At 48.1% G+C, this 245,669-nt stretch overlaps 1 protein-coding gene across 1 annotated transcript; it reads left to right on the top strand.

The window, feature by feature from the left end:
• Positions 1-9,852: 9,852 nt before the first annotated feature.
• On the top strand, positions 9,853-123,133 carry LOC144612019 (aryl hydrocarbon receptor-like). The gene is made up of 11 exons (XM_078431464.1): positions 9,853-9,989; positions 48,173-48,360; positions 82,915-83,033; positions 86,627-86,716; positions 88,844-88,961; positions 89,832-89,962; positions 95,412-95,614; positions 98,696-98,805; positions 100,532-100,673; positions 102,827-104,291; positions 112,625-123,133. The coding sequence occupies exons 1-11, from the start codon at positions 9,922-9,924 to the stop codon at positions 112,706-112,708; spliced, it is 2,718 nt and encodes a 905-aa protein (XP_078287590.1). The 5' UTR covers positions 9,853-9,921; the 3' UTR covers positions 112,709-123,133.
• The last annotated feature ends 122,536 nt before the right edge of the window (positions 123,134-245,669 follow it).

Raw genomic sequence — 245,669 nt, 5'->3', positions numbered from 1 at the left:
CTCTCGGCAAGGCTGGGGCTGGCATGAACATGGGGAATCTTCTGACTTTTGTCAGATCACTGGATATTCCATTCATTGATGGATGCCAGAAGTTGACTTTGCACCCACTATAAGCTGGGATGCATCCTCCCTGCGTGATATTTACATCTGATAAATCGAAAGATACAGCATGGAAACAGGCCCTTCAGCCCACCAAAGATAGACACAAAAAGCTGGAGTAACTCAGCGGGACAGGCAGCATCTCGGGAGAGAAGGAATGGGTGACGTTTTGGGTCGAGACCCTTCTTCAGACCTCTCTCCCTTCCCCATCTCCTTCCCAGTTCTCTCTCTATCTTCCTGTCTCCACCTATATCCTTCCTTTGTCCCGCCCCCCTGACATCAGTCTGAAGAAGGGTCTCGACCCGAAACGTCACCCATTCCTTCTCTCCTGAGATGCTGCCTGACCTGCTGAGTTACTCCAGCATTTTGTGAATAAACTTCTTTGAACTGATGTCAGGGGAGGGGGCGGGACAGAGATAGAATGTAATCAGAGACAGTAAGACTAGTGGGAGAACTGGGAAGGGGGAGGGGATGGAGAGAGAGAGAAAGCAAGGGCTATTTGAAGTTAGAGAAGTCAATGTTCATACCGCTGGGGTGTAAGCAAAACCCAAGTGAAATATGAGGTGCTGTTCCTCCAATTTGAGCTGGGCCTCACTCTGACAGTGGAGGAGGCCCAGGACAGAAAGTCAGATTGGGAGTGGGAGGGGGAGTTGAAGTGCTGAGCCACCGGGAGATCAGGTAGGTTAAGGGGGACTGAGCGAAGGTGTTCAGCGAAACGATTGCCGAGCCTGCGCTTGGTCTCGCCGATGTGGAGAAGTTGACACCTGGAACAGCGGATACAGTAGATGAGGTTGGAGGAGGTGCAGGTGAACCTCTGCCTCACCTGGAAAGACTGTTTGGGTCCTTGGATGGATTTGAGGGGGCAGGTAAAGGGACAGGTGTTGCATCTCCTGCAGTTGCAGGGGAAAGTGCCTGGGGAGGGGATGGTTTGGGTAGGAAGGAGCAGGGAGTTACGGAGGGAATGGTCTCTAAGGAAAGCAGAAAGGGGTGGAGATGGGAAGATGTGGCCAGTAGTGGGATCCTGTTGGAGGTGGTGAGGATTATGTGCTGTATGCGACGGCTGATGGGGTGGAAGGTGAGGACAAGGGGGACTCTGTCCATGTTACGATTGGGGGGAGAGGGAGCAAGAGCGGAGCTGCGGGATATAGAGGAGACCCTAGTGAGAACCTCATCTATAATGGAAGAGGGGAATCCTCGTTTCCTAAAGAATGAGGACATCTCTGATGTCCCAGTATGGAACACCTCATCCTGGACGCAGATGCGGCGTAGACGGAGGAATTGGGAGTAGGGGAGAGGGTCTTTACAGGAAGCAGGGTGGGAAGATGTGTAGTCTAGATACTGTAAAATCTCCTTCAGCCCACCGAGTCCACGACGACCATTGATCATAGAATATAGGTGCAGGAGGAGGCCATTTGACCCTTCGAGCCAGCACCGCCATTCATTGTGATCATGGCTGATCATCCACAATCAGTAACCCATCCCTGCCTTCTAATGAAAGAGCTAAATCTAACTCTCTTTTAAATTCATCCAGTGAATTGGCCTCCACTGCCTTCCGTGGCAGAGAATTCCACAGATTCAAAAAAGTTTTTTTCTCATAGAAACATAGAAAATATATGTGCAGGAGGAGGCCATTTGGCCCTTCGAGCCAGCACCACCATTCATTGTGATCATGGCTGATCATCCACAATCAGTAACCCGTGCCTGCCTTCTCCCCATATCCCTTGATTGCACTAGCCCCTAGAGCTCATCTCAGTTTTAAATGGCCTCCCCTTTATTCTAAGACTGTGGCCCCTGGTTCTGGACTCCCCCAACATTGGGAACATTTTTCCTGCATGTAGCTTGTCCAGTCTTTTTATAATTTTATATGTTTCCATAGGATTCCCTCTCATCCTTCTAAGTTCCAGTGAATACAAGCCCAGTCTTTCCAATCTTTCAATAGACAATAGACAATAGGTGCAGGAGGAGGCCATTCGGCCCTTCGAGCCAGCACCGCCATTCAATGTGATCATGGCTAATCATCCACAATCAGTACCCCGTTCCTGCCTTCTCCCCATACCCCCTGACTTCGCTATCCTTAAGAGCTCTATCCAGCTCTCTCTTGAATGCATTCAGAGAATTGGCCTCCACTGCCTTCTGAGGCAGAGAATTCCACAGATTCACAACTCTCTGACTGAAAAAGTTTTTCCTCATCTCAGTTCTAAATGGCCTACCTCTTATTCTTAAACTGTGGCCCCTTGTTCTGGACTCCCCCAACATTGGGAACATGTTTCCTGCCTCTAACGTGTCCAACCCCTTAATAATCTTATACGTTTCGATAAGATCCCCTCTCATCCTTCTAAATTCCAGTGTATACAAGCCTAGTCGCGCCAGTCTTTCAACATATGATAGTCCTGCCATTCCGGGAATTAACCTAGTAAACCTACGCTGCACGCCTTCAATAGCAAGAATATCCTTCCTCAAATTTGGAGACCAAAACTGCACACAGTACTCCAGGTGCGGTCTCACTAGGGCCCTGTACAACTGCAGAAGGACCTCTTTGCTCCTATACTCAACTCCTCTTGTTATGAAGGCCAACATTCCATTGGCTTTCTTCACTGCCTGCTGTACCTGCATGCTTCCTTTCAGTGACTGATGCACTAGGACACCCAGATCTCGTTGTACGTCATCTAAATCATTAATATGTATTGTGAATAGTTGCGGCCCCAACACCGAGCCTTGCGGCACTCCACTCGCCACTGCCTGCCATTCTGAAAAGGACCCGTTTATTCCTACTCTTTGTTTCCTGTCTGCCAATCAATTCTCTATCCATGTCAACACCCTACCCCAATACCATGTGCTCTAATTTTGCCCACTAATCTCCTGTGTGGGACCTTATCAAAGGCTTTCTTGGTCTATAATTCCCCATTTTCCCTCTCGCTCCTTTCTTGAAAAGTGGGATAACATTAGCTACCCTCCAATCCACAGGAACTGATCCTGCATCTATAGAACATTGGAAAAAGATCACCAATGTGTCCACAATTTCTTGAGCCACCTCCTTGGTTACCCTGGGATGCAGACCATCAGGCCCTGGGGATTAATCAGCCGTTCACACTAGTTCTGTGTTATCCCACATTCGCATCCATTCCCTGCACGCTTGGGGCAAATTTACAGAGGGCCAACAAACCTACAAACCCGCACGTCTTTGGGACGTGGAAGGAAACTGGAGCACCCGGAGGAAACCCACGCGGTCACTGAGAGAACGTGCAAACGCCACATACAGACAGCACCCGAGGTCAGGATCGAACCCGGGTGTCTGGGACATGAGGCACCGGCTCGACCCGCTGTGCCACCTTCTTCAGACTGAGTACAGAGTACATTGATGTTGCTTTGCTTACCCGTCCAGTGGATTTAATAATTTTGCAGAAACACCATTGGTGGTCTCTCTCCAGTGCCTTGAGATGCAGCCCCCTTCTTTACTCCTTGTACTCCCACAACTGTGCAGCCAAGTATAAATCTCATTCCATTTACAAATTCCTACACAACACCACCATTATAGACAATAGACAATAGACAATATCTATAGACAATGGAGGAGGCCATTCAGCCCTTCGAGCCAGCACCGCCATTCAATGCGATCATGGCTGATCACTCTCAATCAGTACCCCGTTCCTGCCTTCTCCCCATACCCCCTCACTCCGCTATCCTTAAGAGCTCTATCCAGCTCTCTCTTGAAAGCATCCAACGAACTGGCCTCCACTGCCTTCTGAGGCAGAACTGGCCTCCACACCTTCACCACTCTTCACCATTGTGGGCCGGATATCAAATAATGATGAGATGGAGTACAGGAATGAGATTGTGTACCTCGTGTCCTGGTGTCGACACAACTACCTCTCTCTCAATGTCAGCAAGACAAAGGAGATAGCGATGGACTTCAGGGAGCAAGGCGGTCCACATACCCCAGCTTGCATTCACAGCGCTGAAGTAGAGATGGTTGAAAACTTCAAATTCCCAGGAGTCAATATCACCAACAACTTCTCCTGGACCACCCATACTGAAGCAATGACCAAGAAAGCTCACCAACGCCTCTACTGCCTTAGAAGGCTCAGGAAGTTCAGCATGTCCCCAACAACTCTCACCAACTCTGTGAAACATCACCTATCCATGTTCTCCACAGATGCTGCCTGACCCGCTGAGTTTCTCCAGTACTCTGTGAAACGTCACCTATCCATGTTCTCCAGAGATGCTGCCTGACCCGCTGAGTTACTCCAGCACTCTGTGAAACATCACCTATCCATGTTCTCCAGAGATGCTGCCTGACCCGCTGAGTTATCCTAGTACTCTGTGAAACGTCACCTATCCATGTTCTCCAGAGATGCTGCCTGACCCACTGAGTTACTCCAGCACTCTGTGAAACGTCACCTATCCATGTTCTCCACAGATGCTGCCTGATCCACTGAGTTACTCCACCACTCTGTGAAACGTCACCTATCCATGTTCTCCACAGATGCTGCCTGACCCACTGAGTTACTCCAGCACTCTGTGAAACGTCACCTATCCATGTTCTCCAGAGATGCTGCCTGACCCGCTGAGTTACTCCAGCACTCTGTGAAACGTCACCTATCCATGTTCTCCAGAGATGCTGCCTGACCCACTGAGTTACTCCAGCACTCTGTGAAACGTCACCTATCCATGTTCTCCACAGATACTGCCTGACCCGCTGAGTTACTCCAGCACTCTGTGAAACGTCACCTATCCATGTTCTCCACAGATGCTGCCTGACCCACTGAGTTACCCTAGTACTCTGTGAAACGTCACCTATCCATGTTCTCCACAGATGCTGCCTGACCCACTGAGTTACTCCAGCACTCTGTGAAACGTCACCTATCCATGTTCTCCACAGATACTGCCTGACCCGCTGAGTTACTCCAGCACTCTGTGAAACGTCACCTATCCATGTTTTCCACAGATGCTGCCTGACCCGCTGAGTTACTCCAGCACTCTGTGAAACGTCACCTATCCAATAGACAATAGACAATAGACAATAGGTGCAGGAGGAGGCCATTCAGCCCTTCGAGCCAGCACCGCCATTCAATGCGATCATGGCTGATCACTCTCAATCAGTACCCCGTTCCTGCCTTCTCCCCATACCCCCTCACTCCGCTATCCTTAAGAGCTCTATCCAGCTCTCTCTTGAAAGCATCCAACGAACTGGCCTCCACTGCCTTCTGAGGCAGAGAATTCCACACCTTCACCACCCTCTGACTGAAAAAGTTCTTCCTCATCTCCGTTCTAAATGGCCTACCCCTTATTCTCAAACTGTGGCCCCTTGTTCTGGACTCCCCCAACATTGGGAACATGTTATCTGCCTCTAATGTGTCCAATCCCCTAATTATCTTATATGTTTCAATAAGATCCCCCCTCATCCTTCTAAATTCCAGTGTATACTCCACAGATGCTGCCTGACCCGCTGAGTTACTCCAGCACTGTGAAACGTCACCTATCCATGTTCTCCACAGATGCTGCCTGACCCACTGAGTTACTCCAGCACTCTGTGAAACGTCACCTATCCATGTTCTCCAGAGATGCTGCCTGACCCACTGAGTTACTCCAGCACTCTGTGAAACGTCACCTATCCATGTTCTCCAGAGATGCTGCCTGACCCGCTGAGTTACCCTAGTACTCTGTGAAACGTCACCTATCCATGTTCTCCACAGATGCTGCCTGACCCGCTGAGTTACTCCAGCACTCTGTGAAACGTCACCTATCCATGTTCTCCAGAGATGCTGCCTGACCCGCTGAGTTACTCCAGCACTCTGTGAAACGTCACCTATCCATGTTCTCCAGAGATGCTGCCTGACTCGCTGAGTTACCCTAGTACTCTGTGAAACGTCACCTATCCATGTTCTCCACAGATGCTGCCTGACCCACTGAGTTACTCCAGCACTCTGTGAAACGTCACCTATCCATGTTCTCCACAGATACTGCCTGACCCGCTGAGTTACTCCAGCACTCTGTGAAACGTCACCTATCCATGTTTTCCACAGATGCTGCCTGACCCGCTGAGTTACTCCAGCACTCTGTGAAACGTCACCTATCCATGTTCTCCACAGATGCTGCCTGACCCGCTGAGTTACTCCAGCACTCTGTGAAACGTCACCTATCCATGTTTTCCACTGATGCTGCCTGACCCGCTGTTACTCCAGCACTCTGTGAAACGTCACCTATCCATGTTCTCCACAGATGCTGCCTGACCCGCTGAGTGACTCCAGCACTTTGTGAAACGTCACCTATCCATGTTCTCCACAGATGCTGCCTGACCCACTGAGTTACTCCAGCACTCTGTGAAACGTCACCTATCCATGTTCTCCAGAGATGCTGCCTGACCCGCTGAGTTACTCCAGCACTCTGTGAAACGTCACCTATCCATGTTCTCCAGAGATGCTGCCTGACCCGCTGAGTTACCCTAGTACTCTGTGAAACGTCACCTATCCATGTTCTCCACAGATGCTGCCTGACCCGCTGAGTTACTCCAGCACTCTGTGAAACGTCACCTATCCATGTTCTCCACAGATGCTGCCTGACCCGCTGAGTTACTCCAGCACTCTGTGAAACGTCACCTATCCATGTTCTCCAGAGATGCTGCCTGACCCACTGAGTTACTCCAGCACTCTGTGAAACGTCACCTATCCATGTTCTCCACAGATGCTGCCTGACCCGCTGAGTTACCCTAGTACTCTGTGAAACGTCACCTATCCATGTTCTCCACAGATGCTGCCTGACCCGCTGAGTTACTCCAGCACTCTGTGAAACGTCACCTATCCATGTTCTCCACAGATGCTGCCTGACCCGCTGAGTTACTCCAGCACTCTGTGAAACGTCACCTATCCATGTTCTCCACGGATGCTGCCTGACCCGCTGAGTGACTCCAGCACTTTGTGAAACGTCACCTATCCATGTTCCCCACAGATGCTGCCTGACCCGCTGAGTTACTCCAGCACTCTGTGAAACATCACCTATCCATGTTCCCCACAGATGCTGCCTGACCCGCTGAGTTACTCCAGCACTCTGTGAAACGTCACCTATCCATGTTCTCCACAGATGCTGCCTGACCCGCTGAGTTACTCCAGCACTGTGAAACGTCACCTATCCATGTTCTCCACAGATGCTGCCTGACCCACTGAGTTACTCCAGCACTCTGTGAAACGTCACCTATCCATGTTCTCCACAGATGCTGCCTGACCCGCTGAGTTACTCCAGCACACTGTGAAACGTCACCTATCCATGTTCTCCAGAGATGCTGCCTGACCCGCTGAGTTACCCTAGTACTCTGTGAAACGTTACCTATCCATGTTCTCCACAGATGCTGCCTGACCCGCTGAGTTACTCCAGCACTCTGTGAAACGTCACCTATCCATGTTCTCCACAGATGCTGCCTGACCCGCTGAGTTACTCCAGCACTCTGTGAAACGTCACCTATCCATGTTCTCCAGAGATGCTGCCTGACCCACTGATTTACTCCAGCACTCTGTGAAACGTCACCTATCCATGTTCTCCAGAGATGCTGCCTGACCCGCTGAGTTACTCCAGCACTCTGTGAAACGTCACCTATCCATGTTCTCCACAGATGCTGACTGACCCGCTGAGTTACTCCAGCACTCTGTGAAACGTCACCTATCCATGTTCTCCAGAGATGCTGCCTGACTCGCTGAGTTACTCTAGTACTCTGTGAAACGTCACCTATCCATGTTCTCCACAGATGCTGCCTGACCCACTGAGTTACTCCAGCACTCTGTGAAACGTCACCTATCCATGTTCTCCACAGATGCTGCCTGACCCGCTGAGTTACTCCAGCACTCTGTGAAACGTCACCTATCCATGTTTTCCACAGATGCTGCCTGACCCGCTGAGTTACTCCAGCACTCTGTGAAACGTCACCTATCCATGTTCTCCACAGATGCTGCCTGACCCGCTGAGTTACTCCAGCACTCTGTGAAACGTCACCTATCCATGTTCCCCACAGATGCCGCCTGACCCGCTGAGTTACTCCAGCACTCTGTGAAACGTCACGTATCCATGTTCTCCAGAGATGCTGCCTGACCCGCTGAGTTACTCCAGCACTCTGTGAAACGTCACCTATCCATGTTCTCCAGAGATGCTGCCTGACCCGCTGAGTTACCCTAGTACTCTGTGAAACGTCACCTATCCATGTTCTCCACAGATGCTGCCTGACCCACTGAGTTACTCCAGCACTCTGTGAAACGTCACCTATCCATGTTCTCCAGAGATGCTGCCTGACCCGCTGAGTTACTCCAGCACTCTGTGAAACGTCACCTATCCATGTTCTCCACAGAAGCTGCCTGACCCGCTGAGTTACCCTAGTACTCTGTGAAACGTCACCTATCCATGTTCTCCAGAGATGCTGCCTGACCCACTGAGTTACTCCAGCACTCTGTGAAACGTCACCTATCCATGTTCTCCACAGATACTGCCTGACCCGCTGAGTTACTCCAGCACTCTGTGAAACGTCACCTATCCATGTTTTCCACAGATGCTGCCTGACCCGCTGAGTTACTCCAGCACTCTGTGAAACGTCACCTATCTATGTTCCCCACAGATGCTGCCTGACCCGCTGAGTTACTCCAGCACTCTGTGAAACGTCACCTATCCATGTTCTCCAGAGATGCTGCCTGACCCGCTGAGTTACTCCAGCACTCTGTGAAACGTCTCCTATCCATGTTCTCCTCAGATGCTGCCTGACCCGCTGAGTTACTCCAGCACTCTGTGAAACGTCACCTATCCATGTTCTCCACAGATGCTGCCTGACCCACTGAGTTACTCCAGCACTCTGTGAAACGTCACCTATCCATGTTCTCCACAGATTCTGCCTGACCCGCTGAGTTACTCCAGCACTCTGTGAAACGTCACCTATCCATGTTTTCCACAGATGCTGCCTGACCCGCTGAGTGACTCCAGCACTTTGTGAAACGTCACCTATCCATGTTCTCCAGAGATGCTGCCTGACCCGCTGAGTTACTCCAGCACTCTGTGAAACGTCACCTATCCATGTTCCCCACAGATGCTGCCTGACCCGCTGAGTTACTCCAGCACTCTGTGAAACGTCACCTATCCATGTTCTCCACAGATGCTGCCTGACCCATTGAGTTACTCCAGCACTCTGTGAAACGTCACCTATCCATGTTCTCCAGAGATGCTGCCTGACCCGCTGAGTTACTCCAGCACTCTGTGAAACGTCACCTATCCATGTTCTCCACAGATGCTGCCTGACCCGCTGAGTTACTCCAGCACTCTGTGAAACGTCACCTATCCATGTTCTCCAGAGATGCTGCCTGACCCGCTGAGTTACTCCAGCACCATGTCTTTTTTTTGTCAATCAGCATCTGCAGTTCCTTGTTTCATACCTTCCATGGGTGCTGCCTGACCCAGAGTGCTGCCAGCACTTTGTGTGGTTTCCAAGAGCACGACATAGGGAAAAACAAACAATGTACATACATGTTTGTATTGTGCTTCCATTAAATTATAGATGTCAATGTAGTGTGAGTTTGAGGGGAGGGGGGGAGAGGAAGAAGGGAAGGGGAGAGGGTGAGGGAGGAAGAGAGGGAAGGGGACAGGGGGAGGGGGAGGGAGAGAGGGAAGGGGAGGTGAAGTTGGAAAGAAAGAGAGAGAGTAAAGACTACAAGCCCCAGACTTCCTGCTCCCGCAATGCCTGCCCTTGCGACAGGCGGCCCTCGCCGCGGAGCCGCCCCACAGCGGAGAACGGCGAGTCAGACACTCGGGCCGGAGCGGCTCCAGCGCGGAGCTCCCTGTCAGCCCGGCCTCGGCACCATGATCGCCACCACCCGCAACATCTTCATGGGCAGGAAGAGGAAGAGAGTCGGCCACAACGCCAAGAGGTGAGGAGCAGGGATTTGTTTTGGGTAGAGAAGGGAAAACCGGTCCCCTTCTCTCCGCTCCCCCCCCCCTCTCCCCCCTCTCTCCCTCTCCCCCCCCCTCTCCCCCTCCCCCCCCCCCCCCTCTCCCCCTCCCCTCCCCCTCTCTCCCTCTCCCTCCCCCCCCCCCCCCCGAGTGTTGAGGTTGAGGATGAGGGGAGCAGCCACCATGTTGTGATGATGTCCCTTGTGTCCCTTGGATCTACAGGTGTCTGTGCGCTTCGTGTGTGTGTTTATTTGATCGTCGACTTGGGCTGATATTTGATCGCCTGCGTTTTTCTCCGAGATTTGTTTTCCTCGTCCCCTGCTCTGTGTTTCTAATGAATAATTGGTAGGCAGCCAGAACTCAAGATGGGTTCCAAGGGGGTTCATGTTTCTTGCAATGTGATAACTAAATATTTCCATATTTTTTTACCTGTTGTGCAGAATTAATCCCCTCCCTTTCCTTCCTCATTTGTTTCTGTACTTTACACCGACGGCAGCCAACAGCATCTATTTCTTAAAACAAACAGCGTTTACTTGGGGGCGGCCAAGTCATTAGTCAGGCCTGCTGTGTTTTGCATTCCCCAGCAATTTTGATGCCAGGTTGTGGTATTTACTCAGAAAATTGCTTATAACCTAATCTCCCGTGTGGCTGACACCCCATAATATAGCACAATCCTTCCATCACTGTGACTGGAGTGTAGTTTGGCTACAAAATACACTGCCCAGGCGACTTCAGCAGCTCATCCTGAACCCATGAAGAAGGGTCTCGACCCCGAAACGTCACCCATTCCTTCTCTCCAAAGATGCTGCCTGACCTGCTGAGTTACCCCAGCATTTTGTGCCTTATCTTCGGTTTAAACCAGCACCTGCAGTTCCTTCTTACACACCTTGACGATCAAGAAGGACAGGAGCATTAGACCACCGCCCCACACCATATATTTGCAACTTGCAAATATATCAGCAGCCCTTCATTGTCACTAGGTCTGAATCCTGGAACTCCCTTCCCAACAGCATCATGGGAGCATCTTCCCCAGAAGGATTTCAAGGTGAAGGGGAAAAGATTTAACAGGAATTTGAGGTCTAACCTTTTCACACAAAAGGGTGGTGGATGTATGGAACGAGCTGCCAGAGGAGGTTGTTGAGGCTGGGAGTATCCCAACGTTTTAGAAACAGTTAGACAGGTACATGGACAGGACAGGTTTAGAGGGATATGGACCAAGTGTGGGCAGGTGGGACTAGTGTAGCTGGGGCATGTTAGCCGCTGTGGGTGAGTTGGGCCGTAGGGCCTGTTTCCACACTGTATCACTCTAGGACTCTATACACTACAGCGGTTCAAGATGGCAGCTCACCCCCACCTTCCCAAGGGGCAGTGAGGGGTGGGCAATAACTGCTGATTGGCACGAACTGAATGAGAGGAATTAAGTTTTGTTTATAAATGTAATAACTTATCTGATGGAATTTTTAACCTTCACTACAGTAAGAATTTAGACATGAGACTGCAGATGCTAGAATCTTGAACAGGAAATAAACTGCTGGAGGAACTCAGTCTTCAGTCTGATGAAGGGACCAGTCCCAAGACGTTATCTGTCCATTTCCCTCCACAGATGCTGCCTGACCTGCCGAGTTCCTCCAACACTTTGTTTTGTACAGCAAGAATGTAGCTGAGCTGGAAATGGCAGTGGGGAGACAGATTTGAGCGATTAGGAAACTGGAGAATAAAAACACAACAGAATAGGAGCTTGTAATTGGAAAGGAAAAAAAAATGAGGGGATGGAGACATGATTCAAATTAATTTTGAATCTACAGGGTCAGTCAAGAATAGTGGTTTGTAGATAAGATTGCAGAACAAGTGCCAAGAATATAAACTGTAAAGAAATGATTGAAAAAGGATGTTAGATAGCATTATTTCTCTTGGTGGTTTGCTTCTGGAATAGCTCACTAGTAGAGACATTAAATGTCGGGCGGTCACGGTGGCGCAGCGGTAGAGTTGCTGCTTTACTGCGATTGCAACACCAGAGACCCGGGTTCGATCCGGGTGCTGTCTGTACGGAGTTTGTACGTTCTCCCCGTGACCTGCGTGGGTTTTCTCCAAGATCTTCGGTTTCCTCCCACACTCCAAAGACGTGCAGGTCTGTAGGTTAATTGGCTGGGCAAATGTAAAAATTGTCCCTGGTGTGTGTAGGATAGTGTTAATGTGCGGGGATCGCTGGTCGGCGCGGACCCGGTGGGCCGAAGGGCCTGTTTCCATGCTGTATCTTTAAACTAAATCTGTGCTGTCTTCCAAGCACCCAGTTGCACTAATCCCATTTTATCCTCTCTGCATTCCCATCAATTTCCCTCAGACTCTACCACTCATGCACTTTATCACGGGCCATTTACAGGGGGCCAATTAATACACCGATCCACACGTCTTAGGAATGGGATGGGGGAGGGGAGAAACCGGAGCACCCGGGGGAGACCATGTGGTTGTGGCGGGAATGTGCAAACACCACACACAGGTTTGAACCTGGTTCTCCAGAGATATGAGGCAGTGACTCTTCCAACTGAACCACTGTGCTGCCCCAACGTGGATACATAGCTTGCAGAAAGGCAGGTCACTAGCTGAAGGGAAAGGATGACGGGTGAACATTGACTTGGGTTTGCAACGCTCCACCTGTTAAAGCTGACGGGAGAGCTGGCACGGAACATTCCAGATACGATGCCAGACTGCCATCAGGGTTTCTGTGAGACCTTTTGGTATTCTCATAATGGTAACAGAGGCAATAGTATTTTGTTTTTAAAATAAATGGCCACCTTTCTGTGTAATTTTAAAACCATTTGATGTGGTACATGCGATGGAACATTAAATGAGGGGCCATTTTGAAGTATTTTGCTGGAGCTCGGTTTCATCTGCTCATTTTGCTGGCTGTATAAAACCGAGAAAGTGATTCAACGGAAGACAGACACAAAATGCTGGAGTAACTCGGCAGGACAGGCTGCATCTCTGGAGAGAAGGAATGGGTGACATTTTGGGTCGAGACCCTTCTTCTGCATTTTGTGTCTATCTTCGGTTTAAACCAGCATTTGCAGTTCTTTCCTATACAATTGATTCAACAGGGTGGGTGTGGAGAATCTCTTGGGAGATTCCAAAATGGAGTAGACTTTTACGTGGTCAGTTGGAGGTTCCAAGAGTGAGTTGATAGGTCTTTGTTTGGGGATCAACTTATCTGGAGCAGGATGCCATGGAGGCAAGAGTCACTGTGATCTAAGTAGACAGACTTAAGAACAGTTTTTACCGAACAAACAGACTTAAGAACAGTTTTTACCCCAGGGCCATACGAGAACTGAACACTACCTTCTGCACTAGGCAACACTGTTAAAAAATCTTTTGTACTTAATATAATTGTATTTATTTGTTTTTGCATTTATTGCATATATGTTTTTACGCACCGTCATGATTGGCTATTTTTTAATTTCGTTGTACTCGTTGCAATGACAATAAATGAATATTATTATTATTATTATTATTAAAAGGTTTAAGGGGCTACTCTTATGTGTGGGCCATGATCAGAGTGGTATTATGTCTTGGTAAACATTCAAATTAAACATCCCGACCAGTGCCTGCTTTGATATGTTCCTATGTTAAGCGTTTTAGTTGAAGTGTTTAAAAAAAATATCAGTAATGTTAACAGGTGGGGGATTCAACTGATTAGTTTATTAGCTTAGTGTAAGAAAATAACTGCAGATGCTAGTACAAATCGAAGGTATTTATTCACAAAATGCTGGAGTAACTCAGCAGGTCAGGCAGCATCTCAGGAGAGAAGGAATGGGTGACGTATCGGGTCGAGACCCTTCTTCAGACTGACTAAGTTTATTAGCTTAGAGATACAGCACGGAAACAGGCCCTTCGGCCCACTGAGTCCGCGCCGACCAGTGATCCCCGCACACTAACACTATCCTACACACACTGGGGACAATTTACAATTTTACCAAAGCCAATTAACCTACAAACCTGTATGTCTTTGGAGTGTGGGAGGAAACCGGAGCACCCGGAGAAAACTCACGCAGGTCATGGGGAGAGCGTACAAACTCCGTACAGACAGCACCCGTAGTCAGGATGGAACCCGGGTCTCTGGCGCTGTGAGGCAGCAACTCTACCACTGCACCACCGTGACGCCCCTAATGATGGTGTAACTGATGACATACTGTCCTCTGCCAAATCTTTGCCATAGCACAGATGGACTGCTGTAGAGGCAAGTGATTTAATGCTTATTGTGAAGGGGTGCTGTACTTATTAGTGGGTTTCTGACGTGAGCGTTAGGGGTGTGGAATGTTGTTCCTTGATACGCTTGTGGGGGTGGATGCTCACTTTTGCTGTGAGGTGGCTGATTGCCGGTTTTTTACACCTGTGTTTCCACTATGTTTCCCTACTGTACATCAGCAACCTTGTCTCAAAGTATTGCATTGGCTGCAAAGAATCTTTGAGGGAGGGCGGTGGGGGAACAGAAGCTCCAGGTAAATGCAGATTCACTCTGTTATTTTTATCAATGCATGTAGTGCATTCATATCATATCATATCATATATATACAGCCGGAAACAGGCCTTTTCGGCCCTCCAAGTCCGTGCCGCCCAGTGATCCCCGCACATTAACACTATCCTACACCCACTAGGGACAATTTTTACATTAACCCAGCCAATTAACCTACATACCTGTACGTCTTTGGATTGAATGAAGTTATTCTGAATACTCACTGTTGCTTTGAGCAGCCAGTTTGTATGTGGGTCTGCCATCTTGGTCTCAGTAACAATTGAATTTTTTTAAAAACGGACTTGGTCATGTAGCACTGAAAAAGGCCCTTCAGCCCACCGAGTGCATGCTGACCACCAATCGCCCATTTCCACTATTCCTTCCTAATCCCGCTTCAGTCTCCTCACATTCCCATCAACTGCCCAAATTCTACAGCTCAACTAGGGATAATTTACTTATTCACAAAATGCTGGAGTAACTCAGCAGGTCGGGCAGCATCTCGGGAGAGAAGGAATGGGTGACGTTTCGGGTCGAGACCCTTCTTCAGACTGAAGAAGGTCTGAAGAAGGGTCTCGACCCGAAACGTCACCCATTCCTTCTCTCCCGAGATGCTGCCCGAACTGCTGAGTTACTCCAGCATTTTGTGAATAAATCGATTTGTACCAGCATCTGCAGTTATTTTCTTATACTGCTTGTTGCTCCAGAGTCTGAAGAAGGGTCTCGACCTGAAACGTCACCCATTCCTTCTCTCCCGAGATGCTGCCCAACCTGCTGAGTTACTCCAGCATTTTGTGAATAAATCGATTTGTACCAGCATCTGCAGTTATTTTCTTATAGGGATAATTTACAATGGTCAAATAACCTACGTCCACGTCTTTAGGACAATAGAAGGAAACCAGAGCACCCGGGAGAACGTGCAAACTCCACACAGACGGTGCTGTAGGTCAGGAACATACCTGGGTCCGTGGAGCTGTAAGACAGCAGCTCTGTTAGCTGTGCCTCTGTGTGCCGTTTGAAGTCGGGCACTGGAGAGGAGATGAGGAAAAATGAGCACAAAATAAAATGGGCAGTGCATTGAATTTTTGCACATTGAACCCTGGTTCCAGTTTATTGAGCCTTGAGCTGTTGGAGCAGGAGACTTGTAGAAATCCCTGACTGGTGTCCCTGCTGAAAGTGCATTGTCTCTGCTCACTAAAAACCAGCGTGCTTTGAGCTCATTTTTTTGCCTGTAGACAATAGACAATGTAACCATTAGTGTAACCAGGGAGTTCCTGTGGCTTTCCTTTCAAAAGGCGCTGTTCCACTATAGTTAGAAAAGCTTCTTCCTGCATCTTTCTACGAAAAAGGATTAGGAGGCTTTGACATTCAGTTTGAGGACAATTGGAGCTTTTCATCTGAATATGTGTGTGTGTATTTTTGTTTAAAAAAGCAAACTGCATTTCTTGAGGGATGATGTTGAAAAGCAGAGTAACTCCACTGAACGAACGTATGTATATAAAACTGCATTCAGTGTACTTGTGCACCTCTTGTCTCTGCTCTTTGGTAAAGGAAATAGAGGCACTCAAGTCAGTGCACAAAATATTTACTTGAATGATACCAGAACTGGAAGCTTATTTGTTTGTTTAGAACTGGAAAGCTTTGCGGTAATCTGATGGATGTCAAGAGTATGAAAATATTTCTGAAGGATTGATATTGAGAAAACGTTTCCGCTTGTAATAATAATAATAATAATAATAATAATAAGCATTTATTTTATATAGCGCCTTATCAGGTGCTCAAAGCGCTTTACATAAACAATCATAACATAAAAACAAACAGACAAACTATCCTAACGGAAAAGCGGCGAATAAACAACGCCAGCGTCCTCTCACGTCAGTAGACAACAAAAAGCACAGGACACACAGATACAATTTTTACACAAACAGCCATCACAGTGATTGCTCTAGGCACCCTCACTGTGATGGAAGGCAAAGAAAAGTCTTATCTCCTCCTCATTCTTCTCCCGTGGTGCCACGAGGTGATCGAGGCTCCCAACTTTTTGAAGCCCCCACCGGGCGATGGAATGTCCCAGGGCCGAGCCGAGCAGGCCGATGAAAGTCCTGAGCCCCCACTGGGCGATGGAAAGTCCCAGGGCCGAGCCGAGCAGGCCGATGAAAGTCCTGAGCCCCCACCGGGCGATGGAAAGTGCTGCGGCCAAGCCACGCAGGGCGATGAAGGGTCTGCGAGCGGGTCGATCGTACCTCGCGCTTCGGGGCGGTCGAAGCTGCTACGGCTGGAGCTCCCAAAAACCGGTCGCCAGCCAGGGACCTGCGAGCTCCCGATGTTGCGGTCTGCAGGGCCCACGGCCGAAGCCTCCGAGATGGTAAGTCCAGGCCCTGCGACCGGAGCCTTCAAGGTCGATCCCAGCTGGAGGCCGCCGACTCCACGATGTTAGGCCGTAGCACGAACGGAGATACGACACGGTAAAGGTCGCATCTCCGTTGAGGAAGAGATTAGAAAAAAGGTTTCCCCCACCCCCCCACATACACAGAGTTAAAAATAGAACAAAACGCACATTAAAGATGACAATAGACAAAAAACAAAAAAAGACAGAGAGACTGCCGGTGAGCCGCAGCTGCAGAACACAGCCACGCCCCTTAATGGAGGCAGGAAACATGTTCCCGATGTTGGGGGAGTCCAGAACCAGGGGCCACAGTTTAAGAATAAAGGGTAGGCCATTTAGAACGGAGATGAGGAAAAACTTTTTCACTCAGAAAGTTGTAAATCTGTGGAATTCTCTTCCTCAGAAGGCAGCGGAGGCCAATTCTCTGGATGCTTTCAAGAGAGAGCTAGATAGAGCTCTTAATGATAGCGGAGTCAGGGGGTATGGGGAGAAGGCAGGAACGGGGTACTGATTGTGAATGATCAGCCATGATCACATTGAATGGTGGTGCTGGCTCGAAGGGCCACCACCATATTGTCGATTGTCTATTGTCTAAAGACCATAAATATTAGGTTGTCGCAAATAAATCCGATGAGAAACTCTGGATAGTTTCCTTTACTTTACTTTGGACTTCAGAGATACAGTGTGGAAATAGGCCCTTCGGCCCACCGAGTCCGAGCTGACCCCATACACTAGCACTATCATTTTACATTTTCTTTTACCGAAGCCAATTAACCTACAAATTCGTACGTCTTTGGAGTGTGGGAGGAAAACGGAGCACCCGGAGAAAACCCACACAGGTCACGGGGAGAACGTGCAAACTCTGTACCGCCAGCACCTTGGTCAGGATGGAACCCGGGTCTCTGGCGCTGTGAGGCAGCAACTCTACCGCTGCGCCACTGTGCTGCCCCAGAGAGTAATGGGAATGTGGAGTTTGCTATCACTGGAGTTGTTGAGGGTGAATCCACTCAATGTGTTCAACGAGACGAACAACATCATTCAAGGGGAAACTAAATAAAGATGTGAGGAAGAAAGAAATCGGATACGTCATAGGAGGAGGCATTTGGCCCATTGAGTTTATGCTAGCTCTCAGAGCAATCCCATCAGTTCTATTCTCCACATTTCCCTCTAACCCCCACCCCCTCCCATTCCCATCAGCTTCCCCCAAAATTCTACCACTCACCTAAATACTCAGGGCAATATACAGATGCATGTCTTTGGGAAACCCACACGGTCACACGGAGAACGTGCAAACTCCACACAGACAGCATTGGCGATCAGGCTTGATCCTGGTTCTCTGGAGCCGTGTTGCTGGATTCCTGGGAATGGTTGGGGCCGTTTCACATAATTTTGGGTGCAGGCATTTGTTTCCGATTTGCATTCACAGTGTTTACATTTCTGACTGTACTCACTGACCGTGCTCACCGTGTACCTGGTAACGTTTTGGGAAGGCCGACAGAGATAAGCAAATAATGCTGCGTCTCATCCAGCTTTGACAATGGCAGTTCTTTGTTGACAGCGAGGCTTTGGTCTTGGCTGGGAAGCAGCATGGCAAGGGTTGGGCTCTGTTGGCATTGGCGAGGCATTGGTGGCACTCTGGAATCTTTGGATCGGGTGACGCTGGAAGAGAAAATGACTGCACAATAAATACATTCCCGGGAGGGCACTTCTGTGTAATGGGTTTGTTGCCAGTGGAACTATTGACGTGGGCAGCACCATCTGGTTCTGCACAGTAAATGCTTTGCGGCAGCTTCTCTGCCTTTGCTGACTGCAAGGAAATGGCCCTTGTTAAAAGATAAAGTCTCTGTTATAATTCCAGAAGTAAGCAGCCCGCTGAGAGCAGAGGCATGGAAGCACCAGAGTGATCCTTCCTGGTGTCTTGGGCTTGGTGTATATCCCTCATTTTCTCCTCTTCTCCTTACTCCATGTCTTGGAACTTCATAAGTTCTAGGAGTAGAATTAGGCCATTCGGCCCCATCAAATCTACTCCACCATTCAAACATGGCTGATATATCTTTCCCTCTCGAAGGTATTTATTCACAAAACGCCGGAGTAACTCAGCAGGTCAGGCAGCATCTCAGGAGAGAAGGAATGGGTGATGTATTGGGTCGAGACCCTTCTTCAGGTCTGAAGAAGGGTCTCGACCCGAAACGTCACCCATTCCATCTCTCCTGAGATGCTGCCTGACCTGCTGAGTTACTCCAGCATTTTGTGAATAAATACCTTCGATTTGTACCAGCATCTGCAGTTATTTTCTTATATCTTTCCCTCTCAACCCCATTCTCTTGCCTTCTTCCCATAACCCCTGACACCCGTACTAATCAAGAATCTATCCATCTCTGCTTTAAAAATATCCATTGACATGGCCTCCACAGTCGTCTGTGGCAATGAATTCCACAGATTCACCACCATGTGAGGACTGAAGAAATTCCTCCTCATCTCCTTTTCTGAAGGAACGTCCTTTTATTCTGAGGCTGTGCCCTCTGGTCCTAGACTCTCCCACTAGTGGAAGCATCTTCTCCACGTCCACTCTATTCGGGCCTTCCACTATACTAACTGCTGCTGATTGTCTTCTGTCCACCCCTCTGGAGCTCACTGCTGCGATTGACCAAAGTGAGAGGGAAGGTGGATCAAACTATTCACGTGGCAGTAGGGGTGACATAAGCCTATCGGTGGAAGAGAGAACGAGGAGAACTGGAACCTTCTGAGGAACAATGTGCTTGAGTCTCAATTTCAACATCTGAAGCATATCTAACTTCTTACGTCACTGCTGTGTTAGATGCATGTGGTTGTAAACAGCTATTTGATTTATCCAGGAAGCTTGGGTTAAATTGATGTGTCGGAATAACACTAGTTCAAGCAGCCAAGATAGTGCTTTCTGCTAGATATCATTTTGAAAAAAATACTGCCATCAAGCTGTCTAATATTTAGATCTGCCTGATTTGTATGGGTATTTGGGATGGGAGAACTAGTGAAAATGTTCTTGATTGTTTTAAAATTTGATATAATAAGCCATAACATAAGCCTTAGCTACCACCTAGTACTCTTTCACCAGAACAGCAGTCCTGGGGTCATTATACATGAGAATTATAGATCTACTCTAGACTGTCTGTCTACAAAGTTTCCAGGGGTCTTTAAGTTTTAGCATCCATCTCTTTCTTCACTGATTCTTGGATTCTACATCTTCCCATCTCCATGTTTGCCAGTTGGGTTTACCTTCCCCATTTTCTTAAATATCGGCCCAAGATAAAGGTTTATCCTAAAAATAGCTATTGTGTCAACATGTCAACAGTGTGATTTGTTCAGTGTCCGCATCAGAACTGCAACAGGAAATGTTTCTAAAGAACTGAAAGATTCTAAGAGGAGTAGGAGGCACCCGTGGCTGACAAGGGAAGTTAGAGATGGAATAAAACTCAAAGAAAAGATGTATAAGATAGCAAAGAGTAGCGGGAAGCCAGAGGATTGGGAAACTTTCAAAGGACAACAGAAGATAGCAAAAAGGGCAATACGGGCTGAAAAGATGAGGTACGAAGCGAAGTTGGCCAAGAATATAAAGAAGGACAGTAAAAGCTTCTTTAGGTATGTTAAGAGAAAAAGATTAGTAACGACAAATGTGGGTCCCTTGAAGGCAGAAATGGGTGAAATTATTATGGGTAACAAGGAAATGGCGGAAGAGTTGAACAGGTACTTTGGATCTGTCTTCACTAAGGAAGACACAAACAATCTCCCAGAGGTACTGGAGGACAGAGGATCTAGGGGGGTAGAGGAACAGAAAGAAATTTGCATTAGGCGAGAAATAGTATTGGGTATGTTGGGGGAGTCCTGAACCAGGGGCTACCGTCTAAGAATAAAGGGGAGGCCATTTAAAACAGGTGAGAAGAAACTTTTTCACCCAGGGAGTTGTGAATTTGTGGAATTCTCTGCCACAGAAGGCAGTGGAGGCCAATTCACTGGATGAATTTAAAAGAGAGTTAAATAGAGGTCTTGGGGCTAGTGGAATCAAGGGATATGGGGAGAAGGCAGGCACGGGTTACTGATTGTGGATGATCAGCCATGATCACAATGAATGGCGGTGCTGGCTCGAAGGGCCAAATGGCCTCCACCTGCACCTATTTTCTATGTTTCTATGAAATGAAAGCTCTCATCTAATGGAACCATTTGTTTTGGATGCCCTGCAGAGGATAGATTGTTTTTTTGTGTTTGCACACGATGTCGCCTGTATCCTCAATAGATGTAAAGTTTAAGGTTGTTTATTCTCCGCCCTCCCCTCTTTCTTTCTCTGATCGCCTCCTTTCCCCTTTTGAAGGCGTTGTCCAGGTGAATTTTGTTTAACCTGGGTTGATCTTTTGTGATTGTTCCCCGGGAGGCTGTGCCGCTAAACGCAGTGACATCGATCTTGCCTGACATGGGCATTCTCTGCAAAGATGCAGGGTGTTTCAACACCAACATTTGAGGAAGGACGTCCTTGCTATTGAGGCAGTGCAGCGTAGGTTCACCAGGTTCATCCCCGGGATGGCGAGACTGTCATATGAGGAAAGACTGGGCTTGTATTCACTGGAATTTAGAAGGATGAGAGACGATCTGATAGAAACATATAAAATTATAAAAGGACTGGACAAGCTAAATGCAGGAAAAATGTTCCCAATGTTGGGGGAGTCCAGAACCAGGGGCCACAGTCTAAGAATGTTCCCAATGTTGGGGGAGTCCAGAACCAGGGGCCACAGTCTAAGAATAAAGGGGAGGCCATTTAAAACTGAGGTGAGAAAAAGCTTTTTCACCCAGAGAGTTGTGAATTTGTGGAATTCTCTGCCACAGAGGGCAGTGGAGGCCAATTCACTGGATGAATTTAAGAGAGAGTTAGATAGAGCTCTAGGAGCTAGTGGAATCAAGGGATATGGGGAGAAGGCAGGCACAGGTTACTGATTGTGGATGATCAGCCATGATCGCAATGAATGGCGGTGCTGGCTCAAAGGGCCAAATGGCCTCCTCCTGCACCTATTTTCTATGTTTCCACGTTTCTATGATAGCAGCTTGCATTTAGCATCTTTAACACGGTACAGTGCCTGACACTGTATTATTGTCCATACTTTAACACGATCAGGAGTGGTGACCGAAGGCTTTGTCATGGATGTGGAGAGGTTCAGGGAGGAGATCCAAAGCTTGGGATCTCAGCAGCTGAAGGAGTGGCCTGCCAATTGTTGGAGCAATGGTGACCAGGGATGTGCAAGGGGGTTAGGATTGAAGGGGCGTAGGACTATGGGGCTGAATGACAGACCCGGAGGGGTGAGGTGATGGGATTTGAACACGGGGTGGAAGCTTTTTAAAATGGTGTTAATACTAAAACAGATTGTTGAGTGCAGTGGGGGAGGGAGACTTGGTACAAATTAGGAGCCAGGAAACAGAATGTAAATAAAGTGTGTCGGCAGCAAGTGAAAGTTGACAAGTATTAATGTCCACCCACGCCAGGATATCTAAACATAGCACAAAAAGTAAGGAAATTTGTGTTTGGTAGATTATTTCTTTGTTGTAACAATGCTATCTTGGCAATAAATCTTATACCGTTGGAAAGCCTGTTTATTTCCCTTTTAAATGGTGCCACATTTGTAAGGAACATGCATTTGTGGGATGAGCAGCAGAGCTGAGTATATGGGTTGCGCCCATGAAAAATTTGCCAAATCTTCTCTGCCAATGCCAAACAGCTTATTCTGCTGTTGCTATTGACTCTTGTTTTGAGCTTCTGGTACCCCCAGGTGCTGACAAGAATGGGATGCCATCCCACAACAGTGTGTGACCAGGCTGGTGACCAGCATGAGGAGGAGGTGCCAGGCTGTTATGGCTGTGTATGGTTCTTCCACACACTACTGTGGCTCCTGTTTATTAAATGAATAAATTGTTAAATTGCCAATATGTCTTGTTTCTTCAGACTTCAATCATCCAATCCACCAAACAACACCGAACAAGAGTCAATGGCAGAATAAGCTGTTTGGCATTGGCAGAGAAGATTTGGCAGATTTTTCATGAGCGCAACCCACATACTCTGCTCTGCTGCTCATCCCACAAATGCATGTTCCTTACAAATGTGGCACCATTTAAAAGGGAAATAAACAGGCTTTCCAACGGTATAAGATTTATTGCCAAGAAGCATTGTTACAACAAAGAAATAATCTACCAAACACAAATTTCCTTACTTTTTGTGCCATGTTTATATACTAAAACTCTCGTTTGTTTGTTTGTTTGTTTGTTCCTGAACTACAGCCAATACGGTACACGATAGCGTGACAATTTTAGGCCCACCTTACTCACCGTCACCCCTTTGGTGCTAATGGAAGAAGTTTCATTGAAATCGGTGTTATATTTTTTAAGTTATTCACATTTTAAAGTTTAAATCTATCTCCTAGGGAGGGGGGAGGGATGGAGGGGGGGGCTGCACCAATGCAGGAGAGGTTTGGGCCCAACAGGTGCACTTGGTCTGGTCTGTAAATAAAGATATCCCTGACCAGCATGGCGACTGCCCTTGCAACCAAGAACGCAAACCACTTCACCTCTCCTTTCCAGACGGCTCTGTCACATTTGAAGACAGTCATTGCAGCGATGTGTGAAAGTGCTGCTTTGTCCATGGCAGGCGTGGGGATTGCCCAGGCTGACTCAGAGCCGGCTTTCACTGGTGATCGCTGGGTGGGTGTGAGCAATCACCAGGGAGCTTTCACTGGCCTTGAGTGAGCTGTGGTCAGATGCCTACAGCGTGACGTCAGCGAGATGAAAAAGACCCGCGTTCAACAGCGTTCTGATTTCTGCACGCAACTGAGAGTTAGATGAGGCTCTGAAGAGCAAACTCTGGAGTCCCCTCTCCATTTCTTACTGGTTGTGTGTCTTTAAATGTCAAGGTGGAAAATGTGAGCTCCCAATGCATTGTTTGTGGTGTTCAGTGCATTTCCTTTCCTCTGTAATGCTGTAGAAGCCTGGCCCTCCCTTGTGGCCTGCTTGAATTTCTCAATCTCTATCTTGCCTCTCATCTCCCAGCATGGTGGCTGCAGTACAACGGCATTCCCAACTCACAACAGCATTCCCAACTCACAACGGCATTCCCAACTCACAACGGCATTCCCAACACCCAACGGCATTCCCAACACCCAACGGCATTCCCAACACACAACGGCATTCCCAACTCACAACGGCATTCCCAACACACAACGGCATTCCCAACACACAATGGCATTCCCAACACCCAACGGCATTCCACCACACAACGGCATTCCCAACACACAACGGCATTCCCAACACCCAACGGCATTCCCAACACCCAACGGCATTCCCAACACCCAACGGCATTCCCAACATGAATATTCAACAAATTAGAATCTGCTTGGAACCACCTCCCAGGGCAGTTTCACGTCCCAGATCCTGTTGTGGTCGGGCTATGGAATGAGGCCAGTGCATTAGACGGAGAGCAGCCCTAAGTGCAAAGCTCTGGGACCTGGTTCACCAGCTCTGGTTCCCTGCACCCCGTGACACGTGTACAGTCCTGCGGGTTCAGGTATTGTCCTGGCTTCCCACGGTGGCGCAGCGGTAGAGTTGCTGCCTTACAGCAAATGCAGCGCCGGAGACCCGGGTTCCATCCCGACCACGGGTGCTGTCTGTACGGAGTTTGTACGTTCTCCCCGTGACCTGCGTGGGTTTTCTCCGAGATCTTCGGTTTCCTCCCACACTCCAAAGACGTGCAGGTATGTAGGCTAATTGGCTGGGCAAATGTAAAAATTGTCCCTTGTGGGTGTAGGATCGTGTTAGTGTTATGGGTCGCTGGTGGGCACCGACCCGGTGGGCCAAAGGGGCCTGTTTCTGCGCTGTTTCTCTAAACTTTAAACTAAACCTCTCAGAAGTTCAGAGGGAATGCAGTGTAGTTGTATCCTGCTGACTTTCTACGGATGGAAACAATAGACAATAGGTGCAGGAGTAGGCCATTCGGCCCTTCGAGCCATTCAATGTGATCATGGCTGATCCTAATCAGTGCCAGAAACCTAATCAGTGCCTGCACCAGCCCTCTTGCCACAAGTGCTGAAAGGGTTAACATGTAGTGGACGTGAGGAGGGGTGGGTATGCTCCAGGGTGGAAGCCCGACCTTTTTTCCTGCAGGCTGACTGGGTGTTGGGAATGGCCTGGGACATTGCCAGTCTGCACCAACCACTATATTGGTCTGGGCACCGAGCTCCTGAATGTTTGGATCCAGATGCCGCTTCAACTAAGTGTGTATGAAAAAGACTGCAGATGCTGGATTAAATCGAAGGCAGACACAAAATGCTGGAGTAACTCAGCGGCATCTCGGGAGAGAAGGAATGGGTGACATTTTGGGTCGAGACCCTACTTCAGACTGATGTCAGACAGCATCTTTGGAGAGAAGGAATGGGAGACCTGAAACGTCACCCATTCCTTCTCTCCAGAGATCTTAATGATAGCGGGTATGGGGAGAAAGCAGGAACGGGGTACTGATTGTGGATGATCAGCCATGATCACATTGAATGGCGGTGCTGGCTCGAAGGGCCGAATGGCCTACTCCTGCACCGATTGTCTATTGTCTGACCCGCTGAGTTACTCCACCATTTTGTGTCTACCTCCCGCTTCAGCTTTGCAGGTCCAAGGTGGTTGGCTGGCCCATCGCATTCCCTAGATTGAAAAGACTAGGCTTGTATTCACTGGAGTTTAGAAGGATGAGAGGGGATCTTATAGAGACATATAAAATTATAAAAGGAAAAATGCTAGATGCAGGAAATTTTTTCCCAATGTTGGGCGAGTCCAGAACCAGGGGCCACACACAGTCTTAGAATAAAGGGGAGGCCATTTAAAACTGAGATGAGAAGAAACTTTTTCACTCAGAGTTGTGAATGTGTGGGATTCTCTGCCACAGAGGGCAGTGGAGGCCAATTCACTGGATGGATTTAAGAGAGAGTTAGATAAAGCTCTAGGAGCTAGTGGAATCAAGGGATATGGGGAAAAGGCAGGCACGGGTTATTGATTGTGGATGATCAGCCATGATCACAATGAATGGCGGTGCTGGCTCGAAGGGCCGAATGGCCTCCTGCACCTATTTTCTATGTTTCTATTCGGTTGCACCTAGTTTCGGAGTGAAGTGAAGGTAAATCTCAACCCAATGATTAGGCAAAGCCAGCTTTGTGCTTTGATAGGGCCCCTGGCAGTGTGACAAGGACAGGAAGACCCACAGATTTCTCCAGTGCACCTGGAATGTTGTCCTGGATTGTCTGTACCTGCTGACCCCGGTCAGATCATTGCATTCCATTCTCACTTTTCCCGTTCAGCCCGACTGGAACATGATGTTCTCGTCTCCAAGATGTTTCTCCCTCTCACTATTTTATATCACGTAGATAAATGGCCATTTATTTCAACACAGAACTGGGTGGATTAACTCCACAAGATATTGGCTGCTCTAGGGGAAAATAAAAATGAAACCTTAAAATGAAAGGGGTTGCAGATGCTGTGCAAAAAATCAATTAAACCGGATGATTTACCTAACAGAAGTTTTAAAAATCTGCCTTTCCTGCTCTCCCATTGGCAGGGCTGCAGATTTAAAACTCTTTATTCGGAACCCTCTGTTCTCGCCCCTCCCTGTCTCTTTCCATCTTCAGCCCTATAAACAACTTCTCCTTTGATCTGAATCCTTTGCACATCATCAGCAGCAACGCATTTTACTATAGGAAAATAACTGCAGATGCTGGTTCAAATGGAAGGTAGACACAAAATGCTGGAGTTACTCAGCGGGTCAGGCAGCATCTCAGGAGAGAAGGAATGGGTGACGTTTTGGGTTGAGACCCTTCTGAAGACCTGAAGTCTGAAGAAGGGTCTCGACCCGAAACGTCACCCATTCCTTCTCTCCTGAGATGCTGCCTGACCCGCTGAGTAACTCCAGCATTTTGTGTCTGCCAAAGCATTTTACTGGATCAGTGATTCTGTGCTAGTCTGAGCAGTGTAAATACTGATAGCCGACTCATCGACTCCATGATCTCCCGAACTAAATTCAAGCAAGTTGTAGGGCTGAGCACCACTGCAGGCAGTGCAAGGCAAGTGGAGCAAACTGGCGATGCACGTGGCCTGTGATTGTGACCATCACTCTTGTCTCACACCTCTGCCAAGTGCCCAGTGGCATTTTAGCTCAATTAAGGGTTGAAAATGCAAGGTGAAATATTGTAACCTGAGCTTCTGCATCAGTGTGACTTCATCTCTCTCTGGGCGTGTGTGTGACCCTGTACAGTGTGTGTGTGACCCTGTACACTGTGTGTGTGACCCTGTACACTGTGTGTGTGTGACCCTGTACACTGTGTGTGTGTGTGTGTGTGTGACCCTGTACACTGTGTGTGTGTGTGACCCTGTACACTGTGTGTGTGTGTACCTTCCCCTCTTTGTGTGTATCACTGTGTGTGTGGATTCCTGTGTGTGTGTCTGTGTCTCTCCCTCTCTCTCCCCGCTTTCTCTCTCTCCCCCTCTTTCTCTCTCTCCCCCTCTTTCTCTCTCTCCCCCCTTCCTCCCCCTCTTTCTCTCTCTCCCCGCTTTCTCTCTCTCCCCGCTTTCTCTCTCTCTCTCCCCCTCTCTCTCTCTCTCCCCTCTCTCTCTCTCCCCCTCTTTCTCTCTCTCCCCCTCTTTCTCTTTCTCTCTCTCCCCCTCTTTCTCTTTCTCTCTCTCCCCCCTTCTCTCTCTACCTCCCCTATGGAGGTGGTGCCATGCTCCCGGAAGCACCAGTGCATTCACTGCTTTGGCAGCAGCAGCGGGTGATTGAGGTGAATGTGATGCAAGTGCTGTGAGTGCAGTCGTCATTCAGTGACTAGGCTGGAACAATGTCAGCCTTTATCTCCGCTCAATTGTGCAATGAAGAAGGCTGATGGGTACTTTAGCCTCGGGTGCTGAATATGAAGCTTGCGGAATAATCTGTCAACACGGAGCCTTCCATTACCGTATCAATGCAAATGTAACTTATTGCACATAATTCACTTGTTCACTGTGTGTGCTTTTGTCAAGGGTGCCTCTGCCTGTGTTTCTCTTGAGATGCTCCCCCCGTCCTCTATCCTCCTTCCCTCTTTCTCGCTCAGCTGCTCTATTGCTGAGAGCTTGGAGATGTGAGGAAGAAGTGGCCAGTTGCTACTTGTCTGAAATCTGCCACAGGGTGAGCCCTCCAGGTTCCACCGGCGAGGGTAGGCAACTCTGGGTGTGTGTATTGTTGAATGCTTCATTGCCTTTTGCCATTCGCACTGCCTTATTCACAGGCCCATTGCCCTTCATTGAAATGGCTGGTCGCTACAGGGCAAAACCCCAACACTGTTGTCACTCGATTAGCAGCAAGAAAGCCATGGCCTTGTGGTATTCAAAGGCTGTGCACCTCTTCTACAAACCAACATCTTTGCTCTGACATTTTATAACTGGGTGGGTTCCAGGCTTCTTTTGGCCAAATATGTTTTTTAAATATGTTTTTCTGTCATGTGGTTCCTTCTGGTGAAGCATATGTGTCAATTTTCTTTCATCCTTTTGACTCCATGGAATAGGAATAAAGATAAAATCAAACTTCTGTTGCCCCCTCCCATAACTGAGATTTAAAACTGAGGTGAGAAAAAACCTTTTCATTAAAACTGAGGTGAGAAAAAACCTTTTCATTAAATCTGAGGTGAGAAAAAACCTTTTCATTAAAACTGAGGTGAGAAAAAACCTTTTCATTAAAACTGAGGTGAGAAAAAACCTTTTCATTAAAACTGAGGTGAGAAAATACTTTTTCAGCCAGAGTTGTGAATTTGTGGAATTCTCTGCCACAGAGGGCAGTGGAGGCCAAATCACTGGATGGATTTAAGAGAGAGTTAGATAGAGCTCTAGGGGCTAGTGGAATCAAAGGGAGAAGTCAGGCACAGGTTACTGATTGTGGATGATCAGCCATGATCACAATGAATGGCGGTGCTGACTCAAAGGGCCAAATGGCCTCTTCCTGCACCTATTTTCTATGTTAACTCCTCTTTTTATTTCCCCTCTGCAGTTTTTTTCATCTCCACACATTGTATAGCAGCCAATTTGGGGCTGTTCTTAATAACAAGGTTGAAATTGTGATGTTTGGAAAGCCTGGGACTGTGGAGAGTATAGCATTTGGGAGTATTTTTATCCTTTCAGCAGTCACAATGTACCCAGGCTGAGATTGTGTGAGCAAAATGTATTAGTTGCACAACTCTGGGGTACAATAGAGCGATTTGAGGTGGAACTAATAGAATTAATTATGCAACAGAAGTGCTCTATACGTTTTCAAGTATATTGATTCAAGATATCTGAGATTCATTATGGTGTCCTCATTGCGAAACCCAAGATGGAAAACCAGTTCTGTGTCCTGTACTGATGCCAAACTAAAGCACACTGCTGTTCCCACTCCCTGAACCAATGATCAATGCTGTACCAGTGTCAAAACCAGTGGCCAGTCCTGCAGGCTTGCATTTCTAAAATAACTTGTATGATCTTTCAAAAACCTTTGCAGTCAGGTAATCTGTTTCCGTGATATTGGTTGATGGATAGGTGTTGTCAGGCAGGCCTCTGCTCTTCTTTGCAATCGAGTCTTGGCCATTGTAGCTACAAGGGCTTTTATTCCATCTCTAATTGTATTGAAGGCATTTCTCACTGTTTGTATGAGGTCAGTAAGTTCAGCTTTTAAATACAAAACATCTTTAAACTGATAGTTTGTACGCTACGCAGGAATCACATTGATGTGCTGCTTATTGTTCGATTCTGGGCTCGTTCAAGGGCAATAAAATGGAAAGTCCTCCTCTTCAACTCGATATTGAAGATGGATGAGAACCCCAATTTCCTTCCATTGACTTCCAGGCTCAGATGGAGCTCACGCCCCAGTCTCGGCCAAGGTGACTTTCAACATTATAACTGCAATAACAGAGTGAGTCAGTTGCATTGTACGACCATCTTCAATTAAATTGTGTAATGTGTTCCTAATGAAGTGGGGGCAATGACATTGAGGTTAAATTACTTGTATCCGTTAATATCCTTGGTTAACAAACATGCCAGATTTATAGTTAGCAAGTGACCAAGCATCAGTTGTCATTTTGCAGCCAAACTTCACCGAGGTTGTTTGAACAGCTATGTTAGTTTAGTTTTTGCGATGCAGCATGGAAACAGGTCCTTTGGCCCAACGGATCCATGCCGATCATTGATCATCCTTTCACCAAGTGCTGTGTTGTCCCAATGTGTTCCCCTTTCTCATCCACTCCCTGCACACTAGAGGGAAATTTAAGGGGGGCAATTAACCTACACACCTTGCACGTCTTTCTGATATGGGAGAGAACTGGCACCATCAGTGGTCAGGGAGAACTGCGCCATTGTGCTCCCCAGACCTAACCCGACGTACACGGTGGCGCAGCGGTATAGTTGCAGCCTCACAGCGCCGATTACCCGGGTTCCATCCTGACTACGGGTGCTGTCTGTATGGAGTTTGTACGTTCTCCCCGTGACCGAGTGGGTTTTCCCCGGGTGCTCTGGTTTCCTCCCACATTCCAAAGACGTGCAGGTTTGTAGGTTAATTGGCTTCTGTAACAATTGTAAATTGTCCCTAGTGTATAGGATATTGCTAGTGGACGGGGTGATCGCTGGTCGGCACGGACTCAGTGGGTAGAAGGGCCTGTATCCATGCAAAATCTCAAAAGTCTAAAAGTCGGCATTCTAACCTGACACGAAAAGACTATTTCTGCAGATTTGGGCATGGGACCAGACAGCAAAATCAAACCTAGTGTCTCTCCACCCACCCCAAGTGTCCCCTTAATATCTTGTGAACTTTGAGTGGGACGACACCTTAATCTTCTGAATTCCGGGGAATATTAAATTCTGTTCTGGATCCAGTCAGCTCGAACCTTACCTGGTCTGATCTTGGCCTCATCTTCACTTTCTTCCTGGATCCCCATCGTTCATGATTGTCCTAAATTTTCTAAGGATATTGAGCTCAGCTGTGGTCACTTAATTACTTGGTCTCTGTGGGTCCCTGGATGAAAAAAGGTGAAAGATTGGCCACTTTCAGAGAGAGGAGATTTCCCCTTGCCTTTAACATTGGACCCCTGGTTCTGAGACGGTTTACCCTCCCTCCTTCCTGATCTGCTCACCATTCATCCTGTCCATGAGTTTGGCCTTGTCGGGTTGGTATTTGGTCGCGCCGCGGTGATTTTGCTCTGTCATCGTCAGTTGCTCAATATTTTAGATTTAGAGATACAGCGCAGAAACAGGCCCTTCGGCCCACCGAGTCCGTGCCGCCCAGTGATCCCCGCACATTAACACTATCCTACACCCACTACGGACAATTTTTACATTTACCCAGCCAATTAACCTACAAACCTGTACGTCTTTGGAGTGTGGGAGGAAACCGAAGATCTCGGAGAAAACCCACGCAGGTCACGGGGAGAACGTACAAACTCTGTACAGACGGCACCCGTAGTCAGGATCGAACCCGAGTCTCCGGCGCTGCATTCGCTGTAAGGCGGCAACTCTACCGCTGCACCACCGTGCTGCCCTTCCACCTTGATTCAAATAAAAATCACTTTCACTGTGAGCAGATGCCCTCCGGCGACAGGCACGCAGATTTATGTTCAAGATGGTACGTGTTGTGCTCCTTATTAACTTCTCCCATGGTGAATTCCTCTGCCCTGCAAACTTGCCAGCTTGTGACTGGATGTTCTGGCTGTGTCTCTGCTGCATTGTGAAAGGTGGGTCCAGTCTCAATGAGGGCCAATGATTTTACTATCTAAAAGTTGACATGTAACATGCCTATGGGTAGGAGGTGAGACTAGTCAGTCTATTCAGCCATTCATTTAGCCGATGAATCGCACAAATTGTCACCATTATGAATGGCCGTTCTGGCTTATTGATTTTTACACAAAAGGAAACTATTCAACCCTTTAGTTCTAGCCAGAGCAATTTCATTGGGTCCTCTCCCACTTATTCCCAACAGCCCTGCATGTGTACACTCGTCTCCCGTCTCTTTTATTCCTCCCTTTGCACTCCCTCCCTGTTCCCTTCCACCTATACCTCTCCCTCTAGCTTTACATTTCACTCCTTTCCTTATTGGCACCCTTTTGACCTCAAACCTTTCTCACTTACTCCCCTGGTCTGCCAATCAAACCCTTTCCCCTGTATCCACCTATCACTTGTTGGGCTTTGTCCCGCCCACACCTCTCTTCCAGCTTTCTCCCCTCTACTACAATCAGTATGAAGGGTCCCAGCCCGAAACATTGCATGTCTATTCCCTCCACAGATGCTGCCTGACCCGCTGAGATCCTCCAGCACTTTGTGTTTTGCTCAAGGTTCCAGCATCTGCACTTCCTTGTGTCTCTAGCCCTGTAACCTATTCTCTCTCACATGCCCATCACTCCCCAAGCTGGAAACAAGGAAGTGCAGATGCTGGTTTACAAAATAAAGGACACAAAGTGCTGGAGTAACGCAGTGGGTCAGGAGCATCCCTCGAGAAGGACACAAAGTGCCGGAGTAACGCAGTGGGTCAGGCAGCGTCTGGAGAATGTGGATCAGTGATGTTTCGGGTCGAGACCCTTCAGGTTGACCCTTCTTCAGATCTGTCTGATGAAGGATCTCAACCGTAAATGTCAGCTATCCATGTGGCAAATCCCTGTGCACTGCTGCCTTGCCTGTGACTCCCCAAACAGTGAAATCAGTGTTACCAGTTCCACATCATATAGAAATCTATATCAAGCCATGATATGGTCACGTGCAGAACACAGTCAGAGCACCATGTGTAGCTCTGGGCCCCACACAATGGGAACAATGCTCAGGCAATAAAGAGGGCACAGCACAGACTCACTGGCATGTTACCTGATACCAGGAAATACAAATCGGACAAAAGGTTTGGCAAAATTGGAATCACAACACAGGAGATTATGGGCTGATGTGATAGAGATGGTCAAAGTTAGGAAAGCATGTTGTCAGTCTCGCTCTAGAATGGCAAGCATAAAATTAAACTAGACCAAGTGGACCTGTTGGGCCCAAACCTCTCCTGCATTGGTGCAGCACCCTCTCCCCCCCTCCTCCCCACCCTCCCTCCCCCCTCCTCCTCCCCTCCCTCCCTCATCCTCCTCCTTCCCTCCTCCTCTACTCCCCTCCCCCTTCTTTCCCCCTCCCTTCTCCTCCTCTCCCTCCCTCCCCCTTCCCTCCTCTACCCCCCTCCCCTCCAACCTCCCCTCCCTCTCCCCCCTCCCTCCCCCTCCTCCTCTCCCTCCCTCACCCCTCCCCCTTCCCTCCTCCTCTACCCCCTCCCCTCCCTCCCCCCTTCCCCACTCCATCCCCCTCAACCCCCCATTATCCTCCCCCTCCCTCCTCCCCCTCCCTCTTCCCCCTCCCTCTTCCCCCTCCCTCCTTCCCCTCCCCCTTCCACTCCCCCCACTCCATCCCCCTCAACCCCTCTTATCCCCCTCACCCGTCCTCCCTCCCTCCTCTCCTACCCCCTCCCCTTCCCCTCCCCCTAACCCTCCCCCCTCCTTCCACCCCCCTTACCCTCCCCCTCCCTCCACCACCCCTCTCTCCCCCTCCCTCAACCCCTTACCCTCCCCCCTCCCTCCACCTCCCCTTTCCCTCCCCCCTCCCTCCACCCCCCTCCCTCCCTAGGAGATCGATTTAAACTATAAAATGTGAATAACTTTAAAAATATGACACCGATTTCAATGAAACTTCTTCCATTAGCACCAAAAGGAATGACGGTGAGTAAGGTGGGCCTACAATCTTTGTGTATCGGTTTGGCTGTAGTTCAGGAACAAACAAACAAATAAACAAGAGTTTTAGTATATAGATGGAAATGATTTGGGATCGAGGGCATTGGAAGCCTTTTCACCCAGCACTGAGGCACTGCCTGACTTAGCGATTGATGCAAAGACTAACAGCACCAGTCGAGTGTCAGTTAGGTACGAGGTTGAAGGGATGGGAATAAAGGGATGTGGAAACAGGGCAACGCATGGGACTAGGATACAGCTCTTGTGCACAATAAACATCAACACAGCTTCGTTGGGCTGAGCAGTGGCTTTCCATCTTGCAACGTGTGCAAAATGTGCATGGAGAAAATGAATAAATCAAAGATTAACAACAGAATCAAATGAAAGTAGTGGTCTGAATGACACCTGCCGTGATTCACCCACCCACAAATCCTGCTTTGCCGAATAACTTTATTTGAAGTTGACTCCCTGTCTGCACTATTAATATTGAAAATAAAAACAGTTAATTCCTTGCAGCCTAATTTAGACTGCAGAGATGCATCGTGGAAACGGGCCCTTCAGCCCACTAAATCCGTGCCATCCAGCGATCACCCCGTACACTAACACTATCCTACACACATGGGACAATTTACAATTTTACCAAAGTCAATTACTGTATCCTACAAACCTGCACGTCTTTGGAGTGTGGGAGGAAATCGGAGCACCTGGAGAAAACCCACGTGGTCGCATGGAGAACATACAAACTCCGTACAGACAGCACCCGTGGACAGGATGGAACCCGGGTCTCTGGCACCGTGAGGCAGCAGCTCTACCCGCTGCACCACCGCGCCCCCAATGTTCTGTCTTCTGTGAAGTGAGTGAGCTGACCTTTCCACCCATACAGGTGAACTCAGTCAGTGGGTAGATGCTCCAACATGATCAGGTGTCACAAGAAACTGCAGATGCTGCAATCATGAGCAAAACACCAACTGCTGGAAGATCTCAGCAGGTCAGCCAGCATCTGTGGAGCGGATGGACAGACGATGTTTTGGGCCGGGACCCTACGTCAGACTGATTCCTGACTTCAGTCTGAAGAAAGGTCCTGAAACGTTGTCTGTCCATTCCCTCCACAGATGCTGTCTGACCTGCTGAGATCCTCCAGCAGCTGGTGTTTTACAATAGACAATTGGTGCAGGAGGAGGCCATTCGGCCCTTCGAGCCAGCACCACCATTCAATGTGATCATGGCTGATCATTCCCGTTCCTGCCTTCTCCCCATACCCCCTGACTCCGCTATCCTTAAGAGCTCTATCTAGCTCTCTCTTGAAAGCATTCAGAGAATTGGCCTCCACTGCCTTCTGAGGCAGAGAATTCCACAGATTCACAACTCTCTGACTGAAAACGTTTTTCCTCATCTCAGTTCTAAATGGCCTACCCCTTATTCTTAAACTGTGGCCCCTTGTTCTGGACTCACCCAACATTGGGAACATGTTTCCTGCCTCTAACGTGTCCAACCCCTTAATAATCTTATACGTTTCGATAAGATCTCCTCTCATCCTTCTAAATTCCAGTGTATACAAGCCTAGTCGCTCCAGTCTTTCAACATATGATAGTCCCGCCATTCCGGGAATTAACCTAGTAAACCTACGCTGCACGCCCTCAATAGCAAGAATATCATTCCTCAAATTTGGAAACCAAAACTGCACGCAGTACTCCAGGTGCGGTCTCACTAGGGCCCTGTACAACTGCAGAAGGACCTCTTTGCTCCTATACTCAACTCCTCTTGTTATGAAGGCCAACATTCCATTGGCTTTCTTCACTGCCTGCTGTACCTGCATGCTTCCTTTCAGTGACTGATGCACTAGGACACCCAGATCTCGTTGTACGTCCCCTGTTCCTAACTTGACACCATTCAGATAATACTCTGCCTTCCTATTCTTACCACCAAAGTGGATAACCTCACACTTATCCACATTAAACTGCATCTGCCATGCATCCGCCCACTCACACAACCTGTCCAAGTCACCCTGCAACCTCATAGCATCTTCCTTACAGTTCACACTACCACCCAGCTTTGTATCATCTGCAAATTTGCTAATGGTACTTTTAATCCCTTCATCCAAGTCATTAATGTATATTGTAAATAGCTGCGGTCCCAGCACCGAGCCTTGCGGTACCCCACTAGTTACTGCCTGCCATTCTGAAAGGGACCCATTTATCCCCACTCTTTGCTTTCTGTCTGTCAACCAATTTTCTATCCATGTCAGTACCCTACCGCCAATACCATGTGCTCTAATTTTGCCCACTAATCTCCTATGTGGGACCTTGTCGAAGGCTTTCTGAAAGTCAAGGTACACCACGGTGTGATCCTAAGAGGGATTCATTGCTGCGAACTGTGGAACTGGTTAACCGACTTTTAATGTGGGGGAGGGGGGTTAACGAGGAGAGTGGGGAGGGAAGTGTACGTAGAAGTTATTTAAAATGAAAGAATTTGATGTTCATACTGTGGGTGTGAGCTGCCCAAGCGAAATATGAGGTGCTGTTCCTCCAATTTGTGCTGGGCCTCACTGACACCAGGACAGAAAGGTCAATGTTTTGCTAAGTATTTGCTGTGTACAGACACAGGCTGTCTCACCTACTGACCAGTTAGTTGCTCGTTTATGCTGAATTAAAGGCTTCATTCATACTGAACAGGAACAAGAATGGCGGGGCAAGGGTGTTTTTTTTTAACAATGGAAAGTTGGAGACATAAGGCTTGAATTGGGGGCAGCTCGGGGAATGGGGCAGAGTGAGAGAAGACACTTTTTTTTTAAACAGCCCCTGCCCTTGTCTGCTGTGCCCATTTGTGCTGTCCAGGGGGGGAACTGAAAATGCTGTTTACATTTTTTAAATAATTATCCTCCAGGCATGTGAAGACTTGCTTTTTGCAGCTTCTGTAGCTTGGTGTGCCGGTGCAGGATCACAGCTGAGATACCATACCCAGTGTTCTGCAGTAAGAGTTGGGCTTTGGATAGACTTGGAAGTAAGCCAGTTCTTTCTTCTCTCAAACTGATCTCAATGGACTGTTTCTCAGTGAAGCCCAATGTGTAAATCAAAGCAAGATAGCAGTGTTGCAGTGGTAATTGTTTAGGTGGCAGAGCGGCTGCTGTTAAATTCTTTGCTGGTTAAAATCCCCCGCTGTTTATTTGTTTTTTTTTACAGAGGTGTCGGAGTGGCGCTGCGGTGAGCTCGGCAGTACAGCACCCCATGTCACATGGCAAGCTGCAACAGCTAGTCAAAGGGGAGCGGGAGATTTGCTGGAGGGGGGGGGGGGTGAATTGATGTTTCAGGGAGGAGGGGAAAGTAAAAGGGTCAGCCAGGGGAGAGTTGAAACAGTTTAAACAGCACACCAAAAGCATATGACTTTCGCGTGGAAGGGAATTTGTTGTGGCGGTACTACTGAAAAGACAGAGAAGGGGAAAATCACAACTGGACCCAAACCATCCTTTCCCCAGGTACTTTCCCCAGCAACCGCAGGAGATGTAACCCCTCCCTTGACCCCGTCCAGGCACACGGACAGTCCTAGTCCTTCCGTCTACTGTATCCCATGTTCCCAATGTGGGCTCCCGTATATCGGCGAGACAAAGCGGAGACGGTGGCCATTTCGCTTTCTCCCACCCATCCCTATAATCACTGAAGAAGGGTCCCAACCTGAAATGTCACCTATCCATGTTCTCCAGAGATGCTGCCTGACCCGCTGAGTTACTCCAGCACTCTGTGAAACGTCACCTATCCATGTTCTCCACAGATGCTGCCTGACCCGCTGAGTTACTCCAGCACTCTGTGAAACATCACCTATCCATGTTCTCCACAGATGCTGTCTGACCCGCTGAGTTACTCCAGCACTCTGTGAAATGTCACCTATCCATGTTCTCCACAGATGCTGCCTGACCCGCTGAGTTACCCCAGCACTCTGTGAAATGTCACCTATCCATGTTCTCCACAGATGCTGCCTGACCCGCTGAGTTACTCTCGCATTTTTTGTTTATCTTTGGATCTTAGCTGAGAAGAAAGTAATGTGATCTCACTGGAGTGTACTAAGTTGATGGGGGTTTGATAAGGAGATGATTTTCGTCTCTGCCTGCGGCGTTGGGAACCTGGCGTCACAGTCTCCAAAATAAAGTGGCTGTCTATTGAGGAAGAGACGCAAATATATTTCTTCAGCTAAAGTGTAATAAATGTCTGAAATTCTCCACCCAAGAGTGTTGTGGAGTCTCGGCTGCTGAATAGCTTTAAGGCATAGATTGATATATTTTTAGATAGTAAGGAAATTAAAGAATATGGGATTAATGCAGGAGCGTGGCCCTGGGGTGAAAGATGAGCCATGATCTTTTTGACTGGTGGAGCAGACATGAAGAAAGGCTGAATGGCCTCCTCTTGCTATGATAAGAACATAGAAATCTAGAACAATTTAGCATAGGAACAAGCCCCTTAGCTCACTGCGTTTGTGACAACTATGGTGCCAAATTAAACTGCTGCCATCTGCCTGATGATCCTTGTCCCTCTGATCCCTTATTGCCAGGGGCTAATTGTGGCTTGGGGTGAGAACCGAAGATAGGGGCAAGAGAGGGAGTGTCGTGGAAAAGTCAGAGATGTGTATTAAAAGCAGGATGTTTGAAGCTTGGCAGGCGGTGGAAGATATGCCGGGACAAGTATAGACTTATTTCAAACTGGAAGAAGTACCTTGTACTTAATCACGCAATGTACAATTGCTCTTTCTTGCATAGCATTGACTGGCAAATGAGAGGGAATACTCAGATTTGACTGGAAAGGAAAGGATTCCAAGTTGTGAAGATTCCAAGTTCCCAGTTCTCTTTGTTTTGGTTTGGTTGGTTCATTTTGGAGCACTGGCTTTTTGGCCTGGTTGGGCTGTGGTAGATGTGGGTCACACCATGAAATGCCATGCCAAGACTTGGGGAGCACTGCTGGGGAGGGGTGTCCTTCAGACCAACTTTTCCATCCCCCCTCCCACAGCCACCGAGAGCAGATTCTTCATCCAATTGCCATGTTGGCTTTTGTGGGATTTTGCCGGTGCTGAATCGGGAGCAGAAAATAATTCCTGAGACATTCCAATGTGATTGGATGTAATATAGAACCACAAAATGTCACTACAGTCACATTCTGTGGAGTCATTTAAGTTCCTTGGAACCATCACCTCCAGGGACCTTAAATGGGGGGCCACCATCGACTCCACAGTCAAAAAGGCCCAACAGAGGATGTACTTCCTGCGGCAACTGAAGAAACACAATCTGCCACAGGCAGTGATGGTCCAATTCTATACTGCTGTCATTGAGTCCGTCCTCACCTTCTCCATCATGGTCTGGTTTGGCTCAGCCACCAAGCACGACATCCGGAGGCTGCAACGGATCGTTCGCACAGCTGAGAAGGTTGTTGGCTGCAACCTTCCCCCCATTGACGAACTGTACACTGCAAGGGCCAGGAAGTGAGCGGGCAAGATAATATCTGACCCCTCTCACCCTGGCCACAAACTCTTTGAAGCACTTCCCTCTGGAAGGCGACTCCGGACTGTCAAAGCAGCCACAGGCAGACATAAAAACAGCTTTCTTCCACGAGTGATAGTTCTACTCAATAACCAAAGTCTGTAGTCTCTTTTTTGCTCTGGTTTATTTTCACCCACTTGTTTAGACCGTAATGGTATATCCTTATTGTTTTGATATGTTTATGCTTTATTCTTAATTGTTAACTGTATGTTTGTGTTGTCATTTGTGAGCGGAGCACCAAGGCACATTCCTTGTATATGCACATACTTGGCCAATAAACTTATTCATTCATTCATTCATTCATTCATTCATTCAAATGTAGAATGAGGCCATTCAACCCCTCGTGTCTACACTGATGCAAGCATTGCTTTCTCTAGTTCTTTTGGGGATATATCCAGAACAAACATTGTTCATTGCCTTTGATAGGAGTCAGTTCCTTCTAATAGAATTGCAGTTTAGTTTGTTAGATAACCACCCCTCCCAACCCTTCCGAATTTGGCGATCCGCCATTCCGATTTCGCCGCACATTTTTCCCCAAAACAGTCGGTAATTGCAATTTGTCAATTTGGCCGCTGGAGGTCACTAGGGGTTCCGCGAGAAGTCCCCCCCCCCGCCCTGGAAGTCTCCCCGAAAATGTGGCACCTAGGCTGGGCAAGGCAGCCAATCTCAACCTCATCGGGACTTCCATGGCCGATCGGTGGGTTGAATATGCAACCTGTGGCCGGGGCTCTGGAACTCCAGCCCAGCTGGAGCCAGCAAATCTATCCCCATAGCCGATTTCCTTGGCCTGCTGGATAAACCAGCAAAGCTCTAGAACCAAGAGTGCCAGAAAATCAGTGGTGGAACTGTAATGAATACATATTAAATTTAAGTGCAAGATTATATAACTAAATTAATTAATTAAGACTGGGTCGAAATATAAAACACAGCAGAGAAGCCTTTTGGGCCACCCTTTTGGGCTGATTATCAATTAATGTGCAAATTTACTTCAACAAGTACTTCCGTATGCTTAGTCGAGTCGCACATATCAACTATTTCTTCGTCATACATTTTATGACCATTGTTCTTTTATTCAATACCAAGAGAATTGGGATGTGTAAGGAAAAAGCAAAATAGAAAAAACGAAACAAAACTATTTTTTCTTTGTGTTGCAAAAAGTATTTCTGTTCAATAACCTTCCTATAAATAGCAGAATATACTCATGATAGGCCTGACATTGTACATGTAGTCCAAGAACTACACTGTTGGAAATAATAGTCGTTTTTCACACATGAATGTAGCGCAACGCGTACGCGCATTTGGCGTGCATACCCTTTTTGCTGAAAAGTTGCATTACACGCCATATTATGAATTTTGATGTAAAATTATGAATTTTGGACATCAAAATTATGAATTTGTAAAATCAAATGTTGGGAGGTCTGGATAACGCCGTTAGAGACATAAAGTTATACAGCCCGGAAGCAGGCTCTTTGGCCCAACTCATTAATGCTGACCAAGATGTCAACCTGAGGACCCTATTTGCCCGCGCCCTACCCATATCCCTCTAAACGTACCTGCCCAAATGTCTTTGAAACAACGACAACTTGGAAAAAGTTGCTCATCGGGCCCCTTGAAATCTTTCCTCTCTCTTTGTTAAATCTATGTACTTTAGTTTTAAACTCTTCTAGTCTGGGTGAAAACTGTGACTGTTCACGTTATCTACACCCCTCATGACTTTAGAAACTTATAAAAGGTAGCCGCTCAGCCTCCTACCACTCCAGGGAACAGTCCCACCCTATTGCCTTCCCCATTTTAGGAATTTGGTGAGTGTTAAACCCCTGTCCCACATAGGCGATGTTTTAGGTGACTACAGGTGACTAGGCTGTCTCCACACGGTTGCCGGGGTGTCGCCTGTACGGTCGTGAGTCGTCTCCAAAGAGTCGGAGCGTTTTTCTGGTCGCCGCTGGATTTTGAAATGTTTAAAAAATTTCGGCGACTGTTGGTTTGACGCCAATGAGCGTAGCTTGACGTCTCCTGACGTAGGCGCTGTCGTAGGTTGTCGCCAGGGGACGTAGGTTGTCGCCGGTGCTGACTTTGTTGAATTCCATTGGCAACTACCTACATCAACCGGCGACAGGTACTGGAGGCCAAAACCGGAGGCCAAAATGACGTAAATTGTCTTCAGTTGTCCTCAGTTGTCGCCGACACGGTCGTAGCTTGTCGCGGGTAGACGTAGGTTGACTTCGGTTGTCGTAGACTGCCGCCTGCCGCCTGTGTGGTCCTAGGTTGTCGTAGGTGCGGTCGTAGGTGGATGTCCTACTCGTGACGATTGGGTCGCCGGTTGTCGGTCGCTTGCCGTAGCTTGACGTCGACTAGGTAGTAGGTTGTGTAGCTTGTCGTAGACATTGTCGTGGGGGGGTCCAGTCGCCGTTTTTTCGGCGACCTGCTACGACTATGATAGTCGCCGGCAGTCGCCTAAAAAAACGCCTAAGTGGGACAGGCCCCTTAGAGACTAGGATGCAGGAGGTTAAAGGCACTCAATTAGAAGTATTTGATAATGCCCTTCATAAAAGATTAAAATTAGGGCTGATATTACTGGGGTCAATGAAGTGGCAGAGGTTGCTCAGATTACAGGAAATAAAGAGTAGGTTTATAAAAATGGGTCATTTTCAGAATGGCGCGCTGCAACTAGCGAAATGCCTCGGGGATCGGTGCTATTTACAGCCAACATCAATCACACGGATAAATAGTTAGATTGCAATGTATCCGTGTTTCTGACATTGCAAAGCTGGTGGGAAAGTGAACTCAGATAAGGATTCAAGGGTGCTGCAAAGGATGAGTTAATGTGAGGAGGCAAGACATGGGAGATTTGGGGTCATGTGCTTTGGTAGAAATAAATATAAAAACACTTAAAAAAAATAATAATGGGAGACTGGGCAAAATTCCTATTGGTCTCTTTGCCAAATAAATACTTGGTTCATTAAACTGATTCATGGGAATGAAAGGAGATGGCCACAAAATGTATAAATGCCAAGGAAGCTTTACTGTAAGTGCTGGGAGCATGGTTACCTGGGGTCTGAAGACTGAAATCAATTGGGGTTGGGTATTACTTCTTCTTAATCTGCATGAGCCAACCTCTTCTTTTGAAGCGGTGGCAGTGAAACGCAGTGAATGAACCTATTGGAACGATGAGATTGATGGATTCCTGGAGAATTAACAGGTGTGGGGGTGGTGCAGGAAGGTGAAGGTGTAATTGCAGGTCGGCCTGACTCTGGCGGGGCTGACTGTGAAAGAGTTTCAGAACTGAAAGGGTTAAGAGTGTAAGTGCAGAGGAGCATGTCCGAGCAGGTGTGAACTGGTTCGAGCTGGTCCTAGCACGAGGGGCTTTGTTTTAAGGGTGCAGATGATGAAAGAGGTTTGTAACCTCCCCCCTGGCATAAATAAGCAGGGCCTTGTATCGGACCTTTGTGTGGGACCATGAGGGACAGCGAGTTTGTAGCTATACTCGGGGTTGCTCTCCCACACCCGCATGCATGAATAAAAAGGTATTGTTATTTACTTTAGGTGACTAATGCGTTCTTGTTGTCTGATAGAACTTTAACAACTGTGGGCTGAAAGGCCCGTCAGAAGTAATGCACCAGGTCTGATTGATTCTGCAAAGTGGCCTATGAGTATAATATTGCTAAGCTTTGTTCTCTGTAGTAACTTGATGTTTAATGTAATTTTGACCATAGTATTTTGAAAAAGGACAGAGATATGAATGGGAAGCGTTTAGAGGGATATATGGGCCAAATACAGGCAAATGGAGCGAATCCAGAATGCTAACTTGGTCGGCATGGACACGGTGGTCTGAAGAGCCTGTTTCCGTGCTGTATAGCTCTATGATTAAACATAGAAACATAGAAAATAGGTGCAGGAGGAGGCCATTTGGCCCTTCGAGCCAGCACCGCCATTCATTGTGATCATGGCTGATCATCCGCAATCAGTAACCCGTGCCTGCCTTCTCCCCATATCCCTTGATTCCGCTAGCCCCTAGAGCTCTATCTAACTATTTTAAATTCATCCAGTGAATTGGCCTCCACTGCCTTTTGTGGCAGAGAATTACACAAATTCACAACTCTCTGGGTGAAAATGTTACTTCTCACCTCAGTTTTAAATGGCCTCCCCTTTATTCTTAGACTGTGGCCCCTGGTTCTGGACTCCCCCAACATTGGGAACATTTTTCCTGCATCTAGCTTCTCCAGTCCTTTTATAATTTTATACTTCTCTATAAGATCCCCTCTCATCCTTCTAAACTCCAGTGAATACAAGCCCATTCTTTCCAATCTTTCCTCATATGACAGTCCCGCCATCCCGGGGATTAACCTCGTGAACCTACGCTGCACTACCTCAATAGCAAGGACATCCTTCCTCAAATTAGGAGACCAAAACTGCACACAATTCTCCGAATGTGATCTCACCAGGGCCCTGTATAACTGCAGAAGGACCTCTTTACTCCTATACTCAAATCCTCTCTTTATGAAGGCCAACATGCCATTATCTTTTTATTCACTGCCTGCTGTACCTGCAGGCTTACTTTCAGTGACTGGTGTACAAGGACACCCAGGTCTCGCTGCACTTCCCCTTTACCTAATCTGACACCATTGAGATAATAATCTGCCTCCTTGTTTTTGCCGCCAAAGTGGATAACCTCACATTTATCTACATTATACTGCATCTGCCCACTCACTCAACCTGTCCAAGCCACCCTGGAACCTCCCAACATCCTCTTCACAGTTCACACTGCCACCCAGCTTTGTGTCATATTCAATAACTCGAAGTGGGTGAGGTATTTGTGGGATGACATTTGTGTCGAATAAATCCAAAACCCTTGTCGGAGGAGGGATGCGGAGGTGGGAAGACTCTTGGAATTGCAGAGCTGTCATAAAAGGGAAGAAATAAGCTTGCAGATGCTTGTCAGTGGCGGTTCGCAAAGCCATTCACCAATTTAGGTAGCCATGCATTCAGGCAAAAACGGGTCAGCTCATGTGAAAAGGGGACAGCAGTGATGTGATGATCTATGGAGGGTCAAAGGTCTATACTTGGACAGAGACTGGCAGAGAGACTTCTGCAGAAGAGCAGAACCTTGGTTGGCATCATTCCCAGATTGCTGTAATCCATCAGGAGCACCGTCCCACAGCAGGAATGTTATACTGGGACCTTCCACTGCTGGCAACATGTTGATGCTTTGCTGGTACTTGAAGACTGTCAGAAATAAAGATCAGGTTGATTTTTAAAATACACACGTTCAGTCGTGCCTGACTCGACAGGCCTGAACGCGGCTTGTACTTTCAACCACGTGGCATCTAGTTTTGGTGGACGCTGGAGAAGTTGCCTTTGTGGACTGGTTTGGAGGAATGGGGAGGTGGGGGGAAGGCAGAGGGGATTTTTTTACCCAATAGAATAACGAATGCAAGAAGAGTATAACTGTCAGCCACTTGAACCTTCGAGGCTGCTCTACTGTCCACCAAGACCTTCCAGCGCAGTTCCATTTTCCTCCCCTCCCGCTAAATCTCCTTGATGCCCAGCATGAGATTGGAAAGTGGTTCCAGTTTGTAGCTCTGAGAACATTCAGCATTCCCAGTGGGAGGAAGGCCCATTATCCCAGCCAGCTATAAATGCTGCCCATTTCCATGTTGTGAATATTTCCATTTTCCTTAACAGTTATCCTTCTTGGCATTCAAGGAGTCCATATTGAGACCCAGAGTGGCTAATTTTCCACAGGGTCCTGCAATTTTTTCCAATTCAAGTACATATCTGCACCCTTATGAAAATCACGATTGAACTTGATACCACGAATAGTGCTCTGTGGAAACCTGTTACATTTAGAGCAGAAGTATTCCTTGAGATTGGTTCATCTCTGTCCTCGGGCTATGATTTATTCCACGATAGAGGAGACAACCTCGCCATTTGCCCCACTTCGCCCCCTTCATAGTTTTACACCGCTCTCTTCATCTGCTGATTGGTGGACAAATGGGGCAGTCAGCTCTGGTTCAGGAGATTCTAGAAAGTGAGGCACTTTAGGAATCCGAGGGGTTGTCTTTTCACACAAAGGGCGGTGGGTGTATGGAACAAGCCGCCAGAGGAGGTAGTTGAGGCTGGGACTATCCCAGCGTTTAAGAAACAGTTGGACAGGTACATGGATCAGGCAGGTTTGGAGGGTTGTGGACCAAGTGCAGGCAAGTGGGACTAGGGTAGCTGGAACATTGTTAGCTGGTGTGGGCTGAAGGGCCTGTTTCCACACTGTATCACTTTATGACTCTATGACATTTCCTCTATGAGGAAACCACATCAAACATTTAAATATACTTGCCTGGTGGTGAGATTATATTTAATACTCCATTTCTGAGTTTTGTCCGGATGGCCACCTTTGTGCGTGGCTGTGTCATGCTGTGCATGGACCTGAAGGACCCAGAACTGTGGGTCACTCCATGCCGAGATTCTACCTGTCCCCAGTGTTGTGAAAGACACGAGGAAACTGGAACACCTGGGGAAACCCTCACAGTCACAGAGAGAACTTGTAAACTCCACATAGCCTGAACCTGGAACCCAGGTGACTGGAGCTGTGAGGCAGTAGCACTACCCGCTGCACCATCTGCCTGAATTTGTGAATTCAGAAAAATGTTCCATGATTTCCAACAGAGATGTTTTCCTGGAAAACAATTTGGCAAGCAAAGTTTGTTGAGAGGGAAAGGCTGGGTAAAGTACACGATGGATATTTTGGCATCACGGGGGGCACGCTATTCAATGTACCAAAAAATACATTTGTGAATCGAAGATAACATGCATAAGACTCGAAGATGAAAATAAATAAATTGAACATTTTAAGATCGAGCCTGTCCCACCTACAATTACCGAATGTGAAGTGGTAAAAGCACAAATGTACATTAAACTACCTTTACACACCTATAGGATTCCTGGAATGTTGCCCAGTTCCTCATGGGAGTTTACATATTAAAGGGAAAGGAATAAGGGGTTGGCCATTTGGGACTGAGATGAGGAAAAACGTCTTCACCCAGAGAGTTGTGAATCTGTGGAATTCTCTGCCACAGAAGGCAGTGGAGGCCAATTCACTGGATGTTTTCAAGAGAGTGTTAGATTTAGCTCTTCGGGCTAACGGAATCAAGGGATATGGGGAAAAAGCAGGAACAGGGTACGGATTGTGGATGATCAGCCATGATCATATAGAATGGTGGTGCTGGCTCAAAGGGCCGAATGGCCTCCTCCTACACCTATTTTTCTATGTTTCTATGATATGGGGAAGCATGTATAAACATATTCAAATATGCTTTGGATCAAGATAATTTGTGTGGTACTGGGTCTGTGATCAAGTCCAAGTGTTGTCAAACCATCAGGATTGTCAAAGTGAATCTGATGGGATGTTCAAGAAGGTGCTTGAGATCAGAGTTGTCTTGATGCCAACAGAAGAGTCAAGCTGTGAAGTATTGTAAAGAATGTACGATACAGCAGCAGGTGTTGCAGCTTCACCGTGCCAATATTCCTGCTCCACAAAGCCTCTTCCGCTTCATTACACCACTTTCCTGGATCCATCTCTTTCTTTCTCTCTCAGATCTTTATCCCGATTCAGAGTCATACCGCACAGAAAAAGGCCCTTTGGCCCAACTTGCTCATGCCGACCAAGATTCCCCATCTATGCTAATCCCACCTGCCCACATTTGGCCTACATCCCTCTGTCGGGACAGGTATCCATGTGCCTGTTCAAATATCTTTATTCCCTTAAATCTATAGGATTCATCTTAGACATACCCTGTAGATGTGGGTCACGTGTTGCTCCTGGACTGTATGCAGCGCACCACTGGCATGGTAACATTGTTCCGGCTGCAATTAGGTTTGCAGTCCTCTCGAAAGGAGGTGGTGCAAATGGCCTCTTCTGCAATGCACACCGTTATGATTCTAAAGTGGCAAGTAAAAGAGCACTTTTACTTCTGTTGATCCACTGAGAATGACTGAACGGCCCTGCTCATCCTTTCCGCTCCTGCGAGATGGTAAATGTCTCAAGACATATTGAGCCTAGGATGGAGACACGAGAGACTGCAGATGTTGGAACCTGAAGGAGGGAAATGGACAGTTGACGATTCGGCCTGAGACGCTGTATCAGCACTATGGGTGACTGTCCATCTCTCTCCTAGGATGCAGGGATTGGGATGTGAGGAAAAGTTGAGCGCGCCAAGCCTGTACTCGTTGGAGTTTAGAAGAATGAGAGGTGCTCTTATTGCAACAGCTAAGATTCTGTGGACAAGGTGGATGTTGATATAGACCTGAGGCATATAGTTTCAGAATTGGACATCTTTCATTTTAATAGGGGTGAGGACAATCTTTTTCTCCCAGCGGGTCATGAATCTTGGAATTCTCTACCCCGAAGAGTTGTGGAAGCAGAGTTATTCAGGATATTCAAGGCCGAGATGGACATTTTTAGATCCGAGGTTTATGTGGAACAGGTGGAGCTGAGGCCAATGTTCAGCCTTGACTTTATTGAGTGGTGGAACAGGCTAAAGAGGCCGGCTGGCCTACTCCTGCTCCTGGTTCGTCTGTCATTATGTTACGTTGGTATGGGTGCCGACAGATATTTTATGAAGGAGTGGACAAGCTGCTGAGGGTAGAAGATATTGGACAATATAAAGGGTTTAAAATTCCTTTAGTGAATTGGTGTCAAATCCATCCATTTACAATTGTGAAAATGTGCATTCACAATACATTTAGACAGCTATATGGATAGAAATATGTTTTTGGGATATGGGCCAAATGCAGGCCAATAGGATTAACCCAGAATGCCAGTTTGGTCAGCATGTCCAGGTTATACTGTTTGCTGGGGCCACACTGGGTTTGTTGAGCAGGATACCAATTTAATTTGGTTGCGTCGGAACCAGTGACTTTTGTTTGTGGTGTTAATGAGACTGCCCTGAATGATCTTCCCGCGTTTGCATTTTTGTCCCACGCAGCGTCGACCACGGAATTGGGAATGCCACCAAGTCCAACCCTTCAAAAAGGCACCGTGACCGTCTCAACGTGGAGTTTGACAATCTGCTGAGTCAGCTTCCAACCACTGAGGATGTCGCTGGGAGGATGGACAAATTGTCCGTGCTGCGTCTCAGCGTCAGCTGCCTCCGACTTAAAAGGTTCTTTGAAGGTAAGGTGCTATGGACGTAATGTCTGAATATGCCGTGCGCTGATGCCCAATGTGGTCTTTTACTACCTTTCGTAGAGTCGTGGAGAATTTTCCGCATAGAAGAAGGCCATTCAGTGCATTGTGCCTGTCAAGAAAATGTTGCCCAGCCCAATCCCCAATCCTACTGGCAGTTACTGTCAGGCAGTAACTAGTGGGGTACCGCAAGGCTCAAGGCTCGGTGCTGGGACCGCAGCTATTTACAATATACATTAATGACTTGGATGAAGGGATTAAAAGTACCATTAGCAAATTTGCAGATGACACAAAGCTGGGTGGTAGTGTGAACTGTGAGGAAGATGCTATGAGGTTGCAGGGTGACTTGGACAGGTTGTGTGAGCGGGCGGATGCATGGCAGGTTTACTAGGTTAATTCCCGGAATGGCGGGACTATCATATGTTGAAAGACTGGAGCGACTAGGCTTGTATACGCTGGAATTTAGGATGAGAGGAGATCTTATCGAATCCCACATACCTCTGGATTAGATTCAAGTTGCCAATTTTCTGGCCAGTTCCCATACCATCTTTCTCTTCTGGCATATTGAAGTTTTCCTCCTCATTGCCAACCACACAGGTAATTTTGAGATCAAACTTCTTGGAGAAAATAGAAAATAGGTGCAGGAGGAGGCCATTTGGCCCTTGTATCCCTTATATTTAGGAAAAAAACATTTGTGTGTAGTATCACCGAGTGCTGAGATCTTTGGGACCCTACTGGTAACGCACTCCAGTCACAAAACACCCATCACTGATCTATTCTACATGTTCTTTGAACCCCATCTCCTTTGATGCCTCATTTTCACACCTTACCCTTCCTTATCTCTGTGTCTCCCTCTCCCCTGACTCTCAGTCTGAAGAAGGGTCTCGACCCGAAACGTCACCCATTCCTTCTCTCCAGAGATGCTGCCTGTCCCGCTGAGTTACTCCAGCACCTTGTGTGTAAACCAGCATCTGCAGTTCCTTCCTACACACATCGACCACCAACCTTGGTGATGTGTGAGCATGTGTGCGCATGCGCGGGATTCTCGGGCGGGCGAGGCCTGTGGAATCAGTGATAATTTCCAGGCGTTTCGAAGATATGTATTACAGAAATGAGTTGCTTAAAGCTTAAATAAAGTTTAAGTAAATTGGAATTCTCATTTGTCTCACAACAATTTAAGCAACTCAATCTCAGAAGTTAAGCAGTGTGACATCGAGATGGAGAAACTATTGAAACCACAACGCTTGGATCTGGATCCCAACTCACCTACTGCATCAAAGGAATGGAAGCACTGGCTTCGTACACTAAATAACTTATTTGATGAGTGTGGCGACAGACAATGCACCAGACAAATGAATAAGCTCTGTCTCTTATGATGTGTATGATTACATAGAGGCTGTTTGGGTGGAACTCAGAAATGAGAAAGGTTTAGCAACACTTATAGGGGTGTATTATAGACCGCCAAATAGGGAACGAGAATTAGAAGAGCAAATATGTAAGGAGATAGCAGATATTAGTAGTAAGCACAGAGTGGTGATTGTGGGTGATTTCAATTTTCCGTATATAGACTGGGAATCACATTCTGTTAAAGGGCTGGATGGTTTGGAGTTTGTAAAATGTGTGCAGGATAGTTTTTTGCAGCAATACGTAGAGGTGCCTACCAGAGAAGGGGCAGTGTTGGACCTCCTGTTAGGAAATGAGATGGGTCAGGTGACGGAGGTATGTGTTGAGGAGCACTTTGGGTCTAGTGATCATAATGCCATTAGTTTCAATATCATTATGGAGAAGGTCAAATCTGGACCAAGGGTTGAGATTTTGGATTGGAGAAAGGCTAATTTTGAGGAGATGAGAAAGGATTTAAAAGGAGTGAAATGGAAATTGTTGTTTTATGAAAAGGATATAATAGAGAAATGGAGGATATTTAAAGGTGGAAAGGAAAGAATAATAATTTGAAAGAGCCGTGGTTTTCCAGGGAAATTGGACACTTGGTTCGGAAAAAGAGGGAGATATACAATAAATATAAGCGGCAGGGAGTAAATGAGGTTCTTGAGGAATATAAAGAATGTAAAAGGAATCTTAAAAAGGAAATTAGAAAAGCGAAAAAAAGATATGAGGCTGCTTTGGCAAGTAATGTAAAAGTAAACCCCAAGGGGTTCTACAGATATGTCAATAGCAAAAGGATAGTGAGGGATAAAATTGGTCCATTAGAGAGTCAGAGTGGACAGCTATGTGCTGAGCCGGAAGAAATGGGGGAGATATTAAACAATTTCTTTTCTTCGGTATTTACCGAGGAGAAGGATATTGAATTATGTGAGGTAAGCGAAACAAGTAGAGTAGTGATGGAAATTAGGAGGATTAAAGAAGAGGAGGTACAGACACTTTTGAAGAATATAAAAGTGGATAAGTCTCCAGGTCCTGATAGGATATTCCCTAGGACATTGAGGGAAGTTAGTGCAGAAATAGCAGGGGCTATGACGGAAATATTTCAAACGTCATTAGAAACAGGGATGGTGCCGGAAGATTGGCGCATTGCGCATGTTGTGCCTTTGTTTAAAAAAGGTTCTAAAAGTAAACCTAGCAATTATAGACCTATTAGTTTGACGTCTGTGGTGGGAAAATTAATGGAAAAGATACTTAGGGACAATATATATAATTATTTGGATAATCAAGGCCTGATTAGAAACAGTCAACATGGATTTGTGCCTGGAAGGTCATGTTTGACTAATCTTCTTGAATTTTTTGAAGAGGTTACCAGGGAAATTGATAAGGGCAAGGCTGTGGATGTTGTCTATATGGACTTCAGTAAGGCATTTGACAAGGTTCCACATGGAAGGTTGATTAAGAAGGTTAAATCGTTGGGTATTAATAGTGAGGTTGCAAGATGGATTCAACAATGGCTGAATGGGAGATACCAGAGGGTAACGGTTGACAATTGTATGTCAGGTTGGAGGCCAGTGTCTAGTGGAGTGCCCCAAGGATCTGTGTTGGGTCCACTGTTGTTTGTCATTTACATTAATGATCTGGATGATGGTGTGGCAAATTGGATTAGTAAATATGCAGATGATACTAAGATAGGTGGAGTAGTTGATAGTGAGGTAGATTTTCAAAGTCTACAGAGAGACTTGGGCCTTTTGGAAGGGTGGGCTGAAAGATGGCAGATGGAGTGTAATGCTGATAAGTGTGAGGTGCTGCATTTTGGTAGGACAAATCAAAATAGGACGTACAGGGTAAATGGTAGGGAATTGAGGAATACAGTGGAACAGAGGGATCTGGGAATAACTGTGCATTGTTCCCTGAAGGTGGAATCTCATGTGGATAGGGTGGTGAAGAAGGCGTTTGGTATGCTTGCCTTTATAAATCAGAGCATCGAGTATAGAAGTTGGGATGTAATGTTGAAATTGTACAGGGCATTGGTGAGGCCGAATCTGGAGTATGGTGTGCAGTTCTGGTCGCCAAATTATAGGAAGGATGTCGACAAAATGGAGAGGGTACAGAGGAGATTTACTAGAATGTTGCCTGGGTTTCAGCACTTAGGCTACAGAGAGAGGTTGAACAGGTTGGGTCTTTATTCTTTGGAGCGTAGAAGGTTGAGGGGGGACTTGATAGAGGTTTTTAAAATTTTTAGAGGGACGGACAGAGTTGACGTGGGTAGGCTTTTCCCTTTGAGAGTGGGGAAGATTCCAACAAGGGGACATAGCTTCAGAATTGAGGGACAAAGGTTTAGGGGTAACATGAGGGGGAACTTCTTTACTCAGAGGGTTGTGGCTGTATGGAATGGGCTTCCGGTGGAAGTGGTGGAGGCTGGCTCGATTTTATTATTTAAGAGTAAATTGGATAGGTATATGGATGAGAGGGGATTAGAGGGTTATGGTCTGAGTGCAGGTAGATGAGACTAGGTCAGGGAGAATGGTCGGCGTGGACTGGTAGGGCCGGACAGGCCTGTTTCCATGCTGTAGTTGTTATATGTTATATGTTATATGAATGTACAACGTATGATTCTGCTATTGATGTACTAAGCAGACTCTTCGTCAAGACACCCAATGTAATATTTGCTCGACACCTCCTTGCTACTCGTAAACAAAAACCTGGTGAGTCACTTGATGAGTTTTTACAAGAACTTCAAAGACTTAGTAAGGACTGTGCCTTCAAAGCAGTTACAGCTGATCAAAATCGACAGGAACTTATTCGAGACTCGTTTATCAATGGTTTGGCATCGCCTTTAATACGACAGAGACTATTAGAAAACAAAACCTTGGATTTACAGTCAGCTTATAATCAAGCTTACTCATTAGACTTGGCTCAGAGAAATTCAGATGCTTATGGCTCATCTAATGTGTATTCTGCTGCAACTACTACAAAGGAATCTCACACAAGTACTAATATGGAGCAAGCTGAAACAATTTCTACTGATAAATGTGCCCTTGCTGCAGCATATACTTATCCAAAAAGGAAGTGTTACTTTTGCGGGGGTAATATTCATAATAGAGAGATATGTCCTGCTCGAGAGGCAACTTGTAATAGTTGTGGCAAGAAGGGACATTATTCTAGAGTATGCAAGTCCAAAGCAACTACAAAAAGTGTGACTGCTGCCATGTTTGTGCCTTCTTTATGTGCTATCACAGCTACATTTCCTCAGAGCTTGTTTCATGCAGCTACAACGGTAACCATCAATGGCCATACACTTAATGTACTACTTGATTCTGGCAGTTCAGAAAGTTTTATAAGTGAACAAGTTGTGTCTCGACTAAATCTAACTATAATTCCTTCAAATAGAGAAATCTCGATGGCTCTGACATCTCTCAATACTCAAATTATTGGATCTTGTATTGTAGACTTTATTCTGAACAAAGCTAGTTATAAATCTGTATGTCTTGGTATTTTGGAAAATTTGTGTAGCGATATAATTCTAGGTCAGGATTTTCAGAAACAGCACAGATCACTTCAAATAATGTATGAAGGAACTATGCCTGATCTTGTATGGTCAAAGCCACCAGTATTGTGTGTTTTTTCTGCTGCATCTGTTGAATGTCCTTCATTATTCACTAATTTATCCTCTAAGTGTAAGCCAATTGCTACAAAATCAAGACATTTTAGTAAGGATGACAAAAACTTTATCAACACAGAAGTAACTAATCTTTTACGAGAAGGTATCATAGAGTCCAGCTCTTCCCCTTGGAGGGCACAACTTGTCGTGGTTAAGGACCCCTTGGAGAGACATAGAAAGAGACTCTGCATTGATTACTCTCAAAACTATAAACCAGTTCACGGAGCTTGATGCATATCCATTACCTCGTATAGAAGATATTATCAATACATTAGCTAAGTATAAGGTATTCTCTACTTTTGACCTAAAAAGTGCTTACTACCAAATTCCTTTGAAAGAATCCGAAAAGAAATACACCGCGTTTGAAGCAAATGGAAAATTATACCACTGCAGAGTTCCTTTTGGTGTAACTAATGGTGTGGCAGTTTTTCAGAGAGAGATGGACAAACTTGTTGAACAGGAAAACCTTAAAGATACTTTCCCTTATCTTGATAATATAACTATTGCAGGAAAAGACCAAGCTGAACATGACAAAAATGTGCAACGGTTTTTAGAAGCTGTACATTCTAAAAATCTAACATTAAATGAGGCTAAGTCAATAATATCAGTGCCATCAATTAATATTCTTGGTTATTGGGTTGGAAATGATACGATCAAGCCTGATCCAGAGAGACTCCGCCCACTCCAAGAGATACCTGTTCCCGCTACATTAAACTCTCTACGAAGGGTTCTTGACATGTTTGCATATTACGCTAAATGGATACCAAATTTCTCTGACAAAATTCAACCTTTGATTAGAGCAAAATCTTTCCCCCTTGACTCTACAGCAATTGGTGCTTTTACTTCTTTAAAGAAACAATTAGAATCTGCGACATTACACGCCATCCATGAGGATCTCCCCTTTGTTGTTGAATGTGATGCCTCTGATTTATCAGCAACATTAAATCAAGGAGGACGACCAGTGGTTTTCATGTCTCGTACTCTCCAAGGTAGTGAATTGCATTACCCACCCGTCGAAAAGGAAGCTACTGCAATTATTGAAGCAGTGAGGAAATGGAGTCATTTCCTTGCTCGCCAGCACTTCACTTTGATAACAGATCAGCGTTCAGTAGCTTTTATGCTAGATAATCGGAAGCGAACGAAGATTAAAAACAGTAAAATTCATGAATGGAGGATTGAATTATCTGCATATAGTTATTCAATTGAGTACCGCCCTGGTAAGGATAATGTTGCTCCGGATACCTTAACTCGAGCATTTTGTGCCTCTGTTCATTCTTCTGCACTCACTGATCTTCACAATGGGTTGTGTCATCGTGGAGTCACTCGTATGTTACACTATGTTCGTTCCAAAAACTTACCTTTCTCTACAGAAGATGTGAAGATGACGTGTGCTTCATGTAGAATCTGTGCTGAATTAAAACCAAGGTTCTTCCGTCCTGAAGAAGGAAGATTGATCAAAGCTACTCAACCTATGGAACGTTTGAGTATTTACTTCAAAGGGCCTTTACCATCCTGCTCTCAAAATGTTTATATACTTACCATAGTTGATGAATATTCGAGGTTTCCATTTGCCTTTCCTTGTCGAAATATGTCAGCTGCTACGGTTATCAAATGTTTAGATCAACTGTTTTCATTCTGTAGATTTCCAAGTTACATACATTCTGATAGGGGCACCTCATTCATGTCAAAAGATTTAAAGGACTACCTTTCTAATAGAGGAATTGCAACAAGTAAAACAACACCATATCATCCTATTGGAAATGGTCAGGTTGAGAGGTATAACGGAATCATTTGGAAAGCAGTGAAACTGGCTTTAAAGTCAAATGACATTACCAGATCAGCAGTGGGAATGTGTTCTACCAGATGCATTACACTCCATCAGATCTTTACTGTCAACCGCTACCAATACTACTCCACATGAGCGGTTCTTTAACTTCAAACAGCGTTCTTCTAGTGGTACTTCTCTGCCATCATGGTTGACTAGCCCTGGGCCTGTGTTGCTTCGTCGGTATGTCCGATCAAATAAGAATGAGCCCTTTGTTGATGAAGTTGAACTGACTGATGTCAACCCTTCTTATGCAACTATCAAGTATCAGGATGGACGTCAGTCAACTGTCTCACTTCGTGACCTTGCACCATGTCCATCTTCTCCATCAGCTCCATCACTCCTTGATAATATTAATCCAGAACTCCCTTCAACACTCCCATCTTTCCCTATGAAAACTTCTACAAGTAATTCTAAAATTGGAAATGTAAATAACAATATGAGTGAAGTTGATGACCAAGCAACATATGTACCACCAGCTATGGAAACACCATTATCGCCTGATGCTCCAGTGCTGCAACGGTCATCAAGACATACTAAACCTCCTGACCGTCTCAACTTATAAATAGGAGGGGAGAATGAAGTGTGCGCATGTGTGCGCATGTGTGCGCATGCGCGGGATTCTTGGGCGGGCGAGGCCTGTGGAATCAGTGATATTTTCCAGGCGTTTCGAAGATATGTATTACAGAAATGAGTTGCTTAAAGCTTAAATAAAGTTAAAGTAAATTGGAATTCTCATTTGTCTCACAACACTTGGCTTCCCACCGCTGAGCCAATCTTGGATCCAGTTTGTCACTCGCTTCTGGATCCCACAGGCTTTGACTGTTTGAGCAGCCTGAGATGTAGAACCTTGTCGGTAAGCCCTGTTAAAATCCATGGACTGCCCTCATCAATCCTTCTGTATTATCTCCTCATCAAAATAAAAGTCAATTGTTAATCAGATGTGAACTTCCCATAACAATTCCATTGTGACTGTCCCTGATTTATCCATGTCTTTCTAAATGGTTCACATTATCACTTTGGAAAGATTCATGTAAAGGGCCTATTTGGGCGATTTTTTTTTTTAGGCGACTGCCAGCGACTGTCATAGTTGTAGGAGGCCGTCGAAAAACCAGCGACTGGACCCCCCTACGACAAGCTACAACAACCTACCACCTAACACCTTGCTGTCAAGCTACGGCAAGCTACCGACAACCGGCGACCCAATCGTCACGAGTAGGACGTCCACCTACGACCGCACCTACAACAACGTACGACCACACCTACGACAACCGAAGTCAACCTACGTCCACCCACGACAAACTACGACCCTGGAGACTGGACAATTCACGTTTCACACAGTTTCCCTATAACAGGGGGTGTAAGGTTGAGTTTCCAATCTTTCTGCATCATGACTATTTGAAAGTGATGCCATGAGAAACTACTCTGAAATACAATAACTTCATACATCAATTTTCCGTCAAAATGTCAAGAATTTCCTTTATTGATATTCAAACAAACAAAAAATTTTAAAAGGTTGATAAGAACATACAACAGTGCATACAAAAATATTGTAATAAGCCAATAAATTTCAATAAACTTCAAACTTCAAACTTTAAAATTCAAACTTTAAACAGAATACAAGTGCAAAAACGTACAAAACCTAACATCATTTATGGACACATTACACTGATGGATGATCAGATCAAGTCCACACTTAGAATTCGTGGAAGTCAGCACCAACGCCTTGGTGCTGACCTTAATCACCTGGCGACAACCTACGTCACCAGGCGACAACCTGGCGACAACCTACGACAGCGCCCACGTCAGGAGACATCAAGCTACACTCATTGGCGTCAAACCAACAGTCACCAAAAGTTTTTTAAGCCTTCACAAAATCCAGCGGTGACCAGAAAGACGCTACGACTCTGGAGACGACTCGCGACCGTACAGGCCACACCCCGGCGACCGTGTGGTGACAGCCTAGTCACCTGTAGTCACCTAAAACATCGCCTAAGTGGGACAGGCTTGTTATTTATAACTTACTCTCTTTTTAAACAATGTGACCAGTCCTCCAAGTCCAAGGAGGTTGAAAAAAAAATGTAGTCAGTGTTGTTAAAATTTCGCACCTTGCCTCTCTTAATAGCCCAGGATGTATTTCATCCAGGCCTGGTGATTCACCCATCTTCCAAGATGCAAAACTACTTAACATTTCTTCCTTTACTCTCTCTGTCTCATGAGTTCTTCCAGCATTTTTTTTTCTCTTATTATTATTATCTAGGGTGTTTGCATTGATGTGAACTTTGCTTGCACGTTTGTACTTCCATCGCCCCCACACTGTCATACATTCCAACCTCTTGTGTTCTTTAACCCATATCATCTCACTTGACGATCCATCTGACAGAGCATTCCTTCATACGCTTGTGATTGTTTCTTTAACTATTACTTTCTCAAGCATTACTTTCTTAGTTACTCCAGCATTTTGTGTCGATCTTCGGTTTAAACCAGCATCTGCAGTTCCTTCCATAGAAACATGGTAAAATAGGTGCAGGAGGAGGCCATTTGGCCCTTCGAGCCAGCACCGCCATTCATTGTGATCATGGCTGATCATCCACAATCAGTAACCCGTGCCTGCCTTCTCCCCATACCCCTTGATTCTACTAGCCCCTAGGGCACTATCCAACACGCTTTTAAATCCATCCAGTGATTTGGCCTCCACTGCCCTCTGTGGCAGAGAATTCCACAAATTCACAACTCTCTGGGTGAAAAGGTTTTTTCTCACCTCAGTTTTAAATGGCCTCCCCTTTATTCTTAGACTTTGGCCCCTGGTTCCCCACATATCGCCCTATCCTTTTTTAAACCTCTATGCCATTGGGAAACACTCTCACCGAAAGCATTAAAGTTTGAGACATAGAACATAGAAAGTACAGCACAGCACAGGAACAGGCCATTTGGCCCACAATGTCTGTGCCGAACTGGCGAACATGATGCCAAGCTAAACTAATCTCATCTGCTTACAGATGATCCATGTCCCTCCATTCCCTACATCTCCATCTCCATGTGCCCATGTAAAAGTCTCCGAAATGCTACTATCGTTTCTGCCTCCATCACAACCCTTGGCAACGTGTTCAAAGCATCCACCACTCTGTTTTTAAATAAAACTTTGCCCCTTTCACCTTAAAGCTATGCCCTCTAGTCTTTGACATTTCAAGTCTGGGAAACAAGTTCTGACTGTCTACCCTATTTATGCCTATCATAATTTTATATACTTCTATCAGATCTCCCCTCAACCTCTGATGCACCAAATAAAACAACCCACATCTGTGCAACTCATCAGCCCTAGTCACAATACTTGCATTTATTAATATCATATTTACACACCAATTTCTTTTAAATTTAGGTCTCTCTCCTACACATTTTTATTTGGAGAGTTGGAGGGATAATGAATAATGTGATCATTTGTGTGTGGCATTCATTTGTGTGTGATTTTTTTAATCTCATAGATGTCAGCTCAGAGAATGTGGTTTACTTTCTAGATCACTGTTGTACTGTCTAGATAGGATGTGGAGAGGATGTTTCCACTAGTGGGAGGTCTAGGACCAGAGGGCACAGCCTCAGAATTAAAGCATGGTTCCTTTAGGAAGGAGATGAGGAGGTATTTCTTTAGTCAGAGGGTGGTGAATCTGTGGAATTCATTGCCACAGACGGCTGTGGAGGCCAAGTCAGTGGGTATTTTTAAGGCGGAGATTGACCGATTCTTGATTAGTGCGGGTGTCAGGGGTTATGGGGAGAAGGCAGGAGAATGGGGTTAGGAGGGAGAGATAGATCAGCCATGATTGAATGGCGGAGTGGACTTGATGGGCCGAATGGCCTTATTCTGCTTCTACAACATATGAACTCGTAGAACAGGAGCTAATTTACCCAACAAGATCTTATAAATAGTATTTGAAAGATTGATCAGATAAGCAAGGCTCCAGTGTTGGACTGAATCCAGGCCCTTCTTGATTGCGAGACGAGAGTGCTATCTCATTGTTGTGACCGATGCTAATCAACATGGTGGGTGACCTGCTGACTGAGGAAACGTCATGATCGTAGCTTAGAATAACCAGACGGAGGGGTTAACATGGAACTAAAAGGCCCTGGAAATATCAGAATTAAAAAAAAAAGAGTCCAGAATTTTCCCCTAAAAAAAGGATTCCATTACATTTCCCAGAATTTAAACTGCTTTCATGTTTCTAATTTGGGCCTCACACGGGCCCTCCTCTTTCTGTGTTCTCTAGCAACCATTGGAAAGTAGCCAAGAGAGACTGCACAGTGAATGGCACTCAGCTATTTAACTGTGTAAGGCCTAAGCAATGGAGCTGTTGTCCACAGCGTTGGCATGCAGAGGTGATAACCTCAAGGTCTGGGACTTGGGCTCTTATTTTTTTCCAGTCACCTTAAGTATGTGAGCAATTTCCACTTAAGTATCCCTTAAGTATGTGAGCAATTTCCACTCTCAAAAGGTTGTGTCCCTGAAAGTGTTAATCCTGCAGAGATTACCTGTTGTTCTGTGACCTGGAAAGTGTGTGGTGTGCGAAGAGGAAGGAGTTGTCACGAGATATTGATTTGAGTCAGGCTTTTCAATTTTCAGACTGAGATTTCTTTGTGCAGAGGCGAGATTAGTAACAGAGATAAGCAAGTCTCAAGATCTCTGAATAAAGGCATCCTTTCTATAGGTGAAGGCCTAAGTTGTTCAGTTACATTTCAGGGCAGGGACTAAATTCAACGGCTAGTGCTTTACTCTGGGAGAATTTGAAAACAGCAGACGAACTGTCTGTTTTTATTGCCTCTCAGACTGTCTGCGTCTGTACCAGTGTCTGTGTGCCCCTTCTGGCTGTCTGTCTGTCTGCATTCCACCCAGCTGCCAGTGCCTGTGTCTTTGCCACAGTCCACTCCTTCACAGATGGGACAGGGTTTGTTTTCCTTTCGCCATTTTTGCTTGCCCTACACATGCTCCCAATGAGAACAATAGACAATAGAAAATAGGCGCAGGAGGAGGCCATTCAGCCCTTCGAGGCAGCACTGCCATCACGGCTGATCACCCACTTGAGGTGTTCAGTGCCATCCCTGATATTTCTGCTCCAGTTTGAGCAACCCTTAGCCAGCGGTTCCCGTGAGTCAGTGAGGATGTTATGTATTTTAAGGAATTTCAAGGATAACCTTGAATCATTCCCTTCGTTCTTGGAAGTGTCTTGCCCTGTGTCTGCTCAACAGTGACATGCAAGCTGAGATTCTAATCAACAGGTCCACTGCAGACCAGGGTCCATGTCATCGCCCCCACCCTCCTCTCCATGTTCCTCGTCACAATGTTGCACCTCACCTCCAAGCTCCGCTGGTCCGGAGCTCATCTGGAAGAAAATCTGGACCCCACAACCGTTACCGTCTCCACACCAGAACCAAGATCTCGCCATCACTGGTCAATGATTTACAAGACCCAGCCAATGACTATGCAGGAGCATGTTCAGAGACTGAGCCAGCAATTGCTGACTCATTCACTGAATTGCCTGAGAGAATGGGCCTTAGATTTGACACCAACAAAACAAAGGGCCCAAGCAGTCTATCCTCGCTGTCCACCACCCACTGAGAAGGTGTTTGTGTATGTGCACCTGTTTGTCTTATTTGTTCACGTATAGCCTGTCTGTGTTGAGTCTGGGTTTAATCTGTGTTTGAGATTACCAGAGATTGGTTTAATTTGACATCATGTTTGGCACAGACATTGTGGGCCGAAAGGTCTGTTCCTGAGCCGTTTCATCCTGTTTATGTGTGCGTTTGAGAGAGGGAGAGAGAGTGTCTTTGTATAATGTGTGTGTGGGGGTCTGTGTGTCTGTCTGTGTGTGTATTGGCTCAGAATTGGCTCTGTATTGGCTTTTCCCTGGGGTTGATGTTGATTTTGCAGGTCATTCAATATTTTCCATCTGCTTCACTGTCCCATCGCTTTCAGCTGGTATTGTTTAGTCAGGCATGGCGTGCCAAAGTCGAGCCTGGATGTGAGCCAGCAATTGTTAATGGTAGATTGAGGAATGTAGGGGCCAATTTGTTTGTGCTGATAGACTTCATCAGAGTTATCTTGTGACAGATTATCTCCTTTTACCCATTTATTTCAGCTGGTTTTGTTTCTACCTTTAAGTTGCCCAACAACTACCCACGCACACTACTAGTGGGAATTGTTAGTGAGCAATGCTAATCGGGAACTCTGCCTGATTTGATTCATTGTTTGCCCACTCTTGTCTTGGAATTAAAGTTGACAACAATGGTTGGTTAAGGTTCCCTTCCCCTTGCCAATGCAGGCTCAGCTAATTACACTGTCAAACTGGCCTGTTTTAAAAAAAATATACAAATACTTTATTCCAAAATAAAAACAAACATATAAAGTAGCAATGCGATCAAATCAAAAGCTGCCTGTACCGGCAGTTTATAAACAAAACAGTTATCATATTAAAATTCCGCCAACTTTGTCAATAATACATTCGACCCCCGCAGTGACCAGCGTTCACGGAAAGCCACCAGCGTTCACGGAAAGCCTCCAGCGTCCACGTGGACACTGCGTGTTCCCTCTCCAGGGTCACACGGGCACGGACGTAGGCCCGGAATAGGTGGAGGCAGCCGACCCCTGTGCGGCCATCGACTGCCCGCTTCCTGGACCCGCGTGTGAATGGCCATCCTGGCCAGGCCCAGGAGCAGATTGACAGGGAGACTCCCGCCCGCCCAACCCTCCCCCCTCTGGACCGGGTGCCCAAAAATCAGGAGCGTGGGAGTAAAATGGAGCCAAAACTTAAGGAGAAGCCCCTTCAGATACTTGGCAGTGACGCACTGGGCAGTGCAGTTACCCACTGAGCCAGCAGAGGGCCCTTTCTAATTTTGCTCACTAGACTTAAGATGAGTGAACGTCACACGCAATATTTCTATTTTGAGCTCCTCTTTTCTCATTTGCTGCATTGTGCAAATGATTAATCTTAAAGGGATTAAGCATGCAACCTCTAATTCTATCCCCTTCATCTCTCTGACCCTAATCACTCTCTCTAATCAATCTCTCTCTCTCTCTAATCAATCTCTCTCTCTCTCAAATCAATCTCTCTCTCTCTCAAATCAATCTCTCTCTCTCTCAAATCAATCTCTCTCTCTCTCTCACAATAGCTTTGCTGACCTTCACATCTCCCTACCTGGTTTGGTGCATATTCAAGGCACAAATTTGAGGAAGGACATTCTTGCTATTGAGGGCGTGCAGCGTAGGTTCACCAGGTTAATTCCCGGAATGGCGGGACTGTCGTCTGTTGAAAGACTGGAGCGACTAGGCTTGTATACACTGGAATTTAGAAGGATGAGAGGGGATCTTATTGAAACGTATAAGATTATGAAGGGATTGGACACGTTAGTGGCAGGAAACATGTTCCCAATGTTGGGGGAGTCCAGAACGAGGGGCCACAGTTTAAGAATAAGGGGTAGGCCATTTAGAACAGAGATGAGAAAAAACGTTTTCAGTCAGAGAGTTGTAAATCTGTGGAATTCTCTGCCTCAGAAGGCAGTGGGGGCCAATTCTCTGGATGCTTTCAAGAGAGAACTAAATAGAGCTCTTAAAGATAGCGGAGTCAGGGGGTATGGGGAGAAGGCAGGAACAGGGTACTGATTGTGAATGATCAGCCATGATCACACTGAATGGTGGTGCTGGCTCGAAGGGCCGAATGGCCTATTCCTGCACCTATTGTCTATTGTTAAATGGAGATTGTTATGAAAGACAGTTGTTTTTTTCTCTCCCTTTCCTTCCCATCCAGCATTGGCTAACTTTGTAGTCCTTGCCTGGAGGCAGTGTTTTCCCTGTTGGCTCGTGGTTGCAGAGGTGCTGGGAACTGGAGCTCTCAATGGGAGTTTTGTGGGAGCCTCAGCAGGCCTGAATTGTGCTATTATTCTGAAAGTAGGGACAATTCCGTCTTCATCTAGCACCCGCACTTGTCCAGTAGGCAGATCCAGCAGGCAATTGGAAATGGTGTCTGGAATTTTTTGCAGTAAAGGAGATGTGTGCATTTATTTAGAAACTCTGTGCACAGATGCGCAGGGCGGCACGGGGGCACAGTGGTAGAGTTGCTGCCTTACCGCGCCAGAGACCTAGGTTCAATCCTGACTACGGGTGCTGTCTGTACGTTCTCCCTGTGACCGTGTGGGTTGCTCTTGCTGGGTGTTACCAATAAGAGGGGCAATGGGATGTATCTGAAGCTGTTCAGAAAGCTTTCACTGGCTTTAGAATTTGCAGAGATCTGTAGTATGCACCTGTGTTGGATTGCAAAAGTCCCTATTGTATTTGCAACTCATCCCTGGACGGGTATTTTTTGCCAGACTTTGATTCTGTCGGGCATCAAATGCCCTGATGGGTCGCGTCATCCATTTTGTTCCAGTGGAAGTGTTGGCATGAACTGCCTATCCACTGCACCACCCAAAATCACTGAGCTGTGTGAGGTGGCTGTGTGTGATGAGGAATGGAATGGGATCTGGGTAAGTTGCAGGACTAATATCTGGAGTTCAATGATCTGAAGACATGAATACAAATCCCACCACAATAATTGTGCAATATAAATTCAATTAATGAAATAAATCTGGAACAGGCTGATTTCAGTAATGTGATCGTAAGATTACTGGATTGTCATTAAAAACCCATCCAATTTATGAATGTCCTTCAGGCAAATGTATCATTACCTGGCTTGACTTTGTGTAATTGCTGACAAAATAAATGGATAATTCTTCAGTGCACTGTCGTGGGCCAACGAGCCACACGATCCACAGACAACATACGTCAACCTTGCCAGCGACACCCAGAACACGTGGAATAATTTAACAAAGCCCAGAGCATGGCCAGTAACATGGAAACCTTGTAATAAATGGCTCGTGGACGCCCTATTATTAATGCTGCAAAATGAATTCTCTGTCACACAGTTGCCGTCTTTTACGGCCAGTACATTGTATTGTCAGTGCTGAGTCATCTAATGGTTTCACCAGCGTGCACTGTCAGTTTCAGCAGAAAATGAAGTGTGTCTGAATTGCCCAATGACAGGCACAGGAAGATCCCAGAGGAACCAGAAATTCCATTCAGCCATTTGTTCACATCTGTTGTTTTGACTGGGTTGTGGCCACAATGCCAACCAAAGATACTAGAGGAGCAAGATGGACCACTCCATTGAAATCGCCTGTACTGAAGTGTAGTACGCAAAGGGGCGGAACGTCCGCCATTTTAGCAGGCAAACCCCGCCGTTCGCTATGCCTCTCGCAGTGTAATCAGTGTTGTGGGGGAACAGTATGTGTGATGATACCATTAAAATGCAGAATATAGCTCATCTATCAACTCACAGATTGTTGTTATTTTTCTTTTTAAATGTTTCTGCAAGTTTCTGTCTACTAAAATGGCGCCGTGACATACTACGGTTTTTAGGGTCGAGTGGTCTATCTTCTTCCTCTAGTATCTTTGATGCCAACGCTCATTGTCCATCCCTAATTCCCAGTGAATGTAATGGCTCACCGTTGTCAGAGGGCACAGATTTAAGGTGAGAAGACTGAGGTTTGGAGAGGGTCTGATGAAGAATAGTTTTCTCCAGAGGGTGGTTGGAATTTGGAATGCACTGCCTGAGGGGTTGGTGTGGGCAGAGACTCACAACGTTTACAAGGTGTCTGATGGAGCACTTGAATTGCCAAGGCATGGAAGGCTACAGACCAAGTGTGGTGAATGGGATCAACGTAGATGGGTACGATGGTGATCACGGGCATGGTGGGCCGAAAGACCTGTTTCTGTGCTGTGTGAAACGATGACAACCACGTTTGATAGGTCTGGAGTCACCAATAGACCACGACAAGACGAGATGAAAGATATTAGTAGACCAGACGGGCTTTCACAACAGTCCAGTAGTTTTATGGTCACCGTTCTAGGGCCTAGTTATCTTTTTTTTAAATTCCAGGATGTTACCAGGATACCAGTTTTTCCTCATCCGTTCTAAATGGCCTACCCCTTATTCTTAAACTGTGGCCCCTGGTTCTGGACTCCCCCAACATTGGGAACATGTTTCCTGCCTCTAATGTGTCCAATCCCTTAATAATCTTATATGTTTCAATAAGATCCCCTCTCATTCTTCTAAATTCCAGTGTATACAAGCCCAGTCGCTCCAGTCTTTCAATATACGACAGCCCCGCCATTCCGGGCATTAACCTAGTGAACCTACGCTGCACGCCCGTGGTCCTTGGTTACGTTGGCTGTTAGCCTGAGACAGCGTGCTGTGGATACAGTCGATGGGGGTGGAAGGGAGGCAGGCTGTTTTGTCTGAAGGACTGGGCTGTGCTCAGCTTTCTGTAATTTCTTGCGGTCTTGGGCAGAGTTGTTCCAACCCAAGCTGTGATGCGTCTGGATAGGGTGCTTTCAACACTACATGTGTGGTGATTGATAAAAGTCACTGGACAAATGCTGAGATTTCTGAGGCAGTGGGATGCTTTCATGGGCTTGGCATCGCTATGATACGATAGGAACAAGTCAAATTGGAAACGACGTTCTTGACCATCTCTACTTCAGCACCGGTGATGCTGATTGGGGTGTGTACACTGTCTCGGTTCATGAAGTCAATGACTAGCCCCTTCATTTTGCTGACATTGAGGTTGTTGCTTTGACACCATGTTACTCAGCTCCCTATCCTTCCTGCATTTTGTCTTGCTATTGTTCGAGGTCCTGCCCACTATTGTGCTATCATCCGCAAACCTGCAGATGGTGTTGGAGCAGAATTTGGCCATGTCGTCGTAAGTGTATTGGGAGTATAGTTAGGGGCTGAGTATGCATCCTTGCAAGGGTACACTTACAGAGGGGAGCACTGAGTCCGAGGTTCAGGAGATCGGAGATGTGTTTGGCTGGAATGATGGTGTTGACGGCAGACCTGTAGCCCATAAATAGGAGTCTGATGTCGGTGTCCTTGTCATCCAGATGTTCCAGGGGTGTGTAGGGCCAGGGAGATCGCGGCTGGTGTGGAGCTGTCATGGCGGTAGGCAAACTGCAGTGGATTAAAGGTGTCTGGGAAGCTGGCATTGATGTGCGCCATGACCAGCGTCTCGAAGCACGTCATGATGGTGGATATGAGAACCATCAGACGGTAGTCGTCACATCATTAGCTGCAGTTTGATGCTTGATATACTGGGCCGAAAGGTCTTTTTCAGTTCAGCATGGTTCTATGATTTGAACACATTGCCTTTGACTATCTTTGGTTTCTTTTGTTTCTGACTAAAACCAAGCTCCCTTATTAATTTCTGTTGCCTGTCTATCAATTCTAGACATGTTTCTACTGGACATCCTCAGTGAAGCCTCAGTGGGCCTGCCTGGCTGGTTGTTACAGAGCTAATATCAGTTGCATTAGCTTGGAAGATATCACCACCAGCTCGAGGCTTCATCCTACACTTTGTATTAATATGTCCTGCTTTGTATTTTTGGCTCCTTTTGATTAAAGCTGATCCTAGCTGATAGGACTTGTCCTGGGATAGTTGCCCATGGCACAGTTGCATATCTTGGCTTACGAATCTGACAAGCTTCTCGTCTCTGCTTGGGAAGCTGTCTTTGTGTCGGGGAGTGCAGACGATGGAAAACTGAAATAAATCAGAAACTGCTGGATACACGCACCAGATCAGGCAGCACCAGAGTTAATGTTTCCAATCACAGGACACTTCGCCAGAGTTGGGGAAAGTGAGAAAACAGGTTATATCAAGCTGCAGAGGAGCTGGGGGAGGGACGGATCGGGCAAAGAATTGTGCTGTAATGGGTGAGACCAGGGTTGTCATTGGGAGATTCAAGGTAAATGCAATGTTGTTTTGTGAAAGTAGAGCCACGTTTGACCAATGTCTTGGAGTTCTTTGAGAAAGTAATGTGGGCTGTGGATAAAGTGGATCAGTGCATGTACGCCACTTAGATTTCCAGGCGGTATTTAATAAGGTGCTGCATTCAAATCAAAGTAGGGGCAGAGGTGCTGAGGAAGAGGATTTCTTGGAATGTTTGCGAGATGGTTTTCTAAACCAACATGTCGAGGAACCAACGAGAGAGCAGGCCATTCTAGACTGGGTATTGAGTAATGAGGAAGGGTTAGTTAGCAGTCTTGTTGTGCGAGGCCCCTTGGGCAAGAGTGATCATAATATGGTGGAGTTCTTCATTAGGATGGAGAGTGACAAAGTCGATACAGAAACAAGTGTTCTGAATTTAAAGAAAGGTAACTTTGAGGGTATGAGGCGTGAATTGTCCAAGATAGACTGGCGATTGATGCTGAAAGGGTTGACGGTGGACATGCAATGGAAGGCATTTAAAGGTCGCATGGATGAACTACAACAAGTGTTCATCCCAGTTTGGCAAAAGAACAAACCAGGAAAGGTAGTGCATCCGTGGCTAACAAGGGAAATCAAGGATAGTATTAAAACAAAAGATGAAGCATACAGATTAGCCAGAAAAAGTAGCATACCAGAGGACTGGGAGAAATTCAGAGTCCAGCAGAGGAGGACAAAGGGCTTAATTAGGAAAGGGAAAATAGATTATGAGGGAAAACTGGCAAGGAACATAAAAACTGACTGCAAAAGCTTTTATAGATATGTCAAGAGAAAAAGATTAGTTAAGACAAATGTAGGTCCCTTGCAGTCGGAAACAGGTGAATTGATCATAGGGAACAGGAGATGGCAGACCAATTGAACAAATACTTTGGTTCTGTCTTCACTAAGGAAGACATAAACCGTCTGCCGGAAATAGCGGGGGACCGGCGGTCTAATGAGATGGAGGAACTGAGGGAAATCCAGGTTAGTCGGGAAGTGGTGTTAGGTAAATTAAATGGATTAAAGGCAGATAAATCCCCAGGGCCAGATAGGCTGCATCCCAGAGTGCTTCAGGAAGTAGCCTCAGAAATAGTGGATGCGTTAGTGATAATTTTTCAAAACTCTTTAGATTCTGGAGTAGTTCCTGAGGACTGGAGGGTATCTAATGTAACCCTACTTTTTAAAAAGGATGGGAGAGAGAAAACGGGGAATTATAGACCAGTTAGCCTAACATCGGTAATGGGGAAAATGCTAGAGTCAGTTATTAAAGATGTGATAGCATCACAATTGGAAAGTGGTGAAATCATCGGACAAAGTCAGCATGGATTTACAAAAGGCAAATCATGTCTGACGAATCTTATAGAATTTTTCGAGGATGTAACTAGTAGAGTGGATAAGGGAGAACCAGTCGATGTGTTGTATCTGGACTTTCAGAAGGCCTTCGACAAGGTCCCACATAGGAGATTGGTGTACAAACTTAAAGCACACGGTATTGAGGGTTCAGTGTTGAGGTGGATAGAAAATTGGTTGGCGGACAGGAAGCAAAGAGTAGGAATAAACGGGTCCTTTTCGGAATGGCAGACAGTGACTAGTGGGGTACCGCAAGGCTCGGTGCTGGGACCCCAGTTATTTACAATGTATATTAATGATTTGGACGAGGGAATTGAATGCAACATCTCTAAGTTTGCGGATGACACGAAGCTGGGTGGCAGTGTTAGCTGCGAGGAGGATGCTAGGAGGCTGCAGAGTGACTTGGATAGATTAGGCGAGTGGGCAAATGCATGGCAGATGCAATATAATGTGGATAAATGTGAGGTTATCCACTTTGGCGGCAAGAACAGGAAAGCAGAGTATTACCTGAATGGTGACCGATTAGGAGAAGGGGAGATGCAACGTGACCTGGGTGTCATGGTGCACCAGTCATTGAAAGCAAGCGTGCAGGTGCAGCAGGCAGTGAAGAAAGCGAATGGTATGTTGGCATTCATAGCAAGAGGATTTGAGTTTAGGAGCAGGGAGGTTCTACTGCAGTTGTACAGGGCATTGGTGAGACTGCACCTGGAGTATTGTGTGCAGTTTTGGTCTCCTAATCTGAGGAAAGACGTTCTTGCCTTAGAGGGAGTACAGAGAAGGTTCACCAGATTGATCCCTGGGATGGCGGGACTTTCATATGAAGAAAGACTGGAGAGACTAGGCTTGTACTCGCTGGAATTTAGAAGACTGAGGGGGGATCTTATAGAAACATATAAAATTCTTAAGGGGTTGGAGAGGCTAGATGCGGGAAGATTGTTCCCGATGTTGGGGGAGTCCAGAACCAGGGGTCACAACTTAAGGATAAGGGGGAAGTCTTTTAGGACCGAGATGAGAAAACATTTCTTCACACAGAGAGTGGTGAGTCTGTGGAATTCTCTGCCACAGAAGGTAGTTGAGGCCAGTTCATTGGCTATATTTAAGAGGGAGTTAGATGTGGCCCTTGTGGCTAAAGGGATCAGGGGGTATGGAGAGAAAGGCAGGTACAGGTTACTGAGCTGGATGATCAGCCATGATCATATTGAATGGCGGTGCTGGCTCGAAGGGCCGAATGGCCTACTCCTGCACCTATTTTCTACGTTTCTACTGTGTAGGATGCAACATTTTGGTGTGGATGGAAGATTGTCTGGCCAGTAGGAAACAGGAGAGGCAGAAATGGGACATTTTCTAGTTGGCAAGATGTAAAGCAAAGATATTAGAGGAGCAGGATGAACCACTCCGTTGAAATCGCCTGTACTGAAGTGTGGTACGCAAAGGAGCGTAACGTCCGCCATTTTAGCAGGCAAAACCCGCCGTTCGCTCTGCCTCTCGCAGTGTAATCAGTGTTGTGGGGGAACAGTATGTGTGATGATACCATTAAAATGCAGAATATATCTCATCTATCAATTCACAGATTGTTGTTATTTTTCTTTTTTAATGTTTCTGCAAGTTTCTGCCTACTAAAATGGTGCCGTGACCTACTACGGTTTTTAGGGTCGAGTGGTCTATCTTGCTCCTCTAGTATCTTTGGTGGTGTGGCACCTAGTGGGGTCAACACTGGCGGCTGAACCTTTTACAGTTTATGTAAATGATGGATGAAAGCACTAAAGATATGAATGTTTTGTTTTCTGATGGCACAAAATCTGATAGAAAGGCAAGTTGTAAAGAGGTAATGGAATATGATACGGGAAAATATGAAATTGCCCATTTCGGTAGGAAGAAAGAAAAGAAAACATACTGTCCAAGTGAGATTGCATGAGATTGCAGAGTTCTGAAATGCAGAGGGAAATTGGTGTCTCAGTGCAAGGTTCACAAGGCCAATATGCAGGTACATTAAATCATGAGGAAAACAAGCAGAGTGTCACTGTTTATTGCGAGGGGAGTTGAATACAAAAGTGGGGAGGTTAGACTTCAGTTGAAGAACTTTGGTAAGACTTCATCCGAAGTACTGCCTGCTTTATCGGTCTCCCTATAAAAGCAAGGATACCAATGCATTGTAATTAGTTCAGAGAAGGTTTACCAAACACACCTGGAATGGTGGTGTGGGGATTGTTCTATGAGGAAAGGTTGGACAGGCTGAGCTTACATCCACTGGAGTATAAGAACGCAAGAGGGGACATGACAGGGTTGCTCTGGAGGGAAAGGACCCTCATCTGGGAGAATGTCAAACTATTTGCATCGTATGGGAGGCGCATTCCCAATCTCGTTGTACCCCTGGGTACAATGACAATAAAGATATATTGTATTGTATTGTATTGTAGAGCCCACTATTTAAGAGCAACGGGTCACCAATTTAAGATGGAGCGATGGCAAAATGTTCTTTCTCTCAGTCTTTGGAAGTCTCTTCCTCAAAAAGCTGTTCGTGTCTTTGAACATTTTTGAGGCTAAGGTCGAGCAAATCTTGATAAGCAACGAGGTGAAAGGTTACCGTGAGCAGATGGATTTGAGATTATAAGCTGATCTTCCATGATCCTATTGAAATGCATAGCAGGTCTTGAGGGCCTGAATGGCTCTTTCCTGGTCCTGATTTTTTATGTTTTATGAGGGCACTGCGGGATTTCTGGCTTTTTGGTTGCCTGTTTCAATATTCAGTGACTTTGATCTTTAACACAAGCATTCCTGCATATAATGAGACCATGTCTCATACTCATAAAAAGAACTTGTTGGACACACTGACCAAGGCTCATGCTTCAGCCCCGTGCCAATTTCCTGAGGGGGTGCTTTTTCAATTGATGGGATGTCAGGAAGATGTGCAATGAACTGCAATGAACTGCAATGAACTGGTGCCCGGAAAACTTTGCCCCATATCGGAACAGAAAGGTCTCGACCCGAAACGTCACCCATTCCTTCTCTCCAGAGATGCTGCCTGACCCGCTGAGTTACTCCAGCACTTTGTGCTAAACCTTCGATTTATACCAGCATCTGCAGTTTTTTTCCTGCACAGAAGCATTGATCTTGCTCTCAAGATCCATCAGGGGGGGAGTGGAGTGGAGTGGGAAATGCAGATGTCATGGACACAGCAGATAGACACAAAATGCTGGAGTAACTCAGCGGGACAGACAGCATCTCTGGAGAGAAGGAATCTCTGGAGTTTCAGGTCGAGACCCTTCTTCAGACTGAGAGTTAGGGGAGAGGGAAACGAGAGATATGAAAAGTTACAAAGAACAAATGAATGAATCTCTCCTCTCCCCTGACTCTCAGTCTGAAGAAGGATCTCGACCCGAAACGTCACCCATTCCTTCTCTCCAGAGATGTCTGTCCCGCTGAGTTACTCCAGCTTATTGTGGCTATTTTCGATGCAAATCAGCACCTGCAGTTCCTTCCTACACGGACGTAGCAGGGATCGTTGTCCTTTGATTCCTGACTTGATTATGTGGGACAGAAACGTTTAATTCAAGCAGTCTGTTAGTGTTGATCTGCAGTTGCTCACTGTTGCCACAAGGTACCTGAAATGGCAAATGTTCTATCACGCAGGATCCATGCAATTTTAGTTGCGTTCTAAGGCTCATCACCTGTGTTGTCATCTTGCTGCAATATTAATCTCGTCCTGTTGATGTCCAGACTCCAGTTGGTGTAGGCTTTCCAGAATGACATTGGTGCGTACAGGGTCCAGTCGTGAAGGACTGAGTCGCAAAACCTAGCGTGTACACCTGCGGAGGTTTGAGAGGTGATGGGTTGCCTAAAGAGGCCACATCCAAAGACTGAGGGACTCAAAGGATCGGATGGAGAGGAACTCTTTTCTCTGATCGGGAAATTCAAAATAAAATAGGCACAATTGTACACTCTGGGGCAGGTCTTTTCGAGGGAAAAACCTGGAAGCAGTTCATCGCACAACGATGGTGGGAATCTCGAACGCTCTGCTAGAGTTCAGAAATGGAAAGTTTGAGTAATGAGTTCAATTAATACCTCTCGGAGAACCATATGAAGAGGTGAGATTTTTGAATGGTGAGGTTCAGAGAACTGCACTGTCAGGGTTCCCAATCTTAACACCATGCTGACACTTGCATTCATCGTTTCCACCCCAGTGTTCCTCGCTGATGTGTTGCAGGTTCTCGCGGCACGTGGACTAGCAGGTGCGATCACTGCGGCCAGCTCTCAAAGAGACGTGACACTTCCTATCCAGTCAATAGACAATAGACAATAGGTGCAGGAGTAGGCCATTCAGCCCTTCGAGCCAGCACCGCCATTCAATGCGATCATGGCTGATCACTCTCAATCAGTACCCCGTTCCTGCCTTCTCCCCATACCCCCTCACTCCGCTATCCTTAAGAGCTCTATCCAGCTCTCTCTTGAAAGCATCCAACGAACTGGCCTCCACTGCCTTCTGAGGCAGAGAATTCCACACCTTCACCACTCTCTGACTGAAAAAGTTCTTCCTCATCTCCGTTCTAAATGGCCTACCCCTTATTCTTAAACTGTGGCCCCTTGTTCTGGACTCCCCCAACATTGGGAACATGTTTCCTGCCTCTAATGTGTCCAATCCCCTAATTATCTTATATGTTTCAATAAGATCCCCCCTCATCCTTCTAAATTCCAGTGTATACAAGCCTAATTGCTCCAGCCTTTCAACATACGACAGTCCCGCCATTCCGGGAATTAACCTAGTGAACCTACGCTGCACGCCCTCAATAGCAAGTCCGCATCACAAGATTACAAATGATTCAGCCAGAGCTGAACACGCTTCTCGGCATCTGCAGACAATGGCGTCTTGCACTTCTTGTGCATAGTGGTGGAAAGATTGGTGGAAACAGGGCCAGCTGCACTCTTCCAGCTCCAGGGTAGTGTTGACACTGCATGGGCGGGTGTTGGAACAATGGGAGAGGAATGGAAGAGTGCATCCAGAGGATCAGAGGGCCGGGGACAGGTCGGTGACGGACAGAGCCCATTGTTCATTTTGCATGGAGGTGTCGGTGACCCAGCAGAGCGGATCCAGTGATCCTGGCAGGGCGATGCCAGGGGATCTCTGTTATGGATGAGCACAGTCTCGGAGTGTCTGCACTCTGGGCCACGGCGATTTGCATCCATTGCAGGATTCCCCACTCTCTTGTTCCCGGGGGCAGGAGGAAAAGTAGTTGAAGTCGAGAACCGGAGGGCATAGGTTTAAAGCGAAGGGGGAATGATTTGATAGGAATCTGAGGGAGTAAGGTTTTCACTCAGAGGGTGGTGGGTGTATGGAACGAGCTGCCAGAGGAAGTCGTTGAGGCTGGGCCTATTGCAAAATGTTTAAGAAACAGTTAGACAGATACATGGATAGGACAGGTTTGGAGGGATATGGACCAAACGCGGGCAGGTGGGACTAGTGTATTCCTCCTATTCACATACAAAGCCCTAAACGGGCTTGCCCCCATCTATATCAAAAATCTTCTAACCCACCACTCAATCTCCAGGTCCCTCAGGTCGGCCGACTTGGGGCTACTGACTGTCCCACGGTCTAGGCTTAAGCTAAGGGGTGACCGCGCTTTTGCGGTTGCAGCTCCTAGACTGTGGAACAGCATCCCTCTCCCCATCAGAACTGCCCCGTCCATCGACTCCTTTAAGTCCAGGCTCAAAACCTATTTCTATTACCTAGCGTTTGAGGCCCTCTGAGGGGGTGCTGTGAACTGTTTATGTATGTACTGTTAGGTTTGTGTGCCATTGTATGTTCGCTCTTAGTACCTGAACTGATGTACAGCACTTTGGTCAACGTGGGTTGTTTTTAAATGTGCTGTACAAATAAAATTGACTTGACTTGACGAGTGTAGATGGGACATGTTGGCCGGTGTGGGCAAGTTGGGCCGAACGGCCTGTATCCACACTGTATCACTCTGTGACGTTCGAAGGTCGATTCCATTCCCCTACTTAATTCCCTGTGATCATTTCTCTCTTTCGTTGCTGCACCACTAAGTCAGTTAAAGAAGCAACATTTCGGCAGTGTTTGTAGCAGCTATGACTCAAGTGCTGTCACGCAATGCAGAATTTTCCACAGCCTCTGCTTCTACGTTTTACCAGAATTCAGAGCTATAAGTAATTTATTTTCTTTTCTGGTGAGTCATGGGCAGTGTCCCAGCGTAACCACAAGAAAATAACGATTCAAACTCGCATCAAGCCAATGCCAAGTGGTTGTGATTGCAGAACCCGCAGGGAAACCTCAGGCTGACCACACATGCCCGTTTACCACGCGATCCGATGCGTCCAGAAACCGGACGGAACGCAGCATGGTGGATGTGCCTTGATCTTGTACAGTGCCTGGGCTGGTCCAGCCCTTCAGTATTTGACTGCAGTGTAGGGGTCAGCTTCAGCATCTCCCCATTCTCTGACACTCAATCACTCAACTGTGGAGTCTGAAGAAGGGAGCAGGAGGCAACCGTGGCTGACAAGGGAAGTTAGGGATGGAATAAAACTCAAAGAAAAGATGTATAACACAGCAAAGAGTAGCGGGAAGCCAGAGGATTGGGAAACTTTCATAGGACAACAGAAGGTAACAAAACGGGCAATACGGGCTGAAAAGTTGAAGTACGAGGGGAAGCTGGCCAAGAATATAAAGAAGGACAGTAAAAGCTTCTTTAGATATGTTAAGAGAAAAAGAGTGACAAAGTCAAATGTGGGTCCCTTGAAGTCCCTTGAATTATTATGGGTAACAAGGAAATGGCAGAAGAGTTGAACAGGTACTTCGGATCTGTCTTCACTAAGGAAGACACAAACAATCTCCCAGATGTACTAGAGGACAGAGGATCTAGGGGGTAGAGGAACTGAAATAAATTTGCATTAGGCGAGAAATAGTATTGGGTAGACTGATGGGACTGAAGGCTGATAAATCCCCAGGGCCTGGTGGTCTGCATCCCAGGGTCCTCAGGGAGGTGGCTCTAGAAATAGTGGACGCATTGGCTCAGATAGTGGAGACTGCTGTGATCCACTTTGATTATTCTGTACCTGTTTTGTCTACCAGAGGCCATCACAACCCTCCGTGGCTGCATTGCTGGGCTAAGCAGACATTACTTGAGACACGTGACTCCGTTCAACAAACATTGAAATCTATGGGGTTCATTTTTGCCCAGTGTGTAAGCAGTTTTCCACATTGTGCCAACATTTGTGCTTCACTTCAGAGAGCCTCATAACCCAAACAGCGTTGAAGTGTGAGGCAGTGTCACATTTCCACATCCAGTGGCTTTGGAGAATCATTGGCAGAAAGGCGTGTTGGGAAAGGCGTACAGGGCCCTAGTGAGACCACACCTGGAGTACTGTGTGCAGTTGTACAGTTTTGGTCTCCAAATTTGAGGAAGGACATTCTTGCTATTGAGGGAGTGCAGCATAGGTTCACGAGGTTAATTCCCGGAATGGCGGGACAATGTCGTACATTGAAAGACTGGAGCGACTAGGCTTGTATACGCTGGAATTTAGACGGATGAGAGGGGATCTTATTGAAACATATAAGATTATATAAGATTATTAAGGGGTTGGACACGCTAGAAACAGGAAACATGTTCCCAATGTTGGGGGAGTCCAGAACCAGGGGCCACAGTTTAAGAATAAGGGGTAGGCCATTTAGAACGGAGATGAGGAAAAACTTTTTCACTCAGAGAGTTATAAATCTGTGGAATTCTCTGCCTCAGAAGGCAGTGGAGGCCAATTCCCTGGATGCTTTCAAGAGAGAGCTAGATAGAGCTCTTAATGATAGCGGAGTCAGGGGGTATGGAGAGAAGGCAGGAACGGGGTAGTGATTGTGGATGATCAGCCATGATCACGCTCGAAGGGCTGAATGGCCTCCTCCTGCACCTATTGTGTATTGTCTATTGTCGATTGAAGCCGAAGCTTGAGGTTGGACTTGACAAATAAAGTTCCTTGGTGCGGCGGGATTTTGTTTGTGCTTCTTCCATTTGCCACGATGGAGAGCCTCTTTGTGCTTCTTCCATTTGTCACGATGGAGAGCCTCTTTGTGCTTCTTCCATTTGTCACGATGGAGAGCCTCTTTGTGCTTCTTCCATTTGTCACGATGGAGAGCCTCTTTTCCTTTGGGGAGCTTGAGTGAATTGCAGATGGCAGCACCGAGGCAGCAGCACAGTATGGAACGGGTTCCCAGCTCCTGTTGATCCCCAAGGCTAACACTGGCATGAATGGACTTGACCAGTGCTGGCAACTGTAACCAGGAAGGGAAGAAGTGGGCCGCAGTGAGTGGCACAGCCAAGGCTGATTGTGGACGTGCCCACTTTGTATTTGAATAGGCACTGCTGTCATGTTGCCAATGCTCAGGAGTCTCTCTCTCTATAAATAGTCACGTCTAATTTGATCCCTGGAGTTGGATTACATGCCACGACCTTGTTCAGAGAGCGAGAAGGTTTTTTTTGTTTGTGACTGGCTTTTATTATTATGCAGGTATTGGTTCATGCTACAGAGAAAATCACTGCATAAGTGTCCTTAAAACTCGAGTACCATTTTGGATGATTCTGCTAAATGATGCACTCCCACTGTTCTGTCTAATCACAAGACTTTGACTATTGGTATTGACTTCAGAATTTAATTGCAAATTCCTGCATGTAAAACACGCATTAGGAAGGTTGATTGGGGGGGGGGTGGGGGGGGGAGAGAGAGTGAAAAACCTGGTGGCTTTGAATAATGGCGGCACGGTGGTGCAGTGGTAGAGTTGCTGCCTTGCATTGCCAAAGATCCAGGTTCAATCCTGACCTGGGGTGCTGTCAGTGTAGAGTTTGTACCTTCTCCCTGTGAACTCGTGGGTTTTCTCTGGGTGCTCCGATTTCCTCCCAGACTGTATTCTGTGTGGGAGGAAACTGGAGACCAAACCAATTCTTGTTCCAGGCCAGTATATTCCCCCATTCCCAATGCCATGCTAATTCTGTTTAATAACTTGTGTGGCAATTTCAAATGCACCACCGCAACTGGTTCACCCTTATCGAACGGTACAGCTGCAGCCTCACAGCGCCAGAGACCTGGGTTTGATCCTGACCTCGGGTGCTGTCTGTGTAGAGTTTGCACATTCTCCCTGTGACTGCGTGGGGTTCCTCTGGGTGCTCTGGTTTCCTCCCACGTCTCAAAGATGTGCGGGTTTGTAAGTTGATTGGTTTCTGTAAAATTGCCCTAATATGTAGGGAGTGAAAGAGAAAGTGTGAACATAGAGCTAGTGTGAACAGGTGTGTAAGAAGGAACTGCAGAAGCTGGTTTAAACCGAAGATAGACACTAAAAGCTGGAGTAACTCAGCGGGACAGGCAGCACCTCTGGAGAGAAGGAATGGGTGACGTTTCGGGTTGAGACCTTTCTTGTGTTAACACGTGATCGACGGTCAGTGTGGACTTGGTGGGCTAAAACACATGTGTCCATGCTATATCTCTAAACTAACAGCTAATAGCTAAACATCTATATACTATAACTCTTGTTTGTTTGTTTGTTTGTTCCTGAACTACAGCCAAAACGGTACACAATAGCACAACAATTCTAGGCCCACCTTACTCACCGTCGTCCCTTTGGTGCTAATGGAAGAAGTTTCGTTGAAATCTGTGTTATATTTTTAAAGTTATTCACATTTTAAAGTTTAAATCTATCTCGGGGGGGAGGGAGGAAGGGGGAGGGGAGGAGGGGAGGAGGGAGGAAGGGGGAGAGGAGGGAGGATAAGGGGGATGGAGTGGGGGAAGGGGAGGGGAGGGGGGCGGGGAGGGGGAGGAGTGAGGAGGGGGTAGGGAGGGGAAGGGGAGGAGGGAGGGGGGGAGAGGGAGGGGGGGAGGAGAGGATGCTGCACCAATGCAGGAGAGGTTTGGGCCCAACGGGTCCACTTGGTCTAGTTGTATTTAAAAATAACACGTTAGAGATACAGCGCGGAAACAGACCCTTCGGCCCACTAAGTCCGCGCCGACCAGCGATCCCCGCACATTAACACTATCGTACACACACTCGGGACAATTTACATTTATACCAACCTACAAAACCTGCACGTCTTACGAGTGTGCGAGGAAACCGGTGCACCCGGAGAAAATCCAGATATCACAGGGAGCACGTGCAAACTCCACACAGACAGCACCCGCGGTCTGGCGCTGTAGCGCAGTGGCTCTATCGCTGTGGTGGTTGGAGCAAACCCCATACTCGGTAATAGTGGACAATCGGCTATAATGGACACCGTTCCCCACCCATGGCCCGTTATAACCAGGGTTATCTGTACAGGTGCTCCAGGCTTACGATGCTTTGACGTACACTATTTTGACTTTGCGACGGTGCAGACGGCAGCGATCCATGGCGAGCCGCAGCGATCCATGGCGAGCCGCAGCGATCCATGGCGAGCCGCAGCCATCCATGGCGAGCCGCAGCCATCCATGGCGAGCCGCAGCCATCCGTGGCGAGCCGCAACGATCCATGGCGAGCCGCAGCGATCCATGGCGAGCCGCAGCGATCCATGGCGAGCCGCAACGATCCATGGCGAGCCGCAGCGATCCATGGCGAGCCGCAGCTCGCTTCCGGCCACGTGATCACGCGTATTAAATGCATTTTGTCGTCGGATATTTTCGGTTTGCAATGGGTTTCTCGGAAGGTAACCCCATCGTAAGTTGAGGAGCTTACGCTCTGTATTACAGTGACCATTGCAGCTTGTCTTGGATGGGCTCACTGGGAACTTGATGGAAGAAGTGAGCGTATAAAAGCAATTCATCTGATTTAATTCTTGTCGATTTTCATAGAGTCATACAGTGAGGAAACAGGCCCTTCGGCCCAACTTGCCCATGCCGACCAAGATGCCCCATCTGCACTAGTCCCACCTGCCTGCATTTGGCCCATATCCTTCTAAACCTATTCTACCCATGTACCTGTTGAAATGTTTTTTAAACATTGTGATAGTCCCAGCCTCATCTACCTCCTCTTGTAGCTCGTTCCATACACCCACCACCCTTTGTGTCCCCTCAGGTTCCTATTACATTTTTCTCCCTTCACAAACCAATGTCCTCTGATTCTTGATTCCCCTACTCTGGGTAAAAGACTCAGTGCATTTATCCTATCTACTCCTCTCATGATCTTATACACCTCTATGAGATCTCCCCTCATCCTCCTGCGCTCCAAGGAATAGAGTCCCAGGCTCCTCAACCTCTCCCTACAGCTCCAGTCCTCGGGTCCTGGCAACATCCTCGTAAATCTTCTCTGTACCCTTTCCAGGTTGATAATATCGTTCCTGTAACACAGTGCCCAGAACTGAACACAATATTCTGAATGCGGTCTCACCAACCTCTTATACAACTGCAACATGACCTCCCAACTTCTATACTCAATACTCTGACTAGTGAAGGCCAATGTGCCAAAAGCCTTTTTGACCACCTTATCTACCTGTGACTCGACCTTCGAGGAACCATGCACCTGTACTCCTAGATCCCTCTGCTCTACAACACTACCCAGAGGCCCACCATTCATTGTGTAGATTTGCCAAAATGCAACACCTCAACTTCTCTGCATTAAATTCCTTCAACCATTCCTCCGCCCACCTGGCCAATCGATCCAGATCCTGCTGCAATCGTTCACAACCATCTTCACTATCTGCAAAACCACTCACTTTTGTATCATCAGCAAACTTGCTAATCTTGCCCTGTATGTTCTCATCCAAACCATTGATGTAGATGACAAACAGTAACGGGCCCAGCACCGAACCCTGAGGCACCCCACTAGTCACAGGCACAGCACCAGGTACAGCAATAGGTACAGCACTACATACAGCACCAGGTACAGCACTACATACAGCACCAGGTACAGCAATAGGTACAGCACTAGGTACTGCACTAGGTACAGCACGAGGTCCAGTCCGAGAAGCAAACTTCCACCATCACCCTCTGCTTCCTTCCATGAAGCCATTTTTTCTATCCATCCAGCTATCTCTCCTTGTATCCCATACGATCTAACCTTCCAGAGCAGCCTACCATGCGGAACCTTGTCGAAATTCATGGATCATTGAACTTCTGTACCGTGAGATTAAATGGGAAGTAACTTGAACCATTGAAGTAGAGATCACTACCATCTGTGTATTTTTTATGCCAACTGTTAACGAGTGTCCGATGCATGAATGAAAGAGGTAAACGTATTCTTGGCCAAATCTGTTCCCTGAACATATAACAGTCTTTAGCACAATACTTAATGACGGTGAAACTGTGTAACTGTGTAATGTTCTGCCTATCAACATTATTTTTCTAAACAATAGAGGTCAGGAGCAACTTTTGATTTTTTATCCAGAAGCAAATTGCTGTAGATTCTGGAAATCCAAAATAAAACCAAAACTGCAAAACACTCAGTTGGTTTCCTCCCACATTCCAAAAGGTACAGGTTTGTAGGTTAATTGGCTTTGGTATAAACTGCCCCGAGTGTGTAGGATAGTGCTAGTGTACGGTCGATGCGATTGATGCGGACTCGATCGGCTGAAGGGCCTGTTTCCAAGATGTATCTAAGTCTAAAGCCTAAAGATATTGTTTCAGATCATTGGCCTTTTGTTAGGTTTGCTTCATGCCAATCGTGTAGATAATCTATACTTAGTCAACATGACAATGATATCAGTAGAAACGAAACTGCAGGTGCTGGAGTAACTCAGCGGGTCAGGCAGCATCTGTGGAGAACATGGATAGGTGACGTTTCACAGAGTGCTGGAGTAACTCAGCGGGTCAGGCAGCATCTGTGGAGAACATGGATAGGTGACGTTTCACAGAGTGCTGGAGTAACTCAGCGGGTCAGGCAGCATCTGTGGAGAACATGGATAGGTGAAGTTTCACAGAGTGCTGGAGTAACTCAGCGGGTCAGGCAGCATCTGTGGGGAACATGGACAGGTGACATTTCACAGAGTGCTGGAGTAACTCAGCGGGTCAGGCAGCATCTGTGGAGAACATGGATAGGTGACGTTTCACAGAGTGCTGGAGTAACTCAGCGGGTCAGGCAGCATCTCTGGAGAACATGGATAGGTGACGTTTCACAGAGTGCTGGAGTAACTCAGCGGGTCAGGCAGCATCTGTGGAGAACATGGATAGGTGACGTTTCACAGAGTGCTGGAGTAACTCAGCGGGTCAGGCAGCATCTCTGGAGAACATGGATAGGTGACGTTTCACAGAGTGCTGGAGTAACTCAGTGGGTCAGGCAGCATCTCTGGAGAACATGGATAGGCGACGTTTCACAGAGTGCTGGAGTAACTCAGTGGGTCAGGCAGCATCTCTGGAGAACATGGATAGGCGACGTTTCACAGAGTGCTGGAGTAACTCAGCGGGTCATGCAGCATCTCTGGGGAAAAAAAGGATGGGTGACATTTCGGGTTGGGACTCTTCTTCAGACCCGAAACATCATCCATCCTTTTTCTCCAGAGATGCTGCCTGGCCCGCTGTGTTACTCCAGCACTTTGTGTCTATTTAAGACCACTATATCCCTGCTATCAATACCCCGACCACCAATCCTTCAAATCCATTGGCAGGATGAAGAAAGCAATGTCAGCATCTTCTCCCAAACCAACATCGCCAGCGTTGAGACTCATTCTCATGGTAAACCAGTTCCAATGAGTAGGCCACATCACCCTCGCTGTTATCTTGATACAAGCACTCCTATCTCAGTTCTGTTACAGAAGAGCATTTCCGAGAGGACCCAGGAAAACGTTCAAGGACTTTGTCAAAGTCTCCTCAAAACAAAACGTGACACACTCACTGCCTTTGGATATCCCCAGCCCCTGACCGCAAACAACCCCTGAGACGACACAGAGATTCACAAATCTCTCCAGGGGTAACTGAGTAATAGAGAGACACAAATCCATTGACTCCATGCTAACCATCGACCATCCATTTACACTGATCCCACGTTAATCCCATTCTCCCGACATTCCAATCGACTTCCACCACTCACCTAAACAATTCACAGCGGCGAATTCATCTACCAACTCGCGGGTCTTTGGGATGTGGGAGGAAACCGGAGCACCCAGGGGAAACCCACCCCGTCACAGGGAGAACGTGCAAACTCCACCCAGGCAGCACTCAAGGTGGGGATTGAACCCTGATCTCTGGCGATGTGAGGTGGCAGCTCCACCAGGGTGTGTCGAGGTCTGCACAAGAGAACCTTGTTTAAACTGCAGCCTGTGGTTGTGGGGACATTGCAATGGGGTCTGACTCTGTCCTCACCACTTTCCCATCTGAGTAACCTCATCCATCCCTGAAGCACTGTAAGGCCCCTGCTGTCTTCCACCTCTGCCTCCTGCATTTCCACTGCCGGACTGAGAGCCTCTGAATATACCGCCTTGCATGATACCTGCTGTGAAGATGACGCTTGGATTGAGACCCGTGCATTAATACGGATCGGCCCCGTCCTCCCGCAGGTGAAGAAAGCTCTTTGTCTGCTCGGCGTTCAAGTGTTGTTCTTGTGCTTGTCTTCCAGTTACTTTGGGGCAAAGGAAGGAGAGCCTGCTCACAGGACAGCCTGGCATCCACGGAATGGACACACAGTTCCCAAACCTCGGCAGCTCAGTGCTGTCAGAAGGCGATCTCATACTACAGGTAAATAAAGTCCCAGGCTACTTGCTTACTTCTTTTTGTGGCTTCACCCCCCCCCCCACCCCCCCTTTTTAGGCTTCTATTCGGGCACATCAGCTCATGGGGTGGCTGATGGGAAGGTGGAGGAGCAAATGTGAGGAGGGAAAATCAACCTTGGGTGCAATTCCTGGGCCAAAGACTGGGGCACAGAATCTAGGGCAGAGTGGGTCACTCCAGGGCAGTGCTGAGGGAGTGTGGCACTGTTAGTAGTACTGTCCTTCAGATGATATAGAACAGCACAGCACAGGAACATAGAAACATAGAAAATAGGTGCAGGAGTAGGCCATTCGGCCCTTCGAGCCTGTACACACCGCCATTCAATATGATCATGGCTGATCATCCAGCTCAGTAACCTGTACCTGCCTTCTCTCCATACCCCCTGATCCCTTTAGCCACAAGGGCCACATCTAACTCCCTCTTAAATATAGCCAATGAACTGGCCTCAACTACCTTCTGTGGCAGAGAATTCCACAGATTCACCACTCTCTGTGTGAAGAAATGTTTTCTCATCTCGGTCCTAAAAGACTTCCCCCTTATCCTTAAGCTGTGACCCCTGGTTCTGGACTTCCCCAACATCGGGAACAATCTTCCCGCATCTAGCCTCTCCAACCCCTTAAGAATTTTATATGTTTCAATAAGATCCCCCCTCAGTCTTCTAAATTCCAGCGAGTATAAGCCGAGTCTATCCAGTCTTTCTTCATATAGAGTCCTACAGCACAGAAAGAGGCCCTTCGGCCCATCGTGTCCGCGCCGCCCGTTACCAAACACAGTCTAATTTTAATCCCATTTTCCCACATTTGGACCGTAGCCCTGAATGTTGTAGCATTTCAAGTGCCCATCCAAATGCCTCTTAAACGTTGTGAGTGTTCCCGCCTCCACCACCACCCCAGGCAGTGAGTTCCAGACTCCAACCACCCTCTGGGTGAAAAAGTTCTTTCTCACATCCCCCCGAAACCTCCCTCCCCTTACCCTGTATCTATGTCCCCTCGTTGTTGAACCTTCCACCAATGGAAGAAGTTCCCCGCCATCTACCTTATCTATGCCCCTCATGATCTTGTACACCTCGATCATGTCCCCTCTCAGCCTTCTCTGCTCCAGGGAAAACAACCCCAGTCTGCTCAGTCTCTCCTCATAGCCGAGGCCCTTCATCCCTGGCAGCATCCTGGTGAATCTCCTCTGCACCCTCTCCAAAGCTATCACCTCCTTTCTATAATGTGGTGACCAGAACTGTATGAAAGTCCTGCCATCCCAGGGATCAATCTGGTGAACCTTCTCTGTACTCCCTCTAAGGCTAGAATGTCTTTCTACAGATTAGGAGACCAAAACTGTACACAATACTCCAGGTGCGGTCTCACCAAGGCCCTGTACAACTGCAGCAGAACCTCCCTGCTCCTATACTCAAATCCTCTTGCTATGAATGTTAACATTCAGCCCACAGTGTCCGTGCCGAACATGATGCCAAGTCCAACTCTTATCTGCCTGCAGGTGATCCATACCCCTCCAGTCCCTGCATATCCATGTGCCTATCTAAAAGTCTCTTCAACACCACTATGGTATCTGCCCCCACCACCCCCCCTGGCAGTGCCTTCCAGGCCCCCACCACCCTCTGTGTGACCAACCTGCCCCACACATCTCCATTAAACTTTGCCCTTTGAGTCTTGTGTGTGAACCAAGACTCTTGTCTCCTCGCTCAGGTGAGCATAAAACCTGGAGCATTATTTCAAACAAGAGCACTTGAGCGCGTGGACTGGACTTTGGACTTTTGGTAAATGACGGCAAAATATGGCGGCTCGGGCATGTGTGATGGAAAGAATTTCACTGTGCAGTCCACACGGGACGAGAATGCATCATTGAACCACCACGGCAAAGAAGGCAGTGAACCAAGTGCTGGTAAATGGGTGAATGTAAATGGGTCAGCATGGACACAGTGAGCCGAAGGGCCTGTTTCTGGGCTGTGTGGTTCCCAGAGCAATGGTATCCCCCCCTGATGTTCTGGCCAATATTTATTGCAGGACTACCCAATGGCAGCACAGATTGATAAGGCAGTGAAGAAGGCACATGGTGTACTTGCTTTCACAGGCCGAGGTAGGGGGATATAAGAGTTGAGATGGCACGTTGCAACTGTACAAAACATTGGTTGGGCTGCGTTTGGAGTATTGTGTACAATTCTGGTTGTCACACTACAGGAAGAATATGGTAGCATTAAAAAGGGCGCAGAAGACATTTCCCAGGATGTTGCCCGGAATGGAGGACTTTAATTTGGGGGGCTGAGGGGTGACCTCAGAGGATTGCAAGATTATGAACGGCTAGATAGGATAGATCTTCAGTCTGTCCTCCAGGATAGGGAGTCTAAAACTGAAGGGCACAGGTTAAGGTGAGAGGGGGAAATCTAAAGGAGATGTGAGTGGCACATTCTTCACATAGTTGGCAGTGATTATATGGAACAAGCTTCCAGAGGAGGTGGTTGGGGCAGATAGAGTTACAACATTTAAAAAACACTAGACCAAGTGGACCCGTTGGGCTCAAACCACTTCTGCATTGGTGCAGCATTCTCTCCTCCCCCACTCCCCCCTCCCCTCTCCCCTCCTCCACCCTACCCTCTCCTCCACCCTCCCCCCCTCCTTTCTTCCTCCCCCTCCCCTCGGTTCCACCGCCCCCCTCCCTCCCTCCTCCCCTCCCCTCTCTCCCCCCATTCCCCCCTCCCCTTGCCCTCCCTCCCCTCTCCCCTTGGCCCCCATCCCCCTCCCCACCTTCCCCCCCTCCCGCCCACTCCATCCCCCTCAACCCCCTTATCCTCCCTCCTCCCCTCCCCTTGCCCCCCTCCTCCCCCTCCCCACCTCCCCCCCTTCCCCTCCCCCTCAACCCCCCTTATCCTCCCTCCTTCACCCCTCCCTCCAACCCCCTCCCTCCCCCCTCCCTCCCTCCCTAGGAGAAAGATTTAAACTTTAAAATATGAATAACGTAAAAAATATAACACCGATTTCAATGAAACTTCTTCCATTAGCACCAAAGAGACGACGGTGAGTAAGGTGGGCCTAAAATTGTTGCGCTATCGTGTACCGTTTTGGCTGTAGTTCAGGAACAAACAAACAAACAAACGAGAGTTTTAGTATACAGATTTGGGACTTGGACAGGAAGAATTAGTGGGATCCAGGCAAATGGCATTAATTTAGATGAGCACCACAGTTAGGATGGGGTGGAAGGGCCGATTTCTGCACTGTACATCCCTATGACTCCACAACTAACAATATTAAAAATGAATCAATTGGCCATTGATCTCATTTGCATTGTGGGAATTTTGCTGGGATATCCTTTCTGGGTAAGATGACCTTTTGTGAGGGAAAACAGAAAATGCTGGAAACAGTAGGTCAGGCAATATCTGTGGAAAGAGAAGCAGAGTTTCCACTTTAGGTGGAAAGACTCAAGCAGAATTGAGAAAGAGAGATGGCAAGGCAGTCTTAAGTAGAAAAGAGAGTAGGAGAGGGTTGGATAGAACAAAGGGAATGCATCTGAGAGAATTGTTGGTCTAAAGTGTTCAATGTCTTTTCATTTGCCAGGCTCTGAATGGATTTGTATTGGTGGTGACAGCAGAAGGCGACATCTTCTACATTTCTCCCACTGTGCAGGAATACCTGGGCTTCCACCAGGTCAGTAGCAGGGCCCACAGCACCAGAGAGGGCAGGCGACAGGTGCAATGATGTGGTCGGACTACATTGGCCAGCAGTGGGGGGCTGGAAGATAAACAGGTGGTAGTCATTGCCCACCGAGCAGGTTGAAAATTGGACAAGTAAAGTTGTGGTGAAGGAGTTCCAATCGCCTCATTGTTGTCCAGCCTACAGTGACAGCTTTAGATAGACACAAGATGCTGGAATAACTCAGCGGGGCAGGCAGCATCTCTGGAGAGAAGGAATGGGTAATGCTTCGGGTTGAGACCCTTCTTCAGATCGAGGTACAGGCAGCATCTCTGGAGAGAAGGAATGGGTGATGTTTCGGGTTGAGACCCTTCAGACTGAGGGACAGGCAGCATCTCTGGAGAGAAGGAATGGGTGATGTTTCGGGTCGAGACCCTTCTTCAGACCGCGGTACAGGCAGCATCTCTGGAGAGAAGGAATGGGTGATGTTTCGGGTTGAGACCCTTCTTTAGACTGAGTCTGAAGAAGGGTCTCGACCCGAAACGTCACCCATTCCTTTTCTCCAGTGATGCTGCCTGTCCCGCTGAGTTACTCCAGCACTCTGTGAAACGTCACCCATTCCTTTTCTCCAGTGATGCTGCCTGTCCCGCTGAGTTACTCCAGCATTGTGTGTCTATCTTCAGTTTAAACCAGCATCTGCAGTTCCTTGCTACACACTGACAGCGGCAGAGTAATTATCCCTGCAGCCATCGTCAACTGTCAACTTTGCTGCATCCATCATCTTGTTAATCCTGTGGGCCTAAAAGTAGCGGAGTTCTCACCAGTGTCTTCAACCCCTCGCTCAAAGCTACTAAAACTGATTATCTGGCCTCTTGTGACCATGGGAGCTATCTGGCTGCTGAGTTTCTGTAGTGCCATTTAAAGGAGAAGTAAGAAATGAAGCAGGAGTCAGCCATTTAGTCCTTCAACCTGCTTTGTCTTTCAAAAGTTATTTCATATCCACCATTTATTAATTCCATTCTTATATATCGACTTCATTCTTCTCTCTTCTCACACAACTAAACTGAGGCAAATGAAACCCCAGCAGAATACACCAGGCCCATTAAAGAAGCAATAGACAATAGGCCATTCGGCCCTTCGAGCCTGTACGCACCGCCATTCAATGTGATCATGGCTGATCATTCTCAATCAGTACCCCGTTCCTGCCTTCTCCCCATACCCCCTGACTCCGCTATCCTTAAGAGCTCTACAGAATACAGAGCCTTTATTTGTCATTCGGTACCGAGGTACCGAACAAAATTACGTTACCAGCAGTCACACAAAAAAAGGAACACAAGACACATAACCCCAACACAAACATCCATCACAGTGACTCCAAACACCCCCTCACTGTGATGGAGGCAACAATACTTCCGCTCTCTTCCCCACGCCCAAGTCCCCGCGGCCGAGCCACACCGGGCGCTGAAACATCCCACAGCCGAGCCGGGCTATCTAGCTCTCTCTTGAAAGCATCCAGAGAATTGGCCTCCACTGCCTTCTGAGGCAGAGAATTCCACAGACTCACAACTCTCTGAGTTAAAAAGTTTTTCCTCATCTCCGTTCTAAATGGCCTACCCCTTATTCTTAAACTGTGGCCCCTGGTTCTGGACTCCCCCAACATTGGGAACATGTTTCCTGCCACTAACGTGTCCAATCCCTTAATAATCTTATATGTTTCAATAAGATCCCCTCTCATCCTTCTAAATTCCAGTGTATACAAGCCTAGTCGCACCAGTCTTTCAACATATGATAGTCCCGCCACTTTCAATTAACCTAGTAAACCTACGCTGCACTGTCCCAATACCAAGAATGTCTTTCCTCAAATTTGGAGACCAAAACTGCACACAGTACTCCAGGTGCGGTCTCACTAGGGCCCTGTACAACTGCAGAAGGACCTCTTTGCTCCTATACTCAACTCTTCTTATAAAGGCCAACTTGCCATTAGCTTTCTTAACTGCCTGCTGTACCTGCATGCTAACTTTCAGTGACTGATGAACAAGGACATCCAGATCTCTTTGTACTTCCCCTTTACCTAACTTGACACCATTCAGATAATAATACGTTAGAAAATATCTAACGTATATTGCCTTTTCGCTCTTGTAGACTGCTGTCATGCACCAGCCTGTCTTTGAACTGATCCATCCTGACGACCGAGATGAGTTTCAGCGGCAACTACACTGGGCACTCAACCCATCCCCACTTTCCAGCGTGGAACAGTCTGGTAAGACATTACTTCCCATGGGAAGCTCGTTATTTTGTTGCTCGAGACATTCACATAGGTTTGGGTGCAGACACAAAAAGCCGGAGAAACTCAGCGGGTCAGGCAGCATCTCGGGAGAGAAGGGGTGGGTGATGTTTCAGTTCGGGACCCTTGGTGTGATGCTCTGGTTGGCTCATTGTTGGAAGGATGTGGAGGCTTTGGACATTGCGGGCCGAAAGGCCTACTCCTGTGCTGTACTGATGTTTATTCTGTGTTTATTTTCATAAAGAGCAATGAGAACTGAAAGGTGTTGGGGTATATAATATGGCACCTCTGGCAAACGCAACCTCAGATGGATGACCTACCTTAGCGTTGACTAAAAGCAAAGAGCAATTGATTTCTGCGTATTAATGGGCTCACGGCACATGGCTACGGTGCAGGAACATTTGTCATTTGTTCCCCAGAGATGGGTGGTGGGGTGACTTGGTTGGAGGGGACTTGCATAATCTAGTTTAGTTCCGTTTATTGTCACGTGTACAGTGAAAAGCTTTTTGTTGCGTGCTAACCAGTCAGCTGAAAGACAATACATGATTGCAATCAAGCCGCCCACACTGTACAGATACAGGATAAAGGGAATAAATAATGTTTAGTGCATGTTAAAGTCCGATTAAAGATAGTCTGAGGATCTCCAATGAGGTAGATGGCCGGTCAGGTGCGGACCGCTCTCTAGTTGGTGATAGGATGGTTCAATTGTTCAGTTCCAACGCTACATAATGGAGCCTTCTGACTGTAAACAATCGTCGTGCTGGTGAATTCATGGTCGCTGTGCAGGCTGAATGTAATGTCCCTTCTCTAAGTGCTGAAAGGTGTCTTTTGTCTTCTCGTACCAAGGTGGGGGCACACGGCATAGTGTTGCTGCCAGGTATGACCCACAGCAACTGCCACCGGAGAACTCCACCTTCATGGAGCGTAGCTTTGTGTGCAAGATGCGATCTCTCCTCAACACCTCCTCTGGCTATGTGGTAAGAGACAGCTCAAGGGCGGTATCTCCAACGCTGGGGTGCTTCAAGAAGCATATGTCTCGCTGTGGCCCAGGGGGCAACACGAGTGCCTCTAGAGGTCTTGGGGCCAAACTCCAGCCAGCTGGTGGAACCGCTGCCTAACAGCGCCCAAGATCCGACCTCCATCCTGACTTTGGGTGCTTGCATGTGTGGAGTTTGTACGTTCTCCCCGTGACCGTGTGGGTTTTCTCCGGGCGCTCCGGTTTCCCCCCACATCACAAAGAGGTGCGGGTGTGTGGGTTAATCGGCCCCTCTGTAAATTGCCCCCTAGTGGATGGGAAAGTGGGATACAGAATACAGAATCCAGAGCTTTATTTGTTATTCGGTACCAAGGTACCGAACAAAATTACGTTACCGGCAGTCACACAAAAAAAAAGAACACAAGACACATGACCCCAACACAAACATCCATCACAGTGACTCCAAACACCCCCTCACTGTGATGGAGGCAACAAAACTTCCGCTCTCTTCCCCACGCCCAAGTCCCCGCGGCCGAGCCGCACCGGACGCTGAAACATCCCGCGGCCGAGCCGGGCGATGGAAGGCCCCGCGGCTGTACCGTACGCAGCTAAGTCCCGTGGCCGAGCCGCGCCGGGCGATGGAAGGCCCCGCGGCCGAGCCGTACCAGCGATGTAAAGTCCCGCGGCCGAGCCGCACCAGCGATGCAAAGTCCCGCGGCCGAGCCGCACCAGTGATGTAAAGTCCCGCGGCCGAGCCGCACCAGCGATGCAAAGACCCGCGGCCGAGCCGTGCCGGGCGATATTAGGTCCCGCGGCCGAGCCGCGCCGGGCGATGGAAGGCCCCGCGGCCGAGCCGCACCAGTGATGTAAAGTCCCGCGGCCGAGTCGCGCCGGGCGATGGAAGGCCCCGCGGCCGAGCCGCACCTGGCGCTGAACCGTCCCGCGGCCGTACCGGGCGATGGAAGGCCCCGCGGCCGAGCCGCACCGGGCACTGTTAAGTCCAGCGGCCGAGCCGCACCGGGCAATGGAAGGCCCCGCGGGCGATGGAAGGCCCCGCGGCTGAGCCGCGCCCCGCGCCGCGAGGAAGAGACCTAAAAAAGAAAGGTTTCCCCCACCCCACACCCCACACCCCCCCACATCCCCCACCCCCCCACACATACACAGCCAAAAAACAAAAACAAAAACCATCCCAACACCGACACACAACAAAAAAAGTTTAAAAAAAAGTCGAACAGACTGCCAGCGAGCCGCAGCCGTTAGGCGCCGCCCCTCAATAACACAGAACTAGTGTGTGAATGGGTGATCGATGGTCAGATGGACTCGGGCCCAAGGGCCTGTTCCGTGCTATATCTCTAAAGCTCAGTTACACTACACTATTGGGTCTCTTCAGCTGTCCCTGCTGTGACTGGCAACTTTCTTTTTGGTCGCGGCATCCAGGAAGCCTTTGGAGAGAATAATTGATCTAATTTCATGCATAGCAAATCAAAGATTGTTTATATGAAATTGTTTTGACAATAGCTAATTGGTTCTGATGCTGCAGATGTTCTGATGCCATCAGTCTCAGTCATGTGTCCTTTGTGCCCTGCACTGCAGCTGTGCAGGGCATGGATGTATATCCCAGCTATGACTCGCCCTGCTCCAGCTCTGAACATTGCCTACATGTTACAGTTATGACAGAGTGTCAGCCGGGATTCAAGCCTTGGGGCTGAGAGTATTTCAGTTCCACCTGTGACCCAGTGTGTACCTGTGCCCCAGCTATGTCCCGGTGTGTACCTGGGTCCCAGTGTGTACCTGTGCCCCAGCTGTATCCCGGTGTGTACCTGTGTCCCGGTGTGTATCTGTGTGTCCCGGTGTGTACCTGTGCCCCAGCTGTATCCCGGTGTGTACCTGTGTCCCAGTGTGTACCTGTGCCCCAGCTGTGACCCGGTGTGTACCTGTGTCCCAGTGTGTACCTGTGCCCCAGCTGTATCCCGGTGTGTACCTGTGTCCCTGTGTGTCCCGGTGTGTATCTGTGTGTCCCGGTGTGTACCTGTGCCCCAGCTGTATCCCGGTGTGTACCTGTGTCCCAGTGTGTACCTGTGCCCCAGGTGTGTACCTGTGTCCCAGTGTGTACCTGTGACCCGGTGTGTACCTGTGACCCAGTGTGTACCTGTGCCCCAGCTGTGTATCTGGGTGTACCAGCTGTGTCATAGAAAACATAGACATAGAAAATAGGTGCAGTAGAAGACCATTCAGCCCTTCGAGCCAGCACCGCCATTCATTGTGATCATGGCTGATCGTCCCCAATCAATAATCCATGCCTGCCTTCTCCCCATATCCCTTGATTCCACTAGCCCCTAGAGCTCTATCTAACGCTCTCTTAAATCCATCCAGTGATTTGGCCTCCACTGCCGTCTGTGGCAGAGAATTCCACAAATTCACAACTCTCTGGGTGAAAAAGTTTTTTCTCACCTCAGTTTTAAATGGCCTCCCCTTTATTCTAAGACTGTGGCCCCTGGTTCTGGACTCGCCCGACATTGGGAACATTTTTCCTGCATCTAGCTTGTCCAGTCCTTTTATAATTTTATATGTTTCTATAAGATCCCCTCTCATCCTTCTAAACTCCAGTGAATACAAGCCTAGTATTTTCAATCTTTCCTCATATGTCAATCCCGCCATCCCAGGGATCAATCTCGTGAATCTACGCTGCACTGCCTCAATTATAAGGATGTCCTTCCTCAAATTAGGAGACCAAAACTGTACACAATACTCCAGATGTGGTCTTACCAGGGCCCTATACAACTGCAGAAGAACCTCTTTACTCCTATACTGAAATCCTCTCGTTATGAAGGCCAACATGCCATTAGCTTTCTTCACCCCCTGCTGTACCTGCACGCCAACTTTCAGTGACTGCTGTACAAGGACACCCAGGTCTCGCTGCACTTCCACCTTACCTAACCTAACACCATTGAGATAATAATCTGCCTTCTTGTTTTTGCCGCCAAAGTGGATAACCTCACATTTATCTATATTATACTGCATCTGCCACGCATCTGCCCACTCACTCAACCTGTCCAGGTCACCCTGCAACCTCCTAACATCCTCTTCACAGTTTACACTGCCACCCAGCTTTGTGTCATCCGCAAACTTGCTAGTGTTGCTTCTAATTCCCTCTTCCAAATCATTAATATATACAGTAAACAGTTGCGGCCCCAACACTGAGCCTTGCGGCACTCCACTCGCCACTGCCTGCCATTCTGAAAAGGACCCGTTTACTCCTACTCTTTGCTTCCTGTCTGCCAACCAATTTTCTAACCATGTCAACACCCTACCCCCAATACCATGTGCTCTAATTTTAGTCACCAATATCCCGTGCGGGACCTTATCAAAGGCTTTCTGAAAGTCTAGATACACTACATCCACTGGCTCCCCTTCATCCATTTTACTTGTCACATCCTCAAAGAATTCCAGAAGATTAGTCAAGCATGATTTCCCTTTCATAAATCCATGCTGACTTGGACTTATCTCCCGGTGTGTACCTGTGCCCCGGTGTGTATCTGGGTGTACCAGCTGTGTCCCGGTGTGTCCCTGTGTATCCCAGCTGTGTCCGGGTGTGTACCTGTGTCCCGGTGTGTACCTGTGTCTCGGTGTGTACCTGTGTCCCAGTGTGTACCTGTGTCCCAGTGTGTATCTGGGTGTACCAGCTGTGTCCGGGTGTGTACCTGTGTATCCCAGCTGTGTCCGGGTGTGTACCTGTGTATCCCAGCTGTGTCCGGGTATGTACCTGTGTTTCCCAGCTGTGACTGCATGTGCCATTGCTCCAGTTGTGACACTGGGCGTTCCCATGGTTTGGGATTCTAGTCCACTGGCAAAACACAAATGTGTATCCATGTTGGGATGGCAGGTGATTTACAGCTAGAGTGCACACATGATCACAGCCATGCCCCCAGTATTCCCCTCCCCCCCCCCCACATAGTTCATCCCAGTATTGCCCTGATCTTGCAGGGCGTAAAAACCCGGCCCTTTACTGTGCCATTTTAGTAAGTGGCAGTAACATCTGGTTGCCAGGTGTGCTTTACTTCATTCACAGGACGTGGGCGTTGTTGGAGACGTCAACGTTTTTTGCGTTAATGCCACGGTAAAAGCGGAAACGAGGATGACGTGGTGTCAGAAGGAAGTTGTGTAATGTCAAGAGGAAGTGAGTTGGGTGGTGCTGGCGGAGGGAAGTGGACTGGGCATCGCGTCATTAGGAAGCTGTGGCTAGGTGCGGAGAGAATGATCCTGGCTCAATCACGCAGTCAATACTGTTTGGGTGATTCTTGGCCTTTCAGAAAAGAATTCTGAATGACAGAGCGTTTTAAGGAACAGCAATCACTCGCAAACCGCGAATGAAAAGAATGACTGAAAGAAAAGAATCAATGTTTAGTTTAGTTTACTATTGTCACGTGTACCGAGGTACAGTGAAAAGCTTTTTTGTTGCGAGCTATCCAATCAACAGAAAGACAATACATGATTACAATCAAGCCGTCCACAGTGTACAGATGAAGGATAAAGGGAATAACGTTTAGTGCAAGATACAGTCCAGTAAAGTCCGACTAAAGATAGTCCAAGTATCTCCAAAGAGGTAGACAGTCATTTAGGACCGCTCTGTAGTTGGTGAGAGGACAGTTCAGTTGCCTGATAACAGCTGGAAAGAAACTGTGTCATGTATATGAGCTAACCTGGGATAGTCTAAAGCCCCTGTCCCACTTAGGCGATGTTTTAGACGACTACAGGTGACTAGGCTGTCTCCACACGGTCGCCAGGGTGTGGCCTGTACGGTCGTGAGTCGTCTCCAAAGAGTCGTAGCATTTTTCCGGTCGCCGCTGGATTTTGAAATATTTTTTAAAATTTGGCGACTGTTGGTTTGACGCCAGTGATCGTAGCTTGACGTCTCCTGACGTAGGCGCTGTCGTAGGTTGTCGCCAGGTGACGTAGGTTGCCGCCGGTGCTGACCTCGATGAATTCCATTGGCGACTACCTACGTCAACCGGCGACAGGTACCGGCGTCAAAACCGGAGGCCAAAATGACGTGAATTGTCTTCAGTTGTCGCCGACACGGTCGTAGCTTGTCGCGGGTAGACGTAGGTTCACTTCCGTTGTCGTAGGTTGTCGCCTGTGTGGGCCTAGGTTGTCGTAGGTGCGGTCGTTGGTGGACGTCCTAAGCCGCGACGATTGGGTTGTCGGTAGCTTGACGTCGACTAGGTGGTAGGTTGTTGTAGCTTGTTGTAGACATTGTCATAGGGGCGGTCCAGTCGCCGGTTTTTCGGCGACCTGCTACGACTATGACAGTCGCCGGCAGTCGTCTAAAAAATCGCCTGAGTGCGACAGGCCCTTAATGCTTCCCGGCTTGAATTGCTCAGGATTGTACTTTTCTCTTCTTGAGGTAACACTGGTTTCGTTAAAAGCTTTGTTTCTTTGCCCTCTCCGAGGCTCTCAGCATTGAAGGCAGACTGAAGTACCTCCATGGACAGAACAAGCGGGCAGAAGATGGCTCCCTCCTCCCACCACAGCTGGCACTGTTTGCCATTGCAATCCCTCTCCAGGTGCCTTCCATCCTTGAAATCCGGACCAGGAGCGCTCTGTTCCAGACGAAGCACAAGCTCGACTTTTCACCTGTTGCCTGCGATGCAAAGTAAGTATTTTAGGGGGCCCCTTTATTGGCTTGTGTGGATGTTTTCATGGTGTTGGCGATGGAGGGATAGGTGGAGTTTCTGTGTTTACATTGTCAGCGATAGACCAATTTTACAGATAGCCATGGAAATGGCAATGTCAGAAGAGAATTTGAACTCACATTTGTGAACTTGTCCTCCAATGTTACACTTTAAGTTAGAGAAATAGCGTGGAAACAGGCCCTTCGGCCCACCGAGTCCACGCCGACCATCGATTCCCGCACACTAACACTATCGTACACGAAGCCAATCAACCTACAAACCTTTACGTCTTTGGAGTGTGGGAGGAAATTGAAGATCTCTGAGAAAACCCACGCAGGTCATGGGGAGAACGTACAAACTCCGTACAGACATGCATCCATAGCCAGGATGGAACCCGCTCTGGGTTGAATCTAGCAGCTCTACCGCTGCACAACAGACTTGCACACTATTTCCACATGAAACACACGTCCAGCTTCTTGTGCTGACAAGGGCTTGGCTATGACAAGCTACCTACTGACCCAAGAAACTGATGCATTATTGGCTTCTTATCCTCTTTTGCTGCCACAAGGCTAACTCCTCACATCAACACCTGTCCCTGCTGCGATAGTGTAGACCACAGACCTCTTCACTGATCATCATACTTGCACACACAGCAGCGGAAGAGTTTTGACCCCTTTTCAGGATTAATTAATATTTAATATTCAGATAGGGTGCTGGAAATGTCCAGCAGATCAGGCCACATCTGTGAAGAGAGGAACAGTTTATGTTTCAATGTTTCAGGCCAATCGAGGTATTTTGCTTTTGTATCATTCACGTGCTAAGCCAGTGTTCCCAGTGTTTGTGAATGAGAGGCCAACTTGTTGACACTTTGATGAGCTATGTGCTTCCCCTTTCCCATCCCCACAGCGACCTTCTGATGTTGCCAAAGCCTGGCGCTTTTAAGGAGTGGAGTCTCCCCAGAACTCTTTGTGCCCCTCCACCAAGGCAGATAACTGCTGAGTATATTTTAGTGTGTAGGAAAGAACTGCAGATGCTGGTTTAAATCGAAGGTAGACACAAAATGCTGGAGTAACTCAGCGGAACAGGCAGCATCTCTGGAGAGAAGAAGGGTCCTGACCCGAAACATCACCCATTCCTTCTCTCCAGAGATGCTGCCTGTCCCGCTGAGTATATTTTAGTTATTTTTGCAGTTCTCGTAAACGTTCTCCTAAATTACCGCAACATTATTAAAGCCCCTCAGACTCCCTTAGGGCGGCACAGCTGGTCGAGTTGCTGCCTCACGTCACACAAGGGACTCTGGTTTGATCCTGACCTCGGGTGCTGTCTGTGTGGAGTTTGCACGTTCTCCCTGTGACCACGTGGGTTTCCTCGTGATGCTCCGGTTTCCTCCCACACTCCAAAGATGTGCAGGTTTGTAGGTTAATCGGCCCTCTGTAAAATTACCCCCAAAGTATAGGGAACGGATGAGAATGTGAGATAACGTAGAACTCGTGTGAACGGGTGATCGATGGTCAGCGTGGACTCGATGGGCCGAAGGGCCTGTTTCCATGCTGTATCTTTAAAACTAAAACTTAAATCAAGACCCTTCTGTAATCTTTGGAGACATCCCAGATGGGGTTCTATTAATCTAAGCAGAGGTGCAGGATTTACACAGGATGCTTTTTGACCACCTTTTGCTGCCAGTTTCAGCATTGTACAACTGTAACATAACATCCCAACTTCTATCCTCAATACCCTGTCTGATGAAGGTAAATGTGCCGAAAACATTCTTGATCACCCTATCTACCTGTGACTCCACTTTCAAGGAACTATGTACCTGCACTCCTAGATCCTTCTACTTTACGACACTCCCTATCTACCTGTGATGCCACTTTCAAGGAACAATGTCCCTGGACTCCTAGAGGCCTCTGCTCTACAACACTGCCTGTCTACCTGTGACTCCACTTTCAAGGAACAATGTACCTGGACTCCTAGATGCCTCTGCTCTACAACACCCCCTGTCTACCTGTGACGTCACTTTCAAGGAACTGTGTACCTGGACTCCTAGATCCCTCTGCTCTACAACACTCCCATTTACTGTGTAGGTCCGGCCCTGGTTTGACTTCCCAAAATGCAACAACTCGCCCTTATCTACGTTGAATGCCATTAACCATTCCTCAGCCCACTTGCGCAGCTGATCAAGATCCTGGTGTAAATGACACCAAAGTTTAAGCAGCTGGTGACACTTCTCTGTCCCTCTCTTCCCCTCCCCCTTCCCAGTTCTCCCACTGTCTTCCTGTCTCCACCTATATCCTTTCTTTGTCCCGCCCCCTGACATCAGTCTGAAGAAGGGTCTCGACCCGAAACGTCACCCATTCCTTCTCTCCTGAGATGCGGCCTGACCTGCTGAGTTACTCCAGCATTTTGTGAATAAATACCTTCGATTTGTACCAGCATCTGCAGTTATTTTCCTACATAGATTTGTTCGTTAGTCCCCTCAGCTTAACTGTTCACTTCCTCCCCAGCTTAACAGCAACCTCAGCAAATTGCCATTGTGACACCTCCACGTTTGTTTTCATGGGATGACTGTCTCACCCAGTCCTCTGACCATTTAAAAAATTGCCCTGTATTCCTTGCAAGGGTCGATGAAGTATTTGGATGCAGGTAGAAAGTGAGGGAAATGGAAATAGGAGGTATCACAAAATGTTGGAGTAATTCAGCGGGTCAGGCAGCATCTCAGGAGAGAAGGAATGGGTGACGTTTCAGGTCGAGACCCTTCTTCAGACCCGAAACGTCACCCATTCCTTCTCTCCTGAGATGCTGCCTGACCCGCTGAGTTACTCCAGCATTTTGTATCTACCTTCCATTTGTACCAGCATCTGCAGTTATTTTCCTACACCAAATGGAAATAGGAGTGTATCAGGCAGTCCATAAGGCCGTGATGGACACAGCTCTACTAGTGGTGCCGTGCAGCATTCTGCTCACAGTGATTGTTCAATAATTCACTCGTTCTTTTTCTTTGATTGTGGAATGTGGCTGATGTTTTTATGAGGTTAACCCCTTTGCTGGCTTCTTGTTTCCAGGGCTCGGATTGTGCTGGGTTACTCAGAGCTGGAGCTGTGCATGAGAGGATCAGGATACCAGTTTATCCATGCTCTCGACATGCTTTACTGTGCTGACAACCATGTTCGGTGTAAGTAGCAGTTCTGGAACTGGGGAGGAAATCACTGATGGGCATTGTTCACCTTCTGTCATCCCCCATTTTATTTACAGTGGCTTAAGTCGTTGACAACTTAAATAGTGACAACAGTCGCTTGATGGCGGCTCAATTACTTAAATGTCAGATGTGCCGAAGTCGATGAGAAAATTATTTCGTTTAGCTCAGAGATACAGCGTGGAAACAGGCCCTTCGGCCCACTGAGTCCGCGCCGACCAGCGATCCCCGCACACTAACACTATCCCACACACACTAGCGACAATTTACAATTATACCAAGCCGATTAACCTACAAACCTGTACGTCTTTGGAGTGTGGGAGAAAACAGGAGATCCCAGGGAAGACCCACACAATCACGGGGAGAACGTGCAAACTCCGTACGGACAGCACCCGTAGTCGGGATGGTACCCGGGTCTCCGGCGCTGTGTGCCACGGTGCTGTCCTCTGTGATGCGACCACATTTTGTATATATTGGATCCTCACCTAATGCTACATCTAATCGTCACAGGAGGAGCACTGTCGTGGATGTTGTTCTTCAGATGGGATGTGGAGTGAAGCTCCTTTCTACCCATCTGTGGCTGTAAAGATCCGCTGTGTGTATTTGCATACAGTCATATAAAGATGCAGCACGGAAACAATGCCCTTAGGCCCACTGGGCTATCAACCACCTATCTACACTAATCCCCACTTTATTCTCCCTACATTCCCATCAACTCCCTCCACACGCCTACACTGGGGGGAAATATACAGCGGCCAATTAACCTACCAACCCAGATGTTTTTGGGATGGGGGGAAGCTGTGTTCACAGGGAGGAAAGGCAGGGGACCTTGCCTCCTGCCCTGGCTAATATTGATTCTTCAAGCAAGGTTATCAAAATTGATTAAAAATCAGTCATCATGACATCGCTGTTTGTGGGGTTTTGCTGTGTGCATATTGGCCCCTGCATTTCATACACTGCCACCATGGCTATATTTCAGAAAGTACTTCATGACTGTAAAGCACAGCCTGAGGTCGTGAACAGCGCTGTAGAAATACACATCTTTATTTCCCCTGCTTTGTTTCATAATTTTCCTTTCCATTTTACACTTCCTGCCCACACTACGGTGCCTAGTCTGGGCTGTTTAGTGTTATAGTGATACAGCATGGAGACAGCCCCTTCAGCCCAACTTACCCACACCGCCCAACCTGCGCCAGCTACACTAGAGTCACACAGTGATACAGCGTGGAAACAGGCCCTTCAGCCCAACTTACCCACACCGCCAACATGTCCCATCTACACTAGTCACAGAGTGATACAGCACGGAGACAGCCCCTTCAGCCCAACTTACCCACACCGCCCAACATGTCCCATCTACACTAGAGTCACACAGTGATACAGCGTGGAAATAGGCCCTTCAGCCCAACTTACCCACACCGCCCAACATGTCCCATCTACACTAGTCACACAGTGATACAGCGTGGAAACAGGCCCTTCAGCCCAACTTGCCCACACCGGCCAACATGCCCCAGCTACATAGTCCCACCTGCCCGCGTTTGATCCATCTCCCTCCAAACCTGTCCTATCCATGTACCTGTCCAACTGTTTCTTAAACGTTGGGATAGTCCCAGCCTCAACTACCTCCTCCGGCAGCTCGTTCCATACACCCACCACTCTTTGTGCGGAAAAAAAGTGGTTTCTAACCATTCACTTGTGTCTTCCCCAGTGATGAAGACAGGAGAGAGTGGATTAACTATCTTCAGACTACTGACGAAGCAGAACATCTGGATCTGGGTGCAGGCAGATGCTCGAATGGTCTATAAGAATGGGCAGCCAGATTGCATCATCGCAAAGCAGAGACTCTTAACGTATGTAGACTGAAGATCTTCATGTGATTTCTTTGATGCCGTTAGAGCTTGTGTATTGAGTTCAGTCAACATTTTGAGCTGTTTAAGAAAATTGGGTTTGAAATAAATATGGCAAGCACTTATTTCACGATTAGATGTGATAGCTAATTTTTGCAAACTTCCCCCCCCCCCCCCATTGTAATTGGTCTTTATTTCATTAATTCATCCACGTAATAAAACTATCCTGGTTATTCAACATTACTGGTTGGGATAATGTGACGTATGGGCTACCAGTCTCACAGGTTTTGTTTTAATATCAAAAAATGTATTAAATTATTTAAAAACAATATTTACAATGCAGTAAAACAAAACAGAACCCACCCCCAGAATACAATACAAACAAATATACCAAATGAAACTATTATACAACTATATTACAATCCTTGTCCAGGATACATCCACGCCCCGCGGTCCCACAAATCCCCCAGGGTGCCCGTGGACAGCGCGCGGCCCCTCTCCAACACCACCCGGGCGCGGACGAAACGTAACCCCAGAAAAGGGGCAGGCAGCCGGCTCGGGCAGAGCCCACTTCCGCCTGGCGCCGTGACTCGCGGATGGCCAGCTTGGCCAGGCCCAGGAGCAACCCAACCCAACCAGGACATCTTCAGCCCCCCCCCACCCTCTCCCCTACGCACAGGGGGTCCAGAGATGAGGGTGGCGGGCGTGAAGTGCAGCCAGAAGGCAATGAGCAGCCCCTTTAGATATTGGAACAGGGCCTGCAACCTCACACACTCCATGTACACGTGGTACACAGACTCACACACTCCATGTACACGTGGTACACAGACTCACACACTCCATGTACACGTGATACACACACTCACACACTCCATGTACACGCGGTACACAGACTCCTCCAGTCCGCAACATGGCGGGCGGTTGGCGAGTCTGTGAACCGCGAGGAACAGGTTGCAGGAGATTCCTGGGTGCAGTCCTCTCCACCCCAGGTCCCCGACGTAGAGGGGCAGAATCCCTGCGTACAGGGACCCCCACCGCGGGGCTCCCTCGCGACCGGAAGGCAACACCGACCGCCACTGAGTGTCCGGACGGTGGACCAGGGCGAGGAAGTGCAAGGTGTGGAGGAGGAGCATCCAGTCTCACAGGTTGGGAGGCCGAGACTAATATTCCCTCGACATGAGTTCAAATCCCGCTCTTGCAACTGGGGATGACCTTGAGCTATTAAAATAACTGGATATGAAGGGTGAGTGGAACTACCTTCTGCCATAAAGACCCCTCTGCTTTGCCCATGTCCGTCAGGGAAGCAGGATTTCCATCCTTGCCCAATCTGGTCTAAATATGACTCCAAACTGTCCTCTGAATCGGCCTGGTGAGCCAATTTGATTCAGGGCAAGTAGGGATAGGGATTAAATGCGGGTCTTGCCACTGATGCCCACATCCTGAAAGGAATTTTAGTTGAACTTCTGCAATGCACACAGCACAGTGACGCGGCTTGTGGAGATTTGTTCCTGACCGTGGGTGCTGGCTCAGTGGAGTTTGCACGTTTTCACTGTGGGTTTCCTACAGGTGCTCTGGTTTCCTCCCACGTCCCACAGATTTACAGTTGACGGGTTAATTTTTCCACAGCAATTTGCCTCGTATGTCGACGAGAGGTGGAACATGGGAAGTTAAGGGGAACGTGGGGAGAAATGTGTACGGTGGAGTTTGACAGATAATTGATTCACAAGGGAGCGAAGGGTTATGGGGAGGAGGCAGGAGAATGGGGCTGAGAGGGAAAGATAGATCAGCCACGATTGAATGGTGGAATGGATGGGCCGAATCCTATGACTTATGAATCAATGAATAAAGTGGGAATAGTTGCAGATGGGTGTTTGATAGTTACCATGGACTTGGTGGGCTGAAGGGCCTGTTTCCATGCTGTGTGACTGTGAATAAACTGATAGTGAACCTTTCTGTCACATTGATCTGGCGTTACATCTTGCCGATGCGTCCTCCCACAATAACTCGTGCTTGGATGTACTTCTGCTGCTCCATTCAGTAATTCACAATAACTCGTGCTTGGATGTGCTTCTGCTGCTCCATTCAGTAATTCACAATAACTCGTGCTTGGATGTACTTCTGCTGCTCCATTGTGTAATTCACTTATTTGCCCACAGGGATAAGGAAGGGCTGGATCACTTTCAGAAGCGCACAATGCCATTCCAACTACCGTTCTCGACCGGAGAGGCTGTGTTGTACGACAGCAGCTCCCCTCTGCTTGGGCTCAACAACCCCTTTCCATCTGAGAACGATGATCTTGGCATGGCGCAGAGTGAATGTGTGGATCCCAACTCACTCCTTGGAGCCATGATGAGCCAGGACCAGGCGGTGTACATCAGCCACCCGGCGGTGGAACCCAAGTACTCGTTCAGCCGAATCGGCGGAGCAGTTGCCAGTGCTTCAGTAGCCAGTGCACCAGGCCCTCTGAACGGGGACAATAATGTGAAAAAGGAAGATCCTAGCAGTAAGCAGGAAGAGGACCTGTTGTCCATATTGGATGACATCCTTCAAAGTGACAATGGTGAGGGCTTAGCTGGGCTCCCCAATGTACTGGAGAGCTTGGCACCAGAAGACCTGGAGCTCATGCATTGGGTGGAGAGCACATTGAGCATGGGTGTGGATGCAGAATGCTCTCTGAATGACATGATGACAAACGACCAAGTTTTGTCCTACGTCCACGAATCACTGAAGCAGAAGGAGATGAATGGGCAGAGTTTGCACCAGCCGACTGGATTGCAAGATAATCTAGGCACAGGGGACCAATTGCCGGAATGCTCGGGAATGTCAAGGAGGCAAAGTACCTGGTCACCACTAACAGGGTCCTTGCACTTGCAGCAGAGCCTGCCGTCGTCGACTCCTCAACAGTCCTCCAGGGCAAGATACTTGCCCCAAGAAGCTCTGTGGCCTTGTAATGGAGCACCAAGCATGCCACAGCAGGACGTGTTTCAGCAACAGGACGTGCCTTGGTCGCATTCACTGCGGCAGCAGTATGCGCAGTCCTCTGGCCCCATGCAGCAGCAATATGGACAGCAGCATGCCCTGCAGAAGCAGCGGGCAAGCAGACCAAGCCTTCAACTGCAACAGCATAGGCAGCCGCGCAGTCGACAACTCCCCGCGCAGTACTGCAACCGACACCATTATCACCAGCAGTCCAGCAATCCCGGCCCAGCCCCAGTCACCGGACTAAACCCAGCTGCCTCAATAAACTGCAGCATCAGCTATGGGTACATGAAGGCTGCACAGAGCTGCCGGGTTAACTCACAGCAAAACACAGCCCCCTTTAATTCACCATCCAGTGCCCCTCCCTGTGTTGCTGCTCCTCCACAGAGCAACAGACTTGACCTCAGTCATCCAAGCACTGCCCTCGCTGGTCACGGACACGAGGCATGCAGTCAGACGGACTGGCTCCCTGGTGCCAACCAGCCAAATGGGGGAGCATTCCCACTTTTCAGTGGGGGTGGGAAGAAGACAAACCTCCCTGCATTCCACCCGACAACTACGGTCCCGTTGTCTCATATGAACAAATACTCACACTTACACCCTGAGGAACCAAACAGCTGGTGCACTGTTGATCTCTTCAAGGTAAGTCCAAGATTTTCATGTTTGAAACCAAAACACGGTGGTTACCTAACAACCGAACAATTACTTTCTTATCAGATCTGCTGGGGTTTTGTTTAGTTGTTTTTCAATGTTAGATCTGGAGTAGGTCTAGATTTAGCCCACACTGGAGAAAGTTTGGGCAATGAAGAGCATTCTGGGCACTCGAGAATCCTTTAGAGGTCGATGCCCTCTTGCAGAGAGAGCTTTATAAAAACACAGCACGTTCCTGGTATTTTGGAAATGTGGAATCCTCCTTCCCGAATGGTTATGGATGTTCAGATAACTGAACTGTTCAGGGCCACGGCTGATGGATTGGTATTGGACAAGGATAGCAAGGAATGTGGCAAAGAAATGGAGTTGAGGTTGGGTGAGCAATGAGTTGATTGAGTTAAAGGGTAAATGACTTAAAGGGCAAATAGTCCACTACATTCCCGATGAAACCACTTGAGAATTTTGAGATTGACCAGCACCTGCCATCTTTGTATCCAATTCTTCCAACCTCTATCTTTAGTTTTGATGGCTTTGGCTGGACAGACAATAGACAATAGGTGCAGGAGGAGGCCATTCAGCCCTTCGAGCCAGCACCACCATTCAATGTGATCATGGCTGATCATCCACAATCAGTACCCCGTTCCTGTCTTCTCCCCATACCCCCTGACTCCGCTATCTTTAAGAGCCCTATCTAACTCTCTCTTGAAAGCATCCAGAGAATCGGCCTCCACTTCCTTCTGAGGCAGAGAATTCCACAAATTTAAAACTCTCTGAGTGAAAAAGTTTTTCCTCATCTCCGTTCGAAATGGCCTACCCCTTATTCTTAAACTGTGGCCCCTGGTTCTGGACATGTCCCCATGTTCTGGAAATTTCCCCGGTGTGGGACGAATAAAGGAATATATTATTATGTCCCCCAACAGCGGGAACATGTTTCCTGCCTCTAGCGTGTCCAATCCCTTAGTAATCTTATATGTTTCAATAAGATCCCCTCTCATCCTTCTAAATTCTAGTGTATACAAGCCCAGTCGCTCATTAGGGGATTATGTTGACCACTGCGGTAATCCACCTTGAATGATGATGAATCCCTTGTGCCAGGAGAGGAGGTGAGAGACCTCGATTGCTCAATGGTCCCAGCTTTGCTGGCGTGCAGGTGACAGAAAAACGATGCTTGGCTGAGCAACTCTAAATGTATTCATTTTTGAAGAACAGAATTAACGCAGGAAAGTGGCAAGCAGGAATTCTTTTCATGAAGCACGATGAAAGAGCAAATTAGGGCAGAAGAAAATTGTGAATATGTATTATTGGCCTATTGACCAAATCCAGTTCACTCTCAAAATAAAAATTTGCAAAATTGGGGGGGAAAAAGGCAATGAGCTCGGAATCTATTATTATGCTAAAAATGGTGTTAACCACTGATGGTACCTATTCTGAGGTAATAATCTTTTACTTCCTTGTTCGTGTTCAGTAAAATGCAATTCCCCTTTCAATGTGCAGTGTAGACCGCAGTTTCTACCTTGAACGACATAACTTCCTCTTATAAAACCTTACGGCCCAATTTTGTGGCAGAGCTGGCAGCCAGGTGGAGACCATCGGAGGTTGATTAGCTGGTTCTGCTTTGGACGCACACTTTGAAACACAAGGCCTTTCAACTGCAGTTGGAACAGATCGTCCTCCACAGTGTCGAAATCCAAGTCCAATCCCATCATGACCTGGGATGGTCATGAATCCTGACCTCTCCAGTGACGCCCATATCCCATGAATGAATACAAAGAGCTCTCAAATATATATTTGGGGGTACAAACAAAGAATAAATAGAACAATGATGGGGCACAAAAGGTTAAATAGATGAAGGGTTTCGACCCGACCCATGTCAGTATTACAGTTGAGCAAAGGGGACTATGGAGGCATGAGAGAGGAGCTGGCCAGAGTTGACTGGAAAGAGACCCTAGCAGGGAAGATGTTGGAACAACAATGGCAGGTATTCCTGGGAATAATACAGAAGGTGCAGGATCAGTTCATTCCAAAGAGGAAGAAAGATTCTCAGGGGAGTAAGAGGCACCCGTGGCTGACAAGGGAAGTCAAGGACAGTATAAAAATAAAAGAGAAGTATAACATAGCAAAGATTGGCGGGAAGCCAGAGGATTGGGACTCTTTTAAAGAGCAACAGAAGATAACTAAAAAGGCAATACGGGGAGAAAAGATGAGGTACGAAGGTAAGCTAACCAAGAATATAAAGGAGGATAGTAAAAGCTTCTTTAGGTAGGTGAAGAGGAAAAAAATAGTTAAGGCAAATGTGGGTGCCTTGAAGACAGAAGCAGGTGAATTTATTATGGGGAACAAGGAAATGGCAGACGAGTTGAACCGGTACTTTGGATCTGTCTTCACTAAGGAAGACACAAACAATCTCCCAGATGTTCTAGTGCACAGTTTTGGTCTGCTCACCAAAGCAAGGAGGGACCTGCAATGTAGAGAGTTTAATAAAGATTCACTGGACTGGTTCCAGAGACGGCAGGTTTACTGTGTAAGGAGAGAGAGTAAAGTGGGACAGCATTCCCTGCCATTGAAAGGAATGAAAATAAATCACAGGAAAGTTACAACTTTCTTGCATAGTTTGTCGGCTGGGTTTGGGAAAGATCTTTTCCCTGAGTAACGAGACTGGGACTAGAGGACCAGGTTGAGAATAATGGGTAGGCAAGATAAGAAGACATTCCTTCAATCAGAGGGTGGTGAATCTATGAAACACTCTACATCAGATGGCTATCAAAGATTCATTCAAAATGGAAATCAGTAGGTCTAACCTCCCACACTCCAAAGACGTACAGGTATGTAGGTTAATTTGACTGGGTAAATGTAAAAAATTGTCCCTAGTGTGTGTAGGATAGTGTTAATGTGCGGGGATCGCTGGGCGGCGCGGACTTGGTGGGCCGAAAAGGCCTGTTTCCGCGCTGTATATATATGATATATGATATGATAAACGAGTACTTGAATCACCAAGCATAGAGACTGCAGCCCACATGCTGTATGTAGATAGGTACTTGATGGTCAACATGGGCATGGTGGGCCGAAGGGCCTCTTTTTATGCTGGATGATAGATTCCTGGATATGAAGGAAATTGAAGCCGGAAATAGATGCTGAGATGGAAGACCAGCCATGATCTCCATGATTGTGGAACCCGCTCAACGGGCCGAATGGTCTATTCCTGCTCCTATCTCTTAAAATCCATCAAGTTAGTATCACAATGTTTAAGAAACATTTAGATACTATTACAATGTTTAAGAAACATTTAGACAGGTACAGGGATAGGATAGGTATAGAGAAATATGACTCAAACACAGGCAGGTGGGACTAGTGTAGATGGGACATGTTGGTCATTGTGGGCAAGTTGGACCAAAGGGCCTGTTTCCATGCTGTATCATTGTAAATTGCCTCTGAGAGTATAAGGACACAAATGGGATTAGTTGGTTATCTTGATGGGGTGAGATAAAGAGGTTTGGGTTGAGCACGAACAGCAGAATGGACTTGAGGCAGAAGGCACCGTCATTTCCATGGAACTCTACCTCATGAAAGCCAGTTACAAAATGGATTAACGGCTTCATTAAAATCACAGAGGAATTTCATGCTGGGTTTCAGCTGTGGCTCACCCCATGAGTAAGAAGGTTGTGGATTTGAGTCTCAGTCAAGAAACCTGACCTCAGCCTCTGCTGACTCTCCAGCTCAAGGCTGAAGGAGACCCCCACTGTGGCGATGCTGATTTTCAGACGCCTGCCTATTCTGGAGAAAGCTCTCAGGTGCCAGAAACAGATACACTTGTTACTGTTTGTTTGATGTTACTCTGTGCAAAGTGGTTGTCAAGTTTGTTTACATAATAGAAACATTGAACTTCATAGCAACCAAGTGCATGTGAAGTGCTTCCTGACATTTCTGAGAGATGTGGTCAGGCAATATTAAGTCTTTTTAATTTGCCGTGCAGAAGAGCTGCTTGTGTTTTTCCTCACGGGCTAGATAGAGTGCAGAAACCCCAACCTTAATACCTCGGCTCCTGTGAGGACATGCCCAGTTCCCTCACACGACATTGCTTGCTGCCGCCCACCCACCCAGCCGGTTGACGATTTTTAACTGAAAGAAACAACCAAAACAAAGCACAAGCAAGGGTTTTGCAAACGCTTTTGTAAAAGAAAGAAAGACTTGCATTTCCATGGCTCCTTTCAAAGTTCCCATAGAAACATAGAAAATAGGTGCAGGAGTAGGCCATTCGAGCCATTCAATATGATCATGGCTGATCATCCAACTCAGTATCCTGTACCTGCCTTCTCTCCATACCCCCTGATCACTTTAGAGCCACAAGGGCCACAGCTAACTCCCTCTTAAATATAGCCAATGAACTGGCCTCAACTACCTTCTGTGGCAGAGAATTCCACAGATTCACCACTCTCTGTGTGAAAAAAAACTTTCTCATCTCGGTCCTAAAAGACTTCCCCCTTATCCTTAAACTGTGACCCCTTGTTCTGGACTTCCCCAACATCGGGAACAATCTTCCTGCATCTAGCCTGTCCAACCCCTTAACAATTTTGTAAGTTTCAATAAGATCCCCCCTCAATCTTCTAAATTCCAGCGAGTACAAGCCGAGTCTATCCAGTCTTTCTTCATATGAAAGTCCTGCCATCCCAGGAATCAATCTGGTGAACCTCTGTACTCCCTCCATGGCAAGAATGTCTTTCCTCAGATTAGGAGACCAAAACTGTACGCAATACTCCAGGTGTGGTCTCACCAATGCCCTGTACAACTGCAGCAGAACCTCCCTGCTCCTATACTCAAATCCCCTCGCTATGAATGCCAACATACCATTCGCTTTCTTCACTGCCTGCTGCACCTGCATGCCTACTTTCAATGACTGGTGTACCACGACACCCAGGTCTCGTTGCATCTCCCCTTCTCCTAATCGGCCACCATTCAGATAATAGTCCAACAAAGAAGGAATTCTCAAGTGTAGTCACTGATGGAATGTAGGGAATGCAACAGTTAATATGCACATAGCCAGTCACTGCAAACATCCACAATCATCCACCAACATTTCCGTCACCTACAACGGGACCCCACCACTGGACACATCTTCCCATCCCCTCCCCTTTCTGCGTTCCGCAGAGACCGTTCCCTCTGTAACTCCCTGGTCCACTCGTCCCTTCCTACCCAAACCACCCCATCCCCGGGCACTTTCCCCTGCAACCGCAGGAGATGCAACACCTGTCCCTTTACCTCCCCCCTCAACTCCATCCAAGGACCCAAACAGTCTTTCCAGGTGAGGCAGAGGTTCACCTCCTCCAACCTCATCTATTGCATCCGCTGCTCTAGATGTCAACTTCTTTACATCGGCGAAACCAAACGCAGGCTCAGCGATCGTTTTGCTCAACACCTTTGCTCAGTCCGCCTTAACCAACCTGATCTCCCGGTGGCTGAGCACTTCAACTCCCCCTCCCACTCCCAGTCTGACCTTTCTGTCATGGGCCTCCTCCAGTGCCATAGTGAGGCCCACCGGAAATTGGAGGAACAGCACCTCATATTTTGCCTGGGCAGCTTACAGCCCAGCGGTATGAACATTGACTTCTCCAACTTTAGATAGTTCCTCTGTCCCTCTCTTCCCCCCCCCCCCCCCCTCCCACTTCCCAGTTCTCCCACTGCCTTCCTGTCTCCACCTATATCCTTCCTTTGCCCCCCCCCTGACATCAGTCTGAAGAAGGGTCTCGACCCGAAACGTCACCCATTCCTTCTCTCCTGAGATGCTGCCTGACCTGCTGAGTTACTCCAACATTTTGTGAATAAATACCTTCGCAATGTAATAATAATCAAAACATTTGGTCATTATCAGGCAAGAGGTACAGAAGTGTGAAAACGCACACCTCCAGATTCAGGGACAGTTTCTTCTCAGCTGTTACCAGGCAACTGAACCATCCCACCACAACCAGAGAGCAGTGCTGAACTACTATCCACCTCATTAGTGACCCGCGGACTATCTTTGATCGAGCTTTATCTTGCATTAAACATTATTCACGTTATTCCATTTACCATGCATCTGTACACTGCGATGGTTCGATTGTAATCGTGTATTGTCTTTCCGCTGACTGGTTAGCACGCAACATAAGCTTTTCACTGTATCTCGGTACACGTGACAATAAACTAAACTGAAGGTAAATCCTTCAGGCTGTGACGCGATTGACCGCACCATCTTCCAAGCCTCGGCCTGGGAATTGTCACCAATGGCTTCTCTTTCTGCGTCTCCATTGTTACCTCTGGTGTTGCCAAGGATATGTTCTTCATGCCCACCTTTCAGCCACTTCACCTCCAGTTACCACGTGTACACTATGCAACACGGCCATCTCACCGCCACCTCTCTCCACTCTTCCACTGCCTCCACACTGCTTGTCCAATGCCCAGCACTGGATGAATGTAACTTTCCTCCAAATGTTAGGTATGCCACAGACATGTCCTACAATCCCCACCGCACACATCTGTAGCCCAGCTCTGACTTTCTCTCTTCCCCCAGTAGTCTGAGATTGACAAAAGTCTTAGTGTCGTCATGACCTTGAAATGAGCTGCTGGTCATATAATCCATGGCAACGATAAGGTGGTCTACTTCCACCTCTGGAACATGGCAAAAGTCCACCCCTGCTTCTGGTCATTTGTTGCCGAAACCATTATCCATGCTTTGATTCTCCTTGGACACGACGGTTCTAAGACACTCTTGTCTGGGATCCATCTTCTGAATTCTGAAAACTCATACTGACCTCTGCTTTCCAGCCTTGTTCAGCCCTGGCCCTTCACCATTGTGCCGACTGACCCACTTTAGGTTCCAGTCTGTCACGGTCTTTGTCTTAAAGCCCTCATCATTGTTTGCAGTTCCCAAGGCCTCGAGCTCTAGAATTCCCTTCCTAAACTCCTCCATCGCCATACCTCCTTACCTTAAAGTTGTGTTCTTTGACACAGCTTTTGACCACCTGCCAACATTTCTCCTTTTCTGTCTCTTGCAAAGTCCCATGGGATGTTCCACATTGTCAAAAAGCATTCTATAAAGGGAAGTCCCAGCCTAGTTTGTTCTCCATTGACAAATGTAGGAAGGAACTGCAGATGCTGGTTTACACCGAAGATAGACACAAAATGCTGGAGTAACTCAGCGGGTCAGGCAGCATCTGTGGAGAACATGGATAGGTGACGTTTCACAGAGTGCTGGAGTAAGCGGGTCAGGCAGCATCTGTGGAGAACATGGATAGGTGACGTTTCACAGAGTGCTGGAGTAACTCAGCGGGTCAGGCAGTATCTGTGGAGAACATGGATAGGTGACGTTTCACAGAGTGCTGGAGTAACTCAGCGGGTCAGGCAGCATCTGTGGAGAACATGGATAGGTGACATTTCACAGAGTGCTGGAGTAACTCAGCGGGTCAGGCAGCATCTGTGGAGAACATGGATAGGTGATGTTTCACAGAGTGCTGGAGTAACTCAGCGGGTCAGGCAGCATCTGTGGAGAACATGGATAGGTGACGTTTCACAGAGTGCTGGAGTAACTCAGCGGGTCAGGCAGCATCTGTGGAGAACATGGATAGGTGACGTTTCACAGAGTGCTGGAGTAACTCAGCGGGTCAGGCAGCATCTCTGGAGAACATGGATAGGTGATGTTTCACAGAGTGCTGGAGTAACTCAGCGGGTCAGGCAGCATCTGTGGAGAACATGGATAGGTGATGTTTCACAGAGTGCTGGAGTAACTCAGCGGGCCAGGCAGCATCTGTGAAGAAAAAGGAATAGGTGACATTTCAGGTCGAGACCCTTCCTGTTATTTTCCTTTCAGTGGAAACCTATAGAAAAGATGTTGCTGAGGATCATGTGTTGAATGTGTTGAAAGAGTAACTGAGCTGGAAAACCCTGTCTGCTGCCTCAGCAAATGGTCAGGAAAGGAGATTGCTGAAATGGAGCTCGTTAAAGATTGAGGATGCAACTCCCAGGTTTATAATGGCTTCTCTCCAGATGACTGATAATGCTTCTGCTCCATGATAGCAGGTAGGGCATCTTTTTCCTCTCAGGCACAGCAACTGAACAAGCAGCCAAGTGCAGGGCAGCCTGAATGAGCCCACAGTTCACCAAACCATTGACCATCCCTAATCGGCCCACTTGCGGTGTGGGCAAAGAGTGAGGTATTGCAAACATTCATAGTGTCTGAATTCAAATGAATTTATCTGCCAGTTGACCTCAGTGATTAACCTTCCAAAGAGAATGGGGCCGGGTAGGAGACAGGTTTATAAAAATGCCTCTGATAACATCTATGCAATTTTATTTTATAGATGACAGAAGATTCCAATAGCCTTCTAGGCTTTCACCCGACTGTGAATGGGACCCCTATTTTTGGCAATGGCTCTGCACAGTAATGGACCATCAGGCTTTCTGTGAAAGGATCTGACACTCATTGTTCCGGGTACCAACTGGTGACCCCAATATCTGCTTGGCAGCCAGTGAAGACTCCTCTGGGCAAACCCGACCTTTATCAAAAGGGTGGCTTTTTAGATTTTTCTTCAGAAGATTTTTCTTATGCGGAGGCTGAGGTTTGTCAAAGTGATCACTGTGACCAGTCCTCAGCTTGGGCAGCCTCCAGCAACAGGAAGTGGCAGTGCTCTGGAGGTAACCACGGCAACACCACATGATTCATTGTTGCAGCCTTAAAGGAAGATTTTCATCAAATGTTTGCTTTGGTAGATGGCATTTTGGAGGACAACCTTTCTTTAATTAAGAAACCCGGCTCTTGAATACACCAGGCTGTATTTAATTCCCAGGTTTGCTTGCAGAAAGTTAACTTGCACCTTGACTGGTAGAAGGTTCTTTGAATTCACAAGGATTGGAGTAGGGCAGTAGGAAACCAAAATCGCCCCCAGACCAATGTTTGAAAACATCTTAATGTTGGGGGACTTTTAAGACCATTCTTAAGCACTGTTAAAGTCTTTGAGAATTAAGTTAATGCTTTGTTTTGCAAAATACATTGTGTATTGAGGATCTGAACTGCAATCGGCTTTGTGACAATCGTGCAATCTGTAGGAGGAGTTCTTGAAGAGTGAGCACTGTTTTCTGTTGAAAACAAAAAGCACAGCTTTGAAAAGAAACTCTTTGATCCTCGATTTCAAAGTTATGTCGGCCGGCTTGCACCTTTCACTTTTGTCTGAGTTTGAAAGGGATTCCTATAAACATGTATAGAGGACAATGAGTGGGAATTGACAGCAAGGCACACAAAACTGTATAGGGATACCCTTGCTTTATGCCCTGTAACTTTTATAGTACAAAAGAGTCCCTCACAAAACCAAGTGCACTAGTGAGCTCCTAACCTTTAACCTGGATCAATGCTATCTTACAATCAATTGACAGTGAAGGGCCATGTAACCTCAAGTGCCTTGTACATCATACACTGATCAGCCAAAACATTATGACCACCCGCCTAATATGCTGTTGGTCCTCTGTGTGCCGCTAAAACAGCGCCGAGCCGCCGAGGCATGGACTCTACCAGACCCCCTGAAGGTGTCCTGTGGTATCTGGCACCAAAACATTAGCAGCAGAGCCTTCAAGTCGTGTAAGTTGCGAGGTGGAGCCGCCGTGGATCGTACTTGTCGATCCAGCACATCCCACAGATGCTCAATCGGATTGAGATCTGGAGAATCTGGAGGCCAGGGCAACACCGTGAACACTTCATCATGTTCCTCAAACCATTCCCGAACAATGTGTGCAGTGTGGCAGGGCAAATTATCCTGCTGAAAGAGGCCACTGCCATCAGGGAATACCATTGCCATGAAGGGGTGTGCCTGGTCTGCAACGATGTTTAGGTAGGTGACACGTGTCAGATTGACGTCCACATGAATGGCCAGATCCAGGGTTTCCCAGCAGAACATTGCCCAGAGCATCACACTCCCTCCACCGGCTTGTCGTCTTCCCACAGTCGGTTTGGACAGTCGGGTCTTTACTCCTGCCCATTTCTCCTGCATCCAACACATCAACTTCAAGAATTGACTGTTCACTTGCTGCCTAATATATCCCACTCCTTGACAGGTGCCATTGGAACAAGATAACCACTGTTATTCACTTCGCCTGTCAGTGGTCATAATGTTTTGGCTTCATCAGTGTATACTCTCCACTCGAAAGAATGTTACCTAATCCCTTCCTTCCCCATCCCTCTTAGGAAGATGAAAAGCTCCAGTGTGTTTCTAATCCACAAAGTAGTAATGAATATTCTTAGTCAGTTAGGGTTTGATGTCTCCAAATCTTGTCCCTTGAAACATTTCTAACTGGGCAATGAATAGAGATTATGGAGAGGGTCTCCAGGTGCAATCCTTGCTGAATCAATTGTGCTGCTTTAACTTGTATTTTGGCACAAAACGTTTGTTGTCGCCCATAAAATGGACCTTTGTTCTCATACCAAAACTGACAATTTATACGGGAATATTTTGGTCGCATCTGGATATTTCAAATAGTACAGAATTAGGTAAATAAAAAGCTGATGATCTTAAATTATTGACTAATCAATATTTGATAGTCTGTTTCTCTTAACTGAATAATGCTGTTCCCACAATTGCAGTTCCAACCTCTCCCAGTCTTCCCAGCCATACATGTGTCTTTCCATCAGCACAATTGGCTCCTAAGTTCTGAAGCCAGGATCCATTCCTTCCTCCCACCAACACCATTCCCCAAACCCAAGCCTCATGATAATGCTGTCCATTAGCTGCTTACCAACAACTGTCTGCTCGCTGAAGACCTTATTGACCTGGCGTCCATTCTCCTGCCTGCCCATTGGGGAAGACGACATATTTTGCCCAAGATCAGGTGACTGGGCATCTGATCTTGAACCAATGGTGCAAGGGGCCATTGATGGAGAATTTTACACTTTTGTCCTTTACAGCCAATATTTCCATGAAATGAAAGTGAACAAAGGCACAAGTGGGATATTGTCTTGGCTATCGACCTTTGATATTAATGACATTTTTACTACCCAAAAAAAATCAACATTGAGTCACATTCAACCAGGCCTTACTTAGCTGGATGGATAATCACATACTTTAGCGCAGCAAATTGCCTGAGAATAAGCACGAAAAGGAATTAATTCCCATTAACAGCAATTGTTTCATTTCCATCTCTGATTGTTTGACATTTTGCCCCAATATAATTTGTTTTCTTTGATGGCTGGGCTGTTCCATTCTTCACACTTAACACACTTATTCAGCCTTCTAAAAGCCTTAAAAATGTTTATTTGTTTGTCAGTCAAGACTGAAAGTTGACCTTTGCACTGCATGCCTCCTGATACTTCAGAGGCAGCAGAACACATATTGGAGCTTAGTGTAGCTGAACTAGTCGGTAAATCACACAAGATGGAACCCCAGCTGAGGATGGTGCATTTGAGAATGTTCTGCAGGAAGTGTCTCGTCTGATGAGAATGCACGGAGCTGATTTATTTTTTTCTCTCTCCCACGACAATGGTCCTTGCTAAAGATGGATGCCTCTTCCAGTTCATCTGGCAAATGCTCCTTCAAATGTGGAATGTAACCAGGTTCTGTTTTGGCAATAGGGGCTGTGTCTAAAATAGATTTGGAATGGTTTTGACCAAGATGCCGCCATGCACGATCAGCCCACTAGGCTGTTCAGCCCACGAACAGCCTACTGTCTGAAGAACAGATAGATAGATAGAGTTAGATAGAGCTCCAGGGGCTAGCGGAATCAAGGGAGAAGGCAGGCACAGGTTACTGATTGTGAACGATCAGCCATGATCACAATGAATGGCGGTGCTGGCTCGAAGTGCCAAATGGACTCCTCCTGCACCTATTTTCTATGTTTCTAAGAACGACAAGATGACAGAGAATGGCAACAGCCTTCACATGAGTTGTGTTCGGCTGAAGTGGGTAAATTCGTGTTACGTATGAATTTACCTCTGAAAATAAAATGCTATTCTCATGCCGCTTGGACTGCATCTTCTTTAACGCAGATTCATTTCGACTGGTGCAGAGCGCACAATATTTTGTTGACTTTAAAGTGCGGCTTTAAATTGTTTCTGCATTTTCAATACAAAGCGGCTTTTCCAAATGCAACCCTCTCTCACAAACCTGCACAACAAATATAGCTTTAAAAAAAAAAGATTTTAAAATCATCTTAAGGTAACTGTCAAAACATAAAGCAAATGCTTTGCAAAGAAATGAAAGCCGTTAACTCAAGCAGTCATCTATGATAGCTGCTTGTTCATAGCCAGGTTATGATGCTTCGTATCCAACTTGAACTTCATCTTCATCCGTTTCTGCTTTTTGTTTAGCTCTTGCCTGTGTTTGGCAAATTGCCAGCGGACTATCCCAAGCTGGTACCTTTATTTCCCACGGCAGCTAGAGAATTTATTTTAAGGAGCCATTGGCAAAAATATCTTTAAAGAAGGAAATGCTGAGGATGACAGCCATATACTGTTCCATTTTCATCCCCTGAATGTAAATGTAATTTCCCCCTTGGCCATAGCTATCGGTGATTGTCGGTCCATGCAGAAGCTGCTCATTCAATCCCCGTTTCAACAAGACTTTTGAAATACATCTGCAAACAGCCTTGCATGTGATTGCATTGAAAGCAGGCCTGGCCTTTGGCTTTTAATATGGCATGGTGCAAAACAATGCCACCATGACCTTTTTCACTGCTTGCCATTCCCACAAATAATTGCCAGCAGCTGAAATGATTGTGATCGTCCCTGATGTAAGGGCCAAAGGGCGCCAGCACGTGGTTGACCTACAGCTTCTGACTTTTGCCACAGCATTCCATCCCTTGTGTTCACGGCCTTCATTCCTCTTGACGATTCCAAGCACTGATTAATTGCCACGGTTTCAGCTGAAGAAGAAATTAAGCGCCATTTAAAAGCAGTGTTCCCCAAAGGAACACGGACGCAGAAGCGCAAAGGAAATTGCCAGTTACAACTCCAGTTCTGTGTTGGTCAATGGCGTTGCACCGGATTGCATTTATTTTGTTCGTCCATTGGCGCAATGCAGCAAGGGCTAAAAGCAATGCAATGCAGCAAAAAGAACACATACATGCAATGGAGCCTTTTTCTCCCCGCAGCAGGTCCTTCCGCAAGTGTTATCAGCCTTTCGACGTCCTTCAGTGAGTACTGTTTGGGTGCCACGATGCAAAGGTCCTCAACTGTGGGATCGATAGAGCACGGGGCGTTGCACGAGAGCTTCAGAGACGGGGGAGGTGGCTGTGTTGAAGGTATGGCCACAGTAACAGCGTACATGAGTGACAAACGCTCTTCAAGCAAGGAGAAGACACTGCACGTATCACCGAACCTCAGCTGAGCAAAAGTGCTGCCTCTGCACAGTGACAGACTTCAGAAAACAAATAATCTAAAATGAAGAATTACTCACCAATATCCACATCCCATCCATTCTAGCTCCCAATATTGAGACCGGGCACTGTCTTACCATCTGTTTCCATAGTGCATCAGGAGGACATTGGACGTGTGGTCCAAAAATGACTCGGTGGAGTTTACCAATTTCCATGTTTGCATCAGTAAATTTCCCATAACACCACACCACACCAGATACCAATATGATGATGGGACTTCAAAATATTAACCACTTAAGAGAAACAGCAATGTCATGATATAATTGAGCAATGCGGTGTGTTTCCATGCAATGAAAATGTACAAATTCATGTTTCTATGTATTTTTCATGTAGAGAATGTAAGATTATCAGTTGGCGCTGCTTGCTTTAAACTGTTGCTTCTTTGATAAGAATGAGTTCACGTCTACTTATGGCTAACCAGTGCATCAGGAATATATTGGTTCTCGTGATCTTCCCTCTGCCACTATTCACTGTAGTTATGCCCAAACTTTATGATTATTAGGATTTTCAACATGAAAATTGCCGCGCCAAAGACACAAGACTGCTACACCTTTCCTTATTGTATTCCTCTCTGCATGCTGTTCTAATGGAGGCATTAGCACGTGTGAAGTAAATGGGCTAACTCGTAAAAACAGAAGATGGAAATGTTAATAGAAAGTCATTAGGTGCTTGTATGATGACAACATTCACTCTAATTGGTGTTTAATCTTTCTGCTCTGCTTGCATTAACTATGCCACGTGTGATAGTTATTGATTATGCAAAGGATAATACACAGCAGACGATATGAGAGCAAAATCTCTGCCGAATCTTTCTGGCGGTCAGATCATTCACACTCCTTCTGTTGGGCTCATGTTACCTTCTAACGGATTAACCTTGGCTTAGAGTGCCCCGTTTATTAACCTGGTGTAATGGGCACAGTTTTGATCTCTTTCTTTGTAGAAATAGACGGGAATTCAGCAAAGAGTCAACAAACTGATTCCTGGGATAAGATATTGTTCCGTGAGGACAAGTTGAGTTGATCAAGTAGAATGGATAAGGGAGAGCCAGTGGATGTGATGTATCTGGACTTTCAAAAAGCCTTTGACAAGGTCCCACACAAGAGATTAGTGTGCAAAATTAGAGCACATGGTATTGGGGGTAGGGTATTGACATGGATAGAGAACTGGTTGACAGACAGGAAGCAAAGAGTAGGAATTAACGGGTCCTTTTCAGAATGGCAGGCAGTGACTAGTGGGGTGCCGCAAGGCTCGGTGCTGGGACCCCAGTTGTTTACAATATATATTAACGATTTAGATGAGGGAAATAAATGTGACATCTCCAAGTTTGCGGATGACACAAAGCTGGGTGGCAGTGTGAGCTGCGAGGAGGATGCTATGAGGCTGCACGGTGACTTGGATAGGTTGGGTGAGTGGGCAGATGCATGGCAGATGCAGTATAATGTGGATAAATGTGAGGTTATCCACTTTGGTGGCAAGAACAGGAAGGCAGATTATTATCTGAATGATGTCAGATTAGGAATAGGGGAGGTGCAACGAGTTCTGGGTGTGCTTGTATAAGAAAATAACTGCAGATGCTGGTACAAATCGAAGGTATTTCACAAAATGCTGGAGTAACTCAGCAGGTCAGGCAGCATCTCAGGAGAGAAGGAATGGGCGACGTTTCGGGTCGTGACCCTTCTTCAGACTGATGTACAGCAGACGATATGAGAGCAAAATCTCTGCCAAATTTACAGGCGGTCAGATCATTCACTCTCCTGTTGGGCTCATGTTACCTTCTAACGGATTAACCTTGGCGTAGAGTGCCCCGTTTATTAACTGTACATCAGTCACTGAAAGTAGGCATGCAGGTACAGCAGGCAGTGAAGAAAGCCAATGGCATGTTGGCCTTCATTGCGAGAGGATTTGAGTTTAGGAACAAGGAGGTCCTACTGCAGTTGTGCAGGGCCCAGGTGAGACCACACCCGGAGTATTGAGGGCAATTTTGGTCTCCTAATTTGAGGAAGGACTATTAGGGGAGTGCAGCGTAGGTTCACCAGGTTAATTCCCGGGATGGCGGGACTGACGTATGATGAAAGAATGGGTCGACTGGGCTTATATTCACTGGAATGTAGAAGGATGAGAGGGGATCTTACAGAAACATATAAAATTCTTAAAGGATTGGACAGGATAGATGCAGGAAAAATGTTCCCGATGTTGGGGGAGTCCAGAACCAGGGGTCACAGTTTAAGAATAAGGAGTCGGCCTTTTAGGACTGAGATGAGGAAAAACCTTCACCCGGAGAGTTGTGAATCTGTGGAATTCTCTGCCACAGAAGGCAGTGGAGGCCGATTCACTGGATGTTTTCAAGAGAGAGTTAGATTTAGCTCTGCGGGCTAACGGAATCAAGGGATACGGGGAGAAAGCAGGAACGGGGTACTGATTTTAGATGATCAGCCATGATCATATTGAATGGCGGTGCTGGCTCTAAGGGCTGAATGGCCTCCTGCACCCATTTTTCTGTTTCTATGGTTGTGTGTGTATATATTCCTTAGAATTTTGAAGAACTCCTTCAAACATGATAACATTCTGTTTGGCTTAATAGGGTAGATGCTGGCAGCTTGCTGGGGAATCCAGCTCATGGGCTCGTGGGATCAGGATATGGGGTAGGTCTTTTAGTACTGACATGAGGAGACATTTTTTAAAACTTAATTGGTGGCGAATCTTTTAAAGTCTACCTGAGAAGGCTGTGAATACACGGGCATTTATGCTCAAAATGTAGGTTAAGGATGCTTGAAAGTGAAAGGGAAATCCAGACAGTGCAGCACAGTGGAATTGAGATAGATGGTGGCCAGCTAGACTGGAGCAGGGTCAAAGGGCTGAATGGTCTTCTCGTATTTCTTCTGGATGTTCATATCTCCAGTCAAGTGTTTGGAGTGCCGGTTCCAATCCATCGATCCGGGAAACAAATGTAAACGTTCCACAAGTTCCGCGGGAGTTGACCAAGTGGTATTTTATCATTGGAGGTTACGGAAGGAGAAATAACTTGACTCCATTCACATCACGCCACCGTCGAGCCCGGATTCAAAACATCGCTGAATGCAGAGCTAAAATTCTCTGTGCCCACGGTCAGGAGATCATTGCACCTTTTAAGTACAAGCCTTAAATCAAAAGGACATTCTGGGGCATTGGTGAAAGTGCAGAGCAGTGGGTTTAGTTTTAGATTGCACCAACAATGAAGCAGAACACATGGTATCATTCTGTGTGGTCTTCCTCTTTGGATCTGTGATATGGACAACAAGGCAATGGCATTTTTTAAACAGTGGATGTGATAGCCGTAACAAAGATTGTTGCCAGTGAAACCAAGGGTGAGCTATGTTGTCTGACTGTGTACTGTTCATTTTCCCTATGTGCATGCAAATGTTTTACTTTTACAACAATAATAAAAAAAAGATTTAACCTCTTTTTCAAAATGCTTCTTGACTTTTGTGTCCCATTTTATTTTGCGGTGCACGTGATGCCTTGAGAGAGAGGAAAGGCGTGCGTTGGCGAGGTACTTTGATTGAGGCATCCCTCCATGAATCTTGTCTTTGGTTAAACATTCCTCTTTGACAATCTTGCACAGGACAGTGAACGTACCTGTAAGTAAGCGGGCAGACGCTGGAATTTCCTTGCTATCACCAACAGGTATTTTTGAGCTATATTTGACTACGTTGCAAGCATCAGAATGAACAGCCGAAAAGGGACGTTGCTGGCTATAGGGGCTGCCTCGTGTCAACATTTCAGTTTGTGAATGGGCATTTTGACAGACCTTCCCTTTGGCGCAAAGTCAGAAGTGAGGTTGTTCGCTAATGATTGTGCAATGCGGAATTCCGTTGAGAAGTCTTCAGGCAATGATGCGGTCTATGCCTGCACACAGCAAGACCTAGACAACCTTCAGGCAATGATGCGGTCTATGCCTGCACACAGCAAGACCTAGACAACCTTCAGGCAATGATGCGGTCTATGCCTGCACACAGCAAGACCTAAACAACCTTCAGGCAATGATGCGGTCTATGCCTGCACACAGCAAGACCTAGACAACCTTCAGGCAATGATGCGGTCTATGCCTGCACACAGCAAGACCTAGACACCCTTCAGGCAATGATGCGGTCTATGCCTGCACACAGCAAGACCTAAACAACCTTCAGACAATGATGCGGTCCATCAAGTTTACTCTGCCATTCAAACATGGCTGATATATCTCTCCCTCTCAACCCCATTCTCCTGCCTTCTCCCCATCACCCCTGACACCCGTACTAATGCCAGCAGCGGCAGTATCTCCTGAGGAAGCTCTAGGAAAATAACTGCAGACGCTGGTACAAATCGAAGGTATCACAAAATGCTGGAGTAACTCAGCAGGTCAGGCAGCATCTAGGAGAGAGGGAATGGGTGGCGTTTCGGGTCGAGACCCTTCTTCAGACTGATGTACAGCAGACGATATGAGGGACAAAGAAAGGATATAGGTGGAGACAGGAAGACAGTAGAAGACAGTAGAAGAACTGGGAAGGGGGAGGGGGGGAAGAGAGGGACAGACGAACTATCTAACGTTACTTCTTGAGGAAGCTCAATACCTTTGGGGTCAGCAAGGACATCCTCATAACGTTTTACTGCTCCTTCATTGAGCACGTCATCACGTTCACCTTCACCTGCTGGTTCCACTCCATCAGTCTTCAGAACAGAAACAGAACAGTCTTCAGCACAGCCACAGTCTGTTCCAACATTATTGGACTCCCTGTCAGAGCCCTCTCTCTCCACCCTATGCGACCAGCAGATGCTAAGGTCAGCTGGCAGGATTTTACACGACCCCTCACACGTCCTGGTCTCTGTGTTTGAGTGGCTCCCCTCAGGACGCTGGCTTGGCTGCCCAGGCTGTAGGACACAGAGGAGAAGGACAACCTTTGTCCCCAAGCCTGTCCAGTTCCTCAACTCCCAACCACCCCTGTCCCACTGCTCCCCCCCCCGTAGTTTTTGTGCTATTCTACGTGCCTTTGTAAATTGCCCCACGGGGACAAATAAAGTGTTTTTGAACTTAATCACGAATCTGTCGATCTCCACCTTCAAAATATCCATTGACGTGGCCTCCACAGCTGTCTGCCGTACGGAGCGGATGTTTTCCTGTTGCACCTGACGGCCTTGTCCTTGCGGAGGGTAGAGGTTATGGGTATGGGCCGTGCTGCGGAGAAAACCCTGACGATTTCAACCACGTCACTCGTTCCACAAGTTGCCGGACCATGTGATGCCATTTGCAATTGGAAGAGAAATATTGCCTTCAGGCTCAACGGGTCTGCTTGCAAGTCACGTCATTTGTTTGCACTGGGGTTGAGTTAACTCCAACTATTCATTATATGCAAAGAATATTGAAAATCTATATCTGGTCTAGCTGCAACTGAAAAGATAACAGGTTAATATTTCCGTGGAATACATTTATGGGCGGCACGGTGGCGCAGCGGTAGAGTTGCCGCCTTACAGCGAATGCAGCGCTGTCAGAGACTCAGGTTCGATCCTGACTACGGGCGCCGTCTGTACGGAGTTTGTACGTTCTCCCCGTGACCTGCGTGGGTTTTCTCCGAGATCTTCGGTTTCCTCCCACACTCCAAAGATGTACAGGTTTGTAGGTTAATTGACTGGGTAAATGTAAAAAATAAATGTAAATTGTCCCTAGTGTGTGTAGGATAGTGTTAGTGTGCGGGGATCGCTGGGCGGCGCGGACTCGGTGGGCCGAAGGGCCTGTTTCCTCGCTGTATCTCTAAATCTAAAATCTAAATCTAAAATCTACAGGCATGGACAAATGGATTCCATGGGTTGCAGTGGTGATGCTAAGAGCGACGACTATCGTCCTAGTTTAGTTTAGTTTAGAGATACAGCGCGGAAACAGGCCCTTTTGGCCTACTGGGTCCGCGCCGACCAGCGATCCCCGCACACTGACACAATCCTACACCTCCTATACCCACAAGGGACAATTTTTTACATTTACCAAGCCAATTAACCTACAAACCTGTGTGTCTTTGGAGTGTGGGAGGAAACTGAAGATCTCGGAGAAAACCCACTCAGGTCACAGGGAGAACGTACAAACTCCGTACAGACAGCACCCGTAGTGGGGATGGAACCCGGGTCTCCGGTGCTGTATTCGCTGTAAGGCAGCAACTCTACCGCTGCACCACCGTGCCGCCCTTCCCTTTGGTCATGGAGTCCCATAATCATGGCTGTCCAGGCATTCATCCTTAGTGCCTGTCCATCAAGTGTAGATGTTTCTCACCATCTACCAAAGCTTTTCACTGTGACAATAATAACACATGACAATAATGAAGTCAACTAAACTAAGATGGGTTTACAAGATATCTGTGCTGTAATGTTGACACAAGCCTTAATGTGGCACCCTCAGCTCGTAGCCTTGACTGACACTGCAGGGGCGACTGGACAAGCATTTGCACTGTCAAATGTTTCATCTTCCCGTGGGCTGATAAACTAAACCCTCTCTGCCCATACATGTCCATGGAACATGAAAGGAGAACTGGGTCAAACATATGATACTGTGCTTATTTTATCCTGCAACCATTGTCACCAAAGGAGGTTAACTTGCCGTCTCTCCCATGACTGCTTGCAGGACCTTGCCCTGCACAAATTGGCGGCCTCATTTACCTACAAAACCTTGAGCACAGTTGTGATGAATTACTCGGAGAGTGTTAATGATGGTCAGTCATTGCAGCTTACATACAACCGAGCAGCTAGTCAGGATAAAACTGCATGCCCTGATCTACAGTCCGGACACTACGTGGCGGTCAATGTTGCCTTCCGGTCTCAAGAGCCCCTCCCCCCCCCCCCTGGTGGGGGTCACTCTAGGCAGGGATTCTGCCCCTCTACATCGGGGACCTGGGGTGGAGGGGACTGCACCCAGGAGTCCCCTGCAACCTGTTCCTCTTGCGGTTGGTTCACAGACTCGCCAGCCGCCCGCCACTGTTGCGGACTGGAGGAGTCTGTACCGCATGTACATGGAGTGTGTGAGTCTGTGTACCGCGTGTACATGGAGTGTGTGAGTCTGTGTACCGCATGTACATGGAGTGTGTGAGTCTGTACCGCGTGTACATGGAGTGTGTGAGTCTGTACCATGTGGACATGGAGTGTGTGAGTCTGTGTACCATGTGTACATGGAGTGTGTGAGTCTGTGTACCACGTGTACATGGAGTGTGTGAGTCTGTACCGCGTGTACATGGAGTGTGTGAGTCTGTGTACCACGTGTACATGGAGTGTGTGAGTCTGTACCATGTGTACATGGAGTGTGTGAGTCTGTGTACCATGTGTACATGGAGTGTGTGAGTCTGTGTACCGCGTGTACATGGAGTGTGTGAGTCTGTGTACCGCATGTACATGGAGTGTGTGAGTCTGTACCATGTGTACATGGAGTGTGTGAGTCTGTGTACCGCGTGTACATGGAGTGTGTGAGTCTGTACCGCGTGTACATGGAGTGTGTGAGTCTGTACCATGTGGACATGGAGTGTGTGAGTCTGTGTACCATGTGTACATGGAGTGTGTGAGTCTGTGTACCACGTGTACATGGAGTGTGTGAGTCTGTACCGCGTGTACATGGAGTGTGTGAGTCTGTGTACCACGTGTACATGGAGTGTGTGAGTCTGTACCATGTGTACATGGAGTGTGTGAGTCTGTGTACCGCGTGTACATGGAGTGTGTGAGTCTGTGTACCGTGTGTACATGGAGTGTGTGAGTCTGTGTACCACGTGTACATGGAGTGTGTGAGTCTGTGTACCACGTGTACATGGAGTGTGTGAGTCTGTGTACCACGTGTACATGGAGTGTGTGAGTCTGTGTACCACGTGTACATGGAGTGTGTGAGGTTGCAGCCCCTGTTCCAATATCTAAAGGGGCTGCTCCTTGCCTTCTGGCTGCACTTCACGCCCACCACCCTCATCTCTGGACCCCCAGTGCGTAGGGGAGAGGGTGGGGGGGGGGGGGTGAAGATGTCCTGGTTGGGCTGGGTTGGGTTGCTCCTGGGCCTGGCCAAGCTGGCCATCCGCGAGTCACGGCGCCAGGGGGATAAGGGCTCTGCCCGAGCCGGCTGCCTGCCCCATTTCCGGGGTTACGTCCGTCCGCGCCCGGGTGGTGTTGGAGAGGGACCGCACGCTGTCCACGGGCACCCTGGGTGATTTGCGGGACCGCTGGGCACCGCGGGGGGTGGAATGTATCCTGGACAAGGATTGTAATATAGTTGTATAATAGTTTCATTTGGTATATTTGTCTGTATTGTATTCTGGGGGTGGGTTCTGTTTTGTTTTATTGCATTGTAAATATTGTTTTTTTAAATGATTGAATACATTTTTTGATTAAAAAAAAAGGATGAAACTGCCCTAATTCTACATTAGTGTATTAATGGACAAACAAACCCTATAATTAATGTCCAGTTGCCAGTTCACTGAGGTTTGTTTAGTTTAGAGAGGCAGCGTGGAAACAGGCACTTCGGCCTACCGAGTCCGCGCCCACCAGCGATCACCGTGTGCACTAGCTTATGTCATGCATCCTGTACACTAGGGGCAATTTACAGAGGCCAATCAACCTACAAACCTGCACGTCTTTGGAGTGTGGGAGCAAACCGGAGCACCCGGAGAAAACCCACGCAGTCACGGGGAACACCTGGAGAAAAGCCACCGAGGTCACGGGTAGTCCGCGGGTCATGGCGCCAGGCGGAAGAGGGCTCTGCCCGAGCCGGCTGCCTGCCCCTTTTCCGGGGCTATGTCCGTCCGCTCCCGGGTGGTGTTGGAGAGGGACCGCGCGCTGTCCACGGGCACCCTGGGGGATTTGTGGGACCGCTGGGCACCGCGTGGGGTGGGATGCTCCCTCAATAAGGATGGGGGAATAGTTATTTAAGAATATTTGTTTTACTTGTACTATGGTGGTGGGTGTTGTTTTGAATCATTTAGTATTGTACATATTATTGTAAATAATTGAGTAAATTAATTTTGGTTAAAAAAAAAGAGGTCAGGTGGAGTACGTACAAACTCCGTACAGACAGCACCCGTGGTCAGGATCGAACCCTGGTATCTGGCGCTGTGAGGCAGCAACTCTACCACTGTGTCCTCACCCCCCAGTGATGACCCTTTCTCCTGTCTCCAACTTGGACTCCCCGGATGGCCATCTACCTTCTTTAGACCTTTTCATCTCCAACTGCCGGCGTGACATTAACCGCCTCAAATTCTCCGCTCCCCTGACTTACTCTAACCTCTCCCCCCCCTGAACAGCCCTTCAATCACTCTGCAGCAACCCTGACTTAGTCATCAAACCCTCTGACAAGGGAGGTGCTGTGGTATGTAGTCTGGCGTGCTGACCTCTACCGGACCGAGGTCAGATGACAACTCTCAGACACCTCTTACTTATCCCTGGACCATGACCCCACTGACGAGCACCAGACTTTAATATCATACACCATTTCTGATTTCATCAATTCCGGCTCTCTCCCCTCTAAAGCCGCCAACCCCAGCCCCGCACGGCCTGATTTTATCTTCGCCCCAAAATCCATAAACAGAACTGTCAAACCCCTCCCCACCTACGTCCAAGACACCTCACACGCTCTCCATCTCCTCGATAACTTCCGATTTCCGGGCCCCCACTCCCTCATCTTTACCATGGATGTCCAGTCACTCTACACTTCCATCCCCCACAAGGATGGTCTTGAAGCCCTCCGTTTCTTCCTCGACCGTAGAACCAGCCAATCCCCATCTAGTAACACTCTCCTCCGCCTAGCAGAGCTGGTTCTTACCCTTAACAACTTCTCCTTTGACTCCTCCCACTTCCTCCAAACCAGAGGCGTAGCTATGGGCACTCCCATGGGCCCTAGCTACGCCTGCCTCTTTGTCGGGTACGTCGAACAATCCCTGTTCCAGACGTACACTGGCCCCATCCCCGAACTCTACCTCCGCTACATCGACGACTGCATTGGTGCTACCTCTTGCACCCATGCAGAACTCACTGACTTCATACACTTCACCTCCAATTTCCATCCTGCCCTTAAATATACCTGGACTATCTCCGACATCTCCCTCCCGTTTCTAGATCTCACCGTCTATCTATGAGAGGCATCTATCTACACCTCTCAGCTATATACTAAAACTCTTGTTTGTTTGTTTGTTTGTTTGTTCCTGAACTACAGCCAAAACGGTACACGATAGCGCGACAATTTTAGCCCCACCTTACTCACCGTCGTCCGTTTGGTGCTAATGGAAGAAGTTTCATTGAAATCGGTGTTATATTTTTTAAGTTATTCACATTTTAAAGTTTAAATCTATCTCCTAGGGAGGGAGGGAGGGGGTGGGGAGGAGGGAGGATAAGGGGGTTTGAGGGGAGTGGGGGGAGGGGAAGGGGGAAGGACAAGGGAGGGGTAACCACAAACTGCACGCAATACTCCAAACGCAGCCTAACCAAAGTCCCATAAAGCTGAAACATGACTTTCCAAAGATAGACACAAAATGCTGGAGTTACTCAGCGGGACAGGCAGCATCTCTGGAGAGAAGGAATGGGTGACGTTTCCCAAAACATCACCCATTCCTTCTCTCCAGAGATGCTGCCTGTCCCGCTGAGTGACTCCAGCACTTTGTGTCTTATCTTCGGTTTAAACCAGCATCTGCAGTTCCTTCCTAGGTATTTTCGAGGTCCTTCCAGAGAAAAAAGACATGCCCATCTAACTCTGATCTCAGTGGGATTTTATGATTACAACTCTCATTCATACATATTTGTCAACACTGGCACACCACTGAACGAAAGATGTCCACATTCACATTACGTACGGGAGTGAAGAGCATCACTGTACAAGAGAGAGGCATGGACTAGACTTGTAACAATGCGTTGCACACAGCAAATGCATTAACCAATTTTTGCAGGGTAGCCTGATTGTATTTTTAGCTGAGTTTGCTGTTGGCAGAAGACAATTATTTGTGTTATAACAGATTGAAGATGCTAACTCAGTGAAAACGAATGGCTCACCTCATTAACCGTGGATGAATGTTTCATTTAAAATGACTATTTTCACCAAACGTGGGGTATTGCAAGGAAAGCACCAGCAAATGGAGCCTCCTCTCAATAATGCCATTCTATTCCCTTAGTGCTAAGAACAATTGAATTAAGTAGTTATTCAAATTAGGTCATGCAAATGCCAAATAAGTGGGAACAGAGTGTTTGAGAAATAAATGAATCATCAGATAATTAAGTTTAGTTTATAATTGTCACGCGTACCAAGGTACACTGAATTGCTTTTGTAAGCGTGCTATGTAGTCAAAGAAGACAAAACATGATCATAATCAAGCTGTCCACAGAGACAGGATAAAAGGGGCAACATTTAGTGCAAAGATATACCATATAGATTTAAATATAGATTTACCCGTCTGATAAAGTCCAATTCAAATATAGTCCGAGGGTCTCCACTGAAGTAGATGGGTGGTCAGGACTAAAAATACTAGAGGAGCAAGATGAACCACTCCGTCTAAATCGTCTATACTGGTGTAGTACGCAAAGGAGCGTAACGTCCGCCATTTTAGTAAGCAAAACCCGCCGTTCACTCTGCCTCTCGCAGTGTAATCAGTGTTTTGGGGGAACAGTATGTGTGATGATACCATTAAAATGCAGAATATATCTCATCTATCAATGCACAGATTGTTGTTATTTTTCTTTTTAAATGTTTCTGCAAGTTTCTGCCGACTAAAATGGCGCCGTGACGTACTACGGTTGTTAGGGTCGAGTGGCCTATCTTGCTCCTCTAGTATCTTTGGTCAGGACCTCTCTCCAGTTGGTGAGAGGCGGTTCAGTGGCCTGATAACAGCTGGGAAGAAACTGCCCAGAATGGTTTCCTTCAATGGTCAATGGTTTCTATGTTGTCACGTGTACCAGGTGCAGTGAGATACACATTTTGCATACAGATCAGCAAGACTATCCTCATACATATGCACAATCGCCCCGGTTAGTACAGTGTGCACACACCAGCCCACTGAGTATACATGCAAGATGCATCATTTTGCCACCATTTCCCAGCCCCAGCTACAGTCGGCCACAAAGGTCCAATGCAGCCGTCGCCTCCATTCCGGTCGTCCCGCGATCTGATCTCCCTCTCCTCGCCCGACCCTCTCCTGCCTTCCTTTCCTGAGATGTGAAGCACCTCCCACAGCTGACCTCGAGGGTGCGGAAGGTAAGACCCCGCCCCCACCCACCCCCCAATTTCCTTTGAACAGCGTCCACTACCGCTGCCATCTCCCTCCACCTCCTCTCTGATTCCCCAAATTCCCAGGAGTCAATATCACCAACAGCTTCTCCTGGACCACCCATACTGAAGCAATGGCCAAGAAAGCTCACCAACCCCTCTACTGCCGTAGAAGGCTGAGGAAGTTCAGCATGTCCCCAACAACTCTCACCAACTTCTACAGATGAGCCGCAGAAAGCATTTTATCGGGATGCATCACAGCACGGTTTGGGAACAGCTCCATCCAAGACCCGCAAGAAATTGTAGAGAGTTGTGGACGCAGCCCAGACCATCACACAAACCAACCTCCCTTCCATCGACTCCATCTACACCTCACGCTGCCTCGGCAAGGCCAGCAGCCCAGACCATCACACAACCCAACCTCCCTTCCATCGACTCCATCTACACCTCACGCTGCCTCGGCAAGGCCAGCAGCATAATCAAGGACCAGTCTCACCCCGGCCACTCCCTCTTCTCCCCTCTCCCATCGGGCAAGAGGTACAGAAGTGTCTCCCAGGGACAGTTTCTTCCCAGCTGTTATCAGGCAACTGAACCATCCTACCACAATCATAGAGCAGTCCTGACCTCCCATCTACCTCATTGGTGACCCTCGGACTATCCTTGACTGGACTTTGCTGGCTTTACCTTGCACTAAACGTTATTCCCTTATCATGTATCTGTACACTGTAAGTGGATCGATTGTAATCATGTGTTGTCTTTCTGCTGACTGTTTAGCAAGCAACAAAAGCTTTTCACTGTACCTCGGTACACGTGACAATAAACTAAACTGAACCTGTGCCTACCTGCACTCCTATTTCTCCCTTCCACTCATCCCCCCTCACTGCCAATTTCCTCCCTCTGGCTTTACAATCCACAACACTTCGAACCTGCCTCACACCCTCCTGCCTTTCTTTGGCCTTTGTTCCAACATCGACCCGAAACATCAGCCATTGGTGTTCTGCAGAGATGCTGCCTGACCGCTGAGTTACTCAAGCACACTGTGAGTCAGAGAGTGATACAGTGTGGAAACAGGCCCTTCATAGAGTCACAGAGTGATACAGTGTGGAAACAGGCCCTTCATAGAGTCAGAGTGATACAGTGTGGAAACAGGCCCTTCAAAGAGTCACAGAGTGATACAGTGTGGAAACAGGCCCTTCATAGAGTCACAGAGTGATACAGTGTGGAAACAGGCCCTTCATAGAGTCACAGAGTGATACAGTGTGGAAACAGGCCCTTCATAGAGTCACAGTCCCGCCATTCCGGGAATTAACCTAGTAAACCTACGCTGCACGCCCTCAATAGCAAGAATATCATTCCTCAAATTTGGAGACCAAAACTGCACACAGTACTCCAGGTGCGGTCTCACTAGGGCCCTGTACAACTGCAGAAGGACCTCTTTGCTCCTATACTCAACTCCTCTTGTTATGATGGCCAACATTCCATTGGCTTTCTTCACTGCCTGCTGTACCTGCATGCTTCCTTTCAGTGACTGATGCACTAGGACACCCAGATCTCGTTGTACGTCCCCTTTTCCTAACTTGACACCATTCGGATAATAATCTGCCTTCCTGGTCTTACCACCAAAGTGGATAACCTCACACTTATCCACATTAAACTGCATCTGCCATGCATCCGCCCACTCACACAACCTGTCCAAGTCACCCTGCAACCTCATAGCATCTTCCTCACAATTCATACTACCACCCAGCTTTGTATCATCTGCAAATTTGCTAATGGTACTTTTAATCCCTTCATCCAAGTCATTAATGTATATTGTAAATAGCTGCGGTCCCAGCACCGAGCCTTGCAGTACACCACTAGTTACTGCCTGCCATTCTGAAAGGGACCCATTTATCCCCACTCTTTGCTTTCTGTCTGTCAACCAATTTTCTATCCATGTCAGTACCCTACCTCCAATACCATGTGCTCTAATTATAGACAGGTACATGGATAGGACAGGTTTGGATGGATATGGATCAAACGCGGGCAGGTGGGACTAGTGTACCTGGGACATGTTGGCCGAAGGGCCTGTTTCCACACTGTATCACTCTGTGACTCTATGAAGGGCCTGTTTCCACACTGTATCACTCTGTGACTCTATGAAGGGCCTGTTTCCACACTGTATCACTCTGTGACTCTATGAAGGGCCTGTTTCCACACTGTATCACTCTGTGACTCTATGAAGGGCCTGTTTCCACACTGTATCACTCTGTGACTCTATGAAGGGCCTGTTTCCACACTGTATCACTCTGTGACTCTATGAAGGGCCTGTTTCCACACTGTATCACTCTGTGACCCCCCCGTGCAGTGTTTCTCAGATCTCATCTCCATCTGTGGCGAGTGGAGCCTCCAATGGAATTGGGAAGAAAACCTAACAGGTCTCCCCTGAAGATCACGGACCCAGCACATGAACCTGAATCTCTCGCACTCACTGTCCTGAGCAGCTTTATTTATTTACAGTATTATTTTATTGTCTTTTAAATTTTCTACTTTCTAGTTTAGTTTAGAGATACGGTGCGGAAACAGGCCCTTCGGCCCACCGTGTCCATGCCGACCAGCGATCCCTGCACAGGATGGAACCCGGGTGTCTGCGCCCTGTTTTCTTTTGCATTCTTTTGCTTTTATGGCACAAGTCGCTCTTGCGGCATGCTTGGCCATTTGTGAATATTTTTGTCCTGGAAAATGTGGACCATTCAATCTTAACAGTGGCTTCTCCCCACGCTGGGATTTCCCTCGACAAAACTGACCTGCCGTGAGTTAATAGAGCTCTTTAGAGACAACCCGTCACTGATCACAAGGACAACGTAACTTTATCTTTCACCACACATTGTCCTCGCACAAACGCTTTCCACAAAAGCCGTCCAGCTGATATTTAGGATGTGGCACCTTTGCAAAGGATAACAGCGCCACCTAGCGGGGATCCCCCTTCCTACATGCTGTTGGAAGGAACTGCAGATGCTGGTTTAAACCGAAGACAGACACAAAATGCTGGAGTAACTCAGCGGGTCAGGCAGCATCTCTGGAGAGAAGGAATGGGTGACTTTCCGGGTCGAGACACATCTTCACACTGAGAGTCAGGGGAAAGGCCGGTTCCTTCTCTCCAGAGATGCTGCCTGACCCGCTGAGTTACTCCAGCACTCTGTGAAACGTCACCTATCCATGTTCTCCACAGATGCTGCCTGACCCACTGAGTTACTCCAGCACTCTGTGAAACGTCACCTATCCATGTTCTCCACAGATGCTGCCTGACCCACTGAGTTACTCCAGCACTCTGTGAAACATCACCTATCCATGTTCTCCACAGATGCTGCCTGACCCACTGAGTTACTCCAGCACTCTGTGAAACATCACCTATCCATGTTCTCCACAGATGCTGCCTGACCCGCTGAGTTTCTCCAGCACTTTGTGTCCATCTTTGAAAATGCCTAGTACCTCAAACCCTGATTCAAATCAGAAGCATTTCTTCACATCAATGGACGAAACAGAGCAAGATTATAATTATTAATTAATAGGTGGTTGTGCAAATAATACAAAATATATTTGTTGTACAAAATACTACTAATAATATAAATATAATATTAAAATACTGAATGGCTGCTCGGCCATTCGAGACCCTTCTTTCGACCCGAAGCGTCACCCATTCCTTCTCTCCTGAGATGCTGCCTGACCTGCAGTTATTTTCTTACACGATCACCGAGTCTATGCTGACCACCAAACACCAGTTCTATGGTGTCCCACTTTCTACACTCCCTACATTCTTATAGTGTTAGTGTGCGGGGATCGCTGGTAGGCGTGGGCTCGGTGGGCTGAAGGGGCGGTTTCCGCGTTGTATCTCTAAACTAAACTAAAACGTTTAAAACTTGGTTTTGCAGTTTGTTTTCCTGTTTCAAACAGTAACATTTGTGACTTGTCAAACGGCTCCATAATCCCTGTATTTAGTTATTCCTCTATCTGGAGCTAAGTGCATATATTCCCTGCACTGCAAAAGTACGACTTCATTATCAAGAATGAGCCGTTAAATTATTTGGCTATAAATGGTGTGTCAGACATTTGATTCCGTACATCATTTCTGCTTCCCATTCTTTATATTTGGAAATATGTCTTTTGAGCTGCTATATGTAAAAACATATAGAAATGTAGAAACATAGAAAATAAGTGCAGGAGTAGGCCATTCGGCCCTTCGAGCCAGCACCGATCATTCAGTCATTCAGCCGAGCAGCCATTCTGTATGATCATGGCTGATTATCCAAAATTAGTATCCCGTTCCTGCTTTTTCCCCATATCCCTTGATTCCGTTAGCCCTAAGAGCTAAATCTAACTTTCTCTTGAAAAAAACAAGTCAATTGGCCTCCACTGCCTTCTGAGGCAGAGAATTCCACAGATTCGCAACTCTCTGGGTGAATTTGTTTTTCCTCATCTCAGTCCTAAATGGCTGACCCCTTATTCTTAAACTGTGTGACCCCCGGTTCTGGACTCCCCCAACATCGGGAACATTTGTCCTGCATCTAGCCTGTCCAATCCCTAAATAATGTTATACTGTATATTTCTATAAGATGTGTTTGGGTTAGTCTGAAAAAGAGGCCTCCTTCCCTTGAGTTTCTTAACGATTTCAAGGAATTCAGGGGGAGTTACAAGTTAAAATCAGTATTTGGGACAGGGAATGTAAGTAAAACATCACAAAAAAATGTGGATTGTGTTTACATACACTCAGCATTCTGGTTGTGTGTTTCTAGGAACGAGAGTGCAAATGGAATTGGTGTCAAAGGGGTCAAAATAGCATAATATACAGGGAGAGAGATGACTGACTTGACTGCTGTGCTGTGCAGAAAGGAACTGTAGATGCTGGTTCGAACCGAAGATAGGCACAAAATGCTGGAGGAACTCAGCGGGACCCTCTCGACCCGAAACGTCACCCATCCCTTCTCTCCAGAGATGCTGCCTGTCCCTACTGCTGTGCTGGGAAGCTGGTGCAAGCCCCTGCCCACTACTGGTGAAGCAGCCCCTGGCTTGGGGCTGGAGAGGCTGCCTGTGGAGCTACTCTAGGTTGAGCTGGGTGAGCTAAACGAAACTGACCTGCAGTGTTTGCAGCGAATTACCAGGCGGCTGGAACAGCAGAGGACACTCGAGGGGCTGAATGGCCTTGAAGCTTCATAAAGTCATAAGTCCATAAGTTCCAGGAGCAGAATGAGGCCATTCGGCCCATTGAGTCTACTCCGCCATTCAATCATGGCTGATCTATCTCTCCCTCCTAACCCCATTCTCCTGCCTTCTCCCCGTAACCCCTGACACCCATACTAATCAAGAATCTATCCCTGCCTTAAATATATCCACTGACTTGGCCTCCACAGCCGTCTGTGGCAATGAATCCCACAGATTCACCACCCTCTGACGAAATAAATTCCTCCTCATCTTCCCAAAGGAACATCCTTTAATTCTGAGGCTGTGCCCTCTGGTCCTAGACTTTCCCACTAGTGGAAACATCCTCTCCACATCCACTTTATCTGGGCCTTTCACTGTCACTATTCTGTAAGTTTCAATGAGGTCCTCCCTCATCCTTCTAAACTCCAGCGAGTACAGGCCCAGTGCCGACAGACGCCTCACTAAAGTGAAGGCGGCACTTTGGCAGATATCGCAGGGCCCAGCCTTTCACCTACTCCAGGGCCAGTCAGGTGGAACAGACAGGATGGGGCATTCTCTGAATTATAGATCAACTGAAGCAGCTTTCAAGATCCCTCCGCCCAGCGTCTGATGAAAGATTAACAACTTCGGAGCCTTGCCCGCAAGTTGCAGATGACATCTCTTCCCTTTCGCAAACTGTGCGGCATCTTAGCAGCTCGACAATGCACAGGATGGGAATATTCTCAGTGTAGCCAGAAAGGCAACTTGATGGACATGTCCTCAGCCACTTGCAGATATAAGGGTCAGCATTGCAGTGCACCCCCCCCCTCCCCCAATCCTCCCCTCATGCCCACCAGTTCTTTCACCTGTAGGCTGGAGTACACTCACGCCGGCTGCCCTGTGCTCCATCGCTGCTCACTGTTTAGTTTCGTCTAGATTAGAGATACAGCGCGGAAACAGGCCATTCGGCCCACTGGGTCCGCGCCGACCAGCGATCCCCACACACTAACACTACCCTACACACACTAGGGACAATTTGTATTTACACCAAGCCGATTAACCTACAAACCCGCACGTCTTTGGAGTGTGGGAGGAAACCGGAGCACCCGGAGAAAACCCACGCAGGTCACGGGGAGAACGTACAAACTCCGTACAGACAGCGCCCGTATTCGGGATGGAACCCGGGTCTCCGGCGCTGCAAGCGCTGTAAGGCAGCAACTCTACCGCTGCCCCACCCTGCCGCCCGTTTCTTCCAGATGTTGTCAGGGAGTTCAGAGTAATGGGTTGTGGGTAATTCTAGACTGGCTCAGAGAGTGCTTGAGTGATGAGGACTTGGGCAAGGTTAGTTGAGATGGAAAATGGAACTCCAAACGAGCAGAATTTGAGGGAGGGACATAGATGAGTACAGTTTAGGAAGGAACTGCAGATGCTGGTTTAAACCGAAGATGGACACAAAATGCTGGAGTAACTCCAGCACTCTGTGAAACGTCACCTATCCATGTTCTCCACAGATGCTGCCTGACCCGCTGAGTTACTCCAGCACTCTGTGAAACGTCATCTATCCATGTTCTCCACAGATGCTGCCTGACTCGCTGAGTTACTCCAGCACTCTGTGAAACGTCACCTATCCATGTTCTCCACAGATGCTGCCTGACCCGCTGAGTTACTCCAGCACGATCACTGTGTTTTAACCAGCATCTATAGTTCCTTGTTTCTACAGTGAAGTTTGAGACCTGGTGCTTGGGGATGGGGGGAGAGCAGAAGAATCCCAGAAGAGGGACTAGAAGGTGGCATGGCTTGTGTGGGGCTGAGAAGGAAGGACAAAGAGATGGAGGTTTCAGTTTCAGTTCAGTTTCAGTTTAGTCTGTTGTCACGTGTCTCGAGGTACAGTGAAAAGCTTTTTGTCGAGTGCTAACAAGTCAGCAGAAAGACAATGTGGGCAGGAAGGAACTGCAGATGCTGGTTTAAACCGAAGATAGGCACAAAATGCTGGAGTAACTCAGCGGGTCAGACAGCATCTCTGGAGAGAAGGAATGGGTGACGTTTCAGGTGTGAAAAAGTCTGAAGAAAGGTCTCGACCCGAAAAGTCACCTATTCCTGTTCTCCAGAGATGTTGTCTGACCCGCTGAGTTACTCCAGCATTTTGTGTCTCTCTTCAGCAGAAAGACTGTACATGATTACAATCGATCCATTTATTGTCTCTAGTGCAGTCAATGTGCACGTGAACATGATGACAATGGGGACCCAGATCTCTGTGCATCGCTCTGTGCCCTGGGCATAAGCTGAAGAAGGCAGTCGACAACACGACAGATTCCAGGGTTAGAATCTGAATTGTATTAGACGTAAATGACTGCCTTGATGCAGGCACTCACTGGCATCAAAGGAATGTCTCTAAATCGCTCGCTGCATGGTTACGGCTCACATATGTGTGACCTCTGTCCAGGGAGGATCTTTTATTGCTTGCTTCCAAATCAATCTGCCTCTCATAAAGAGAAATGGTTGCACTGAAGATTAGACAATCTGAAGGCAGAGTGTGTCAACCATCAGATGTTAACGTGTAAAGGAGGAAATGTTATCCAGCTAAATCCATGCCAGATGGTGCGTTTTTCCGGCTAATGGTTATGGAAGCTTTGCACACAAAATGCGTTTCACTCCGAATCAATCTTGCAATATAACGCAGCCCCAAAAGCTGCTCCTCAATTTAACAATTTCACTTGGAGATGGCTGTCATGATAAGAAGACACATGTAGATCAGGAGAAATATGATTTTGATGCATTTAAGGCCCACCAGCAGGGTAATATACATGTCAGAGGAAGTCTGTGTTCACTCTAACCCTTGGCCTCAGTGGCTTTATGGCGTTTAATCTTGTCACTGTTTCATTTCCAGGCGCTCTGCTGACTTAAGTGGAAAATTTCAATCAGCTTCAGACAGACCTACGTGTGTGTGTGCACTTAGCTCATTAACATTTATACATCCGCCATGCAAGGGATTCCTTTTGAAGCTCGCCAACGTCTGCTTTTGACGGGTAGGGTGGATGTGGAGAGGACGTTTCCACTAGTGGGAGAGTCGAGGACCAGAGGGCACAGCCTCAGAATTAAAGGACGTTCCTTTAGAAAGGAGATGGGGAGGAATTTCTTTAGCCAGAGGGTGGTGAATCTGTGGGATTCATTGCCACAGACGGCTGTGGAGGCCAAGTCAGTGGATATTTTTAAGGCAGAGATTGATAGATTCTTGATTTGCACGGGCGTCAGAGGTTATGGGGAGAAGGCAGGAGAATGGGGTTGGGAGGGAGAGATAGATCAGCCATGACTGAATGGTGGAGTTGATGGGCCGAGTGGCCTGATTCTGCTCCTATGTAGGATGTACCTGTCTAACTGTTTATTAAACATTGGGATAGTCCCAGCCTCAACTACCTCCTCTGGCAGTTCGTACCATACACCCACCACCCTCTGTGTGAAAAAGTTACCCCTCAGATTCCTATTCAATCTTTCCCCCTTCAACTTGAACCTATGTCCTCTGGTCCTCGATTTCCCGACTCTGGGCAAAAGACTCTGTGCATCTACCCGATCTATTCCTCTCATGATTTTATACACCTCTATAAGATCACCCCTCATCCTCCTGTGCGATGCGATCTAACATTCCAAGGCAGCCTACCATGTGGAACCTTGTCGAATGCCTTACTGAAGTCTATGTACACAACATCTACAGCTCTGCCCTCATCAACCTTTTTGGTCACGTCTTCAAAAAACTCAATCAGATTTGTGAGACACGACCTCCCACGTACAAACCCATGCTGACTGTCCCTAATCAGCCCTTGCCCATCCAAATGCCCGCATATCCTATCTCTCAGAATACTCTCCAGTAACTTACCAACTACACATGTTAAGCTCACCGGCCTATAGTTCCCAGCATTCTCCCTGCAGCCCTTCTTGAAAAGAGGCACAACATTTGCCCCCCTCCAGTCTTCCGGCACCGCTCCTGTATTTAAGGACCACGCGTAAATCTCAACCAGGGCTCCCGCAATTTCCTCTCTAGCTTCACGCAATATCCTCGGATATATTTGATCAGGCCCTGGAGATTTGTCTACCTTCAAACACGACAGTACCTTCAGTACCCTGCTCTCAAGGCACTTCCAGTTACTGCTCCAAGTTCCTCCGTCCTACTGTCTTTCTCCTCGGTAAATACAGAGGAGAAATACTCATTGAGGACCTTGCCCATCTCCTGTGGCTCCACACAGAGGTGACCGCTTTGATTCCTGAGAGGTCTCACTCTCTCTCTAGTTACCCTTTTCCCCCTTTTGTATTTATAAAATCATTTGGGATTGTCCTTAATGCTTCCCGCCAGAACTTTCTCCTGGCCCCTTTTTGCCCTTCTGATTTCCTTTTTCAGTTTACTCATGACTTCCCGAAACTCCTCCAGGGATACACTTGATGCCTGCTGCCTATACCTGTTCCATGCATCCATCTTGTTTTTGACTAATGTCTCAGTTTCCCTCGTCGGCCACGCTTCCTTACGTTTGCCTGCTTTGCCCTTCACTCTAAAGGGGATGTGCACATCCTGAGCTTTCTTCAGTGTATGAGAAAACTGCAGATGCTGGTTTAAATCGAAGGTAGACACAAAATGCTGGAGTAACTCAGCGGGTCAGGCAGCATCTCGGGATGCCTGACAATATCCTCAATTCTTTTCTGAACCCTTTCAAGCTTGACAATATCTTTCCTATAACATGGTGACCAGAACTGAACACAATATTCTAAATGCGGTCTCACCAACGTCTTATACAACTGCAACATAACCTCCCAACTTCTATAGTCAATACTCTGACTGATGAAGGCCAAAGTGCCAAAAGCTGTTTTGACCACCTTATCTACCTGCGAATCGACCTTCAAGGAACCATGCACCTGTACTCCACCACTCTGGCCTTGCATGTTCAATGGTTCAACGGTACGGTATTGTGGGTTCAGTATTGATGTGGATAGAGAACTGGCTGGCAGACAGGAAGCAAAGAGTAGGAATAAACGGGTCCTTTTCAGAATGGCAGGCAGTGACTAGTGGGGTACCGCAAGGCTCAGTGCTGAGACCCCAGCTATTTACAATATATATTAATGATTTGGACGAGGGAATTGAATGCAACATCTCCAAGTTTGCGGATGACACGAAGCTGGGGGACAGTGTTAGCTGTGAGGAGGATGTTAGGAGGCTGCAACGTGACTTGGATAGGTTAGGCGAGTGGGCAAATGCATGGCAGATGCAGTATAATGTGGATAAATGTGAGGTTATCCACTTTGGTGGCAAGAACAGGAAAGCAGACTATTACCTGAATGGTGACCGATTAGGAGAAGGGGAGATGCAACGAGACCTGGGGGTCGTGGTACACCAGTCATTGAAAGTAGGCATGCAGGTGCAGCAGGCAGTGAAGAAAGCGAATGGTATGTTAGCATTCATAGCGAGGGGATTTGAGTATAGGAGCAGGGAGGTTCTGCTGCAGTTGTACAGGGCATTGGTGAAACCACACCTGGAGTATTGCGTACAGTTTTGGTCTCCTAATCTGAGGAAAGACATTCTTGCCATAGAGGGAGTACAGAGAAGGTTCACCAGATTGATCCCTGGGATGGCAGGACTTTCATATGAAGAAAGACTGGGTGGACTCGGCTTGTACTCGCTGGAATTTAGAAGATTGAGGGGGGATCTTATAGAAACTTACAAAATTGTTAAGGGGTTGGACAGGCTAGATGCAGGAAGATTGTTCCCGATGTTGGGGAAGTCCAGAACAAGGAGTCACTGTTTAAGGATAAGGGAGAAGTCTTTTAGGACCGAGATGAGAACTTTTTTTTCACACAGAGAGTTGTGAATCTGTGGAATTCTCTGCCACAAAAGGTAGTTGAGGCCAGTTCATTGGCTATATTTAAGAGGGAGTTAGATGTGGCCCTTGTGGCTAAAGGGATCAGGGGGTATGGAGAGAAGGCAGGTACGGAATACTGAGTTGGATGATCAGCCATGATCATATTGAATGGCGGTGCAGGCTCGAAGGGCCGAATGGCCTACTCCTGCACCTATTTTCTATGTTTCTATGTTTCTATTGATGCGTGGATCTAAGAACAGTGACGTTATGTTTTTGCATACAGCTCAGTGACAATCCAACTATACATCAGGCACAATCATACTAAGTGTGAGTGTAAGATGGTAAACCACACTGAGTCCGTACACAAGTCACCACATTTCTAGCGCCATCTTGTACAATGTTTAATCCTTTGAAGGGCTCCCAGCCTTTGGACTTAGAGGAGGGAGGGTTAGCAGTGGGGTACAGATGTGGATGGAGAGCCTTTTCAGAGAGTTTCGATATCACCAGGACACCGCTGGCTAGAGACATCCTACAATAGATAACAGACAATAGGTGCAGGAGTAGGCCATTCGGCCCTTCGAGCCAGCACCACCATTCAATGTGATCATGGCTGATCATTCTCAATCAGTACCCCGTTCCTGCCTTCTCCCCATACCCCCTGACTCCGCTATCCTTAAGAGCTCTATCTAGCTCTCTCTTGAATGCATTCAGAGAATTGGCCTCCACTGCCTTCTGAGGCAGAGAATTCCACAGCTTCACAACTCTCTGAGTGAAAAAGCTTTTCCTCATCTCTGTTCTAAATGGCCTACCCCTTATTCTTAAACTGTGGCCCCAGGTTCGGGACTCCCCTGACATCGCGTAATGTAATGGGATGCATTGCATTTCCATCATGCATCCCATTACGTCACGACATGGCAGCTAGTTGATCGTGGATCACACTGATCGCATGGGACATACACGGTGATGAATATTAGTTTAGTTTAGTTCAGAGACACAGCGCAGAAACGGGCCCTGTGCCCACCAAGTCCGCACCCACCAGCGACTCCCGCACACTAACACTAACCTACGCACACTGGGGACAATATACAATGGGGAGAATGTACAAACTCCGTACGACAGCACCCGTAGTCAGGATGGAACCATGGAACCCGGGTCTCTGGAGCCGTGAGGCAGCAACTCTACCGCTGTGCCACCGTGACGCCCTAGGAATGTGATTCTGATGGTTGGACAAAGGCCAGAGGTAAAAAAACAAGAGTCGTGAGTGTTTTATTGTCATATGTCCCAGATACAAAAATGAAATTATTTTTATATATGTTATATATGTTATAACATATATAAAAACAATTTATATATATATATATATATATATATATATATATACACACACACATACAAGCACATATACAAACAATAATAGTGCAGCAATAACAATAATAGTCTGTGTAGTTCACAGCCCAATGGAGATCGTAGTGTTGAATAGCCTGATAACTGTTGAGATAAGGGGATAAGGAGAGATGAGGCATGAAATGTAAAGCCATCGTGCACCCCTTTCCCCTACCCCCACCTTCCGTTCCTGTCCCCTTCTCCCCATATCCCTTCCCCCGGCCTTACACCTCTTACATCTTCTCTTCTTATCTCACAACCTTGCTTCTTACCAGCTCAAGCCTTTGTCCAACCATTTGCCAATCAGACTTCCCTCACTGATCGCTTGCCAGGCGTCGTCCGGCCACCACCTCTCTTCCAGCTTCCCCCCCCCCCCCCACACTACAATCGACCACCAGTGTAGGATATTTTCCAGATTCAGGGAGGTTATTTGGCAGCAATTGACATTTATCACATCATGAAACAAACACTTGAAAATGAACAAGATTTTGCTTAGTGCAGAAAATGTGTATTTACAGGGGGTTTCGGGAGTGTGTGTGTGTGTACAGGGGGTTTCGGGAGTGTGTGTGTGTGTACAGGGGGTTTCGGGGAGTGTGTGTGTGTGTACAGGGGGTCTATGTTAACAGAGCATTCTCGGGGGGCTGACTCTATCTGTAGGGGTACTTCATGGTTTTCTGTCAGTATTCACAGTGGCTGCCTGGGTTTGTCTCAGTACTTTGTAAGACTAGGTTGGCGTGTCTATCATAATAGTGGGCATGTGGTTGCAAACTACAGCACACTATATGACTGAATTCACTCACATCAAGTTCCTCTGTTGGTGCTCTAACTCGATACAACACCAACAGCCTGCCATGCCTGTTATGACAACCTATGTTTATGCTGCTGCAAGTAAGGATGAAATCCTCGCTCCATTCTCGGTAGATCTGACAATTAAACACGTTGGACTCTTGGCTGTCATTTCCTGGCAGTTGGATTGCGAGGCTGTGTAATCTGGAGATCAATCCTTCATCACTCTCAATTGCTCTTTGAAGTGGGTGAGTTAATGAGCTGGTGGGTTTGTCCGTAGATTACTGGTAGCAAGAGGGTGTGAGCTCCAGGGAGAGGTTGAGTAGGCTGGGACTCTATTCCATGGAGTGCAGGAGGATGAGGGGTGATCTTATAGAGGTGTATAAAATCATGAGAGGAATAGACTGGGTAGATGCACAGAGTCTCTTGCCCAGAGTAGGTGAATCGTGCACCAGAAGACATAGGTTCAAGGTGAAGGGGAAAAGATTGAATAGGAATCTGAGGGGTAACTTTTTCACACAGAGGGTGGTGGGTGTATGGAACGAGCTGCCAGAGGAGGTAGTTGAGGCTGGGACTATCCCATCGTTTAAGAAACAGTTAGACAGGTGCATGGATAGGACAAGTTTGGAGGGATATGGGCAGGTGGGACTAGTATAGTTGGGACATGTTGGTCGGTGTGGGCAGGTTGGGCCGAAGGGCCTGTTTCCACACTGTGTCACTGAACCCTGAACCAGCATGAACCAGGGAGAAGGGATGACAATTTAGGGATGAAAATGAAATGAAGCTTGGGTGTGCATTACGGCTGCTATTCAGAGCGGTGAGTTGTGCTTTTAGAGGGCTAAAAGCTAGCTTGGAGAATGTGATGGAGCATGAAATCAAATTTCCTTGTCTGCATTCCATGTTTTCCAGAGTAATAACCAATTTATCGAATTATAAATTTAATGTAATTTGAAGCATAACCATCAAGCTCTCTTCGATTTGTGATGTGTTCCTGTCGAGTTTCAGAGCCAATTCTGTTCAAGCATATGTTTAGTTTAGTTTAGAGATACAGCGCGGAAACAGGCCCTTCGGCCCACCGAGTCCGCGCCGACCAGCGATCCCTGCACACTAACACTATCCCACACACACTAGGGGCAATTTACAATTTTACCCGAGCCAATTAACCTACCAACCTGCACGCCTTTGGACTGTGGGAGGAAACCGAAGATCTCGGAGAAAACCCACGCAGGTCACGGGGAGAACGTACAAACTCCGTACAGACAGCACCCGTGGTCAGGATGGAACCCGGGTCTCTGGCGCCGTGAGGCAGCAACTCTACCGCTGCGCCACCTTTTTTTTGCAGAAAGCTAAATCTTGTTCATTCTCAAATGTTTGTTTGATGATGTGATAAATGTCAACTGCTGCCAAATAACCTCCCTGAATCTTGAAAATAACTCCTACACTGGTGGTCTCATTCCTTCACAGTTTTCAGTTCAGGTTAGTTTATTGTCACGTGTACCGAGGTACAGTGAAAAGCCTTTGTTGCGTGCTAACCAGTCAGCAGAAAGACAATACACGATTACAATCGATCCATTCACAGTGTACAGATACATGATAAGGGAATAACGTTTAGTGCAAGGTAAAGCCAGCAAAGTCCGATCAAGGATAGTCCGAGGGTCACCAAAGAGGTAGATAGTAGTTCAGCACCGCTCTCTGGTTGTGGTAGGATGGTTCAGTTGCCTGAGGGCACAGGGCACATACTAGGGCAACATTCACATCAAACTTAGAACATAGAACAGTACAGCACGGGGACAGGCCACTCGGCCCACAATGTTTGTGCCGAACATGATGCCAAGACCAACTCTTATCTGCCTGCACACCATCCATATCCCTCCATTCCTTGCATATCCGTGTGCCTATCCAAAAGTCTCTGAAATGCCACGGTCATACATGCCTCCACCACGACCACTCTGTGTGAACTTTTACCCCACACATCTCCTTTAAACTTTCACCTCTTACCTTTCACCTATTTGCTTATCCTTTTCCTCTCCAACCTTTCCCCACCAGTCTGCTAATTAACCCCCGCTCCCCTCCCCTCCCCTCCCCCACTCGTAGCCACCTACTGCATCAATTACCCCAGGCTTTATCCCACCCCACCTCTCTTTCCCAGCTTTATCCAGCTTCTCCAGAGATGCTGCCTGAATAGAGTCCCAACAGCAATGATTTCTTTAGTCAGAGGGTGGTGAATCTGTGGGATTCATTGCCACACACGGCTGTGGAGGCCAAGTCAGTGGATATATTTAAGGCAGAGATAGATAGATTCTTGATTAGTGCGGGTGTCAGGGGTTATGGGGAGAAGGCAGGAGAATGGGGTTAGGAGGGAAGAGATAGATCAGCCATGATTGAATGGTGGAGTAGACTTGATGGGCCGAATGGCCTAATTCTGCTCCTATTGCTTATGACCTTATGAACGTATGAGAGTGATCCCACATGTACAAGGGGTATGCATTTACACAACCAAGGTCCTGCATTGTTGCTTCAGCTCACAACTTACCAATTTAGAAGCCAACAGACGTCCAACTGAGGCCAGCTGACAGTTGTTGCATTCCTGCATGGATGGGAGTGTGGTGGACTGTGAGGCCTCTTATCCACAGTCACTGAGCAATTCGTACAGCACTGTGCAAACTGTGGGCAAAGGGGGCTATTCGAGATGCCACTGCACTCTTTCCCCTTGCCCACCAGGTGGCAGCACCATGCATCCAAACCGGGCCCAAGATGCCTTGAAGGTGCAAATCAGGCATAAAACTTTTCATGGAGCCTTTAAATGAAACAGATTTACTCAGGATTGGCCTGAAATGTTAACCTTACATATTGTCTATGTTTGTTTGACAGGTTTAGAGAGATATGGACCAAACGCGGGCAGGTGTGACCAGTGTAGCTGGGACATGTTGGCCGGTGTGGGGATGTTGGGCCAAAGGGCCTGTTTCCACACTGTATCACTCTGTGACTCTAGGACTCCATGATTCTGTGCCTTGCTGCATCTTTGACTGCCTGAGCACTTTGTTGCATTAATTCTAATTGAACCTTCCATTAAAGTGATGCCAATTAAGTGGGGGAGAGGCAGCAGCTTATCTACAGGGAACTCTTGCCTTTGTATATAAAACACAGACACACAAATTCAACGTATATTTATCATGTACAATCACTTCATTTATACTGGTGATTAACTGACGTTCTCAAGAACCACATGTGTATTCTATGTAAGTTGGACATCTTTAAACTGTATGGAAGGGTATTAAATTATTTATGGTTAATGGAAGTTAAGTACACATTTCTTACCCTTGAATAACAAACAGAGCTTATCTTTCAAGTTGAGCAGCATCCACTGCTTTTTAAAAAGCCCGCACACTATAAATTATGAATGCCCCGCACTGCTGTGATTGCAGCCAAGCACATTGAGATGACAGGCACGACAGGGGCAAGGGAAGGAAGGCCGTCGTCTGTTGTTTCTGAGCAAAGTCACAGCAGCCACGGATATCAGTGCTGGCTGCAAGTGACAAATGGCCACCTTGGCCAGCAGGTTGATCGCTCGACGCTGAAGGGAAAAGGGGGGTGGGCTGAGCTCTGGGCACTGGCCACGGTGGGGCCAACAGGCCACTGTCACGCCTGTTCAAGCCTGCAAATAGCCTCAGATAACGTTGGAAGACATTTGTGGGCGGTACGGTGGCGCAGCGGTAGAGTTGCTGCATGGAAACAGGCCCTTCGGCCCAATTCGTCCATGCCGACCAACATGCCCCATCTACACTAGTCCCACCTGTCCGTGTTTGGCCCACACCCCTCCAAACCTAAAATGGTGCAGCGGTAGAGTTGCTGCCTCACAGCGCCAGAGAGCCGGGTTCGATCCCGACTACGGGCGCTGTCTGTACGGAGTTTGCACGTTCTCCTCGTGACCTGCGTGGGTTTTCTCCAGGCGCTCCGGTTTCCTCCCACACTCCAAAGACATGAGGGATTGTAGGTTAATTGGTGGTGTATGTGTGAATTCCCCTAGTGCGTGTAGGATAGTGTTAGTGTGCGGGGATCGCTGGTCGGCGCGGACTCGGTGGGCTGAAGGGTCTGTTTCCATGCTGTATCTCTCTCAACTAAACTAAAGATGATAAGCTCTTGGTTTCCTCTGGCTGGTCTTTTGAATCCAGTCATGTTAAACTCAAAAGTTTAAGGAGTGGACAGACATAAAATTGCTGGAGTAACTCAGCGGGTCAGGCAGCATCTGTGGAGAACATGGATAGGTGACGTTTCACAGAGTGCTGGAGTAACTCAGCGGGTCAGGCAGCATCTGTGGAGAACATGGATAGGTGACGTTTCACAGAGTGCTGGAGTAACTCAGCGGGTCAGGCAGCATCTGTGGAGGGAAGGAATGGGTGCATACGATACGATAGAACTTTATTCATGCCCGGAGGGAAAGTGGTCTGCCAACAGTCATAATATACAACAAGGTGCACGGAAACTTGAAACTAAAATTTAAATTAAAAAATGGGAAAAAAGAAAAAGACAAGTGTTAAACCCCTGTCCCACATAGGCGATTGTTTAGACGACTACAGGTGACTAGGCTGTCTCCACACGGTCGCCAGGGTGTGGCCTGTACGGCCGTGAGTCGTCTCCAAAGAGTCGGAGCGTTTTTCCGGTCGCCGCTGGATGTTGAGATGTTTAAACATTTTCGGCGGCTGTTGGTTTGATGCCAATGATTGTAGCTTGACGTCTCCTGACGTAGGCGCTGTCGTAGGTTGTCGCCAGGGGACGTAGGTTGTCCCCGGTGCTGACTTCAGTGAATTCCATTTGCGACTACCTACGTCAACCGGCGACAGATCAAAACCGGAGGCCAAAATGACGTGAATTGTCTTCAGTTGTCGCCGACACGGTCGTAGCTTGTCGTAGCTTGTCACGGGTGGACGTAGGTTGACTTCGGCTGTCGTAGGTTGCCGCCTGTGTGGTCGTAGGTGCGGTCGTAGGTGGACGTCCTAAGTCGTGACGATTGGGTCGCCGGTTGTCGGTCGCTTGCCGTAGCTTGACGTCGACTAGGTGGTAGGTTGTTGTAGCTTGTCGTAGACATTGTCATGGGGGGGTCCAGTCGCCGGTTTTTCGGCGACCTGCTACGACTATGACAGTCGCCGGCAGTCGCCTAAAAAAACGCTTAACTGGGACCCTCACGAGCGGGTGCATTTGAAGGAGTGAAAATCTGAAAGATTGCCGGAAGCACGCTGCCAATCTGCAGAGAGCTGGGGGCATTTTCACAGTGGAGGGAAACGGTATTGCAATGTCACCTGTGGAACAAGGTGAGAGAGAGAGAGAGGCAGAGGAAGATGTCCCCAATGACTGGGAACAGCTCCATCCAAGACCGCAAGAAAGTGCAGAGAGTTGTGGACGCAGCCTAGACCATCACACAAACCAACCTCCCTTCCATCGACTCCATCTACACCTCACGCTGCCTCGGCAAGGCCAGCAGCCCAGACCATCACACAAACCAACCTCCCTTCCATCGACTCCATCTACACCTCACGCTGCCTCGGCAAGGCCAGCAGCCCAGACCATCACACAAACCAACCTCCCTTCCATTGACTCCATCTACACCTCACGCTGCCTCGGCAAGGCCAGCAGCCCAGACCATCACACAAACCAACCTCCCTTCCATTGACTCCATCTACACCTCACGCTGCCTCGGCAAGGCCAGCAGCATAATCAAGGACCAGTCTCACCCCGGGCAATACGTGAAAACGCACACCTCCAGATTCAGGGACAGTTTCTTCCCGGCTGTTATCAGGCAACTGAACCGTCCTCTCACCAACTAGAGAGCGGTCGTGACCTCCCATCTACCTCATTGGAGACTATCTTTAATTGGACTTTACTGCACTTTATCTTGCACTAAATGCTATTCCCTTTATCCTGTGTCTGTGGACGCTGGCTGGATTGTAATCATGTATTGTCTTTCCGCTGACTGGTTAGCACGCAACAAAGGCTTTTCACGGTACATGGATAGGTGACGTTTTGTGACGTACACGTGACAATAAACTACACTAAACTAAACTAAACTAAACTAAACTAAACTAAACCAAACTGACGAGAGAGAGAGATGAAGAGAATGTAAGAGACCGAGACAGGGTGAAAGAGAGCTAGGACGCTAAATGTTTTTAAGGCGGAGATTGATAGATTCTTGATTAGTGCGGGTGCCAGGGGTTATGGGGAGAAGGCAGGAGAATGGGGTTAGGAGGGAGAGATAGATCAGCCATGATTGGATGGTGGAGTAGACTTGATGGGCCGAATGGCCTGATTCTGCTCCTATTACTTATAAGAAAGAGATGAAATTGGAGAGAGAGAAAAAGAGATAATGAAAGACAGAGAAAATAAGGAGGGTTTGTAGAGAAGGTTATAAGGCTATAATTGATAGGAGAAAAATTAGACCATTCGGCCCATCGCGTCGACTCCACTATTCAATCATGGCTGGTCTATCTCTCCCTCCTAACCCCATTCTCCTGCCTTCTCCCCATAACCCCTGACACCCGCACTAATCAACAATCTATCTATCTCCGCCTTAAAAATATCCACTGACTTGGCCTCCACAGCCGTCTGTGGCACTGAATTCCACAGATTCACCACCCTCTGGCTAAAGAGATTCCTCCTCATCTTCCTAAAGGAACGTCCTTTAATTCTGAGGCTGTGCCCTCTAGTCCGAGACTCTCCCACTAGTGGAAACATCCTCTCCACATCCAGAATTCGAAGGAAGGTTCTCTACCTGAAGAATGAATCAACCAGGCACAATGGGAAATCTGCTATGCTTTTGTTATTTAATTTTTTTCAATTATTTCCCTTCAATTTTAAACATATGTAATTCCAAAGTGATTCCAAAGGTTTACAGGCTTGTTGGTTAATTGGCTTCTGCAAATTGTCTCTTAAGTGTAGGATAGTACCAGTGTATGGGTTGGCCAGCTGCCGACTCGAGAGAGTCACAGAGTGATACAGCGTGGAAACAGGCCCTTCATAGAGTCACAGAGTGATACAGTGTGGAAACAGGCCCTTCATAGAGTCACAGAGTGATACAGTGTGGAAACAGACCCTTCACAGAGTCACAGAGTGATACAGTGTGGAAACAGGCCCTTCATAGAGTCACAGAGTGATACAGTGTGGAAACAGGCCCTTCATAGAGTCACAGAGTGATACAGTGTGGAAACAGGCCCTTCATAGAGTCACAGAGTGATACAGTGTGGAAACAGGCCCTCCGGCCCAACTTGCCCACGCCGGCCAACATGTCCCAGCTACACTAGTCCCACCTGCCCGCGTTTGGCCCATATCCCTCTAAACCTGTCCTATCCATGTACCTGTCCAACTGTTTCTTAAATGGTGGGATAGTCCCAGCCTCAACTACGTCCTCTGGCAGCTCGTTCCAGTGTGAAAAAGTTACCCCTCAGATTCCTATTAAATCTTTTCCATTTCACCTTAAACCTATGTCCTCAATTCCCCTACTCTGGGCAAGAGACTCTGTGCATCTACCCAATCTGTTCCTCTCATGATTTTGTACACCTCTATAAGATCACCCCTCATCCTCCTGCACTCCAAGTTATAGAGACCCAGCCTGCTCAACCTCTCCCTGTAGCTCAGTCCCTCTAGTCCTGGCAACATCCTCGTAAATCTTCTCCGTACCCTTTCAAGCTTGACAGCATCTTTCTGATAACACGGTGCCCAGAACTGAACACAATACTCTAAATGCGGCCTCAGCAACGTCTTATACAACTGCAACATGACCTCCCAACTTCTCTTGTCTCTTTCCCTCTTGCTCTCTCTACTCTTGTTCCACGTGGTTACGTTGCTGCACTGTTTATCTCATGCCACATAATGCTCCCAGCCATTTGCTCTTGGTGCCCTGAATCCAAACGCATCCACCGTGTCGAATGTTGGCAGATAAGGAGAGCTTGCAGTTGTCTGATTCTGCCATTACTACAATTAGGTGGCTGCATCTCTGTTGCAATGCATTGTTGTTCGAGCACTTGCATTGCTCTCTCCATGAGAATTTTTTTTAAATGCAGGTGCTGGAAACCTGAAATCAAAACAGAAAATGGTGGAAACACCCAGCAGGTCAGGCTGCATCTGTGGGAAGAGAAACAGAGCGAACAGTTTGGTTCGGAGAATATTTCCAATGTTTTCTATTGTTTTTAGTTTAGTTTGGAGATACAGCATGGAAACAGGCCCTTCGGCCCACTGAGTCCGTGCCGACCAGCGATCCCCGCACACTAACACTATCCTACACCCACTGGGGACAATTTACACTTATACCAAAGCCAATTAACCTACAAATCTGTCCGTCTTTTGGAGTGTGGGAGGAAACCGGAGCACCCGGAGAAAACCCACGCAGGTCACGGGGAGAACGCGCAGACTCCGTACAGACAGCACACGTAATCGGGATGGAACCCGGGTCTCCGGCGCTGTGAGGTAGCAACTCTACCGCTGTGGTTCATTAGGTTCATTTTCGGTTTGGAGGCATGTGGGCCAAACCGGACAGGTGGGACTTGTGTAGATGGGGCATGTTGGTCGGCATGGACGAATTGGGCCGAAGGGCCTGTTTCCGTGCTGTATGAATCCATGACTCTATACTCTAAGGTCTTCATATATTGTCCCCCCACCTCCTCTACAAAGATAACCGACGTAAGAGAGTCTGGTTTGAAACTGAACGATTTCACCAACAATGTTGTGCACCACTGTTTGCCCTCAGTGAGGAGATGGCGGCCATTGTTTTAGAGTCATAGAGTGATACAGTGTGGAAACAGGCCCTTCGGCCCAACGTGCCCACAATGTCCCAGCTACACTAGTCCCACCTGCCTACGCTTGGTCCATATCCCTCCAAACCTACCCTATCCATGTACCTGTCTAACTGTTTCTTAAACATTGGGATAGTCCCAGCCTCAACTACCTCCTCCGGCAGCTCGTTCCATACACCCACCACCCTCTGTGTGGAAAAGTCACCCCTCGGATTCCTATTAAATCTTTTCCCCTTCACTTGGAACCTATGTCCTCTGGTCCTCGATTCCTCTACTCTGGGCAAGAGACTCTGTGTCCCCTCATGACTCCACTCATGAGTTTGTACTCCTCTATAAGATCAGCTTCACCATCGCTGAGCCGACAGATCGCTCGCGGCCCACGTTTACGAGACAGCGCTCCGGAGGATGTGCCGACCACCCGTTCTTGTTTTGATGGAGGGAGCTTTCGTCTGACTACTCAAAATGTCATTCACAACAGCACCACATGCTTTCAATTGAGTTTAATGAGACTATTTGCATTTGCCCGCTGTCTGCACTGAGAGATGAAATGGAAGGATCTATTTGGGCTGACGTGGTGGTGAGGAACATCTTCAAAGGCAGAGAAGCATTAAAACGAAATTCTTTTGATATATATTAACGCCGTGATGCTCATTTCCACCACAGACGAGTTATAGCCCAGAAACTAATCCAATAAAATCCCACCTTGTCTGGAAAATTAAAATACTTCTTCCTGACCTGAGCCCTCTCTCCAAATTGCCCAGATTACTAACACAGTCAAGTATCTAAATAACTTGGAGTGCCACACGGTGAAATCTCCATTACATATCATATCATATCATATCATATATATACAGCCGGAAACAGGCCTTTTTGGCCCACCAAGTCCGTGCCGCCCAGCGATCCCCGTACATTAACACTATCCTACACCCACTAGGGACAATTTTTACATTTACCCAGCCAATTAACCTACATACCTGTACGTCTTTGGAGTGTGGGAGGAAACCGAAGATCTCGGAGAAAACCCACGCAGGTCACGGGGGGAACGTACAAACTCCTTACAGTGCAGCACCCGTAGTCAGGATCGAACCTGAGTCTCCGGCGCTGCATTCGCTGTAAAGCAGCAACTCTACCGCTGCGCTACCGTGCCGCCCAATTACCTGTGATCCAATTAATATCACAGAGCTCTGAAAATACAGGCAAACGTTCCTTCCAAAAACTTATCATATAGTCACAGAGTGATACAGTGTGGAAACAGGCCCTTCATAGAGTCACAGAGTGATACAGTGTGGAAACAGGCCCTTCATAGAGTCACAGAGTGATACAGTGTGGAAACAGGCCCTTCATAGAGTCACAGAGTGATACAGTGTGGAAACAGGCCCTTCATAGAGTCACAGAGTGATACAGTGTGGAAACAGGCCCTTCAGTCCAACTTGCCCACACCGGCCAACAATGTCCCAGCTACAGCAGTCCCACCTGCCTGTGTTTGGTCTATAACCCCCTAAACCTGTCCTATCCATGTACCTGCCTAACTGTTTCTTAAACGTTGGAATAGTCCCAGCCTTAACTATCTCCTCTGGCAGCTCGTTCCATACACCCACCACCCTTTGTGTGAAAAAGTTACCCCTCAGATTCCTATTAAATATTTTCCCCTTTACCTTGAACCCCTCTGGTCCTCGATTCCCCTACTCTGGGCAAGAGACTCTGTGCATCTACCTGATCTATTCCTCTCAGATGTTTTGCAAACTGGAGGAACAGCACCTCGTATTCTGCATGGGTAGCTTACAACCCAACGGTATGAACCCGGTCTGAAGAAGGGTCTCGACCCGAAACGTCACCCATTCCTTCTCTCCAGAGATGCTACCTGTCCCGCTGAGTTACTCCAGCATTTTGTATCTATCTTCGGTATGAACGTTGAATTCTCCAATTTTAGGTAGCATTAGGTAGCAATTTTAGGTAGCAATTTTAGGTATTCCCCTTTTTCCTCACCACCCCATCCCCCCTCTCTATCCTGTGCCCTAGCTTGATGTGCATCCATTTCTCCCACCACCCTCCTTTCCCCTTCCCCCCATCCCCTTCCATCTGTATCCCTCCCTTTGGCTTCACATTCCACTATTCCACTGCTCCGATCTCCTTGTCTGGCATCCTCCTTTTCATCTCGAGCTATTGTCCATCCGCTTGCCAAGCAAATCCCCATCAGCTGTATCCACCCGTCAATTTTATAATCACGTTAGTGGTCGACACGGTGGCGAAGCGCCGGAGACCCGGGTTCCATCCCGACTACGGGCACTGTCTGTACGGAGTTTGCACATTCTCCCCGTGACCTGCGTGGGTTTTCTCCGGGTGCTCCGGTTTCCTCCCACACTCCAAAGTCGTGCAGGTTTGTAGGTTAATTGGCTTGGTATAAAAGTAAATTGTCTCTAGTGTGTGTAGGATAGTGCCAGTGTGCGGGGATCGCTGGTCGACGCTGACTCGGTGGGCCGAAGGGCCTGTTTCCGCGCTGTATCTCCTAAATGTTTACTGCTGAATTCATTAGTCAATGCCAGTCAGAGAGCAAGTTAAGACACAAGCAATGGCATGCCGATACCATTTTGTCTCCTTTTCACCTCTAGCCATTGTCAGTTACTTCCAATGCCCCAATCAAACCCTCCCTCAGTTGTACCCAGCTGGTGTTTGCAGGGAATAGACACAGAGTGCTGGAGTAACTCAGCGGGTCAGGCAGCATCTGTGGAGAACATGGATAGGTGACGTTTCACAGAGTGCTGGAGTAACTCAGTGGGTCAGGCAGCATCTCTGGATAACACGGATAGGTGATGTTTCACAGAGTGCTGGAGTAACTCAGCGGGTCAGGCAGCATCTGTGGAGAACAAGGATAGGTGACGTTTCACAGAGTGCTGGAGTAACTCAGCGGGTCAGGCAGCATCTGTGGAGAAAAAGATTGGGTTATGTTTCAGGTCGAGACCCTTCCTCAGATTCAAAGACGTCTGAAGAATGGTCGCGAGCTGAAACATCACCCATTCATATCCTCCACAGATGCTGCCCAACCCGCTGAGTTCCTCCAGTACTCTGTGTCTTGCTCAGGATTCCAGCAGGTCTCTGCAGGACTCTGCAGAACCGGGCCGGTGGGGAATGGGAGTCGTTGAGTTGGGAGAGGGAGCATTGTGAAATGCGACAGGCCTGGGAAACCCGCCTCCGAGCCTGGCCCCTGCTCATTCCTCCCCCCCCCCCCCCCGAACTGGAGAGGAGGATGGAGGGAATCAGTGCCTGAGTCCCAGGAACAAAGTTGTCAGAACAACTCATTGAAACTTACCGAATGGTGAAAGGCCCGGATAGACTGGATGTGGGAAGGATTGTTTCCAAGATTGTTTTTAGAGAATCATCGTGGAAACAGGCCCTTCAGCCCACCGAGTCCGCAACGACCAGCGATCCCCGCCCATTAACACAATCCTACACACACTAGAGCCAATTTACAATTTTACCCGAAGCCAATCAACTTACAAACCAGCACGTCTTTGGGGTGTGGGGAAAAACCTACATGGATATGAAGGGTTCGGGGCGATATGGGCCAGACATGGGCATGAGGAACTAGCATGGACGTGTTGGGCTGAAGGGCCTGCCTTCACACTGTGTGACTCTATGATTCCATGGCAGTCGAGGAGATGAAGTGACAGGTAAGATGAGCTTATCACACGTGAACAAGGCTACGCAACATGTCTACAATGGAGCCATCCAAACATGGCGGACCGTCCAGTTGGTTCAGGGGTTTATGCAGCCATTTCCACCCATCAATCATGTTTGGCTGATATCAGCCTGGGTTCAGTAGCCAGGGCTCCTGCCCTTTAGTCAGAAGGTTATGGGTTCAAGCTCCATAAACACCTATCCACGCAGCCCAGCTTAGTTCACTTTACTTTAGTTTAGTTTTTGTTTCGTTAAGTTTAGTATACTACTAGACCAAATGGACCCGTTGGGCCCAAACCTCTCCTGCATTGGTGCAGCACCCTCTCCTCCCCCTCCCCTACCCCCCTCCCCCTCCCCTACCCCCCTCCCCCTCCCCTACCCCCCTCCCCTACCCCCCTCCCCCTCCCCCTCCCCTCTCACTCCATCCCCCTCAACCCCCCTTATTCCTCCCCCCTCCCTCCCTAGGAGATAGATTTAAACTTTAAAATATGAATAACTTTAAAATATATAACACCGATTCCAATGAAACTTCTCCCATTAGCACCAAAGGGATGACGGTGAGTAAGGTGGGCCTAAAATTGTTGCGCTATCGTGTACCGTTTTGGCTGTAGTTCAGGAACAAACAAACAAACAAACAAACTAGAGTGTTAGTATATAGATTGTCACGTGTGCTGAGGTGCAGTGAAAAGTTTTTTGTTGCGTGCTAACCAGTCAGCGGAGGGACAATACATGATGATTACAATGGAGCCATTTACAGTGTTACAGATACAGGATTATGGGAGTACTGCACTGTGGCCGTGAGATACTGAATCGTGGTCCCTTCTTGGATGGTTGTCAAATCTATCGTGGCACTGTTCAAAAGATAATGGCTATAACTTGATCTAGTGATTTGTTCATTACCTCTTGCAGTGCGCAATATAACTGCTGGTGACCACTGTCAGAAAGTCACTCAGCAGCTCCTTATACTGTTATTTGTTCATCATTTCATTATATTTAGCCCCTACAAAATTATGCACAAGGCATTTAGTCTCGGGAGACACGAGGAATTGCAGATGCTGGTTTGCCAAAAAAGTCATCAAGTGCCGGAGTAACTCAGCGGGTCAGGCAGCATCTGTGGAGAACATGGATGGGTGACGTTTCACAGAGTGCTGGAGTAACTCAGCGGGTCAGGCAGCATCTGTGGAGAACATGGATAGGTGACGTTTCACAGAGTGCTGGAGTAACTCAGCGGGTCAGGCAGCATCTGTGGAGAACATGGATAGGTGACGTTTCACAGAGTGCTGGAGTAACTCAGTGGGTCAGGCAGCATCTGTGGAGAACATGGATAGGTGACGTTTCTTCAGACTGGTGGGCAGGTTTTACGTTCCGGTTCAGGATTGGTAGGGGTTATTTCTGATAGGCAGATTATCGGAACAAAGGCCAGAAATGAAAAGACATGAAGTGTAAGATAGGATAGAAGAGGTGGGGCGCAGCGGGTGGAGCTGCTGCCTCACAGCGCCAGGGACTCGGGTTCCATCCTGACCTCGGGTGCTGTCTGTGTGGAGTTTGCACGTTCTCCCCGTGGCTGCGTGGGTTTCTTGCGGCTGCCAAAGACGTGCGGGTTTGTGGGTTAATCGGCCCCTCTATAAATCGCCCCCTAGTGTGCAGGGAGTGGATGGGAAAATGGGATAACACGGGACTAGTATGTGAACGGGTGATTGGTAGTCGGCGTGGGCCGAAGGGCCTGTTTCCATTCTCTATCTCTAAATTAAATTAAATGTTGTTATACTGTAGTCCCAGCCTCAACTACCTCCTCTGGCAGCTTGTTCCATACACCCACCACCCTCTGTGTGAAAAAGTTACCCCTCAAGTTTCTATTAAATCTTGCCCCTCTCATCTTAATTCTGTTCTCTAGTTCTTGCTGTATGTTTCTTTCATTCATTCATTCATTCATTCATTCATTCATTCATTCATTCATTCATTCATTCATTCATTCATTCATTCATTCATATCTATCTATCTCCCAGTTAAGTGGAGGAAGGAACTGCAGATGCCGGTTTAAACCGAAGATAGACACAAAAAGCTGGAGTAACTCAATGGGTCAGGCAGCATCTCTGGAGAGAAGGAATGGTGACGTTTCGGGTCGAGACCCTTCTTCAGACTGAGAGCTAGATGGAGGAAAAATGTTCCCAATGTTGGGGGAGTCCAGAACCAGGGGCCACAGCCTAAGAATAAAGGGGAGGCCATTTAAAACTGAGGTGAGAATAAACATTTTCACCCAGAGAGTTGTGAATTTGTGGAATTCTCTGCCGCAGAGGGCAGTGGAGGAAAATCACTGGATGGCTTTAAGAGAGAGTTAGATAGAGCTCTAGGGGCTAGTGGAATCAAGGGATATGGGGAGAAGGCAGGCACGGGTTATTGATTGTGGATGATCAGCTATGATCACAATGAATGGCGATGCTGGCTCGAAGGGCCAAATGGCCTCCTCCTGCACCTATTTTCTATGTTTCTATGTTTCTACGTTTTGTACAGGTCACCCCTGCCCCGGAAGAGATCCCAATGATCCAGAAATCTGAATCCCTGCCCCCTGCACCAAGTCCTCAGCCACTCATTCATTTCCCCAATCTTCCCGTTCTTGCCTTCACTAGCACGAGGTACTGGAAGCAATCCTGAGATCACTACCCTGCAGGTCCTGCTTTTCAGTCTTTTACCCAATTCCGTAATCTCGTGTTGCACAACCTCCTTCCTCTTCCTACCTGTATCGTTTGTGCCAAAATACACAACCACCTCCGGCTGCTCCCCCTCGCTCTGGAGGATGCAGTGCAGCCGCTCCGAGACGTCCTGAACCCTGGCACCAGGGAGGCAACACACCTCCAAGGGCCTTCCATCGCCCGGCGTGGCTCGGCCGCGGGACTTTCCATCGCCCGGCGCGGCTCGGCCGCGGGACCTTCCATCTCCTTGCAGGGGCCGCGCGAGTCGGGAGCCTCCGTCGCCTCGGCAGAAGTCGAACTCTCTGTCCGTGGGAGAAGCATGGGGGAAGAGAGAAGATTTTTTTTGCTTTCCATCACAGTGAGGGGGTGTCTGGAGGTGTCACTGTGATGGGTGTTTGTGTTAAAATTGTGTGTCTTGTGTCTTTTACCCTGTACTGCTGTGGCTGCGTGGCAAATGATTTCCGTTCAATTCATTTTGATTGAAAATAAAGGCATATTATCATCCTGGGGTCTCGCCCGCTGCTGCAGAATCTCCTGTCTGCACCTCTGATGATGGAGTCTCCCACCACAGTGGCTCTGCCTGATGTCACTTCATCGTTGAACCTCAGCACCAGAGTCACAGCCCTGGCTGCCACTCAATCTTGTCGTGTCTTCCGCTCCGACAGCTCCCCAGAGGGTGTACCTGTTTTCCACCGGTAGCTCCATGTTTACTCCTCTTCCTCAGTCCCCCACCTTCACTCTTCCTGTATCCTCGGTGTGACAACCTCACTGCAGGTCCTGTCCAGGAAACTCTCGTTTTCCCGGATAGCCCTGAGGTCATCCAGCTGCTGCTCCAGTTCCCCAACATGTCCATTCAGGAGCTGCATTAGGAGGACACAATTTCCACAGGTGTAGTTGGCAGCAAAGATACTAGAGGAGTAAGATGGACCACTCGACCCTAAAAACCGTAGTACGTCACGGCGCCATTTTAGTAGGCCGAAAATTGCAGAAACATTTAAAAAGAAAAATAACAACAATCTGTGCATTGATAGATGAGATATATTCTGCATTTTAATGGTATCATCACACATACTGTTCCCCCAAAACACTGACTACACTACGAGAGGCAGAGCGAACGGCGGGTTTTGCTTACTAAAATGGCGGACGTTACGCTCCTCTGCGTACTTGTCACGGGGAGAAGGTACAAAGCCCGTACAGACAGCACCCGTGGTCAGGATGGAACCCGGGTCTCTGGCGCTGCAAGGCAGCAACTCTACCGCTGCGCCACTGGCATTATTGTAACCAAAAACATTTAAAATGGCTGAAAAATGTTAAATTTACCACCATGAATATAATAACAATCCAGGGCTGGTTGTAGTGTGGCGCGCTGACTCTACCATGCTGGGGCCAGGCGCCAGCCCTCGGGCACCTTGACTATCACCCCACAGATGAACGCTAGGCCATCATCTCCCAGACCCATCTCTGATATCATCCCCTCTGGCGATCTGCCTTTCACAGCCTCCAACCACATCGCTTCCACCCATCACTCGCTTCCACCCATCACCCGAAAATAAGGGTCCCGACCCAAAACCTCACCTTTCCTTTTACTCCACAGATGCTGCCTGACCCGCTGAGTTACTCCAGCGCTCTGTGAAACGTCACCTATCCATGTTCTCCACAGATGCTGCCTGACCCGCTGAGTTACTCCAGCACTCTGTGAAACGTCACCTATCCATGTTCTCCACAGATGCTGCCTGACCCGCTGAGTTACTCCAGCACTCTCTGAAACTTCACCTATCCATGTTCTCCACAGATGCTGCCTGACCCGCTGAGTAACTCCAGCACTCTGTGAAACGTCACCTATCCATGTTCTCCACAGATGCTGCCTGACCCGCTGAGTTACTCCAGCACTCTGTGAAACGTCACCTATCCATGTTCTCCACAGATGCTGCCTGACCCGCTGAGTTACTCCAGCACTCTGTGAAACTTCACCTATCCATGTTCTCCACAGATGCTGCCTGACCCGCTGAGTAACTCCAGCACTCTGTGAAACGTCACCTATCCATGTTCTCCACAGATGCTGCCTGACCCGCTGAGTTACTCCAGCACTCTGTGTCTAACTTCAGTTTATATCAGTAGGTTTTAATGGTTTCAGTCAGGGCAGCACGGTGGTGCAGTGGTAGAGTTGCTGCCTCACAGCGCCAGAGACCCGGGTTCCATCCCGACTACGGGCGCTGTCTATACGGAGTTTGTACGTTCTCCCCGTGACCTGCGTGGGTTTTCTCCAGGATCTTCGGTTTACTCCCACACTCCAAAGACATGCAGGTTTGTAGATGAATTGTAAATTGTAAATTGTCCGTAGTGTGTGTAGGATAGTGTTAGTGTGCGGGGATCGCTGGTCGGCGCGGACTCGGTGGGCCGAAGGGCCTGTTTCCGTGCTGTATCTCTAAATCTAAACTAAATGGTGATATTTTAAAAAGGGTTTTTTCTCTGTCCTCACAACCCCTCTAGATACTATAATAGTGATAATGTCTAAGTCAATATTACAGTAGTTTCCATTCACTTAACCTCTTTCAGCAGTCTGTATATACCCAGTGTCTGTAGGACTCAATAGACAGTATTACCATGCAGTTAGGTTTCTGAACCAGTATCTTTATGTGTCTATGATTTACAGACATGAACTCAACTTCACTCATTGAGAAGTCTACATTCAAGTCATTAAGTACAGTTCAAATTCCCAAAACATGTTTAATCTTAATAATGGCAACCATAAAACTACTGGATTGTTTTGAAAACTTATCTGGTTCACCCATTTCTTCCAGGGATAGGAATCTGTTGTCCTGAATCGTCCCCGACTTTGTGCGAGTCTGCACCTGGCGGGCTGGCACGGTGGCGCAGCGGGTAGAGCTGCTGCCTCACAGCGCCAGGGACCCGGGTTCCATCCTGACTACGGGTGCTGTCTGTACGGAGTTTGCACGTTCTCCCCGTGACCTGCGTGGGTTTTCTCCGGGTGCTCTGGTTTCCTCCCACACTCCAAAGACGGACAGATTTGTAGGTTAATTGGTTTGGTGTAAATTGTAAATTGTCCCTAGTGTGTGTAAGATCGTGTGAGTGTGTAGGGATCGCTGGTCGGCACGGACTCGGTGGGGTGAGGGTTAGGGTTTGACAGCGAATTGCCCAGATTCACAACTCTCTGGGTGAAAAAGTTTTTCCTCATCTCAGTCCTAACTCAGTATTCACTGGAGTTTAGAAGGATGAGAGGGGATCTTATAGAGATGTATAAAATTATAAAAGGACTGGACAAGCTAGATGCAGGAAAAATGTTCCCAATGTTGGGTGAGTCCAGAACCAGGGGCCACAGTCTTAGAATAAAGGGGAGGCCATTTAAAACTGAGGTGAGATGGAACTTTTTCAGCCAGAGAGTTGTGAATTTGTGGAATTCTCTGCCACCGAGGACAGTGGAGGCCAATTCACTGGATGGATTTAAGAGAGAGTTAGATAGAGCTCTTGGGGCTAGTGGAATCAAGGGATATGGGGAGAAGGCTGGCACAGGTTACTGATTGGAGATGGTCAGCCATGATCACATTGAATGGCGGTGCTGGCTCGAAGGGCTAAATGGCCTCCTCCTGCACCTATTTTCTATGTTTCTATGTTTCTAAATGGCCTACCCCTTATTCTTAAACTGTGACCCCTGGTTTTGGACTCCCCCAACATCGCGGAATATTTTTCCTGCATCCAGCCTGTCCGATCCCTTAAGAATTGCATATGCTTCCATCAGATCCCCTCTCATCCTTTTAAATTCCAGTGAATACAAGCCCCATCGACCCATTATTTTATTTTAGAAATATAGGAAAATGATCACCAATGCGTCCACTATTTCTAGAGCCACCTCCCTGAGGACCCTGGGATGCAGACCACCAGGCCCTGGGGGTTTATCATCCTTCAGTCCCATCAGTCTACCCAATACTATTTCTCGCCTAATGCAAATTGCTTTCAGTTCCTCTACCCCCCTAGATCCTCTGTCCTCCAGTACATCTGGGAGATTGTTTGTGTCTTCCTTAGTGAAGACAGATCCGAAGTACCTGTTCAACTCTTCTGCCATTTCCTTGTTACCCATAATAATTTCACCCGTTTCTGCCTTCAAGGGACCCACATTTGTCTTTACTAATCTTTTTCTCTTAACATATCTAAAGAAGCTTTTACTGTCTTTCTTTATATTCTTGGCCAACTTCCCCTCATACTTCATCTATTTAGCCCGTATTGCCCTCTTTGCTAATTTCTCTTGTCCTTTGAACGTTTCCCAATCCTCTGGCTTCCTGCTAGTCTTTGCTATGTTATACATCTTTTCTTTTAGTTTTATTCCATCCCTAACTTCCCTTGTCAGCCATGGTTGCCTCCTACTCCCCTTAGAATCTTTCTTCCTCTTTGGAATGAAATGATCCTGCGTCTTCCGGATTATGCCCAGAAATTCCTGCCATTGCTGTTCCACCGTCAATCCTGCTAGGAGCCTGTTCCATTCGACCTTGGCCAGCTCCTCTCTCATGCCTTCATAGTCCCCTTTGTTCAACTGCAACACTGACACTTCCGATTTAATCTTCTCCTTCTCAAATTGCAGATTAAAACTAATCATGTTATCATCACTACCTCCAAGCGGCTCCTTTACCTCAAGTTCTCTTATCAAATCTGGTTCATTGGACAACACTAAATCCAGAATTGCCTTTTCTCTGGTAGGCTCCATTACAAGCTGCTGTAAGAATCCATCTCGGAGGCACTCAACAAACTCCCTTTCTTGGGGTCCAGAACCAACCTGATTTTCCCAGTCTACCTGCATATTGAAATCCCCCATCACCACAGTGGCATTATCTTTGTTACATGCCAGTTCTAACACCCTACATCCTGCATCTTACACCCTACATCCGGGCTACTGTTTGGGGGTCTGTAGATAACACCAATTAGTGTCTTCTTGCCTTTACAATTCCTCAACTCAATCCACAGTGACTCTACCTCGTCAGTCCCTATGTCACCCCTCGCAAGGGACTGAATTTCACCCCTCACCAGCAGAGCTACCCCACCGCCTCTGCCCACCTGCCTGTCCTTTCTATAGGATGTGTAACCCTGAATATTAAGTTCCCAGGCCCGATCCTCCTGCAGCCACGTCTCTGTAATCCCCACAGTGTCATATCTACCAATCTCTAACTGAGCCTCAAGCTCATCTACTTTACTTCTTATACTTTGCGCATTCATATACAATACTTTTAATTCCTTACTCATCTCGCCCTTCACATCGATCCCTATTACACTTGGCCATACTCTCCTATCCCTTTGTGAGTTTTCTTTCCCGTTAATTCTGGGGTCATTAACTATCCCTTTACTCTCTTTCCCTTTAACTCCATCCTTGACTATCCCATTTGACACCCCCCCCCCTATTTAGTTTAAACCCACCCGTGTAGCAGTGGCAAACCTGCCCGTCAGAATGCTGGTCCTCCACCTGTTAAGGTGCAACCCGTCCCTTTTGTACAATTCCCCCTTACCCCAAAACAGATCGCAGTGATCTAAGAATCTAAATCCCTGCCCCCTGCACCAGCTCCTCAGCCACACATTCAGGTCCTGTATCTCCCTGTTCCTGCTCTCGCCAGCACGAGGAACTGGAAGATGACCACCCTGGAGGTCCTGCTTTTCAGCATTCTTCCGAGTCCTCTAAAGTCACGCTGCAGAATCTCTTTCCTCTTCTTCCCGATGTCGTTTGTGCCAACATGCACGACCACTTACGGCTGCTCACCATCACCCTTGAGGATGCTCTGCACGCGCTCTGTGACATCCTGGATCCTGGCACCAGGGAGGCAGCACACCATCCTTGAATCCCGCTTGTTGCCTCAGAAACCCCTGTCCGTACCTCTCACGTTGGAGTCCCCTACTATCACGGCTCTGCCTGACGTCGGCCTCTTCGTCTTTGGCTCAGCACCACGTTTTGCCTCCCAGACTTGTCCGCCGCTCAGACTGGCAGTGTCCTCTGTCCCCACAACTTCCAAGAGGGTGAACCTGTTATCAAGAGATACAACCCTCGGGGTCTCTTGTACTCCATGCTTCCTTCCCTTCCTCACCATCACCCACCTTCTCCCTTCCTGTACCTTCGGTGTAACAATCTCGCTGTAGGTCTTGTCCAGGAACGCCTCATTTTCTTGGATGAACCCGAGGTCATCCACTTGCCTCTCCAGTTCCCCAGCACGGCCCTTCAGGAGCTGAACCTGGATACACTTCTCACACTTGTAGCAGCCAGAGGCACCAGCCGTGTCCCTGACCTCCCACATCCTGCAAGCATCACACAGCCTCAGTTTACCTGCCATTTCCTTGTATCATCTCACCCTCTCCAACTGTTGGCGTGGCCTCCTCGCCAAAGCCTGGCACTTCCCTTAACAAGGCCACTCCCCTGGAGTAAGCCTTGCTGATGTGAGCTGTTAAATTGACTAATTGATTAATTAGCTAATTTACCAATTTCCTGATTTAATTGCTCAGCCAATCCACCCATTCCTTCAGCTGCCGCTCCTGTGACCAGCTTGAGGGTGCCTGTTCCAGGCTGGCCCCGGCCGTTTTTATACAACCACATATTTGCAGCATATGTGGCCTGAAACAACACTTGCTCTCACGCATTTCATACTTTGAAAGCTCCATTCTCCTGACCCTTTGGGGTTATGGCATGCGTTGAAATATTGTTCACATTGACTGATCACTGTTGCTCCATCAGTTCAATGCTCTGACTCACTCTTCATCGCTGAAGTTGCTGAAGGAACAGTTTACTTTAGGGTCATGTTGAAAGGTAGCTTCAACTGCATTGCAAACTGTTAACTCTTGGTAACTGATTAGTAAAGTCACTTGAAGGTATTTATTCACAAAATGCTGGAGTAACTCAGCGGGTCAGGCAGCATCTCAGGAGAGAAGGAATGGGTGACGTTTCGGGTCGAGACCCTTCTTCAGACTGATGTCAGGGGGGGCGGGACAAAGGAAGGATATAGGTGGAGACAGGAAGATAGAGGGCTTCCCCTCTTCCATTATAGATGAGGCTCTCACTAGGGTCTCTTTTACATCCCGCAGCTCCGCTCTTGCTCCCCCTCCCCCCACTCGCAACAAGGACAGGATCCCCCTCGTTCTCACCTTCCACCCCACCAGCCAGCGGATCCAACAAATCATCCGCCAACATTTCCGTCACCTACAACGGGACCCCACCACTGGCCACATCTTCCCATCCACTCCCCTCTCTGTTTTCCGCAGAGACCGTTCCCTCCGTAACTCCCTGGTCCACTCGTCCCTTCCTACCCAAACCACCCCACCCCCGGGCACTTTCCCCTGCAACCGCACGAGATGCAACACCTGTCCCTTTACCTCCCCCCTCAACTCCATCCAAGGACCCAAACAGTCTTTCCAGGTGAGACAGAGGTTCACCTGCACCTCCTCCAACCTCATCTATTGCATCCGCTGCTCCAGATGTCAACTTCTTTACATAGGCGAAACCAAGCGCAGGCTCGGCGATCGCTTCACTCAACACCTGCGCTCGGTCCGTGTTGGCCAATCTGATCTCCCGGTGGCTGAGCACTTCAACTCCCCCTCCCATTCGCAGTCTGACCTTTCTGTCATGGGCCTCCTCCAGTGCCATAGTGAGGCCCACCGGAAATTGGAGGAACAGCACCTCATATTTCGCTTGGGCAGCTTGCAGCCCAGCGGTATGAACATTGACTTTTCCAACTTTAGATAGTTCCTCTGTCCCTCTCTTCCCCTCCCCCTTCCCAGATCTCCCTCTATCTTCCTGTCTCCACCTATATCCTTCCTTTGTCCCGCCCCCCTGACATCAGTCTGAAGAAGGGACTCGACCCGAAACGTCACCCATTCTTTCTCTCCCGAGATGCTGCCTGACCCGCTGAGTTACTCCAGCATTTTGTGAATAAATACCTTCGATTTGTACCAGCATCTGCAGTTATTTTCCTACAGTAAAGTCATTTGGATGAAAATTAATCACAATGTTTTCAAGAGAGACTTAGATTTAGCCCTTGGGGCTAACGGATTCAAGGGATATGGGGAGAAAGTAGGAATGGGGTACTGATTTTAGATGATCAGCCATGATCATATTGAATGGCGGTGCTGGCTCAAAGGGCTGACCGGCCTACTCCTGCACCTATTTTCTATGTTTCTATGTGAGTTATCCACTTGGTTTTGCTGTGTGACTGTTTGTGTGCATGTGCACATTTGTGTGAGATTGTGCGTGACCACGTTGGCACATCTGTGACGCTGGGCGCAGCGGTAGAGTTGCTGCCTCACAGCGTCAGAGACCCGGGTTCCATCCTGACTACGGCGCTGTCTGTACAGAGTTTGCACGTTATCCCCGTGACCTGCGTGGGTTTTCTCCGGGTGCTCCGGTTTCCTCCCACACTCCAAAGACATGCAGGTTTGTAGGTTAATTGGCTTTGGTAAAAATTGTAACTTGTCCCTAGTGTGTGTAAGATAGTGTTAGTGTGCGGGGATCGCTGGTCGGTGTGGACTCGGTGGGCCGAAGGGCCTGTTTCCACGCTGTATCTCTAAACTAAAAGTGTGACTATACGTGTGAAAGATTGTCAACAAGTGTATAAAATCATGAGAGGAATAGATCGGGTAGATGCATGTAGTCTCTTGCCCAGAGTAGGGGAATCGGGGACCAGAGGTTTAAGGTGAAGGGGAAAAGATTTAATGGGAATTTGAGGGGTATCTTTTTCATACAAAGGGTGGTGGGTGTATGGAATGAGCTGCCAGAGGAGGTAGTTGAGGCTGGGACTATCCCAACGTTTAAGAAACAGTTAGACAGGTACATGGATAGGACAGGTTTGAAGGGATATGGACCAAACACGGGCAGGTGGAACTAGTGTAGCTGGGACATGTTGGCCGGTGTGGGCAAGTTGGGCGGAAAGGCCTGTTTCCACACTGTATCACTCTGTGACTCTAATTCTGTATTCCTGTCTCTATGTAACATTTCAAGTATGTGTGAGCACGTGTGCCTGTTGTGTGTCCAGGTGTCCAGCATGGAAACCGGCCCTTCAGCCCAACTTGCCCATGCCAACCAACACGCCCCATCTATACTAGTCCCACCTGCATGCGTTTGTCCCATATCCCTCCAAACCTGTCCTATCCATGTACCTGTCTAACTGTTTCTTAAACGTTGGGATAGTCCCAGCCTCAACTACCTCCTCTGGCAGCTCATTCCATACACCCACCTGTGTGAAAAAGGTGTCCCTCAGGTTCCTATTAAATCTTCCCTCTCCCACTGTAAACCTCTGGTTCTTGATTTCCCATCTCTGGGTAAAAGACTGTGCATTCACCCTATCTATTCCCACCTTGATCTTGTACACTGATGTGGTAGAGTTTGTAATGTGCATTTAAGACACCAGACTTCTAAAAAGGAGTGTAGATATGATATCAAATAGCGTGCAATGGTGTTGCGATATGACTGGTGCAATATTCATTTGTACATCTAAGGCACGAAAACAGAGAGAGACATCCTTTTAGTTTAGTTTAGTTTAGTTTAGTGATGCAGCGTGGAAACACGCCCTTCGGCCCACCGGGTCCGCACCGACCAGCGATCAATCGCATATAAACACCACACACTATGGACAATTTTACATTTATACCAAGCCAATTCGCTCAGTCTGCCGTAACCAACCTGATCTCCGGGTGGCTCAGCACTTCAACTCCCCCTCCCACTCCCAGTCTGACCTTTCTGTCCTGGGCCTCCTCCATTGTCAGAGTGAGGCCCAGTGCAAATTGGAGGAACAGCAACTCATATTTCGCTTGGGCAGTTTACACCCCAGCGGTATGAACATTGATCTCTCTAACTTCAGATAGCTCCTCTGTCCCTCCCTTTCCCCTCCCCTTTCCCAGTTCTCCCACTGTCTTCCTGTCTCCTACTACATCCTATCTTTGTCCCGCCCCCTGACATCAGTCTGAAGAAGGGTCCCAACCCAAAACGTCACCCATTCCTTCTCTCCTGAGATGCTGCCTGACCCGCTGAGTTACTCCAGCATTTTGTGATACCTTCAATTTACCTACCCCAATTTACCGACGTGCATTTGGAGTGTGGGAGAAAACCGAAGATCTCGGAATTAAACCCACGCAGGTCACGGGGAGAACATACAAGCTCCGTACAGACGGCACCCGTAGTCGGGATGGAACCCGGGTCTCTGGCGCTGCAAGCGCTGTGAGGCAGCAACTCTACCGCTGCACCACCGTGACCGCCACCTGGTTTTGTGGAGTATATACGGCACAGACAGAGCTCGGTGGTTGAGCCTGTGTGGGATGTGTGTGGAGCAAGCTGGCCGGGACGTGGTTGGGGCTTGGAACGATGGCAGTATTAGGAAGACCTGTGGACAGGTACACGGATAACAACGTTAGGAGAGGGAGCAGGATGAACCACGAGCAAATGTGACTAACTTGGATGTGGCGTCTTGGTCAGCATGGACGAGGTGGGCGGAAGGGCCTGATTCCATGCTGTAAATCTGTCACAGTTTAAGAATAAGGGGGAAGCCATTTAGCACTGAGATGAGGAAAAAAAAATTCACTCAGAGAGTTGTGAATTTGTGGAATTCTCTGCCACAGAAGGTAGTGGAGGCCAATTCACTGGATGTTTTCAAGAGAGAGTTAGATTTAGTTCCTTGGGCTAACGGAATCATGGGATATGGGGAGAAAGCAGGAACGGGGTACTGATTCTGGATGATCAGCCATGATCATATTGAATGGCGGTGCTGGCACGAAGGGTCGAATGGCCTACTCCTGCACCTATTTTCTATGTTTCTATCTCTACGACTCCATGACTCTAAGAGATTATATCGAAGATAGACACAAAATACTGGAGTAACTCAGCGGGTCAGGCAACATTTCTGGAGAGAAGGAAAAGGTGACGTTTCGGGTTGGAACCCTCCCTCGGACTGACCCTGAAGAAGGGTCCCGACCCAAAACGTCACCTATCCATGTTCTCCACAGATGCTGCCTGACCCGCTGAGTTACTCCAGCACTCTGTGAAACGTCACCTATCCATGTTCTCCACAGATGCTGCCTGATCCGCTGAGTTACTCCAGCACTCTGTGAAACGTCACCTATCCATGTCCTCCACAGATGCTGCCTGACCCGCTGAGTTACTCCAGCACTCTGTGAAACGTCACCTATCCATGTTCTCCGCAGATGCTGCCTGACCCGCTGAGTTACTCCAGCACTCTGTGTCTACACTTGCCGCTAATTTGAGTCAAAATTAAATCCTGAATACAAATTCTGATTAGTGGACACTGCTGGGATTGCTTGGTTTCAGGACAGGCTTGGAGATTAGTCAAGACAAGAGAGCCAAGAATACGTCCCGGATAGAACATTGAAAATCTTACTTGCAACAGCACAACTATGTAAACATAGTGCACGGCAAACAATATAATAAACGAGAGGGAAAGAAAAGTTCAGTGTGTATGTACATACACATACTCTGAAACACATAGATCAATATATTCACAAAATGCTGGAGTAACTCAGCAGGTCAGGCAGCATCTCGGGAGAGAAGGAATGGGTGACGTTTCGGGTCGAGACCCTTCTTCAGTACACATATATATAGATCATATATATATATATATATATATATATATATATATATACACATATATACATATATACATATGTATGTATATATATATATATATATATATATATATGTATATTTGTGTATATATATATATGTATATATGTGTGTATACATGTATATATATATATGTATATATATATATGTCACAGGGCAGCACGGTGGCACAGCGGCAGAGTTGCTGCCTAACAGCACATGTGGCTCCGGAGACCCAGGTTCCATCCTGACTACGGGCGCTGTCTGTACGGAGTTTGTACGTTCTCCCCGTGACCTGCGTGGGTTTTCTCCGAGATGTTCATTTTCCCCCCACACTCCAAAAGACGTGCAGGTTTGTAGGTTAATTGGCTTGACGTAAGTGAAAATTGTCCCTAGTGGGTGCAGGAGTGTGTTAGTGTGCGTGGATCGCTGGTGGGTGCGGACTCGGTGGGCCGAAGGGCCTGTTTCCGCGCTGTATCTCTAAACTAAACGAAACTATCTATCTATCTATCTATCTATCTATCTATCTATCTATCTATCTATCTATCTATCTATCTATCTATCTATCTATCTATCTATCTATCTATCTATCTATCTATCTATCTATACACATATGTACACACAAAATAAACAATAATAGTGCAATTACGCTGTGGGCTTGGCTCCTGGCGTGGTGTGGTTTCCTTTGACGTCTCTCGAATACCTACTCTCTGATGTGACACTAATTGCAGTCAGAATGATTGGTGCTCGCTGGGTGCTCTAAGCTGGAGATCAGTAAAGACTCACCGTGTGGGAACAAAAGCACAATGACCTCAGTGAGATTTTCTTTCCCCTGCTATGCAGTTGTGATAGAAATCTCGAGTTACAGCATCACTACCCAATGGGCACAATCTATCACCACTTACACCCTTGTAACCCTTCATAATGCTGACGATCGATATCGGGTCACCCTTGAACCTTCGCTGCTTCAGTAAACTGACTCCTCACTGCTCAAATCACTCCTTCGATCTGTCACCTCTCACCTCTGTGAAAGTCCAGGTAAATTTATGATGCCCTTCATCAGACGCTGTTAAATCATTCCCTAATACAATCCAGAACCGGGCTAAAACCACAACCACACTGAGATCCCACTTGACTGCACCTCATCCATTCTGTTTTTCCAGATGCAAAACTTCACAAACCTTATCTCAGCTCGTCGACTTTTTTACGGTGGTGAGCAATATTTTCAGTTCACATTGTTTGGCTTTCCAAAGAATTTTGAAAATAATATTCTCAGTGCCCTCAAATAGACACAGAGTGCTGGAGTAACTCAGCGGGTCAGGCAGCATCTGTGGAGAGCATGGATAGGTGACGTTTCACAGGGTGCTGGAGTAACTCAGCGGGTCAGGCAGCATCTGTGGAGAGCATGGATAGGTGACGTTTCACAGGGTGCTGGAGTAACTCAGCGGGTCAGGCAGCATCTGTGGAGAACATGGATAGGTGACGTTTCACAGAGTGCTGGAGTAACTCAGCGGGTCAGGCAGCATCTCTGGAGAACATGGATAGGTGACGTTTCCGGTTGGGACCTTTCTTCAGACTTTGTGTCACCTGCAGAGTTACTCCATCACTTTGTGTAGGAAAATATCTGCAGATGCCGGTACAAATCGAAGGTATCACAAAATGCTGGAGTAATTCAGCGGGTCAGGCAGAATCTCAGGAGAGAAGGAATGGGTGACGTTTCGTGTCTGAAGAAGGGTCTCGACCCGAAACATCACCCATTCCTTGTCTCCTGAGATGCTGCCTGACCTGCTGAGTTACTCCAGCACTTTGTGTCTTTTTTTGTAAACCAGCATCTGCAGTTCCTCATAGCCACATTCTCAGTGGCCTGATTTGACTTGCTTAAATAGTGAGCCATCATATTTGAAGCATTTTGAAGGTTTTTTTTGTGTTTTAATGCAGAATCTATGAATCAATAAGTTACTTATCTAAACTTATTGTTACGCGTTACTTATTATACAGCCACCTTGTTGGTGGGACATTGATTTTTTTTTTAGAAACATAGAAAATAGGTGCAGGAGGAGGCCATTTGGCCCTTCGAGCCAGCACCGCCAATCATTGTGGTCATAGCTGATCGTCCACAATCAATAACCCGTGCGTGCCTTCTCCCCATATCCCTTGATTCCACTAGCCCCCAGAGCTCTATCTAACTCTCTCTTAAATCCATCCAGTGATTTGGTCTCCACTGCCCTCTGTGGCAGAGAATTCCATAAATTCACAACTCTCTCGGTGAAAAAGTTCCTTCTCGCCTCCGTTTTAAATGGCCTCCCCTTTATTCTAAGACTGTGGCCCCTGGTTCTGGACTCCCCCAACATTGGGAACATTTTTCCTGCATCTAGCTTGTCCAGTCCTTTTATAATTTTATTTGTTTCTATAAGATCCCCTCTCATCCTTCCAAACTCCAGTGAATACAAACAAGCCTAGTCTTATCAATCTTTCATCATATGACAGTCCCGCCATCCCAGGGATCAATCTCGTGAACCTACGCTGCACTGTCTCAATTACAAGGATGTCCTTCCTCAAATTAGGAGACCAAAACTGTACACAATACTCCAGATGTGCTATTACCCTATACAACTGCAGCAGAACCTCTTTACTCCTATACTCAAATCCTCTCGTTATGTTCCTGATAATTGTACACATGCAGGATTTGAACCCACACTGGTTCAAGGGTTCTCTGGGCAGTTATCAAAATGATATTGTGTTCAGTTCTGGGCACCATATTATAGGAAATATGTTGTCAAGTTGGAACGTGTACAGGGAAGATTTAGGAGGATGTTGCCAGGACTCGAGGGTCTGAGCTATAGGGAGAGGTTGAGTAGGCTGGGACTCTATTCATAGAAACATAGAAACATCGAAAATAGGTGCAGGAGGAGGCCATTCGGACCTTTGAGCCAGCACCACCATTCATTGTGATCATGGCTGATCATCCACAATCAGTAACCCGTGCCTGCCTTCTCCCCATATCCCTTGATTCCGCTAGCCCCTAGAGCTCTATCTAACTCTCTCTTAAATTCATCCAGTGATTTGGCCTCCACTGCCCTCTGTGACAGAGAATTCCACACATTCACAACTCTCTATTCCTTGGAGCGCAGGAGGATGAGGGGAGATCTTATCGAGGTGTATAAAATTATGAGGGATCTGGGAATAACTGTGCATTGTTCCCTGAAGGTGGAATCTCATGTGGATAGGGTGGTGAAGAAGGCGTTTGGTATGCTTGCCTTTATAAATCAGAGCATCGAGTATAGAAGTTGGGATGTAATGTTGAAATTGTACAGGGCATTGGTGAGGCCGAATCTGGAGTATGGTGTGCAGTTCTGGTCGCCAAATTATAGGAAGGATGTCGACAAAATGGAGAGGGTACAGAGGAGATTTACTAGAATGTTGCCTGGGTTTCAGCACTTAGGCTACAGAGAGAGGTTGAACAGATTGGGTCTTTATTCTTTGGAGCGTAGAAGGTTGAGGGGGGACTTGATAGAGGTTTTTAAAATTTTGAGAGGGACGGACAGAGTTGACGTGGGTAAGCTTTTCCCTTTGAGAGTGGGGAAGATTCCAACACGGGGACATAGCTTCAGAATTGAGGGACAAAGGTTTAGGGGTAACATGAGGGGGAACTTCTTTACTCAGAGGGTTGTGGCTGTATGGAATGGGCTTCCGGTGGAAGTGGTGGAGGCAGGCTCGATTTTATTATTTAAGAGTAAATTGGATAGGTATATGGATAGGAGGGGATTGGAGGGTTATGGTCTGAGTGCAGGTAGATGAGACTAGGTCAGGGAGAATGGTCGGCGTGGATTGGTAGGGCCGGACAGGCCTGTTTCCATGCTGTAGTTGTTATATATTGTTATATATATATATATATATATATGAGAGGAATAGATCGGGTAGATGCACAGAGTCTCTTGCCCAGAGTAGGGGAATCGAGGACCAGAGGACATGGGTTTTTGGTGAGGGGGAAAGGGTGGTGGGTGTATGGAATGAGCTGCCGGAGGAGGTACTTGAGGCTGGGACTATCCCATTGTTTAAGAAGCAGTTAGACAGGTACATGGACAGGACAGGTTTGGAGGGATATGGACCAAACGCAGGCAGGTGGGACTAGTGTAGAATGCATCCTTATTGAGGATGCATTCCACCCCCCGCGGTGCCCAGCGGTCCCGGAAACCCCCCAGGGTGCCCGTGGACAGCGCATAGTCCCTCTCCAACACCACCCGGGCACGGACGTAACCCCGGGAAAGGGGCAGGCAGCCGGCTCGGGCAGAGCCCTCGTCAGGTATAAACCGTTGGCATGGTGGCATCTCAGGTATAAACCATTGGCATGTTGGCATCTCAAATGCCCTTTGGTTGAGGCTCTGCTGAGCAGTGGCCTGTGTGACGTGAACCTTTAGCCGGAGTTAGTGGGACTGCGAGATGGGGGGGAGGGAGGTAGAATGGTAAGCTGAATAATGGCTCGCTCAGAATGAGTTACAAAGCTGCAATGACATTGATCAGACACAGTCATAAACTAGCAGTGATTTTATGACTGTGCTGACCCTTGAGATTAGATCACAGTCCTGAAACAGTCCCCCCAACAAGTGCTATTTCCTTCATGTTTTTTTTAAGAGGCAGTTTTGGGTGGGCGTTTGCCTTTGGCGCGCTGGTGTAGTCAGCACAAGGGTTGCCAGGCCCGGCCTAGCTGGAAGCAAGAGCTTGAGGAAAATATCTGTTTCGATAGCAGGTGGCGCGGCGGTAGAGTTGCTGCCTTACAGCGCTTGCAGCGTCAGAGGCCCGGGTTGGATCCCGGCATGGAGCGCCGTCTGTCCGGAGTTTGTACGTTCTCCCCGTGACCTGCGTGGGTTTCCTCCAGGTGCTCCGGTTTCCTCCCACACTCCAAAGACAAACACGCCGAAACATACACTAACACGGGTTCAAACAGACGTGCGCACGCATGCACACACGTATGCAAACATGTGTACAGGCGGCACGGTGGTGCAGCGGTAGAGTTGCTGCCTCACAGCGCCAGAGACCCGGGTTCCATCCTGACCACGGGTGCTGTCTGTACGGAGTTTGCACGCTCTCCCCGTGACCTGCGTGGGTTTTCTCCGGGTGCTCCGGTTTCCTCCCACACTCCAAAGACGTGCAGGTTTGTAGATCAATTGGCTTTGGTATAATTGTAAATTGTCCCGAGTGTGTGTAGGGAGTGTTAGGTGAACTGTTGGGACTGAAGGCAGATAAATCCCCAGGGCCTGATGGTCTGCATCCCAGAGTACTCAAGGAGGTGGCCCTAGAAATCGTGGTTGCATTGGTGATCATTTTCCAATGTTCTCTCGACTCTGGATCAGTTCCTGTGGACTGGAGGGTATAGCCAATGTAACTCCACTTTTTAAGAAAGGAGGGAGTGAGAAAACGGGGAATTATAGACCAGTTAGCCTTACAATGATAGTGGGGAAGACACTGGAGTCGATTATTAAAGATGTTATAGCAGCGCATTTGGAAAGCAGTGACAGGATCGGTCAAAGTCAGCATGGATTGATGAAGGGGAAATCATGCTTGGCTAGTCTGTTGGGATTTTTTGAGGATGTAACAAGTAGAATGGATAAGGGAGAGCCAGTGGATGTGATGTATCTGGGCTTGCAAAAAGCCTTTGACAAGGTCCCACACAAGAGATCAGTGTGCAAAATTAGAGCACATGGTATTGGGGGTAGGGTATTGACGTGGATAGAGAACTGGTTGGCAGACAGGAAGCAAAGAGTAGGAATTAACAGGTCCTTTTCAGAATGGCAGGCAGTGACTAGTGGGGTGCCGCAAGGCTCGGTGCTGGGATCCCAGTTATTTACAATATATATTAACGATTTGGACGATGGAATTAAATGTGACATCTCCAAGTTTGTGGATGACACAAAGCTGGGTGGCAGTGTGAGCTGTGAGGAGGATGCTATGAGGCTGCAGGGTGACTTGGATAGGTTGTGTGAGTGGGCAGATGCATGGCAGATGCAGTATAATGTGGATAAATGTGAGGTTATCCACTTTGGTGGCAAGAACAGGAAGGCAGATTATTATCTGAATGGTGTCAGATTAGGAGAAGGGGAGGTGTAACAAGACCTGGGTGTGTTTGTACACCAGTCACTGAAAGTAAGCATGCAGGTACAGCAGGCAGTGAAGAAAGCTCATGGCAAGTTGGCCTTTATTGTGAGAGGATTCGAGTTTAGGAGCAAGGAGGTCCTACTGCAGTTGTACAGGGCCCTGGTGAGACCACATCTGGAGTATTGTGTGCAATTTTGGTCTCCTAATTTGAGGAAGGACATTCTTGCTATTGAGGGAGTGCAGCGTAGGTTCACCAGGTTAATTCCCGGGATGGCGGGACTAACACATGATGAAAGAATGGGTCGACTGGGTTTGTATTTGCTGAAATTTGGAAGGATGGGAGGGGATCTTATAGAAACATATAAAATTCTTAAGGGATTGGACAGGCTAGATGCAGGAAAAATGTTCCTCGATGTCGGGGGAGTCCAGAACCAGGGGTCACAGTTTAAGAATAAGGGGTAGGCCATTTAGGACCAAGATGAGGAAAAACCTTTCTACCCAGAGAGTTGTGAATCTGTGGAATTCTCTGCCGCAGAAGGCAGTGGAGACCAATTCGCTGGATGTTTTCAAGAGAGAGTTAGATGTAGCTCTTAGGGCTAACGGAATCAAGGGATATGGGGAGAAAGCAGGAACGGGGAACATCTACCTTATCTATTCCCCTCATGATCTTATCCACCTCAAAAGATCACCCCTCATCCTCCTGCACTTTAAGGAATAAAGTGCTAGCCTATTGAACCTCTCCATGTGTCTCAGGCCCCTTGAGTCCTGGCGGCATCCTCCTAAATCGTCTTTGCACCCTTTCCAGTTGAACAACGTCCTTCCAAGAGCAGGGTGACCAAAACTGAACATGAGACTCCAATTGCGGTCCCAGCAAAGTCTTGTGTAGCTGTAACATTCCATCCCAACCTCTGGACTCAATGCCCTGATTGAAGAAGGGGAATGTACCGAAAACCTTCTGATCAGTTTGCGTTTAGTTCATTGCCACGTGTACCGAGGTACAGTGAAAAGCTTTTGTTGCGTGCTAACCACTCAGCAGAAAGACAATACATGATTACGAGAATAACGTGAATAACGTTTAGTGCAAGATAAAGCCAGTAAAGTCTGATCAAGGATAGTCCGAGGGTCTCCAATGAGGTAGATAGTAGTTTAGGACCGCTCTCTAGTTGGTGAGAGGACGGTTCAGTTGCCTGATAACAGCCGGGAAGAAACTGTCCCTGAATCTGGAGGTGTGCGTTTTCACACTTCTGTACCTCTTGCCCGATGGGAGAGGGGAGAAGAGGGTGAGACTGGTCCTTGGTTATGCTCCAATGAGGTAGATAGTAGCTCAGGACTAAGAACCAGATAAGAGAGGGATGGTGTGGGCAGAGGGGAATGGTAGGGGGAGGGGTCTTGGTTGCAGTGAGGTTGGCACAGTGGCGCAGCGGTAGAGTTGCTGCCTCACAGCGCCGGAGACCCGGGTTCCATCCTGACCACGGTGCTGTCTGTACGGAGTTTGTACGTTCTCCCCGTGACCTGCGTGGGTTTTCTCCGGGTGCTCTGGTTTCCTCCCACACTCCAAAGACGTGCAGGTTTGTAGTTAATTGGCTTGGTACAAATGTAAAATTGTCCCGAGTGTGTGTCGGGTAGCGTCAGTGTGCGGGGATCGCTGGTCAGGGTGGACCCGGTGGGCCGAAGGGCCTGTTTCTGCGCTGTATCTCTGAACTAAACTAAAAAAAGGAGGAAGCAGGATTTTATATCAATGTTTGGTGCTGTGTTGAACTGCGTCGTGTTGTAAATATTTGTCACTCAGTTTTAAACTTATGATGGTACACATACTGCCTCATTTTCAAGAACTGCGAGCTAAATTCGGCCAACATTAAAAAAAAAATGACCACCAAAAGTCTTTAAAAAAATTATGAAGTGCAGATTCGATGTTCAGGTTCCAGCGATGTAAACTTCAGCATTGGACTTTCGCGGTGGAAATCCCAAAATGAATGAGGTACTTGAAGGGGTGGGTCAAAAGACAAGGCCATTTGAAGGTGTTCATTGAGGGCTGCTCCACGTTACCATGGAAACCACATGATTCCATTTAGAAAAACACCTAGTTTTTAAAATTTGTTAATTTCTCCACGGTGCCTGAAAATGAATCACGCCAGGCAGTGTGGCGTGTGGTAACGGCGGATCCAGATGCCACGAGGGGAGGACAAGGGTTACCTTCTTGACACAGAGGGTGGCGAATAGCTGGAACGAGCTGCCGTGGGAGGCGGTGGAGGCAGGTATGATTACGCCGCTGAAAGGTGACTTGGACGGGTACTTAGAGAGGACTTGAGGGGTGGGGGGGGGGGGTGAGGGGATACGATATTACTTAATTGGCAGATCAAGTCTAAAAAATGTTCTTGCATCTCAGCAGCTCCACTTGCAACATCAACAAAGACAAAGAATGTAAGACAAGAAACGAGGATACATTTATTCACCATAACATTGCAATGACAAAGGACGACACAGTCAAGACCCTTCAAGGTACATTTGATCTGGGATTAAATTCTATGTTTAGTTTCAGGATTGACTGTTGCATCAAAGAGTGCTTCAGTCTAACCTCATCACATCTTGGTACCCTGTACCTCCGATTTGATGGTAACAATTCGTATCCACTGTTCAGGACTTGGTCTGAGTCAGGGACAATGTTGTTGGCATGTTATTGTGGGATAGGACAGGTTTGGAGGGATATGGACCAAACGCAGGCAGGTGGGACTTAGAGAGGACTGGCACAGAGGGCCACGTGGACTAATGCAGGTGGGTGGGGGATTAGCGTGGATGGGCGTCATGGTGGGTGGAATGGGCCTGTTTCTGTGCTGTACCATTCGTGGTTCTCCATGGTTACCAGTATCCAGTGTTTGTATCGTTGACCAGGATATTAAGAAGCCCTGGGGCACGCATATTTTTAGTTCTTTTTCTTTTAGTTTTTAGTTTTAGAGATACAGCGCGGAAACAGGCCCTTCGGTCCACCGGGACCGCGCCGCCCAGCGATCCCCGCACACTAACACTATCCTACACACGCTCGGGGCAATTTGACACTTATACCAAGCCAATTAACCTATGTGTGTCTTTGGAGTGTGGGAGGAAACTGAAGATCTCAGAGAAAACCCACGCAGGTTATGGGGAGAACGTACAAACTCCGTACCTGTAGTCAGGATGGAACCCGGGTCTCTGGCGCTGTAAGCGCTGTAAGGCAGCAACTCTACCGCTGCGCCACCGTGACACCCTCTTGAATTTATTCCAGCTCCATAATATCAGATTGTTTGGTGAAATTATATCCTTGAAACCCCAAGACTGATTTCATGTCTCCGGTGTTTAAACATGGAATATAGAACAATTCAGCACAGGAACAGGCCCTTCGGCCCACATTGCGCTACTGGGATAAATGAAGTTCTCTCGAATCGTATGTCAAATGTATGTCAAATACTGAAGGCATAGTTTTAAAGTCAGAGGGGTAAAGTTTAAAGGTGATATGCGGGGCGAGTTTTTTTGTTACACAGAGAGCTGAAAAAATATTTTTTTTTTTTAAAGGCCCATGATCCCAGGAATGAGTGGGTTAACATACGATGAGCGTTTGTCGGCACTGGGCCTGTACTCGCTGGAGTTTAGAAGGATGAGGGGGGACCTCATTGAAACTTACCGTACAGTGAGCGGCCCGGATAGAGTGGATGTGGAGAGGATGTTTCCACTGGTGGGAGAGTCTAGGACCAGAGGGCACAGCCTCAGAATTATAGGACGTTTCTTTAGGAAGGAGATGAGGAGGAATTTCTTTAGTCAGAGGGTGGTGAATCTGTGGGATTCAGTGCCACAGACGGCTGTGGAGGCCAAGTCAATGGATATTTTTAAGGGGTAGATTGACAGATGCTTGATTAGTGCGAGTGTCAGGGGTTATGGGGAGAAGGCAGGAGAATGGGGTTGGGAGGGAGAGATAGATCAGCCATGATTGAATGGCGGAGTAGATTTAATGGGCCGAATGGCCTAATTCTGCTCCTATCACTTATGAACATGAACTTTTGTCTGTGCCAAGTTAAACTAATCTCCTCTGCCTGCATGTGATCCACATCCCTCTATTCCCGGCATATCCACGTGCCCGTCTAAAAGCCTCTTAAACACCACTATGGTATCTGCCTCCACCACCACCCCTGGCAGTGCGTTCCAGGCCCCCACCCCCCTCTGTGTAAACAACCCGCCCCACACATCTCCTTTAAACTTTCCCCCTCTCACCTTATAGCCACGCCCTCTAGTGTTGGCCATCTCCACCCTGGGGAAAAAGGCTCTGACTGTCTACCCTATCTATGCCTCTCATAGTTTTACACACTTCTATCAGGTCTCCCCTCAACCTCCGACGCTCCAGAGAAAACAACCCAAGACTGGCCTATTTCTCCCTTTAGCTGATATATTCTGGTAAACCCCCTCTGCCCCCTCTCCAAAGCTTCCACATCATTCCTGTAATGGGAGCGACCAGAACTGCACGCAAAACTCCACATGCAGCCTGAACAAAGCCTTACAAAGCTGCATCATGAATGCCTGACTCTTACACTCCATGCCCCGACATCCTCACTCTTGATGGAAAATAAGGCTCAATGGTGCAGCAAGCAGTGCCGGTGCCTCACAGCTCCAGCCACTGCTGTTCCATCCTAACCTCCAATGCTGTCTATGTGGAGTTTGCATGCTCTCTGGATGAAAATTAATAGTTCAGTGCCAGAAACCCGGGTTCGATCCTAACTACGGGCGGTGTCTGTATGGAGTTTGTACGTTCTCCCCGTGACTGCGTGGGTTTTCTCCGGGTGCTCCGGTTTCCTCCTACACTCCAAAGACGTACAGATTTGTTGCTTAATTGGCTTGGTATAAATGTAACTTGTCCGTAGTGTGTGTAGGATAGTGCCAGTGTACGGGGATTGCTGGTCGGCGTGGACTCGGTGGGCCGAAGGGCCTGTTTCTCTAAAGTAAACGAAAAAAAACTCAACGGGTCAGGCAGCATCTGTGGAGAACATGGATATGTGACGTTTCAAAGAGTGCTGGAGTAACTCAGCGGGTCAGGCAGCATCTGTGGAGAACATGGATAGGTGACGTTTCACAGAGTGCTGGAGTAACTCAGCGGGTCAAGCAGCATCTGTGGAGAACATGGATAGGTGACGTTTCATAGGGTGCTGGAGTAACTCAGCGGGTCAGGCAGCATCTGTGGAGAACATGGATAGGTGACGTTTCACAGAGTGCTGGAGTAACTCAGCGGGTCAGGCAGCATCTGTGGAGAACATGGATAGGTGACGTTTCACAGAGTGCTGGAGTAACTCAGCGGGTCAGGCAGCATCTGTGGAGAACATGGATAGGTGACGTTTTGGCAATTTGTAGGTTAATCGGCCTTCTGTAAATTGTCCCCAGTGTGTAGGAGAGTGTTACTGTACGGGTGATCGCTGGTTGGTACAGACTCGGTGGGCCGAAGGGCCTGTTTCCAAACTGTCTCTCCAAAGTCCAACGTCTAAAATTCTCCTGGTGGTGTGTGGGTTTCTCCCGGGTGCATGGGTTTCCACCTTAAAGGTTGGATTGGTAGGTTAATTAAATGAATATTTTGTGTAGTTGAGTGATAGTGGGGATGGCAGAGAGAATAATTTGAAAAACGGCGGGGAAAGTAAGGAGGGGGTTACAATGAAACCCATAGGATTGCTCTGTTGGCAGCTAGTAGGAACTTTGATGGGTTTAATGCCCCCCCCCCCCCCAGTCAAAGCCAAATACAACAAGTGGGACCGGGCAGCACAACGAGTAGAGTCGCTCCCTCTCAGCGCCAGAGACCCCGGTTCCAGCCTGACCTCGGGTGCTGTCTGTGTGTGGAGTTTGCACGTTCTCCCCGTGACCTGCGTGGGTTTTCTCCGGGTGCTCCGGTTTCCACCCACACTCCAAAGACGTGCGGGTGTGTGGGTTAATCGGCCCCTCTGTAAATTGCCCCCTGTTGTGCAGGGAGTGGATGGGAAAGTGCGATAAGATAGAACTAGTATCTCTAAACTAAACTAAACTAAACTAAACTAAACTAAACTAAACTACAGAAAGAGGCCCAAGGGACTGTAAATGTTGGAAACTAAAGCAAAGAACAAGCTGCTGGAGGCACAGTGGGTCGAGCAGCATCTGTGGAGACAAGGAAGTCGTTGTCCTTTGGGATCCAGAGGCTGCTTCAGGACTGAGGGTGTCGAGGGGAGTACATGTGAACGTGTGATCAATGATCGGGCTGGACTCGGTGGGCCGAAGGGCCTGTTTCCGCGCTGTACCTCTCTAAACTCAACCAAACCATCCATGTTCCCCAGAGATGCTGCCTGACCATCTAGTGCTGAATGAAACGAGAAGGACACCAAGGTATATCGGTGTAACATTTAATTATGGCTGAGAAATGATGATGCTATTAGATGTCAGGTTGAAATTATTGTTGATGGTTTGCAGATTCGGGGACTGTAGGAATGTGGCGTTCTGGCTGTGAACTTGTTGAGCAGCTAAAACTTGTAAAAGCTTTGCAATTTTCTAAATGCCATGGAGTCAATGCATTAACGGACACGAATCCACTAAGTAATGAATTTTCTTGGCAGCTTTTCGAGTGTGCGTTTGATTTGTACTGCATCTCAGCTCCGGGATATGGTGCTCATTACTTTTTGACTGCTGAACATGTTGGAGGTGCAGTTCTCTTGATACTGTAAATAATACTAGGTGTCACAAAGCGAGGTATTTTCCTGGCGACGCTGATCCTATTTAGATGCTACCCATTAAGGGGTCGGGCGGCACGGTGGCGCAGCGGGTAGAGCTGCTGCCTCACAGCGCCAGAGACCCAGGTTCGATCCTGACTACGGGCGCTGTCTGGCACCTTAGTATACACACACACTGAACTTTTTTTCTCTTTTATTACATGGTTTACAGTGTACTACTGGACCAAGTGGACCTGTTGGGCCCAAACCTCTCCTGCATTCGTACAGCACCCTCCCCTCCCCCCTCCCCCCTCCCCCCTCCCCCTCCCCCCTCCCCCCTCCCCCCCACCTCCCCCCCACCTCCCCCCACCACCTCCTTCCCTCCTCCCGCACCCTCCATCCCCCCCTCCCTCCTCCCCTCCCCCTCCCCTCCCCCTCCCCCCCACTCCATTCCCCTCATCCCCCCTTATTCTCCCTCCTCCCCTCCTCCCCTCCTCCCTTCCCCCTCCCTCCCTATGAGATAGATTTAAACTTTAAAATGTGAAAAATTGTAAAACTATAACACCGATTTCAATGAAACTTCTTCCATTAGCACCAAAGGGACGACGGTGAGTAAGGTGGGCCTAGAATTGTCGTACTATCGTGCACCGTTTTGGCTGTAGTTCAGGAACAAACAAACATACAAACAAACAAACGAGAGTTTTAGTATATAGATGTTTGCATATTCTGTTGTGCTGCTGCAAGGAAGAATTTCATTGCTCTATCTGCCTATTCGGGGCGACCACGGTGGCGCAGCGGTAGAGTTGCTGCCTTACAGCTCATGCAGCGCCGGAGACCTGGGTTCCATCCCGACTACGGGTGCCGTCTGTACGGAGTTTGTACGTTCTCCCCGTGACCTGCGTGGGTTTTCTCCGGGATCTTCGGTTTCCTCCCACACTCCAAAGACGTGCAGGTTTGTAGGTTCATTGGTTTGGTGGATGTGTAAAATTGTAAAATTGTTGCTCGTGTGTGTAGGATAGTGTTAGTGTGTGGGGATCGCTGGTCGGTGCGGACTCGGTGGGCCGAAGGGCCTGTTTCCGCGCTGTATCTCTAAACTAAACTAAATCTGGGACCTATGACAGAAAAAAACTTTTGTCTCTTGACTGTTGAGGTCCTACATTGATGCAAACATCTCCAGCTAACACCATTCCATGGATGTGCTGTTACTGGTCAAGATCATATTGTGGAATCAATGTGCCTCTTACATTGTCCTTTTTCAGCAAGTCTGTTGTAGATTTGTTCCTGCAAAAGGCTTAACTACTAAATGGAATCCTCCCCATTCCCGAACAGCTAACTGGAGACAGCTGCTATATACTGCTGCTGTCTCTTTTTGTGCATGGGTTAATGCCTTGTGCTAATTCTTCCATTGCACTATAACCCTCCCCAGTCCTAATTTCGGAGACACAAGGACTGCACATGCTGGAATCTTGCATAGGATACAGAGAGCCAGATGGCGGTACAGTGGTTCAGCGGTAGAGTTGCTGCCTCACAGCACCAGAGACCCGGGTTCCATCCTGACTACGGGTGCTGTCTGTACGCAGTTTGTACGTAGTCCTCTGTGATGGCGTGGGTTTTCTCCGGGTGCTCCGGTTTCCTCCCACACTCCAAAGACGTACAGATTTGTAGGTTAAATGGCTTGCGATAAATGTAAATTGTCCCTAGTGTGTGTGTGGGATAGTGTTAGTGTGCGGGGATCGCTTGTCGGCACGGACTCGGAGGGCCGAAGGGCCTGTTTCCGCGCTGTACCTCTAAACTAAATTAAACATGTCATAGAGAGAAGTAAAAAAGTCAGATGGAAGATAGAGAGGGAAAGTGACAAAAGGCAGAGACAGAGAGAGTGAGGGGCGGGGGGAGAAATAGTTTATCAGCACTTGGAAATCCAAGGAACTGCAGATGCTGGTTTACAACAGAAACCACAAAGGGTCTCAGCGGGTCAGGCAGCATCTGTGGAGAACATGGGTAGATGACGTTTCACATAGTGCTGGAGTAACTCAGCGGGTCAGGCAGCATCTCTGGAGAACATGGGTAGACGATGTTTCACAGAGTGCTGGAGTAACTCAGCGGGTCAGGCAGCATCTCTGGAGAACATGGATAGGTAACGTTTCACAGAATGCTGGAGTAACTCAGCGGGTCAGCCAGCATCTGTGGAGAACATGGAAAGGTGACGTTTCACAGAATGCTGAAGTAACTCAGCGGGTCAGGCAGCATCTCTGGAGAACGTGGATAGGTAACGTTTCACAGAGTGCTGGAGTAACTCAGCGGGTCAGGCAGCATCTCTGGAGAACATGGATAGGTAACGTTTCACAGAGTGCTGGAGTAACTCAGCGGGACATAGAAACATAGAAAATAGGTGAAGGAGGAGGCCAATCGGCCCTTCGAGCCAGCACCGCCATTCATTGTGATCATGGCTGATCGTCCCCAATCAATAACCCGTGCCTGCCTTCTCCCCATATCCCTTGATTCCACTAGCCCCGAGAGCTCTATCTAACTCTCTCTTAAATCCATCTAGTGATTTGGCTTCCACTGCCCTCTGTGGCAGAGAATTCCACAAATTCACAACTCACAAAAGTTTTTTCTCACCTCAATTTTAAATAGCCTCCCCTTTATTCTAAGACTGTGGCCCCTGGTTCTGGACTCCCCCAACATTGGGAACATTTTTCCTGCATCTAGCTTGTCCAGTCCTTTTATAATTTTATATGTTTCTATAAGATCCCCTCTCATTCTTCTAAACTCCAGTGAATACAAGCCTAGTCTTGTCAATCTTTCCTCATATGTCAGTCCCGCCATCCCAGGGATCAATCTCGTGAACCTACGCTGCACTGCCTCAATTACAAGGATGTCCTTCCTCAAATTAGGGGAACAAAACTGTACACAATACTCCAGATGTGGTCTTACCAGGGCCCTAGACAACTGCAGAAGAACCTCTTTACTCCTATATTGAAATCCTCTCGTTATGAAGGCCAACATGCCATTAGCTTTCTTCACTGCCTGCTGTACCTGCACGCCAACTTTCAGTGACTGGTGTACAAGGACACCCAGGTCTCACTGCACTTCCCCCTTACCTAACCTAACACCATTGAGATAATAATCTGCCTCCCTGTTTTTGCCGCCAAAGTGGATAACCTCACATTTATCTATATTATACTGCATCTGCCACGCATCTGCCCACTCACTCAACCAGTCCAGGTCACCCTGCAACCTCCTAACATCCTCTTCACAGTTCACACTGCCACCCAGCTTTGTGTCATCCGCAAACTTGCTAGTGTTGCTTCTAATTCCCTCTTCCAAATCATTAATATGTATGGTAAACATTTGCAGCCCAAACACCGAGCCTTGCGGCACTCCACTCGCCACTGCCTGCCATTCTGAAAAGTCAAGTCAAGTCAAGTCAATTTTATTTGTATAGCACATTTAAAAACAACCCACGTTGACCAAAGTGCTGTACATCAGTTCAGGTACTAAGAACGAACATACAATGGCACACAAACATAACAGCACATACATAAACAGTTCACAGCGCCCCCTCAGAGGGCCTCAAACGCTAGGGAGTAGAAATAGGTTTTGAGCCTGGACTAAAAGGAGTGGATGGAGGGGGCAGTTCTGATGGGGAGAGGGATGCTGTTCCACAGTCTAGGAGCTGCAACCGCAAAAGCGCGGTCACCCCTGAGCTTAAGCCTAGACCGCGGGATAGTGAGTAGCCCCAAGTCGGCCGACCTGAGGGACCTGGAGATTGAGTGGTGGGTTAGAAGATTTTTGATATATGGGGGGGGGGGGGGGTGGGTGGCAAGCCCGTTTAGGGCTTTATATGTGAATAGGAGGAGCTTGAAGTTGATTCTGTACCGTACTGGGAGCCAGTGGAGAGAGGCCAGAATCGGGGTGATGTGGTCCCTTTTACGGGTACCCGTCAGGAGTCTCGCTGCAGCGTTTTGGACCAATTGCGGGCGGGACAGGGATGATTGGCTGATCCCAGTGTATAGGGAGTTGCAGTAGTCTAGGTGGGAGGAAATGAATGCGTGGATGATTTTTTCAATGTCGTCAAATTGGAGGAATGGTTTGATTTGGAGCTATGGTACGAAGTTGGAAGAAGCTGGCTTTTACCACAGCGTTGACTTGCTTGTCAAACTTTAATGCAGAGTCAAATATCACGCCAAGGTCTTTGACATGCGGTTTGACTAGGGAGGATAGGCTTCCAAGGCTGCCTGTTATCGTTTTGATGGAGTCCGGGGGGGGGGGGGGGGGGGTTAGGATGACCTCAGACTTGCTCTCCTTTAGTTGAAGGGTTCTATGCCATCCAACATTTTATGTCCTCAAGGCAGTGCATGAGGCTGATTAAATTTGACCGGTTGTTGGGTTTTAGGGGGAGATAAAGCTGTGTGTCATCCGCATAGCATTGGAAAGAAATGCCATGCCTTTGAATGATTTGGCCGAGGGGGAGCATGTATAGAGAGAAGAGAATGGGGCCTAGGATGGAGCCTTGTGGAACCCCGCAGGAGAGGCTAGCTGGGGAAGAGGAATAACTGCCTATGTTGATGGAGATGGAGAAACTCCTATTTTTGAGGTAGGAAACGAACCAGCTCAGGGCAGTGCCATCAACACCAACCCCGTACAGGAGTTTATTCCTACTCTTTGTTTCCTGTCTGCCAACCAATTCTCTATCCATGTCAACACCCTACCCCCAATACCATGTGCTCTAATTTTAGTCACCAATCTCCCGTGTGGGACCTTATCAAAGGCTTTCTGAAAGTCTAGATACACTACATCCACTGGCTCCCCTTCATCCATTTTACTTGTCACATCCTCAAAAAATTCCAGAGGAATAGTCAAGCATGATTTCCCTTTCATAAATCTATGCTGACTTGGACTTATCCTTTTACTGCTATCCAAATGCACCGTTATTACCTCTTTAATAATTGACTCCAGCATCTTCCCCACCACCGATGTCAGGCTAACTGGTCTGTAATTCCCCGTTTTTTCTCTCGCTCCTTTCTTGAAAAGTGGGATAACATTAGCTATCCTCCAATCCACAGGTGATTGCTGATCCTGAATCTATTGAACATTGGAAAATGATCACCAATGTGTCCACTGTTTCTAGAGCCACTTCCCTGAGGACCCTGGGATGCAGACCATCAGTCCCAGGGGATTTATCAGCCTTCAATACTATTTCTCGCCTAATGCAAATTTCTTTCAGTTCCTCTACCCCCCTAGATCCTCTGTCCTCTAGTACATCTGGGAGATTGTTTGTGTCTTCCTTAGTGGAGACAGATCCGAAGTACCTGTTCAACTCTTCTGCCATTTCCTTGTTACCCATAATAATTTCACCCGTGTCTGCCTTCAAGGAACCCACATTTGACTTTGTCACTCTTTTTCTCTTAACATATCTAAAGGGTCAGGCGGCATCTGTGGAGAACATGGATAGGTGACGTTTTAAACAGAGTGCTGGAGTAACTCAGCGGGTCAGGCAGCATCTGTGGAGAACATGGATAGGTGACGTTTTGGGTCGGGACCTGACTTCAGACTTACGCGTGTGTTGGGGACAGGCTAAGAGAACAGAGTGAGAAAGGGTGAAAAGGAGAGCAAAGAGAGGTGGAGAGATACAGACAAGGAGTCACGGAGAAAGGGATGTAGAGAGTCAGGAAAACATACAGGGACTTAGATTGACAGTGAAACTAAAATCTTGATCTTGGCATTCCAAGCCTCAAAACTAAAGTCCCCATCTCCCACATGAAGCACATGTGCAATTCCTTCCCACAGAGGGCTATGGAGGACAAGTCAATGGATATATTTAAGGCAGAGATGGATAGATTCTTGATGAGTACAGGTGTCAGGGGTTATGGGGAGAAGGCAGGAGAATGGGGTTAGGAGGGAGAGATAGATCAGCCATGATTGAATGGCGGAGTGGACTAATTCTGCTCCTATCACGTATGACCTTATGACCTTATAGTCACAAGCATACCTCAATGGGCCATGGGGCAGGTAGAGTTTAGACCCACATTGACTGGACCTAGAGGGCATGTCAGAGTTGAGTCTCGTCTAAAATGCTGACCTCTTTTCAATAGGTGATTGTTGCCATGGATGCTTTGTTAAATGCCCAGAGAACCTTTGAACCTTTGAGTTCAAATCCTGCATGTGTCCAATTATCTAGTGCAAATAAATTGGTCCATGGACCACCAATAAGAAGGGTGTGTATGACGTTTCAGGTCGGGACCCTTGTATGTAATTCCACCTTCATAAGTTCAAGGAGCAGAATTAGGCCATTCGGCCCATCAAGTCTACTCTGCCAATCCATCACGGCTGATCTATCTCTCCCTCCTAACCCCATTCTCCTGCCTTCTCCCCATAACCCCTGACACCCGTACTAATCCAATAGCCTGGGTTAATAGTGTGATATAAATGCTACTGTTTGAAGAAGGGTCTCGACCCAAAACATGCCTCATTGAAACGTACAGAATAATGAAAGGCCTGGATAGAGAGATGTGGAGAGGATGTTTCCACTGGTGGGAGAGTCTCGGACCAGAGGGCACAGCCTCAGAATTAAAGGGCGCTCTTTTAGAAAGGAGGTGAGGAGGAACTTCTTTAATCGAGGGTGGTGAATCTGTGGAACTCGTTGCCACAGAAGGCTGTGGAGGCCAAGTCAGTGGATATTTTTAAGGCAGAGATAGACAAATACTCGATTAGAACAGGTGTCAAGGGTTATGGGGAGAAAGCAGGAGAAAGGGGTTGGGAAGCAGAGATCAGCCATGATTGAATGGCAGAGTGGACTCGATGGGCCAAATGGCCTTATTCGACTACTATAAGTTGTCACCCATTCCTTCTCTCTAGAGATGCTGCCTGTCCCGCTGAGTTCCGCCAGCATTTTGTGCTTATCTTCAATATAATTGCAAAGTGTCTTCGCTGGTGGCATCAGGGATTACTCTGTTACTCTGGATTCTTTGTTCCATTTGGGGAACCATCGGGTAGATAGAGAGGGAGGATCGCCAAATTTCCTTGGAGCGCAGGAGGATGAGGGGTGATCTTGTAGAGGTGTATAAAATCATGGGAGGAATAGATCGGGTAGATGCACAGAGTCTCTTTCCCAGAGTAGGGGAATCGAGGACCAGAGGACACAGGGTCAAGGTGAAGGGGAAAAGGTTTAATTGGAATCTGAGGGGTAACTTTTTCACACAGAGGGTGGTGGGTGTATGGAACGAGCTGCCAGAGGAGGTAGTTGAGGCTGGGATTATCCCAACGTTTAAGAAACAGTAGGACAGGTACATGGATAGGACAGGTTTGGAGGGATATGGGCCGAACGCGGGCAGGTGGGACTAGTGTAGCTGGGACATGTTGGGCGGTGTGGGCCGAAGGGCCTATTTCCACGTCGTATCACTCTATGACTCTAAATTGTCGAACGTTGTGTGAACTGGGAAGAGGAAGGAGGTAAGTGCACGCAGTGACCAGGTGGGACGGGAAACAGAAAGAAACGCAAACCATGAGCAAAAAAAGGAAACCATTTTCCCTCCACGCTTAAAATCCTCCGTGCTCTTGTGACTGTTCCTTGGGCGGGTGAGAATAGCTGCCGACTTCAAAGACAACAGCAGACCCGTATACTCTAACTGGAAAATCATGAACATGATGGTCAGGAGATACTTCAAACAACCTACGGTGACTAATGTGATGGTCATCCAGGGAAGGTCAAAGAGTCTTCTTCCCCGAACATCCTCAATGTAGCTGCAGGGCCTTGAGAATAATGCAACGTTGGCACCAGGATTATGCAGCATTTCCGCGCTTGACGCTGATAAAGCCGTGTGTTTATTCCAACCAGATGTTGTACTTATACCAGGGCAAAGGTTTTGCATTTAACAATAAAGCCGTTAGCTCTTTGAGAGGTCTGGAAAGTTCAGCAACGTTGGGCCTTAAAGTGAACCGTTACTGCCATGAATTACACAAACTAAATGGTGCCCTGTGAAATTCTTCCATTTAACATCAACTCAGCAAATTAAAGACCCAGGAATTCCATCTGAACAGCGCCTTCTGAATTTATTTAGTTTAGTTTAGAGATACAGTGCCGAAACAGGCCCTTCGGCCCACCGAGTCCGCGCCGACCAGCGATCCCCGCACACTAACACTATCCAACACACACTAGGGACAATTTGACACTTATACCAAGCCCATTAACCTACAAACCTGCACGTCTTTGGAGTGTGGGAGGAAACCGAAGATCTCGGAGAAAACCCACACAGGTCACTGGGAGAACGTACAAACTCCATACAGACAGCACCCGTAGTCGGGATGGAACCCGGGTCTCCGGCGCTGCAAGCGCTGTAAGGCAGCAACTCTACCGCTGCGCCACCGTGCCGCACCCTGATCAGGATGGGCACATTGGGGCAGAAATGGCCAACGGGTAAAAGCAGGCTTTTTGGAGAAAAGGAATAGGTGACGTTTCGGGTCGAGACCCTTCTCGACACGAAACGTCACCCATTCCTTCTCTCCAGAGAACATGAATAGGTGGCGTTTCTGATCGTGACCCTTCTTCAGACTTAGACAGGCACATGGAGATGTGGGGAATGGAGGAAAATGGATCAGGTGCAGGCAGATGAGGTCCGTTTAACTTGGCATCATGCTTGGCACGAACATTGTGTGGCACCATGCTTGGCACGAACATTGTGTGGCATCATGCTTGGCATGAACATTGTGGCCTTGTTTCTGTGGTGTACTGTTCTATGTTCTGTGACCCTGGTGGTTTTATGAAAGAAAGTTAAGAATAAGATAAAGTTAGACTTTGTTTTTAAATTGTTTGTGTTTAATATGTTTAATGATTTAAAAACGTTTTGTTGGTGATTTCATCTTTCATAGCTTTTTAAAGTCTCTTAAAAGTCTCTTTTTTAGGCCGTATTAGTTGAGAGATAATTTAGTTTAGTTTAGAGATATATAGTGTGGAAAGAGGCCCTTCGGCCCATCGAGTCTACACTGGCCAGCGATCACCCATACACTCATGTTATCCTGCACACACTAGAGGGCAATTTACAGAGGGCCAATTAACCTACAAACCTGCACGTCTTTGGGATGTGGGAGGAAACCGGAGCACCCGGAGGAAACCCACGCAGGTCACGGGGAGAACGTACAAACTCCGTACAGACAGTGCCCGTGGTCGGGATGGAACCCGGGGCTCTGGGTACTGAAAGCCCTTAGGATTCCTAGTTTTTACCCAGGCAGCCCAGGTTCGATTCCCTGTATCGGAATTACAGTTTAGGGCGTCACGGTGGCGCAGCGGTAGAGTTGCTACCTCACAGCGCCAGAGACCCGGGTTCCATCCTGACTACGGGTGCTGTCTGTACGGAGTTTGTACGTTTTCCCCGTGACCTTTCATCCGGGTGCTCCGGTTTCCTCCCACACTCCAAAGACGCACAGGTTTGTCGGTTAATTGGTTTGGTATAAATGTAAATTGTCCCCAGTGTGTGTAGAATGGTTTTAGTGTGCGGGGATCGCTGGTCGGCGCGGACCCGGTGGGCTGAAAGATTTTTTTAGATTTAGAGATACAGTGCAGAAACAGGCCCTTCGGCCCACCGGGTCCGCGCCGCCTAGCACATTAACACTATCCTACAACCACTAGGGACAATTTTTTACACTTGCCCAGCCAATTAACATACAAGCCTGTACGTCTTTGGAGTGTGGGAGGAAACCGAAGATCTCGGAGAAAACCCACGCAGGTCACGGGGAGAACGTACAAACTCCGTACAGACAGAACCCGTAGTCAGGATCGAACCTGAGTCTCCGGCGATGCATTCGCTGTAAGGCAGCGACTCTAACGCTGCGCCACTGTAAAAATACCCAATGACTTGGCCTCCGCTGCTGTGCGTTCCCCACTTGTAAGTTCATCCTCAAGGATAAGGTATGTATAGGGCAATTGCCTAACTTAGTGGTGAGTGCAGGTGTTATGACATGCTTGGCAAGATCTGGGCCATATCATCTCACACAGTACGTTTGTCTTCATAGCCCTGTGACTATTAATGCATGAACGAAGTGCACTTGTAACTTACTTGCAACACGATCTGACCAGGACATTGAAAACAGATTTCCAACGTGTCCACTATATCTAAATCATCAAACTCAGCAAAATAAAAACAGCTTGTGCTGCTTTCTTTACATGAACGATTTTGAAGATTGTACAGAATGTGTCGACTGGGCCTGTATTCACTGGAATTTAGAAGGATGAGGGGGGATCTTATAGAAACATATAAAATTCTTAAGGGATTGGACAGGCTAGATACAGGACAAATGTTCCCGATGTTGGGGGAGTCTAGAACCAGGGGTCACAGTTTAAGAATAAGGGGTCGGCCATTTAGGACTGAGATGAGGAAAAACTTTTTCACCCAGAGAGTTGTGAATCTGTGGAATTCTCTCCCACAGAAGGCAGTGGAGGTCGATTCACTGGATGTTTTCAAGAGAGAGTTAGATTTAGCTCTTAGGGCTAACGGAATCAATGGATATGGGGAGAAAGCAGGAACGGGGCACTGATTCTGGATGATCAGCCATGATCATATTGAATGGCGGTGCTGGCTCGAAGGGCTGAATGGCCTACTCCTGCATCTATTTTCATGTTTCTATGTTACTATGTTTCTACAAACCATGTAAACCAGTCGCCTGTAACATGATTGATCAAAGCCACAATTTGCCACAAACATCAAATGGGAACATATACGACCATCGGCTGAGAAGACCTGCTGGGTTATAGGTTAATTGGCTCGGGCTTGTATACTTGGTATATGTGTAAGTTGTCCCTGGTGTGTGTAGGGTAGTGTTAGTGTGTGGGGATCGCTGGTCGGCGCGGACTCGGTGGGTCGAGGGGCCTGTTTCCGCGCTGTGTCTTTAAACTAAACTAAATTAAAACGAACTATTTGAAGAATGCAGACTTCTGATGACAGACAGGGAGAAATGTGGTGACTCTTTAGTGCCTTTTATTTGGAATGCCTTTGGCGAGGAGTGCAGTTCATAATTTTACGTTGCTGCATCGACATAAATGGCGTAAATCTTTGCATTCCAGAAACTGACTAAGAGACAAAGGGAGGTCAACAATCTGAACATGCCAAGCAGATGGTTTGTGCCTTGATGGCACTCGACAGAACATATTCTACAGCTCCTCCCTACGTTCAAGAGGTGAGTGGAAACATAGAAACATAGACAATAGGTGCAGGAGGAAGCCATTCAGCCCTTCGAGCCAGCACCGCCATTCATCGTGATCATGGCTGATCATCCACAATCAGTACCCCGTTCCTGCTTTATCCCCATATCTTTTGATTCTGTTAGCCCGAAGATCTAGATCTAACTCTCTCTTGAATGCAGGGAGAGGGACATGGAGGACTGTGAATGGAAATAACTTCACAGCAATTTCATAGCATTTTAATGTTTGGTGAAACACCAGAAAACTGAAACAGAGCTTTGAGTGGGTAGCAGATTACAGTGAAGGTGTTGCTTATTTCAGTTTAGTTTAGGGATACAGCGCGGAAACAGGCCCTTCGGCCCACCGTGTCCGTGCCGACCAGCGATCCACGCACACTAACACTATCCCACACACACTAGGGTCAATTTACACTTATACCAAGCCAATTAACCTACAAACCTGCACATCTTTGGAGTGTGGGAGGAAACCAAAGTTCCCTGAGAAAACCCACGCAGGTCACGGGGAGAACGTGCAAACTCCGTACAGACGGCGCCCGTAGTCGGGATGGAACCCGGGTCTATGAAATGTTTTGTTTAGTTTAGTTTAGTTTAGTTTAGTTTAGTTTAGTTTAGTTTAGTTTAGTTTAGTTTAGTTTAGTTTAGTTTAGTTTAGTTTAGTTTAGTTTAGTTTAGTTTAGTTTAGTGGTACAGCGTGGAAACAGGCCCTTCTGTGCTGACATCGTTGACATACAACGCCAGTCCTGTTTACCCTTTGCCCTCTCAACCTTTCCTATCCATATATCTGTAAATATGTCTATTAAAAGTAATAATTGTATCTGCTTCTGTAGCTTCCTCTGGCAGCTGGTTCCAGATATGGACCACTCTCTGAGTGAACGTTGCCCCTGATGTCTCTCCCCTCTCAGCTTAAGCCTGTGCCCCCTAGTTTTAGAATCCCTTACCCTGGGATAAAGACTGTGTATTCACTTCATCCATGCCCCTCATGATCTTGTACATCTCAAGATGGTCACCCCATCAGCTTTCAACGCTCCAAAGAGAAAAGTCCCAGCCTATCCCAACACTCACAACGTTTAAGAGGCATTTGGATGGGCACTTGAAATGCTACAACATTCAGGGCTACGGTCCAAATGCGGGAAAATGGGATTAAAATGAGACTGTGTTTGGTAACGGGCGGCGCGGACACGATGGGCCGAAGGGCCTCTTTCTGTGCTGTAGGACTCTATGACTCTATGACTCTATCCAACCTGAACTCAAGCCCACAAGCCCAGCTAAAACCCTTCTGCACCCTTTCCAACATGATGACATCCTTCCTACAGCTGGTTGACCAGAACTGCACACTGTACTCCAAGGTAGACACAAAATGCTGGCGAAACTCAGCGGGACAGGCAGCATCTCTGGTGAGAAGGAATGGGTGATGTTTCGGGTCGAGACCCTTCTTCAGACTTTTTCAAACCTGAAACGTCACCCATTCCTTCTCTCCGGAGATGCTGCCTGTCCTGCTGAGTTACTCCAGCATTTTGTGTCTATCTTCGGTTTAAACCAGTGTGTGCAGTCCCTTCCTATACAGTACTCCAAGTGTGGTCTAACCAACAACTTGTTGCATTATGATGGTCCAATTAAGGACCTTCTTGTGACTGGCAGCAAAGAACAATGAGGAAGATAGATTAATTTTCATAGTTCAACTGCTTTTCCCCCCTCACCATGGATAATGTACGGCTACAAGGGCAGCAGAAAATAAACCTCTTACGTAATCTTTCCCTTCCTTATGTTAGTCTGTATAGAGTCATAGAGTGATACAGTGTGGAAACAGGCCCTTCATAGAGTCACAGAGTGATACAGTGTGGAAACAGGCCCTTCATAGAGTCACAGAGTGATACAGTGTGGAAACAGGCCCTTCATAGAGTCACAGAGTGATACAGTGTGGAAACAGGCCCTTCATAGAGTCACAGAGTGATACAGTGTGGAAACAGGCCCTTCATAGAGTCACAGAGTGATACAGTGTGGAAACAGGCCCTTCATAGAGTCACAGAGTGATACAGTGTGGAAACAGGCCCTTCATAGAGTCACAGAGTGATACAGTGTGGAAACAGGCCCTTCATAGAGTCACAGAGTGATACAGTGTGGAAACAGGCCCTTCGGCCCAACTTGCCCACATCGGCCAACATGTCCCAGCTACACTAGTCCCACCTGCCTGCGTTTGGTCCATATCCCTCTAAACCAGTCCTATCCATGTACCTGTCTAACCGTTTCTTAAATGTTGGGATAATCCCAGCCTCAACTACCTCCTCCGGCAGCTCGTTCCATACACCCACCACCATCTGTGTGAAAAAGTTAACCCTCAGATTCCTATTAAATCTTTCCCCCTTCACCTTGAACCCATGTCCTGTGGTCCTCGATTCCCCTACTCTGGGCAAGAGACTCTGTGCATCCACCCAATCTATTCCCCTCATGACTTTATACACCTCTGTCAGATCACCCCTCATCCTCCTGCGCTCCAAGGAATAGAGACCCAGCCTACTCAACCTCTCCCTGTAGCTCACACCCTCTAGTCCTGGCAACATCCTCGTAAATCTTCTCTGTACCCTTTGAAGTTTGACAATAACTTTCCTATGACATGTTGCCCAGAACTGAACACAATATTCTAAATGCGGCCTCACCAACGTCTTATACAACTGCAACATGACCTCCCAACTTCTATACTCAATGTTTTATATTTTGTATATTGTGTTAGATATGGAACACGGAATAGTTCAGCACAGGAACAGGTCTTTTGACCCACAATGTTTGTGCCAAACATGATGCCAACTCTTATTTGCCTGCACATAATCCATACCCCTCTATTCCCTGCATATCCACGTGCCTATCTAACAGCCTCTTCAACACCACTATGGTATCTGCTTCCACCACCACCCCAGGCAGCGCGTTCCAGGCCCCCACCCCACTCTGTGTAAACAACCAGCCCCACACATCTCCATTAAACTTTGCCCCTCTCACCTTATAGCCACGCCCTCTAGTGTTGGACATCTCCACCCTGGGGGAAAGGTTATGACTGTCTACCCTATCTATGCCTCTCATCCTTTTGCACACTTCTATCAGGTCTCCCCTCAACCTCTGACTTTCTAGAGAAAACGACCCCAGTCTGTCCACCCTCTCTCTGTAGCTGAAACCCTCTAATCCAGGCAGCATTCTGGTAAACCCCCTCTGCACCCTCTCCAAAGCCTCCACACCCTTCCTGTAATGGGGGCGACCAGAACTGCTCGCAATACTCCACATGCAGCCCAACCAGAGCTACATAATGATGTCCTGACTCTTATACTCAATGCCCCGGCCTGTGAAGGCAAGCTGGACCATGTGCCTTCTTTACCACTCTATCCACCTGTGTTGTCACTTTCAGGGGGCTTAGACCCCAAGATCCAACCATGCACATAGAAATTCACTCGACAATGGGTCCTCCACCTGTGAGTTTTTGTTCATCTGCAAATGAAGGGCGGCACAGTGGCTCAGCGGTAGAGTTGCTGCCTTACAGCGCCAGAGACCCGTGTTGGATCCTGACTACGGGTGCTGTCTGACCACATGGGTTTCCTCCGGGCGCTCCGGTTTCCTCCCACATTTCGGAGTCGTGCAGGTTTGTCGGTGAATTGGCTTCTGTAAATTGTCCCTGGTGTGTGTAGGATAGAACTGGTGTGCGGGCGATCGCTGGTCGGCACGGACTCGGTGGGCCGAAGGGCCTGCATCTCAGAACTAAACTAAACAGGAATGTGGACTCCACTGTGGTGGATGTTCATGTTAAATTTTATTTTATGTGTCTGTGTGTCTTGTTGCTTTTCACTAGTATGGCTGTATGGTGACTCAAATTTCACTGTACCTTAAATGGTACATGTGACAATAAATTGATCTTGAATCTTGAATCTTGAATCTTGAACTAAATGGGTTGCTTGGGCAAAGGTTTTTGAGTTGGAAAGTGGCTACTTTTTAAAATGATCATTTATTCACTGTCTTGGTCAGGTTCAATGTGAGTTTTGGTTCAAAGAAACTGGAAATTGGGAAATTCCAATCAAATATTAAAAATATGAATCTTTCTGAAAATGTCGGGGACTATCAGAGTAGATTCAGCGTTTACATTCCTTTTCTTTACCACACTGACTGCTCCTCACGAGACATGAACTGATTATGTTACCACCCCACACAGCTCCCCTCCCCCCCCCCCCCCCCCCCCAAATATAAATCCTTACCCTGCCACTTACTCAACAAAGTCCTTTTGATGGACTGGACCTAACTTGGATTGACCTCCAGTTGATATATCCTGTTTTATTTTGAAGCAGGACTGTTATGAGACGTTTAATTACATGAGGCTATCCAGCATGTTTTTTCAAAAATAAAACTGGAATGGGGAAAAGGTTGGCTTGCGATTTACAAGCCTTTTAAAACTGGACAAATGAAGTCTTTATGGGCTTAATAACCGCGTTAAAGATCTATGTGGTAAGGGATTCGAGAGGGGTTTCTTTTGTTTCGACTGAGTAGGTTCTGATTTTTCCCCCTGTCTGAAGAATAGAGACTTCTCCATTACTCCTCTTACTCAACGGTTTAAGGTTTGTTAATCGGGCTTCTTGAAAGATTTCATAAATAACATATGGAAACAAGAGAAAAAACATGGAGTCCATATTAAGGGCGGCACGGTGGCGCAGCGGTAGAGTTGCTGCCTCACAGCGCCAGAGACCCGGGTTCCATCCTGACCACGGGTGCTGTCTGTACGGAGTTTGTACGTTCTCCCCGTGACCTCCGTGGGTTTCCTCCGGGCGCTCCGGTTTCCTCCCACACTCCAAAGACGTGCAGGGTTGTAGGTTAATTGGCTTCTGTTAATTTGTCCCTGGTGGGTAGGATGGAACTAGTGTGTAGGTGATGGCTGGTCAGCACGGACTTGGTGGGCTGAAGGACCTTTTTCCACGCTGTATCCCTAAACTATCTTAGCTATCCTGGACTCAGACACAATAGAAAGATCACAATGCCCTGTGCCTTGACTGATTTCAATAGCACGAGCAACATTGTAAATTGTCTCAAGTGGGTGTGGGATAGTGCTAGTGTACTATCGTTGGTCGGCGCGGACTTGGTGAGGTGAAGGGCCTGTTTCCGCGCTGTGTCGCTAAAGTCTAAACGTCTAATGTAATTGATGAGATTTCCTCCCATTGCAATTGATAACCCTGACCGTCATTGCCAATTAATGACCACCGAACGACAAGGATCTGGGCCCCTGCCTTCAGCAATACTAATTAACCGGAGAATTATTGGTCAATAAATCCAAATGGAGAATTATGGATAAATAATGTCCCATCTTAATTTATAAATGCAGAAGTTTTAGTTTAGAGATACAGCACGGAAACAGGCCCTTCGGCCCACCGGGTCCGCACCGACCAGCGATCCCCGCACATTAACGCTATCCTACACCCACTTATACCAAGCCAATTAACCTTTGGAGTGTGGGAGGAAACCGGAGATTCAGGGGAAACCCACGCAGGTCACGGGGAGAACGTACAAACTCCATACAGACAGCACCCGTAGTCGGGATGGAACCCGGGTCTCCGGCACTGCAAGCGCTGTGAGGCAGCAACTCTACCGCTGCGCCACCGTGCCGACCCGGTGTACAAAGGCTGCTCTTATTGCTGTGTTCTTTTGAAATGAGCCAGGACATTTTGCCTTTACCCTGCTGTCTGGAAGATGATCCACACATTAATCTTTCTGCATGCGAAGAATTTTTCTGCCATTAATCCTAAAGTTAACGTTTACTACTTTGAACTGGTGTCCCCTCGTCCCACTCCTGATTTTTATTTTAAAATAGTATTTCAGGTTCTCTTTCTTCTTTGTCTTAACAAGATGTTGATTAGATTACCTCCCTCACACAAAGGCTCAAAATCACATCAGTCCCCATAACTCTCTCCTGACATTGAGGGCTTGTTTTATTGTGCGCCCTCTCGCTTGCAATTTTCAGGATGCTGTTCAGCTGGGACACTGTCTATTGTGATTGCAAGTCAGGTCACACACAAACTGGGGGAACAGCACCTCACATTTCCCCTGGGCAGCTTACACGCCAATGGGGTGAATGTCGAATTCTCCAGTTTTAAGTAACACTTCTCCCTCTTTCCTGTCTCTCTCTCCCTCTCTCTCTCTCTCCCTCTCTCTCTCTCTCTCAACCCCCCTATTTCTCCCACTATCCCAACCCTCTTTCACCCCTCCTGTTTCCTTCCACCTATCCCCTCTCCCTGTGCCTTTACATTTCATTCCTCCTCTCCTCTCCTCTCCTTATCTGACATCCTCTTGCCTCCTTTTGTCACTTACCCCACCCACCTGCCAAGCAACCACCCCCCCTCCCCTCACCTGTGTCCACCTATCACTCACCAGGCTTTGTCCTTCCCCCACCTCTCTTTTCTACTCCACCCGTCTGAAGAAAGGTCCTGCTCCAAAACCTCATCTGTCCATTTCCCTCCTCAGATGCTGCCTGACCTGCTGAGTTCTTTCAGCGCATTATGTTTTGCTCAAGATTCCAGCATCTGCAGTATCTTGTGTCTCCCCTGATTTAGTTTAGTCTAGTTCAGAGATACAGGCCCTTCGACCTTGGGCCCACCGAGTCCACACTGACTGGAGGCGTGGGTTCAAATCCCACTTCTGACACCAGGTAGGAAGTTGTAATGACGACAAGCCGTTTAACTTCATAAAAAGTTCTTATTAGCCATAAGCATTGGAAACCACAGAGAAAGAGTCCCACATTCTCAAGCATCTCGATTGTTCTAATATCTTATCAATAAAGCTACGTACACGCATGCGCAAGACACATTCCACAGGACTGTTTTTACATTTTGCCCAGCCAATTAACCTACATACCTGTACGTCTTTGGAGTGTGGGAGGAAACCGAAGATCTCCGAGAAAACCCACGCAGGTCACGGGGAGAACGTACAAACTCCGTACAGACGGCGCCCGTTGTCAGGATGGAACCTGAGTCTCCGGCGCTGCATTCGCTGTAAGGCAGCAACTCTACCGCTGTGCCACCGTGTAGCTGGAAAGACTCAGCTATTCACTGTGTGAAGACACCACATTGATACACTGAAGTCTGCTCTGGGTTAAACTAATTCCCAAAAGCTCGGCCCCATTTATTTTCAAATGTTTGAACAAATTTCCAGGTCCTTGTTTCTGCAGAATATCCCACTGTAACGGCACACCAGGGATAGTAACTATTTACTTGGCAAAGATCAAACCAAGTGTTTCACCTCTTTATGTCTCCCAGCTGGATCAATCTGACCTAGCTTTGTTCACATGCTTCACCAGACTCTTCAAGATGCTATGGTTTGACAGACACAAGTGAAATCAGGATACTCTATGTGGAGGAAGGAATTGCAGATGCTGGTTTAAACCGAAGATAGACACAAAACGCTGGAGTAACTCAGCGGGACAGGCAGCATCTCTGGAGAGAAGGAATGGGTGACGTTTCAGGTCTGAAGAAGGTCTCGAACCGAAACATCACCTATTCCTTCTCTCCAGAGATGCTGTCTGACCCGCTGAGTTACTCCAGCTTTTTGTGTCTGTCTTCACTGACTGGGAGCAAAACCTGTATCTTCTTACCCACTTCGATGGTTTAGTTTAGTTTGGAGACACAGCATGGAAACAGGCCCTTCGGCCTACCGAGTCCGTGCCGACCATCGGTCACCCGTTCACACTAGTCCCATGTTATCCCACTTTCTCGTCCACTCCCTCCACACTAGGGGGCAATTTACAGAGGGCCGATTAACCCACAAACCCGCACGTCTTTGGGATGTGGGAGGAAACCGGAGCACCCGGAGAAAACCCACGCAGGTCACAGGGAGCAGGTGAAAACTCCACACAGACAGACAGACAGCACCTGAGGTCAGGATGGAACCCGGGTCTCCGGCGCTGCGCCCCTGTGTGCCGCGTTCAAACGCAGGCCTCAGTGAACATCTCACGGTCCATAAACAACCGTGAAATCTGCATGAGAACTCCACACTGAGGAAGGCGGATTTTCTTTTGCCGTTAAAACACAAATGCACTTATTGTAAGGCTTCTGCGAAGAGGATTATAGTGGAGAGCTCTCTTGTGCAGAATAAGTGATCCTAATGAGCACAAAGGGGTGGGAAGTGACAATAGGATAAAAGTGCTGATTAAAATGGCCAGATCCACAAGATATTTCACCCTGACAGTTTGATGAGCCAATCATCCAGCACTGGTGCACTCTGCTGTATTAGAGGCTTGGTGTAGCTCAGCTACCTGACAAGCAGGGGGATCCAATTTCTGGCTGAAGTGCTTTGGAATATGGGTTTATCAGAGTGTTCCACTGACCAGATATGTCAAAACATAGGCGTCAGGACACACACTCAGGGAAGTACTTGGCTTGTAACCCGTGCAAACTGGTTCCCACGCACGCCTTTCATTGAGACGGGGAGCAGCAGGTTTTGCTGATCAGTGGACAATCAGTAGTCTGGAACCGAGACTATAAGACCGGAGAACAGACCAGGAAAAAGGACCGGGCCCTTCGGCCCACGCTGCCACCATGTTGAACTTTGTGGTCCAGTATCTGTTGTACCTTTGTTGTGACTCTAGACGGACCACAAGTACACGTGTTTAAAAGGTTATAATGCTGGAGCTTAAATCCAGGCTGTTTAATCCGTGGCCACCTGGAACCAGAGTGACCACCTAATCACCTCATTCTCTTATATACACGTTACTACACAGGCAAACAAAGTAGTCCTTGTGATACAACAAAGTAGTCCTTGCAATATCACAACAATGCCAAGTTAAACTGATCTCCTCTGCCTGCGCGTGATCCATATCCCTCCACTCCCTGCGTATCCATGTGCCTGTCTAAAGGCCTCTGAAACACCACTATCACATCTGCCTTCGCCACCACCCCTGGCAGCGCGTTCCAGGCCCCCATCACAGACACTCCCCGACTTATGCGAGAGGCGACTTACGTAAACCCGCACTTACGTAACGAAACCTGTACTCAGCCCCCTGGTGCAAGCAAGGCAGTTTGTAGTTTCTGTTTTGATATTGCTGGGACTACTTTGTTGTATCACAAGGACTACTTTGTTTGCCTGTGTAGTAATGTGTATATAAGGGATTGGTGTGATTAGGTGGCCACTCTGGTTCCAGGTGGCCACAGAATAAACAGCCTGGAGTTAAGCTCCAGCATTATAACCTTTTACACACGTGTACTTGTGGTCCGTCTAGAGTCACAACAAAGGTACAACAGATACCGGACCACGAAGTACAACAGTTTCCACAACACAGCATGGTCACGCAGGTTGACATCAGAAACCAGCCAGCAAGGCTGGTGCGTACCTAGATGCATGAGCGCCACAGAGTGGCGGACGCCTCTGAAATGCTCTCAGCGAGATATTTTGGACAGGGATGGCAAACACGGCTTACATAAAATCTGACTTAACTAACCAGGACTAGAGGGTGTGAGCTACAGGGAGAGGTTGAGTAGGCTGGGACTCTATTCCTTGGAGCGCAGGAGGATGAGGGGTGATCTTATAGAGGTGTATAAGATCGTGAGAGGAATGGATCGGGTAGATGCACAGAGTCTCTTGCCCAGAGTAGGGGAATCGAGGACCAGAGGACATAGGTTCAAGGTGAAGGGGAAAAGAATTAACAGAGGATGGTGGGTGTATGGAACAAACTGCCAGAGGAGGTAGTTGAGGCTGGGACTATCCCAACATTTAAGAAATAGTTGGACAGGTACATGGATTGGACAGGTTTGGAGGGATATGGGCCAAACGCAGGCAAGTGGGACTAGTGTAGCTGGGGCATGTTGGCCGGTGTGGGCAAGTTGGGCTGAAGGGCCTGTTTCCACGCTGTATCACTCTGTGACTCTATGAAGGGCCTGTTTCCACACTGTATCACTCTGTGACTCTATGAAGGGCCTGTTTCCACACTGTATCACTCTGTGACTCTATGAAGGGCCTGTTTCCACACTGTATCACTCTGTGACTCTATGAAGGGCCTGTTTCCACACTGTATCACTCTGTGACTCTATGAAGGGCCTGTTTCCACACTGTATCACTCTGTGACTCTATGAAGGGCCTGTTTCCACACTGTATCACTCTGTGACTCTATGAAGGGCCTGTTTCCACACTGTATCACTCTGTGACTCTATGAAGGGCCTGTTTCCACACTGTATCACTCTGTGACTCTATGGAGGGCCTGTTTCCACACTGTATCACTCTGTGACTCTATGAAGGGCCTGTTTCCACACTGTATCACTCTGTGACTCTATGAAGGGCCTGTTTCCACACTGTATCACTCTGTGACTCTATGAAGGGCCTGTTTCCACACTGTATCACTCTGTGACTCTATGGAGGGCCTGTTTCCATACTGTATCACTCTGTGACTCTATGAAGGGCCTGTTTCCAAACATGAAAACGTGGTTGTTTTTCTGAGAACTCAGAGCGCAGAAATCAATTGATTTTTCCATCAACCCCTTGGGATGAATTGGAAATTCTGATTGATTCTGGATGGAAAGGCATGCCTCTGGAAACGCAGTCCGCCATTTTCATTCGCGTGAGCTCTCACGTACATGGACAAGTGTTTTACAGGTCAGGTACATATCGAATGATATTACTTCACACACAACACAGGTGACACGTTTACGCCACGGCGGAGTTGCTGCCTTACTGCGCCAGAGACCCGGGTTCCATCCTGACCATGCGTGTCTGTGTGTGGAGTTTGCATGTTTTACCTGTGACCGCGTGGCTGCGGTTTCCTCCCACGTTCCAAAGCCGTGCGAGTTTGCAGGTTAATTGACTTTGTAAATTGTCCCTAGTGTGTGTGGGACAGAACTAGTGTACACATTTAATTTAGTTTCGTTTAGAGATACAGCGCGGAAACAGGCCATTCGGCTCACCAAGTCAGCGCCGACCAGCGATCAGGTTGAGACTGGTCTGATGAAGGGTCTCGGCCTGAAACGTCACCCATCCCTTCTCTCCAGAGATGCTGCCTGACCCGCTGAGTTACTCCAGCACTCTGTGAAACGTCACCTATCCATGGTCTCCACAGATGCTGCCTGACCCGCTGAGTTACTCCAGCACTCTGTGAAACGTCACCTATCCATGTTCTCCACAGATGCTGCCTGACCCGCTGAGTTACTCCAGCGTTTTGTGTCTCGCATCAGATCGTCTCGCCCATATGAAGTCAAGAGTGTTTAATTATCAAATATACCAACAACAGAACAATAAAACTCTTACTTGCATCAGCTTAATAATAATAATAATATATTCCTTTATTCGTCCCACACCGGGGAAATTTACAGTGTTACAGCAGCAAAGTGGATAGCAAGAGATCAAGAGATCATTCATTATAAATAAAAGATACATAAATTGTCATCAGTTTTCTGTGTGTTCTTAGCTGTTATTGTTGACTGGTCTGCTGGGAGCAGTGCTGGTTGTTAGGTCTCACAGCAGTGGGAAGGAAGGACCTCCTATATCTCTCCTTCACGCACTTGTGTATATAGACCTTAACAGGCCTATAAACACAATAATAAAGATAATCAGTAAAACAATAAATTAATAACCGTGAAACCAGGAAACCCATGAGACTGCAATAACCTAAGTCCATAAACCTAAGGCACAGTCCATAGAAGGTCATGTTTGCTGAGGTCAGTGTTGTGTCGAGGTCAGTGTTGTGTCGAGTTCAGGAGCCTGAGGGTTGCCGGGGAGAGGCTGGTGCTCTCGTTTATTGTCTTCCATGCCTACTCTCCCATCAGACAAGAGGTACAGAAGTGTGTAAACGCACACCACCAGATTCAGGGACAGTTTCTTCCCAGCTGTTATCAGGCAACTGAACCATCCTCTCAACAATAGATAGACACAAAATGCTGGAGTAACTCAGCGGGTCAGGCAGATAGATAGATCTCTAGATAGAAGGAATGGGTGACGTTTCGGGTCGAGACCCTTCTTCAGGCTGAGAGTCGGGGGAAAGGGAAACGAGAGATATAGACAGTGATGTAAAGAGATATACACTCGAACAAATGAATGAAAGATGAGCAAATAAGTAACGGTGATCAAGGAAACAGGCCCTTGTTGGCTGTTTGCTGGGTAGCAACAAGAAGCTGGTGCAACTTGGGTGGGGGAGGGATGGAGAGAGAGGGAATGCCGGGGTTACTTGAAGTTAGAGAAATCAATGTTCATTCCACTGGGCTGTAAGCTGCCCAAGCGCAATATGAGATGCTGTTCCTCCAATTTGCGTACTATCCACAAGATGGGCACAAGACAACCACAGAGATGCCCCTCTCGTGGCGCAGGGCAGTCGTTGTCCTGCTGCCCAAGAAGGGCGATCTCCGCCTGTTGAAGAACTGGCGCCCAGTCTCTCTCCTCTGTACAGAGTATAAAGTTTTTGCACGGGCAATGGCAAATCGCCTGGGCTCCGTGCTGTCTCAACTGATCCACCCGGACCAGTCCTATACTGGTCCTATCCAGTCCTGGCCGGTCCACTTGGTTATTGACCTGATCCATCTGTCCCAGGGCACTGGTCAGTCAGCTGCTTTTCTATCCCTGGATCAGGATAAGGCCTTTGACAGGGTGGACCATGATTATCTCTGCGGGACACTGCAAGCATTCGGATTTGGACCGCATTTTGTGGCCCGGGCCCGGCTTTTGTACGCCGCAGCAGAGTGTCTCGTGAAGGTTAACAGTGCGTTGTTGGCTCCCATTCGCTTTGGGAGGGGGGTACGCCAGGGGTGCCCCATGTCTGGGCAGTTGTACTCGGTCTGTGTGGAGCCATTCCTGTGTCTTCTTCGGAGGCGGTTGGCAGGCCTGGTTCTACCAGGACCGGGGGTGGAGGTGGTTCTCTCGGCCTATGCCCACCATGTACTTCTTACGTTTACTGATCCTGTTGACCTGCGGAGGATACGTGAATTCCAGCAGGTGTTCTCGGCTGCTTCGCCCGCTAGGATCAACTGGAGTAAGTGCTCCGGACCTCTAGTGGGCCAGTAGCAGGTGGACTCCCTGCTGGAGGAGATGAAAGATTGTAAATCCTGCGACTGTAAATCCTGGCTGCTCACTGAATAGACCCCAGCGAACCACTGTCTCATGCACACATCTTCCAATACGCATGACACGGTCACAAGATCGACACCAAGTGCTGGAGTAACTCAGCGGGTCAGGCAGCATCTGTGGAGAACATGGATAGGTGACGTTTCACAGAGTGCTGGAGTAACTCAGCGGGTCAGGCAGCATCTGTGGAGAACATGGATAGGTGACGTTTCACAGAGTGCTGGAGTAACTCAGCGAGTCAGGCAGCATCTGTGGAGAACATGGATAGGTGACGTTTCACAGAGTGCTGGAGTAACTCAGCGGGTCAGGCAGCATCTCTGGAGAACATGGATAGGTGACGTTTCACAGAGTGCTGGAGTAACTCAGCGAGTCAGGCAGCATCTGTGGAGAACATGGATAGGTGACGTTTCACAGAGTGCTGGAGTAACTCAGCGAGTCAGGCAGCATCTCTGGAGAGAAGGAATGGGTGACGTTTCGGGTCGAGACCCTTCTTCAGTCTTAGAGTCATGGGAGAGGGAGACACAGAGATAAGGACGGGTAAGGTGTGAACACGAGACATCCAAAGAGATGCGGCTCAAGGAAAATGCTGAATAGATCATTGTTTGCGAGGAGGAGCAGACCACAAAGCCAACAGATAAAATGCAGTCGGAGGCAGTCAGACTGGACAGGGAACTGGGAAGGGGGAGGGATGGAGCGAGAGGGAAAGCAAGGGTTACATGAAGTTAGAGAAGTCAATATTCATACCGCTGCCCAAGTGAAATATGAGGTGCTGTTCCTCCAATTTGTGTTGAGCCTCACTCTGACAATGGAGGCGACCCAGGACAGAAAGGTCAGTGTGGGGATGGGAGGGGGAGTGAAAGTGTTTGGCAACCGGGAGATCAGGTGGGTTTTGGCGGACTGAGCGAAGGTGTTCAACGAAATGATCGCCGAGCCTGCGCTTGGTCTCGCCGATATATAGGAGTCCACGCCTGGAACAGCGGATACAATAGATGAGGTTGGAGGAGGTGCAGGTGAACCTCTGCCTCACCTGGAAAGCCTGTCGGGGTCCTTGGATGGAGTCGAGGGGGGAGGTATAGGGACAGGTGTTGCATCTCCTGCGGTTGCTGGGGAAGATACCTGGGGAGGGGATGGTTTGGGTGGGAAGGGATGAGTTAACCAGGGAGTTGCGGAGGGAACGGTCTCTGCAGAAGGTGGAAAGTGGCGATGATGGGAAGATGTGACTAGTGATGGGATCCCTTTGGAGAAACCTTCTCATTCCACACGAAGGTATCACAAAATGCTGGAGTAACTCAACAGGTCAGGCAGCATCTAGGAGAGAAGGAATGGGTGACGTTTCGGGTCGAGACCCTTCTTCAGACCCTCATTCCTCACCATCTACTGTCAGGTTAACACAAGACTATGCCTTTAAGGGCTGATGGTTTTCTAATGTTGGTTGGCGACAGTCTTGCACCTGTGCTAAACTGGATAACGTTCCATTGGGAATATCACAGGTGCGGTTTGCTTGCAAGGTTCTGTTTCTAATATCACTTAGTCCAATTTTACTATCGACCACTAATGATAAATGCAGTCCATGCTCAGTGCACTAAGGGGTGAAATCCAAAAGGCCAAACCTCTCTAGACCTCCATTTCCCGCATCAAAGCCAGATGGTAACTATTCTGAGTGAGACCTTTCTGTCTTCAAAAGCATTAAAACCTTTTAGGCTGCAAGGCGTCTCGCAAAATAGGTCTCTCGCCTTTATTGTTGTTGCCTTGTCAGGCAAACGTTTGTTTCACATGGAGAGGAGCATGTTACATTACCCGAGAGTGCGTTTCATGCTTGCAAACGAGGGCGTTACCTTACCCAGCAACTAATCCGACTGGAAATACAGAGGAAAGTATCACCAAAGAGTATCATTGCCAAGGATACTAGAGGAGCAGGATGGACCACTCCGTTGAAATCGCCTGTACTGAAGTGCAGTACGCAACGGAGCGTAACGTCCGCCATTTTAGTAAGCAAAACCCGCCGTTCGCTCTGCCTCTCGCAGTGTAATCAGTGTTGTGGGGGAACAGTATGTGTGATGATACCATTAAAATGCAGAATATATCTCATCTACCAATTCACAGATTGTTGGTATTTTTCTTTTTAAATGTTTCTGCAAGTTTCTGCCGACTAAAATGGCGCCGTGACATACTACGGTTTTTAGGGTCGAGTGGTCTATCTTGCTCCTCTAGTATCTTTGATCATTGCACCTTGTCTTGCGGTCGAAACGATTGAAGAACTCATTGTCAAATTATACTGAAGGCACCCGAATTACATTTGAAGAAGGGTCTCAACTCGAAACGTCACCCATTCCTTCTCTCCAGAGATGCTGCCTGTCCTGCTGAGTTACCCCAGCACTCTGTGTCCATCTTCAGTTTAAACCAGCATCTGCGGTTCCTTCCCATACATTTGTCAGGAAAAGGATTGATTCCTTTCTGTGGGGGGGGGGGGGCATTATAAAGACAATGCATTATGCTCTCATGTCTGTGCAACAAAAGATTGTCATGTCAGATCACGATCAGTGTGTAAAGTGCACACATGGATATTTTGGAGTGGGATGTGGCACCACTAAGGAGGGTCTCGACCTGAAACATCTCCCACTCCTTCTCTCCACAGATGCTGCCTGACCCGCTGAGTTACTCCAGCACTCTGTGAAATGTCACCTATCCATGTTCTCCACAGATGCTGCCTGGAGAACATGGATAGGTGACGTTTCACAGAGTGCTGGAGTAACTCAGCAGGTCAGGCAGCATCTGTGGAGAACATGGATAGGTGACGTTTCACAGAGTGCTGGAGTAACTCAGCGGGTCAGGCAGCATCTGTGGAGAACATGGACAGGTGACGTTTCACAGAGTGCTGGAGTAACTCAGCGGGTCAGGCAGCATTTGTGGGGAACATGGATAGGTGACGTTTCACTGAGTGCTGGAGTAACTCAGCGGGTCAGGCAGCATCTCTGGAGAACATGGATAGGTGACGTTTCGGGTCGAGACCCTTCTTCAGACTGGCAATCTGTCCCGCTGAGTTACTCCAGCTTTTTGTGTCTGTCTTTAGCTAGGTGTTGTGTTGGGCATTGTGGAAGGAGGGCCTGTTTCGGTGCTGTATATTTTATATTCTGAGGGACAGGGCAAAGAAGAAAGGGGATGAGGAGGGGGGGGGGGGGAGGAAGAGAACGGGGGGAAAAGGGAAATGTGGAATATGGGGAGAAAGGGGACAGTGGGGAAAAAGGAAGGGGGAAAGGGGAAAGGGGATGGGGAAAGGAAAGGGGGGTAAAAGTGGGGGAAGGGGAAGGATATTGGGAGAAATGGGTGCGCATCCAGGTGAGGCACAGGGAAGAGATGGGAGGGTGTGATGTTACTTAAAATTGGAGAATTCAATGTTCAGCCTCAGAGTCACAGAGTGATACAGTGTGGAAACAGGCCCTTCATAGAATCACAGAGTGATACAGTGTGGAAACAGGCCCTTCATAGAGTCACAGAGTGATACAATGTGGAAACAGGCCCTTCGGCCCAACTTGCCCACACCGGCCAACAATGTCCCAGCTACCCTAGTCCCACCTGCCTGCGTTTGGTCCATATCCCTCCAAACCTGTCCTATCCACGTATCTGTGTGACTGTCTCTTAAACGTTGGGATAGTCCCAGCCTCAACTGCCTCCTCCGGCAGCTCGTTCCATACACCCACCACCCTCTGTGTGAAAAAGTTACCCCTCAGATTCCTATTGAATCTTTTCCCCTTCACCTTAAACCTATGTCCTCCGTTCCTCGATTCCCCTACTCTGGGCAAGAGATTCTGTGCATCTACCCGGTCTGTTCCCCTCATGATTTTGTACACCTCTATAAGATCACCCCTCATCCTCCTGCGCTCCAAGGAATAGAGTCCCAGCCTGCTCAACCTCTCCCTGTAGCTCAGACTTATGCTTAACTTTCAATGAGTATGAATATGCACAAGCTCTGTGGCTTTGAATGCACCTGGGCCTGGCCTGGAGCGGCCTGGCATGTGGAGCTGGCCTGGAGCGGCCTGGCATGTGGAGCTGGCCTGGAGCGGCCTGGCATGTGGAGCTGGCCTGGAGCGGCCTGGCATGTGGAGCTGGCCTGGAGCGGCCTGGCATGTGGAGCTCAGCTTTCCCGTTGCTTCTCCAGAGGGGAACGCACTGAGACGCTGCCGTCAGGGAAAGTGAAGGGTGGCCGACTGATGAATGAGCCTCCGCTAGCTCACTCTCCCCATGACCCTGATGGGAAGCTCCCGGCCCATTGCTGCAACAGCTCATCCCACTAACCACTGCCTTGTGGGCACTCTGCAGCTGCTTAGCACCTCATTACGCAACATCCTGGCGAACTCAATAAGTCAAGTGTTTGCTATCTGCTGCCACGGCCGACTGATGACAAATGATGCTCTGCCTCCCCTCCAGATCACACGTGGCCTCATGGTTGAAAAATCACCTTGCATTGAAAGTTAGGTAATACAAGTAAAAGGATGACCCGGCGTGAGGGGACTGCCATGAGAGGGGGGGTGGGGGGACTGCGTGAGGTGGGACCTCTGTGAGAGGGGGGTGGGGGGACTGAGTGAGAGGGGGGGTGGGGGGACTGCCGTGTGCTGGGGGGGTGGGGGGACTGTGTGAGAGGGGGGGGTGGGGGGACTGCGTGAGAGGGGGGGGGGGTGGGGGGACTGTGTGAGGGGGGGGGGTGGGGGGACTGCGTGAGAGGGGACCGCCGTGAGCTGGGGGGGGGGGTGGGGGGACTGCGTGAGAGGGGACCGCCGTGAGCTGGGGGGGGGTGGGGGGACTGCGTGAGAGGGGACCGCCGTGAGCTGGGGGGGGTGGGGTGACTGAGTGAGGGGTGGTTGGGGGGAGAGAAGCAAGGAGGACCCCGTGCAGGATACTGGATACTTTGTAACTTTGTCAGCACCCTTTATGTGGTGACTCTTTGCATACCTTGGGTATGCAAGCAAAGAAGTTCACTGTGACTTAAAGTATCATTCATTCATTCTTTCATTCTTTCATTCATTCATTCATTCATTCATTCATTCATTCATTCATTCATTCATTCATTCATTCATTCATTTTTTCATTCATTCATTCATTTTTTCATTCATTCATTCACTCATCAATCAATTAATTAATTAATTAATCGATTAATTAATTAATTAATTGATTAATTAATTAATTAATTAATTAATTAATTAATTAATTAATTAATCAATCAATTCATTCATTCTTTCATTCATTCATTCATTCATTCATTCATTCATTCATTCATTCATTCATTCATTCATTCATTCATTCATTCACATACAGCCCACCTGCTGGCTTGTAGATGTAAAGAGGTTAATACCAACCTCGCTCTCTAAACTGCAACTTTGGGGCAAGTTTCATTAGATCGACCGTCAATGTTAACTTACCGGAGAATCGATGTTACATAATTGGACAGGTACATGATATGCAGGGAATGGGGTGATGTGGATCATGTGCAGGCAGATGTCAGTTGGCCTTAGCATCATGTTCAGCACAGACATTGTGGGCCGAAGGGCCTGTTCCTGTGCTGTACTGCTCTATATATTTTCTATTATTGAATGCAAGCAAATGGCAGTAGCTTGGGAAGGCACCTTGGTCGGCAAGGATGAGGTGTCTCTTAGGGCCTGCTTCCAATGCTGTCTGACTCTATGTTGCTCAATACTGTGGCTGTTTAGCGGGTCAGGCAGCATCTGTGGAGAGAAGGAATAGGTGACGTTTCAGGTCGAGACCATTCTTCAGAGTGCTCCAGCGTTATGCATCTCTCCTCAGTTTAAACCAACATCTGCAGTTCCTACCTACACTGTGGCCGTTTAGTTTAGCTTAGTTTAGTCTAGTTTAGTTTAGTTTAGTTTAGAGCTATAGCATAGAAACAAGCCCTTTGACCCACCGAGTCCACGACGACCAGCGATCCCTGCACACTTACACTAACCGACACACACCAGGGACGATTTACATCTACGCCAAGCCAATTAACCAACAAACCTGTACGTCTTCGGAGTGTGGGAGGAAACCGGAGATCCCGTAGAAATCCCACCAGCGCCTCCTGTAGATCCCTTCGATGGTGGGGAGGTCAGTACCCGTGATGGACCTTCGATGGTGGGGAGGTCAGTGTGTGATGGGCCTTCGATGGTGGGGTCAGTGTGTGATGGGCCTTCGATGGTGGGGAGGTCAGTACCCGTGATGGGCCTTCGATGGTGGGGAGGTCAGTGTGCGATGGGCCTTCGATGGTGGGGAGGTCAGTGTGTGATGGGCCTTCGATGGTGGGGGGGTCAGTGTGTGATGGGCCTTCGATGGTGGGGAGGTCAGTACCCGTGATGGACCTTCGATCGTGGGGAGGTCAGTGTGTGATGGGCCTTCGATGGTGGGGGGGTCAGTGTGTGATGGGCCTTCGATGGTGGGGGGGTCAGTGTGTGATGGGCCTTCGATGGTGGGGTCAGTGTGTGATGGGCCTTCGATGGTGGGGGGGTCAGTGTGTGATAGGCCTTCGATGGTGGGGGGGTCAGTGTGTGATGGGCCTTCGATGGTGGGGGGGTCAGTGTGTGATGGGCCTTCGATGGTGGGGGGGTCAGTGTGTGATGGGCCTTCGATGGTGGGGAGGTCAGTGTGTGATGGGCCTTCGATGGTGGGGGGGTCAGTGTGTGATGGGCCTTCGATGGTGGGGGGGTCAGTGTGTGATGGGCCTTCGATGGTGGGGGGGTCAGTGTGTGATGGGCCTTCGATGGTGGGGTCAGTGTGTAATGGGCCTTCGATGGTGGGGGTGTCAGTGTGTGATGGGCCTTCGATGGTGGGGAGGTCAGTACAGTGATAGGCCTTCGATGGTGGGGGGGTCAGTGTGTGATGGGCCTTCGATGGTGGGGAGGTCAGTGTGTGATGGGCCTTCGATGGTGGGGGTGTCAGTGTGTGATGGGCCTTCGATGGTGGGGGTGTCAGTGTGTGATGGGCCTTCGATGGTGGGGGTGTCAGTGTGTGATGGGCCTTCGATGGTGGGGAGGTCAGTACAGTGATAGGCCTTCGATGGTGGGGAGGTCAATGTGTGATGGGCCTTCGATGGTGGGGAGGTCAGTGTGTGATGGGCCTTCGATGGTGGGGGTGTCAGTGTGTGATGGGCCTTCGATGGTGGGGGTGTCAGTGTGTGATGGGCCTTCGATGGTGGGGGTGTCAGTGTGTGATGGGCCTTCGATGGTGGGGAGGTCAGTGTGTGATGGGCCTTCGATGGTGGGGGTTTCAGTGTGTGATGGGCCTTCGATGGTGGGGAGGTCAGTACAGTGATAGGCCTTCGATTGTGGGGTCAGTGTGTGATGGGCCTTCGATGGTGGGGAGGTCAGTGTGTGATGGGCCTTCGATGGTGGGGGTGTCAGTGTGTGATGGGCCTCCGATGGTGTGGGGGTCAGTGTGTGATGGGCCTTCGATGGTGGGGGGGTCAGTGTGTGATGGGCCTTCGATGGTGGGGTCAGTGTGTGATGGGCCTTCGATGGTGGGGTCAGTGTGTGATGGGCCTTCGATGGTGGGGGGTCAGTGTGTGATGGGCCTTCGATGGTGGGGTCAATGTGTGATGGGCCTTCGATGGTGGGGGGGTCAGTGTGTGATGGGCCTTCGATGGTGGGGTCAATGTGTGATGGGCCTTCGATGGTGGGGGGGTCAGTGTGTGATGGGCCTTCGATGGTGGGGGTGTCAGTGTGTGATGGGCCTTCGATGGTGGGGTCAGTGTGTGATGGGCCTTCGATGGTGGGGTCAGTGTGTGATGGGCCTTCGATGGTGGGGGGGTCAGTGTGTGATAGGCCTTCGATGGTGGGGGGGTCAGTGTGTGATGGGCCTTCGATGGTGGGGGGGTCAGTGTGTGATGGGCCTTCGATGGTGGGGAGGTCAGTGTGTGATGGGCCTTCGATGGTGGGGGGGTCAATGTGTGATGGGCCTTCGATGGTGGGGGGGTCAGTGTGTGATGGGCCTTCGATGGTGGGAGGGTCAGTGTGTGATGGGCCTTCGATGGTGGGGGGGTCAGTGTGTGATAGGCCTTCGATGGTGGGGGTGTCAGTGTGTGATGGGCCTTCGATGGTGTGGGGGTCAGTACAGTGATAGGCCTTCGATGGTGGGGGGGTCAGTGTGTGATGGGCCTTCGATGGTGGGGAGGTCAGTGTGTGATGGGCCTTCGATGGCGTGGGGGTCAGTGTGTGATGGGCCTTCGATGGTGTGGGGGTCAGTGTGTGATGGGCCTTCGATGGTGGGGGGGTCAGTGTGTGATGGGCCTTCGATGGTGGGGGGGTCAGTGTGTGATGGGCCTTCGATGGTGGGGGGGTCAGTGTGTGATGGGCCTTCGATGGTGGGGGGGTCAGTGTGTGATGGGCCTTCGATGGTGGGGTCAGTGTGTGATGGGCCTTCGATGGTGGGGTCAGTGTGTGATGGGCCTTCGATGGTGGGGGGGTCAGTGTGTGATAGGCCTTCGATGGTGGGGGGGTCAGTGTGTGATGGGCCTTCGATGGTGGGGGGGTCAGTGTGTGATGGGCCTTCGATGGTGGGGAGGTCAGTGTGTGATGGGCCTTCGATGGTGAGGGGGTCAATGTGTGATGGGCCTTCGATGGTGGGGGGGTCAGTGTGTGATGGGCCTTCGATGGTGGGAGGGTCAGTGTGTGATGGGCCTTCGATGGTGGGGGGGTCAGTGTGTGATAGGCCTTCGATGGTGGGGGTGTCAGTGTGTGATGGGCCTTCGATGGTGTGGGGGTCAGTACAGTGATAGGCCTTCGATGGTGGGGGGGTCAGTGTGTGATGGGCCTTCGATGGTGGGGAGGTCAGTGTGTGATGGGCCTTCGATGGTGTGGGGGTCAGTGTGTGATGGGCCTTCGATGGTGTGGGGGTCAGTGTGTGATGGGCCTTCGATGGTGGGGGGGTCAGTGTGTGATGGGCCTTCGATGGTGGGGGGGTCAGTGTGTGATGGGCCTTCGATGGTGGGGGGCTCAGTGTGTGATGGGCCTTCGATGGTGGGGGGGTCAGTGTGTAATGGGCCGGGCGGTGCTCACCACTCACTATGATCTACTTTGTCCCCGGGTGTTGGAGTTGATAAGGTCATAAGGTCACAAGATCATAAGTGATAGGAGCAGAATTAGGCCATTCAGCCCATCAAGTCTACTCCGCCATTCAATCATGGCTGATCTATCTCTCCCTCCCAACCCCATTCTCCTGCCTTCTCCCCATAACCCCTGACACCCGTAATAATCAAGAATCTATCAGTCTCGGCCTTACAAATACCCACTGACTTGGCCTCCACAGCCGTCTGTGGCAATGAATCCCACAGATTCACCACCCTCGGGCTAAAGAAACTCCTCCTCATCTCCTTCCTAAAAGAACGTCCTTTAATTCTGAGGCTGTGCCCTCTGGTCCTAGACTCTCCCACTAGTGGAAACATCCTCTCCACATCCAATCTATCCAGGCCGCTCACTATTCGGTAAGTTTCAATGAGGTCCCCCCTCATCCTTCTAAACTCCAGCGAGTACAGGCCCAGTGCCGACAAACGCTCGTCATATGTTAACCCACTCATTCCTGGGATCATTCTCGTAAACCTCCTCTGGACCCTCTCCAGAGCCAGCACATCCTTCCTCTGATATGGAGCCCAAAACTGCCCACTATATTAAAGTTGCCTTATGCCTTATCATCTTACACGCCATGTCACCTTATTTAGGGGAAACATCCGATGTATCCTGGGGACAGGGACCATCGGATCCCAGCATAGGAACATCAAATACTAGGTTTACGATGAGAGGGGCAAAGTTTAAAGGAGATGTGTGGGGCAGGTTGTTTACACAGGGGGGGGTGGGGGCCTGGAACGTGCTGCCAGGGGTGGTGGTGGAGGCAGATACGATAGTGGTGTTTAAGAGGCTTTTGGACGGGCACGTAGATATGCCGGGAATAGAGGGATATGGATTACAGTACGTGCAGGCAGATAAGAGTTGGTCTTGGCATCATTTTCGGCTGAAGGGCCTGTTCCTGTACTGTACTGTTCTATATTCTATCCCAAATGGCCTGGACAGAGTGGATGTGGAGAGGATGTTTCCACTAGTGGGAGAGTCTAGGACCAGAGGGCACAGCCTCAGAATTAAAGGACGTTCCTTTACAAAGGAGATGAGGAGGAATTTCTTTAGTCAGAGGGTGATGAATCTGTGGAATTCATTGCCACAGACGGCTGTGGAGGCCAAGTCAGTGGATATGTTTAAGACTGACAGATTCCTGATTAGTATGGGTGTCAGGGGTTTAGTTTAGTTTAGTTTAGTTTAGAGATACAGCGCGGAAACAGGCCCTTTCGGCCCACCAGGACTGCGCCCACCAGCGATCCCCGCACATTAACACTATCCTACACCCACTAGGGACAATTTACATTTATACCAAGGTAATTAACCTACAAACCTGCACGTCTTTGGAGTGTGGGAGGAAACCGAAGATCCTGGAGAAAACCCACACAGGTCACGGGGAGAACGTGCAAACTCCGTACAGACAGCACCCGTAGTCGGGATGGAACCCGGGGTCTCTGGCGCTGTGAGCGCGGTAACGCAGCAACTCTACCGCTGCGCCACCGTGCCGCAAGGAGAAGGCAGGAGAATGGGTTTGAGAGGAAGATAGATCAGCCATGATTGAATGGCGGTGACCAAGAGCGTTGTGTCAGCGGGGGAACACTGAAGAACTACAACGTGAGCCATGTGGACAGTGGGTATGGACCATGTACAGCCTGAGGAGATGAGCTTAACGTGGCATTATGTTCAGCACGGACATTGTGTGCCGAAAGGCCTGTTCCTGTGCTGTACTGTTCCATGTTCTATGGGTGCTTGTTTCCATAGTAGATGACCCTGTGACACTAAATATCATCTCAGGGAAGTCAAGCGTGAGGTTGTGGAAATTTTCTGTTTGGTTCAGTGAAAAGCTTTGTTGCGTGCTAACCAGTCAGTGGAAAGACAATACAGTGTGCAGATACAAGATAAGGGAATAACGTTTAGGGCACGGTAAAGCCAGTAAAGTCTGATCAAGGATAGTCCGAGCGTCACAAACAGGTAGATAGTAGTTCAGCACTGCTCTCTGGTTGCAGTAGGATGATTGAGTTGCCTGATAACAGCCGGGAAGAAACTGTCCCTGAATCTGGAGGTGTGCGTTTTCATACTTCTGTACCTCTTGCCCGATGGGAGAGGGGAGAAGGGTGAGACTGGTCCTTGATTATGCTGCTGGCCTTGCCGAGGCAGCGTGAGGTGTAGATGGAGTCAATAGAGGGTGGTGAGTGTGTAGGAAGGAAATGCAGGTGCTAGTTTAAACCGAAGGTTGACACGAAATGTGTTGGAGTAACTCAGCGGGTCAGGCAGCATCTCTGGAGAACATGGATAGGTGACGTTTCACAGAGTGCTGGAGTAACTCAGCGGGTCAGGCAGCATCTGTGGAGAACATGGATAGGTGACGTTTCACAGAGTGCTGGAGTAACTCAGCGGGTCAGGCAGCATCTGTGGAGAACATGGATAGGTGACGTTTCGCAGAGTGCTGGAGTAACTCAGCGAGTCTGGCAGCATCTCTGGAGAGAAGGAATGGTTCTAGAACATTCTACTCCATGAAATGAGGGGAAAATTAGTTTAAAACTGACGAGCCAGGTAGGACATTTCTTCAAAGGTTGATAAATATTTGGGATGATTTACCAGAAAGGATTTGAAGACAAAAGCGTTGGAGACATTGAAAATGCGAATGGAGCTATAAACTCCAAAGGGTGTGAGCATTCGAGAGGATGTCGAGGAATTAACGAGAGTTTTTATTTGCAGCTTTGCTTCAAAGATTCATTCTTCCCACAAGCCTTAAATAAATGTATTTTGAAAGGTCACTAACCTGTGTTAAGTGCTTGACCAGGGGGTTATTAATGGAATAATTTGTAGGCTGCTTGGGAACATGGTCTATAGCAATCAACAATGTACATTTTATGTCAATTAAGAGCAGGTTTCTGTTCGTTCCGAGCATTGAACAAGAAAGATCAAATGAGAGACACAGTCATTGAAGGCCTGAGTTGTCACGAGCACATTAACTAAGTCCAAGAGCAGGTCATTAATTAGTTTAGTTCAGTTTACAGATACAGGGCGGAAACAGGCCCATCGGCCCACCGAGTCCACGCCGACCAGCGATCCCCGCACACGAACACTATCCTACACACACCAGGGACAATTTACAATTTTACCGAAGCCAATTAACCTACAAACCCGCACGTCTTTGGAGTGTGGAAGGAAACCGGAGCACCCGGAGAAAACCCACGAGAACGTACAAACTCCGTACAGACAGCACTCGTGGTCTGGATGGAACCCGGGTCTCTGGCGCTGTGAGGCAGCAACTCTACCGCTGCGCTACCGTACCGCCCTAATTCTCTGAAATATTGGTTAAGGCAGAACTGAAATGGTATTCATAGAGTCACAGAGTGATACAGTGTGGAAACAGGCCCTTCATAGAGTCACAGAGTGATACAGTGTGGAAACAGGCCCTTCATAGAGTCACAGAGTGATACAGTGTGGAAACGGGCCCTTCATAGAGTCACAGAGTGATACAGCGTGGAAACAGGCCCTTTGGCTCAAATTACCCATGCTGACCAAGATGTCCCATCTACACTAGTCCCACCTGCCTGCGTTTGGCCCATATCCATCTCAACCTGTCCTATCCATGTACCTGTCCAACGGTCATTTAAATGTTGTTATCGTACCTGCCTCAACTACCTCCCCCGGCAGCTCGTTCCACACACCCATCACCTTCTGTGTAGAAAAGTTGCCCCTCAGGCTCCTGTTAAATCTTGCCCCTCTCACCTTAAACCCATGCCCTCTAATTATTGATTCTCCTACTCTTGGAAAAAGATGCTGTATATTCACCCTCTCTGTTTCCCTCATGATCTTATACACCTCGAAAAGTCACACCTCTGCCTCCTGCGCTCCAAGGAATAGAGTCCGAGCCTGCCCAACCTCTCCCTGAAGCTCAGGCCCACAAGTCCTGGTGACATCCTCCAAAGTCTGGTGTGGGAGAAGTGGGTTAGAATTTGTGGGACATTGGCACCAGTATTGGTAAGGAGGGAGCTGTTCTAATGGGATGGATGCCTCCAGAACCCTGCTGGGACGATCGTCCTGGTGTCTGGTGTCTGGTGCCTGGGCAGTCACGGTGGCGCAGCGGTACAGTTGCTGCCTTACAGCAAATGCAGCGCCAGAGACCCGGGTTCCATCCTGACTACGGGTGCTGTCTGTACGGAGTTTGCAGACTCGGTGGGCCGAAAGGGCCTGTTTCCACGCTGAATCTCTAAACTAAACTAAACTAAACTAAACTAAACTAAACTAAACTAAACTAAACTAAACTAAACTAAACTAAACTAAACTAAACTAAACTAAACTAAACTAAACTAAACTATAACTACACAACCAGGTCTGCAGATAACTAGGCCTGTAAACTAACTGGAAATTAGTTCAACAAATTGGAATTGTATGGATGGAGTTCAAGGGAAGAAGTTATGAGAGGTTACTGAAGTCTCCAGAAGATGTAAAGGGACCAAAAGTTTTAAAAGGGTAAAATGTGGACCGATTTCAGAAGAGGTGTGGTGACTACCGGACTAAAGGTGTATTTGAATGCACGCAGTGTACGGAACAAGATGGTTGAGGTGGCGAAGCGATAGAGTTGCTGCCTTACAGCGCTTGCAGCGCCACAGACCTGGGTTCCATCCGGACTACGGGTGCTGTCTGTACGGAGTTTGCAGGTTCTCCCCACGACCTGCGTGGATTTTCTCCGGTTTCCCCCCACACTCCAAAGACGAGCAGGTTTACAGGTTAATTGGCTTGGTGCCTGTGTAAAATTGTCCCTAGTGTGTGTCGGACAGTGTTAGTGTGCGGGGATCGCTGGTCGGTGTGGACTCGGTGGGCCGAAGGGCCTGTTTCTGCATTGTATCTCTAAACTAAACTAAGATTGTAGCGCAGTTAAAAATTGGTAGGTACGATGTTGTGGGCATCACAGAGACGCAGCTGAAAGAAGTTCAGAGCTGGGAGCTGAACACCCAGGGATGCACATCCAATCAAAAAGACACAAAAAGCTGGAGTAACTCAGCGGGTCAGGCAGCATCTGTGGAGAACATGGATAGGTGACGTTTCACAGAGTGCTGGAGTAACTCAGCGGGTCAGGCAGCATCTGTGGAGAACATGGATAGGTGACGTTTCACAGAGTGCTGGAGTAACTCAGCGGGTCAGGCAGCATCTGTGGAGAACATGGATAGGTGACGTTTCACAGAGTGCTGGAGTAACTCAGTGGGTCAGGCAGCATCTGATGAGAAAAGGAATACGTGACGTTTCGGGTCGAGACCATTCTTCAGACTGAGAGTCAGGGGAGAGTCATAGAGTCACAGATTGATACAGTGTGGAAACTTGCCCACAACGGCCAACATGTCCCATCTACACTAGTCCCACCTGCCTGCGCTTGGTCCATATCCCTCCAAACCTGTCCTATCCATGTACCTGTCTAACTGCTTTTTAAACATTGGGATAGTCCCAGCCTCAACTACCTCCTCTGGCAGCTCGTTCCATACACCCACCACCCTCTGTGTGAAAACGTTACCCCTCAGATTCCTATTAAATCTTTTCCCCTTCACCTTGAACCCATGTCCTCTGGTCCTCGACTCATACACCAGAGAGAAACGAGAGGTATAGATGGTGATGTGGAGAGATATAGAACAAACTAAACCAAGTGGACCCATTGGGCCCAAACCTCTCCTGCATTGGTGCAGCCCCCTCTCTCTCCCCCACTCTCTCCCCCCACTCCCCCTCCCTCCCCCCCTTCCCCCCTCCTCCTCCCCTCTTTTCTCCTCCCCCTCCTCCTCCCCTCCTGTCCCCCTCCCCCACTCCATTCCCCTCAACCCCCCTTATCCTTCCTCACTCCCTCCCGCCCCCCCTCCCTCCCTCTCTAGGAGATAGACTTAAACTTAAAATGTGAATAACTTAAAAAATATAACACCGATTTCAATGAAACTTCTTCCATTAGCACCAAAGGGACGACGGTGAGTAAGGTGGGCCTAAAATTGTCGCGCTATCGTTTACCGTTTTGGCTGTAGTTCAGGAACAAACAAACAAACAAACGAGAGTTTTAGTATATAGATGAATGAAAGATTTGCAAAAAGGAACGATGATCCAAAAGCATGGAGAAGCAGGAATGGGGAATAAAGAAATGGCAGACGAGTTGACTAACTTTTTTCAGTCTTCACAGCTGAAGACACCAGCAACATGTCTGAAATTCGTGAGCTTTGGGGCTGGAAGTTAGTGGAGTTGCTATTACTAAGGAGAGGTGCTTGGGAAGCTGAAAGGTCTGGAGGTGGATAAGTCACCTGGACCAGATGGACTGCACCTCAGGGTTCTGAAAGAGGTGGCTTTAGAGACTGTTGGGGCATTAGTAGTCATCTTTCAAGAATCGCTAGGGTGGAAAATTGCAAATGTTACATGTGATGAAAGTGTGGGGAGGTTGACAGAGAGATGGCAGCTGGAAAACAGTGTAGCAAAGTGTGGAGTCATGCACTTTGGTAATGTGACATACGTACGATGAAAGAATGGGTCGACTGGGCTTGTATTCACTGTTATTTAGAAGGATGAGAGGGGATCTTACAGAAACATATAAAATTCTTAAAGGATTGGACAGGCTAGCTGCAGGAAAAATTTTCCCGATGTTGGGGGAGTCTAGAACTAGGGGTCACAGTTTAAGAATAAGGAGTCAGCCATTTAGGACTGAGATGAGGAAAAGCTTTTTCACCCAGAGAGTTGTGAATCTGTGGAATTCTCTGCCACAGAAGGCAGTGGAGGCCAATTCACTGGATGTTTTATGTAGGTTTATGTAGGTTAATTGACTGGGTAAATGTAAAAATTGTCCCTAGTGGGTGTAGGATAGTGTTAATGTACGGGGATCGCTGGGCGGCACGGACTTGGTGGGCCGAAAAGGCCTGTTTCCGGCTGTATATATATGATATGATATGATATGATATGTTTTCAAGAAAGAGTTAGATTTAGCTCTTCGGGCTAAAGGAATCAAGGGATGTGGGGAGAAGGCAGGAACAAGGTACTGATTGTGGATGATCAGCCATGATCATATTGAATGGCGGTGCTGGCTCGAAGGGCCGAATGGCCCACTCCTGCACCTATGTTTCTATGACTTCAGTGGTTGGTAAGATTTTAGAGTCCATTAGTAAGGAAGAGGTTTCCACATACATAGAAGTTCACGGTAAAATAGGCGGAAGTCAGCACGGCTTTCTGAAGGGGAGGTCTTGCCTGACGAATCTGCTGGGATTCTTTGAGCAAGTAAATAGCAGGACAGACAAAGGAGAGCCAGTAGATGTTATGTACCTAGATTTTCAGAAAGCCTTTGACAAAGTGCCACACGTGAGGCTGCTAAGGAAGATGAGAGCCCACGGTATCAAAGTGCAGATGCTAGCGTTGATAGCAGGTTGGCTGGGTGGCAGAAGGCAAAGAGTGGCAGTAAAGGGGGCATTTTCTGGCTGGCTGCCAGTGACTAGCGGAGTTCCGCAGGGCTCGGTGCTGGGCCGCTGCTCTTCACGTTGTATATTAATGATTTGGACAAGGGGATTGAAGGCTTGGTGGCCAAGTTTGCAGATGATACGTAAATAGGTGGAGGGGCAGGTAGTGTAAAGAAAGCAGGGACTCTGCAGAAGGACGTGGACAGGTCGGGAGAGGGGGCAGAGAAGTGGGATATAGTGTAGCAAAGTGTGGAGTCGTGCATTTTGGTAGTAGGAATAAAGGCGTAGACTATTTTCTAGATGGGGAGAGAATCCAGAAATCGGAGATGCAAAGGGACTTGGGAGTGCTGGTGCAGGATTCCCAAAAGGTTAATGTGCAGGTTGAATCGGTAGTAAAGAAAGCAAACGCAATGCTGACATTTATTTTGATAGGGCTTATATACAAAAGCAGGGGTGTAATGCTGAGGCTCTATAAGGCGCTGGTCAGGCCGCATTTGGAGCACTGTGAGCAATTTTGGGCCCCATATCTGAGGAAGGATGTGCTGGCTCTGGAGAGGGTCTAGAGGAGGTTTACAAGAACGATCCCAGGAATGAGTGGGTTAACATATGATGAGCGTTTGTCGGCACTGGGCCTGTACTCACTGGAGTTTAGAAGAATGAAAGGGGACCTCATTGAAACTTACCGAATAGTGAAAGGCCTGGATAGAGTGGATGTGGAGAGGATGTTTCCACTGGTGGGAGAGTCTAGGACCAGAGGGCACAGCCTCAGAATTAAAGGATGTTCCTTTTGAAAGGAGATGAGGAGGAATTTCTTCAGCCAGAGGCTGGCGAATGTGTGGAATTCATTGCCACAGATGCAGCGGTCGAATTGCTGCCTCACAGCGCCAGAGACCCGGGTTCCATCCTGACCACGGGTGCTGTCTGTACGGAGTTTGCACGTTCTCCCCGTGACCTGTGTGGGTTTTCTCCGGGTGCTCCGGTTTCCTCCCACACTCCAGGTTTGCAGGTTAATTGGCTTCTGTGAAATTGCAAGTTGTCCCCAGCGTGTGTGGGATAGTGTTGGTGTGCGGGGATCGCTGGTCGGCGTGGACTCGGTGGGCCGAAGGGCCTGTTTCCTCGCTGTATCTCTAAAGTCCAAAGTGTGACCTTACTTCAACTGTCTAAATATCGCCAGAGGCTGGCAGATCGCAGGAATTCTCTGCCTCAGAATGCAGTGGAGGCCAATTCTCTGAATGCATTCAAGAGAGAGCTGGATAGAGCTCTTAAGGATAGCGGAGTCAGGGGGTACGGGGAGAAGGCAGGAACGGGGTACTGATTGAGAATGCTCAGCCATGATCACATTGAATGGCGGCGCTGGCTTGAAGGGCTGAATGGCCTCCTCCTGCACCTATTGTCTATTGTCTATTGTCTATTGAAACAAAATGTTTTGTGCAAACGATTTTTACATTGGGAAGAGTGAAGGGAGTGGAGTATATCTTAATGGAGTCCAGAAGTTCCATTTGTGACCTGACCCTCATAACTCACGGGCTCCTGGGTAATGGGGTCACTGTGACTGTTTGCATATTTTCTGAAATTCCACAGACTCCCCTATGAGGGTAGCATCCTGCGACTAATGGTACTGTCCCTTATTTACGTGGCCGATTACAAGCATCCAGCTGTGAGCCTGATGCTCACAGCTCCCTGCACTCACTCTAATTGCAGTGAATCCGAGACCACAAAACGAGGGAGTGACAGAAGACATCACCCCGGACACAGCAGTGAAGGGGTGACATTAAATGCTTTCAATAAATCTCCAGGCAGTTACTGATTTCCTTTACAGATCCCAGCAGCACTATCCATGTGCTTAATGTTAATTAACTTAGTCTCTGTTGCAGATGCAAATTCCTAATCAGCTCTGAAATATCCAACATCTGAGAATATGGCTCCTGTGAGCACCAACTCGTTTCCTTCCTATCATTTGTCTGTGCTCCACCTCAAATGAGAGGAAGTTTCCTTGTCAGGTTCTGCCCCTTTAAGAGAGTGTATGCACTAGCCCACACAACACACAGTGTTGTGGCTCTGCTCAACACACTGCTCCCAACCTGCACGCCACTGATTCCACGCCTTTTCTGTACTGACTGACTGACTGAGTGAGAGAGTGAGAGTTTGGATCTTGTTTTCCACTATGGGCAGGAGTCCAAACTTGGAATGACTTCAGGGGAAGAATCTTCCCACTGCATCCAGGAGTTTGATTTCCCAGCCCGGCTGCAATGATGGCAATGATGTCAGGGGAGAACTTCTGAAGATTCAGGTACTGGGGAGAACAGGAAGATCTGTATTGCACAAACTCTCTCTGTGAATGGTCGCCCTCTGGATAAAGTGGCGATGCTCTTTGTATTAAGAGCGGCACTGCTTGAGACAGAATTAAATGGGGCAATGAGATTTAAAAAAAAATAACGAATGATAAGGATTACAGGTTGAAATTTTTGGAAGACATAAAACACTCTGCTCCATTACGCATGTTAAATTGTTGCAACTTTTAACAAAAAATCGAAAGTAATGCTCAAGTTTCAGATTTGTTTTATTTTTTTCATTCTGTATATTTATCAGGGGGGGGGGGGGGGGTGAGGGCATTGTGTGGCGATGTTGTGACCTAGTGAGACATTGTACAAATGCATTATACTTTAGCTATGGTCCATGTGTTGGTTGTGGTGAGGTCGCACGCGTGCTCTGTTTATATCGCCTGGGAGGCAAATACTAACGACTAACTCGCTGGTGAATTTGCGGTTTTCCTTGTAGTTAGTTGGAAAGGGGGTGGTTTTTCGAAGAGACATGAAGTGTTGGAGTAGCTCAGCGGGTCAGGCAGCATCTCTGGAGAACGTGGACAGGTACAAAGTGCTGGAGTAACTCAGTGGGTCAGGCAGCATCTGTGGAGAACATGGATAGGTGACGTTTCACAGAGTGCTGGAGTAACTCAGCGGGTCAGGCAGCATCTGTGAAGAACATGGATAGGTGACGTTTCACAGAGTGCTGGAGTAACTCAGCGGGTCAGGCAGCATCTGTGGGGAACATGGATAGGTGACGTTTCACAGAGTGCTGGAGTAACTCAAGTATGATGTTGTAGGGATCACTGAGACATGGCTACAAGAGGACCAGGGCTGGGAACTGAATATTCAGGGGTACACAACGTATAGAAAAGATAGACAGGTGGGCAGAGGGGGTGGGGTTGCTCTGATGGTAAGGAATGATATTCATTCCCTTGCAAGGGGTGACATAGAATCAGGAGATGTTGAATCAGTATGGATAGAAATGAGAAATTGTAAGGGTAAAAAGACCCTAATGGGAGTTATCTATAGGCCCCCAAACAGTAGCCTCGACATAGGGTGCAAGTTGAATCAGGAGATAAAATTGGCATGTCAAAAATGTAATGCTACGGTGGTTATGGGAGATTTCAACATGCAGGTAGACTGGGAAAATCAGGTTGGAAATGGACCCCAGGAAAGAGAGTTTGTAGAGTGCCTTCGAGATGGATTCTTAGAACAGCTTGTACTGGAGCCTACCAGGGAGAAGGCAATTCTGGATTTAGTGTTGTGTAATGATCCTGATCTGATAAGGGGACTAGAGGTAAAAGAGCCATTAGGAGGCAGTGATCACAACATGATAAGTTTTACTCTGCAAATGGAAAGGCAGAAGGGAAAATCGGAAGTGTCGGTATTACAGTATAGCAAAGGGGATTACAGAGGGATGAGGCAGGAGCTGGCCAAAATTGACTGGAAGGAGGCCCTAGCAGGGAAGACGGTAGAACAGCAATGGCAGGTATTCCTGGGAATAATGCAGAGGTTGCAGGATCAATTTATTCCAAAGAGGTGGAAAGATTCTAAGGGGAGTAAGAGACACCTGTGGCTGACAAGGGAAGTCAGGGACAGCATAAAAATTAAGGAGAGGAAGTATAACATAGCAAAGAAGAGTGGGAAGACAGAGGATTGGGACTCTTTTAAAGAGCAACAAAAGTTAACTAAAAAGGCAATACGGGGAGAAAAGATGAGGTACAAGGGTAAACTAGCCAATAATATAAAGGAGGATAGCAAAAGTTTTTTAGGTATGTGAAGAGGAAAAAAATAGTCAAGGCAAATGTGGGTCCCTTGAAGACAGAAGCAGGGGAATTTATTATGGGGAACAAAGAAATGGCAGACGAGTTAAACCGTTACTTTGGATCTGTCTTCACTGAGGAAGATACACACAATCTCCCAAATGTTCTAGGGGCCGGAGAACCTAGGGTGATGGAGGAACTGAAGGAAATCCACATTAGGCAGGAAATGGTTTTGGGTAGACTGATGGGACTGAAGGCTGATAAAATTGACAAGGGAGAGTCAGTGGATGTGGTGTACCTCGACTTTCAGAAAGCCTTCGACAAGGTCCCACATAGGAGATTAGTGGGCAAAATTAGGGCACATGGTATTGGGGGTAGGGTACTGACATGGATAGAAAATTGGTTGACAGACAGAAAGCAAAGAGTGGGGATAAATGGGTCCCTTTCGGAATGGCAGGCAGTGACCAGTGGGGTACCGCAAGGTTCGGTGCTGGGACCCCAGCTATTTACGATATACATTAATGACTTAGACGAAGGGATTAAAAGTACCATTAGCAAATTTACAGATGATACTAAGTTGGGGGGTAGTGTGAATTGTGAGGAAGATGCAATAAGGCTGCTGGGTGACTTGGACAGGTTGTGTGAGTGGGCGGATACATGGCAGATGCAGTTTAATGTAGATAAGTGTGAGGTTATTCACTTTGGAAGTAAGAATAGAAAGGCAGATTATTATCTGAATGGTGTCAAGTTAGGAGGAGGGGGAGTTCAACGAGATCTGGGTGTCCTAGTGCATCAGTCAATGAAAGGAAGGATGCAGGTACAGCAGGCAGTGAAGAAAGCCAATGGAATGTTGGCCTTCGTAACAAGAGGAGTTGAGTATCGGAGCAAAGAGGTCCTTCTACAGTTGTACCGGGCCCTGGTGAGACCGCACCTGGAGTACTGTGTGCAGTTTTGGTCTCCAAATTTGAGGAAGGATATTCTTGCTATGGAGGGCTGCAGCGTAGGTTCACTAGGTTAATTCCCGGAATGGCGGGACTGTCGTATGTTGAAAGGCTGGAGCGATTGGGCTTGTATACACTGGAATTTAGAAGGATGAGGGGGGATCTTATTGAAACATATAAGATAATTAGGGGATTGGACACATTAGAGGCAGATAACATGTTCCCAATGTTGGGGGAGTCCAGAACAAGGGGCCACAGTTTAAGAATAAGGGGTAGGCCATTTAGAACGGAGATGAGGAAGAACTTTTTCAGTCAGAGGGTGGTGAAGGTGTGGAATTCTCTGCCTCAGAAGGCAGTGGAGGCCAGTTCGTTGGATGCTTTCAAGAGAGAGCTGGATAGAGCTCTTAAGGATAGCGGAGTGAGGGGGTATGGGGAGAAGGCAGGAACGGGGTACTGATTGAGAGTGATCAGCCATGATCGCATTGAATGGCGGTGCTGGCTCGAAGGGCTGAATGGCCTCCTCCTGCACCTATTGTCTATTGTCTATTGTCTATTGTCAGGCAGCATCTGTGGAGAACATGGATAGGTGATGTTTCACAGAGTGCTGGAGTAACTCAGCGGGTCAGGCAGCATCTGTGGAGAACATGGATAGGTGACGTTTTGGGTCGGGACCCTTCTTCAGACCTGAAATATTATCTAGAAATATTTCTCCAGAGATGTAACCTTTGCTTTCCCTCTCTCTCTCCATCCCTTCCCAGTTTTCCGACCAGTCTGACTGTTCTCGTTTACATTTTATCTCTGTTTGCTTTGTTGTGAGCTTCCCCAAGCTAACAATGATCTATTCTACATTTTCCTTGATCTCCATCCCCCCTTTGTCTCGTTTTCACACCTTACACCTCCTTATCTCTGTGTCTCCCTCTCCCCTGACCCAGTCGAAAGAAGGGTCTCGACCCGAAACGTCACCCGTTCCTTCTCTCCAAAGATGCTGCCTGTCATTCTTTAGCCAGAGGGTGGTGAATCTGTGGAATTCATTGCCACAGACGGCTGTGGAGGCCACAAGTCAGTGGATATTTTTAAGCCGGAGATAGATAGATTCTTGATTAGTTCAGGTGTCAGGGGTTATGGGGAGAAGACAGGAGAATGGGGTTAGGAGGGAGAGATAGATCAGCCGTGATTGAATGGCAGAGTAGACTCGATGGGCCGAATGGCCTAATTCTGCTCCTATCACTTATGACCTTGTGACCTGTCCCGTTGAGTTACTCCAGCATTTTGTGCGATCTGACCGTTGATTTACTCCAGCAATTTGTATCTTTTTTTATTGGGGTTGGCTGCTGGTTTATGGTTTAGCTTTGTGGTGTTTTTATTTTGTTCTGGGCTCTCTCTGCTACATGGCAAGTGATCCAGCACTCTTGCCCGTGCGTGCAGCAGGGGCTGTGATTCATGGTGAGAGCATCGCTGCTCGGCGTGGGCTGGCCCCTGCCTGACACCACGCAGTCTTCAGGGGTCAGTCACCACACCGATCAGGATCAGTAACTCCACCTCTCTCTCGTTCCGCTTTGCACACTCTGCCCAGGAGACAGGCCCTGAGGTAATCAGTGACGCGCTCACACAATCCGGCTAACACGTGGAGTTTCCAAATCTACAGGTTGGAAATGGTCAGGAAGGAACTGCAGACGCTGGCTTAAACCGAAGAGAGGCACAAAACGCTGGAGTGACTCAGCAGGACAGGCAGCATCTCTGGAGTAAATGACGTTTCAGGTCGAGACCCTTCTTCAGACATCAGTCACCCATCCCTTCTCTCCTGAGATGATGCCTGTCCCGCTGAATTACTCCAGCATTTTGTGTCTATCTTTGGAAATGATCAGGTTTTGTTTTGGAAGTGTCTGTTTTAACTGAGTTCTTCTCAGTTTTAAACTTGTTGATGTCTTTTTCTCCTTTATCCCGCTTTAACTCTGCCCTTCTGCTAAAGAGGGCAACTCGGAGCTGGGGGGTCCAAATCTATCCTTGATGGTGCGGAGATAGACACAGAGTGCTGGAGTAACTCAGCGGGTCAGGCAGCATCTGTGGAGAACATGGATAGGTGACGTTTCACAGAGTGCTGGAGTAACTCAGCGGGTCAGGCAGCATCTGTGGAGAACATGGATAGGTGACGTTTCACAGAGTGCTGGAGTAACTCAGCGGGTCAGGCAGCATCTGTGGAGAACATGGAGAGGTGACGTTTCACAGAGTGCTGGAGTCACTCAGCGGGTCAGGCAGCATCTGTGGAGAACATGGATAGGTGACGTTTCACAGAGTGCTGGAGTAACTCAGCGGGTCAGGCAGCATAGAAACATAGAAACATAGAAAGTAGGTGCAGGAGTAGGCCATTCGGCCCTTCGAGCCTGCACCGCCATTCAATATGATCATGGCTGATCATCCAACTCAGTATCCTATACCTGCCTTCTCTCCATACCCCCTGATTCCTTTAGCCACAAGGGCCACATCTAACTCCCTCTTAAATATAGCCAATGAACTGGCCTCAACTACCTTCTGTGGCAGAGAATTCCACAGATTCACCACTCTGTGTGAAAAAAAACTTTTTCATCTCGGTCCTAAAAGACTTCCCCCTTATCCTTAAACTGTGATCCCTTGTTCTGGACTTCCCCAACATCGGGAACAATCTTTCTGTATCTAGCCTGTCCAACCCCTTAAGAATTTTGTAAGTTTCTATAAGATCCCCCCTCAATCTTCTAAATTCCAGCGAGTACAAGCCGAGTCTATCCAGTCTTTCTTCATATGAAAGTCCTGCCATCCCAGGAATCAATCTGATGAACCTTCTCTGTACTCCCTCTATGGCAAGAATGTCTTTCCTCAGATTAGGAGACCAAAACTGTACGCAATACTCCAGGTGTGGTCTCACCAATGCCGTATACAACTGCAGCAGAACCTCCCTGCTCCTATACTCAAATCCCCTCGCTATGAATGCCAACATACCATTCGCTTTCTTCACTGCCTGCTGCACCTGCATGCCTACTTTCAATGACTGGTGTACCACGACACCCAGGTCTCGTTGCATCTCCCCTTCTCCTAATCGGCCACCATTCAGGTAATAGTCTGCTTTCCTGTTCTTGCCACCAAAGTGGATAACCTCACATTTATCCACATTATACTGCATCTGCCATGCATTTGCCCATTCACCTAACCTATCCAAGTCACGTTGCAGCCTCCTAGCATCCTCCTCACAGCTAACACTGCCCCCCAGCTTCGTGTCATCCGCAAACTTGGAGATGTTGCATTCAATTCCCTCGTCCGAATCATTAATATATATTGTAAATAGCTGGGGTCCCAGCACTGAGCCTTGCGGTACCCCACTAGTCACTGCCTGCCATTCTGAAAAGGACCCGTTTATTCCTACTCTTTGCTTCCTCTCTGCCAGCCAGTTCTCTATCCACATCAATACTGAACCCACAATACCGTGTGCTTTAAGTTTGCATACTAATTGCATGGATAGGTGACGTTTCACAGAGTGCTGGAGTAACTCAGCGGGTCAGGCAGCATCTGTGGAGAACATGGATAGGTGACGTTTCACAGAGTGCTGGCGTAACTCAGCAGGACAGGCAGCATCTCTGGAGAACATGGATAGGTGACGTTTCATAGAGTGCTGGAGTAACTCAGCGGGTCAGGCAGCATCTGTGGAGAACATGGGTAGGTGATGTTTCACAGAGTGCTGGAGTAACTCAGCGGGTCAGGCAGCATCTGTGGAGAACATGGATAGGTGACGTTTCACAGAGTGCTGGAGTAACTCAACGGGTCAGGCAGCATCTCTGGAGAGAAGGAATGGGTGACGTTTCGGGTCGAGACCCTTCTTCAGACTGATGATTTAATGGTGTGGAATCTGGCTCCTGCAAGTTGCCAACGAGGCCATTCCCTCTCTCCTCCCCAAAATCATGGATTAGTCCATGTGCAGGAAGGAACTGCAGGTGCTGGTTTACACCGAAGATAGACACAAAGTGCTGGCGTAACTCAGCGGGACAGGCAGCATCTCTGGAGAGAAGGAATGGGTGACGTTTCGGGTCAATACCCATTCCTTCTCTCCAGAGATGCTGCCTGTCCCGCTGAGCTACTTCAGCACTTTGTGTCCATCTTCGGTGTGAAAAGCCTCATTCTGGTCGTCTTTACTTGAGATCCAATGGGGGAGGGACGAAGAGAGAGGGCAAGCAAGGGTTGAGTTAACCAGGGAGTTGCGGAGGGAACGGTCTCTGCGGAAAGGTGTGGAGATGGGAAGATGTGGCTGGTGGTGCGGTCCTGCTGGAGGTGGCGATAATGTTCGAGGATTATGTGTTGAATGCAGTTCCTTTCTACACCCTAAGTTCTTGAATCCTCTGTCCATCCCCCCACAGATGCTGCCTGACCCGTTGAGTTCCTCCAGCACTCTGTGCTTTACTTTGTGTTAATTAGTCAGTAGTGGACTATTGTCCAGGCTTTTCACTGAATTCATTGTTAATAATGAACCGTAACTTTGTGCTGAAGATGGAGGCAAAATGCTGGAGTAACTCAGCGGGTCAGGCAGCATCACCGGAGAGAAGGAATGGGTGACGTTTCGGGTCGAGACCCTTCTTCAGACTGATGATTTAATGGTGTGGAATCTGGCTCCTGCAAGCTGCCAACTCCGAGCCATTCACTCACTCCTCCCCAAAATCATAGATTAGTCCATGTGTACGAAGGAACTGCAGATGCTGGTTTAAACCGAAGATAAGACAAAGTGCTGGAGTAACTCAGCGGGACAGGCAGCATCTCTGGAGAGAAGGAATGGGTGACGTTTCGGGTCAATACCCATTCCTTCTCTCCAGAGATGCTGCCTGTCCCGCTGAGCTACTTCAGCACTTTGTGTCCATCTTCGGTGTGAAAAGCCTCATTCTGGTCGTCTTTACTTGAGATCCAATGGTTTCTTGGCCAGTCCGACATCGATCATTCATCAACGGGTGGCACGGTGGCGCAGCAGTAGAGTTGCTGCCTTACAGCGAATGCAGCGCCGGAGACCCGGGTTCCATCCCGACTACGGGCGCCGTCTGTACTAGTGTTAGTGTGCGGGGATCGCTGGTCGGCGCGGACCCGGTGGGCCGAAAGGGCCTGTTTCCGCGCTGTATCTCTAAACTAAACTTACACTCCATCCACAATTGTGTTACCTGTATCTAAGTGACACCAAACTATTTTCACCCTGACCTCTGTGTGTGGTGACCTGCACTAGTTCTGTGTGTCGATGATTTAAGGATGCTCATCATTAGCAACCCAGCCTATGTCCATTCTCCACCTGGCTCTGAACATAAACCACACGACAAACCTACAAGGTGTCTGTGTCCCTCCAATTCTGATCGCTCAGCTGCCTGGGCCCTCAAGCCATGAATCCCCTGTGTAAACGTCACCACTCCATCCCGCCCTGTCTTCATCCGAGCGGTCCGATCAAGTCTGCCTCTTTGACCGAGTTTTAGGTTGCCTTGGAAACGCAAGGGACCGCAGATGCTGGAATCATGAGCAAAAACACAAAGTGCCTGAGGAACTCCATGGGTCAGGCAGCATCTGTGGTGAGAATGGACAGACCCAAAAACATCACCTGCCCATTCTCTCCACAGATGCTGCCTGACACATTGACGTCGTCCAGCACTCTTGTGTTTTGTGTTTTGAGAGAAGGCAGGTACAGGTTACTGAGCTGGATGATCAGCCATGATCATATTGAATGGCGGTGCAGGCTTGAAGGGCCGAATGGCCTACTCCTGCACCTATTTTCTATGTTTCTACAACATGGGCACTCGGGTCCAGATTAGCTTAGTTTAGAGATACAGCACGGAAACAGGCCCTTCGGCCCACTCAGTCCACACCGACCAACAACACTAGTTCTATACACTAGTTCTATCCAACACATAGTGTCATAGAGTGATACAGTGAGGAAACTGGCCCTGTGGCCCAACTTGCTCACACCGGCCAACAATGTCCCAGCTACACTCGTCCCACTTTGGTCCATATCCCTCCAAAGCTGTCCTATCCATGTACCTGTCCAACTGTTTCTTTAATGTCTGGATAGTCCCAGCCTCCTCTGGCAGCTCGTTCCATGCACCCATGATCCACATTCGGGACAATTTTACAGAAGCCAATTAGCCGACATCGTTGGAGTGTGGGAGGAAACCGGAGCACCCGGAGAAAACCCACGCAGGTCACGGGGAGAACGTACAAACTCCACACAGACAGCACCCGTAGTCGGGATGGAACCCGGCTCTCCGGCGCTGTGAGGCAGCAACTCTACCGCTGCGCCACCCATGGGATGATATCCATTCTTACCTAATCCACCCATGATACTGTCGGCTCTTTCAAGCTAATTCCATTTTACACTACCTTATATTACGAAAACAATCTTAAAAGAATAACTTTCATTTAACTCCATTTGTCTTTGTGTATCAGACAGCATTGGCACAAATATGAGCCTTGATGCAGTTACCTATTCAACAATATTACATTCCTTGGTCAAATAATATAGACACGAGACTCAAGGAACTGCAGATGCTGGAATCTGCAACAAAACACAATGTGCTGGAGAAGCTCAGCGGGTCAGGCAGCATCTGTGGAGAGAAATGGACAGACAACGTTTCAGGTATACACACTAAAGAAAGGTCGCAATCCGAAGGCCTGTCCATTTAGTTGAGTTTAGTTTAGTTTATTTGAGTGATGCAGTGTGGAAACAGGCCCTTCGGCCCACCGAGTCCACATCGACCAGCGATCCCCCCATACACTAGCACTATCCTGCACACCAGGGACAATTTATAAAAGCCAATTAACCTACAAACCTGTACGTCTTTGGAGTGTGGGAGGAAACCGGAGCACCCGGAGAAAACCCACGCGATCACAGGGAGAACATACAAACTCCATATAGACAGCACCCGTGGTCAGGATGGGTTCTGCGGTGAGGAGGAGACCGTGTACCATTTGTATACAGAGTGCGTGAGGTTACAGCCCCTGTTCCAGTATCTGAAGGGGCTGCTCCTCAAGTTCTGGCTCCATTTTAGCCCTACGCTTTTAATGTTTGGGCACCCGGTACAGAGGGGGGAGGGTCAGGAGGGAGGAGGGGGTCTCCCTGTCGGTCTGCTCCTGGGCCTGGCCAAGATGGCCATCCGCGGGTCCAGGCAGCGGGCAGTCGACGGCCTCACAGAAGTCGGCTGCCTACCCCTGTTCCGGGCTTACGTCCGTGCCCGCGTGTCCCTGGAGAGGGAACACGCGGTGTCCACGGGGACTCTGGAACCTTCCGGGAACGCTGGTCGCCGCGGGGGGTTGAATGTATTGTTGACAGAGATGGCGGGATTTAAATGTGATAATTGTTTATTTTGTAAACTGCCGATACAGGCGGCTTTGGTTTGATCACATTTTGCTTAGTATGTTCGTATGTTTTTCTTTGGAATAAAACTTTTATATTAAAAAAATAAATTTTAAAAAAGTGGTCAGGATGGAACCCGGGTCTCTGGTGCTGAATGGTAGTAATTCTACCACTGCACCATTGTGCCACGACACTGCAGGGAGAGACATGTCAGCCATGATTGAATGGCAGAGTAGACTTGATGGGCCGAATGGCCAAATTCTTCTCCTATCACTTATGATCTTATGAACACTATGTATTACATGACCAAATCAATCTTAAAATAATAACTCTCATTCAACTCAATTTTTCTTTATGTATCAGAAAGCATTGGCATATTTGGTCTGAAGAAAAGTCTTGATCTAAAAATCGATCTATCCATGTTCTCCAGGGATTCTGCCTGACCCGCTGAGTTACTCCAGCACTCTGTGAAACGTCACCTATCCATGTTCTCCACAGATGCTGCCTGACCCGCTGAGTTACTCCAGCACTCTGTGAAACGTCACCTATCCATGTTCTCCACAGATGCTGCCTGACCCGCTGAGTTACTCCAGCACTCTGTGAAACGTCACCTATCCATGTTCTCCACAGATGCTGCCTGACCCGCTGAGTTACTCCAGCACTCTGTGAAACGTCACCTATCCATGTTCTCCACAGATGCTGCCTGACCCGCTGAGTTACTCCAGCACTCTGTGAAACGTCACCTATCCATGTTCTCCACAGATGCTGCCTGACCCGCTGAGTTACTCCAGCACTCTGTGAAACGTCACCTATCCATGTTCTCCACAGATGCTGCCTGACCCGCTGAGTTATTCCAGCACTCTGTGAAACGTCACCTATCCATGTTCTCCACAGATGCTGCCTGACCCGCTGAGTTACTCCAGCACTCTGTGAAACGTCACCTATCCATGTTCTCCACAGATGCTGCCTGACCCGCTGAGTTACTCCAGCACTCTGTGAAACGTCACCTATCCATGTTCTCCACAGATGCTGCCTGACCCGCTGAGTTACTCCAGCACTCTGTGAAACGTCACCTATCCATGTTCTCCACAGATGCTGCCTGACCCGCTGAGTTACTCCAGCACTCTGTGAAACGTCACCTATCCTTGTTCTCCACAGATGCTGCCTGACCCGCTGAGTTACTCCAGCACTCTGTGAAATGTCACCTATCCATGTTCTCCACAGATGCTGCCTGACCCGCTGAGTTACTCCAGCACTCTGTGAAACGTTACCTATCCATGTTCTCCACAGATGCTGCCTGACCCTCTGAGTTACTCCAGCACTTTGTGTCCTTTTGTGTAAACCAGCATCTGTAGTTCCTCGTTTCCACTATTGACACTAATATGGGCCTTGATGCAGTTACCTACAACAATACTATTTTCCTTATTTCTTATTCCATCACAATATGAAATGCTCCATTTGCCATTTGCTTTATGTGGCTCAGCACCCAATATTATTAAAGTACGGGCGGTCACGGTGGCGCAGCGGTAGAGTTGCTGCCTTACAGCGCTTACAGCGCCGGAGACCCGGGTTCCATCCCGACTACGGGCGCCGTCTGTACGGAGTTTGCACGTTCTCCCCGTGACCTGCGTGGGTTTTCTCCGAGATCTTCGGTTTCCTCCCACACTCCAAAGGCGTACAGGTTTGTAGGTTAATTGACTTGTTAAATGTTAAAAAGATTGTTCCTAGTGGGTGCAGGATAATGTTAATATGTGGGGATCACTGGTCGGCGCGGACCCAGTGGGCCGAAGGGCCTGTTTCCGCACTGTATCTTTAAACTAAACTACATCCCATTGAAGCATCACGAGCCGGTTTGGTCTCTTGAGGTCTGGATGGAGTGAATGTGGAGAGGATGTGAAGAGGATGTCGGTCGGACACGTCGGCCGGTGTGGGCAAGTTGGGCCTGCCTGCTTTCTCGCTGTGTAACTCTATGACTCTCTATGGCTCCAGTGGAAGAGTCTAGAACCAGAGGGCACAGCCTCAGAATAAAAGGATGTCCCGGTAGATCGGAGATGGGGAGGAATTTCTTTAGTCACAGGGCGGTGAATCTGTGGGATTCATTGGCACAGACGGCTGTGGAGGCCAAGTCAATGGTTATTTTTAAGGCAGAGATAGATAGATTCTTGATTAGTGCGGGTGTCAGAGGTTACGGGGAGAAGGCAGGAGAATGGGGTTAGGAGGGAGAGATATATCAGCCATGATTGAATGGAGGAGTTGACTAGATGTGCTGAGTGGTGTGGGTAAATAACTCCAGATGCTGGTTCGAATTGAAGGTAGACACAAAATGCTGGAGTAACTCAGCGGGTCAGGAGAGAAGCAATGGGTGACGTTTTGGGTCGAGGCCCTTCTTCAGACTGAGTGGCCTCATTCTGCTGTTAGAATTTCTGAACTTTAGTGCATTTCTGGGAGTGATGGAAATGGAAGTCAACAGAAAGACAACAGGCCATCCAATCAAGCTGTGCCATTGAGAGATGCCACACACTGGTGGTGCTGATTGGGAAATAGCAGCCCAGGAGTTCCATTGTTTGCAATCAGCAAACTTCCTGCAAAGTCATGGGACTGGGGCTGTTACATCCTGGCCTTCTTGCTGGAAGGCCTTGATCAGTAAACCCATCCCTCTTCCCCGCCCCCACCCCCACCACCCCCACCCCCACCCCCACCCCCACCCCCGTTTGATGTTGACAAGTTGCGTTAGTTTTGACATCTCGGGGGGGGGACAAGCTGTCTCTGTGAACATTAACACTTCATTAACCACAGAGCTACACGGGCACTGGCCCGGGGAAAGAATCACTTGCCAAACTGGGCTTGACGGATCATTTCATTAACTGAAAACTTCTGTCAAAGGGAAAGAAATGCTGAGGTGGACAGCTCATTTGATCTCTTGCTGGTCCACACAGCGTAACCCTTTCTCATTTATCAGTCTGAAGAAGGGTCCCAACTCCTAATATCTTCTGTCTTCAGTCTGAAGAAGGGTCCTGACATTGTCTGTCCATTTCCCCCCCACAGGTGGTGCAGCGGGTAGAGCTGCTGCCTCACAGCGCCAGAGACCCGGGTTCCATCCTGACCACGGGCGCTGTCTGTACGGAGTTTGTACGCTCTCCCCTTGACCTGCGTGGGTTTTCTCCGGGTGCTCCGGTTTCCTCCTACACTCCAAAGACGTACAAGTTTGTAGGTTAAATTATCCCTAGTGTGTGTAGGATATTGTTAGTGTGCGGGGATCGCTGGTCGGCGCGGGCCCGGTGGGCCGAAGGGCCTGTTTCTGCACTGTATCTCTCAGCTAAACTAAGCTTTTTCCCATCGCCAATCAGGCTCTTCAACCACCCTGTACAACTCTAACCACAACCCAACCTCAGCCCCAAACCACCATGGACTTGGCTTAGTTTTTACTATGTACCTGGGCTTGTGTTAGTATGGGCTGGTTATGAGCTTAGTTTATTGTCACGTGTACCGAGGTACTGTGAAAAGCTTTTTGTGGTGTGCTAACCAGTCAGCAGAAAGACAATACATGATTACAATCGAGCCATTCACAGGGAAAACGTGAAGAATGTTTAGTGCAAGGTAAAACCAGCAAAGTCCGATCAAAGATAGTCCGAGGGTCTCCAATGAGGTAGATGGGAGGTCAGGACCGCTCTCTGGTTGTGGTAGGATGGTTCAGTTGCCTGATAACAGCTGGGAAGAAACTGTCCCTGAATCTGGAGGTGTGCGTTTTCACACTTCTGTACCTCTTGCCCGATGGGAGAGGGGAGAAGAGGGAGTGGCCGGGGTGAGACTGGTCCTTGATTATGCTGCTGGTCTTGCCGAGGCAGCGTGAGGTGTAGATGGAGTCAGTGGAAGGGAGGTTGGTTTGTGTGATGGTCTGGGCTGCTGGCCTTGCCGAGGCAGCGTGAGGTGTAGATGGAGTCAGTGGAAGGGAGGTTGGTTTGTGTGATGGTCTGGGCTGCTGGCCTTGCCGAGGCAGCGTGAGGTGTAGATGGAGTCAGTGGAAGGGAGGTTGGTTTGTGTGATGGTCTGGGCTGCGTCCACAACTCTCTGCGATTTCTTGCGGGTCGTGGATGGAGCTGTTCCCAAACCGTGCTGTGACATATCCCGATAAAATGCTTTCTGCGGTGCATCAGTAGAAGTTGGTGAGAGTTGTTGGGGACATGCTGAACTTTATCCTGGTATTGCTGATAATTTATTGCATTATTAATTATTGTACATTTATTTGTCGTGTTATTGCGTTAATGTGCTTGTAAATCTGCAGCAAGTGGGAAAGCGATGGGTCTTCCTCGTTGCAGAGGACAATTAGACACCCTTGGCTCTTAAACCTTGCTACGCTTGGCGTTTCGCTGATCCTTATTTATGTCACTTATCCTCAATGTCACTAAAAGATTGTGGGTCACGATTGAAATGAGACCCACAGAGGATGCGTTGCATGTTTACATCAAAGACGTACAGGATTGTAAGTTAATTGGCTTGGTAAAATTGTAAATTTTTAGTTTAGTTTAGAGATACAGCGCAGAAACAGGCCCTTCGGCCCACCGTGTCCGCACCGACCAGCGATCCCCGCACACTAACACTATCCCACACACACTAGGGACAATGTTACATTTATACCAAGCCAATCGACCCACAAATCGGTATGTCTTTGGAGTGTGGGTGGAAACCGATGATCTCGGAGAAAACCCACGCAGGTCACGAGGAGAACGTACAAACTCCGTACAGACAGCACCCGTAGTCAGGGTGGAACCCGGGTCTCTGGCGCTGCAAGCGCTGTAAGGCAGCAACTCTACCGCCGCGCCACAGTGCCGCCCTAAATTGTCCCTAGTGTGTGTGGGATAGTGTTAGTGTGCGGGGATCACTGGTCGGCGCGGACTCGGTGGGCCGAAGGGCTTGTTTCCACGCTGTATCTCTAAAACTAAACTGAACTAAACTGGTGGGAAACATCTTTATTACTTGTGTAGGAAGGAACTGAAGAAGGGTCTCGACCTGAAACGTCACCCATTCCTTCTCTCCAGAGATGCAGAGAATCTCACTGAGTTACTCCAGCTTTTTGTGTCTCTCTTTAGTACTTGCTCCAGCTATCCTCTCTGTGTGATTGGTAAATGGTGGCTGAGTTGGAGACAAGAAGGACTGCTCTTCTAATGAAGCGGCTATTTTGAGAATGCTTTGGGCAACGGCCCATTAACTTATGAGAGGGTAGCAGGCCCTGATCAGATCTAAGAGTACTTTGACCTACGTGGCATTGGTAGTGATAAGAGAGGTGTATGACTTGACCCCATGCAGGAATAAAAGCGGTTGCTTTTCAATGCTTTATCTTAACTATAATAACCTGTCACATCTCGGGATGTGGAGCAGTGATCGTCGGGGCGGTGGTTGAGCGGGTCGTGTAGTCAAGAGATTGCTGGCAGGACTTGGTGTAAACAGCTACCCCGTTAGCCTTTGATGTGTGTGATTAATTAAGCAAAAACTCACTGGTGCAAGACAGGCTGAACAAGGACTGCATTCTTTCTGAGCAAGATACTGACTGTGTGCTCGGGACCACAAACACTCTGAACGAGGGAAGAGGGAACGAGCCCATTGTGTTGTTGGGTAGCAGTCGTACAATAGCAAACCTCTCATCGCAGAGCGACACAGAGTGCTGGAGTAGCTCAGCGGGACAGGCAGCTTCTCTGGAGAGAAGGAATGGGTGACGTTTGGGCTCGAGACCCTTCCTCAGATGGAGAGTCGGGAGAGTCGGGGGAGAGTCAGGGGAGAGGGAGATGCAGAGATAAGGATGGACTCCCATATTTCGGTGAGGCCATGCGCAGAATCAGCGATCGTTTCGCTGAACACCTCCGCTCAGTCCGACTAAACCCACCTGATCTCCCGGTTGCCAAACACTTTAACTCCCCCTCCCATTCCCACTCTGACCTTTCTATCCTGGGCCTCCTCCATTGTCAGAGTGAGAGGCCCAGCGCAAATTGGAAGAACAGCATCTCATATTGCGCTTGGGCAGCTCACACCCCAGCGGTATGAACATTGACCTCTCGAACTTCAAGTAACCCTTGCTTTCCCTCTCTCTCCATCCCCTCCCCCTTCCCAGTTCTCCCACCAGCCTGACTGTTCCAATTACATTTTATCTCTATTTGCTTTGTTGTCACCTTCTCCCACCTAACAATGGTCTATTCTACATTTTCCTTGAAATGCATCTCTTTTGATGTCTCGTTTTCACACCTTACCCTTCCCGATCTCCGTGTCTCCCACTCCCCTGATTATCAGCCTGAAGAAGGGTCTCGACCTAAAACGTCACCCATTCCTTCTCTCCATAGATGCTGCCTGTCCCGCTGAGTTACTCCAGCACTTTGTGAAACGACACCCATTCCTTCTCTCCTGAGATGCTGCCTGACCCACTGAGTTACTCCAGCACTCTGTGAAACGTCACCTATCCATGTTCTCCACAGATGCTGCCTGACCCACTGAGTTACTCCAACACTCTGTGAAACGTCACCTATCCATGTTCTCCAGAGATGCTGCCTGACCCGCTGAGTTACTCCAGCACTCTGTGAAACGTCACCTATCCATGTTCTCCACAGATGCTGCCTGACCCGTTGAGTTACTCCAGCACTCTGTGAAACGTCACCTATCCATGTTCTCCACAGATGCTGCCTGACCCGCTGAGTTACTCCAGCACTCTGTGAAACGTCACCTATCCATGTTCTCCACAGATGCTGCCTGACCCGCTGAGTTACTCCAGCACTCTGTGAAACGTCACCTATCCATGTTCTCCACAGATGCTGCCTGACCCGCTGAGTTACTCCAGCACTGTGAAACGTCACCTATCCATGTTCTCCACAGATGCTGCCTGACCCGCTGAGTTACTCCAGCACTCTGTGAAACGTCACCTATCCATGTTCTCCACAGATGCTGCCTGACCCGCTGAGTTACTCCAGCACTGTGAAACGTCACCTATCCATGTTCTCCACAGATGCTGCCTGACCCGCTGAGTTACTCCAGCACTCTGTGAAACGTCACCTATCCATGTTCTCCACAGATGCTGCCTGACCCACTGAGTTACTCCAGCACTCTGTGTCAGTCACCCGTACACTAGTTCGCTCCTGCACACTGGGGACAATTTACAGGCCAATTAATCTACAATCCCTACGTCTTTGAGTATGGGAGGAAACCGGAGCTCCCGGAGAAAACCCACACTGTCACACGGGGGGGGGGGGGGGGGGTGGGAAACGTGCAAACTTCCCCATCATCAGCGCCCGAGGTCAGGATCGAACCGGGGTCTCTGGCGCTGTCATCCTGTTGGATGCTGCTGCTGGACATTAAGAGGCTGGGTCCAGTGGAACAACCCCACAGATGCACTATGGTGTTCAGCTGAAGGTGGTAATGTCAGTGGTGTCAGACTGATGAAACAACGGAGATGCAAAGGGTACAAAGGATTTACGAGGATGTTGCCAGGACTAGAGGGTGTGAGCTACAGGGAGAGGTTGAGTAGGCTGGGTCTCTATAACTTGGAGCGCAGGAGGATGAGGGGAGATCTTATAGAGGTGTATAAAATCATGAGAGGAATAGATCGGGTAGATGCACAGAGTCTCTTGCCCAGAGTTGGGGAATCGAGGACCAGAGGACATAGGTTCAAGGTGAAGGGGAAAAGATTTAATAGGAATCTGAGGGGTAACATTTCCGCACAGAGGGTGGTGGGTGTATGGAACGAGCTGCCAGAGGAGGTAGTTGAGGCTGGGACTATCCCAACGTTTAAGAAACAGACACTACATGGATAGGACGGGTTTGGAGGGATATGGACCAAAAACGGGTAGGTGGGACTAGTGTAGCTGGGACATGTTGGCCGGTGTGGGCAAGTTGGGCCTGTTTCCACACTGTATCACTCTGTGACTCTATGAAGGGCCTGTTTCCACACTGTATCACTCTGTGACTCTATGAAGGGTCTGTTTCCACACTGTATCACTCTGTGACTCTATGAAGGGCCTGTTTCCACACTGTATTACTCTCTGACTTGATGACTCTTTGTCTAAGGACGCGTCACCGAGAGAACAGCGAGGGACCCGGTGTGGAGGGGACCGCCGAGAACAAAGTGGGACCATTGGGGCCACATTGAACACTCTGTAACTTTGTCAGTGCCCTTTACGTGGTGATTCCTTGCACACTTTTTGTATGGTACGCAGCATTACACTTTGACATATAGTATCAATCGTTCATTCATTCATACCAAAGGTTATATTTGCGTCTAATAATGTGCCCTTGGGCTACAGGGAGAGGAGATGGCACTAAATCATACTCCAGCCGTCTTTAATACAGATTTACCACAAGTGGCCTGAATGAAACTTAATCTGTTGTAATTCAAAACCTCCCAAATTCTGCTGGGAATTCAATGCCCTTCTATTTCCATGCTAGTTTTCATGAACTCAGCATGGTTTTCAGGGCAAGCAAAATGCGACAAAAATCGACTTTAAATCGTTTTTAAAAACCCCAACAGTTTCCACACTGGCTCGCTCTTTCTTTTAATATCAAAAATATGATGCATTCACAATGAATGCACAGTAAATACAATCGGTAGGAAGGAACTGCAGATGCTGGTTGAAACCGAAGACACAAAGTGCTGGAGTAACTCAGCGGGACAGGCAGCATCTCTGGAGAGAAGGAATGGGTGACGTTTCGCACATCAGTCTGATGGAGGGTCTCGACCCGAAACAGGCCCTTCATAGAGTCACAGAGTGATACAGTGTGGAAACAGGCCCTTCATAGAGTCACAGAGTGATACAGTGTGGAAACAGGCCCTTCATAGAGTCACAGAGTGATACAGTGTGGAAACAGGCCCTTCATAGAGTCACAGAGTGGTACAGCGTGGAAACAGGCCCTTCCGCCCAACTTGCCCACACTGGCCAACATGTCCCAGCTACACTAGTCCCACCTGCCCGCATTTGGTCCATATCCCTCTAAACCTGTCCTATGCACGTATCTGTGTGACTGTCTCTTAAATGTTGGGATAGTCCCAGCCTCAACTACCTCCTCTGGTAGCTCGTCCCATACACCCACCACCCTTTGTGAGAAAAGTTAGGGTATTTTAAGTTGAAAATGTTGAGCTCATGTCCCTCTGAAGCTGACCTGGCTGCAACACAATCATGAAGTAAAATGAATGTCAGCACAGTTGTGTGGCGGTGGAGCTGAGTCCCAGGTTGGATCCTGACCACGGGCGCTGTCTGTGTGGAGTTTGTACGTTCTCCCTGTGACCGCGTGGGTTTCCTCCGGGTGCTCCGGTTTCCTCCCACATCCCAAAGACGTGCGGGATTGTGGGTTAATCGGCCCCTCTGTAAATTGCCCCCTCGTGTGCAGGGAGTGGATGAGAAAGTGGGATAACACAGAACTAGTGTGAATTGGTGATGGATGGTCAGCATGGACTCGGTGGGCCGAAGGGCCTGATTCCATGCTGTATCTCTAGACTAAAGAGGGGAAAAAGAATAAGAAGTGAGGAGGAACACAGAGGGTCGAGCAGCATCTGTGGTGGGTAAGGAGTTGTCAACATTTCAGGATCTTTGAACTTGATGTCCCCAGAAACGTGGCGACTCTTGTGTACTGCCTCAGTGTGATCGAATATTAGTTTAGTGTAGAGATACACCATGGTAACAGGCCCTTCGGCCCACCGAGTCCATGCCGACCAGCGATCACCCAGTGCACACTCGTCCTATCCTACCCATTAGGGACAATTCACAATTTCCAGAAGCCAATTAACCTGCAAACCTGTACGTCTTTGGAGTGTGGGAGGAAACCGGCGCGCCCGGAGAAAACCCACGCAGGTCACGGGGAGAACGTGCAAACTCTGTGCAGACAGCACCCGTAGTCGGGATGGAACCCGGGTCTCTGGCGCTGTGAGGCAGCAACTCTACCGCTGCGCCACCGATCCGCCACGATGCCACACGAGAGTTTTCTTACACACTTGAACGCAAGTATGATTGTGCTTATGTACAGTAAGATTTGTACTGAACT

This window comes from Rhinoraja longicauda, chromosome 42, assembly GCF_053455715.1.
Source record: "Rhinoraja longicauda isolate Sanriku21f chromosome 42, sRhiLon1.1, whole genome shotgun sequence".
Lineage (NCBI taxonomy): Eukaryota > Metazoa > Chordata > Chondrichthyes > Rajiformes > Arhynchobatidae > Rhinoraja > Rhinoraja longicauda.
The sequence above is the reverse complement of the archived record's forward strand: the minus strand, read 5'-3'. Positions and strand labels throughout refer to the sequence as shown.

What these genes read in the sequence shown, in the direction of transcription:
- LOC144612019 (XM_078431464.1), top strand. Translation starts at nt 9,922, where the DNA reads ATGATCGCCACCACCCGCAACATCTTCATGGGCAGGAAGAGGAAGAGA. An exon ending in ACTTAAAAGGTTCTTTGAAG is followed by an intron (nt 48,361 to 82,914) that starts GTAAGGTGCTAT and finishes CTTGTCTTCCAG; the next exon opens with TTACTTTGGGGCAAAGGAAG. An exon ending in CCTGTTGCCTGCGATGCAAA is followed by an intron (nt 95,615 to 98,695) that starts GTAAGTATTTTA and finishes TCTTGTTTCCAG; the next exon opens with GGCTCGGATTGTGCTGGGTT.